General features: G+C 36.1%; 5 protein-coding genes across 7 annotated transcripts; 3 read left to right on the top strand and 2 right to left on the bottom strand.

The window, feature by feature from the left end:
- Nucleotides 1-2,513: 2,513 nt before the first annotated feature.
- TrpRS-m (Tryptophanyl-tRNA synthetase, mitochondrial) lies at nucleotides 2,514-45,456 on the top strand. 2 transcript variants are annotated; one of them, XM_089108349.1, is made up of 6 exons: nucleotides 2,514-2,710; nucleotides 3,496-3,664; nucleotides 7,777-7,875; nucleotides 16,927-17,090; nucleotides 35,017-35,141; nucleotides 44,909-45,456. In XM_089108349.1, the coding sequence occupies exons 2-6, from the start codon at nucleotides 3,503-3,505 to the stop codon at nucleotides 45,367-45,369; spliced, it is 1,011 nt and encodes a 336-aa protein (XP_088964475.1). In that variant the 5' UTR covers nucleotides 2,514-2,710; nucleotides 3,496-3,502; the 3' UTR covers nucleotides 45,370-45,456. The 2 variants fall into 2 exon arrangements, with proteins under 2 accessions (XP_088964475.1, XP_088964474.1); XM_089108348.1 differs by having other exon boundaries at nucleotides 2,514-3,664.
- Nucleotides 45,457-55,282: 9,826 nt separating this feature from the next.
- Nf-YA (nuclear factor Y-box A) lies at nucleotides 55,283-113,492 on the bottom strand. The gene is made up of 9 exons (XM_089108350.1): nucleotides 113,403-113,492; nucleotides 92,564-92,672; nucleotides 88,984-89,139; nucleotides 82,466-82,610; nucleotides 78,941-79,130; nucleotides 72,557-72,623; nucleotides 69,299-69,399; nucleotides 65,876-65,942; nucleotides 55,283-55,466 (listed from the first exon to the last, which is right to left on the bottom strand). The coding sequence occupies exons 2-9, from the start codon at nucleotides 92,624-92,626 to the stop codon at nucleotides 55,416-55,418; spliced, it is 840 nt and encodes a 279-aa protein (XP_088964476.1). The 5' UTR covers nucleotides 92,627-92,672; nucleotides 113,403-113,492; the 3' UTR covers nucleotides 55,283-55,415.
- A 6,180-nt stretch (nucleotides 113,493-119,672) lies between these two features.
- On the top strand, nucleotides 119,673-150,031 carry LOC148955786 (uncharacterized). Its single transcript, XM_089107908.1, has 3 exons — nucleotides 119,673-121,007; nucleotides 142,236-142,320; nucleotides 149,949-150,031. The coding sequence occupies exons 1-3, from the start codon at nucleotides 119,673-119,675 to the stop codon at nucleotides 150,029-150,031; spliced, it is 1,503 nt and encodes a 500-aa protein (XP_088964034.1).
- A 1,269-nt stretch (nucleotides 150,032-151,300) lies between these two features.
- On the bottom strand, nucleotides 151,301-178,313 carry LOC148955787 (protein ILRUN). 2 transcript variants are annotated; one of them, XM_089108352.1, is made up of 6 exons: nucleotides 178,300-178,313; nucleotides 173,727-173,904; nucleotides 167,524-167,643; nucleotides 157,851-158,080; nucleotides 154,535-154,681; nucleotides 151,301-151,437 (listed from the first exon to the last, which is right to left on the bottom strand). In XM_089108352.1, the coding sequence occupies exons 2-6, from the start codon at nucleotides 173,879-173,881 to the stop codon at nucleotides 151,430-151,432; spliced, it is 660 nt and encodes a 219-aa protein (XP_088964478.1). In that variant the 5' UTR covers nucleotides 173,882-173,904; nucleotides 178,300-178,313; the 3' UTR covers nucleotides 151,301-151,429. The 2 variants fall into 2 exon arrangements, with proteins under 2 accessions (XP_088964478.1, XP_088964477.1); XM_089108351.1 differs by lacking the exon at nucleotides 178,300-178,313 and adding an exon at nucleotides 178,171-178,276 and having other exon boundaries at nucleotides 173,727-173,907.
- A 141-nt stretch (nucleotides 178,314-178,454) lies between these two features.
- LOC148955788 (glycoprotein endo-alpha-1,2-mannosidase) lies at nucleotides 178,455-238,144 on the top strand. The gene is made up of 4 exons (XM_089104244.1): nucleotides 178,455-178,560; nucleotides 187,545-188,238; nucleotides 212,479-212,857; nucleotides 232,170-238,144. The coding sequence occupies exons 2-4, from the start codon at nucleotides 187,599-187,601 to the stop codon at nucleotides 232,603-232,605; spliced, it is 1,455 nt and encodes a 484-aa protein (XP_088960370.1). The 5' UTR covers nucleotides 178,455-178,560; nucleotides 187,545-187,598; the 3' UTR covers nucleotides 232,606-238,144.
- Nucleotides 238,145-288,358: the final 50,214 nt, after the last annotated feature.

Raw genomic sequence — 288,358 nt, forward strand, 5'->3', positions numbered from 1 at the left:
GTTGTTTCTCATCTGTATCACATTTTCAGTGAAGTTTTGACAGAGTCACCTATATTTCGACAGGACCTGTTGCTGTCTGCCAAGAGTTTTGACAAGGTTATTTCAAGATACTCTCAAAAGAAATGAATATCATAATAGAAGCCCATATTTACATTTTAATTTGGCTGAAGGAACATTTTTAGTTGGTCTGGTATTCCACTACATCAGGCAAGAATTTTCAACACTTGGAATATAGTTTTGTCAATATAATATTAGCTGCTGTTTTAAATTAATTTTATCAATGAAAAGCCAATGTGGCTACATTTTAGAGAAGATTAGTTGTATCTTGATGCATTGGTGCTAATCCCAACTTTTTTTGCCAAAAATATAACCCAGTAATGACAGTTTCAACATTGTATAGCTAAAATATTGTTGGGAGCTCATTTTGTGTTGAAAACAGGAAATGAATTGAATATTCTTTCCTTGTCTGGGTGTAGTGGATATAGTGTCCACGTTTCGCATTGTCAAAATATAACGACGGTTTCAAGAGATGGTGATCCAAGTCAAGACTAAGTAGAGTTATCCTGTTTTGAAGGAAAATTTTGACAGTGGTTCCAAAATTGCATTGTTGAATCATTGAATCATTGGTTGAAAATATAACGACAGCTTCAAGAGATGGTGTTCCAAGTCAAGACTAAGTAGAGTTATCCTGTTTTGAAGAAAAATTTTGACAGTGGTTCCAAAATTGCACTGTTGAATCATTGGTGCCTTTATCCTATTGGCAAAATATTCCTCCAAAGTAAGGAATAGCTTCAGTGTCAAAGTGGCATATCTCTTTATTGAAGTTAATGCCTTTCTCATAAACCCTTCAAATAACTGTCCTCAGCTTTGGGGGCTGGCTTTCCCCTGATTTCCCTAGTTTTGGAAGTGTCAGGTTTCATACTTCCTTTTGTGAGTATATGACCAAAGTAAAGAATAGCTTCAGTGTCAAAGTGGCATATTTCTTTATTGAAGTTAATGCCTTTCTAATGAGCCCTTTCCATAACTGTCCTCAGCTTCCTATCATGGTCTTTTGTACTACCTGCCATTCCATTGACGTTGTTGACAATCAACCCAACATAAATGTCTTCAATCTGCTTTTAGTATTCATCCTCTACTTCTATGAGCCCAAAAGGATACCTTTTGAATCTCTATGTTCCAAATATGGTCAAATCACCAGTCTCCTTGTCAAAAACCATTGAACAGTAGCTATTACTAGCATCAGTGTTGTAAAAATCACTCTGCTTCCACATACTGCACTGCTACATCATCAAGGCTAGGAATGGGTTGGTGTGGATGCTTGATGTATTTGTTCAAATCAACTGGATCAAAACAAGTCTTGGTTGTACCATCTGGTTTCTTAATCAGAACAATGGTATTGACCCAGTCTGTTAGTTTCTTCACCTTCTGTCTGATGCCAGTGCTTTCCAGTCTGTCTAGTTCTTTTTTCAATTTTGTTTAAAAGGCATAGAGATCTCTTTAAGGCAACTAGACAGTTGGCACTGATCCTTCCTACATGTAGATGTGACATTTTCCAGGCAATGGCCTAGTACTGTAGAATATGTTATCGTACTCCTTGAGGATCTGTTGCACTTTAGGTTTGATTAAGCAGTATTGGGTTCCTTATCACATGGTAAGCTGAGGACAAATTTTTATCAAAATCATCTGTTTATTTGTTTGTGTGCCAAGTATTGGACCTTTGTTGGTTTCCATGGCATGAAACACACAATTCTGTGGTTCTTGGTCCTTATACTGAATCAGCATTTGTGCAATTATAAGTACTTCTAAGCTGCATTGCACTATAGCTTGTCAGGATATCCTTGTTGGGAAGCAAAGTAAGCCTAGGTTCCAATGCTCTAAATTCACTGGCTGGGAGAATGTTTGCATTAGCTCCTGTATCAATTTCGAAGTTTATTTTTTTGGTGGGATTCAGGAAGATTAACTCTAGTTATAGGCTTTTGCACTAAATCGATTGTTCAGTCAATAGATTCGGTGAAGTATTAACTTTGTCCTTTGTTTTGAGTTGAAAAGACCTCAATGTCACTGACTGACCTGGTACTGCAAACCTTTGCAAAATAGTTTGGCTTCCAACATTTGGATTAGATCTTGTATGTGCTCTTTTTTAGGATATTTGTGTTCATGGGAGTGTGCATTCCAGTAGAAATAACAGCTTGACGTCATTATCTGTTGCAACGCTTTTGTTTATGTGTGGCTTCAACTTCTTGCTTTATAACCTTATTTCTTGGTTATTTTTTGATTTGTGTATGGGTTTCCACTACTGTTTCAGTCAATCAACTTGTCTCAATAGCTCTTGCTAGTTTAAGTGTTCTGCCTTTGCTTAACAGTGTTTCTCTTATCATGTTTTTCTGTTCACTGAATACCAATGTATCTCTCACCATTTCATCTGAGCTATCTCCAAAATCATAATCTAGGGCTAAATCTGACACCATTAGGAAGGGGAGGTAGAGTACAATTTTCATTGTAACAACCATTTTATTTGTAAACAATGCTAAATGAAGAATCAAATGGTACTGCATTGTTCTTTTGTGATTATACCACTCACTTCAGAATGAGAATGATTCTGCACAGCTACTTAAGTTAATATTACAATTTCATTCCTTTACTAAAAAAGAGATAAGACAACCTATTTTCAGTATAACGTCATTAAATGTCCTGTTCTCTCCAAATTCAGGTTAGTCCAAGTTTGATTCATGATTATATTAAATTATTTGTCCATTTTCAATACTATTCTGTCCATTTTCACCAGTGTCTGCAATTTTACTTAATAACAGCAGTTAAAATGACGCTACATAATTCTTGCTATTTAGCTTCATTGTGCTTGTTATTTCCAGAAACAAAAATCATTTCATGATATTTCTGAAGGTTTATATAACAATACATTTTGGACATAAAAATGGCCTCTGTTATTTCCAATGTCACCAATATTTATAGTGCATTGTGGTTTAGGCATGGTGACGTCTGGGTGACTTTTTGGACACTCAAGTTAACCAAAGCTGCTTGTGTGTTGAATTTTGCTTTTCTGGAGATACAAAATCTATTTTATTAATTGAGCCAACATGATATTTTGGAAAGGTAGAAAAGGCTGGGAAACACTACCCTGGATAGACCAGAGTGTGTTCAAATGGGGATTGTACCCTTTGAAAAAAACAACTGTAAGTATCTCAAACAAAGCTTTTCATGTCTACTCTTATACACCATATTGTTGTATAGCTTAAAAGAAAAAAATTGTAAAGGATTTTTGTTCTGGTTATATGGCTCTTGCTGAAATGCAAGGTTGTTTATTGGATTGAAAACGCATCATTTACTCCATTATGATAAGATTTTTTAATTTCTTTCTTTTTTCTGCAAGGTTGATTTCTAAACACAATTTACTTTCTGAATTAATATCCTGCTCTTAGTAATTTCTTAGAAATATTTGATAAAGTTTATAGAGGTCTTTTAAAACTTGCATTGCAGGTCAGTCATGCAAACATTTAAAAAGGTTATTTTCTCTGGGATTCAACCAACTGGAAATATCCATCTGGGAAATTACTTTGGAGCCATCAGGAGGTGGAAAGAATTGCAAGATGCTGATCACAGCTGCACCTTCAGCATTGTTGACTTGCACTCAATTACTTTACCTCAGGTAATTCGCTAGGTATTTTTTGAAAATATCAGTACTCTTGAAAGTTCCATAAGTCAATTTTTCAGAACTGGGATCATCAATTCCACATTAGGGATAAATACATAATGAAGATATTTTTTAGAGTACGGTGATTCGTAGAGTTGTCTCTTGCCAAAATGTTTGGACAGCAATCTGTGCCACTATTTTACTGGCTTTTTCTTACCAACTGATTGTAAACATTGGCTGACTGAAACCTCCCTATATGATGCCCCTGGTGGTTAGCATACTAAATAAAAATAATATCAAAGACCAAGGATATTTTTTATTTAAGTATTGATAGCGAAAATCCAAACATGTCAAGTACATATTTTCCCTCCAACTAAGGATAACTCAAACCGGATGATAAAGAGAAATGGAAACTACACTGAACATTTTACATATTGTTATGCCTATGTGTTATGTGCATGTACATGCTATTTTTATATAGTATTCCTCTTACCTGAATTATGGACAATTAGAGTCTAAATACTCTCTCTTTTTCTCTCGCTCTCTCCCTCTCTCCCCTCTCTCACCCCCCCCCTCTCTCTCATTCTCTCTCGCTTTCTTTCTTTCTTTCTCTCTCTTAAATAATTTTTGGAAATTGTTGATCATGGCATTATCACTCCCTGATGGTCGTGCTTACTTGTGTCAGCAACAATCTTGTAAATATCAGGCAAAAAATAGTTTCGAATCTCTGCAAAGCTTTCAATCACCAGAATTCAATTCCTAAAGCCCCCCGCCCTGAATACCCCTACTTTAGTATCCCCTTTCAGTTTTTTCCCCCTCCCATACGCACTTCTCCCCCACCATTCCCTGGCATAACCATTTGCAAAATTTTTAGATAGCAGGCAGAACGTTTTATGCGTAATAGCTCCATGCATAGTTTCTAAAACTTCAAATAGTGAAACGAACGCTAATATGTTTTCTGCTCCTTTTCCCCCGTTTCCGTCTCGTAACCGTTTTGCAGCCCTTCATGATGAATCGGATAGCCTAGTTATTGAATTATGTGAGCCTGAAGTTTCTCTCCCGGCTAAACAGACTTTCCCGAAAGAGACAAAAGTAAACAAATGTAAAGTTGCTGAAAAAGAAGTCCCTCAATCACATTTTCATTTTGCTTCTTTTGTAACTTTAAATGCGGAAAGTATCAACGTTGATAAAATGGGGGAAATTGAGGGTTATGTTCAATGAACCGGAGCTGATATTATTACAGTTATAGAAGTACATAAACTAAGTCCTGAACATCTTAGAATGCAAGGTTACAAACAATTTATTAAACTAAGACATCAGAATCATTCGTTGGGTAAGAAAGGTGGGGGCGTAGCGTGTTTCGTACGTGAGCATTTGGCGCCGCGGCTTCTGCAGATTCCTCATATTTGATGACGATGATGAAATGATTTGCATTATGATTCGACCAATAAAGTTTCCGAGATTTGTAACTGGTATTGGTATTAGAGTGTTTTATTGCTCAACTAGTATGGCATCTTTCCAAAAAAGGTCTTTGCTGAAAAGTTAGATTTGTGTGTTGATTTTCTCACTTCTAAGTACCCGAATGTTGGAATTTGCGTTACTGGTGATAAGAACAGTCTAAGAATTGAAAGTTTCAGCAGAAGTCAAGGACTCAAGCAAATAGTAAAGTTTCCGACTACTAAAGTTAATGCTAAGCTCGACGTAATTTGCACAAATTTGTCAGAATATTATAATGAACCCTGACCTACCTCCCCTTGGTGGTAGCTACCACTACACGATAAAGTGGGTTCTGCTGCCTTCATATAAAGTAAAATATGTTGTTTAGAAAGTTTCCTAGCGACCTCTTTCGGACAGGGGTCTCTTAGAATTTGGAAATTAGATTACATCCGAGTCCTGGGATGAGGTAGCAATTTTTGAGTCCTTCGATGAAAAAGCTAAATTTTTGCAAGATAAATTAAGGAACTAATATGAAGAATGCTTTCCTGAGAAAACTTTCAAGCGGTGCAACACAGATCGTCCTTACATAACCCAAGAAATTAATGATTTGATTCAGTATAAAATTCAACTAAGAAAAGAGGGGAAAATAGGAAATGCTAATATGCTCCGCAACAAAGTACGTTAAATGACAAGAAAAGCTGCGACTGAGTATAACCACAAAAAAATTGATAATCTTTTTGAATCAAAGCCTAGCATGTGGTATAAGGAAATAAAACGAATTTGTTGAAAATCTCCTAGTGGTGTTGATTTTTGTTCAGATTCTAATGATGAAACAGTTGCTAACCAGTTAAATGGTAGTTTAGCCATAATAATCCAGTCTTTGCCGCCTCTTAATGTAAATAAAATAAACCAAGAGTATCAGAAAACTCTAGATGATGGCGTACCTTTACCTACTATTTCTGAGGATCAAAGTTTTAGTAAAATAAAGAAACTTAAACGAACTAGTATAATTCCCATAGATTTTCTAATTGAACTTATATATATATATATATTTCCTGACAAATTGATTAAGCCACTAACACAAATTTTCAATTGCATTTCAACTTCTTCAGTTTACTCACAGATATGGAAAACGGGGTATGTTACTCAAATCCCTGAAAAAGATATTGGACTTAATTTCAACGGTGTGAGGCAAATTACTTTCACCCCCTTGTTCATCAAAATGTACGAAAGTCTTGTAGCAAATCGGCTAGAACCTGAAGTTGAACCCCTCCTTGATCCTCATCAGTACGGTAACAGAAAGGATACATCAACATCTCATTATCTAGTCAGTCTATTAAATTTTATTTTTTAAGAATGTTGATGAGCCTGGTAAATGGCTAAACTTAGTAAAAATCGATTTTAAATAAGGTTTCGATTTGACTGGTATTAACATTTTAATTTCTTAAAATAATTTAATTTTAATTTCTATGCTTTTAATTGATTTTAGAGTGAATCCTGCTGTTGTGAAAGTCCTTAAGAGTTTTTTTTAATAAATAAGTTCCAAATTTTAAATTATAAAAGGTCTTTCTCTGAACCTGAGCCAGTTTTTTGTGGTGTACCACAAGGTACCATTCTGGGTCCTACTCTTTTTTTTGTTATGATTAATGATATTGCTGATGATTGTGAAGACCGCTGGAAATATGTTGATGACCTTACCTTTGGAAAAATTTGTGAAGTAAATAAATGTAGCAAAGCTCAAATTTTAATTGATAAAGTGAAGAATAAAGCTTCCAGTTCAAATATGACAGTAAAACTTCTATTTCAACTATTTCATTTTTAAATTCTTCTGAACTGAATTTTCTACCAACGATCTCTGATTCTCTTGAAGTCAGGAAGATTAAACTCTTGGAATTTATTATTACCAGTTATTTAAGATAGGAAGCAAACACATCTAGTCTCGTAAAAAGGGGTAATGCTGGGCTGCAGATGCTCAAGCTTATGTCGAAACATGGCACCACTCCAGATCACCTCCTCCGAATATTTGCATCTTTTATTCGCCCAATTCTAGAATATGCAGCTCCTGTATGGCATTTTGGACTAACGGCTGAGCAAAGCGTCAGGCTCTAAAGAGTTCAGAAAAGAGCTCCAATGATAGTATTGAAGCAGGAAGAACTGTCGTATGAAGAGCTGCTGCTAAAGTTTAAAATGCAAACTCTGAAAAAAAAGAGAAACTCTGCATTGATTTCGGAAGAAAATCTCTGATCTACCCAATCTGCAAAACCCTTTTCCCCCCTCAATCCACATTAAAACGGCTCCCGCGCAGGGTTGCATTGCCTGTTGAGAAACTTCAGCCGGTACCCTGTGCCCATCAGCGGTTAGCGAAAAGTTTTATACCTAGAGTTCCATTCGTTATACATGTAAAAATGTATAACGAAAATCAGGAGGATTGATTTGTGTTTTTTATGTATTTGCTTTTTAATGTGAAATTTTGGGGAAAATAAAAGTTACGCTATCTATCTATCTTATCCAACTGGTATTCTGCATTTGAACAATGGAACTCTATTTGTAAATGCAAAATATCAAGTCATCAAGATTTGATATAAATGTCTGGCAAGTTAGTACGACTGGATTGCTATCTTAGCAGACTTAGTGTTTCTTTTCTGAGATTTCTTTTCAAGTTTAATTGCATATCAGTTTCTTTTCTCTAGGATCCCAAAGCTTTAAATGAAGGAATCTTGAAAATGACTGCAACACTTCTGGCTTGTGGGATTGATCCTCAGAAATCAGTGATTTTCCAACAATCAAGTGTAAGTTGTTTTTCTATATGATGAATAGACCCTTTTCTCTTTTTCATTGCCTCTAGCTGAGACTCCCAACCTCTGAGTCACTAACAATCAAGTGCAAGGTATTTTCTATATTATTAACAGACCTTTTTCTCTTTTTCATTTTCCTCTAGCTGAGTTTCTCAACCTTTGAGCTGAAATGTGTTCCAGAATTGTTATTATTTTTAAGCTCTTCTAAGCTATTTTTCTATATGATTAATAGACCCTTTTCTGTTTTCCACTGCCTCTAGATAAGGCTCCTAATCTCTGAGTCACTAACAATGAAATGCAAGTTATTTTTCTTTATTATTAATAGACATTTTTCTATTTTTCATTTTTCTCTAGAGAATCCAAAATTATTATTTTTTCATAAGCTCTTATGTAGCTTTCTATTAGAATTTAATTAGTCCTAAATGGAAGTGTTCTATACTTAAAAATAGATATTTTCCAATTTTTTTTTCACGTTTGAACCAATAATTTGGGATATTCTTTTTGTTTTAATAACAATCCCACCACTTGTCTCATTTTACCCCTTTAACAACACCAATAGCCCTATATGAATCGTGTTGTTCTTTGTAGCCCTATTCATGCTTTGATCTCTCTTCCAGAAAATCTAGAAAAATTACTGTTTATTTAGCTCTTTTGTAGCTGACTAGTAGAATTAATTTTGCAGAAATTCTACTAAAATTACTTAATAGTTGAAAGCTACTTTCTAGTGGAATTAAATTAGTCCTAAAGGAATGTGTTCTATAAATATCTGGAAATATCCTATGTTACTTTTTTCACATTTGAATAAGTAATTTGGGCTATTAATACTTATTTTGATAATCAGCCCAATTCATCCTTTGATTGGCGCCCCGAGAATCTAAAATTATTACTATTTTTAAGCTCTTTTGTAGCTTTATAATAAAATTAAATTCGGCCTAAGGGGAAGTATATCAGTAATTTGGGCTATTCATTCTCGTTTTGGCAATCACGAGGCATCTCAGCCCTTGTCCAATTCTGTCTCCTAAAATACAGTAAATAGTTTTTTTTAGTGTAATTGATGCATTGATTTGTACTCCAGAACAACCATAAATATTATTTTTTGTTTAGCTTTTCCATAACTTTCTAGTACAATTGATTTGACGGAATTCCATTAGAATAGACATGACTTTTTTACAAACTTGTAAATGCTTATGACTGCGAAACAAAAACTTCCGAAGGTCATCCTACTCTCCCTGAACATTTTGTTTTCCAGGGGTGTAACCATAATCTTGTTTTGGAATTGACCAAAATCATTTCAGGGGATGAGTCGCATAAATTCTTATCCTAACCATTTTGGGGAGATGGCTTCATAATGAGTTGAAACCAAAATATGTTAAAAATAGCAAAAAAATTTAATAAGACTGTGATAAATAAAAAAGCTTTTAATGGAAAAAGAAGCAGAACATGCCAGTTCTGCTTTACGCTGCCGAAACAAAGCCCTTTGAACGAGAAACAAGAGAGAAGAATTCTTGCTTTTGAGAACACGTGTCTCAGAAGGATTCTCAACTTCCATTGGCAGCAAAGGATTACAACCCAATCCATCAGTGATAAAACGTGTCAGCCTTTTGTGACAGATGTCGTATGAGTTCTCGATGGAGGTGCCTTGGCCACGCGCTACGTATAGACAATCCCCGGCTACTGATTGCAGCACTTCATTTGCAACCATGGGGTACTCGCCGCAGAGACAGACCCAGAAACACCATGCACCAAACTTATTTGACAGATATGCGAAACCTAAACACTTTAATCCAGCCTCAGTGGGAGAATTTACTGGCAGCATAGAACTAATGCGTCCATTTCTCTCATTAAGCTCTTAAATAAATTTAGCTTCCCTCTCCCATTATTTAATGATTTATACTTCCTTTTTCCGCCCGCATCTTGAATATGTTTGTCCAGTTTGGCATCCTGGCATCTACTACTACTGACAACTCACCGCAGCACCAAGCCGCCTGAGGCCAACACAGCTACGCACGCTCCTCTTCCATCGTAATCTATTCAAAGCGTCCCTCTTTACATCTTCCCAGGAAGTTCCCATTTCCTTTAAATCTTTCTTTATGACATCCTCCCATCCCAGCCGTGGACGACCTGCTTTCCGTTTGGCCGTAGACGATTGGCCGAATAGGACAATCTTCGGCAATCTGTCATCCTTCATCCGCACAACTTGCCCTAGCCACCTCAACCTTTCTTTCATTATAGTCCTAGAGAGCGGTATTGAACCACATTTTTCGTACAGCCTATTGTTTGAAATACGGTCAGTCAGCCGGGTACCCAGAACAATCCGTAAGTAATTTCTCTAGAAAACATCTAGCAAATCTTCATCCACTTTTCGGAGCGCCCATGCTTCAGATTCATATTTGACCACTGTCTCACTGTAGCTTCTAATATTCTAATCTTGGTTTGCAGACTTTTCTTCATATTCTTCCAAACTTTTTTAACTGTGAAAAAAACACACTGAGCCTTGGCTATTATGCTTTTAACATCTGCACTGCACCCACCATCTCTACTAATAATACTACCAAGGCAAGTGAAGCTGCCCATCTGATCACTCTTTTCGTTACCCAAGGTCACCTTTTTATCTTCACTTATTCCTAGCCTTAGTGACTTCTTAGCATTAATTTCAAACCTATTCTAGCACCCTGAACTCGCAAAACCTCTCGAAGTTCATTCATTTTGCTAACACTTTCATCTAGGATGCTTATATCATCAGCATAATCTAAGTCCAGGAGCCTTTTTCCTCCCCATTTGATTCCGGGGTCTCCCATTGCCTTTCCTGTGTTTCTTAAGACAAACTCCATAAAAATAATCCATATAAAGGGGGTTAAAACACAACCCTCCTTAACTCCTGATTTAATACAAAACCTGATTTAATAAAACCCTGGCATCCCCCATGAAGAATAAGAAAAAAATTGAATCCATTCAAAAAAGAACCCTGAGGATAATGTCCAAATAAAATCTAAGGTTCTATATTCGTTCCTTCTAAAAAAGGCCAAGCTGGAATCACTTGAGCAAAGGATACAACATTTGAGCGTGCCTCCGTTTGCAAAAAATGCAATAACAAACCCTCGCACGGAAAACATTTTCCCCTAAGACACTCCTCAGCCAGACACCGCCTGCCACGTACTGTTTCTGAACCCGTTCCTATCTTGTCCTCCATTCGTTGCTTTACCTCCAGATATGAAAATACCTTTCCCCCTTCATTACTGATAAAATAAACCGCTATTTCTCTTTTTTTATTATTTGGTACTGGTGATACCCAAGTTTTATGTTCGTTTGCTTGTTTTGTTCCCTCATTCTTTTGATATATTCTTGTTTAAACCTATTTTACAAACAAATATTAAAATAAATCAGAATCAAACTCAAAACGAGCAGAAATCAATATGTGTAGGATTCTAAACCCCAAGCTTTCTAAAAGCCAGAATATAATTTGCACTTTGCTAAAAAAAATTTAAATCAATTTAGTGAAAAAAATCTGCATTGTCAGTTTAATATACATATGCTGATATTTATTCCTTAAAATCTTAATTGATTTTTGATTTCTTAAAGTTAGAAAAGTGAAAACAACTAAAAGAATATTTTTTAGTAAAGTATAAATTATATTCTGGCTTTTAGAAAGCTTGGGGTTTAGAACCCTACTAATATTATTTTCTGTTCGTTTTGAGTTTGACTGTTATTTATTTTAATTTTTGTTTGTTTTGGGTTTCATTTATTTATTGATACTAATTTGTGGTAGTTGTATTCTTGTAGATTATTTGATTCTACTTTTATTCATTTTGATTTAATGGAGTTCTTTACTTTTTTTTTAATTTGAATTTTTTTTTTTAGTTAATTTCTGTTCGTTTTATATTGACATGGTCTTTTACAGGGAGAAAGATTGAGCCTATTCTAAAGTTAAACTACCATCCCTTCCTTTAAACCCTTAAATACCACCTGGACATAGCTTACAAACCTTGCCTCTATTCTCTGGGGATTGTTTCGACCATTAAGGCCTTCTTATATGGTATTTAGACCATTCTGAAGAGAATAGCTATCTTAAAATTTCTATTAGATGCATTTCGGGACAATACGACGTGTATGTGTGCGGGGGAGTAGCTGCCGTCGGATCACTTTGACTATTATAAAGAACACTAGAACGTCTGATTACCAATCTAATGAGCCCCCTCCGAAGTTTATATGACCACGCTTTCTATAAAATCCTTAATGTCCCCAGGGCATAACGTATAACCCTTACCCTGAGGGCTGGGGGTTTTGTTAAAGACATATTTTCTAGACCGTTCTGATACTCTGAACAAAATGGCTATCTCAAAATTTTGATTGGAAATGTTTTGAGAAATTATGGGTGTTGGGTGGGGGGGGGCATTTGCCCTTTGATCACTTCCTACTAAAAAAAAGGCACTAGTCTTCTCAATTTCCAATCAAATGAGCCCTTTTTGAAGCTTCTACGACAAAATCGTCTATGAAAACCTTATATGCCCCAAGGGCATAACTTAGGACCCTTGTCCTGAGGGCTACGGGGGGAGGATTGTCGTCTTCAAAGACATAATTTCCAGACCTTTCAACCATGCGGAACGAATTAGCCACACCAAATTATTAAAAGGAAATGTTTGGGGAAATAATGGGAGTGGGGGGATCCTCCCTCTGAATACTTTCGACGATTAAAAAGGGCAATAGCCCTTTCCATTTCCAATCCAATGAACGCTTTCTGAAAATTTTACGACAACGCTTTCTATAAAAACATTATATGCTCCCAGGGCATGTTTTACAATCTTAGCCCTGAGCTCTGAGGGGGGGGGGGGGGTTCATCCTCAAATACCGAATTTCCAGAACTTTAAAATACGTTCAACAAAATGGCTATCTCAAAATTTTGATTGGATGTGTTTGGGGAAATGGTGGGCGTGAGAGGGGGGGGTAGTTACCCTCCAATCAGTTTCGACTACTAAAAAGGGCACTAGCCCTCTCAATTTCCAATTGAATGAGCCCCTTTTGAAGTTTCTACGACAACGCTATCTATAAAAACCTTATATGCCCCCAGGGTACAACCCTTGCCCTGAGGGCTGTAAGGGGGGTTATCATCCTCAAAGACCTTTTTTCCAGAACCTTCAATTGCGTTGAACAAGGTTAGTTGCCCTTGAATCACTCGTGACTATTAAAAAGGGGACTAGCCCTTTCAATTTCCAATCGGATGAGCCCTTTTTGAAGTTTCTACAACGTCGCTTTCTATAAAAAACCTTATATACCCCTAGGGCATTACTAACAACCCTTGCCCTTAGGGGGGTGTCCTCCTCAAAGACATACTTTACAGAACTTTCAACTACGTTGAAAAAAATGGCTATCTCAAAATTTTGATTGGATATATTTTGGGAAATGTTGGGCTTGGAAGGGTGTTAGTTGCCTTCCAATCACTTTCGACAATGAAATTCGGCACTAGCCCTTTGAATTTCCAATCGAATGAGCTCTTATTCAAGTTTCTACGACAAAGCTTTCAATAAAAACCTTAATTCCAGAAGACCTAATTTCCTGAACTTTCAAATACGTTCAACAAAATGGATATCTCAAAATTTTGATTGGATGTGTTTGGGGAAATGGTGGGCGTGAGAAGGGGTTGGTTGCCCTCCAATCATTTTCAACTATTAAAAAGGGCACTAGCTATTTCAATTTCTAAGCGAATGAGCCCTTTTTGAAGTTTCTACGACAACGCTTTCTATAAAAACCTTATGTTCCCCCTAGGCATAGCTTACAACCCTGGCCCTGAGGGCTGTGGGGGGGGGGAGGGTCGTCATCCTCAAAGACCTAATGTCCAGAACTTTCTACTACGTTGAAGAAAATGGATATCTAAAAATTTTGATTGGATGTGTTTGGGAAAAGGTGGGCGCGAGAGGAGGGTTAGTTGCCCTCCAACCAATTTCGACTATTAAAAAGGGCACTAGCCCTTTAAATTTCCAATCGAATGAGCCCTTTTTCAAGTTTCTACGACAAAGCTGTCAATAAAAACCTTATATGCCCCCAGGGCATAACTTATAGCCCTTGCCCTGAAGACTGTGAGGGAAATGTCCTGCACAAAGATATAGTTTCCAGAACTTTTCATTGCGTTGAACAAAATGGCTATCTAAAAATTTTTACTGGATTTGTTTTGGGAAATGGTGGGCTTAGATAAGGTGTTCGTTGCCTTACAATCACTTTCGTCTATTAAAAAGGGCAATAGCCCTTTGAAATTGCAATCGAATGAGCCCCTTTTCAAGTTTCTACGTCAAAGCTTTAAATAAAAACCTTATATGCCCCCAGGCCATACCTTACAACCCTTGCCATGAGGGCTCTGAGGGGGTTATCATCCTCAAAGACCTAATTTCCAGAACCTTCAATTATGTTGAACAAAATGGCTATCTAAAAGTTTTGATTGGATGTATTGGGGGAAATGGTGGGCGTGAGAGAGGGTTAGGCGCCCTTCAATTACTTGTGACTATTGAAAAGGGCACTGGCCCTTTCAATTTCCAATCGGATGAGCCCTTTTTGAAGTTTCTACAAAATCACTTTCTATAAAAACCTTATATGCCCCCAGGGCACAACTTACAACCCTTGCCTTGAGGCCGTGGGGAGGGGGATGTCATCCTCAAAGACGTACTTTACAGAACTCTCAACTACGTTGAAAAAAATCTATTTCAAAATTTTGATTGGATGTGTTTTAGGAAATGGTGGGCTTGGAAGGTTGTTAGTTGCCTTCCAATCACTTCCGACTATTAAAAAGGGCACTAGCCTTTTGAATTTCCAATCGAATAAGCCTTTTTTCAAGTTCCAACGACAAACCTTTCAATAAAAACCTTATATGCCCCCAGGGTATAACTCACTACCCTTGCCCTGAGGGCAATGGGGGGGGGGGGGTATGTCATCCTCAAAGACATACTTTACAGAACTTTCAACTACGTTGAAAAAAAAGCTATCTCAAAATTTTGATTGGATGTGTTTTAGGAAATGGTGCGCTTGGAAGGGCGTTAGTTACCTTCCAATCATTTTCGACTATCATAAAGGGCACTGGCCCTTTGAATTTCCAATCGAATGAGCCCTTTTTCAAATTTCTACGACAAAGCTTTCAATAAAAGTTATTTCAATAAAAGCTTATATGCGCCCAGGGCATAACTTACAACCCTTGCCCTGAGGGCTGAGGCCGGGGGGTGTCTATCTAAAAATTTTGGTTGGATGTGTTTTAGAAAATGGTGGGCTTGGAGGGGTGTTAGTTGCCTTCCAATCACTTTTGACTATTAAAAAGGGCACTGGCCCTTTGAATTTCCAGTCGAATGAGCCGCTTTTTGAATTTCTACGACAAAGCTTTCAATAAAAACCTTATATGCCCCCAGCGCATAACTTACAACCTTAGCCCTGAGGGCTAAGGTTGCCATTCCAAATGGCTATCTGAGAAATTTTTATTGGATGTGTTTGGGGAAAAGGTGGGCTTGAGAGAGTGGCTACTTACCCTCCAATCACTTTCGACTATTAAAAAGGGCATTAGCCATTCCAATTTCCATTCGAATGAGCACTTTTTGAATTTCCTACGGCAACTCCCTCGATACGAAGTGCCCTGGTCTATTTGCCCTTTGGTCACTTTCTACTAATAAAAAAGGCACTAGTCTGCTCAATTTCCAATCAAATGAGCCCTTTTTGAAGCTTCTACGACAAAAATTTCTATATAAAACCTTATATGCCCCCAGGGCATAACTTACAACCCTTGCTCGAAGGGTTGTGGGGGAGGGAGGGTGTCATCCGTAAAGACCTAATTTCCAAAACTTTCAACTACGTTGAACAAAATGGCTATCTAATAACTTTGATTGGATGTGTTTGGGGAAAAAGTTGGCGTCAGACGGCGGTTAGTTGCTCTCCAATCACTTTCGACTATTAAAAAGGGCACTAGCCCTTTGAATTTCCAATTGAATGAGTCCTTTTTCAAGTGTCTACGATAAAGCGTTCAATAAAACCTTAACTGCCCCCAGGGCATAACCTATGACCCTTACTCTGAAGACTGTGGGGGGATGGTCCTGCTCAAAGATATAATTTTCACAAATTTCAACTATGTTGAACAAAATGGCCATCTAAAAATTTTGATTGGATGAGTTTGGGAAAAGTTGGGTGTGAGAGGGGGGTTAGTTGCCCTCCAGTCACTTTTGACTATTAAAAAGGGCACTAGCCCTTTGAATTTCCAATCGAATGACCCCTTTTGGAAGTTTCCATGACAAAGCTTTCTATAAAAACCTTATATGCCCCCAGGGCATAACTTACAACCCTTTCCCTGAGAGCTGTGGGGGGGGGAGGGGTGTCATCCTCAAAGATCTAATTTCCAAAACTGTCAACTACGTTGAAAGGGTCCTCCTCAAAAACATAATTTCCATGTGGAAATCATCTACGTTGAACCAAATGACTATCTCCAAATTTTGATTTGATGTGTTTGGGGAAATGGTGGGCGTGGAAGGGGTGTTAGTTGCCTTCCAAGCACTTTCGACTATTAAAACGGGCACTAGTCCTTCCAATTTCCAATCGAATGAGCCCTTTTCGAAGCTTCTACGACAACTCCTTCGATACGAAGTCCCCTGGTCTAAAGGAAAAAAAAATAATATATTGTTCCAACATCGTTCTTTATTTAGGCAGCGCTACCAATGATATCTTATTTATTGTTTATTGTTTTATTAATTTTGGATAATTCTTTTATTAATATTTTTTAGTTGTTTATAACATAGATTTTTTTTATATATGATATTTAAGTCTAGGTAGCTATGTAACCTGGCTTGTACAATTCTTTTTATTCTCTGGAATACGTAAAGCTTAGGTCTCTGAACATGAATGTTGAGAAAACAAGTGTTGTTTCATATTGCCCCATAGTTATCGTAGATATTAAAAGCAAATTGACATATATGTTAATAAGAGCTTGTCAACCAGTGATTATGAAAGTGAGGAAATAAAGGACTATTAGCAACTACCGCTCATAATGGAGCTGAACCAGAAAATAGTATATTTGTATTTGTATTGTAGGTTAAAGAACATGCAGAATTTTCTTGGATTTTGAAGTGTATTACAACCATGGCTAGACTCGGACGACTTGCCCAGTTTAAAGAAAAGTCTGAAAAGCTGAAGGAAGTTCCTCTTGGCCTATATGTATATCCTGTTCTCCAAGCTGCCGATATTCTTTTATATAAGTAAGCCAACTTGAAATTTATATGTATCCATCTATGCACATACCCGTATGTTTATATTCGAACTGTACCTACTTCTAACTGTTGGTTTACCTTCAACCAGCTAAAACAGTTATTTAAAAAAAAGGTAAGCATGTCTAGCGTTTATATCTAGTATCAGCTTGTGCTAGACCAAATTGATCCTAGTTGTAATAGCCTTTAATTTGAACTGAACTGCCATCATAGAGCTCAGGCGAGAAGCACGTCTTGGCGGGGACATGGCTACATACAGACTGCTAAACAAAGAGCGCAATTCCATGTTGCATAAAGACCGCAAGGCATCCGAACTGCAAGAGGCCGCCAAGAAAAAGGACAGTGGAGCCACCTACAAGATTCTTCGTGAGCTGTCAGGTCAGCACACTCAAACTACGCCATACCTTCGAAGCGCTAGCGGTGAGAATATCTACGACCAATCACAATGCCTCCGCCAGTGGGAGGACCACTTTGAGAAACTGCTCAACTCAGATCCGCCAGACCAGACGGACCATGAGCTAGCAGCTGCTGCGGCTAATACCATACCTGCTCCTGATGGTCCTGAATTTATAGCGGAGGAGATAAAAGCTGCCACCTGCAAGCTAAAGAATAACAAAGCGCCAGGAATATGTGGCCTAACATCGGAATTCCTTAAAAATGGGGGTCCAGCCATGATCCTCTGGCTACAAATGCTGTTTAACCTTGTGTGGCACTCTGAAAAAATCCCCTCAGACTGGAAGAAGGGCCTACTTGTGCCAATCTACAAGAGGAAGGGGAGCAAAGCAGAATGTATCAATTATCATGGCATAACTTTACTCTCAGTTCCTGGAAAGCTCTTCGCTATGCTGCTTCTCAAACGGGCAATAAGATACCTCCATGCCCTGCGTCACCCCCAGCAAGCTGGCTTCATGCCAGGCAGGTCCACCACCGAGCAAATCCATACGATTAGACAGTTAGTAGAGAAAACTCTTGAATATAAGAGGAAGGCGTACATTGCCTTTGTCGATTTTCGATCTGCCTTCGACACTGTTGATAGGCAGTCACTATGGCTAATCCTCCAGTCTGCTGGCGTACCCGCGAAAATCGTCCGTCTCCTCAAAGAGCTGTATAATAACACTGAAAGTGCGGGGATCGTAAATGGACGGCCTTCTGGATATTTCAAAATTAAAAATGGTGTCCGGCAAGGATGTGCCGCTGCACCTGAGCTCTTTAACTGTGTAATAGACCACACCCTGAATAAAACACAGCAGGTGCAGCTGTTTGGCATAGGCTTTGCTGGAAGAGTTCTTTCAAACTTCGACTTTGCCGATGACGTGCCGCTAATATGCGAAAACATTAGTGACCTCAAAACTACACTGGAAACACTGGCCTCTGCCGCTGAGAAATTCGGTCTGAAAATAAATTGGTCCAAGACCAAGATAATGCCCGTTGAGAAAACGCCGTCCAACCCCCTGTCATCTGTGGAAATTTGTGGCCAGACTGTAGAGGTAGTCAAGCAGTTTACCTACCTTGGTTCAATTGTCTGCTCAAACGGAAGCCTAGATGCCGAAATTTCAGCAAGAGCGGCAAAAGCAAACTCTGTCTTTGGTCGCCTTCTAAAAACAGTCTTCCATAAACCCCAGATCAGCCGTCTCACAAAAGCACGAATATATTCTGCTTCGGTTGCCAGCGTTATGCTCTATTCTGCTGAGACTTGGTCGCTGACTCAGACACAGACGCTGAAGGTAGATGCCATCCAGACGAAACACCTCCGAAAAATCGAACGCTCCCGATGACCCGACAGGGTACGAAATTCGGAAATCCTCAGGTCCTTCAAACCCCCACCCCTGTCCGAGCAGCTTGAGTCTCGCTCGCTGCGTTGGTATGGTCATCTGCTCCGTCTGCCTGCCCAAACACCCGCCCGGCTCATCTTTGATTTCAACCCAGCTGCAAACGGCTGGAGGTGTCCTAGGGGAAGACCACGCACCAGATGGGTGGACGTCATCCGTGATCGGCTCGCCTCCAGAAACATCAACCCGGCTGAAGTGACAACCCTCGCCCTGAACCGACCACTGGAGAAGACTGACGGCGCTGACGACTGGTTCCCTCTACGCTGGCGACGCTACCGAGCAAGAGCTTTAAGTGTACCTACTTCTAACTGTTGGTTTACCTTCAACCAGCTAAAACAGTTATTCAAAAAAAAGGTAAGTATGTCTAGCGTTTATATCTAGTATCAGCTTGTGGTAGACCAAATTGATCCTAGTTGTAATAGCCTTTAATTTGAACTGAACTGACTAAAACAGTTGCTTGAAATAAAATGAAGACAAAAAAGCAAGGGATAGTAAGAGGGTAGCTCCACTCTGCTCCCACCATAGGAAAATCGGACAAGTAAGTGTGACGGCCTTCCAAAAAGACAAATGTCAAATTACTGGAAAGACTGTTTCTTGTGATCATTAATTTACTAATAAACTCGTTACCATATTCTTTATAGCCCTTATATCTTCATTATCATTCACCCCCCCCCCCTTGCTGTAGGACTCGAGTTCGGTTCTGATAGGAGCTGAATGTCGCTCCAGTTATAGGATTTTATGTCAGCTCATGTTTTTATATTGGTGACTATTCTGTTTCCTTGTATGCTGAATAGCAGTTGAAAATTCGTTGTTAAGCTGGTAAAACTTTGGGTACTTCGGTGTTATAGCGACGGCACTGTTGTTCTTAATCTGAGTAAAACCGGTTTCTCTGTCTGCATTTGGAGATAATTAGCCTAGTCTCAGTGAGATAAACCACTTTGCAGGTATATTTTAATTAAGTATTTAACATATATAGTGTGATAGGTTAGGTATTTAAATATAATGCGTTCGGGGCGGCCTGCTTTCCATAGTTCTCCATTGTAGTTTCCATAATTGTTTAACTCAAGTATTATTTTTCATCATATTTTGGTATATTGCATTAGGCCTAAACCTAACTTCACTTCTTGGGTGTGGTCACTGTAACACATAAGTACCAGCTTTATTTAAGATGTCCAAAAGTAAATAAAAGTTTGCAATTTTATCTTTCTTTAGCTTCACCCATCTCTTCTATATAGTTGTATTGCGTTTTAACGCAATACAACACAACAAAAGCAACCAACAAAACAAAAGCAACAAACGCAACAAAAGTCAAGTACCTTTTAACCCTCCTCCCTTCCCTTAGAAGTCTAAAAAAATAATGCTCTACGTGTTGTAACTGGAGATAACAGTGATATTTACGTTTTATATTGTGGCCGGCGTTTACCCCCCTCCTGAAAAGTACCCTCCGTGGAAAATAAGGCTTTCCAAATTTGAGGATTTTTATTTGAGTTTAGTTTTCTTATGTCCCGTAGGATGAATAGGCTTGTGGATGAATATTATTTAGTAGTAGCTATGTTAAGGGCTAAAGTAATTAGAAATGTTGTTGCGATAGTAAAAAATTAAACCACATTCAGCATTTATTCTTTTCTTGGATGACTTCATGAATCTTGGTGTGGGATAATGGTTGAATGCCTGAATTAGAGAAATATTACTTTATTTTAGAGCAGTGTTTTCCAACCGATTTTGGACATTGCCCCACCAAGACGATTCTAAAAATCCCCCCTGGTTGTATTTAAATTTTGTTGCTCGAAATTTACGAATATTCACCTGAAGAAAGCTTAAAAGGCTATTAGCTTGGTATCTATTTTTGGATCGTCCTTTAGGGTTTTTTATATCAATGAAAAATAGTGTCTGAACACAATATTTTTAATAGGTTCCACTGCAACTGAACCTTCGTGTAACTAAACCCCGTGCCACTGAGCCCTCTGTGTAACTGAGCCTCCATGCACCTAAAACCTCGTGTAGGTGAACCCTCATGCAACTCAACCCATTTCAACCTAACCCTCACTCAACTTAATATCCGTTTAACTCAAGCAAATTCAGCTCAACCCTCATTCAACTTAACCTCCGTGTAATTAAGTCCGTATGCAACTCAATCCCATTTGTTTCTACCCCTATTCTACTCACCTTCTGTGCAATTCTACCCTCATTTAATTCAGTCCTCGTTCAACTCAATCTCCGTTTAACCCAAACCTGTTAGACTCGACCCACATTCAAATCAACCATATTCAGCTCAACCCTGAATTTTTTCAGCCAATCCAAGGGCTTACTAATTACTGGTCAATCATCCCCAACTGCGCACTTTATGCCTCGTGGTCTGTTTAACCAACTACGCAATTATAAAGGACAGAAAATGGCGCCACCAAAATTAAAGGAAAATTAATAATTATTACTTAGGGAAAAGAATAATTAAAGGACCCAAAGAAAAGAATCTGGGGACATTTATCTGAACAAACTGGGACCAAGGGTTCCAACACCTCCCTCCTAAGATAAATGGCTGCTACTCCGGTGGATTGGCTGGAAACTCAGACTTAAAATAAATAACATTAAACTCAAAATCACCAAACTTGTATCTTCTCTTCTTTCTTCCACCAATGCCTGTACTTCCACCGCTTGGCTCAGGATTCGTCGTCATCCCCACGTCTCTACCGTAGAACCACCATGGTCTAGATCGTATAGCATCCGCATTTGGTTTTGAAAATTGAAGTCCCCAAGATTCGTAGAAAATGATCGTGCGCAGCACAGTCAAAAATACAAATTTTCTCGCTCTCACGAATTTAAATTTAAGAGGAGCAGAGAATCAGTTCCTGGCACTTTCGATGATGCCAACCATCATGAAAAATTTGGCTGCACTAGCCTCTTAATTTCCATCTGTGGAAACAACCCCACATCCAAATAAAAAAGTAACTTACCCCTTTTCATATTTTCAAACAATCCAAGGCCGAAAATACACAGGTCTGTGAAAACTATAAGAGTTCGGGACAATGAAGTAAGAATCTGAGCGAAACTTGAATCGCTTTTTTCTGGGTCTTGTCCCCTAAAATAATTGAATTAATAATGCTCAGCGATGAGGGATGAAGATAATATTGAAGACTGGAAAAACAAGGCTTCAGTAAAGGGATCACAACTTGTCCGCCAGTTGTGCATTGAGGAAAAAGGCTATCTTTCACGTCTTCCCGCAGGCGATCTTCCCCAAGGGATTCCTCCCCCTCATAAAGGATCGACATATCTTTTGAGTTGATAATACTAATCTCAGATTCTTTTCCAAGTTTTTCCAATCCGACTCAACATTCCATATCCCCCAACTTTCCCCCAATCCGTTGTAAGTCACTCATCTTTATTTTGTAACCATCTTGTTTTATTCCCCATGGGTTTTTGACCTCTTTTTCCCCCTATTATCTATGTTTTCAAGGCACAGCCCGTCCAACATTTTATTTTTCTCCCTGTCCGCCAGTTGTGCATTGAGGAAAAGGGCTATCTTTCACGTCTTCCCGCAGGGGATCTTCCCCAAGGGATCCCTCCCCCTCATAAAGGGTCGACATATCTGTTGAGTTAATAAAACCAATCTCAGATTCCTTTTCCATTTTTTCCTATCTAACTCGACATTCAATATCTCCCAACTTTCCCCCAACCTGTTTTAGGTCATTCATCTCTACCTTATAACCATCCTGTTTTATTTTCCATTGATCTTTGATTTTTTTCCCCCCTATTATTTATGTTATCAAAGCAAAGCCCATCCAACATTTATTTTTCTCCCTATTGTTTATGTTTTCAAGGCACCACCCATCCAACATTTTTTTTATTTTTAGCCACTACAGGCTGAATCTCCAAATTTTGTCTCTTTTTTGCATTCCTCTTTTCATCTCTACTTTTCTCAATTCTTTTAGTTGTGCAAAATACAAAATAATCGTTAAATCTGATTTGGACTCCACTGTCCACCATCTTTGACTGCACTTCGTCATTGTAGCTCCGTTTAATATCTCTTTTCTCTCTCTTAGTTTTCTTTTCTTTTGTAGTAGCATTAAATAAATCGTCATGAAATCTGAATTGGACTCCAGTGTCCATCTTTGACTGCATTTCTTTATTGTAGTTCCCCTTTGCATCTTTTTTCTCTCTTTTAGTTCTCTTTATTTTTACCGCAGAAACAAATATTTCGTTATCAAATGGGAACTGAATTCCGACATTCGGTTTTTCATATTCTACTAAAATTTCTCGAACTTTCCGAGGAAAAGCGCGTAGGCCTACAACAAATTTCGTCTCAGTTTTTCTTTGGTACAATCATTGTTTCATTCTGGCCTTTACTTGTTAGTGTCTCATTTTCATTAAAAGTGTTCTCAAGTTTTCTATTATCTGCAAATTTTCCTGAAAAATCATTTTCGTGCGTCTTATTTTCAATATTATGTTGTCTGTTTACATCTGCATCCCATTTTTGTGGATTATCAACATTTTGAACACGCGTATCAAGTATTTCGTTTTTCCGACAGGGTGGCGCAGCCACCCCATTTGTTTTATCGACCGGTCCACCTTCCCCCGCAGTCAACAAAGAATCATGTTTTCCGGTAAAAGTGTTTAATGTCTGGTAATTTTCTTTTTCTCGTGATTGATTCTTAGACAAATTATTATGGCTATCTGACAGCCTAGAAGTTAGTTGTGCTAAAATCTCACTTTTTGGAATTTCCCAGCGGGCATCGATTAGGCCTATCGTGGTTCTTTTAAACTCTTGATGATATCTTTCTTCTTTCTCTCTAGCTATTTTATCATTCTCTTCCTTTTTTCTCTAGCTATTCTGATATTCTCTCTTTCTTCTCTATTTTCCTTCTCTTTTCGTTCTCTGGCTATTCTTTCTTCCTTCATAAAATTTAATATTTGTTGTGACATATGTATTTGAGTACTTTTTTGCGAGCTCCTGCTGGATCTCGATTCAACACTGTTCCTTTTACTCAGACTACTTTGATTCCGTCTGTCATTATTTCTTCTTAGTTCGTTTTCTGAATCTGTTCGTTCTCTGTCCGTATTGTCTCTTTCTTTATAGGCTACTCTAGCCCTTTCGTCCTGTTTTCTATTCTTTTTAATTTCATCTGTCTCAGCCCGCATTTTTTCCTTATATTCTTGGTGCTCTCTCTCAAAGGCCTCCATATTTGCCTTTCTTTTTATTTTCCTACTTTTTCTATGGGCTTCACTCGCCCTTCCTGGTCTTGAGTTAATCTTATCTCTGTCCGACATTATTTCAAAATTCCATGTGTCATTATTTCTTCCTAATTCATTTTCTGAATTCATTTGTTCCATATCTGTGCTATCTCTGTCCCGCAACTCCCCTTCATTTGGCACAGCCTCTGACGGATGAGTTCGTCTTGTTTTTTCACATATTATTTCTTCATTGTTTATTTTATACCCCCTCATTTTACCGCGTATACTTCTTTCCGATTATATTATCTCTTATTCAATTAGTCAATCTTGGCAAGTTCAACCATTGGAATACACAAAAATTACGAAGCGCAATTACTATTGTGAATTATCAGCTCCCTGTAATGAGATTCAACAATTTTTCAAATAACCGGAATGTCTAGACTTCATTAGTGATTGACAACTTCTTTCACAACAATCAGTTTTACACGATTGAAATATATCTCCGAAAAACGAATTAACAAGGGTTGGACGAGAAAGCAAACCGAAAAACCGCGCGAATATTCCACTAGTGAATTAGCTGGACTAAACTCAAAGAGGAGAACTACCCTGCAAAACAAATCACGTATCCTCCCTGGATACTCGTATTCCAAATATAATCTCCTCCTGGGCAGATTACTCAATAGGACAGGTGCCTCCCACCTTCTTTGTCCAATGTGCGCACAAACTGGCAAAATTCTCCTAATTTGCCGTCCTCAATACCCATATAACCTTCGTCACTGAAGATTATATCTAAGTCCGCCAATTCACTTAAATAATAACCCAACTTTCAACGTTTTCTTACCTGTCCTTAAACCCTGTAGTACTTTAAAGGCGGAGATTCCCCCACTGTAAACTCAACTCATTAATTTCACGTTATTATTTTAAATATTTGTCTAACAAGGCACACAACCCATTATAGACCTTCATAATCCTATTAATTGATTGCGTAATGTTGTCTTTTTATATGGTACCAAAATAGGCTACTTTCTACGCTAAATTACCCATCTCTTCGAAAACGCAGAATTCTTCTACTACCAGTGCTGTTGATAGCTCCTTTTCTTGCTGCCACCACTTATTGTGGGGGAAGGTACGGGGGTCACCACTTATTGGTGCAAAAAAGGCGCGAAAATGTTGCTATGCCACTTACTCGAGGGGGAGAACCCCTTGTCGGCCCAAATTTTAGTGGGATTCCCGAGCTTACCCCAACAGTTCCTTTTCTATCGGGTAGGTCAGTGCCCGATTTACAATATATCCTGCTTTAGGGTACGATAGCGTGATCGAATGGTCCCAGGGGCCACTGTAAGGCTAAGGGTTACCGGTAATGTTTCTAACTATCTCCTTGGACTCGACCTGGGCTAAAAAGTTAAAGATTATATAGTATAAAAAATCTTACTGTAATCAGTCACGCTACAATAAAGGAACTAACTAAATCACACTTCCAATTCTCCAACTCGCTCAGCCGGCCGCGTGCCTGCGATGGGTGATGGGGTGGTGGGTGAATTTTTCCAGCCAATCCAAGGGCTTACTAATTACTGGTCAATCATTACCGACTGCGCACTTAATGCCTCGTGGTCTGTTTAACCAACTACGCAATTATAAAGGACAGAAAATGGCGCCACCAAAATTAAAGGAAAATTATTGATTATTATTTGGGGAAAAGAATAATTAAGGGACCAAAAGAAAAGAATCTGGGAAGGGCATTTATCTGAATAATTAAGGGACCAAAAGAAAAGAATCTGGGAAGGACATTTATCTGAACAAACTGGGACCAAGGGTTCCAACACTACTTCCCCTAAAAAGCAAAGCTTGTCCATGGGAGAGGCAGAGAAAACAAAATCCTTAAAACAAAAAGAACACTTGGCGACCAACACCACCAATACCACGACACTAAACAATAAATACATAAGAATATCATATACTATACCTTTCCTCCGGGAACATCATATCAACAAAATCCCCACAATAAAATGAATAAATAAATCAAGCCAAAACTTATGTTCAGCAAAAGCAGTTCTTTAATAATTTGTTCTAAATAGATTGGGGTCTCCAATAATCTTAATATCACTAGTTAAACTATTCCATTTCCGTTTACCTCTATAAAAAACGGGAAAAGGTGAACGGGAAGAAATACTTCTAGGTACATAAAAGTCAACACTACCCTTTATATTGTCAGAATGAACAGCAGACATAATGGACAATAAATCACTAAAAAAGAGGTTGAATACCCTGCTGCAGTCCAAAAATAAACCACAATACGTAGAATTCACGAAGGCCTACAGCTGGCAAAAATTTTAAAGTTGGTTTAATTTCTCGAACAGAATTACGTGGCGATATACCGGCTAAAATTCTTACTGCATGATTTTGTAGAACTCTTATTGGTTTTAGGATAGAAGAAAAATAAAGATGGCAAAGGACAGATTTAGGAAAACAATGGTGGGGTTTCTTTATTATACCTAGATTTCTTGCCAAAATTTTACTAGTTAAAGTTACATGTTGCTTAAAAGATAGAGTTTCATTAATTACTATCCCAAGGTATTTCAAAGACGCAGTCCGTTTTATAACTTATGAGTCGGTTTTATAACTTTCTGACTTATGTGTATCCCTATACTAGAGAGTACATCCTATTAAAATTAAAGTTTAACCAGAGTAACACCTATTTCTAATCTTGGATCCGAGGCCCAAATGTTACGGTGTTTATTCAAATGAGAGTTTGGTTAAATGGGGTTGAATTGCACTTGCGCAGAGTTGCACGGAGCCCAGTTAAACAGGTTCACCCAATTACACCCAGGTTCATTTGTACGAGGGTTCAGCCAATTGGGAGTTGATTTACACGTGGGTTCAGTTGCATAGGGGTGTAATTGCACCAGGGTTCAATTAAAAGGATTGAGTTGCACGTGGATCCCGTTAAAAGGAGGTCGGTTGCACGAGGGTTCAGTTAAATGGGGTTCGAGTTGCACCGAAGATCAGTTACATGAGTTCAGTTACAAGCACACCCCTTTTATACGGTGGCCAGCGTTTAACCCCCCCCCCCCCCCCCCCACCCCCGTTTAAAATACCCCCGCGGAAAATATCCCCCATGAAAAATAAGGCTTTCCAAATTTGAGAATTTTATTTGAGTTTTTTTTCTGTAGGGGGAAGGAGTTTTGGTACTTGTGTATTATTGGTTCAAATATTACGCTAAAGTTCAAATTTTGTTAGAATCACAAAGCCTGTTTAATTAGACTAGATGGCTCTTTTGAAAGTACTAAAAAAAAATAGCTTAAAGAGCGAGGTATTGACTAGGGGGTGAACCCCTCATATACGTAATAATTTCTGTTCGTTTTAAGGTTTAATGTTACTCCTTACTTTCAGTTGAAAAAACTTGTGTTTTTTTATTTAATTTCTGATCGTTTTTTTAAATAATGCTGGGAAAACCGGCACCCCCTTCATAGAAATGTCCCTTCCCCCAAGGAAACATCCTTCGTGGAAAGATCCTCCCACGTAATTCCCAATAATCAATACTATATGTAAACAATGGGTAAAGTTCATAACTTGCAGCCCTTCCCCCGGGAACTCTGGGGGATTAAGTCATTCTCAAAGACATGCTTATTAAATTTTCGACTATGCTGAACAAAATGGCTATCTCAAAATTTTGATTCGGTGACTTCGGGAAAAAAATGAGCGTGGGAGGGGGCCAAGTTGCCCTCCAATTTTTTTGGTCACTTAAAAAGGGCACTAGAACTTTTAATTCCCGTTCAAATGAGCCCTCTCATGATATTCTAGGACTAATGGATCGATACGATCACTCCTGTCAAAAAACAAATAAACAGGCATCCGTGATCTTTCTTCTGGCAAAAAATACCAAATTCCACATTTTTGCAGATAGAAGCTTGGAACATCTACAGTAGGGTTTTCTGTTGCGCTTAATCTTGTGGTTTGATTAAGATTCTATCCCTTTTAGGGGGTGTTTCCCCCTTTTTCGAAAATACGGCAAATTTTTTCAGACTCGTAACTTTTGATGGGTAAGACTAAACTTGATGAAACTTATATATTTGAAATCAGTAAGGAGCGACCCGGCTCAATGGTAACCGAAACTCTAAAAAACGGGATTTTGATGCCAATAGATACATCAAAAGAATCAGATTTTAATTCTGATTTCAAATATATAAGTTTCATTAAGTTTAATCTTACCCATCAAAAGTTACGTGCCTGAGAAAATTTGGCTGATTTTCGAAAAAAGGGGAAAGACCCCTAAAAGTTATAGAACCTTAATGAAAATCACACCATCATATTCAGCGTATTAGAAAACCCTATTGTAGAAGTTTCAAGCTCCTATCTGCAAAAACGTGGAATTTTATATTTTTTGCCAGAAGAAAGATCACGGATGCGTGTTTATTTGTTTGTTTGTTTGTTTGTTTTTTTTCCCCAGGGGTGATCGTATCGACCCAATGGTCCTAGAGTATCGTTGGAGGGCTCATTGGAACGGAAATTAAAAGTTCTAGTGTCCTTTTTAAGTCATCAAAAAAATGGAGGGCAACTAGACCCCATACCACGATCATTTGTTTCCCAAAGTCACCCGATCAAAATTTTGAGATAGCCATTTTGTTCAGAATAGTCGAAAATATGATAAAAATGTCTTTTAGGATGACTTGATCCCCCAAAGTCCCCAGGGAGAGGGCTGAAAGTTATGAACTTTACTCAATGTTAACATATAGTATAGGTTATTGGGAAGTATACAGACTTTTTCAGAGGAGATTTTTCTGGTAGGTGGGGGAAGGAGAGGGTCGGGGGCTATATGGAAGGATCTTTCCATGAAGGAAGTTTTCATCGGGGAAGGGACATTGCTATGAAGGGGGCGCCGGATTTCCCAGCATTATTAAAGAAAAAGATCAGGAATTAAATAAAAAATAACAAGTTTTTCAACTGATCAACTGATTGTGATTAAGAGGTCATTTTTAAAGAACTGGAAAAAAAATTCGAACTATAGTTTAAAGAGCAGGGTATTGACTAGGAGGCGAACCCCCTAATATACGTGTTAAAAATTTATGAATATAGAAGATCGTTACGTAAGTTAATTATAAGTTACGTATATTTATTACTAATAAAAACGTTCGTAAATAAAATTAAACAAGTTTAGAGATAGCCATTTAACCAAATATAATATGCAAATTTTGTTTTAATTATTCATGTACGGTGAGCCAAAATCAAAACCTGCATTAATTCAAAAACGTTCAAAAATTAAATAAAAAAAACAAGTTTTTTTAACTGAAAGTAAGGAACGACGTTAAAACTTAAAACGAACAGAAATTATTCCGTATATGAAGGGGCTGTCCCCTCCTCAACGCCTCGCTCTTTACGCTAAAGTTTGACTTTCTCACAACTCTATTTTTTTAAACAATAAAAAAACTTTAGCGTAAAGAGCGAGGCGTTGAGGAGGGGACAGCCCCCTTCATATACGGAATAATTTCTGTTCGTTTTAAGTTTTAACGTCGTTCCTTACTTTCAGTTAAAAAAAACTTGTTTTTTTTATTTAATCACCATAAAGATCCAATTCTTTTGATGTATCTACTGGTATAAAAATTCTATTTTTTAGAGTTTCGGTTACTATTGAGCCGGGTCGCTCTTTACTTACAGTTCATTACCAAGAACTTTTTGATCGCTGATCAAATTTTATGTTATTTATGCCTTTCATTTATGTTATTTTACTGTGTTCATGGCCGTATATTTGGTTTTAAAATGCACTTATTTGTCTATCCATCTAATATGCAGAATAATTGTACTAAACACATTTTGCATGTAGACCCACTATGCTTACCCCCCCTAATATGAAAATCTATAGCGCAAATTTATTTCTAAAGTAACGAAGAAACCCCCACCACCAGAAAAAATCCCTCCTGAAAACGTCTGTATACTTCCCAATAATCAATACTATATTTAAACAATGGGCAAAGTTCATAGCTTGCAGCCCTTCTCCCGGAAACTTTGGGGGATTATGTTATCCTCAAAGACATATTTATTATACTTTTTAGACCATGTTGAACAAAATGGCTATCTCAAAATTTTGATTGGGTGACTTTGGGAAAAAAATTAGCGTGGGAGTGGGCCAAATTGTCCTCCAATTTTTTTGGTTACCTAAAAAGGGCACTAGAACTTTTCATTTCCGTTCAAATGAGCCCTCTCACGATATTCTAGGACCACTTGGTCGATACGATCACCCCTGGAAAAAAAAAAATAAACAAGCATCCATGATCTTTCTTCTGGCAAAAAATACAAGATTCAACATTTTTGCAGATAGGAGCTTGGAACATCTACAGTAGGGTTTTCTGTTACGGTTAATCTTATGGTTTGATTTTCATTAAGATTGTATCACTTTTTTCGGCAATTATTTTCAGGCTCGTAACTTTTGATGGGTAAGACTAACCCATCGGGTTAGTCTTAACCAAACGGGTAAACTTCCGTTTCTAAATTCCGTTGTTTAGAGTTTCGGTTACTATTGAACCGGGTCGCTCCTTACTTACAGTTCGTTACCACGAACTGTTTGATCGCTGATCAAAGTTTATGTTATTTATGCCTTTCATTTATGTTATTTTACTGTGTTCATGGCCGTATATTTGGCTTTAAAATACACTTATTTGTCTATCTATCTAATATGCAGAATAATTGTACCAAACACATTTTGGACGCAGACCCGTTATGCTTACCCCCCCCCCCTAATGTGCAAATCTATAGCGCAAATTTATTTCTAAAGTAACGAAGAAATTAAAAAAAAATCGACGTGTTCTCGAATTTTACACAGCGTAAACTTGAGTGAGTGGCGCATAATACACAAGTACCAGAATTCCTTCCCCCTGTGGAAATTAGAAAAATAAAACTCAAATAAAATTCTCAAATTCGGAAAGCCTTATTTTCCACGTGGGGTATTTTTCGGGGGGGGGGGGTATTTTCCGCGGGGGGTAAACGCCTAGAACCCTTTTATACTATGTATAACATCGCAACACATTTTTTTTGTGCCTTTTAAATGCATTTGAATGTGGCGCCATTCGCATGAAAAGTTTTTTTTTTTTTTTTTTTTTTTTTTTTTTTTTTTAATAGAAGATCTAAAGTAAAGTCAGATGAAGGGTGCACGTTCTTTCAATGACCCACAAAAATATTTTCATGCTTCACCGGTGGGTAATATACCCCACGTTGGGAATAATGACCTTAGATTTTAGTTGTTAACAAAACATCCCGCTAGCTTCCTTCTTTCGTCAGTGGATACTGACGCTATTGTATTGTTCGCTTGTCCTTCCTTTTTGTAATGTCGCTTTTGTTTTCTTTTTATTTTACATATTTATTTATTTTTATTGTATTGACTTTCACCGGTTTTTATCTTTTGAAATTGTCATGACATTTCTTAGTATATTGTTTAATGGATGATTTTTCATTGTGATAATTTTAATTTTGGCATATGCCAGCCAGTCTTTTTAGTTCTCGTCTCTTATGTTTGTTTTTTTTTTCGCCATGATTTATCTATCGACTCAGAAATTCAAAATTCGGCCCTTGGGGGCTTGTGGTAGCAATTTTTGTTAATGAATATCTTATCTATATAGAATTTGAAAATCGATTAATATTTCAAGTCATCGTGAAAAATTGTCATCGTGTCAAAAATTGTCATCAAGTCATCGTGTCAAAAATTATAATTATATACATTTTGTTTCTTGCAATTTCAATGCTTATGGAATTTCTATTGATTATTGAAAAAAGTATCAAGAGATCGTTGATTGACTTTTCTCCAGATTCTTTAAGAATCTCGATTTGTTTAGGCCCCTCCATCTCAAGTTGGACATTGAAATGAGTAACTCCATTAAAATTAGCCGTTAAAAGATCTTTATCTTTCAGTTTAATATTTTGAATCGCTAGTTCTAAGAAATCAATTTTCTAAGAAATTGGAGGCTATTACGTTTCCTAGTTTTAATGTGATGTAATTAATATATATAATTAATTAATATAAATATAGTATAATTAATATATATAATTATATATAATTAATTAATATATATATATATATATATATATATATATATATATATATATATATATATATATATATATATATATATATATATATGTATATATATATATATATATATATATATACATATATATATATATATATATATATATATATATATATATATATATATATATATATATATATATAAATAAGAATATAATTCAAAATAATATAATTATAGGTTTTGTTTTCTTTGCAATTTCAATGCTTATGGACTTTCTATTGATTATTGAAAAAAGTATCAAGAGATCGTTGATTGAGTTTCTTTTTCTCCTAGATTCTATTTTTAAGTGAATCTCGATTTGTTTAGGCCCATCCATTTCAAATTGAAGACATTGAAATGAGTAACTCCATTAATATTAGCCGTTAAAAGATCTTTATCTTTCAGTTTAATATTTTGAATTGCTTGTTATATTTTCTAAGAATTTGGAGGCTATTGCGTTTCCTAGTTTTAATGTGATGTCGATTTGCCAATGGTGCTGTTCGTTCTCTAGTTGAAGTATTGAAATCAGGAACGTCATTTGAAATGAAGGGTTCGAATCAAGCGTTTCAGGTGAAGATTTGTTGTTATTTTCTGATTTGATTATATGTTTTTTTTTTGTGTGTGTTTGTGTGTGTGTGTGTTGTGAAATTGAGTTTCCAATACTAAAGCCAATCCCGATTGCCAAGATCCTGTTTGAAGCGACTGGAATCAGGGCGTTTTAAAGGAATCATACAGATTAGCCGTTTATAGATAATTCTTTTCTTATGTTCTGCTTTGATCTTTTTAAGAATGATTACTACGATTGGTCAAGGATCCTCGTTTTCTAGTTGAAATCGTTGGAAGTCAATGATCTCGTTGAATTCGTTGCAATATATCAATCTTTCAGTCGAAAATTTTTCTTTTTCTGCTTTGATCTCTATTGCATCTGGAAGCCTTTTTCACCCTCCTAGATAAACTTTTTAGTTTTAAGTAGATCTCAGTTTGCCAAGGCTCCCCGATATCCAGATCAGAGCAAGGCTTAGAATAAATTCAAACACCAAAAGCTACTGGACGAGTGAATACTAAAATTTAATTTTTAATATTTCAAGGCTTAGAATAAGTTCAAACACCAAAAGCTACTGGACGAGTGAATACTAAAATTTAATTTTTAATATTTCAGATGCTACTCGCAACGACAATGTTAGGAGGTAAAGGTAGTATATTCAAGGGATGTTTCGTTTATGTTTTATTGTGGAAAAGGAAAATAAGAAGAACTTAAAACAAACCAAACTATTTAGATGTTTCAGGATCACCTCCTGTTCCGCTAGAGGCGCTTAGGCCACTCAAGAAGACTCGCCAGTCATTACGCATTTCTGCGGCTGCTCAAACATCCTTCCATTCAGATTGAAGCGAGCTATTGAGGTTTTTAAGGTCAGCTCGTTAGCTATGTCTTTTTGAGGTGTTTTTGAGGTGTCCTCTTCTTCTGGTGCCACATGGCTGTCACCGCATGGTGCCGCATGGATGACGACTTTCGGTAGTCAAGTTTTTGGGCGTACGAAGAATCACGGGCTTGATGTATCTCTACTTCGGGTATTTGATCACTTCGGTTATCCGTGGCTGAAACGTCTTTCGTCGTACAGTAGCATTTGTAACGTGGAAAAACTTGTTCAGAAACCGCTTTTTTCTCCGAATGCTTTTAGTCCTTTCCGGTACCAAGATCGAGCTAAGCCCTGACTGAAGATGAAAAACTGTTCAGTGAAAATCATTCTAGAAAAATTCTGCTGCCTGGGAAAATTGAAATTTTTTCAGACTAAAAATTAAAGTTGTTCCTGATAGAGAAATTCATCCTTGATCATTTACAAATTACCTCATAACCGCTTCTTGCTTTCAGTTTTAGTCTGAAAAAATTTCAGTTTTTCTGGGTAGAAGGAAAAAACTACAGCTTAGTGTATCTAGACGAAAATATTTCCATTTCACTTTTTTAATTTTCTGTAAATCTTTTAGAACAGAAAAGTAATTATGTTCATGCTTAGTTTAAATGATTTATACTTTATACTAAAACGTCATATAGAGAACATGCCTACCTTTCCTTCACATATAGCCATAATATTACCTGCATGTAATGAATTTCACATCATTATCTATAAACAGTTAAATTTAAACAGGTTCGATAAAAATCCGTAAAATAAGTTCTTAAAAAAAAAAAAATTGAGGATTTGACCCTCGAAACAGTTGTAGTTCAATAAAAGTAAAACACTCAGTAAAATCTAATGAAAAAAAAACTAAATAAGGTAAAACAGTAAATGCTTCTTTTTTACTCTGTTTTATTCCGGTTTCTTCGTGTTTTTGAGCTGATTTAATTTCTCTTTCATTTCTCTTTGTTTAATTATTATTATTTTTTTCTAGAGGTTATTAAAAACCCAAACTAACTAAAAAAATAATACCGTAAAAGAAGGAAGAAGCCGAAAATATGTCGTATAATTGAGAAATACCGAGTTCTTCCCATTGAACCCAGCTGTTCATTTAGCTCAATTTGGTCGCATTTTTATCAGTTGAATATCATATATTTGCGTATCGTAGTGCCCCTAATGGCTGGGCTTATCTCACGGCTGTACCATTTTACAGGGCAGCAACACTGTTTGTTAAGCTTTTTGCTTTGTTTTTGTGTCCGTATTTTGAGATAATGGATGTCACATTCCATGATTTGCCCAGTTTTTACTTCTTTTTTTATTCGAGTTGTAGATACGCTTGTAGTAATGACACGTTTTTGTTTTTTCTGTGTATATACCGTGTATTCCAATTCCTGCACTATCAAATCTATCTTTGATGTGTAATTAAAATTTGTTCTTATTTTTATTAAAGTATTATTATTTTTTATCTTTCTATAAGAACCACATATGTCCCAGTTGGAGAGGATCAATCCCAACATATCCAATTGGCTCAAGACCTGCAGCGAGTTTTCAATCATACCTACAAGTCTAAAGTTTTAGTCAGACCTACTGCCTTAATTTCAGGTATTTCCTTTGTCATCTTTATTTTAAGTTCTTCCCTCGTGCTTTTGTTTTATTTAGCAATAGCCTTTCTAAAAATCAATAAAAAAAAGACTTCTAAAAAACTGGTGGTTGTATGGCAGAAGGGCGTAAAAAATTTGCAAGGATGCTTGAGAACTAAATAATAATCAAATACGGAGAAATCAAATTAATGATCATAGTGAAACTGATTAATAATCATAATGATATTGTGCAATCTCAAATTGATTATGATTATTCAGAAATTTTAGGGAGACATCACGTTTTTCATTGCTAATATGTGCTTAATGTAAACTAATAAAAACGGAAGAATGTTTAATCTTTTTTAAGAGCCAAACTTTCTATGAACATACTCAACCTCATGAAGATAAAGAAAATTTCTGTCTTGAATTGGTGCGAATGAATTAATGAATGAATTCCATGGAGAGAATTTATATCTTTGATTGTCTTGGTTCTTTACCTGGTCTCGTCGCTTGTTAATTTTATAGAAATCAGCCATCCAAAAATGCAGCTTGTCAAATTAGGCTCTGTCTGAAAAGAAATTTCGCTTCGACAGCCGAATTTCACTTCGGTTAACAAAAAAGCATCGTGTAGTGAATATTCAGTCCAGCTCTGACTAGAGGCGGGAAACCTTTTATTATCAAAAATCTTTTTTTGTTTAAAGACTGATACCTTTCAATTTTGTTCAAAAAAATGAATGCCAAGTAGTATATTTACCTTCACATTGCAGTGAAAAACTCTGATCGGGGTTAAATTTCGCTTCGGCTACCGGATTCTACGTCGTCTAATGAAAAAAAGTCTTACTAGTGAATATTCAGTTCAGCTCTGATATGAGACAATAAATTATGTTCATCAAATGATATCAGTAAATGAATCCTGGTAGGTATGTCATATTAAAAAGGAAAATTGAATTCTCTAGGTTTTGAATGTTAATCCAGAAAGGAATGCCAAATAGTATATTTTACCACTATATTATTATGATGAAATATTTTAATGTATGTGCTGCAATTGAAAACCCGTTTTTTGGAGTTGTATTTTATATGATTGGTCACAAGAGCCAAATTCTACATCAGAAGCCGCAATATTTTGCATCAGGACATTGCGCCGTTCAAGGAAAATCAGCTTTGTATGGGCGAGTATCCAGTCCTTTCCTGTTCCGAGATCGAGCTAAGCCCTGACTGAAGACGAAAATTCTTTTCAGCGAAAATCATCAAGTGATGCCTGTAGACGAATCGTGCAGTAACGCCACACATGGTCCGCAAGATTTTTTTTAAGAAACTGGTACCTTTGAAAGAAAATCTGAGAAAGGATACTATACAGCAAATGATGAAATGTTTTCTTGTCGGTGCTGAAGCTGAAAACTGGTTCCTTGACTGGATCTTGAAATGTTATATTAGCAGTCGGATATCATGCCGCCTGATGAAGAAAGTATCTTCATTTGGTCGAATATTCTGTTTGTTTCTGTTCCAAGATCAAGCTAAGCCCTGACAACGGTAAAATTTTGGCGAAAATAATTAATTGATGTCAGTGGTCGAATCCTGACAGGCATATTTGATTGAAAACCAGCTTTACTGAGCTAGAAAACTTTTAAAGAAAAAGCTGCTGCCAATCTAAAAAAGAATGCAAAGTCGTAGGCACATTTTTTCAGCACTTGGAGACTTGGATTACATGAACTTGAAGAGCAGCCTATCCCAAGCCAATGAAGGAGTTGGGTGATACGCTATTCACCTGTCCCAGTGAAAACTGAATGGTTTTTAGAACCGACCTCATGCGTCAGCCGGTGTGAAATTACCTAGTTATAAGTAAGCCATTTATTCAGTCCCTAGACTTACTTTGACTTAAAGTTCTGGCTCAGCAGCGTCAACAGCAACAACATCAGTGCTGTTAGTCATTTTCAGAATCGTTTTTACTGGGTGAGAGTAGGATCTTCATTGCGGTCATTCATTCATGCAGTAAGTTAACTGTGGATGACGTATGTCCGCAAGGCCATGTCCAGAGGTTTGGCTACCGGGTTTAAGCCCCCCCCCCTCCTTCAAATTTTTGTGCAACCCATGAACAATCAACAAAAATGCATATAAACAAATTGTTGAGGATTTTTGTAAAGTTTTTTCTGTACCCCCTCCCCTCCTAAAAAACAACCCCCCTTTCTCGAGCAAAATCCTGGATGCGTCCCTGTCTGCCCATTTTTAACGGAGTTTTCCTCTGAGGCATCTCCAGTCATTTGCAATTGAAACAGCATCGAAGGCGAGTCAGGTTAGAATTTAATGTGGCCAGGCGAAGTAGGTCGATACCAACGCAACGAATGAGACTCGACAATTTAGAAGTGATGATTTAAAGGATCGAAGAATATTCATGCTCTGCATCTTTCCGAAAAATCTAACACATAGACACAGAGAAAGATTGCTCTATTTTTGTTATAATTGATCGTTATACAAATAGAAATAAGCTAAAAACAACCGTTAAAAGTACTACAGAATATACGGAACAAGCATGTTTCCCATTAACAAATACTATCTGTAAATAATTAAATATAAAAAAAAACAAGTTTTCAACTGAAAGTAAGGAGCAACATCAAACCTTAAAACGAACAGAAATCATTACGTATAATGAAAAGGGTTGCCACCTCCTCAAGACCTCACTCTTAATTTAAAGTTGTTTTTTTTTAGAATTTTAGAATGAAGTTCATTGTTCTAATTAAACGGCCATTGTGTTTCAGGAATCGTTCTTAAAGAATAAGGACAAAAAGTGAAAACTTTAGCGTAAAGAGCAAGGTTTTGTGGAGGGGGCAATTCCTTTCATATGCGTAATAATTTCTGGTTATTTTAAGGTTTGATGATGCTGCTTACTTTCAGTTGAAAAAACTTGTATTTTTAATTAAATTTCTGATCGTTTTTAAATAATAAGGGGAAATTCGGCTCTTTCTCAATGAAGAATTTCGGTACTTGTGTATTATACACCACTCACTCAAGTTTACGATGTGTAAAACTCGAGAACAAACCGGTTTCTTCTTTAGTTTCTTCGTTACTTTAGAAACAAATTTGGGCTATATATTTGCACATTAAGGGGGGGGGGGGTAAAGTATGGTGGGTCTTCATGTGAAATGTTTTGGGTGCGATTATTCTGCATATTATTAAGTTAGAATTGTTTTCTGAGTTCGAACTGTGCAAATACTTTATCCCTTATGTGCAAATATATAGCCCAAATTATATACTTCCCATCTATTCTGTCACTTGTCTTTGTCTTGTTTCGCGCCAAGCTTAAAGAACCTAACGAAAAAACCGGTTCGTTCTCGTGTTTTACACAGCGTAAATTTGAGTGAGTGGGGTATAATACACAAGTACCAAAATTCCTTCTCCCTACGAAAATAAAAAAAACAAAACTCAAATAAAATTCTCAAATTTGGAAAGCCTTATTTTCCAAGGAGGAGAGGTATTTTCCGGAGGGGTAAACGTCTAGAACCAAATGGAGGATGTGTCAAGTACGGTTGCATTATCGTTTTGAATAAAAAGAGCCACGTCATTTAGCAGCCAATGTTCTTTCTTGTTAGGCAATTCAGTTCTAGATTTAATAGTCTTGATCGAGAGTTCGTTGAGTAAACACCTTGTCTTTGGATATTAACCTTTTAATAAAGTAAGATTTCAACCTGTGCAATTCCCTACAGACATTTATAATCGGCTTATTTTATTTATTTGCTATTGTCATTTTTGCAGCCTGAATTTAATTTCTCTTGGGACCTAATTAGTACAGAGACTCAGACAGTAAGATTTAATTATCTTAGAGGTGGAAAGTGCGCCCGAATTTTACAGTGCAGTGTTGCCACCTTCTTTAATGATTGAAAATAAGCCAAAATTCAAAAATAGTTTCCGGAACTGAACAGGCAATTGCGCTGCGATAAAGGTGACAGGGGAGAAGTAAGCAGAAGAGTGGTAAGGGAGTTGTCTGCAAGAGCCGTGGTACCCGCTGGGCTTGACCTTGGACTGTGATTTCGGATATGCTTGCGTGATTTGTCGTGGCGATGGTAAATTATCGGTATATATATTCGCCGGTACTGAACTTTGTTGAAACATGCCTAAGGCATCAGAATATTACGAAAGATTCAGTAAGCAGCACTGGAGTCAAGTTCTATGCTCGTGAACAAATTCGTGAAGCGCATGACGAGTTGAATAATATTTTGGATGCATACGATGAAAGTCTGTTAAAAGGTAGAAGGTTCTAAATTGGACATGATGTGCTGTTCAGCTACATGTATGACACGGTGAAAACCCTACGGAACAATGGTAAGTTTAATGTCAAGTTCACGATTTGGAAAATTTCTGAAATACCCCGTATCCCACAGGATGTGATCACATCCATGACGGTCTGCGTAAACGAGTGTGTCGAAAAGCTAGAAACAATGATTGATCAATGCAAAGCTGCTCTGCCCCAGCCTTCTGACTGGCCCCCGCCCCCAGCACCTGAAAAAACTGCTTAATCGGGTGTTCATTAGTGGTCTAGCCCCTGATAAGACTGAGTCGTGTTCAAATCAGAAACGGTTTATCGAGGAGTTTATAACCCCTGGGCATGTGCAGAAGATTCAATCCAATTCAATTGAATTGAATTTTCTACTCGTTCCACCGGGTACTACCCCAGAAGAGATAATTGCCGGTAACCCCAATGTCACAGAAGCTAAAATGGACAGAAGCTATGGGACTTCACAGACAGTTCGACTTGCGTTTGCTGATGCATCATCACGTGACAGGGCTATACGGCAAGGTATCTATGTTGAGTACACCCATCTCAAAGCAACGGCGTTTAAAGAACTCCCAAAAAGGTGCTTCAAGTGTCAGTTGTTCGAACACTTGGCTCGAGAATGCAGCAACCAACCTTGCTGCCCTCGCTGTGCAGGCCCCAATGAATTGACAAGAGAAGCCCCGTGTCAATCGAACAGTGTTAAGTGTGCCCTCTGCCCCAACGGAAAGAACGAGCACCCAAGCTATAGCCTGTTCTGCCCAGCTGTAAGAAAAGCTATGAACAAAGCGCCTCAGCTTCGAAAATGAACAAGCTAAAGGTCTTTTGCCGAAACCTCTACGGTCATAACGCTGGGAAAATAGACTATCTAAGTGGAATCTGCTCCGATTATAATGTAATTTGTGTGCAGGAGCATCTGCTTACCAAGGACAATTTTGCCCTGTTCCAGTCCTTCCCGCGCAAATCTGTTTTCATGCATGAAGCTAAACGACAATTTACGCGAGGAAGACCCAGTGGCGGCACCGCTGTTTTAGTGGACGACCAGATCCTCTGTAGGTTGTATAAGTCCTGCGACTATTACACTTCTGTGGAATTTGTGGGGTCGGCTAACTTTTTCCTCATCAATGTATATCTTCCAACAAACCTGAATAAAGATCGTTCTGAGAAACGCTATGCCGAAGCGTGTAGTCGTTTAAGCAGACTCCTGTGCGGAATCGGCAACAGACGTTTTCTAATCTGTGGAGATTTCGAGTGCAACCCATCTGTACCTTGTAAACTAACAGACATTCTTCTAGCAGCATTACCATATGGGGTATCTGTTTGTGACAAAGATCAGCAGTTTACCTATATACACAATAGTGGATCTACGAGTAACATTGACCACATAGTAACAAACTTCCCACTAATGGAGAGGGTCGGTGTTGATTCCGACCATACCTGCAGTGATCATTTGGGTCTATCCTTCTGTATCCCATTTCAGTCGGCCGCCACCAGAGCAGCTAATAGACACAAAAGCTGAGTGGAAAAAGATAGACACCGTGCTTTATCAATACACCTGTGACACAATCTTGAGTAAAATTAAAGCGCCGTATCAGCTGTTACTACACGGTGTACGAGACCCGGTCGCATTAAACTTCTACTGTGAGGAAATTTGCCACGCCCTGAAAACCGCGGAAGTTAGCCGTCCCTAGCCGGAAGGTCCGTCCTGGTTCTCAGAAACCAGGGTTGGACAAGTGTCCTTTGGTAAAACAAGCGAAAAAACGAGCAAAATTGTGATACAATATTTGGAAAGAGTCCGACAAGCTCCGATCAGGGCTAATATTCCAGTTGTTTTGGAGGCGGTAAAAGATCCGAATGTAATGTGGAAGCTCTTCAAAACTTCTCAAACTAGTGCTAAAACGTGCTCCTCTGATATCCCGGAGGATGAATGGGTGAAGCATTACTCTGCAGTGTTCGGTTCCAAAGACCCCAGCCTGGAGCAGGATTGTGACAAATATTTAGATGATAAACTCAAAACCCTATTAAAAGTGCGAAATACCTTTGTCATAACGAAATCCGCTGTAGTGAAAATAGCGAGCAAGTTAAAACGCGGAAAAGCACCTGGTCTTGACGGGATATGTCTGGATAACTTACGGCACGGTACAGACCTATTATTTGAACACGTCTCTCTCCTGCTCCTGATGTGTGTCGATACTGGGATGGTTCCCGATTCATTTTGCGCCGGAGTACTGTCAAATATCCCCAAAAAGGGAAAAAACCCAAATCTGTGCACAGGATACAGACCAATTACCGGTGTCTAGTGTTCTAAGTAAGGTCCTGGAGCTACTTCTGCTTCCAGAAATTTCGGGAAAGTATAGACTAGATTACCGGCAGTTCGGGTTCTGCCGAAATCTGAGTTGCGCGTTTGTGCATAGATTGTTAAAGAAAGCTATCGATAAAGCCCATAGACTGGGGTTTTCCCTTCTCATGTGCAGTGTAGATATTTTGGCTGCCTTTGACTCGGTTGTAGTCCCAGGTACTTCTAAACTTACTTGAATGTGGGGTAAGTGCACATATTGTAGTACTTCTGTCATATCGGTATTCAAGGAGTCTTATGAAAGTTAAAATGGCCAGAGGTCTTCTGAGTAGACTAATCAGACTTTTGCGATGTCTCTGTCTAGAATCTGTTTTAAGCCCTATCCTATTTAACACCCTGACATCTGGAATAGCAAAGAATATCTCCAGAGGATTTAGCATCAATCTTTGCAACATCAGCCTGCTTTTGTATGGGGATGACCTGCTAATTTTAAGTTGCAATCTTGTATCTCTGCTAGTGAATATTGACAGCCTGATTACTGGATATGAAAGTATTGGTTTACGAGTTAACGCACTTAAGGCTGAGTTTCTGGAATTTACTTCTTCGGCAAAAAAAGCAACTATGCAGTGAAAACACATATGTAAAGGTGGGACGAACGAAAATTTTTCCGGGAAACTCTATGAAGTGTCTTAGAATAACGTATGGTCAAGATATAAGAAGTTCATGTTTATTGATAATAGATACAATATCTAAAAGTATTCGATCAAGTTACGGCAAACTTGTCTCTTTGAAGTTTAGCCTAAACAGGAAAATTCTTGCAAAGCTTTATGCAGCAGTTGCTCTCCCTCACCTGCTCTATGTATCGCAATTGTGGGATTGGTTCACCCAAACTGATAGACTAAAACTCCGGTCAATCTATTGCAAGTATCTAAAGTTTTTACTTAGATATCCGCTCCGTGAAAGAAACACATTCATCCTGCGTTCCCAAAATATGGTTGAACAGACAGACATTATGCCATCCTCCGAAAGAAACGCCCAAAAAGGGTAATGGAAACTTTGTGCGAATTTCTGCCCCTACACCTTATATACGAGTGCGAATGAAGAAGTTGTTGTTTGAGTTTATTCTTTGGTGTTGAAGTGTTTTTGTTTTTCTTTTCTCCTTTTCCTTACTCAGCTTTCCTTTTTTTGTATGAGCGGGCATAAATAAATTATTATTATTATTATTATTATAGAAATTTTCGAATTCCTTTTTTCCTGCTTCAGAACATTTTGTATTATGAATTTAGTGGTAGCCCTGACCCATATCCGTCGTGTCATTTTTTTTTTTTTTTTTTTGTGTTGTGTATAAGTATAAAGTCACCAAAAATACTCTAAAAAGAAAGAAACAGTCGGATTTGTAATTCTGTTTAACTTTGTGATTGTCACAAAGAGGGACTGTATGCTGTAGGGTGTTAGTTGTTGAACCTGACTTAGAACAGATGCAGTATTTCGAAAGATCGCTTAATCTATTTAATCCCCCTTTTCAGACATGCAGAGTAAGAAAAGGGGCTCTAGCAAATTGTGAATTTTTATACTTATTTGTAATTAAAAAATCTATGTGGGATGGTGTCTTTATCTGTCTGCATAGCTGGATAAGAAAACATTTATTACAAAATATATGCCCTGTTACAGGCAGGTGCGCTGGAACTTGTGTTATGGGAAGGGGTACAACTTTGGAAACAAACCAAACTAGTTGGCGGATTATGTGGAAAGTATCAGAAATTGTAAAAAAAAACATCGGGGAAATCTTCAGATATTTTCAGGGGGGATTGGGCTGGCCAAGTGCGACTTTAGTAAGTTAAGAGTCCTGGTGCCCTTTCTCTTTGTCACATGATTTAGCACCCTCTCTCTTCCACCTAATGTACATCTTTTACAGCATACTTCTGTCATGCCTCTTTGCCTCTTTGGCACACTTACTTTCACATGAAGGTGAAAGTTATAGGCTAATTACCTACAAGCAATGCCTGACCCCCCCCCCCCCGTTAAATGTAAATTACCCATCCCCCAGAGAGTCGTGCACCCTACGTTGGGAACTCCTAGGTTAACAAATCTGAAAAGTATCTAAAAAAGTTCATTAGTCGCTGAATATTTTTTTTTTTAATGGAAAGAACTGTATTTTTCTTTTTTATATGTTTTGTTTATTTATATTTATTTTAGTAATTTTTATTTTAATTTTCCATATTTTTCTTTTTCCGTATGGACAGGGATGTACACAGGAACTTCTATTGTTGGGAGGGGGCACAGCTTTGGAAACAAACCAAATAAATAGGAGAACTATCTGGAAAATATCAGGAATTGTAGGAAAGATCGTTGAAATCTTAAGATATTTTCACAGGGTATGGGACTGGCCAAGTGCCACCTTAGAAGCCCAAGAATCTTGATGCCCTTCCTCTCTTTCAAATGATTATTATTATTTGGAACTTATATGTAAGGCGAAAGTTATACCCTAATTACCTAATCTAAACAATTTCTGAGTCCTTTCGCATGCCAACCAGTTGTCCGCGTAGCCTAAGTACTGATCTCGGTACTTGTTAATTAAACGAAACACGCTGAAGAATCACGCTTATGTTAGATCTCAGAAAAATGGTTTCATAGCCACAAAGAAAAGTGACTGCTGATAGAATGCACTGGTCTTATAAAATTTGGACTATATATTTGCACTTTAGGGGGGGGGGGTAAAGTATCTGGACAGCGTGAAGTTAGAAAACAATCCTTACTTCATAATATTCAGGATAATTGTAGCTAAGACGTGTTGCATGCAGACCTGCTATACTTAAACTTGACCTAACTTAATGCTTAAATCTAACCTAAGACTAATTCTTGAGTGTGCTTCGTTTAATTAACAAGTACCCCGATCTCCTTATTTTCTGCCTTTGGCCAAAAGTGTTATGTGTGGTTGGGGGAAAATCATCTGACGCTTCCCGTGTTTCCCCCCAGATTTCTTTCGGTGCCCGTTTGGGGCTGGGTTGACGCCGGCTGAGCTTACAGTCATACCAATGACACCCGTTCCAAACCAATTAATCAGCTACACTAGAACTTGAACCCCTGCCCCTCCTCTTCCGTTAAATGTATATTTCTCAACCCATAGAGGGTCGTATGCTCTACGCTGAACCAACAGTTTAGAATAAACTAAAAAGAGTATCTTCAAAAGTTTATATGTCTTTGAATATAGTCAGACCTTTTTTTCTAGATGGACCGGATTCCCGAGTTAAGAGTTTGAGAGATCCAGCGAAAAAAATGTCCAAATCAGATCCAGATCCAAGAAGTTATATTGGGCTTACTGACCCTCCAGAATTAATCACCGATAAATTTCGGAAAGCCTTAACGGATTTTACATCTGAAGTGACTTTCGATCCAGAAAATAGAGCATCTGTTAGTAATTTAATTCTTATTGAGTCATTATCGACGGGCCTCACTCCTGACGAAATTTGTGAAAGAAGCAGTAATATTGACACTGGAAAATATAAGTTGGTGGTTGCTGATAGTGTTATTGAAATGTTGAGGCCTATCCAAAGTAATTATCATAGATTAATAAATGAGAAAGGCTATTTGATATCAGTACTCAGAGATGGGGCAGAAAGGGCTAGAACTGTTGCCAATAAAACGCTCAGTGAAGTTAAAAGTGTAATGGGATTATCTTTAGAATATTAATAAATTGATTTTACTTGAGCTTAATTTTTGCCTAATTATATTATATTATAATTCATAATATAATTTTAATTATATTATTATTTTTGACTAATTATACAATTGTTGTAGTCCTTGCCTTCTCTTTTATATGCCGTTTTCGTGTTAAACCATAAAATTATATCCAAGCATTAAATTTTAGCTGTAGTGAAACTTCAAAGAATTCTGTTGGTCGAATTTGTGAAAGATTGCTTCTGAAATAGAATTTGAAAGAAGAATCGTGGAATGTAAACAAAATTCTAGATAACAATTAAAGGCTTAAAACATGTAACACAAGCAGTAATCGATTTTTCTAAAATTAATTTTTTAACAAAATTTTCTGATTGAATAAAGAGCAAAATTGAAACTTAAAACGAAAAAAGTTATTGCTTCGCAATTTATCCAACATATGTCTACAAAACTAGCCCAGAAACAAATAACTCGTCCTATCTTCGTATAATTCTGAAAAACTAGCGCTTTACTGAAAATCCTTTTAGAAGATTAGAAAAGATTAGAAGAATAGAGAGGAGAAAAAATCCTTAACTAGCATGCAGAAAATAAAAAAACTGATATGGCCAGTAGCTTTTAGCATGCATTTCAAACTACTTAAAAAACTCAAGCTAGCTCTGTTTTCAGTAAAGCGTTATTTTTTAGTTTTACAGATATAATATTGCTGTGTATCCTATTTTTAACTGACCAAAAACAAAGGTCTATTTTGGACCAATAGAAACTAAGGATTAGAAACCACGCCTTACGTAAATACATAATATTGAAAACAGTTTATGTATTGTCAAGTTTAAAATACATTGTATTCAAAGTTAGCTATCCAAATTGTTTCGTATAAAAAACTTTATGTAATTTAAGAAAAAGAAAGTGAAACTACAAAAATAGGTAGCCTACAATTTGGATTAAAAAATTTACCATAAAATTCAACCGGTCAGTGAACTCTAGAAGAGAGGTTTCAATCTAGTAATTCTTTAGATAAAAAAGGTTCATTCAATTCTAATTAAGTAGATTGTAGATCTACTAATTCTTTCAATCTACTAATCTAACAAATTTAAAATGTTCATTTTTCCCCAGGAGAACCGTCTTGAATGTATTTTGGTTTGTTATTTTTTAGCCAGGAATGGTTCCATTGAAATAGTGGTTGCAGAATATTGATATAAACTTCATTTTAACCAATACCCTGATTTCTAGTGCCCTTTTTGCGACGAAAGAGATGGTGCCGTATCAAAGTGGCTTTTTCCACCATTTTGTGCCTGGAGACACCGATTTTCTTAAGGACTAAGATAAAACTCCGCCGGGTCAAACCATTAGACTGCTAATAATCGAATGCCTAACCTTCCAGGGGATTCTGGTACACTGTGGCAGATTTTACTCCTAAACACTTGTGCAGCCTCTATAAATTTAACCATTTTCATATATATTTATTATTTGTAAAGATTTAAACAGTATTTGCGTATGGTGATATTTATTTGCTGAAAATTTATTGGCCCAAAAAATCGTTTGAGAACATTCTTTTTTAATATATACACATAACTGAATCCCATGTAACGCTCTTCTCTTAGTGCCGCTAACAACTTACTGCCGCGCCAAACCAACTGCGTCCAATGCAGCTACATCCGCTCTCCTCCCCCCCAGTCTCTTCAAAGCTTCTCTTCTTACCCCCTCCCAAGAACTCCCAGCTTTTTTAAATCCTTCCTAATGATCTTTTCCTACTTGATTTGGGGATGACCTACTGTTGGGGTTCCACCCCTGTTTCTTTTCCTTTCAGATAAATGACCTATTTTCGTTTCTTCAATTACATTTGCTTATAGTATAATTTCAAAAGACAGGTTAAATTCCCGTTACTAAGTGATAGTGGTTGTGCAATAGGTAAGCTGTGAAGCAAGTTTATTTTTACTTCCTGGTTTGAGAGTCATTGAAAAATAAATATAAGAGGTAAAATTGGGTTTGAATGAGGAGGTAGCTGATTGGCTGGGCCAAGTGACGGTCCACCCATACAAACAGTGCTGTACAAATTATTATTATGTTTTAGTCTGCGTTCTGACCCCAGTCGGGGATATATATATTTTTGTGGTATTTGTGACCCTTTTGGAAGAATACAAGTAAGGTATTTTCTACAAACTGTGTACTATTTTCCGTAACCCAGGCAGGGTAGAAATAGAGCTACTAGGTACCGTCATTATTACATTGACAGGGAGGGTTGTTACCTCCAAGGAGAGAGTAGAGATTTTCTAGCCGTAACCCAAGGCGGGTACATCTGGCTTTAGAAAGTGGCCATTTGACAACTCGATCGCGTTATCATACCCTGGGACAGGGTATATTGTAAATAGGGCAGTACCAAACCCGATATTTGTAGAACCGTTGGGGTAAGAGCGGGAATCTCACTAACATTTGGGCCGACAAGGTGTTCTCCCCTTCGAGTAAGTGGCATAGCAACCTTTTTTGCGCCATTTTTGCCTTTAAAAGTGGTGACCCCGCACACATACCCCAATAAGTGGTGGCAGCCAGAACAGGAATTATTAAAAGTGTTGATAATAAAAGAATTCTACGCTTTCGAAGAGACAAGTAATTTAGCCTACAAAAGTAGCCTATTGTGGTTACAGAGGCTATATAAAAAAAATCGCAAAGAGATATTTTTATCTGAGTTGTGCTTTGTTGGATGATAATAAGTTATAAAATTTAATAATAAATAAATCACGCAAGTAAACAACTTGTGAGACAAAGGAAGCTGGACTTCCCACGTAGGACCAAAGAAGAATCAGCAAATTGAAAGGAAACATTTTTTCATGAAAGGATAAAGAATTTTTATTTGGACTAAAGACGTTAAATAAACCTTCAAATAATGACAGACAAACGAAGAATGCAGACAAGATCTACCGCGGTAAAACAAAAATCGGATTCAGACACACAATTATATGCGACTCCCGCTGGAAATACCCTAAGAAAAACACCATCAGATAGAACCGTATATCATTCAACAGGTGAAATAGACATTTCCGGGATATGTGAAGAGGATATCTCCGAACCAAAATCAGTAATAGAACAATTCCTGATACGAACTAGGGAAGAAAAAAAAGTCTGCGGCAACTTCAGAATGAAGGATACCCAGATAGAGAAACCCAGACAAAAGAAACAGTGGCAATAATACATGAAGAAAACTCACTATATGAAAGGACGAATAAAACAAAACCAACCCACCCTTCAGGGGAAGCACAAAATGCAGGGGAGTTAAGGATGAAAAAAAATATAGTCATAGAACGACTAGAATTAAAAAACAAACTAAGAGGATATAAAAACAGAGAGAATCATAGTAGGCCAAGTAGCACCAGTAGTAGAAGTTCAATTTTCAGCAGGGGCTCGCGAAGGAGTACTCAAATAGATACAACACAACAAATATTTAATTTCATGCAGAAAGAAAGAGAGAAAGATAGACAAGAAAGAGAACGAAAGGAAGAGGCTGATAGGATAGCCAGAGAACGAAAGGAGGAGGAAGATAGAAAAAGAGAAAGAGAGGATAGATAGAGAACGAAAATAAGAGGCTGATAGAATAGCCAGAGAACGAAAAGAAGAGGCTGATAGGATAGCCTGAGAAAAAAAAGGAGGAGGCAGACAGAGAGGAAAGAAAATACCTAATGGAAATGATTACAGAGAGAAATTATCAAGAGCCTCAGAAATCGTCTACAATAGAGATAATGCAGGCAGTAAACCTTCAACCAAAGAAAGAATATGAAGATGTACATTTATACATATACAATTTTGAAAAAACGGCGGAATTAAGCGGATTACCGAGAGAAAATTGGTTGACAAGAATTGACTACAAAGCACAACTTGCATATAAAGCATTACCAATGGAATACTCAAAAGATTTTGAAAGGCTAAAACAAGCCATTTTTGAAAAATTTCAAACTCTTCCCCGAGCACTTTCAAAGAAGGTTTAGAAGCGAAAGAAAACGAGATAACGAAACTTATAAAGAACACGGGTATAAATTGAAAGACATGTGTTAAAATGGTTAGAGATAGAGAACTATACAATATTAGAAGACCCGGAAGAAATAAAAGATAAGATAACGGGAATAGTTAATAAAACAGCGATGGAACAATTCTTAGAAAATACCCATCCAAATATGAGAATGCACTTAAAAGAGAAAAACCCACAAGCAATTGAAGAAATGTCCGAATTAGCAGACAGGCACACTGAAATTAGAAGGGAGGCATTCCCACAAAAACCATGGTTAGGAGGAAATGGTAGAAAAGAATAGCACCAATTGCCCGAATAAAGACGGTAGAAAAAACGACCAAAAACAGGAACAGTATGACATTAACTGTTATAACTGTAATAAACGAGGACATTATGCCTCAGATTGCCGTAGCGCAAAAAAAAATTACGACAATTATTGCAGAACAAGGGACGATGGGGCGAACGGAAGACAGGACAATCCGAGAAACGATCGATCCCGAGAGAATTGGAAAAAGTCTCAAACGTATAAACGAACCGCATGGGTTAAAAGCCCTGAGAATATGAAAACTAGCGCGTTTGCAGAATCACACAAAGTGTGTGGTGAACTAAAGGTTAAAACAATGGAAACAGATATTGAGTTCTGCAGTTACCCAACCTAGGTAAGTTAAGACTTGGTATAGAAAAATGATGATAATTACAAAAATAATGTGATAGCTCTAAGCTACTACGAAGAAACATGTAAGTTGACAAAAGCTAAAGTTATACCATAGATAGTCAATAGAGGGAAATCAGGTTTAAAAAGAATTAAAAGTAGGCTTAGTACCTACTCTAGCAGTGGATGTTTTAGTAGGAGGAGACTTTGGAGATATCGGAAATCTCCTATCGTTAGAAGCAACTTCTTTAACAGAGGAAAAATTTCAAAACTACACTACGACGGAAGAATATGCTACTTCAATTACAAGGCGGGGAGGTTGACCGGCCCAAAAAACAAATTGGGGAGCTGTGCCTCCCTGTCGGAAAAACGAAATACTGGATACTCGGGTGCAAAATGTTGATAATCCAGGGTACACAAAAAGGGGATGCGTAAGCAAACAGACCAAAAAATATTGAAGAAAAGACGCGCGAAAATAATTTTTCAGTACAATTTACAAATAATATAAAAATTGAGAACACTTTGAATGAATATGAAACGATAACAAGTAGAGGCAAAAATGAACCGCTGATTGTACCAGAGAAAAAGCAGACAAAATTCATTGTACGCGCTTTTCCTCGGAAAGTTCGAGAAATTTTGGCAGAATATGAAAAACCAAATGTCTGAGTTCAATTCCCATTTGATAATAAAACATTTGTTTATGCAGTAAAAATAATGAAGATTTAAAGAGAGAAAAAAGAAATCAAACGGAGCTACAAGGAAGTAATACAGACGAAGATAGTGGATACTGGAGTCCAAGTCACATTTAACTATGATTTATTATTTTGCCTGAGGGACAGAAAGGAGGAAAGTACAGACGAAAAGAGGAATGCAAAGAAGAGACAAAATTGGGAGATTCAGCCTGCAGTGGAGAAAAATAAAAAAACTGTTAGATGGGCTTGGCCTTGAATACATTAATAATAAGGGGGAAAAGAGGTCAAAGACCCAGGGGAATAAAACAAGAGGGTTACAAAAGAGAGATGAATGACCTACAACGGGTTGGAGGAAAGTTGGGAGATATGGAATGTCGGGTCGGATTGGAAAAATTTGGAAAGGAATCTGATATTGGTTTGATCAACTCAAAAGAGGGTTTGTTCCTTTATGAGGGGGAGGAATCCCTTGGGGAAGATCTCCTGCGGGAAGTCGCGAGAGATAGCCCTTTTCCTCAATGCACATCTGATGGACAAGTTGTGATCCCTTGACCGAGATTTTGCCTTCCTGATCTGGAGTACTTGGGGGATACTCTCTCTCAGTCACTTCATACTTCACCCAAACCTTTGCCCAGTAACCCTATTCATAGTTATTATTCTTCATGGGAGTAGAAAATTAAGTCTAGAAAATTTCAATCAGCGGGAGATGTATCCAAATTCCATCTTCAATTAGAAGCAATACATTTTATGTGTTAAAAGATCCCAGGGGAGGCAACCCAGAAAAAAGACAAATAGTGGTTTGCGAAAAAATCTACTTCAGTTCTAGTATCCTTATCGTTTTAACAGGCCTTTGCATTTTCGGCCTTAGATTATTTGAAATTATGCCAAGAGACTGCTCATTTTTTGAGTGAAGTGTGGGGTTTTTAACACAGATGAAAATTAAGAGGGTGGTCCAGCCAATTTTTCATGACGTCTGACATTACCGCATGTGTCAAGTATTGATTCTCTCATTCTCTTACATGTAAATTCGTGAGATCGAGAAAATTTTTTGTTTTTGATTTGTGCTGTGCACAATGAATTCCTACGAATCTTGGGAACTTCAATTTTCAAAACCAAATGCGGATGCTATACGATCTAGACCATGGTGGTCCTACAGTAGAGACGTGGTGAGGACGACCGTTCCAGTGCCAAGCGGTGGAAGTAGCAGCACAGACACTGGTGGAAGAGAGAAGGCAAATGGATTTTGTAAAGTTGAAGTTAAGTGTTTATGTTTGTAAGGGTGGACCACGGTAGCACGTGGGCGGTCATTTATCTTACGGGGGGAGGTGTTGGGGTTCCACCCCTGTTTCTATTCCTTTCAGATAAATGGCCTATTTTCGTTTCTTTAATTACATTTGCTTATAGTATAATTTCAAAAGACAGGTTAAATTCCCGTTACTAAGTGATAGTGGTTTTGCAATAGGTAAGCTGTGAAGCAAGTTTATTTTTACTTCCTGGTTGGAGAGTCATTGAAAAATAAATCTAAGAGGTAAAATTGGGTTTGAATGAGGAGGTACCTGATTGGCTGGGCCAAGTGACTGTCCACCCATACAAACAGTGCTGTAAAAATTATTATTATGTTTTAGTCCGCCTTCTGACCCCAGTCGGGGATATATATCTTTTTGTGGTATTTGTGACCCATTTGGAAAAAAACAAGTAAATCACTTTCTACAAAGTGCTTACTAGTTTCTGTAACCCAGGCAGGGTAGGAATAGAGGTAAAAGGCACCGTCATTATTATATTAACAGGGAGGTTTGCTACCTTCAAAGAGAGAGTAGAGATTTTGTAGCCGTAACCCAAGGTAGGTACATCTGGCCTTAGAAAATGGACATTTGACCAGTCGATCGCGTTACCATACCTTGGGACAGGGTATACTGTAAATAGGATAGTGCCAAATCCGATATTTGCAGAACCGTTGGGGTAAGAGCGGGAATCTCAATAACATTTGGGCCGACAAGGGGTTCTCCCCTTCGAGTAAGTGGCATAGAAACCGTTTTTGCGCCATTTCTGCCTTTAAAAGAGGTTACCCCGCACATACACCCCAATACCTACTTTACGTTTGGTGTTAGATGGGTCGAAAAAAATCCTAAAAAAAAAATTTTGAGGATAACAGATTGCCAAAAAAAATTAATCCAAAAATTAAAATTCTGGCAATCTGGCAACAAACCTTCCTCAGCCTACTGAAGCTCTTATGTTTCAGAACCATACTTGACCTCTGTCATCACTATAGCTTTCATTATTCTAGTTTTGATTGGCAGAGGAAAAAAAAACAGGAGCCTTGGCTATTCCACTTTTCACATTTTCACTGCATCCACCATCTTTACTAAAATGAGTATCGCTCCTGGTTTTCATTTAATCGATCTTCTCGTTACCAGCTACTCGCCTAATTTCCTAACGGCAACAATATTGTTCTCGTACATAGCACTAATCACTTTAATGCATTTATCTCAAATATCATGCAAGGTTAAGATTTCCTCTGAAGCTCTTCTAATTGAGTGAACCAAGCGCTTTTCCATAATCTATAGAACTGAGGACTAAAGCGTTTAATGATTCCGGCATTTCTCAATTATCAATCTAAGAGTGAAAATAAGATGCATCCTCACCCCTTCCTAAAACCACACTGCTCTTATCTTAAAACCTTATCTATAGCATCTCTAAATCTTAAAAGTATCATCATACGAAGTAATTTGCTTTCTACAAAAGCCGAGCTATTGTCTCTGTAAATTACCATACCCACTCTTATAAATTTTCTAATGAGTGGGGGGGGGGTTAATTAAAGCTTTCCTATAGTCACTAGATATATTCTATTTTTTATTCCTTTTAGTACTGTCACCAATTCTTCTTTGCAAAATAAATATTCACTCACTTCAAAATTATTCCAAAGTTATTCGCTCTTTTCTATATTATTTCTTAAAACTTTATCACGGTATAACACATTCCAAAATGTTATGTTCATCTTTCCTAACCTTTTCCTTATCATTAATTGAGACCCGTTTCTATCTTTAAATAGAACAAGACCAAACTGACTATTTCCTCGCAATCTCTTATGATGCCAGTACACTATCTTACAATTATGCTGGCTGGCTATATTATCCAGATTTTATCCAGTTCTGTTTTTATCTGTGACCTCTACTTCACACCTCCTTAATTCATCTTTCAGTGCCTTTCCTACTTCTCTTACTTTCCTGTTATTCTCCTATGTTTTAACATTCAAGTACTTCCTGCACAAACCTTCTCCTATTTTCTACCAAGCTTAAAGCAGCTTCACTAATATTCTTAGCTGTTTTTCAAACTGTTAGTACCTTTCTAACCCAAGCAAGACTTAGAAACCTCCTGATTCATCACGAGCCCTACTCCCTGCCTATGTACTCCATCCTTTCTGCCTGAATAAACAAACTATATCACCTAATTTCATGTTTTCTACCCCTAGGCTATGAGTTTGTGAAGCTCCTGACAAGTCTAGTTCAAAATGTCTGAATTCGTCAGTCAAAATGCCCATACAATGGGTTTTTTAACATTGTAATCCTGGGAAGTTGCAATTTTCATATTATTTAAATACTTAAAATTGGTTTGTGCAATCCTGGGACCATCTTGATCACTACATGGTTTTCCATGCTCGGTGATGCTATTCTATAGAATAGCTAAGAAAAGCTAATTCGGTCCAAAAAAGCCCACCTGAACACACAAAACCCAGAAGAAATATCCCTTAACTAGGATCTAAGGTGCAATGCTGTGTACTAAGTATACTAAGCTATAATTTCCTCGAGGGCCGTTAATCTTTAAGGTAACCCTATTGCGCCGTATGGAGACACGGTACTGCTTAGGTAAACTTGTGAAACTTGTGTGGTTCACTCTGATGCCTTGCAAGCAGAATTTCCCTTTGGTGAAAGGAACGAAATAAAGGAGCTTATGACAGAGCACAGAGAAGCTAAGCCATTTCAAAACACCACAGCAGCTCCAGCCTTTTATACCCAGCTTATCTTCGTCAACGCATTCGTCAGGTATATAATATCATCATCTTTTAAAACATATTAAAAGGTAAACAAAACATCTAATGCTTTCTTTACATCGATTAAAACTTTTTTTTTTCTTAAAAAGGGCACTATAACTTCTGATTTCCAATCCAATGAGTCCCCTCCGAAATTTATACGACCACCGCTTCCATAAGACCCTTATATGTTCCCAAGGCATAACTTATAACCATTACCCTGAGGTCTGCAGGGGGGGGGGTTATCATGCTTAAAGACTTAATTACTGGACATTTCAACTATTAACTAGAGCAAAATGGCTATCTCAAAATTTTAATTCGATGTGTAGGGAAAATGATGGGCGTGAGGGGGGGGGGGACTGTTTGCCCTCCAATCACTTTTGAATATCAGAAAGGGCACTAGAACTTTCAATTTCCAATCGAATGAGCTCCTTTCCAGATTTTTACGACAATTCCTTCTATACGAAGTGTCTGAAAAAAAAAGTAATACATTGTGCCCACATCGCTCTTCGCTTAGACAGCGCTGCCTATGATTAAAAGTTAAACAAAACATCTGAAGGTTCCTTTTCATCAATTAAAACTTTATTTCTGCGTAAAGAAACAAAGATCACTTTCTCTCGAGTGCTTTTTACAAAAGAATACATGATATATCATTAAAAATTTACATCTAATGTACAAAATCAAAAATAGGTTGCCTTGCTAGACTAATCTACCGGAGCCTCCAATCACATTAAGTCCATTCTTGACATCCTGAAATTGAAAACAACTGTTAGTCAGCGATAATGTAATTAGTAAATTATAATAACATAATATAGAACTGCAAGGGTCAATTTAAATAAGGCTACATTAGATACTGACCTAAGGTAGAGAGATTCTAGTATTGAGACATTTGATTAATGACAAATTAGACTGATTACTAATGGTCAAAGATACATATGTTAAGGTTTGATTCATGGGCGCCCATAAGCTGAATTCCAGGGGGGGGGGGCAAACCTCGTCTAATTGGCACTTTTACTGCTCTATAATAGAAATCTCAGAAGAAAAATATAAAAATAAGGCAGCATCATTCAGCCAGGGAGGGGGGGCGGGTACTCCCCCCCCCTGCCCCCCTTATGGGCGCCCATGGTTTGATTATTACCGTTTTTACTGATTTAAGGACTTCTTCTTTAGTCACTGTTTGTCATTTAAAAAAGGAATCAGTGTGCTGTCAGATTGAAATTCAGCATCGTCAATTCGGTTTCACATTTTAACATAATAAGTTTACGTGCCAGAAAATTTTACATTTTCATCTAACTTTAACTTCAAACTGGTACATTCTTCATTACCTGATTGAAAAGGTTCTTGGTTCCAAGCCCGTGTTTAAAAAGGAGACCGACGGGAAGGAGATCCGCCGGTAAGTAAATTCCCGTGAAGCATCTGTGAAAAAATGTATACTCCCAGTAATTATTGTGCCTGCTACGGCGTCCCAGGTTTCAAGCGACACGATCCCGCTCCCTGGATATCAAAACATTAGCAGAAGGTTGGAGAGCTGCCGGATCAATTTTGCTGACGACCAGCGCAAGATCCTAACAAATGGCAGTAAAGCATACGGAGTCTTCTAGATGCCGGGTGAGGTGTTCGCGTCTGGTCCCCCAACAAGCACAAGTAAGTTCTACTCGAAATCAGAAAGATAGTTCAAAGAAATCAAAGCTTGGCAGAAAGCTTCAATAATTCTCTCTAACATAGACTATAAGAATCCTCTTTAACAACCACACTGAAGGAAAAGGGATCCAGTTTCAGATTTCAGCTGGTTAAGTAAATTCTAATCGAAATCAGAAAGATAGTTCAAAGAAATCAAAGCTTGGCAGAATAGCTTCAAATATATCTCTCTAACATAGAATATAAGAATCCTCTTTAACAACCACACTGAAGGAAAAGGGATCCAGTTTCAGATTTCAACTGGTTAAGTAAATTCTAATCGAAATCAGAAAGATAGTTCAAAGAAATCAAAGCTTGGCAGAATAGCTTCAAATATATCTCTCTAACATAGAATATAAGAATCCTCTTTAACAACCACACTGAAGGAAAAGGGATCCGGTTTCAGATTTCAACTGGTTAAGTAAATTCTAATCGAAATCAGAAAGATAGTTCAAAGAAATCAAAGCTTGGCAGAATAGCTTCAAATATATCTCTCTAACATAGAATATAAGAATCCTCTTTAACAACCACACTGAAGAAAAAAGGATCCAGTTTCAGATTTCAACAGGTTAAGTAAATTCTAATCGAAATCAGAAAGATAGTTCAAAGAAATCAAAGCTTGGCAGAAAGCTTCAATAATTCTCTCTAACATAGAATATAAGAATCCTCTTTAACAACCACACTGAAGGAAAAGGGATCCAGTTTCAGATTTCAACTGGTTAAGTAAATTCTAATCGAAATCAGAAAGATAGTTCAAAGAAATCAAAGCTTGGCAGAATAGCTTCAAATATATCTCTCTAACATAGAATATAAGAATCCTCTTTAACAACCACACTGAAGGAAAAGGGATCCAGTTTCAGATTTCAACTGGTTAAGTAAATTCTAATCGAAATCAGAAAGATAGTTCAAAGAAATCAAAGCTTGGCAGAATAGCTTCAAATATATCTCTCAACATAGAATATAAGAATCCTCTTTAACAACCACACTGAAGGAAAAGGGATCCAGTTTCAGATTTCAACTGGTTAAGTAAATTCTAATCGAAATCAGAAAGATAGTTCAAAGAAATCAAAGCTTGGCAGAATAGCTTCAAATATATCTCTCTAACATAGAATATAAGAATCCTCTTTAACAACCACACTGAAGGAAAAGGGATCCAGTTTCAGATTTCAACTGGTTAAGTAAATTCTAATCGAAATCAGAAAGATAGTTCAAAGAAATCAAAGCTTGGCAGAATAGCTTCAAATATATCTCTCTAACATAGAATATAAGAATCCTCTTTAACAACCACACTGAAGGAAAAGGGATCCAGTTTCAGATTTCAACTGGTTAAGTAAATTCTAATCGAAATCAGAAAGATAGTTCAAAGAAATCAAAGCTTGGCAGAATAGCTTCAAATATATCTCTCTAACATAGAATATAAGAATCCTCTTTAACAACCACACTGAAGGAAAAGGGATCCAGTTTCAGATTTCAACTGGTTAAGTAAATTCTAATCGAAATCAGAAATATAGTTCAAAGAAATCAAAGCTTGGCAGAATAGCTTCAAATATATCTCTCTAACATAGAATATAAGAATCCTCTTTAACAACCACACTGAAGGAAAAGGGATCCAGTTTCAGATTTCAACTGGTTAAGTAAATTCTAATCGAAATCAGAAAGATAGTTCAAAGAAATCAAAGCTTGGCAGAATAGCTTCAAATATATCTCTCTAACATAGAATATAAGAATCCTCTTTAACAACCACACTGAAGGAAAAGGGATCCAGTTTCAGATTTCATCTGGTTAAGTAAATTCTAATCGAAATCAGAAAGATAGTTCAAAGAAATCAAAGCTTGGCAGAAAGCTTCAATAATTCTCTCTAACATAGAATATAAGAATCCTCTTTAACAACCACACTGAAGGAAAAGGGATCCAGTTTCAGATTTCAACTGGTTAAGTAAATTCTAATCGAAATCAGAAAGATAGTTCAAAGAAATCAAAGCTTGGCAGAATAGCTTCAAATATATCTCTAACATAGACTATAAGAATCCTCTTTAACAACCACACTGAAGGAAAAGGGATCCAGTTTCAGATTTCAACTGGTTAAGTAAATTCTAATCGAAATCAGAAAGATAGTTCAAAGAAATCAAAGCTTGGCAGAATAGCTTCAAATATATCTCTCTAACATAGAATATAAGAATCCTCTTTAACAACCACACTGAAGGAAAGGGGATCCAGTTTCAGATTTCAACTGGTTAAGTAAATTCTAATCGAAATCAGAAAGATAGTTCAAAGAAATCAAAGCTTGGCAGAAAGCTTCAATAATTCTCTCTAACATAGACTATAAGAATCCTCTTTAACAACCACACTGAAGGAAAAGGGATCCAGTTTCAGATTTCAACTGGTTAAGTAAAACTGGTTAAGTTTTAAACATATATAGAAAAAACCACAATAGAAAGAACAAAGCTTGGCAGAATAGCTTCAAATATATCTCTCTAACATAGAATATAAGAATCCTCTTTAACAACCACACTGAAGGAAAAGGGATCCAGTTTCAGATTTCAACTGGTTAAGTAAATTCTAATCGAAATCAGAAAGATAGTTCAAAGAAATCAAAGCTTGGCAGAATAGCTTCAAATATATCTCTCTAACATAGAATATAAGAATCCTCTTTAACAACCACACTGAAGGAAAAGGGATCCAGTTTCAGATTTCAACTGGTTAAATAATTCTAATCGAAATCAGAAAGATAGTTCAAAGAAATCAAAGCTTGGCAGAATAGCTTCAAATATATCTCTAACATAGACTATAAGAATCCTCTTTAACAACCACACTGAAGGAAAAGGGATCCAGTTTCAGATTTCAACTGGTTAAGTAAATTCTAATCGAAATCAGAAAGATAGTTCAAAGAAATCAAAGCTTGGCAGAATAGCTTCAAATATATCTCTCTAACATAGAATATAAGAATCCTCTTTAACAACCACACTGAAGGAAAAGGGATCCAGTTTCAGATTTAGTTTTATATTTTTATCGTAGCTGATTTTGTTGTACCACAAATAGAAAGGAGTGCATTTTAGTAATTTAATGATTTTATATTTTAAAAACTTATTATGTTTGTAATATTACAAGAGTATGGATAAGATTTTTGAGCTTGAAGGGGGAATAATGTTTGTTTAAATGTTCAAAAAAGAAAGTCTATGAAAAATTCACTGTTTTTCAGTTAAAAAAGCATTTATTATTGTTTACTAATTTTCAAGAAATATTGCTTGAAACTTCCTTTCTTTTTGAGTGTGAAGAGTTAAATGCACGAAAAATGACGCTCATTTATCAACAATTTATAGGGTTAGGAATTTTGAAATATTTGAAATGTCAAATAAGCTTCTGGCAATAAACAAGTTGATTAGCAACCAACTATAATTATTTTTTTTTTATAAGAGGTCCTAAAGTCGCACGATGATAAAAACACCCAGAAGTGGATGTCTCTGACATCAAGAGATGGGTGTCTTTTTGGTACCGATTTTTTTCACCATACAAAAAACGAGACACATCAAACTTTTCATCAGAAAACACATTTTGGGAGAAAAAATTAGAAACTTCTAAATAACCTAAGAACCAAATAAGATACAAAAAAAAAAATTAATTGAACCAATTAATAGAAACCAATTAATTAGACCAAGTGGGGTATAATTATTTTTACTGTTTCTTTTAGAGTATATAAACTTTAATAATTACTAGTGACGTTTTTGACGAGCAGCTATGGATATTCAGGCATCAATTCTTAAATTAAGCGGTATTTATACCAGTCCTTCGTCTTGTTATCATCAGGCTCTTTGAATGACAGTGCTGTACGGTTCCCCTTTCCATTCCGACTCTTCTTTTAGATCCTACAACTCTTCGGGATAGGCATGCATCAATTCTTCAATTAAGGGATATTTGGACCAGTACTTTGCGCTATCACCATCAAGCTTTTTCGAGAGTAGTGCTAGATTGATTTATTCCTCGCTTCCTTCTGACTCCTTTTTCAGAACCTGCAACTCTTCTTCTGCCAATTTGAGAATTATATAGACTCCTTTCAAATGTTATTCGTCAAAGTTTACCCTTTTTATGGCAAAACGCTTCCAATATCGAATCGCTTTTGCAGTACCTTATAAGCTTAAAAATACCTGCCATGTACAAACAGTCAAAAGGCCCAAAATTCTTTTTCTACCCTCTCTTAAACTCTGTGATGTGTAAGATATTACCATTTGAATTGCCACAATCGAAGGTGTAAATTCCCTTCTTTGAGGAGGGACTAGAGGAAGAAGGGAATTCAAATGGCAAATCTGATGCCTCAGAAAAACTCCATATCTAATACGTTGTAACCCCTTCCATTCAGGGATGGGATTTTATCTTATAAAAAGAAACATCTTCGTTTTCATTTAAATACAGGGTGAAATTTGATCGCATAGACATGCATTTCAGTGAAATTCAAATCGCTGCACTCCGACCAAAAGGTCATATCAGCATGTAGTACTTCAGTCGTACCTAGCTTTAAGGTGGTTCCACTTTTTATTTTTATATACTTGTCCTTTCATTATGAGCCAAAAGGTCACATCAGCATGTAATACTTCAGTCCTACTAAGCTTTAAGGTGGTTCCACTTCCAACGCCTACAAAGTGCTTTGTTTTTATGTACTTGTCCTCTCATTATGAGCCAAAAGGTCATATCAGCATGTAATACTCAGTCCTACTAAGCTTTAAGGTGGTTCCACTTCCAACGCCTACAAAGTGCTTTGTTTGTGCTTGTCCTCCCATTATGAGGCAAAAGGTCACATCAGCATGTAATACTCAGTCCTACTAAGCTTTAAGGTGGTTCCACTTCAACGCCTACAAAGTGCTTTGTTTTTATATGCGTATCCTCCCATTATGAGCCAAAAGGTCACATCAGCATGTAATACTCAGTCCTACTAAGCTTTAAGGTGGTTCCACTTCAACGCCTACAAAGTGCTTTGTTTTTATATGCGTATCCTCCCATTATGAGCCAAAAGGTCACATCAGCATGTAATACTTCAGTCCTAGTAAGCTTTAAGATGGTTCCACTTCCAACGCTTACAAAGTACTTTGTTTGTATATGCTTGTCCTCTCATTAAGAGCCAAAAGGTCACATCAGCATGTATTACTTCAGTTCTACTAAGCTTTAACGCGGTTCAACATCCAACGCCTACAGTGCTTTGTTTTTATATGCTTGTCCTCTCATTATGAGCCAAATGGTCATATCAGCATATAATGCTTCAGTCCTACTTAGCTTTAAGGTGGTTCCACTTCCAACACCTACAAAGGGCTTTGTTTTTATATGCTTATCCTCTCATTATGAGCCAAAAGGTCAAATCAGCATGTAATACTTCACTCCTACTAAGCTTTAAGGTGGTTCCACTTCCAACGCCTACACAGTGCTTTGTTTTTATGTGCTTCTCCTCTCATTATGAGCCAAAAGCATGTAATACTTCAGCCGTACTTAGCTTTAAGGTGGTTCCTCTTTTTGTTTTACATGCTTGTCCTCTCATTATGAGCCAAAAGGTCATATCAGCATGTATTACTTCAGCCGTACTAAGCTTTAAGGTGGTTCCTCTTTTAGTTTTCCAAGCTTGTCCTCTCATTATGAACCAAAAGGTCATATCAGCATGTAATACTTCAGCCGTACTTAGGTTTAAGGTGGTTCCTCTTGTCGTTTTCTATGCTTGTCCTCTCATTATGAGACAAAAGGTCACAACAGCATGTAATACTTAAGTCCTACTAAGCTTTAAGGTGGTTTCACTTCCAGCGCCTACAAAGTGCTTTTTTTTACATGCTTGTCCTCACATTATGAGCCAAAAGGTCATATCAGCATGTAGTACTTCAGCCGTACTTAGCTTTAAGGTGGTTCCTCTTTTTATTTTACATGCTTGTCCTCTCACTATGAGCCAAAAGGTCATATCAGCATGTAGTACTTCAGCCGTACTTAGCTTTAAGGTGGTTCCACTCCAATGCCTACAAAGTGCTCTGTTTTTACATGCTTGTCCTCTCTCTTAATTAGCCAAAAGGTCACAAAAGCATGTAATACTTCAGTCCTACTAAGCTTTAAGGTGGTTTCACTTCCAGCGCCTACAAAGTGCTTTTTTTTACATGCTTGTCCTCTCATTATGAGCCAAAAGGTCATATCAGCATGTAGTACTTCAGCGTACTTAGCTTTAAGGTGGTTCCTCTTGGTCGTTTTCAATGCTTGTCCTCTCTCTTAATTAGCCAAAAGGTCAAATAAGCATGTAATACTTAAGTCTTACCAAGCTTTAAGGTGGTTCCACTTCCAATGCCAACTAAGTACTTTGTTTTTACACGCTTGTCCTCTCATTATGAGCCAAAAGGTCATATCAGCATGTAATACTTCAGCCGTACTTAGCTTTAAGGTGGTTCCTCTTTTTGTTTTATATGCTTGTCCTCTCATTATGAACCAAAAGGTCATATCAGCATGTAGTACTTCAGCCGTACTTAGCTTTAAGGTGGTTCCTCTTTTCGTTTTACATGCTTGTCCTCTCTCTTAATTAGACAAACCGTCAAAAAAGCATGTTATACTTAAGTCATACTAAGCTTTATGGTGGTTTCACTTCCAACGCCTACAAAGTGCTTTTTTTTTACATGCTTGTCCTCTCATTATGAGCCAAAAGGTCATATCAGCATGTATTACTTCAGCGTACTTAGCTTTAAGGTGGTTCCTTTTTTTGTTTTACATGCTTGTCCTCTCATTATGAGCCAAAAGGTCATATCAACATGTAATACTTCAGTCGTACTTAGCTTTAAGGTGGTTCCTCTTTTTGTTTTACATGCTTGCCCTCTCATTATGAGCCAAAAGGTCATATAAACATGTAGTACTTCAGACGTACGTAGCATTAAGATAGTTCCTCTTTTTGTTTTATATACTTGTCCTCTCATTATGAGCCAAAAGGTCATATCAGCATGTAATACTTCAGTCGTACTTAGCTTTAAGGTGGTTCCTCTTTTTGTTTTATATGCTTGTCCTCTCATTATGAGCCAAAAGGTCATATCAGCATGTAATACTTCAGCCGTACTTAGCTTTAAGGTGGTTCCTCTTTTTGTTTTATATGCTTCTCCTCTCATTATGAGCCAAAAGGTCATATCAGCATGTAATACTTCAGCCGTACTTAGCTTTAAGGTGGTTCCTCTTTTTGTTTTTATGTGCTTGTCCTCTCATTAAGAGCCAGAAGGTCACATAAGCATGTAATACTTCAGTCCTACTAAGCATTAAGGTGGTTCCACTTCCAACGCCTACAAAGTGCTTTGTTTTTGTGTGCTTCTCCTCTCATTATGAGCCAAAAGGTCATATCAGCATGTAATACTTCAGCCGTACTTAGCTTTAAGGTGGTTCCTCTTTTTGTTTTATATGCTTGTCCTCTCATTATGAGCCAAAGGGTCATATGAGCATGTAATACTTCAGACGTACTTAGCTTTAAGGTGGTTCCTCTTTTAGTTTTATATGCTTGCCCTCTCATTATGAGCCAAAAGGTCATATCAGCATGTAATACTTCAGCCGTACTTAGCTTTAAGGTGGTTCCTCTTTTTGTTTTATATGCTTGTCCTCTCATTATGAGCCAAAAGGTCACATCAGCATGTAATACTTCAGTCCTACTAAGCTTTAAGGCGGTTCAACTTCCAACGCCTAAAAAATTGCTTTGTTTTTACATGCTTGTCCTCTCATTATGAACCAAAAGGTCATATCAGCATGTAATACTTCAGTCGTACTTAGCTTTAAGGTGGTTCCTCTTTTTGTTTTTATGTGCTTGTCCTCTCATTAAGAGCCAGAAGGTCACATAAGCATGCAATACTTCAGTCCTACTAAGCTTTAAGGTGGTTCCACTTCCTACGCCTACAAAGTGCTTTGTTTTTATGTGCTTCTCTCTCATTAAGAGCCAGAAGGTCACATAAGCATGCAATACTTCAGTCCTGCTAAGCTTTAAGGTGGTTCCACTTCCAATGCCTACAAAGTGCTTTGTTTTTATGTGCTTGTCCTCTCATTAAGAGCCAGAAGGTCACATAAGCATGCAATACTTCAGTCCTACTAAGCTTTAAGGTGGTTCCACTTCCAACGCCTACAAAGTGCTTTGTTTTTATGTGCTTCTCCTCTCATTAAGAGCCAGAAGGTCACATAAGCATGCAATATTTCAGTCCTACTAAGCTTTAAGGTGGTTCCACTTCCAACGCCTACAAAGTGTTTTTTTTACATGCTTGTCCTCTCATTATCAGCAGTAAGTTTTCACTTTTACAGAGGCGATTAAAGCTTAAATTTGATTCGATTCCATTATAGTAAAAATGAGTTTTGTAGATATTGTAGCGCACTTTCAGCCTCTTTTCATTTCTAGGAGTCAGCCATCGTAAGTAGCATCTCAGAAAAAGTGAAAATTTATTGCTTATGATATAGGCACAAGCACATAAAAATATTGAGAACGGTTTAAGCTCTTCAAATTTCTAAAGATGAGCCACGATAAGTAGCATCTCTGAAGCAACTTTGTTCCTTACTCCAATAGGTTGACACCTATTATGGGTGTGTAAAATAACTGAATTATCTGTCATGACAAAATCCAGCAATTGTTTATATCTTATCGACATTCCAGAAAACTATGGATTAAGATCGAATGATGGATGAAAGACCTGACCTGTCACCGACCTGACCTGTCAAAACAGAACCAGACCTAGCCTGACCTGTGAACCTGATAAAAGCCGACCTGACCTGTCCCAAAAAAATATAGGAAAATAATATTATGAGCTGTACAGTAAGAAAAAATAAACCAATAAAAAGCAAAATAAAATGGTAATAATAATAATAAATAAAATAACAAACAAGAAAATAAAACAAATACAGTAATCAAAGTAAAAAAAAAAATAATGAAATGAGAAGGTTGGTCTAAGACCCCTCTGGGTGCATATTTCTGTCTAGATATAAATAGTTTGATAGTTACTATAGTTTGATAGTATAAATAGTAGATATAAATAGTTTGATAGATATAAATAGTTACAACATGACGAGTTGTAAACGAAACAAGGACGAAAGTAAGCTGGATGAAATATGATGAGGTTGATTATTTAAAGCCACAGCAGAAGCGCAGGTATGGTTTTCAACCTCCGGGGCAAATATCGGTTTTTACCGCCCTCCCTACACACACACTATCACTACTACAGAAATAATCGTATTGCCAAAAAATAAACCCTCAGTGGCTGCACCTGGGAACAGCCATTTCCCTTGCCCGTATCCTCTAGCTATGCCACTGTGCCAGACCATAAGGCTTAAGAAAATACGCCTCTTACCGTACAACAAAGTTGTTTGGGGAGGGAGGGTTGTTTCTCAATTTATAACTCCAAATTAAGACTCATTTTATAATGTCACGAGGGACTAAAATCATATATTTGTTATCACAAATTTATTTGTATATCACTAAATTATAAAAAGTTAACAGTTTGTAAATATATATCTTTTCTTACCGTCAAATGGTCAAGGGCAGATTCAACGGCTTCAGAAATAACTTTTTCACTAGATTCTTGATGAGACCTGGAATAAAGAACTAAAATAAATTCCCTTTTCTTTTTCTTTTTTTTCGCAAAAATAAAAAGAGATAAAAACACATAAAAAAACAAAAAACTGGAATGAGATTATTCTGGAATAGCAACAGTATTTGTACCAGTAGAATTGAACGATGCCACAGGGGTACGTACCAGAGACTCAAGAACTCTCCTAAACCTCATGGCCTTTCTCAAAAGATTTTATGTCATTCATTAATTATCTAGTTTTCTTCAAATATGGGAGCCCCTAAAGATCGCACCTATCTTCTTAATAAATCTCAACGTACATACTTGGTGGCATACACAAGAAAAGCAGAGGTGATATACCGGGAAGTTTTGAGAGCAGTATTCTGGCTAGCAAGAATATGTTTTACCTTCTTCTTCTTCGGATTAGTATGGAGGCGCTTTGGCATATTCTCATCACCGAAATTAAATGCTCCAGTTTGTTGCTACGACTGAATTCGAACTCTGAGAACCGTGTTACTAAGCTGAGATCAAATTCACTGCACCATTAGAGGACAGTTTTATCTACGGGCCATGCTACTAAACCGCTATCTATTAATTTTGTCATAAGCAGATTGTAGATGGCAGAAACTACGAGTGACAACCACAAGAATAGAAAAAAAAGATTAAAGTCCAAATTCTACAAAACTTCGCGCTTAGACTTTGCCGTTGATCCAAAGTTTTGCTATTCCAGATTCACGCTATTTTAGAATGTGATAAATACTAAAAATAGCAAAAACACTTTCGTTTAGACACTGGCAACTCACTGAATTGGATGAAACCTTCACTTTCATTTATATGAATCTCTGAAGGCAAAAGGGTCATCAAAATTCAATTCTAACCTACGAATCTATCGGGCCAAAAATTAATTGAATTCCTCAATTCAGTTGTTATATCGATGCTCGCTTTTCAAGGCCTTTTTGCGACTATTATTTGTGCCTAGCCTGAGAAACTATCTACCCTTGTTCACGTTACAAGACATGCCTGTCTTAGCTGCATTTTCAAAGTGGAATGATTCAATCGATAAACAATTGAGACATAAGTGCACACAGGCTCAACCCTTAGGGGCCATAGTTAGTATCAAAATATGGGTTTGCTACTGGCTGACAAAATCCTCGTTTTTTCTCACTTATTTCATTTTATTTTTCATTCATTATATCCTTTCTTTTCTTTGTTTCAAACGTCATGTATAGCCAGTGTGGTCTTAGAATGTATTTGACCCTTAGGGAAAGGGGGAGGAGTTTTTTTATCATAGTTTGTCCAGTGGAAGGATAGAATACTCTTAACGTTTCCAAGTCTACGATTTTTTTTTCTAAAATTTCTTCAACGTTTCCGAGTATTCCTTAGATACATACGTCACGCGGTACTCTCCTTAGATCGGAAAGTGGCTACAACCTTCATTCAAAGCTAGGCTATTTCCGCAAATCATGCTACGAGTCTATCAAATGCAAGAGTTAAATTATCAAACGTTAAATAATCACGACTAAAGAAAAATTCTTATTATGGTTGTTTGTCACTGTGTAACTCACAACTAAGATGGGAAACGTGATGTACGTTATACTCATCAAGCTGATTTATGTCCTTGGTAAATTTTATGCAATTCTTAAGGGAGAAAATCGCCAAACTTGTTATGTTACAGTTTCCACGCCCAGAGTTTTTGAGTAGAACATTTCGAGTTATTTTTTTTTATGAAGCTTATATTTTTTCAATTTCTCGAGAAATACGTTTCAACTATTCCGTAAAGTTCTTATAATGTAACTTTTTATGCAGAGGTTCATTCTATGCTCACAAGTTTTTCGTATGCATTATGAGCCGTTTTTGGCAGAATTTTCAGAAAGTCAGACAAAAACAAATTCAGCAATCTATAACGAAAATACTATTGGTTTAAAAAAAATAAATATAATAACACTTTTGAATTCCAAATGAAAAGCTGCAATAACAAGCAGATTCTAAAAAAACTAACCACCAGAAAATTGAGCCCTAAAAAACTTACACACGAAAACCTCCCCTGACGAAAACTCGTCCCAAAGGAAATCCACCCCTGGACGACTTGCCCCCATGGAAAACTCAACCCTGTAAAGCTACTTCCAGAAAACCTCTATGAAAACATCCCAATATGGATACATCCTCTGGCTGAAGAGACTTATTATAGTATTCTTATATAAGTATTATTTTCGGTATAAAGGAAAAATTCCCGACAATGATTTTTTTGAGAACTCGAAATTATTGTACTATTGCAATTAATTGATTTTTGGATTTGATCACATTTTGGACGAATTTCGATCACATTGAACGATTTTTCACACGATTACCCCCCACCCCGACTCTCAACCTCTTGTAGATGGTTTGAAGTCAATATTTTTGTTATTTATAAGTAGTCTTGCTTCTATCTAACTGTTTATGCAATAGGTAGAGATCAAGAAAAAAAAATAATAAAAAACCATAAATGCTTCCTTTCTACCGCAAATTTGCTCCAAAATAAGAAACCTATTTCATAATACGCCCCCTCCAAAATAAATTCCTCTGACGGTGCCTAAGGTCTTGAATAGAGAAAGTAGTTCCCTTCAAATTACAATTTTCCCTAAATCCTCAAATTCATCCAAAACGGGCCAAAGTAAACCCCAGATGTTTTCAAATTCTTTCTGGTAGCAGATAGTGCTATATTTTTGTTGCATGGGAGTAACCATCAATGCCCACTTTTTTCTCCGCAGCTATAATAATAACATTAGTATTTTTTGGTTAAGCATTTTTATAAGACTCAATTTATTTTAATTAGAAGCTTAGAAACAATGAATTGCACGATAATTCGCCTAATATTTTAAGTAACTCCGAAAAACTTAGTTTCAAAAGCATTAAATATTAAATAAAGGCAATATTGCAAAATTTTTGCAATACTATCCACCGAATTTGTTATTTCGAAGTTGTTACCTAATGTGTTTAGGATATTTGACCTCGGGGAAACTCATAGAATTTTTTTTTACATCAATATGTTCAGAAAATCAGCTTAATTACACAAATTCGATGTTCATATAGTTTTTTCAATTTCGATTATCCCGTCCCTATCTTGTTTCAGAATTTAATTGTAAACTATGAAACAGTAACGAATCGCACTTTACCAGTTTGAAGGAAGAAATATAAAGCTTGCACTTTGGTTTTTCGGCAAACAGTCTATCAATTGATAACCCCTAAAATCTTGAATAAAAAAATTAACTATCAGACTTCAAATTCGGAAGTCTCAACGTGTTTAGGGTTAGAACCACCGCTAATATCATGTCTAAAAATACAAATTGCGCTTAGTTTGATGCGCGAAAGATTTTTGATTAAAATTTAAAACAAGCTTACAATTTTGGTCTTTTGCCATCGTTTTTCCCAGGATTAAATCTTCCTCCTTCTCCTCGAATGCGGTTCATAGCATGCTTGTGTCGAGACTCGTGAAGGTATTTCTGTAAAATAAAAAATCTTCTATAAATTCTAATTTTTTTTTCTTAATATCCTATATTTTGAATGCCTATTCTTTTATTCAAAATACTTTTTTTCAAAAAGGTTGTAATAATTCAAAAGTATTATGAGATATTTTTGTTTTCTAAAAGGGAATTATAGCGGAAATTAGTAAAACTACTGTGTCATTACCCTCTGTCAATTGGTTCAATTCATTTCACTGTGTTTTTGGTTCTGAAAACATTTCGAAGTTACTTCTTCTTTTTTTTCTTCGGAGCCCATTATATCCTTTTATCTTATTCGTAGAAAGAATTATTAAATACATCTTTTGATGTCTTTCAATTTTTTTTTTTTTTTTTTTTTTTTTTTTTTTTTTTTTTTATAAAATATAACGTGTTAAGAGAAGAACAATGTAGGAAGGGAAACAGATTTTTACAGGTAGAAACGCTTTAATGAAGGTCCTATCCTTGTGGGGTAAGCAAAATAAGTGCAGTATATGAACTAGTATTATGTGCGAGAATAGTATTGTTGCGATTAAGGCAAAAACTGGGGTTAGTGGGTTCGAACGGGATCAGTATTTAAGCTGGAGTGTAGTCCTCGCTTATATGGATTATGCCCAAGGAAGTACTGTTAAGACTTTCATAGGCTTACAATGTACTGATTGGGGGGGGGGGGTAGGGGTCGCCCTGGATCCATTATCGTTAAGAAGACCAAGTCACTGAGACAAGGAATAGAATAAGACACATGAAAATTTCTTCTTTTTTCAGTCCAAACTTTCCATATTTTCCTTTAATTTCGCAAATAGTTCATCTCAGTACTTCCCTTGCTAATGCCCTAACGAGGATACTAAGCCGGAAAGCTTAAAATTATGACAATGTAAAAGATGAAAGGGAAAAATCTTAAGAAAATAGTTTGTGAAGTCGCTGATGGTGTCCAAGGGAAGAGAGTTAGAAACCCTGCTAGGAACAATAGTAAAATGCTCTATATTTAATAGATAGGAGGGGCTGTATAAGAATTATTTTAGTGGTCAATCATACAAAAATAAGAGGAGTGCAAAGAAAGTGGAGAAAACATTGAAATGTGAATTAAGAAAGAGTGAATAAGGCCACGAATACAAATGCTGAAGATCTGGCAGATGCAGCCAGACGGCATAATAGTAAAATATTGTATAGGCATGTTAGTAAATTGTATAGTCCCAGTTAAAGATAGGAGCGGGGCCAAAATTAGTAAAAAAAAAAATAGTTAAAGAGAGATGGGCAAAACATTTTTAGAATGAGCTAAACCGGGATAGAGTTACAAGAAAAGATATAGAAAAAAATTAAAAAGTTTGTGACACTTCGTATGTCACGAAAAATTAATGACAGTACTTAATGGATTGAAAATAATAAGGCCCAAGGTACTGATAGTGTGCTAAATGAGTTTTTTAAATATGGTGGTTGTTAGGTTAGGAATAAGTTACTGAAGATTACGGATATGAGCTTTGAAAAAGGGGAACTACCTAGCGATTTTAGAAAAACTCTAATTAAACCCCTGCATAAAAATGGTGATAAGAGTGAGTGTGGCTATTATAGAAGCATTAACCTGGTCTCTGTAGGAACCAAATTACTTAGTATGATGCTACTTTTTTACTTGGAGATTTGGTAGATTAAGTTTTAAGTAAAGAACAGTGCGGTTTTAGGAATGGTAGAGGATGAGTCAACAAATTTTCAATCTTAGATTAATAATTTAGAAATGTCTGAGTCATCAAACGACTTTAATCCTAAGTTATATAGATTATGAGCAAGCATTTGACTCAGCTGATAGGTGAGCTTTAGTGAAGGTCCTATGCTTGTGTGGTCTACTAGATAAATACATTATAAAGTGATTAGTACTATGTACAAGAGTAACATCAGGAAGTAATACTTTCCTCGGTTATGCTGACGATTTAAGCATCTTAAATGAAAATGTTAGCAAAATGAAAGAACTTTTAGAGGTTTTGTGAGTTCAGGGTGCAAGAATAGGTTTGAAAATTATTGTCAAGAAGGCTAAGTCGCTAAGACAAGTCAGGTATGATTCTGGAGCGTGGTTGTTCCGAAAAACGGAGGAGGATTTGCTAGACTGTTTCCAGAGAAATTGCCTACGGATTGTCTTGGGTATCCGACTGACTGACCGTATCTCAAACAGTGAGCTGTATCAAAATATGGTTCAATTCCGCTTTCTAGGGAGAGAAAGAATGAGATGTCTATGATATGTTCTGCGGTTGAAGGATGACAGGTTCCCAAAAATTTTTCTTGTCGGCCAACCAAACCCTGTCGGCCAAAGTCAACTTCTATCAATGTTTTTGAACATATTGCGGTGTCGCATGCATAACGTGTATGTTTTAGTCTGTTCAGTTTGTTCAGTACGTTTCAGTGAACATTACAACCCAAAATATTATTTCTGTTAACTGTGCAACCCCAATGAGTGTAAGAAAACGGAAAGAAAAGAGAAAGACAAAACGACGCTGGCGACAAAAACTTTTAACGTATAACCTAACATTAAAACGTAAAAGCGGCTTGACTTCTGAATATCAATTCATCCATACAGTCCATCAAAAGGCTATGGGACGCCACCACAACACTAGGCCCAGAATATATAGAAGAAAGAATAAAAATCAACAAAAATACCATTTTGTGCCGATTGAAAAGGGAAAGGAAAGTAGAAACAGAGACACAAAAGAACATGAAAAACACGTTTAAAAAGGGAAAAAAAATAGAAACATAGACTCGAAAAATAAATAATAAAGTCATCCAAAAATACACTTGATATGAACTTTTAATAAAGATTCAATATATATTAATAGCTAAATAGCGTCTCACCATAAAACACTATCCACTGGAAAGAAGACAAATCAGCGGAAATTTGACGATTCTGAACTATAACGATTTCAAAATTTAACGATTGGCCTGTGTTAATTTCGAAGAAATTTAACACAGACCAATAAACCTACGTGACAGATCCTCCGTCTTTTGAAGAGTATCAAAGAACACCGTAACGTACTGTCGGGAAACTATTAAGATCCCAAAATTCAATTGTTTGAAATTATTCACTCAATTATTCCACCCTGTTGGGATATTGTTTAAATAAAGGTTTGAATCAATAATACCGTATTACTAAACATTTATATAAAACAAAATTACTCACCCTTCGCTCCTTAGGTATTTTCCCTTCCTGTTCTAACTTGGCCCTGGCTGCTCGTCGTTTCAATATCCTAAAAACAAAAGTTTGCGGTGAAAATACTACCATGATTGCATCAGCCTCTGTCATCATAAGTTGTGACATTAAGATCTTTAGCACTAAGATCTTACTTCTAAGATCTTACATCTTTCTGCACAGATTATCGTTCTTCAGTTCATTATTGCTCTAAGATCTTACAGCTCACTGATGTTAGCAAACAGTGCGAAGAACGCCATTTTTCTGCCACACAGAACAATGATGAGAAAACCTCGATGATATACTCATCATTGCTCTTAGACCGCTGATCAGAGCAGAATGATGAAAGACGTTTGCAAAAGAACGGCATATGAAGTAAGATATTAGTCCTAATATTTCATTTTAAGCGTTCTTTGTCGAAAGATGTAAGATCTTAGCATAATGATGAGCAAAAGAACGACCCTATTATAAGGTATGATATTCTGAGACATTAGCCTCAGAAAGCATAAGGTGTGACAATGCTGCCTATAATGAACAATATATCTCAAAGGTCTGGCGGTTGGTGGTCTAGGGGATGGCTACGGAAACCATCCTGGTGACACTGAGAAAGGATATCAAAACAAATAGCTTCCCTTTGAAGACCAAAAATATGGAAAATGCGCAAAATTATGTAATCATTAGAAAAAATGTTATTTGTCAGTCTTGGAAAAATATACTTGGGTACCCTTACTAGTATGGATATGATCAGAAAAAAATTATTCAGAGATTTGGGGGAATTCACAATCTTTGGTGTAAGGAAATCTAACAATAAATGAATTAAATCACCGAGAATTAATAAGTGTTTCTAAAAGCTAGATATTAAAACATTTGCTGATATTAATTTTGACAATATAACTAAACTTACTAAAAAAAACAACGTTTTTTAAACTACCATTTACAGATTCCTGAAATATTTAAAGGCAGCCATTTTTCAAAGTGGCTTACATCTTCTTTTTTCTTTGTTCCCTGTATAAGCAACTGGTCCTTAATCCCAATGAAGGCGATTTTTTTTTTCTGTAAAGTTGTGAAATAGCATCTTTAATATAACGTCTTTTGTAATATAACGTAAGGTAATACTTTTTGCAAAACCATGCCTGAGATACGAAAAAATATCCAGTTTTGGGGTTTTGTATTCATATCATATATTAGTTTTATATGGATCTAGCAACATTATTGTTTCTATTACATTTTGGTGCAATTTTGGTTGCACCTCTTATTTTACACCTTTGGTGCAGTTCTTGTCGTTCTTTCAATTACTACATATAAGAAAGAAAATACCCACTGAAAAAAAAGTCAACCTCGTCTCGAAATATCACAATTTTTCCATGAGAAAAAAGTTGCTGATGGTGAATTGATTCAGACTGACTAGTAAAACGTCCAATGATTTTAAAAGTATTTCAAAGAACATTTCTCGGAAAGTATGTTTTTCGACTTTCGTCCAAGTAGTTGTCTAATGACGAAGTGGTCGTGCCTGGTCGTGATCGTCCAAGAATGAGATGGTTCGATAGCCTGCACCAATTCCCAAACAAGGGAAGAATAGGAACACGGCTGCACAAGACCAGGTGTCCTGAAGGAGGATGGTGCCTGCTCTCCAGACGCTGGGACCAAGTCGGAAGGTGAATTAACGTGCACGCTAGTGTATTTCCCGCTTAAAGTGGTAGAGTAGAGAGCGTTACTAATAAACAGCAACTGTACCTGTGTAGGTGCTGTTCTGACCCCTCCCTTGTCAAAAAATGTAAATGCTATACTAAAAATGCGGCCTTGTTGGCAATTTATTAGCAGGAAAGACGTAAAAAGATCATTGCCTGAAAACTTAATTGTTTTACAATTTCATCGTGGTAGAATTTTCCGATATTTTAAATCTAATTTGCTTTGATTTATTTCAAGTATGTACGGTATTGCAATAAAAAGTCCAAATTGCTATCAAAAACTACCCTGAAAACTTGTGCCTCCCTTGAAAAAGCATCGCTGACGCTAACTTAACTTTCTGAATTACCGCCGTCAATTTAAGAGTGAGTTCAGGCCGTGAACTACGGTAGTTGACCAGAGTTGACTTGACTACAGTAAAGTCAACCATCTTTCGGACAAGATTCCAAGATCAAAAGTTTGATCATCGTCCTTAGGTCATTGACTCTCAGGGCCGTTCAAAGAGAGTAAGGCGACCGGAGCCAGCTACCCCGGGTGCCATGGCTGGGAATTCCCAACGCCCCCAGGTGATTGACTCTTAGGGCCGTTTAAAGCGAGTACGGCCAGATTTAGCTGCCCTGAGAGGACCGGGGCCCTGTAACTAATTTTGTCCCGGGCAGCAAAACCGTGAGAACGGCCCTGTTGACTCTACTCAGTGATTATATTCTATGAAAGATTCTTTTCGGTAAAATATATGAGATGTAATGCATGAGATGTCTGACTTAAGCGAAAAAATTACAAAAACAAAATATATTTCGAACTATACTTTAATTTGGATTCTACAATTACGAAGGAATATTTCTTGAAGATAGCTTCAAATCTCGAACTCAGTGAGAAATTCTTTCAACCTTTGCTTTCTCCTTTCGGTCAAATTTGGTTTTCTGTTTTTCTTTGATTTTTTCTTTTTTACCTCAAGATCGTGTCTTGTTTTAGACAGAACATTTTTCAGCATGGCCTATTATTAAAAACGTTTCAACCGAACTTACAATGATAATGAAGGGGAGGGTTATGTTCTAAAGTGGACCAAAAAAATATTTTTGAAAAATATCTTGCTGACATTAAGTAACTAAATCTTAAACTCCTAACTTCCTGCAATAACTATGAGCACCCAGGTCGCGATTCTATTCTATGAATAATTTTATCCGTAGCATTCGAATTCGAATAATTGCATTCGGAAAAACAAAAGGTCAACAAGAGTTTCAGGCAGTGCTTCCATTTCTACTATATTTTAGAGTAGACTACTTTATTTTGAATGCTTCTCCTCTAATATTATTAGATCTACTTTGTTACTTTATTTCTACTTTAAATTTGGATTTTCCACTTTTTTCCTTGCCGAGCCTATGGATTTTTGTTACGGTAATAGGAATTGTGGATACAACGGCGGGATTTTGGCAAAGGTGATTGACAAACGTTCTTGTTTTTGTCGGACTTGGATAGACCCGCGAAATTTGAAACAAAATAACCAGCGATGGAAACACCGACGTGATAGAGAAATACAAATAGAAGCACCTATGCACATTCACGATTTTAACATGCTTAAGAAAGAAGTGCTAGAAGTTGTGAACAGCCTTTGTCACAATTTCATGGTAAAAGACTATGTGAAACAAATTGAGTCTGTTCAGTCTGTGAATCTTAAAAGAAAAGAGTTCTTCCTACCCGCCTCTAAGGTTTACCTGGGACTAGAAGCAACCACCCGTCTGTTTTCCTTACAAGGAAAAGCTACAAAGTTCACGGAGAAATGCAAGAGGATCAAGGAGATTGCCCAGAAATTTTACATTAAAGCTGTTCCCAGCTAGTCGACTGATTTCCATTTGATCGGGATATTTACAACTTTGTAGAGATTGTAGAGCCAAAAGTTACATCGGATGATGATATTATATCGTTACGGCTTTTTTGCCGAAGTTCGGGCACCCCTCGTGGGATTTTTGGATGGTTAAAAAAGAGTGGCGGGCATTGATGCTGCTTAGTCCAGACGACAATTTGCTCAGTGGCGGAAACCCGATTGATTTTTTGAACTGGGTGGTGTCCATCAAGACACTAAGGGGAGTTCTAAAGTTCACTAGCGTTCTTCATATCATTCGGTTTATTTTTGGACTTCCCTGCTCAAATGTCGTTGTCAGCGTCAAATGTCATATGTCAGCGTTATGAAAACAGTAAAAAATGAAAAGAGGAATGGTCTCAAAAACGTAGCTTTTGACTTCGACGATTTCTTTCAAGTAAGGGAAGAAGCGTAAAGCCCCCCCCCCCTACGTTCACCGAGAGTTTAAAGAAAAAATGAAGTCCATGAAATTCGATGCGACTGTGTCCGAGTGCGTCGCTATTTTAGGCACTGGGAAAGACGATGGGGATGGCGACGAAAAAGATGACTCGGGGTATTAATCTTAGCATTTGGCGTTTTCCCTTAGAACTTATCATTTGATAATTCTCCTTAAATTTTTCTGAATACAGTTTAAAGTGCGTCTGCATTCGGCAATTTCTGGAAAACTGGGAGGCAGGTAGCAGTCTACACTAGCTAAAATCAAATAATTCAAAAGATCAAAATGCAGGCGCTGTCCTTAAAATCACGCTTTAATTGATTCATTTTTGCTACTACACTCTGCTTCAAATTAACAACTCAATATAAAAAAAAGTCAAAACAAAAATAATGCGCGAAAAAGCGACCGGTTGGATATCATTTATGCCAATCCTTCGTATCAATTCAAATAAAAACGAGGGTGTTGCAGAAAATAGTGACAAAGAAAAACAAACAAATAAAATATATTCATATGGTCCAGAATCTGAGATTTGGACCCGGAATCTATAAATCAAAATCGAACTTAATTAGTCGATAAATACAAAGCACTGTTTTAAACATAAAAGAAGATGTTTTGGTACAAGTAAAAGGTCTTGAGTTGCAAAATAGGTCGTCCTGAACAAATGCTATTAAAAGTCAGCCTAATAAGGCTTTACTTGTGACTTGGGAAGCAGTCAGAAAATGGAGAAACTTATAGAAATTTTGGCATTGAAAATAGGGATTTCTAGGGGTTTTCCAACAGCTCTTTAGGGATTGAAGTGGAAACACTGGTAATATAGCGTAAGAATTAATTTTGTTAACGTTCCTGTTCAAATAGTAAGCACGATAACATACTTACTTCCGGATTGTGTCCTACTATAATTCTACTCTTTTTTCGCACTTAAATACTTTATTCCCACATTAGTGGAATGGAAGCGCTGATTTCAGGGTAAAGCGATCAGATTAGCTGTGCCTTTAGTCTTTAGGGGCGGCGTCTTTAGTCTTTAGGGACGGCGTTTTAGTCTTTAGTCTTTAGCTGTGACTTTAGGGACGACGTCTTTATTCTTCAGGGACGGCGTTTTAGTCTTCAGTCTTTAGCTGTGACTTTAGGGACGACGTCTTTAGTCTTCAGGGACGGTGTTTTAGTATTTAGTCTGTAGCTGTGACTTTAGGGACGGTGTCTTTAGTCTTTAGGGACGGCGTTTTAGTATTTAGTCTGTAGCTGTGACTTTAGGGACGGTAAAACCCTTGAGGTTGGCTGCAGTTCAAATATAGCTAACTAAAGTTCAAAGTCAGGGCCCACTCATCTGGAATCTATTTAGGTAATAAATCTATGCGTTTGAACTATCTCTGCCAAATTAGTTTTATACCCGAGTCGTACCATAGTCACAACATGATTTGCGAATGACTTGGGTTGTTTTTTCGTGATTTTAATGGTTCACGACTTTTGCAGAAGCAGAAAGTTAAAATGGTAATATATCGGTTTAAAAAGCTTGTGTCTGCATTATTTCCCAAGCCACTTTATAGTCGGCCTTGTCGATAAATCAAAATTACGCACAACTACAACCTTAATTGTGTACCCCGTTCGTAATTTCTCGAATTGAACATTGTTCAACTTTGAAACATTAAATTCGTGATTGATCAATCAGAGTCGAAATTTAAGGTATAATTATTTGAAGCTAGAAAAATGGAAGCTTGCAAAAGCGATTTTTCTATCTGTAACTGAAATCTGGCAAAAGTGAAGAAGACATAGTATTAGAAGAGAACAGTTAGGAACAAATTAGTGTTGATGCAAACCTTTTAGACCAATTTCCTGTAATTTTAATTTTCCACTTCTGAAATACAAGTGTAGCACTAAAATTGAGAAAAATCCTAAGTTATTTCATAAAATTTTGCTTTTTTCGACAAATGTGACTATACTGTGGCTCGTACATATCTTATTCCTGGTTATTCTCTATTATTACTATGTCTTTGTGCAAGGCCGTACCCAGAAGGGGGGTTAGGGGGAATTGAACCCCTCCCGAAATGTTCTTTTGACTCTTAAAAACGTAACAAAAAAGGATATAAACAAATACTGTATGCGTTTTTTGACGTTTTTTCGTGTAGCCCCCTCCCCCACCCCGAAAAAAATCTTTGAGTAAAAAACCCTCCGAAAAAAAAATCCTGGGTACGGCCTTGTCTTTGTGTATTTTTCGAACAACTTTCAATTCAAGAAATTACGGGCAGCATACGTAATTGGCGCTGTAGTCTTCCGTAAATGTTATTTTATCAACAAAAGTGACTAAAATGTGACTGGTTGTTCTTAATCAGAGACGATTTAAATTTCCTTCCTTTTTAAGTTTCTTACTTGTAATCAGATACAGTAAAGCAGAACAGACCTGTGATACTGCTTCGCATTGACAAAAAGGGGCTCTTCTTCTGTAACTTCTTGGGGTGTTTGAACAGGTATCCTTTGTATTTGAGGAACACCTCCGTTACCAGGTACCATCATTACAATGTTTCCGCCTCCGTTTGCTACGCCGGTCATTTGTGGCATAGTCTGAATTATGTTGCCACCAAGATTTATTACTAAAACAAATTATTATTACTTAAAGATGTTGTACAATTCAATTTTACCTTACACATGGCATTTACATGGACACTTTTAAATGTGATCAACCAGGTCATTATATTCGCTAAAACTATAATCTTTTAGTATGCGTTCTTGGTGGATAAATCACTTTTGACTCTTATAAAGAATAGTAGAACTCCCAATTTCCAATTGAATGAGCCACTTCCAAAGTTTCTACGACAACTATTTCCATACGTGCCTTGGTGAAAAAAAATTATAATACATTGTGCCCACTTCGCTCTTTACTTAGGCACCGCTATTGAGTGGCGGATCCAGGATTTCTTTAGGGGGGGGAGGGGAGAAAAATAGGTTTATCCGATAAACTTGCGTTAGGAGCAAGTTTAATTACCGCAAACTTGCGTTAATTAAGTAAATTACACTACTTTAGACTATGTTAGGGGGTGGGGTGCGCCCCCTCACACCTCCCCTGGATCCACCACTGCCGCTATTGCGCTACCTATGAAATCTATCTGCTATCTGGGGTTACTCAGAGTTTTTTTTGGGAGGGGGAGGGGAGGGTTACTCAAAGATTTTTTCGGGGGGGGGGATTTTACAGAAAAACACTCAAAAAATGCATAGAAGATTTGTGTACATCCATTTTTGTTACGTTTTTACGAGTCAGACAAACATTTCGGGGGGGGATTCAAACCCCCTACCCCCCCCCCTGGGTACAGCCTTGACTTTAAGGAATAATTAGCTTATTAGGTAAAATGATTAATTTGACTAAAAGTAAATATTGGTTAGAATAACTATTCCCCTAACCCTAAGTAATCGAAAAATTGTGCCTCAAAGCTTCAGTTTTCAGTATTTTAGCTTTTGAAAACTTGAAACTTTTTAAGGGTGCATTTTATTGCAGGGTTTTGCATTAGGACCTCTGTAGAAGGGACGTTTTAATCCACCATCCACGACCGTGCTTTGAAAGTGTCGAAAATGGATTCAGCGATAATTCGGGTTACAGCCTGAGAATTTCGATTGCACGAATGGCAATCTACTTTCAATCCAAATTCTAAATAGTGAATAAAGCGTTAATTTTTATGACTCAAATTGTTACTTTGCAAACCCTGCTATCACCATTTTCTTTTTCTGTATGAAAATGTTTCATAAAATGTTAATGGCTACCATTTAATTATTTTATTACTCGATGTTGCGTTAACTGTTCCGATTGTACTTTCGCTAATTTTTCTCTGTAGTTTAAAATCGACGTGTCACTAAACTCATGAATTTTAGATATTCTCAAGATTGGTCAAATGTTTGTATGATTTCTTACCTCTATGTTCCATATATATATATATATATATATATATATATATATATATATATATATATATATATATATATATATATATATATATATATATATATATATATATATATATATATATATATATATATATATATATATATATATATATATATATATATATATATATATATATATATATATAAAAATAAAAGAAAAAAGTGCCAAACCGAACATATAAAGACATACTAACAAATTAAATAAAAAAAAAAAGGCACAGAAATATATATAAGGAAATAAAAAAAAACAAAGAAAAAAAAAAAAATATATATATATATATATATATATATATATATATATATATATATATATATATATATATATATATATATATATATATATATATATATATATTGGACGGCGGGGGGGGGGGGGGGGGGGGGGGGGGGGGGGGGGGGGGGGGGGGGGTGTGGGGTTGGTTTTTTTTTTGGGTGTGGGGGGGGGGGGGTGTGTGTCTCTCTCTCTCTCTCTCTCTCTCTCTCTCTCTCTCTCTCTCTCTCTCTCTCTCTCTCTCTCTCTCTCTCTCTCTCTCTCTCTCTCTCTCTCTCTCTCTCTCTCTCTCTCTCTCTCTCTCTCTCTCTCTCTCTCTCTCTCTCTCTCTCTCTCTCTCTCTCTCTCTCTCTCTCTCTCTCTCTCTCTCTCTCTCTCTCTCTCTCTCTCTCTCTCTCTCTCTCTCTCTCTCTCTCTCTCTCTCTCTCTCTCTCTCTCTCTCTCTCTCTCTATATATATATATATGTATATATGTATATGTATATAACTTCAATAATCAGGACAATCTCTGACACAAGCAATGTATAGAGCATACTGGTTCCATTTCTCAGTTCCAGTTGCAAAGTTTGTATAAGAATTTATGGACTAACATATAGTTCTTTCACTCCAATTTCTGAGATTTACGTTCAGATTTATTTCAAATTGGATCACATAGGTCAGCAGGGTTGCCAACGCAGTATAACTGTACCATTTTGGTACAGTTTAGAGGTCGTGGTACAATGCGTTAATTTACAATTTTTTGGAATAATACAAATTTCCCTGTATATTTTGGTTTCACTTGCTCCTTTCTTATTCGGAAATCTGTTCAAGTTTTAGTTTAACGAGAATTTTCTTCTTGTTACGGCAAATATTTAACCTGCTTTTCAAATGGTACAAATAATCTTCTGGTGATACAATTCTAGTTAGAAAATTCGTACAGTTTACTTCGTACTTGGTAAAAATTCGTACTTCAGAGCGTTGGTAATGCTGCTGGTCACTTCGCTGACTGATCGGCTCGCCAGCCATGTCTTCAAAAAACCGCTGTTTTAAAGGCTTTAATCCAAAAATTCGAAGTAAAGTATCTTAAACATATACCAAAAAAACACCGGCTAATGGAAAATTGACTGGAGGTAACTTAAGAACATGGGACATAACACTGAAGCATCTGCCATTTTCAAACTTCTGCACCAAAAACCATTTGTAAAGCTGTTCTAAAAAGGAAGATCAGCAGGGCAATGTGGATCATAACGACTAAAGTGTGACTCGTCCGTTCACTAAAGTGAACGGACTCGACAGTGTCCGTTCGCATCTTGTCGAGTAAACTCCAAAAGGTTAGATTTTTTTTTTTTTTTTGTTTAGCACTGAGGACGACTTGGCGGAGGTCCTTGTCGAAATATTTGCTTGTTCTTCGTCTTCATGTTTTGCCACTGGCTGACAAAATCCTCGTTTTTTCACCCCTTTTTTTATTTTATTTTTCATTTATTATTTTCTTTCCTCTCTTAACCTCATGTCATGTATAGCCGATGTGGTCTTGGAATGTATTTAAGAGAGAACCAGCAGGGCAATGTGAATCAAGAGGACTAAAGTGTGACTGGACAACTATTACCCCCTTTTGAGAACCACATAGCGACGGTTAGTGCTATAATAACACTTAATGAAACAGAATAACACTTAATAGAATATAAACAAAAACACAAAATTATAAAGAAATGACAAAAACATGAAAGCAGAATGCAATAATACCTTGAGGTTGATTTTGCTGCACAGTTTCTACATTGGATATGGGTTGATAAATTAATGTCTGTCCGTCTGGAGTTTGAATAATCTGAGCTGTTTGGGCATTCGAAGGCTGAATAACAATTGGCTGAGATCCATTACTAGATCCCGTCTAAAAAAAAAAAGTATTCCTGTACTTAAGTCATAACAGTGCACGTAGTAAAAGTAAGTATTTGAGTATGCTGTTAAATGTTTGTACTTCAGGTACGTCTAGATAATTTACGTATTACATAATAGTGTACAAAAATCATAATACAGTAAAATAAAAAAAACAAAAAAAACACAATTAATTAGAAAGAGCTGCCAGGAAAGTAAAAAATGGAACTTCTCAAGGGGAGTTAATTTAATTCAACAAATTAAATAAAAGACATTCAAATCAATTGGAAATCGTTTAATCACGTCTATATATTGATCCCTAAAATAGTAAGCAGAATAGATTGCCAGTAAATCAAAATTTTGTTGTTTTTATAATGAATTCAATCAATCAATTTATTTAACCAATAAATTTACGACAGAAACACTGCCACATAGGATCCCCCGTAAGGCTCTATGACCAGGAAAAAAACGGGAAAAACAGAAATGACACAAATACTAAAAAAAGAGAAGAAAAGTATTTTCAATATAGTGCATTTCAACCTTTCAAAGACTCAACACACACACATACAAAACAAAACAAAGAAAAAAGAAAAACAATATTTAAGAGACCCAAACAAAAGGCGATTTTAAGAGACCCTCCAAAAAAAAGAAAAGAACAAAGAGAAGATGTTAAATGTTAATGTTAAACAAACTCAATACCCCTCACAACAAACATTTCTAACCCAGGCTAGGGTCACCCGTCCCCCCCCCCCAATAATAATCATAAGATTAAAAAAATATATATATAAACATGAAACATCGAAGTATTAAAAAATTTCTTAAAATTCTTGTGAAACCACCAAACAAGTGACACTCTTGAGGCGACTCAGGTATGCTATTTCAAACAATATGACAAGTAGTTAAGTGGTTGAAGTCAGACCTAACTGACCGAGTAAATAAAATACTAATATTCCTTGAATTGCGAAGATGATGCGGAAACCTATCAGTGACGAAAGAAGGAGTGGTTTTAAGGGCTGTGGGAACATCACCAAGAAGTTGATGAAAAATGAAAGACGCGAACGAAAGAATGTAGAGAGACTGCAAATCAAGTAATGGGCTAGTTGGGTTAGTTGTAGAACAATTTGTTTCCTGTATAACCCTTCTTGCCTTATCATATAACTTAGAAAGTGGTTTCAACAAAGAAGAGAAAGTTGACATCCATATTTTAGGGCAATAAGAGACGTAGGACTGAACTAAGCAATTGAACAGAATTTTTAAAACTGATCCAGGAAAAATGCGTTTTAGCTTCCTCAAAATTCCAAGACTCCTTGAGATCTTCATATTAATTAGTCCAATATGATGCTTGAATGAAAGGTTTTCAGCGAGAAGAATACCGAGAAGTCGTACATACTGATCCCTAGGTGTATTGAGAGAGCCCCTTGAAAGCTGGATGTTATTTAACTCAGGGCACGCCAGAGAAATACGGGTAAAAATTAAAAAAACTTGACTTAGCAACATTTAGGGCAAGGCAATTTGCATCAAACCAAAGAACGACTCTTTCAAAAAGATCAACTAATTTGGGAAGCATCTCAGACTCAGTTCCTACTACAGTACCAATGGTACTGTCATCAGCGAAAGCAACGAGAGTGTCCAAATCCTGCGAAAACGATGGTAATCTTTTTAGCATTGAAAGATTCAGGATGACATAGACAACAGCAAACTGTAGGTTTTTCTTTCTTAACCGCAACTATAAGGTCATCAACATAAATAAAAAACTAATAAATAAATAAAAAAAACACCAAACTCAACTTCAGACGAAAAGCGGGAAAGGGAATCTATGGAGATAGTTCTACCTGACAAATAAGAATCAAACTAAGCATGAGCCAGTCCTCTTGCACCATTTTGTGATAGCTTATAAAGCAGAATCCCATGAGTTAAAGAATCAAAAGCATTACGGACATCCAGGAATATAGCAGCAGGAATCAAGCCAGAGTCAAGCACAGTGTGGAGAAAATTTAAAAGAGTTACACATGCATGCTCCGTAGAATGTTTAGCTCGGAAGCCAAACCGAAAATCATGAAGAAACCTTTTAGCCTCTAGAAAAGCAAGAAAGACGGAAAAGCATGGTCTTTTCAAAATTTTCGCTAAAAACAGACAGCAAAGATATAGGACGATAATTGGCTGGGTCATTTCTTGGTCCACCTTTATATAAAACAATTACTCTAGCTCGCTTAAGAGAACTAGGGAAATTCCCATTTTCAAAAGAAAGATTTATAAGCTTCGTCAATGGAGAAATAATTGAAGGAAGAATGAACTTAAATACCATAGTTGGAATACAGTCAGGGCCAGACGACGAAGAACCCCTCAAGCTATTTACAATCCTGGCTATTTCAACAACAGAAGCAGGATATAACACCATCGATTTGAGACAATGCAGACCAAGATAAGATTTGTAATCTAGTTGTGACTGTGAAGACCTGACTGAAGAAGCAGTGGTTTTCCCAATATTGGCAAATATGATGTAAATGCTTCTTGAACAGATGGATTACCCTCAACAACCACATCACCAACTACAAGACTTGGAGAGATAGAAGCAGCCGGAGAAGAACGTATGAGAACGGAATTGATCACTTGCCAAGTTTTTCGAATATCTTTTCCACAATCCGAGAATTTTTTGGAATAATAAAGGAATTTGGCCTTCCGAAATAAAGAATTAAAAACATTCCTGTAGAGTTTGAATTGGTGAAGACGTGCTGCATTCAAAGATGTCTTTGCTGACTTAAAAGCTTTCCAAAGATTATTTTTTCGTCCCCAGCTCTTTATAAGACCAAGGATCACCCATGGGTTAAGAGGAATAGATCTTTTTGATCTTGAAGTAGAGGGGGACAGAGCAATACGTAAAAAATAGACTCCTTCACTGACTCATAAAAGGAATCTAACTTTGAACAAAAATCATTATCCTCACCAAAACTATTCCATATATTTTTAGCTAAATGGGATTTGAGGCTCATCAATTAATTCAGGCCAAACCTAAAAGAAGCTGAAGCAGATGCTGGGTATTCCTAGTCAACTTTTTTCCAAGATTAAAACTAGAAAGTACAGGAAAATGGTCTGAAATATCACTCACTACAACAGAATTCCGAACCAAATTAAGAGACGAAAAAAGATTATCAAATAAAGACGCAAGTATTACAATTAAAAACATCTAATGGCTTACTTTGCAATTGAAGTAAACGTCCATCAAGGGAGCAAACATTCCCAGAGCCTGAGTTAAAAAAATTCATAAAACTTAAGGAGATTGTGTATCAAACCTGCACCACAACACACACCAAATAAAATAAATAAAAAAATAACTAAGAGGCTATAAACAACAACAAAAATAAAAATAAATAAATAAATAAAATCCAAAAATCATATCAATAAGTAAGAGATGTATATGTTTTATATTATTGAACATATTTATTATTATAATTTCAGATAAATTTAGTGACTTCCTTAAATCATTAATCTTACTACACAGTTCCTGAAATAATATATATATATATATATATATATATATATATATATATATATATATATATATATATATATATATATATATATATATATATATATATATATATATATATATATATATATATATATATATATATATATATATATATATATATATATATATATATATATATATATATATATATATATATATATATATATATATATATATATATATATATATATATATATATATATATATATGTTTAACGCTGCATTAATGTACCCATGAGACCAATACAAGTAGAATCGTGTTCAAGATAACAAAGGATTAAAATCCCAAACTGACGCAATGACTTGTGAGAACAGGCGTGTAACAAAAAAGAATAATTATTGAAATCCATAATTTTCATTGAAGTTAATTGTAACGAAAGTAAATCCTTAGACAGATACGCACAAAGAAAATAAATAAACAATAAATATATAAAATACACTGAATATATGAATGGCGAGATACTAAACATATCTAAAAAAACAAAAACAAAAAAACTTATTTTTAGACACAGTCGGCAATGAAAACAGAACAAAACATTGATAGACAATGACATTACATAGACAGGAAAAGGGAAACAAGAGAACAGAAAAACAAAGGGAGAAGAAAAAAGAGAAAAAACAATTTAGTAAATATTAAATCATGTCCTCGATTGACCAAAGTCTACGTGGAGTGTTCTCATTCGGAAGGCGGACAAAAATACGCCCTTGATCAGACCAAGACATCTATTGCCATATTTCTCACGAGCTGTGTTAAGAATATCCCGCCGCTGGCGGGTTAGATTTTCCGAAACAAAAATACCACTTTTTGCAAGTTTCTTCTTAGGTGCGTAAACACTTTTCGCGATCTCTCGGTCACGGAATGTAATCGGTATAGGGGCAATTTTATCAGGTCGTGCAGAAATTCCAAAGGCAAATCGGTGCACTTTGCTTATGTCAGCATCAGTTATTCTGGTGAGTTCCATCCACAGTAGACAGAATATACAGTAAGCTTATCGCAGATCATTTCTGGTCATCCTGAACAAAAAGCTCCTCCCACTTCTTTGTGTCCGGGTTTTTGTACCAGTAAGCTTATCGCAGATCATTTCTGGTCATCGTGAACATAAAGCTCCTCCCTCTTCTTTCTGCCTTAGCTTGTTTAGCCTGTTTATAATGGGTTTTATAATGTCCGGGTTTTTATAATGGGAGAGATAGAGATGATCATACTGTCTAATTATATAAACTGTGGTTCCATCTTTCCTCGGAGGATATTTAACATGGTAGTTTTCAGGTCCGAATTTGGGTTTTGTTTAACGCCATTGAACATGAGCCAATCTAGTCTCGAGTTTTGGTCGATATCGAACAAGTTAAATATGAGCTATAGATTTTTAAGCTTTTGATTCACATGGATTTTTCTAAAAGTTGATTAATGAAATACCTGTAGATACAAAAATAAACAATTAAGATAAATAACACTTTATTAATATTTAATATTTGTTATGCACCAGTTTATACAAGAGTAATATAATTACAATTATTATTGAATAAGTATGAATTTAATGGCCAAATCTTGTACTTGCTATCGTAAGTGAAATTCGTCTTCGTTATCATTATTCTTTGCCATAAGTAAAATTCATTTAGCTTCGGTTAGTCAAAGCAACTAATCAAATAGTTTATAGATTCGGTACCATATTTTAAGTTGAGTTGTATTTTAAGCTGCCACACCTGTTGTTCAGTACTGAAGGCAAACTAAAAGAACGGCCGATTTTTGTTTCAATTCTGGCCTCTGCGGGCCAGAAATTAATTTAATTTTTATTTCTTAATATAAAAATGCTAATCAGAAGTCAATTTCCGGGTAAATAAAGAAGATGTCAACAAAAATATAAATATGGGAACCGGTCGAGACGCAAGGGTTATGTCATCAAATCATGCCCGCCACACTCAAAGTGAGACATTTGGTAAGCCTAACTTTAGCATTATTGTTCTTTGCAAATATTTATGGGATGATTTCCTTTTACTGGTAAAACTGAGGGTTCCCAGGCCAAACTGGGAACCATAATTCAGGACTATTAGAAAATAGTAGCCTTATCCTACTGTTTTCTTAAAGATGAATTCTAGGGTGATGTAATTATCATTTAAAATTGATTTTTACTGGGAACCATAATTCAAGACTATTATAAAATAGTAGCCTCATCCTACTGTTTTCTTAAAGATGAATTCTAGAGTGATGTAATTATCATTTAGTTCATAGTTTCTTCTTGTAACTGTAGTGTTTTTTTCGTGCATTTTCTGTTTAATAGGGCTCTTTCTTTTTGCTCGTAAAACTGTTAGACCAGGGGGTTCCCAGGGAAATACAGCTTTTAATTTTATGGCAAGATGTGGCACCTTAAGTTGGTTTTACCCTCTCAGTCGGAAACCAGCATTATAGACTGTCAGAAAAAGAGTAGCCTTCCTCTACTCTTTTTTTAAGCTGAATTCGAAAGTGAAGGGCTTATAGTTTAGCACGTAGTTTCTTCTTTCATATGTAGTGTTTCTTTTTGTACATTTTCAGGTTTTTCTTTTTAATAGGTGCTTTCTTTTTGCTTGTAAAACTGATAGACCAGGGGGTTCCCAGGCCAATGCCGTTTTTAATTCTATGCCAAAATGTGGCAACCTCAGTGGTCCTTACTCTTTCAGTTGAAAACCAATATTCTAGATCAGAGCGGGAGTTAGATTTTTTCTCAGGGGAGGTGGAGCAAATGGAGTCTTTGCCACCCCTTGCCGCAACACCAATTATGTAAATATTACAATTTGTGCCCAAAAAATTCCAATTTAAGCTTGTTTTGCCACCCCCTCTAGCGCCCCCCCTATATCCGGCCCTGTTCTAGACTGTTATAAAATAATACCTGAAGGGTTTGCACAGGTACGACTTGTATTTGTTGCCCATTTAGAGTTATCGTTTGTGGCTGATTGTTCTGGGCAATAGTTTGAACAATAAGCTGCTGACCGTTGGCTGTTTGTATCACTTGCTGCCCAGTTGATGATGGAGATAATGATACCACCTATAAAACAAAACAACAAAAATTAAAGACACATTTTCAAACTTAAGCCAGTTGACATAACCAATTCACTCCTTAAAGACAAAACGAATTGCTATAATTTCAGCTTCTTCAACGATACACCAAATCCATTTTTATGTTTAATATTTCTTCTGTGTTGTTTTTATTTTTGGTGAATATACAGGCAGTCTGGACGCTCAGTGATTGAACTTTTCGGCTCATGTTTCGGCAGAAAATTTAAATTCAAATAAGGCTCATGATGACTCGATACGGGACCCAGAGATGGAACCTAGCGGTAGCAACACACTGCAGGGTTGACAAAGGCGGGTCCAGTAAAAATTCTTGGGGGGTAGGCCAATATGGCAAGGGCGCAAATAATGACCAAATTGACAAGTTTATTAAAAAACAAAGATGAAAAAGAGAAAAAACATTGAATGTGGGCGCCAGATTTTTTTTTTTTTGTGGGGGGGGGGGGGTCCACCGGTCCATTCTGAATCAGCCAATTGGAACTTGTATGATATAGTCCCTACCTAATATTCTTCTGATATGTTTCTCTGACGCTCAATCCTGATGAAATATACCTAGGCCTAAGTATGATAAAAGTATAATACTTTAGAAACGAATTTGGGCTATATAATGAAACATTAGGGGGGAGAAGGGGTAAAATATGGCAGGATCAATACAAGATACTAGGGTATATAGGACTGCTGTTATTGATGTTAAAAGTAAAGATCACCATCTAGTAGTGTCAAGGGTTAATTTAAAGCTGAAATATCGGAAGGGTAGTTACCTCCCGGGAAGTTATGATGTTAGTAGACTCCAGGATGAGAATTTGAGAGAAACTTTCCAGGAACAGTTGAATACTAAACTTGAGAGTTTAAAATTTGATAATGTGGAAGATGGTTGGAATAATTTAGAAAAATAATTTGTGAAGTTACTGAAGGTGCATTAGGGAAGAAAGCTAGAACTGCAGCTAAGAATATTAGTGAAAAAGCTTTATGTTTAATAGAAAGGAGAAAGGACTTGTACAAGAATTATCTGAGTGATTGATCGTATGAAAACAAAAGAAATGTAAAGAAAGTGGAGAAAACATTGAAATATGAACTAAGGAGGTGTGAAGTTGAGGCCATGGATAAAATTGCCGAGGATTTAGAAGATGCAGCTCGACGGCATAATAGTAAAATATTGTACTGGCACGTTAACAAATTGAGAGGTATTAGTCAATCCGGACTTGTCCCAGTTAAAGATAGGAATGGGGTGGCAATTAGTGATAAGGAAAAAGGTAAAGCGAGATAGGCCAAACATTTTGAGAGCTTGCTTAACCGAGATAGAGTTGCAGGAAAAAATATAGAGGAAAATGAAAAAGTTTGTGATACCTTGGATGTGAAGGAAGATTTGTTTTGTGAGGAGGAATTAGCAACAGTACTAAAAGGATTAAAGAATAATAAGGCTCCAGGTGCTTATAGGGTAGTAAATGAGTTTCTTAAATATGGTGGCTCTGAGGTTAGAAATAAGTTATTGAAGATTATGAATATGATTTTTGAAAAAGGGGAAGTACCTAACGATTTTAGAAAAACCTTAATTAAGCCCTTTATAAGAAAGGTGATAAAAGTGAGTGTGGTAATTATCGAGGCATTAGTCTGGTCTCTTTAGGTAGCAAATTACTTAGTAATATGATACTTTTCAAACTGAGAGATGCCGTAGACAAAGTTTTAAGAGAAGAGCAGTGCGGTTTTAGAAAAGGTAGAGGATGTGTTGACCAAATTTTCACTCTTAGGTTAATAATTGAGAAGTGCCTAAGTTTTCAAACACCTTTGGTCCTCATTTTTATAGATTATGAGCAAGCGTTCGATTCTGTTGATAGAGGAGCTTTAGTAAAGGTTTTATCCTTGTATGGTATAACAGACAAATACATTAAAGTGATTAGTGCTATGTACGAGAATAACACTGCTGCTGTTAAGGTAGGAAATGAGGTTAGCAGCTGGTTTTGTATTAAATCAGGAGTTAAGCAGGATTGTTTTCTATCCCCCTTTATATGGATTATTTTGATGGACTTTGTTTTAAGGAGCACAGGAAAGGCAATGAGAGACCACGGAATCAAATGGGGAGGAAAAAGTCTCCTGGGCTTGGATTATGCTGATGATTTAAGCATACTAGATGATAGTGTGAGCAAAATCAATGAAGGTGTAGAGGTTTTGCGAGTTCAGGGTGCTCGAAGGGGTTTTAAAATTAATGTTAGGAAGACTAAGTCACTAAGGCTAGGAATAAGTGAAGTTGAAAAGGTGACGTTGGGTAATGAAAAGATTGATCAGGTGGGCAGCTTCACTTACCTTGGTAGTATTATTAGTAAAGATGGTGGGAGCAGTGAAGATGTTAAAAATAGAATAGCCAAGGCTCAGGGTGTTTTTTCACAGTTAAAAAAAGTCTGGAAGAATAGGAAGATAAGTCTGCAAACCAATATTAGAATATTGGAAGCTACAGTGATGACAGTGGTCAAATATGGCTCTGAAGCATGGACGCTCCGAAAAGCGGATGAAGATTTGCTAGATGTTTTCCAGAGAAATCGCTTGAGGATTGTTCTGGGTACCCGGCTGACTGACCGTATTTAAAACAATAGGCTATACGAAAAATGTGGTTCAATACCGCTTTCTAGGTCTATAATGAAAGAAAGGTTGAGATGGTTAGGGCATGTTGTGCGGATGAAGGATGACAGATTGCCGAAGATTTTTCTTTTCGGCCAACCATCTAGGGCTAAACGGAAAGCAGGTCGTCCCCGTCTGGGGTGGGAGGACGTCATAAAGAAAGATTTAAAGGAAATGGGAACTTCGTGTGCGGGTGTAAAAAGGGAGGCTTTAAATAGATTGGGGTGGAGGAGGAGCGTGCGTAGCTGTGTTGGCCTCAGGGGGCTTGGTGCTGCGATGAGTTGTTAGTAGTAGTAGTAGTAGTACCACTCTTATCGAAATGGCAAAATCCATTTACGATTTGTGATGTGATCTATTCATAGGGCCGAAGGCTGAGCTTTGTCCAAGGGAAATGAGTAGCAAGGGCTAAGACCCGAGCCCGATCTAATTACAACCTTGCCTGACCGGATCAAAGGTCATCGAAAAGCCATCCATGGGCATATATTGTATTTAACAAGCACCAACGTTAGTGCTGCGATGAAGTATCACTAGTAGTAGGTATTTAACATATAACCTCATGTTCCAAAAAACAACAAAACATTGGCAAAATGAGAACATGTTGAGTAGCCAAGTCCGTACCCAGGGGGGTAGGGGGTTTGAACCCTCCCCCTGTGAAATATTTGTCCGACTCGCAAAAACGCAACAAAAATGCATATGAACAAATTTTGATGCATTTTTTACCACCCCCCCCCCCTAAAAAACACTGGCAAAATGAGACCATGTTGAATAGGTCATTGTTCAGTTACCTGGGCTTGTCCTGCTTGCATGACTAGTTGTGTAGCTTGTCGACCACTGACGGTCGTCACCATTTCCAGCTCTTCTCAGACAAGGATTTGTGAGTTGCCGCCAGATTCACTATAACATAAAACAAAAAAACAATAAGCTTTATTATACACGAAAAATACAAATAAATTTAACAAGTTAGCAATTGTTCAAATGTTTAGATTATTCAAAAGAGACATATAGAACTGATGCAATCTCCTAATCAAAGTTGAACGTTCTGAAACGTTATACAGAAAACATTTGGTCAGGAGTATTAGGTGAAACCAAGGGTGTATCCAGGATTTTGGTTTGGGGGGAGGGGGAAGATTACAAAAAGAGACTTAGAAAACGCATCAAATTTTTTTTTATATGCATTTTTGTTAAGTTCTTACGAGTCAGACAAAAATTTCACAAGGGGAGGGTTCAAGCACAGTATCCCCCCCCCCCATTCCTAGATACGGCCTTGGTTAAAATTATTTTAACACCGTTGAATATTCATACTCTTTTTACTTAAATTATCATGAGGTCCTATGCCATGTCGCCCCCGGGTGTATAAAACTTTTGTCGGTACTCATCTGTTAGCCAGTACACACTCGAGAATTTGGATCGATAAGAGACAATAACGGGTTTATTGCTGTTTGTATACGGAGACAATTAGCTTCGGTTCAGTGGAAAACTACATTGTAGCTATATTTTGACAAATATTTAGTTGGTATTTTGGTCAGGTTACATTTTTGCATGCGGCCCCGCTATACTTACCCCCCCCCCTTAATGTGCAAATATACAGCTCAAACATGTATATCCTATTTTTCGGGGATTTCGGGGATTTCCCCGAAAATCTATGTCACCTCGAAAAAAAATTGGTTCGCCGAATCCCCGAAAAATCACTCAATCAAGGTGCCATCCCTAGTGATTTATCACTAGTGACTATCTCTGCTAAATATTTAACAAATAGCTATATTTTAACAAATATTTAGTTGGTATTTTGGTTAGGTTAGGTTACAGTTTGCGTGCAGCCCTGCTATACTTAACCCCCTTCCCCCCTTTATGTGCAAATATGCAGCCCAAACATGTATATTCTATCTGTCTCCCAAGCATCTTATTTGTTTCAACCTCGTGTCTGAAGATCCAAATTCTTGAGTGTGTACTGGCCAACAGGTAAGTACTCTTCCGTATATAAGAGGGAACCTTTTTGCAAGTAAATAAACTTCTCTCCATACATTTCTGGAGAATTGTATATCCTTTTGACAAAAGTCAAGCGGAACTATGTGGCGATCTACACCATTTGGCGGAAAGTTGCCAACCCTCTCGGGTGGAGGTTCATTAGCCAGATATTGGGAGAAATTCCCCCTTCCATCACCTGGGTATCAGAGCCAATGAATCTGTCAAATAGAACTTTCCTCGACTTCAGGTAAATTTACACCACGCGTAATCTAAGCAACAAAAAAAAACAACAGTTTCTTGAAATCCTGGTTCAATAAAGATAATAACATAACTACCGTCTTAGAGAAATAACACTAGTTACTAATTTCAAGTATCAGAAATAAGAAAGACTGGACAATTTATTTTTCAATGAAAAATAATTTTGAAAAGAAATATTCAAAGGCCAATTAAAATCGATTTAGAGAAAACCAGTGAATGCCTATTTTTCAGTTGTATCGTTATTAATTCCTGCTTAGATTCAAATGCAAGTATAAGCAGATGGTTTTACCAGAAACTGGTTTCGACGGCGTAAGTACAAATAAATCCAGTTTTCAGGAGCATGTCACTTGAAAGTGGATTTGTAACTTTTTTAGTAAATGTAAAATTACTATTGAATAGGAATATAATTGGTAACTCGCATTGGGAAACTGAAATCCGTACAAAGTCAAAAGAAAGAGAACTTGTACGAAAATTAAGGTAGCTATGGGGGGGGGGAAGTTGCAGATTTTAAACAAGGAGTAAGGGTCCCTTATTTTACTTTTTAATTTGATTAATTTTGAATCTCCGGAAACGAGCCTGACTTTAATGATAAACTGCCGAGCCGCATTAGGTTTCAAATCATTGGCATATAACATTTGCTTCCCTTCTCTCTTTTTTAATGCATATGTCCATGCACTAGGTAAATCTACTTTAATTCTATCGCTATATTTTATTTTCATTTACTGTAGAATACGATCTAGAAACCGTACTAAATCAGGCCAACAAAAATGTACATACGGCCACAGTAGACAAAGAAATCGATACGGCTATTCGCTTTACCAATAAATTTCGCACATACATCAACATGGACAAAGCGTCATAAAATCTTAGAAGGTTTTACAGCTCGCAAAATTTTGCAAGGTGCAGAATGTGGGCATTTTCTCTGGAAAATGCCGAGACTCCTCTCAATTCTAGAAAGAATATAGTGTTTTAGGAGTCGTTCTTAAAGAGCCGGAAGAGAAATCAAAAATCAGCATAAAGAGCGAATCAAAAATATGGCAAATTTTCTCAGGCTTGAAACCTTTAATGGGTAAAATCAAACCTAATGAAGCTTATATATCTGAATGAAACTTAGATGTATCTTTTGATATATCTATTGGTATCAAAATTCCGTTTTTCAGAGTTTCGGTTACAATTGAGCCGGGTAGCTCCTTACTTACAGTTCGTTACCACGAACTGTTCGATCAAAAGACTCGAAAGGACCATTTAGAGGTAAAATGCTACAATGATAGTGTATTGGTATGTGGAGGGGGTACCCACTTTCAAAATCTGTGGAAACCAGATGGCGCGCCATATATGGCGGAACTGTCACACACATCCCGGGACAAGAGGCATTCTGAGATGTGTGTCAGGTTTGCTATTAAAGAAAGGTCAAAAGAATCGATAAATCGTCTTTAGTTTTGATATTCAAAGCATGGCTTCACGATATAAGTGAGGTCATGCTGTGTATATTGGAAGTAGTCCTAATCCTATAGTGGTCTTGAATGAAGTGTTATGAGGCTATGATAAGGTTCTTTTATTGTTGTTTTCAACTCCTTGTTGTTGTTTATTATTCTCTTATTTTTTCTCTTTACTGACAACATCAAAAGTACAAGAGATGCAGCCTGTGCAGCCACCTTGTTCCAAGTAATGGGTGGTCGATATTAGTGTCTACTCTTACATAGGGAGGGGCAAGGGGGAATGTTGTTTCCAGGCACAGGCTCTGAGGAGGCGACGAACTGAGTTTTTCTTTCTCTTTTTTCGTCAACACTTCCTTTATAACAGTGTTCGGTACTTGTGCATTACACGGTACCCATGAAAGAACCCCCCTAACCCCCCAAAAAAACAGTTTAAATATTGCAAATGCAATAATAAATCACGCTTTGCATTCCAATTATCTAGCAAATACCCGTTTTTTTGGTTTCCTGTAGTAGTTCCTTGTACAGTATATAGCAGTGGGTACCATATAATGCACAAGTGCCCAATGTTCTTCTGTGGTAGTTTCTATGTTGGCTATGGAGAGTCAGTTCGGTTTCCATCCTTGTACCCAGAAACAGTAATTTCGGGGCGCAAACAACCAATCCTGAGCGTTTTAGTGAGAAATGTCCTCTAGTCCCCACATGTGCACATGCTTGCATTACACGTTCATACTTGCCACAAATCCTCGGGGGCGATTCAAAAGGCGGCATGTTACAAGTATAGAGACATCAACTAGGCCTATACATAGAAGGTCAGTGCCTACTTTTTGCATTGTTGATTTTGGAACCCGATTTTGTTTTTCTGAGTCAACGGCTTTTCGACAATCGATAAAACTAATAGTGCAGTCATCTGCACTATTCGGTGCACTATAACGGTTTTTCGGCAAGCGATAAAACTAATAGTGCAGTCATCTGCACTATTCGGTGCACTATAACGGTTTTTCGGCAATCGATCAAACTAACAGTGCAGTCATCATTATGATTTACGATGGAACATAAAAATCGGTTGAAGTAAGAAAAGACGAAATCGAGTATCATTATGCCTTGTTTAGCCTTCTATATATTTGTAATATCTTTATGGTTACTAAAAATTAAATGAGAGACAATTTCGGGGGGGTTTGGAGGGGCTGCCAACTCCAGAGACTGCCAATCAGAGCGCAATTTGTTGCGCCACGCGTAAACACACTACACTTCGCATCAAATGTAAACACTGCCATGCCACGTCTCCACACACCACGCATGGCAGAAGCATCATGGTGCGTAAATGATTTTTGACGGCAAGCAACTCTTCGGTTCTACTGTTTAAAGTAACCAGGTGTCTGAAGGAGGGATGCTTTTTTAACGATTTAAGGTCACGGCATAAGAAAAAAACGAAAAAAAACGACTTGGGCAAGATCCTGGAGAACAAATAAGAAACTGGGATATGAGTTAAACCAACAGATCAAGAATACTTAGTTTACTGAAATGGTATAAGAAAAAGGAACATTCGGAGAGAGGGGGTTACTTCGGGACCGGGATCCAGAAGTTATAGGATTTAACGATTTGCATTTTTCATATAATACATCATCTTTTTCTACGTTCTTTCAAAAGTCCACCTAACACTAAAAAACAAACAATTACAAGTAGACGCACTAAGGAAATGTTGGTAGGCTACTTGTCGGTTATTTGTAAACACACCCAAAAAGTGAAGCTAGGCTAATCCTAATGAGATATAACAAAACATGATGATAATAATAATTAGTGATAACATGATGATACTGTGCTAATAGTAGTTTAGAAACAAATTTGTGGAAACCTAACCTACCCCCTCCCCCTAATGTAAAAACATACAGTCCAAATTATACAAGTCCAATGCACCATCCATCACTTGTTTGCTTAGCTATGAAACCCGTTTTCTGAGATGTAACCTAAGCGTAATTCTTGAATGTGTTTCCAATAGCCGACAAGTACCGAAATTTTTTAAAGACAGTGGAATTCCAAACTCTAAATGAACGTTTCTGTCCTGTGTCCAAAGGCCGAAATTTTTTTAGTTTTAAAGTTCGTATTTTAATGGAAGTTTTTCTTTTAGATTTTCAGTTTGTGCTGTGCTGAGGACGGCCCTAGGACTCAGGGCCGAAATGTTCATTTAGAGTTTGGAATTCCATGTCTTTAGAAAAAAAATCCCTACTGTTTATACTTGTAATTGGTTGCTTACGATGCGAAGTGTGATCTTCGTTGCTATTGAACCCCCAAAAATAAGTTCAATAACTTAACCCCCAAATAATTTTGTGTATACACCAGCATCCGATAAAAAATTTTGTCTCATAATCTCTTTCATCCCCCTTTACAAACAAAAGCTTTGCATGGATATCGAACAACTCTTGCATCTGTTGCACTCCCTCGAACTGAAGCGCGGATACTTTTTTCTTCCTTCACAGGAAGCAGGTGTTAGAGAAATACAGAGGTCGGCAAATCAATATTTGAAGGAACGTTGAACAAAATCTAAAGTCACAACGCTCTACTAATTACTCCATTATAAGGAATGAATGGACCGTTAAACTATGACAGGGCCATACGCAGAAGATGGACCTTTATACCCGTGTCACCTCTCACCAAAAAAAAATTGATTTTTCATTTTTCAGGCATGAAGACATTTACCCAGGAAAGACAACTACAATTTTACCATCTTTACGATTTTCTGTAATTTGATTTCTTTTGCATTTCTTTTTAAATTCTGCCCCCTATAAGGATGGTCGGCCCTCTTTTTAAGAGAAATAGCAGAGACACACATAGCTAGTTCGTGGGAGTCATCCAAGAGCACTAATATTCCTGAAATTGAGTGAAAAGAGGGCCACTAACCTCGTTAGGGGCGTGACCTTGTTTTCGCCTCTCCGGACTTCGTTTCGCCCTGAGTTTTTTGTTTGCAGTCTCGAACAGTTTCTAGCATACGCTATTGTTGTGATTACGGTTGTAAATTTTATTATGTTACCTAACCGCTTATCTTTTTTTTTTTCTTTACATATCTTTATATACCATTCTTTGTGCCTTTTATCTTTTCTTTCTTTATTTGCCTTTATATATATTTACCTTATATGTCCTTTATTCTGTTATATACGTCTTTTTCTATTCAACACAAATTGCTTATAACTCAGTTTAGCTTAATTCTACCCTCTATTAGATTTTTACTAGTTCACCGTACTTAGAGGTCTTTATTGGAAAATTATTTTCTTCCACCCCCCCCCAGGCTTTTTTTGAAACTTATACCACTGAGAATAAGCTAGTGATACAGATTCATCCCCACTACCTTGTCTTCTCGTTACTTTTAGTCATTCTCAAGTAATGCCTCAAAAGGAGACGATTATATATTTGTTCGCATTTAGAGGGTGCAAAGAGAGGTCTCCTGCTTTCCAGACCATGCACATCAGCTGACGCGCCACACACACATGGTGAATGTAAGACACGCAGTGGCAGAAGTGTGGCACACGTGGTTCAAAGATGCGCAGTATGGCAGAAGTGCTTAAAACCTGCTCTAAGGCTTTACAGATGTTTTTAACATGACAAGCATCATTCCAGATGAAGTATTCAGACGTTTTTGCAATCTGTCTAAGGATTATTGACATTTAACAAGAAGACTGTACATAAGAGGTGCACAGAGGAGGAGAGGAGAGCTTCAGTCGCCTCTTCCTTTTCTAGAATCCTGTATTATGTATGAAATTCAAAATAGTGCTTATGTATTATCCTGAACACTATGTAACATTATGTAACTATGTAACATTTATTATGTAACATTATGTATTATCAAGAAGTGAATTTCGGTTAATCATAATGAAATATACCAAAATAAATTATGGAAATTACATTACGATTGATACATCGTTTCGTTTCGCGCTGAAGAAGAGAGGCGTTTGTCCTCTCGAAATATTCGCTTCGTTTTTTCAGTATCTTCATTTGGCCTATAAAAACCCCATTTTTGCTCGTTTTTCTTTCTTTATGTGGAAATTACAACAAAGAATTAGGGAAAGCAGGCCTCCCAGAACCATGGGCGTCCATATGGGGGGGCAGGGGGGCTCTTGCCCCCCCCCCTGGCTGAATGATGCTGCCTTATTTTTATATTTTTGTTCTGAGATTTCTATTATATAGCATTAAAAGTAGCAATTAGCCGCCGTTTGCCCCCCCCCCTGGAATTCAGCTTATGGGCGCCCATGCCCAGAACGCATTATCTTAAATGCCTAACCTAACCCCTAACCAATATATATTATATATTTAATTAAAATATACTTGCATTGTAGTTTTTTTTTTCACTCAGACTAACCTAACTATAACTGATTTCAGACAGACAAAACGGGTTTTCTCAGATCAAACAGAGTAAACTTCTCCAGTGTGGTCGGGATACTACACAAGCACCTTCAAAATTGTGCAAGACTCCGAAAAACACGATGTATTTCTGGCGGAAACATTAGCCCTCCCTCCATTGGAATAAGCTGCACCGACTTAAATCTAACATCCACTTCCCCCTGGAAAATGTTCTGCGAGTGTCATTGACTAAACACGATAATCATTACATATGTTATGTAACAACAAACCCTAAGGTTAAATAATTACACAATCATGACCATCTTAATTTTCATAAGAAAAGATTACAAAGGAACTGCTAAAGCGTTTCCGGTACAGAGTTAAATATTATTTATTTTGTAATGTTAGGAAAAATTTAGAAATCGTTTCACTGGTTAGAAATAGGTGCGACATTTTACCAACTTAGGGATCTTGCGGTCAATCCGACTCAATTACGATATCGATTTTTCTTCAATAAATCCAGAACACCTTTTTAGGTTGAAAAACAATTCTCATGCCAATAACATACAATATTTATGGGCACTCCCGTACAATCCGGAACACACTCGAGAAGTGAAGTTAGGTTAATCATAATGAAATACACCAAAACAAGATGAAAATATAATACTTTGTATTATATAATAATATAATTTGGGTTATATATTTGCACGTTAGGGTTAGATGGTGGGTGTTGGTAAAGTAACCCAACGTAACCTTACCCCACCCCACCCCCTAATCTGCAAATATATAGGCCCACATTATACAAGCCCAAAGCATTCTGTCAGCCGTCATTTGCCTTTGTGGCTATGAAACCGGTTTTCTCAGATCTTGCATTAAGCAAACTTCTCGCGCATATGAAGGTACGTACGTGAAAATATGCTGGGAGGGGGTTACAACTTCTAAGATACACCCTATATAGGCTACTTAGGTGACAAATGTGAGGATACTTTCGCATTAGATGGGGCTCTCTAAAGAAGTTATATAAGAGATGCTAGATGCTACAGTCAAACGGGCGTTGAAAAACCCGTTTTGATACAAGATGATTCAAGGCACCACTGAGAGAAATGCTTTAACTAGCGTAGTTTTAATTGCGTATACGATATTAAACTGTGGTTTTTTGGAGTTTAGATGGGGAAAAACGTACCTAGGTTAGGTTAGGTTACGTATATAATACATGCAATGTTTTGCCCCCCCCTCCTAATCGGCAAATATATAGCCCAAATTTGTTTCTAAACTATTATATAGTCATCCTATTTGTATTTTATTTCATTAGCATTAACCAAACTTGACTTTTTAGAGAGGCCCATCTAATGCGAAAGTACCAATGTGAGACAAAAATAGTTGTGAAAATTTCCACCCTCTGGGGGAAACACAAAGTCAAAATTTCCTGACCGGCATGGGTATTCTACGCACTGTTTTGAATCTTCGACTGTTGACATTATATAATCATTTTATTTGGCAATTCATACGGTCAGTTTTCTGCATTGAAGCAAAACCGGTAAATTAAGTAAGAAATAAGAGGTAAGGGTAAAAAACCTAAAGAGGTAAAAAAGATCAGGGGCTAAAAACGATAGCAAAAAGGATAAAAGTAAAACTAAAATAATAACAACAGCAGCATTGGGAACAAAACTGTGTAACAAAAATATATTTTCAGAAACATGAACATTCTCGAAAATATTCAGATATTTCCTTAGATATCCTTTCAGTCGCCCTCAGGGGGAATCCACTTGGAGCCCTACCTAAGGGGAAATTCCTGAATCATTATCCATGGGGAAGCACAAATTAATATAGAACATGAAATATTTTATTCTAAATTATAAAGAATGGCAAAACTAAATGATTTTATTCTTGGACTAGAATTGATTCCCATGTTTTTATAAGGCCGTACCTCGTAAAGAATTCCCCATTTCATCCTCCATGGGGAATCATAAATCGATATAAAATATTCCATTCTACATTATAAATAAAAACAAAAAAACTAAATGGATTTATTCCTCTTAATGAACAATTTACCAAACATTCGTATAATGTCCTTTGGTCCAGCCTCAGAGGGAGTTTCCCATATCTTCCTTTTTGTGCAAGAATAACTTATAATATACAATATATTATTCTTCATGATAAAAAAAAACGACAGAAGCAAATACTTTTATTCATTTGGGTTTTGGAAGCAGCTCCCGCACTATTGCTATGGGAAACTGCTTCGTCAGGGATCGATATCTGCCATGATGACGTCAAAGGTTTCCCTTTCATCTTTTATAAAGCACTCTGTTTTAGTAGAAAATGGAAATGAACAAAACCAATCCTGGACGAAGGATTTAGAAAAACTGGAATTTCAGTCAACTTCAGCAATTCTAATTTAAGAGAGCGTAATTTTTTGTTGATAAAACAGGATAATCGCAGTTGCGGCAATCTGCAACTTAGTATAGAGCAACTAACAACCCATTGTAACCAAAAAATTAATACATTTTAAAATGTAAATAATCAACAATTGATACTGATTCAAGAATGGTAACTATTCTCTATGGTACTTATGCTACGTGTTATCCCGACCACACTCAAGAAGTTCGATTTGTTTAAAACCGTTTTTTATGTATGTACTCTCAGATAATTAGCTATTAGCTTACCCTTAGTAGAATAAACTACTATGCAGGTATATTTTAATTAAATATTTAATATACAGAGTAGGTTAGATATTAATACAATGCCTTCAGGGCGGCCTGCTTTCCATAATTCTCTGTTGTAGTTTCCATAATTTCGTTTCTAAAGTATTATATTTTGATCATATTTACGTATATTTCATTATGATTAACCTAACTTCACTTCTTGAGGGTGGTCAGAAAAACACGTAAGTACCTTCTCTATTTTAAGTTTATTTTTACTGTGGAAGTTTTGCTGTTTTATTTTTCTGCTCTCCTTCGGTTTTAATACATTACTGAAAGACAAAATTTTTGCTGGCATTCCATAGCTGACATATTTAGAGGGTTCCATATATTTAGAGACTTCCAAACTAAAGTTTGAAACTTAGTGCACAGGTTTTTTTAGATAGAAAATATTTGGAAAATTGGTTGAGAATCGTCAAACTTCCCATTCTGTAAGCAAGTTTAGGTTCTTCTCTAAGAAACAGTCTACGTAATACTATAATTCTGGCTCGGTCTATGGATGGACCTCAGACTGAATGGACCTCAGTATCTGTATGAGGGATTTCCAATGAAATCCCTCATACAGATACATAAGATACAGATGCTTGCTTGTCGCAAAATTGCTTGTTTCAGAGGGAATACATACCTCAAGCTTAAATGTAAAAAGTAATGAAATAACAAACTTCATGGAAATTTCAGGAAGGAGGTTGAAAACCCTCAAAAATGGTGGTAGAGCGAAATAAACGAGAATATCGCTGGAATGACCGACATCATTGGAACCACTACAGTTTAAAAAAAACCCTTGGCGAGAAGTTTTCCGCCATCCATCTCAAGAACTGGAGAAAACTACATTTTAGCATGGGTAGCACGAATGCGTCCCCCCTCTCTCGTTTATATTATGATTTACGTTGGATTAGCCTACGCACAGCAGTATGGAGCATTAGCATGGGAATCAAAAGCAGACCCAATATGTTTAGGGGGATGTTGAACTAAATAAAAACAATTTGTGTTCATCCAGATTGTCAAAATGAACGTATAAGCAATATCTAAAAAACGGCTAAGATTACTATATTGAAACTTTCAGGGCACCTTAAGGGGGAGGGGGTGTTGGCCTAATTCAAAAGATGTTATGTGCAACCAAGGTTATCAAAAGAGTGTATCTACCATATTTTGGGAACAGTTAAGGGAGTTATCTGCCCTCAAAGGGCAGACGGTCAGGGCAGATGGTCGATTAATATGTGTTGTGACATGATGATGAACGATGGTCGATTGACGGTGGTCAGAATAGTTTCAGCCCCGTAGAAGCCCGAAGATTATGTAGATTTTCAAATCATTTATTTTGGTAGTATTCACCGTTTCCATCCATCCAAGTTCTATAACACAACTATTATTAGAATTTGTTGCAAAAATCTTGTCTAAAATATAGACAGCAAGCCAGTCTTGATTCATCAGGGAAAAAACAAAAAAGAGCTTTTTGATAACCAATAAAAAACGATGTCAACTAAAACCAAAGAGAAATTAATGTAAAAAATACTTTTTTCACAAACCAAGTTTTTCAAAAAAAAAGTAAAGAGCTATGTTAGACCAAAGACAAGCAGAAATAAAATCAAATAAGAAATTAAGGGTACTTTCCCATTATATGGGCACTTCGGCTATAGACAGTCGAATGAATGCAGTGATGGAGGAGCGTAATTTCGTCAAAATCCTAGGGGAGGAAAAGCTGGAACCGATTGTCTCAAACCGAGTGAAAATGATCAGTTTTATTTCAAGAAGAAAAACATTGTAAAGAAAGAGATTGTTTACTAATCGACCGAAGCGAAACGACGGTTCTTCAAATTCGCGAGATTACCCACTGCACGATTCAGAAAACTGATCGGTTTCTGTGAATGCTTGAATTATATAGACTTACATTAGTTCTGACGAGATTTTTTAAGACGATGAATTTCAGCTGGGAGGGGGGGGGCTAAAATCTGGGTGGTAGCTGCCCCCTCACCTATAGCAAATTACGCCCCTGCATGGGAGCGTTAGCCCTGCTCTTGTTTGTGATAATTTCAGTTCGTTTTAAGTTTGAATTGATTATTTATTGTAATTTCTGCTCGTTTTAGGCTTTATTTATTTATTGATAGTCATTATGTTCGTTTTATGCTTGAATTATTATTTTGCTGTATTTCTGACCGTCTTTGGTTTAATGCAGCTCTTTACTATTCTTTATTCTTTGAAAAACTTCTTTTGAGGAATAAGCTTGTTAATACTGCTTGAAAGCATCACGAAATTCGCTAAAATTAAACCTGCGCGTTAAAAAACTTTAAGCAGCTGGCAACTAAACATTAAGCGCGGTATGGACAAATCCAGGGCCGTATCCAGGGGGGGGGGGTATCCGGTTTGACCCCCCCGCCCCGAGATCTTCGTCTGACTCGTGAAAACGTAACAAAAATGGATATAAAAAATTTTTGTATGTGTTTTATTGTCTAACCCCCCCCCCCCCGAATTTTTTTTTAGTAAAACCCCCTCCGAAAAAAACCTGGGTACGGCCTTGGAAAAATCCCCCCTAAAATATATAGGATAAAATTAATCCAAGATTGGGAACATGTAAGAGAGCATGCAGCATAGCATAGGTTAAGCAGATTGAAACATTAAAAGGGAGAAGGCGGTTGATGAGAAAATTCTTCCCGTGGGAAGTCTTTTTTTATTTTTTTTTTTATTTTTATTTTTTAGCTTACCTTGAAAAAGACGATTTTTACATGTCTATTGACGGAAAGTGTGGGTAACCAAATCCATAAATTCGTGAAAGACTACTTCTCGGTAAAAATATTCCTAAATTTTAGAAAAATCCCTGAACTATGGTAAGACCCACTGAAACTAAACTTGCACACTTATATAACATATATGCATAGCTGCACATAAAAGAGGTTTTTGGGGGTTTGAAGGATCTGTCCCAGGCCCCTATCCAGGGGAGTTACCCGTTTCAAATCCCCCCCCTCCAAAAATTGTCTGACTCGTAAAAACGTAACAGAAATGGATATAAACAAATTCTGTAGCCTATGCGTTTTTTTTAGTTTTTTTGTGTAACCCCACCCACGAATTTTTTTTAGTAAAACCCACTCGGAAAAAAATCCTGGGTACGGCCTCGACCTGTCCCCTTGGAAATTTGAAAATTTCAGATCTTTGACAAAATACACTTCAGTAACCATTGGATTCCATCCCCCCCACCCCCCAAAAAAAATCAGAAGTACGTTCTGGGAAATTCTGAAGATTTTTTTTTTAGGTTTTTCAACCCCCTGGCTTTTCTCTATCCCCCCATACCCCCCATGTATGCAGGAATCTGTTTTGGGAATGATCATCCCATTTCAGCTCTGTCAAGTTGGTCAAAACCCTTGGAAAAATTTAAGAACAGTCGTAAAATATGGACGTTACGAGGGGAGGCAGTTCAAACGACCTTGCCGCACCCCCAGATATGTACCTGACATTGAGCATAAAAAGTTAAATTTTTAAGTAGGCTACACAATATTTCCAAAATTCTCATATGACTCATCTATTTTACTGCTTTGAAGAATTGGTCATCTTCCATGATGTCAATTGCTGCATTTTGTATTAAATTGCAGCATGACGCAGAACCATACAACTAGGCAGGAAACGTTAAACAAGAAGGACGGATATGGTAGGCAGAAGAGCACCTTGGGGGACCCCTGAGAAAATAGGTAAATACCACGAGTAAATGTCCATGTATTTAAAGGAAGAAGTCGGTTGGAACGCAATCAAAAAATATCTAACGAGAAATTTTTTTAACTGCTTACCAATTGGAAAGAAAGGCCTACTATGACCCATCAGGTCGAAAGCTCAATTTGTTCCGCATAATGCAGAACCATACAAGTACGCAGGAAAAGTGAAAAAAAAATTACAAATACGGTATATGGAAGAGCACCTTGGGGGACCCCTGAGAAAATGGACAAATACTGCGAGTAATCTATTCATGTGTTTATAGGACTCGTTTAGGTAAAAAGCCGCAATCAAAAAAGGTCCAACAAGAAATTTATTTAACTGCTTACCAATTGGAACATTATGACCCATCAGGTCGAGAGCTCAATTTGTTCCGCATGATCCAGAACTATACAACTACGCAGAAAACGTACAAAAAGAGTTTGACCATGACTACGGTTATGGGCTGATCCGTTCTTCGAAATAGCATGAAGGTTAGTAAAAAGACAATCACAGTTTTTATCTTAACTCTTAAAAAACACTTTTATACTTTTAAATATTAGAAATATGAGTGTTTTGGGCAACAGTAGTGTTTCATTCACGTTCCTAAATAACAACTAAAACAAATAAATTTTACTTTAAATTATTAACTGAATAATGTTGCTGTAAAAGAGCTATAAATCTGACCGTTTAGTTGGTTAAAACCAGTTTTAAATTTATTTCTTTTCCATTCATTTGCGATATATCTTAAAAAAGTATAGTAGTTGTCCGCTTCTGACCAAAACATACAAAAAGGAAAAAGTATTACTATTAGGTTCCTTATATTGTGCTGCTTCCAAATGTTATGTCATTTTTCTGACGATGCACCCCCCCCCCCCCTCCCCCTCTTGAAGGTCCTAGTAAAAGCCCCTAAAAATTACGTAAACAAAGAGAAAAATCTAAAATGATGAAATTCTTGCTCTATAATATGCAGAATGTTTGTATTCATCAGATTGTCATGTTTCGTTCCATTGATATCCACTTTTTAAAATCATTTCAAATAATACTTTATCCACATTCCATTGTGATTTACCCAGGCGAAACTAAATTTCATCAGGTTGGGGCTACAGAAACCCGTTTGAACAAAGAACCTATGACGAATCAAGGGATTTACTTAATGTAGATACATATTATTAGGCCTATATCTGGGACCATCAGGAGGGGAGATACACTGTCAGAGAAGTGACTACGATATTTGGAAATAATATAAGGTAAAGGTAAGAATACGGTATTGGATTTTACGATCCCTACCGGCGGTGCTGATCTCCGTTTTATGACCCTTTGGTCAGAAAGTGCAATGGGGGGGGGGGCAGCAATCCTGGGCTTTTTGAAGCCCAGGCACCCTTCCTGTTTACCTTCCCCAAATTCTTCAAGGTGCCCGTTTAGAAATGGATCTACTCTGACCGAGCTTACAGTCACGTCACTGACTTCCGGTCAAAGCAAATAGCCAGCGACACCAGGACTCGAACCCCTGTTCTCGCGGACCAAGGGCCTCAAGGAAATAACATAAATAAGGAATTTAATGGTACCAGTTTCATTTCCTTAGCATGTTTCAGAAGTGGTCAAACACCATATTTTTGCCAATGGCGCTCTACATGGGTAAAATGGATAAAAATAAATACAATTCTAAACAACTTAGAACAAATTAGCAAAAAAGCAGCTAAAATTAAAGGCACTAATGACCGAAAATTTAATAAATTCATGTTGATAAAAACAAAATAAGAGTTTTTTTAGTAGTTAAATTTTAGAACGGAATAAAATTTTATGATTTATTTATTTTATGTCTTATTTTCAAATATATGTTCACCTGGCTACCAGATGTTCGCATTTGAATAAAAACTATTACAGTAGCCTGCATAAAAGAGGAGGCAGCAGTGACATCAATTTAAAAAAAACGTAAGGGGGAGGGGAGAATTTTTCAAAATCAAATGAGATATTTTTTTTAACTTTTCAATGAAAGTACAAAAAAAGTTATTTTCAAAGAAAATGCCCCCAAAAGGTACTCTTGAACGTCTAGGGGGGAGACGAAAAAAACTAAGGGAAGAATTCCCCCTGTCCCCAATTTGAGCCCCTCAGATGCAGTCTTGAATTTTTTCGAAAAAAGTAAAAAAATGGGCAAAAAAGGGTACTTACGCATTATATGGGCCTTTACAATGAAACCAATCACGAAAACCCCACCAGATAGGTTAACTCAAGAAACCGCTATACAGATATGCAATGCAAAGCTTGGTTTTCATTGCGTTACAAATTTTTAAATTCTTGTTTTTTGGGGTTTAGGGGAGGGGGGAAGGTCCCTAGATTAGATTAGTTACGTATTTAATATTTGCTACAATTTTCCCCCCCCCCCCCCCCCCCTTAACGTGCAAATATATAGGCCAAATTTGTTTCTAAACTATTATATATTCATCCTATTTTATTCTACTTCATTAGCATTAACCAAACTTGACTTTTTAGAAAGGCTCATATAATGCGTAAGTACCAAAAAAAGTATGTGCTGCCGTGCTTAGCACAACTACATTTCTCAGTTTTCTCTGTTTTTTCAGTTTACACATTTTAAGAGTGTTAAATAAATCTTTATTTTTCTACTTTCCCCATCCTCTGTTATCAAATTCAAGGTTTCTTGCCGTTTTATGTTACTATATTACGCATCGTTTCAATTTGTAATTGATCAATAATCCAGTTCTATACTCATGTTTTTTTGTTGACTTAGATATTTTGTAGTTTTATGAGATATAAAATAGGAATTTGGCTTACATATAGCTACTGACAGCCATGTTTGAATAAAATCTTTATCAAAAAAGCATTATCTTAGTTGACAGTACTTCAGATTAATAAAAAAATAAAAGTGAATTTAAAACAGTACTAAATGTCATAAAAATTAAACCTTTACATTTTTTCAAACTACTTAGAAGTAACAATAATAATAACTTAGTTTTAATCCATGTCATGCACTGACCGAAGTGGAGCAATGGAAAGTAGAAAAAAAATACAGTTCAATTAACACAAAAAAATTAATTAAATAATGATATGGTGAAAATCGAGAAAATACTGGAATAACTTTCTGTGGAGTATGGTCAACTTTGCAGCTAATACATACAAAACATCAAATTTACGAACTGTGCCAGTATTCCTATACCAAGGGGACAGGGGCGCCAATTAGGGTGCCTCCTCTCTAAAGCTTAAAAACACATTTCTTAGAACTTTTTGACAAAATTGAAGCAAACAAAAAAATGCCCCCTTCACCTAGTAATTGAAAAATACCTTAAACAATAAGTAGAACAAAAGGGAAATTTTTTATGCAAGACAGTGGTACGCAACTTTTAAATGAATATTTCGACCCTATATCCAAGGTCGTCCTCAGCAAAACAAACGAAGAGAATAAAAAACAGTCCTGGTTGAACTTCCTTGAAGTAATGATATTAGGGCTGTTTTAAAACATTTTTTTTTTAAAACTTTTCAGTTTTAACGATTGTATGTTAGTGTTAGTTTCTTTTAAATTTTTTTTTATTCTCTTTGTTTGTTTGGCTAAGGATGGACCTTGATCATAGGGTTGAAATTATCATGCAAGGTTGCATTCCACTGTCTTTCATAAAAATTTCCCTGTTGTTCTACTTATTGTTTATGATGGAAAGGCAGTGTGGTCTTCGTCGCTATTTGGAAAAATACCTTCTTTTGTCTTCTTTTGGTACTTACGTATTATACCAAACACACTCGAGAATTTGGTTCTGCTATATCAGACAATAACCGGTTTATAGCTGTCTTGTATTCAGAAACAATTAGCTTAGTCTCAGTTTAAATCTACGTTGCAGGTACATTTTAATTAAATATTTAATATAGTTGTTTATATATATATATATATATTTAATATAGTTAAATATTTAATATTTAATATAGTAGTAATATAGTTGGTATTTTGGTTAGTATTTAATATAATGCGTTCTGGTTGGCCTGCTTTCCATAATTCTCTGTTGTAGTTTCCATAATCGTGCTACTAAGCATTATATTTTCATCATATCCTGGTATATATCATTATTATTAACCTAGCATCACTTCTCGAGTGTGTTTGGTATAATACATAAGTTCCCTTCCTTTTTTAATGTAAAAAAAAGTCCTACCATCCCCCCTGTACGGTTTTTTGAATTGGTACCCGCAAGGGGAGAGATAATGTGAGAACTTATATAAACTGAAATAAAATGTCCAGAGGAAGTTTCTTGCAAATTTATCAGCACTTGGCTAGTATTTCAGTTGAAGATAACAAGATTATAGTAGTTACGGGAACTCTTAAAACCTTCAAACTATTTTGACTTATTTTTTTCTTCAAAATAGGCAAAGTCTGTTCTTTTGTGCTTGGAGAGAATCCCGTGTCTCAGTTATCCCATTTCGTCAGCTAATATATTTTACAAATATGAGAAGATACTTCACTATATTCAAGCTGATCAAAAGCAAATCTACACTTTGAAATTTATTATTTGAAAATTAACGTAATTTTGGTAATATTACCTCTCTTTTTACTCGAACTAGATCTAAACAACAAAATTCTCATTTGACTAAGATCAGAAAAACTTTATTTGGTACTTGTGTCTTATAGCCACCACACTCAAGTTCTGTCGAGAAGTGTAGTTTGGTTAATGCTAATGAAATAAAACAAAATATGATGAAAATATAATGCTTTATCAACAAAATTATGAAAGCTAGAACAAAAAATTATGGAAGGGGGGCCGCCCAGACAGCAATAGGCTATATAAAATACATAACCTAAACTAACCTAACCAAAATACCAACTAAATATTTAATTGAAAAAAAAACTACAATGTAGTTTCCCACCGAGCCGAAGCTAATATTGTCTGGTATAAAGACCATGAAAACCGGTTATTGTCTCATGTTCGCGATACAAGATCTTGAGTGTGGTGGCTATAAGACAAAATACCCTTAACTTAAGTAACTTTTATATTCGCTTCCACTTTAATTGAAATCCAGGCCTCCCCCCCCGTAATGTCTGAATAATTGTTTGTTTTTTGTTTTTCCAATTGGCATCATGAACCAACCGTTATTCAGAAATAAGTACAAAAAAGAAAAACAAAAACAAAATAGCAAAATTACTATTTAGCATTAGCCGGGCCGTATCAAGGATTTTTTTTAATAAGAGGGGGGGAAACAAAAAAAATTGTGGGGGGTTTTACAAAAAAAATTAAAAAACCCATCAAAAAATTGTTATATTCAATTTTGTTACGATTTTAACAAGTCGGATACGACCTCACGGCCGTACCCCTGGATATGGCCTTGAGCATGGGGCCACCGTGTCCAGTCATTAGGGTGGATAGGGGAGTAGGGATTCAATTTACCTAAAAACGAATATAAAAATAAATTAAAGAGTTTTTATGAGTTGGACAGTACTAATCACGGAAATACCGCTTAATTAAATGTGTTTATCCAAACACAAACAACAGGTTATAACCTCAAACATGATAGTGGTGTCATTTGGGGGAGAGGGCATGTGCCCCTTAAACGTTTTGCCCCCCTCGACTTCGAAAAGCACCTTGTTAGGGGGTATTTTCATTGAAAAACGTTTTTTTTTATATTACGTTCGTTCAAAAAATTAAAAATCCTCCCTCTAAATTTAGAAAAATAAGTTTTACCCACCCCCCTATGTTTTTGTGAATAGAAACAAATGGATCATGACCTAAATAGTTTTGGATAAAGATAGTTTCGACAGATGGCTAGAGGAGGCAGAATCCCTACCTCCTACCAAAGGCTAGAGGAGGCAGAATCCCAAGAAATAATCAAGTACATTTCTGACAAATTCGCAAAAAAGAGGGGTACTTGTAACTTGGCTGGAACCCACGCGAAATGTTATATACGAAAGATGCTTAAGAAACTAGTCAAACGGGTTTCTTTCAATAGAGAATTGGATTGCAAACCGTGGTTGTCATTGCGTTTACAATATTTAAACTTTTTTGGGTTTAGGGGGAAAAAAGGTACCTAGGTTAGGTTACGTATTTAATTTATGGTATGCTTTACCCCCCCCCCCCTAATGTGAAAATATATAGCCCAAATTTGTTTCTAAACTATTATAGTTTCATCTTATTTTGTTTTATTTCATTAGCATTAACCAAACTTGACTTTTTAGAGAGGCCCATCTAATTGACAAGTACCAAAAAAGGCTTTTATGAGACATTAGGCCTACCTAATTAAGACCTTTCCAATAAAATACAAAACACTGCATTTTCAAAATCTAGGGGATAGAAATGACCAAATCTGGGAAGTAACAGTCCCTCCTCCAATTGACGCACCTGCCTAAGAGCCTCTGATCCATTCAACAGCCTCTCGTTAGTAAGTTGGATTTTGTAATCTTTAAATCAGCCGTTAAAAAGTTGGCTGATAGGCCCACTAGGTTCGACTAGCCCTACCCAAATTTGTAGTTTTTTTAACGAAAATGCAAAAAAAAAAATCATTTCCCAACTAAAGTACCCATGAAAGGTTTTCAATGTCTGGAGGGGATCAAAAATGTAGGAGGCAAAAGCCTCTCCCCAATTGACGCCCCTGTCTAAAAGCCTCTGATCCATTCAACAGCCTCTCGTTAGTAGGCTAAGTGGATTTTTTGATCTGCAACCCGCCGTTAAAAGGTTGGCTGAGTCGTCCTGCCAAGTTTGCCTAGGCCCATAGCCGTATCCAAGATCCAAGCTAGGCTAGTCTACATGAAGAAAAGAAAATGAGCCTAAAAGGGAATTTTAAATATTGGTTAAGAAAAAACAAGAAATAATAAGCGCCTCCGATCGATTCAGGATTGAAGTTTGTAGCTTAATTTTAGAATATAGGCTAGTTTATTGTTTTGGCACTTTTGCTGATTAATATAGGCTAATTAGAGGCTGGGTAATTTGCTACTTTTTTACAGCTCTCATCAGACAGCCTCTTTGGCTGAATTTTAAATAAAGAATAAGATGGAAAAATTATAATAACGCCTTTTGGTGTTAATTAATTGCAATTTTTGAGGTTATTTAAAAATAATAAACAAACACGGTTTTAAACCAATTATAAAAAATGTAAAGGAGGTAAGTTCGGAGGAGAATATTTAGCCTAAAAGAGAATTTTAAAGATTGGTTAAGAAAAAAGGAAATAATAAGAGGCTCTGATCCATTCAGGATTGAAGCTTATAGTTTTAGAATCTGTTTGAGAATTTTGCTGATCAATAGAATTAGAGGCTGGGTAATTTGCCGACTTACATTGGGCACTAATCTATCCTCTCTTTTTCAAACGATTGGTCGAGATATTGAACACAACGAATAGGATATTCTCCTCTAACTACATTGGATGCATCACGGGCCAACAGCCAGACAGAAGAGGTGGGAGAATATCCAAAACATAAGCGATCTCACAATTTTTCATCTTTCTTAATCAATTTTACTTTATGTTTGAGTTCAATTTCTTAATTAAGCAGTTTTCGATCTAATATATAATTAACAATAGTTTTTCTTATTTTTATTTTTTTACATTTGAGATTAATTTCCTTTGTCCGGTTTGAAGCTACGTTGTCGTCCCGTTTGATTTATAAAATGCCTAAGGAAACTCTGTGCATTACGTCATCATATAGACAGTATTTTTCGTGGAGAAATTGTCAGATGCTTTGTTGGTTTTTAATTTTCTGAATTTATATAAATGAGAAATGTTATTTAATTTCGGGAATTTAAAGGTGTACGGAGGGTATATTAATGGAGCAAATGCGTCAAAATTTGGTAAATTTTTGCGTTATTCATATTATTGACTTATGAATAAAGTAAATATACCACTCGATCATGGGCGTAGGGAGGGGGGGGACAGCTGCCCCCCCTAGACTTTTAAATTTACATTATATATGGCTGAAAAAGCAGTTGATAAAACTTCATCATACTATCGACTACCCCCCTAGACAATATCCCCCCCTAGACAATATGCTGCCTACGCCCATGCGCTTGATGCCTTTTTTATGCTCTTTCCAAGTATAATAATCATTTTTGTCGGAAAGGAATTTTACCCCCACCCCTATATATACAAATTCAGGGTATATATTTGAACATTAGGGGGGGAGTTTAAACTTACCTCTCATTTACATCAGAAATAAAATTTACCCCCCCCCCCAAATGTGCAAATATATACCCTGAATTGGTACATGTAGGGGTGGGGGTAAAATTCATCTCCGACAAAAATGATCATTATATTTGGGAAGAGCATAAAAAAGGCACCGAGTGGTATGCTTACTTTATTCATAAGTCAATAATATGAACAACGAAAAATTTACCCAAAATTGTCGCTGGTCTATGGATATGAAAAGGCGTATGTCCATCGCAGCGAGTAGCCAAATATGTAGGTTGGGGGACAACTTAACTTATTTAGTTTTGTTATGCTTCTTGCAGAGGTGTAGCTAGGATTTTTGGAGCCCGGGAATAATGTCAGTTCTTTCCATCCGTCCACCATTACTACCATAATCAAAGTAAATCGTTCTACCGACAAAAATAAATCAGTTTGGCACCCCCTCTGAGCCTCCATCCGTGGACAGCTGTCGTCCTTGCCCCCTTGGTATGCCATTGATTTCGTGGTGATTAATTGAAAAAAAATACAATTTTTTCTGCTGGAAGTCAAGAGCGAAGTTGGAACTTAAAATAAACCAAAATTATTGTTTCGTAGTTTATGCAACATATATCTGTAAAAATAGTTCAAATAAATTGACTCATGGTATTTCCCCGTATTGGCAGAATTCTGAAAAACTAACACTTTACTGAAAACTCGAAACTTATGCAACAAAATAGCGTTAAGAGCAGAAAAACCGTCAAGTAGCCTGCAGAAGGTGAAAGAATAATTTATGCGGCTCAGTCGTCTGTTACTGGCCACGAAATCAACTGATTTTAGTTTGCAACTTTAATTCTTAAATAAAAACGGTACTTATTTACTATCTGAAACACACGCGCCATATTATATAGGGAAGAGGTTTAAGAAACTAGTCAAACGGGTTTCTTTCAATAGGCAATTGGATTGGAAACCGTGGTTTGTCATTGCGTTTACAACACTTAAACTATTGTTTTTTGGGGTTTAGGGGGAAAAAGGTACTTCGGTTGGGTTAGGTTACGTATTTAATATATGCTATGCTCCCCCCCCCCCCTTAATGTGCGAATATATAGCCGAAATTTGTTTCTAAAGTATTATATTTTTATCCTATTTTGTTTTATTTCATTAGCAGTAACCAAACTTCACTTTTTGCGTGTGTTACAGATACATAAGTACCAAAAAAAATCAAGCGAGCTCAGTTTTCAGTAAAGCGCAAATTTGTTTTCAAAATTCTACGAATAAAGTATATCTCACGTTTATTCAAACCAGTCTTGCAGATACATGTTACATGAACTGCAAATAAGCCTTTATTTCGGCTAAACTTCGTTGTTCCATCGGAAAATCTTTCGATTTTTTTAAATTATTTTTGTGTTTAGGTTTTAAAAATACTCGTATATACAATAAATCTTACTGTAAGATTTTAATCTAACTTAGGCGAAGAAACTAACGAGGAGTTATTGTTAAAAAATAACATTTAATTAAAAAATTTAAAAATATCATTAAATATAGGTTTTATTTCGCACACATCTTGAGTATTTCCACACAAAAAAATACACTATCTCCGGTACTTTCCCATGATGTGGGCACTGGCTCATCGGCTGTAGACAGTCGAATGAATGCTGTGATGGAGACTCGCAAAGCGGTTAATTGCTATCTAAATTGAAGAGCGTGGTTTCTCATTGCATTTGCAATATTTAAATTGTTGTTTTTTGGGGTTTAGGGGGGGGAGGGTACCAAGGTTAGGTTAGGTCACGTATTTAATTTATGCTACGCTTTAACGCTCCCCCCTCCCCTAATGTGCAAATATATAGCCCATATTTGTTTATAAATTATTGTATATAGGCCTACATCGTATTTTATTTTATTTCATTAGCATTAACCAAAATTGACGTTTTAGAAGTGCCCATATAATGGGAAAGTACCCAATCTCCTAACAAAAAGAATCAAAGGGGTAGATTTTCATAGGTATTGCAGGTAAAAATTCAATTATTTCCATTTTTTTTCCTATATTAATTATACATAGATTTTAGTAAACTGAAGGAAATTGCAAAAATTTATTATGTATAGTTAATATAGTTTATGGAAATTCGTGTTACTACTATTGCAATTTTTCGGTACTACTCTGTCCCCAGATGATGGGCCTGTATATGAAGTCAAAAATGGTGACCAATTCAAAAACAAACAAAGTCCCATTTTTGATACCAGAAGCAGATGTAGAACTAGAGTTTCCAGTACCCAAGGACAAGACAATGCTATTTTTGACCCCCCCCCCCCCATTATTACTACCACAATAGTAGAAAGGGGGGTCCGACTCGTGACAGGACCACGTGGTTTATGGTCCTAATATGGGCATAGAGTCCCTAGGGGAGCTGGATTTCTGAGAAATTGATTGCGTAATCAAAGTGTGTCAATGACCTCTTTTTTCAAGGTCGATTTGTTTGTTGTTTCTAGGTGTAATAACTCCGGGACAAAGGTTGCACATGAGCATTGAATTCTAACGGGAACAATGTTATTGATCTAGGACTCGAGGGAGAAGTGAATTTCCGAGAACTTGATTGTGTAATCGATCGTGAATGTCAAGGTCTGTCCAAAAATAGGAGACAGTATTTGTTGTTGTTGTTGTTTTGGGCATGCTCGAGGCGAATGTTAAGAGTTTCCAGGAATAGGAAACAGTTAGATCACGTGTTTCCTTCTCAGCCAATCAGCGAGTCGGATACATATCCCTTCTCAGCCAATCAGAGGGCTGGTTACATATTAGCGGCGGAGGGAATATGAGGAAAGGATTTTTGCTTTAGTTGTTTTATTAGTCTGTGAATAGAATTCAAAGGAGTGAGAACAGTTTTGACTTTACTCATTTGGATATGTATTTGTGTGTTGATGATGACGAGTGGAATGTTTACCCTCTTAGAAGTTGATAGTGGAGTTGATGGTAATAATACAAGAGTACCAAACATTGCGGTGGATATCACGAGAGGATCACGACTTTGTCTGGAATGGGATGAAGTATATGCAAGATATGTGATATCCTTGAGCAAATTTAAAATAGAGGATCAATTATGTTTCGCTGCTCAAGTTGATATAGCACATGTGTATAGACTTAAACGTTCTTTAAGTGCATTGGTGAAACATAATGAAGACAATACACACTATTGTTAATTTTAAATTCTCTGTCTTATTGTTGTTGCTGTAATTATTCAATAAAATTGTTTCGAAATCGAAAATATTCTATTTCTTTTCTGGTTATGTGGCTAACGAATCAGGGTCAGTCTAGAGTCAGCAGTCAGAGTGAAAGGATTGAAAAATGAATAAATTTGAGAAAGCGAGAATTAGTTCAAATCTAGTGTTTATGGAAAAACATTTGATTTTGGATGATGATTTTCTCGAGTTATCTCTTCAACGCAGGATATTCTCTCGTCAGGGAACACTTGACAATATAATGAGGACTGATTCTCCGCCATTAGACTATATGAAACTTTTAAAATGTGATTCAAGTGCTTATAGTCAATTTATTGATATATTAATTGGAACAAAGCAGAATCATATCGTGGATATACTTTAGAAAACATTGCCAATGGATTCAATATAGATGGCTCCTCCGTCGTCCAAAAGAGGTAACGTCATAGAGCTACTCCTCTTCTCCATTCCTCCGCACTGAATTTATCTATCGGCAAGAACGATCAGTTTCGTTTTAGCTGTGAGTGAGTCAAGTGACATTGGAAACCAGAAAATGTTCTATACATGTCCATTGTGCATGTACACTCTTGGCAGTTGGACTCAATGTGAGAATTGTACAATTATTGATGACTATAGTGAAAAGTGCAAATTATGTAATCCTTTTAAATTACATAGAGGCTATTCAGTACAAAGTAAAGGACGTAATTTACGTCTTCAAGAGGTGTGTGACTCTCACCCTAGGGGGCACCTGTGCTCCAATTGTCACTATGATAAATGTGATCAGTGGGAGAATACTAACCCCGCTATGATTGGAAAGAATCCTAAACGTGATTTTAGTTTATTTCTACGATATTGGTATCGTAGTGGACTTAAATTATTCTGGGAAGAGGAATCTGGTCTACGATTCAACTGTTGGGGTAACAAGACAATCTGGTTTCTACGTCATCGCTGTGACGACACTGCCTACTATGACTATAAATCAAGTGATTTTTATTCGGCAGTTACCGAATGTGATTCGCCATTTGAAAACACTGTATGTGATATTGCTTCAAATAGACAGATTGAAACTCGTGAATTTCTTAATATGAATGCAAATAGTATCATTGACTATACAAAGAGATATGACAGGAGTGAAGTTACATTGTACTGTAGAAAATGTGACCCTGAATTTGCAGTCAATCTGGATCAATATACAATGAATCCAAATGATTTATCAGCATTAGTGGTTCACGACAGTTGCCTATACATCGAAGATGAAGAAATCTAAAGTGAATATTTAAAGACATTATTGTATATATATACATTTTATTAATAAACAAATCCACAAACATTTTTAAAGCACTTTACTCTTAGGGCACTGAAATCAATACTATATAGGTCTGAGAGGATATTTTCCACTAGAAAGTCATTCAGACGAGGATTGTCACCATAAATGTGGAGAAACTGTTTGTAAGTATAGCCACGACAACGGAACACAAAATATAGTAGTGCATGGAAGCCACAGCTTTTAGTCGTTAGATCCTGCACCCTCTTCCGATTTTGAATAATAGTTTTCCCACTGCTCTCAATATAGTTGCTGATGTGAGGTGTGTAGAATGTATAGGGCAGACCAAGAGGATCAAAAAATTCAATCGTCTTCATTGTTTGAAAGATGCACAGCCAATGACCTGACAGCACAGTCGACGGACTGCTATTAACAATAATCAAGGTATTGCTGACACTTTGAATTTTTCTAAGAAAGTCTGAGAGTAGACAATAGGATTTGTACTGGGACATGTAGGGGTCCATATTAAATACATTGATTATTTGACTGGTGTTCATGGCGCCTGCGTATGCAGCCTGTCCCAAGCCAGGATAAAGAGGGAGGGTTGGGCTGTGGACTTGCGACCCACACCCGGGACCTCAAGGGCCTGCCCTCGGGGGAAATCCTAACTGCAACCGAAACATCAAGTTTGAGCCTCGGATTTTCGAACCCCCTTTTGATGACGACCCCTGTATGCCCACGGACAAGATTTATGAATGCGAAGCAACACCTCAAATTTGGTTTCCGGAACGTCCGCACAATGTCTCAAGACTCCAATACTGAACAAGTGCTAAGAGCACTGAAAGATTACCATCTTGACCTTCTGGCTGTGTGAGAAATTCGATGGCTAGGATCTGGATAGAATAAACTGGATGGAGATGTGACCATTATATACAGTGGATCACAGCGAAAGCGTGAATACGAAGTAGCACTAATGATGACAAAACAGACTTCCCAAGCTCTACTACATTGGATACCGGTGTCACCTAGAATCCTGAAAACCCGCTTCATCGGCGCGCATGTGAAACTGTCAGTAATAGTATGCAACACGCACACCAATGATGCCAGCGACGAAGCAAAAGACGAATTTTACAGAGCTCTCAACTCCGTGGCAAACGACATACCACGGCATGACATGGCATGTTTTCTAAGAGACTTTAACGCAAAAGTAGGAAACGACCGATCATTTTCCCCTGAGGTTCTCGGAGAGCATGGCCTGGGCCAGCGAAACAAAAACGGAGAACTACTTATCGACTTCGCGCTCCTTAACGACCTAGTAATCGGAGGTACCCTATTTTATCATCGGGATGTACAAAAATATTCTTGGATATCTCCCGATGGCCATACCCGAAATCAGATTGACCATTGTCTTTGGAGCAGGAAGTGGAGATCAAGCCTACTTGGTATAAGGGGATATAGAGGAGCTGACGTTGGCTCAGATCATAATCTGATGGCAGCAAAAATCCGCCTCAAATTGAAAAGAAATAGAAAAGTAAATCAGGCTCCCTTAAACCCAGTCTTTGACTCGGAGAAACTGAGGTTGAGAGAATTCAACCAAGCTTTTAAACTAGAGATGCGGAATAGATTTGAAGCCTTGTCTTTACTAGATGATGCTGATAGCAATCAATACTGGGAAAGCATAAAGTTGTGCTTTCACAATGCCGCGAAAGCCACCATTGGGTACCGCAAGAGCCCAAAAGACCAGTGGCTATCTGACCAAACATGGGAACTCATTGAGAAAAGGAAAAAAGTAAAAGCATCACTTAACCAAAGACAAACCCCCGACCAACAGATCCTCAGAAGCAATGAATACAGAGCCGCGGATAAAGAGGTAAAGAAGAGTGCCAGAAAAGACCAGAGAAATCTGCTGGAGCGAAAAGCAGCGCAGGCAGAAGAGGCGGCGGAGAGAGGTGATTCAAGAACCGTCTATAAAATCACTAATGAGATTACTGTAAAGAAATCCTCTATTCAATATGGACCAGTAACAGATACCGCGGGCATCCTGATAACACATCAGACTGACGTAACCGAAGTTTGGGCCAGTCACTTCGAGAAGCTGTTAAATAGACCTCCACCAGAGGATCCCCCAGAGATCCCAGCAACAACACTGTTTTCCTTAGATATCAGCACGGATCCGCCGTCATCCACTGAAATTATAGCAGCAGCAAAGAAGCGGAAAAAAGGGACGTCGCCTGGCGAAGACAGGATATCCGCGGACCTGATCAAAGCGACTGTTATGACCTGCATCAAGTTCTGGACAGCGTTGTTCGCAGTAATCTGGACGACCGCCAAAGTACCTTCGGATTGGAAACGCAGCACGCTTGTGAGGATCTTTAAGAAAGGCGATACGTCCTTCCCAGGCAACTGGCGAGGAATCTGCATGCTTTCCATACCTAGCAAATTGCTGACGCACATTTTACTGCAGAGAATCAGCTCGCAGCTCGACAGACACCTTCGCGACGAGCAACATGGATTCAGATCATGTGCAGACTTGATATTTACCCTACAGCTACTGACGGAAGAAAGCAGAGAATGGCACTCCAAAATCTATATGATATTCATCGATTTTGAGAAGGCATTTGACTCAGTAGACCGCCAAAGTCTGTGGAAGATCCTACTGCATTACGGAATCCCTGAAAAGATAGTTTCACTGATTGTTGCGTTTTATGAATATAGCGAGTGCTGTGTAAAGATACCAGATGGCCAAACCCGTTTCTTCCGCATTATGTCAGGAGTTAAGCAAGATTGCGTCTTGTCACCGCTACTTTTCGTAATTGTCATTGATTACATACTGCGAAGTACAAGCACAGACGGAATCCAGCTAAATCCAGAAACACGCCTCAGTGACGTAGACTTCGCTGACGACATCGCCGTCCTAGAATCATGCAAGCATAGACTCCAAGAACTCCTTGACAAAGTGAGGGAGAGAGGCGGCCATGTCGGCCTAAAAATAAATAATGAGAAAACAAAATGCATGGCTACCACAGATTCACCCCTGAGCATCACTTGCGGAGACCAACACATAGAGCAAGTTGTCCATTTCAAATACTTGGGAAGCATAATAGAAAGTACCTGATCGACCACAAAAGAAGTGCTCACAAGAATCGGTCAAGCTAATGGGGCCTTCAATAGATTAAAGAATCTTTAGTTGTACCAAAACTTCTGTACACGGCTGTAGCTACGACTGTTCAATAGGAATGTCATGCTAGTGCTGCTTTACGCTGCCCAAACCTGGCACCTGAACTAGAAACAAGAGCTAAGAATACTAGCTTTCGAAAACACATGTCTCAGAAGAATTCTCAACATCCGTTGGCAGCAGAGAATAACAAACCAATCCATCCGTGACAAGACTGGCCAGCCTCTTGTGACACATATTATAAGAGTCCGCCGATGGAGATACCTTGGCCATGTAATACGTATGAACAATCTTCGACTACCAAATGCAGTGCTCCATTGGCAGCCATCGGGTCCACGCCGCAGGGGCAGACCCAGAAACACCCTGCGTAGAACGTACCAGACAGATCTTCGTAACCTGCACACATCAATCCAACCTCAGTGGGAGGACATACTTGCAGCAGCAAACCGGCGGGAAGATTGGCGGCTCCTTCTTGATTCCCTGGGTGCCTCTGGAGGCACAGGTGGATCTAAGGTCTAAGGTCTAAGGTTCATGGTGCCAAGTCTAGTAGACCACTGCCTTCAGGAGTGATTTCCCAATAGGTTTCATATTGATTTAGTGAGATTAGTGCAATACTCTCAGCCAATGGATCGGCAAATGTACACTCTAAACGCACACTCCCCGTACGTACTATACTCATATCCTGTGTGCCAGACAAATCCAGTACAATGATACTATGGGTTTTAGCAAACATATCTTCAGTTATACCATTTTCAAATAGTTGCGAATCATGATCTAGGGTTTGCATGGTCAACTCATACAATGTTCTATAGGATTTATTAAAAGATAGATTGTAGAGTGGGATGCAGTTTACTTTGCACACAAGAGATGAAAGTCCAAAAATCTCGAATTTTTGTGGACATTCAGTCCATGATCCTATTGCACTGGCGCTTTTTACAAATGCCAAAGCGAGTTTTGATGGAATTTCACCCTTGATAAAGGATGAATCGGTGAAGGTGTGTGAGCCCATGACAATATGACTTTGATGGGTGATTGTATGAGGAAAAAGTAGTTTAATATTATGTCCATGGGCTCTCAGTTTTTCCACGGCCAAAGCAACGCAACTCATGACCTTTTGTTTGCGTACATGAAGTATTGCCGAGGTGAGGGAGAGACTTACATCGGGATTGGCAGCAAGCTCTTTTCTCAATCTGAAACTGGATGGTGCAAGTGTCAATTTTGTATTCACTCTAATCGTTGCCAGCATACATTCGGAAAACTTAAATATTTCCTGAAACACTTTTCCAATTACATGCTGTTCACAAGTTGTTTCTTTTTTAAGTGTATAGTTACTACCGATACTATCAACATATTCAAGAACGTATCAAGAGTCTCTCGATTCCTTGTATGACTTGGGTGTAATCAGAATGAATTGCATATAGCTTGTATAGTTTGAGAGATTGTTGCTTGTGCTCACCAGCATGCCATTGATGTAGACACTAATTTGACGAAATAGATTATGTAATTTACAATTTTCATATGATATTCAATCAGCCCAAATTGTCATTGAATTATTTGATTTTTGGACTTTCATTTGTAAATCTAAAAATGTCGAAGACATTTCCGTAAAGTATTCTTCATTGGAATAAATTTTAAAGTTGATATTATTGGAGAGGGGTTGTTATGAATAAAATTGTTCATAGTATCCATGCTTGACTCTCAAATCAAAATTTTCTGCATTGAATAGATTCATTGAGGCAGTGACTGAAGGTTGAGAATCCTTATGCGGTAGGTAGGACATATTAAGAGAAGAAATCTAGTTTCGATCTAACAATTTTTTTCCTGTAGCTTCTTCTTCTGTTTCCAGTAGGTGTCGGCTTTTCCTTCTTTTCTTTGACAAGATGGGTGATGTCATTCGTTTCCGACCTGAGTAGAGATTGATGAGTGATGGATTGTTTCTAGACCTTTTTAAGCCTTTACCATTTTTTTTTAGTTGCTCACCAAGGGTTCGCGCACTGGACCTAAGATTTTCCGAAGCACTTTTTTTAAAATCCTTACCAGAGCCCCAATCGTATAGTGTAGAGGATGCAAAGTCTGTCGCAGCCGGTACAAGATATTTTCCAGTCAGTGGTAGTGAAGAGCAAAAGAGCTTAGCAAACCAACTGCCAAGACCGTAGCCAGACATTGACGAGCGACCTTTGTAATAGTCCATTCCATTGCCATGTTGTCTTGGGCCAAGAGTATTAACATAGCAGTCAATATCAGGACAAGTGAATAACACTTTTTTATTAGACATCTTGCTGTTGAACGATGGGTCGAAAATGGCATGTAATCACAGCCAAACCTTTTGAAATTGCTATGAGATCGCCTAATTCAGTTCTTAGTGTTAACTGACAGAGTTCCAAATAGAAAGTGTTTACGGGGATATACTGAAGATGCTTTATATTGCAGTGGTGAATATGTTCTTGATTGGTTTTTCGTTCAAGAACTCGTAGGAGGGGAATTACCAACCCGAGATGTTTCCGCAAATGAAGCGTAGAAAAACATACCAGTGTCTGTGGTGAATGCAGGCGGAAAGTCAGCAAAAATGAAATTAGTGTTTTCGGCACATTTACCTTTGATTATTTTCAGCTTAAAGCTAAGAATATGCTTTAGACTATCGTTGAGAATAACCTTTTCGTGGGAAATAGGTGAACTATTGTAGATCTTACCCTCCTCCTTTGAATAGTTGAAATGAAAAGCTCCTTTTGTACGAGCGGAAATTCTTTTATTAATAGAACGACATAAATCATTCATACAGGTGAGCTCCTCGTAGGGTAATTCAATATATGGATAATTCATCAAATTGATTTTTTGAATTTGTTCTTGATCACCTGGTGGTGGCGGCCAATCATAGGGTCTAATTTTTATATCATATTTACGATCTTTTCTCAGGATATCGTAGGTATTTTTGAGAATACAGTCGACAAGATCCACTTCATGCTTTACGTCGTCAAATTTGATGGTGGGGGAGAGTTCCGTCCAAAAATCACTTGTTCTATTCAAGTCATTGTATAGAGGATCGGAAACATAGGACATGAAAGTCACATAGCAATCATCGGGCACTGTTAACGTGTTCAGCACTAATCTAAGAATCAAAATTAGAGATGTATCCTAGCCCGTGAACGAACAAGTGTTTCTTGGCACTACGAGTACGACTCTTTAATATCTTTTCAATTTGATAAATTTCACTAGTGTTTCTAACTTTTTGCAGTTCATATTCATAAAAACCGCCGAGAATCTCATCATCTTTGGTGTCTCGCAGACGATATGTCGTGGGCTTGGTGTCCTGGATTTTGGACACTTTAACAAGTTCGGTGCTCCATAAATAATTCCCCTTTTCAGAAATGTTGGTGGTTCTATTAATTCGAAGAGTATCACCAACATTGCATTTCTTCTCCACATTTTTTTTTCTTTTTCACCATTGGAGTATTTCTTTAGTAAAGCACCAAATGTATTTTCACTGTAGTGAACATCCTGAAGGCTTGAGTTGGACAGAGATTGATGATGTCGATGGTTGTATATCCGCAAGCTCTTATCTAAATCGTGAATAAAAGCAGGTGTATTTTTCAGGGTACAATATCTTGAAATTAATAGACGAATCGTTCTTATTAACCGTTCAGCCAATGCAGCCTTTATTGGGCTGTGACTATGATAAAGTGATGTATTATATTTCAATAGAACCTTTTGCACAAGAGCATTAACAAATTCACTGCCACGATCCGATTGAATTTTTCTATATGAATCCTGTTCAAGAATACTTTCAATGACCTGAGCAACTTCAACACCTCTCTTTGACCGCAATGGAATGGCACAGGCATAGCGACTATAAGCACTGATTGCCAGTAGAATATATTTGTAGAGTTCTTTGATACGTTGTTGAAGTGTGTCTAAAATTAAAAGATCCATTTTCTTTATATGCAGAGGGAAAAAGGCTTTAGTTTATCGATATTGTTTACTGCGAAGCCTGTGATTCCGATGCAGTGTGGAACTCAATTCATTCTCTAGATACTCTTTTGCCTTTTTCAATGTAGTGCCGAAGACAGCTTTAGAAATCGTTTTGGGAGAACTTTAGCTTACCGCTTTAGCAATATTTCCAAACGCATCTTTCAGAACTTCATGCATTTCGTACGCAAGCACGTAGTGTAATGTCCACTACCATTTTGCACACTTGAGGGTGAATAATTCCGCCTTCACTTTTGACTAGCTTCCACAGGTGTTGTAAAATCAGTGCTGCTTCTGCCGCTAGTATTTTCAAATATTGAATCTTCTTCTTCTTTTTCAAATGGTGTTGGTAATGTTGGAGGACTATATTCTCTTAGTTTTTTTTAGAATTTGCTTATTACCAATAAGACTTTTGGGAAAATTTGATACATTTAGGAAGGTATATAGATTATTGTCAAATGATAATAGTTCTTTACGATTCGTCACCATATCACAAATTAAATCAACTAGATTATAAATTTTCCCTTGAATTATAATTCGTTTCCCTCTGCTATCAACTTGAACTTGATGATCATCACCATCAGTTTCCAACATGAGATGTGATAATACTCTTTTACTCTGTTCTCGATAGGTGACTGGCAATAGATTTCCAATTTTTGATACAATTGAGTTCAATTTCTTCTCCTTTGATTGCAGTGCTGCTGCAGAATCTTGAGGAGATGTTTCCAGTTTAGAGGGATTTGTGACAGTGGCGACGGCGGGTCTCTCACGATAAGGTTCCTTTTTGTCCAAACGTCGCAATGCATCTTGAAGTAAAAGCAGTTTTTTTTCATTGGCAATATTCCCATCATTAATTAATTTGTTTAGAACGTCTTCAAAATATTCGACGTGCGAGAGTACAAGTTCAAATGGTGTCAATTTGTAGGGTTTACCCATTCTCTAGAGAGAACTGTTTACAAATCCTGCAATTATTGGCAGTAAAAGTGTGAAAAAGCTACCACCTGCTTGAAGGAGCCGTGTTCTTTTAAAACTGTGTCCCTTGTTTTAAACATCCAAGGTACGTACACTGGAACTATGTTGCTTTGTCTGTTATCTAATACCATCTGGCAGTTGAATTCTGCCCTCAGTTAACTTTAAACAAAGTTCAGACAATAGATTAATGAAATTAATGTCGACACAATATTTGAGTATGGCTTTTCTAAGCAATGGTTTTGAAGTGCTTAAACAGAAATTAAATGGCCCTGTTCGTGTAGTCTCTTCAGTGTAACAATGGCAAATAATAACCTTTTTGACTGCTAACCGGAAGATATTCTGTAATTTCATTGTCGAAAATGTCGATGACTACACGTAGATCCTCGGGTGTGCTCTGATTAAGATCCAGCAAAATGTAACCGTAGGGCTTGCTAGTCGCCTGAGTGTACGCTGACAACAGAAATGTAGGGGGGCCGAAGTATATCTGTTTATTGACAGTTATGAGCGAGCTAGAATCACGAACAACTCGATAGATAATATAGATAGTGCAATTCAAAGCAAGGGTTTGCATACATTTGCTCTGATGAAACAGATTGTGTAGAACTAGGGTTATGGAAATGTTTTCATGGTGGGAGCGAACAGTGAACAGTTGTAGCATTACCTGTGAGAACTGTTCAATGGATTCAGCCAAATCATCAATAATCAACCAAGAGTTCGATTCAATACTATTGAAAACATCAAGTCCCCGTATGAATTGTATTGGTATGGTTGTGGCAATAGCTTTCATTTGATCATAGGACTCTTGCCGAATACTATAGCAATAGTAGATTTTTTTCGGTTTTTCCAAAAACATTTTATCGCAATTTTGAATTATTTTAGTTAAGAGTGTTGTTTTCCCTGACATTGAGGGGCCACACAGAAACGATCTGAAGGGTGTTTTAAATTGATACATGTTGCTGCTGCTGCTGCTGCTGTTGGACTACAACTAACTGTAAATCATATGTGTCCAAGGAATAAGTAGTAATAATTTTCCCATAGATCTATCTAGTACATTAACAATACAAAAAAAACAATATTTCATGGCAGCATTCGGCAACATGAAAACAAATATTTGTTCAACATGAACAACGATAAAATAACAATTGTTCAACAAGAACAACAACAATATTTCATGACAGCATTTATTTCGACACTGCATGAAAACTCTATTTGATCAACATGAACTGCAATGATAAAAATGATACTTTATGTACAACATAAATAAAAAACACTTTTTGTCTTTAGAAAAAAAAACACTTTTTGTCCATCATCACCACTTTTCTGTACAACAGCAGCACTTATTGTCTTTAAACACTTTTCTATACAACAAGAGCACTTGAAAACAACACACTTGGAACATGAACTAGCACAGTTGAACATTACAGTGAATTTAAAGGTGGGGTCCCCCCACCCCCAGGGCCGCAGGGCCAAAGGCCAGCTGCGGACGGGCCCCCCACCCCCTGGGAGCTGCGGGCGGGAAGGTCCCCCCACCCCCTGGGAGCTGCGGGTGGGAAGGGCCCCCACCCCCCGGGAACGGCGAGGGTGGAAAAACAGTACAATAGTTGTCCGGTCACCGCTGCTGCTACAGGTTAGTGGTTGGGTTAGTTAGATTAGTTAATTTATGAAAGGCTTGGTGGTGGTGGTTAGTTAATTTATGAATGGGTTGGTGGTGGTTGGGTTAGTCAATTTATGAAAGGTTGATGGTGGTTAGTGGGTTAGTTCAAGTTAGGTTAATTTATCCAGACCAAGTTGATGGCGATAGTCTATGCATTCAACTCGGTCTGAAATACGGTAGTGGCCATGAGGCAGGACACTCACACCATTCTCGAGCACATAGACTTTGTCGGATATACACGACATTGCATTCTTTTCCACTCTCACAGTATAATTTCTGTACTGTAGAGAGAGAATTGCAAGCACTTGTGCTCTCGGCACTAGGCTACTTTCTATACATTCTCTGTACACGCTCATGTTGAAATTGCTCTTTACAAAATGTGTAGGCACCCCTTTACACGCCTGCTTTTCATCCCCACTATGAGTTTTAACGCAATAAACTCTGGGACCCGGGAACACCCCCCTGGATATCAAATCACTCCCCGTCCCTGATTTTAACATTAATAGTTGGTTTGGGGCTTGACGTTTCACCAACTCGGGGTAGAGTGACGGATTCCAGTTGGTGAAATCCATCCGCGAGCTGATGTGTTCCCCCTTTTCTAAATCACCCAATAAATCTTCGGTCCCATTTACCTTTAACAGCAGAGAATCTGTATCCCCATAGTACACTTGAACCTCCCCCTTCCGTGGCCATTGCACCTTGCACAAATTGTAAAAGAACGACAAAATGAGCTGGTTAGAAATTTTCAGTAATGAACTGCCACCCGCTATATTCTCGTTCAGTACCGCATTTCGCTTTTGCCTTTGTAGAAAAACCTTACCAGACTCAATGGTCGTGACTGATGTAATATCAGGATTAGCACTAATTAGTCTACTACATTAGAAGGTCAGTCACAACGTCGCAGCGAGGTCTGTACCGTATGTTCTCAGAAATTTTGCCAAACACTTCATTTAGGATGAGTTTATACATTTCCTTCTCCACCTATGAGTTTGCCCTAGAGCGTTTATCGAGAAAGGTATCGATAAACGTTTTCAAGTATGATCGCTGTTTAAACTGTAGGACCCTATGCATTTTGGTGGTCTTGAAACCATTCTTCATCATCCAGTGCAGAAGCACATGGTGAACAACGATATTCTCCTTAGGGTCCAAATCAGCAATCAGATTTTGTTTAGAGGGAGTCCAGTGCATCCCCATATCCTCAACCAATGATCGATTGTAGGGGCTCAGCGAGTCCCTGCTCACGGGTTGGTTGATACAGGGAAAAACAAAATCTTTGACGGAATCGTGAAGTGCTAGAGGAATCTGGCCGTCAACTTCAAAGAACCATCCATGTGGCCCATTGTCCTCGACGGTAGTAATGTCGGGGAACTCACAAGGATTCTCAAGCCATTGATAGTTCCCTCACGGCAAAGAGTGGTGAGACATTGCCGAGGGGTATAATGAGTTCATGTCCAAGAACACTACATTTGACTTTGCACCGGTGCTTTGTGCACTTGGATCGGTTGATAAGACGCAGTCCCCATGAAAAACATACCCCCCCCTCATTGAACGCTCTAAAAAAAGGTGTCGATATACATCGGTGATTATACCTATTTCCTCCCAGCTAATTTTTAAAATCAAGTCCATCACCAAATTGGGTGTGGAAAAATAGTAACCTGTATCTAGCCCGAACTCTGAATAGATTTGGTCTGTGTTCTTACAGACTATATCCAACAGAGTTAGAACGTCACTGGCCAAGTACAGTCTAAAATAATCCCACCCATTTTTACAGTCCCCCATAGCCCACACCTTCTTGGCAAACTCATACTCCTCGGCTCTGCATTAACTGCTGGTCAGTGAATTGTAAAAAAGCTTCAATTGGAGGTAGTTTCACCTCGCTTAAGCGAGGGCCAGAAAAGTAATAATCGTATGCGTATACACCTTTGCAGGTCAACAGGTCATACATTTCACTGTCTGGAAAGTGCTGTTTAAGCAAGGGAAAGCTATCAAAATTGTCGGTTTTCTGCACTTGAATCAATTGACTCAATGCCTTTGGAAAAAAAATAAAGGAATCTAAGAACCTGATTTTATTCCAACACTTATGCCCATTATCCACTGCCTGCCATTTCAGCTCGAGAAGCAACAACTTCTCGGCCAATTTGGGAATAATGTCATAGGTAAATGAATTGTTTACCCATGGACTGTCTACTCACTCTCCCTCCCTATGCATACGTTACAGTACTGTTAAAATAAACTTTAAATCGTGATTAGGATTTTGGATAAAAACAGAAATAAAAAACTACGGTCTAATATTTAAATTACAATATTGATGCACTACGCCTCTCAAAGTCCTAAGAACAGATAAGCGGTCTATCCCCATTGAGCATGGTCCATGACTTTCCCCTCCCCCCTCTTTTCCCTTTAGTCCCCTTATCCCTCTCTACAAACTCCCCCTTACACACCCAACATATTTTTTGATTTTTAACCGCGAGACGATCCTCTGCAGACAGCACCATTGGATAATGGGTATTTCTCAAACGAGAAATAGCGCCATTAACCGTGCTAATCAATTTAGTCAGTGCCTTGACCATGCACTCCCCCTCGTCCAACGTTTCTACTATTTCTAACAACCGCTTGGTGTTAGAACTATCTCTTTGCGCGTGAGCATAGGACACTGCAATAGCCTGATGTTCTTTGATTTGGTTTGGAAATTGGGGGTCGTTCACCTCCACCAGCTTAGCTTCACAGTCCAAAGATATTTTGTTGCACTGGAGGAGGATGTTCTGGAAATTTTTAAAGCGTAAAATGGCCCTATCCCCTGAAACCGTTTCCACTGTCTGGTAGCCATGTCGGCTACAATGCTTCATATGATCCAGTAGTTTTATATCACTACGGAATTGTGATAAACATGTTGGACAGTAGAAACTTTCCCCTCTGTTCTTACCCTCCCCCAGAACTCTACTGATTTCTGTGATAGGGTTAAAATGGCCAATTGCATTCGGTTCACTAGGTGGTGTGTATAACAACCAAATCAAATGTCTGACCAAATCAATTGACGGGCCCCTTACAGGGAAAACCAGCCCCTTATTTCTCAAATAAACCCCATAATAAATTTTAGTTTAATACTAAACCACTGAAACGCCGATATTTAAATGGACATTAGCCCGTTCAAAAATATCAATAGATCGTAGCGTTACTGGGTATTTTCCCTCTAAACAAGTGAAATCTACAATGGGGAAATTGGGCCCTTCCTTCCCATGTACAGCCCAATCGTCTAAATTCGTCTTGGTAGCATCACGTGCTAGAGGCTCGAATGCTGATATGAGGAAAGCATACTTGAAACATTTTTGACCTGTTTCAAAACAAATCCGCTGGACACCTTTACAACCTTCTAGATCTGGATTATAATTTAAAACTATATCCTTTTCCCCACTCCCCCTCTTAAAATAAAATCTTTCTTAAATTTACATATATTCACGCTTAAATTTTCAATAAATAAAACTACTGACCCACTACCGTTTTCATTAAAGTTCTCGAGATGCGCAATAATTTGACCTACCCACTCCATGAAAACATCCTCAAAATTTTCTAAATTCGAATAAACCAAACGCATCTCAGAATGTATATAATGGTGATAAACTTCGCTTTTCCCCTCATTTAAATAGAATACCTTTAAAACAATAGAAACCTTAATTGAATCCCTCCCCCACAATTGAATTTGGTTCTCCAGTAGTGCACGAATTTTATCTACATAGGCATGCAAAATTTCTAAGGGATCAAAAACAAATTTTCCCTCCATTAGTGAATTAAAAGGATCCCCAAAAGTCGCAGTGTAAACAACTATTGCATTTAAAATTGTATTGGTCAATTGAAAATCAGGGAAAGTTGTACCCCCCTCCCTCGCTTGTATATTATCCCCTCCCCCAAGTTGTTCAACAATATTTGGGGTATGCTCCACTTCAGTTTTTTGAAGTGGACTCGTTAGGGTATCGGAGGCTGGAGGAGGAGGAGGGTTCCCCGTTAATTCGTTTGTAAAATCCTCTAAAATTTGTAAGGTGTTTGGGCTCAAGTCCCCCTGCCCAACTGCGCTATAATCTACATTTAAAAATTTTTCTATAAACTCATCAATATTTAACGGTATTTCAAGTACAGAGTCGCTCCATGGTGAATTGCTATGTAAGTCCACCGATGCGTCCTCTCCTTCACCAGCTGATGAGGACGATGGTGAATAAGGGACCAATGGTCGTCCAACCTATAAATGAAAAAATAGCTTATTTTCAAAGTGTTCAAATCATCCCTACTGTTTTTAAAATTTAGATTATTATTTAAAGTCAACGCTTAGGTTAAGTAGTAGTTGTAGTATGCACATAGTAGAATTTGGTTAATTCAACTGAAAGCAGTCAATTTCCAGCTTAATATAAGATAATTACAATCTAAAACGTCGCTTTACATAGAAGGCGGCAATTTGATTTTGTTCAAAAAATAGCTAATTTTCAAAGTGTTCAAATCAGCCCTACTTTTTATTTTTTATTTTATTTTTTTTTCGCGGCGCTTTTCGGGCCCGCGACGCATCCCGCGGCGTTTCTCGGGCCCGCGGCGCTCCCCGCGGCGCATCCCCCGCTTCTCGGGGCCCGCAGCGCATCCCGCGGCGCTTCTTGGGCCCAAAGTGCTTCCCGCGACGTTTCCCGAGCCCCCACCGCGTGGCTCCCAGCCCCTTTACATAATGTCCGCCAAAGTTGAAATATTCGCATACATATGCATAAGTCGCTATTTCTCTCTAATTCCCAGTTCTACAGATTCAGTGAACTCCTCGCTAGCTCCCAATTATTGTAAGCCTCCGCGCGAGTGTTCCGATTTCCAAGACTGAACTTCAACAGCTAGGAAAATACAACAATTAAATGTCGGGAACCGTTAACTCCGTATATTGTCAACTTGGTTTCCCCTCACTAGAATCTTGGCAAAGGGTTTTGTAAGATTGAAAGCTATTTTAAAAATATCCTTGCGCAAATTAGAACACCGATATGTGACAGATAGATAAATGGGGATAATCTCTCAGTTCCTTCTTCTCTTAAGACTATTGAATATTCAATTGTGACCGGAATAGCATTCACAGAGTTTCAAAGGCGGTGAGCATTAGCAGTAATTGAATGCACTTTTTAAGTGACCAAAAAGATTCGAGGGCACCTAGGCCCCCCCCCCTTTTCAGCCAGGTCCTAAATAGCAATTATTATTTTTTGGGAATATAACTTGTTCCTCTCTTACATAGAATTCAAATTTCCAAAATATCTAACTCTAATTTTGCAAACAATTCCGCTATTTTCAGAAATATACACAGAATTATGTAAAAGCATTGAAATCCTAGACTTGGCGGCCTAACCGCTAATGATAGAACAACACAGGAAAAGTGGTGAAACAGATCTATTTATATGCTTGTGCGGAGCTTTAAGCCAAAGATTAAAACTATGTGATATTCAATTGTGAAAAAATAACATTTTGAGTTTCAAAGGCGGTGATTATTAATTGACTAGAAAATTACATAAAAATATTCGCTTATGCGATATCGAAGCGATAGCAACAGAGAAAATAGCAAAGATTAGAAAAAGAGGAGCGGTTTCTTTTGCAAAAAAATTACATTATATTTAGATATCTCCGAGGGAGGGGGGAGCAGAGAAAACAATGGTTGGGGGTGAGGGGTTAATATTTTAATATCTCGCTGAGATACACTTTTACACAGTGTTGAAAAATAGTGAAAAGGAAAGACTAAAAAACATTGGAAGAAATAGATTTATATTTATATAAGATAGTTTGAGGAAAAAATGCTCACATTTGCAAATCCTGGCTGCACTTGGGTGCCGGATGGTCCAGGTAACGTGTGTTGGACCTCATGATCTTGTGCAGCTGGGCCAGCGATGTTATGGGCTTGCATAGATGAGCCAGCAGGGTTCACCGTCCTTATGGCCCATTCTCTTTTTGGTTTATGCCCAGACTGTATGGGGGCTGGCACTGATGGGGCTGCCTCACCCTCTCTTGCTCTCTTGGATGGAGGGGGCACGCATTCTTCATAATTGGCCTTAAAAAAGAAGAGAAAAAAGTTAGTATCAAAATAATTCCCCCTTTTTTACAGAAAGAAAATTAGTACCCTCATCCATATAATTTTGTCTAGAAAAGCATTTATCACTAACAAAGCACAACGTAAAAATATTTCGTGAAATATACTAGTCACATCCTTTTGAATCTGAGAAAGAAGAATTACGGCTCACTGAGCCGTTCAAAATTAAGTCTATATAAGTCAGCCTAATTTCATATTTTTAGGGGTTTCTGTTCTTTTCTGGTTTTAATCTGCCTTTAGCATGCCTTGTTTGATGCATTTAAAGTATTAGCGGTTTTTTTTATCTTTCCTTATCCTTTTTCGGTAGCTGGTATTTACCCCACCCCCAGAAAAAACAGCCCGAGGAAAATGATCCCCACGGGAAATATCCCTGAGAAAAGACATGGAAAAATACCCCCTCCCCCCCACCGAAAGATATCGCATCCTTTTGAATCTGAGAATTACGGCTCACTGAGCCGTTCAAAAGTCGGCCTAGTTTGTTTGAAGAAAATCCCCCCTAATACTAAACGTTGAAAATGTGAATATTTATTCAAACATCGAAGCATTGATCTAAGCTATGGTTCTTTTTCAGTTATCCAATAAATAAAAACATGTTTTTAGTCGCATCCTTTTGAATCTGTGAAATTTTTGGAAACTAAACTGCTAACGAGCAGGAAGTGCTTTAAAAAGGGTCAGAGCTAATTATATGCCTCGCGCTGGAGCCTTGTGTCAAATCAGAGCGGGTTAATAACAACAGAGCGACGGATATCTCAGTTAGAGAAAAGATTACAATTGAGAAAAGCCAAAATTTAACAAAAAGATAATTATTTCTATTTGCGAGAATTTTGTTTGTAAAAAACAAAGGGGGATGGGTTTAGGTTTTTGAAGGTAAAAAAGAACATATTTTATGTTTTCTAGCGAGTATGAAGATTGTATAGTGATGTTTGTACTAGAGTGGGGGGGGGGAGGGGATTTACCGGAATCTACTGGAGGGTGACCAAGGAAAATAATTTTATTTTGAAAATAAAAAATTAAAACGGAACTTACATGGTAAATTGAGGTTGCCAATGCTTCAAACTCATCAATTATGTCAGTTGTTATATCCATTGTGTCACAATAGTTTCTGATAATTTAATCACAAGGTGTCCGTTATATACGAAATCTCAAGGGTGAATTGTTATGTAAGCAAGCCCTCTGATTGGCTGAGAAGGAAACACGTGATCTAACTGTTTCCTATTTCTGGAAACTCATAACATTTGGATCGAGCGTGCCCAAAACAACAACAAATGCTGTTTCCCATTTCTGGACACCATGACATTCGCCTCGAGCATGTACATATCCAAAACAACAACAAATGCTGTTTTCTATTTCTGGAACCTCATAACATTCGCTGAAAGCGTGCACTTACAACAACAACAAATAACTCCAACTTGACATTCGCTGAGAGCGTGCATTTACAATAACAACAACACCAACCTTGGAAATTTAGGTCATTGACACACTTTGATTACGCAATCAATTTCTCAGAAATCCATCTCCTCTAGGGACTTTATGCCCATATTAGGACCATAAACCACGTGGTCCTGTCACGAGTCGGACCCCCTTTCTACTCACAATATAAGTAAAATAAACTGAGTTTGGTGCCCCCTCAGTAACTGCACCCGGACACTTATTCAAAATTTCCGAAAATTGTTTTCGGAATTAACTTTTACTGTTAAAATAAACATAAATAGCAGTTGTTATTTACAAATTCAATTGAAGATACTTTTTTCGCTGGTCATTTTTTTTTTTTCAAATGTATTTTAGTTTTCACTAGCTAAAGGGGTTTGGAGGAGAAAAATGTGAGAGAGAGAGAATTGTAAACCTTCATTTAAGGGATCTCGACCATGGAGATAATAATGATCTTCTTTTTGTGCTTTTTAACCGTTGAAAACGAATATCAAGACCAAAAAGTGCAAGTTTTGGTGTCATATGGCTACTTACTTTGGTGTTACCGAAATGAATTTTTTCGAAATAATAATCGAAATGAGATTAAAATCGAATAAGATTAATCGAAATAATAGTTATCATTTCTGAATCAATTCTAAATGTCAATTTTTCTACATTATACGCCTTTTTACAAGATATAGTTTTAAACTTTCGGTTACTATGGGCCGTCGTTCGTTTTTTACTAGGTTGGAGGTATCGCTACAACCACGCGGGTAGTGTCTGCCCATTAGGAATACTCTATATGTGATGTTCGTGAGATTATCCCCCTCCCCCCACATAAGAAATATTTCGGGGAGGAGACACGAATCCAGTTAATTTTTCTTCTTTTTTTTTAGTCAAACACGCCCCGGGCAAATCCTCCTTTCCAGAAAGAAGGTCAGCAGGTCTAGAAACCAACTTTGTTGAGATGAGGGGCCAGAACAAGAGATCCAAGTTGATTTTTCGTGGAGGTAGGGAGGGGAAAATCTGCTCAAAATTCTCAGGTTTCCTAAAGATTGATAGAAAGTCTCTTTTTTCCAATTTTGCAAGGCTTCTAATTGTTACTAAATTTCTGGTTTTATTCGAGGAATTGCCCGTCGTGGGTTTGACCGATAAAAAAGACAGGGGTTGGGAGGTTAAAGGTGAAGCTCACCCTTGAGATACAGCAGGGGCGTCAATTCGTGAAAATGGAAGGGGTGGGAAGAGATTTACTTTTCAAAACCTAATGGTGAATTTCTTTCCAATGAAAATATTATTTCCAATTAAAAACTTTTTCAATGGAAATACCAAAAAAAGGTATTCGTCCGTCACTGAAGGTCGTCTTGGGGCCTCTTTCTTCGTAAAGGCGTGGATGTGCCTTCTTTATGCATCACGGTCTTCTGCTAAATGAGAAAGGTCTGGGAGGCGGTGAAGCACGAAAATATCCTTCCACCTCTTTTGGGGGTGACCACAAAGGTAAAAACCGTGAACTTGGGTTTCGAAGAGGATTTTCAGGAGGACTCATCCGTTGGACGTCATCGAGCCACGGAAGTTGCTGAAGCTGGATCTTGGTGGGGATTGTTTGTTTAATTTTCATAGGGGACATCGGTAAATTTAGAAAGAAATCGACAGAGTACGTGAAAAACACAGAGGAGTTGGGACTCCCTAGAAGTATTTTTCTTACTCTTGAATAGGTAGTAAAAATGCAAGTAAAAAGACTTTCTCCTAAGGACTAGGAAATTATTCTCCGACTCGTAAATTGGTATTGAAAATTCAGGTGAAAAGGCTCTTAGCCCCCCCCCTTCCAATCAAAAATCCAGAACCGTCAGCTCGACGATATACCTATCAATGGCTTAAGAGGTTCTTTCTTCTTTTATCATCCTCTCTTATTCAACTCTTTTTTTTATCTAGACAGATGATTGAGCAATAGATTTAAGAAACTTAGATTTAAAGACACTCCCCCACAACCCTGAGGGCAAGGGTTTTAAGTTATGCCCTGGGGGCATATAAGGTTTTTATAGAAGGTATTGTCGTAGAAACTTCAAAACAGGCTCATTCGATTGGAAATTCATAGGCCTATTGCCCTTTTTAATAGTCGAAAGTGATTGGAGGGCAACTAGCCCCCCTCCCCCCATGGCAATCATTCCCCCAACCACATCAAATCAAAATTTTGAGATAGCCATTTTGTTCAGCGTAGTTAATTTTCAGATAGAAAATAGGTTTTTGAGGAGGACACTCCCACACAACCCTCAGGTCAAGGGTTTTAAGTTATACCCTGGGGGCATATAAGGTTTTTATAAAAGATCGTGTCGTGGAAACCTCAAAAAAGGCTCATTCGATTGGAAATTCAAAGGGCTAGTGCCCTTTTTAATAGTCGAAAGTGATTGGAGGGCAACTAACCCCCCCCCCCAACCACTCAAGACCACCTTTTCCACAAACACATCCAATCCAAATTTTGAGACAGCCATTTTATGAAACGTAGTTTTAAGTTCTGGAAATTAGGTCTTTGAGGATGACAACTCCCCCACAGCCCTCAGGGCAAGGGTTGTAAGTTATGCCCTGGGGGCATATAAGGTTTTGTATAGACAACATTGTCGTTGTATGAAAGACAGACAAAATTGAATACGCAAATCAAGCTTGAAACGAACAAAAAACCCCACAAACAAGAGTTTAGGTATGACCTCCTTCTCTCACTGTAAAAGTCTAAAACCTACTGCGTCATAGGCACTTTACTGAAAACTATATGCGTCTTGAACAGTCTTTGAAAGTATAAACAATATCAAATTAAATATTTGATGAAAAATGATATTAATTGTTGAAAGATCCATCAGTTCAAGAATTTATTTCACTGTAATTGTATTTTTATTTTAAATACTATAATAAGTGGAAAAGAAAATATTTGTAATATAATTCATTTTCAATTAAGTGCCAATGACGCAGTAGGCTTTTGGTTTGTATTTACAGTTAAGGAGGGCATGGCAGTAGGCAGCATATTGTCTAGGGGGGGGCAGTTGATAGTGTGATGGAGTTTTATCAACTGCTTTTTCCAAACCATCTGCTTTTTCAGCCATATTTAATGTAAATTTGAAGGTCTAGGGGGGGGGGCCAGCTTCCCTCCCCCTCCCTACGCCTATGAAGGAGGGGGCAGTATCGAAACTCTTGTTTGTAATAAAATTTCATTCGTCTTGTACAACTTTAGAAAAAACTAATAAATTAAACTGAATATTTGATTTATAATTATATCAATCGATGAAAGCTCATCGGTTCAAAATTTTACTACAATTTTAATTTTTATTTTTAATATTAAGTACAAAAGAAAATATTGGTAATAAAATTTGTTTTCAGTAAAGCGCCAATGACGCAGTAGGTTTTAGACTTTTACAGTGAGAGAAAGAGATCATACCCAAACTCTTGTTTGTGGTGATTTTTGTTCGTTTCAAGCTTGATTTGCGTATTTAATTTAAGTTTCACTCGTTTTAAGATTTATTTACTAATTTACATTAACATCTATTGTATGTTTGTTTTCATTGATTGTTTATTTAATTTCTGTTCGTTTTAAGTTTCATTTATGCTTCAATAGGAAGATTTTTTTTCATTTTAAGCTTGATATTCATATTCAATCTAAGCATTACTCGTTTTAAGATCAATTTATTCATTTATATTATTACTTGTTGTATGTTTTTGCTATGATTGTTTATTTAATTTCAGATCTTTTTGGGTTTCATCTTTAATATTATTTTCTAGTCGTTTTGAGTTTGAATTTTAAAAGGTATTTGTATCTGATGAGCTTAAGTTTAAAATGACCTTTACTTTTCTTTGAAAAACTTGTTTTTCCGAAAGTTTTTTTTAATTAATAACACAAAAGATCCCGTTCTTTTAACAACGGAATGAACGTAGCGTCTTTTGGTTGAATTTAGCACCCCCTCAACATTCTGTAAAAGTTTCAACTTAATACCCTTAACTGTTCCTGAGATACTGCACACGTCATTTTAAAAAGCTCGATATACAAAGTTTTTTTTTTTTTATTAGTTCAACATCCCCTGGAAGTTTCAACTAAATACCATTAGCCAACTCTGAGATATTGCTGCTACACCCATTGACAACTGGAATGCACATAGTATTTTAAGTTCAACACCTCTTCAACCTTATCTGACTGTTTCAACTTAATACCCTTCCTTAACTGTCCTTGAGATGTCACAAATATACTATTTTGACAAAATAGATGCATAAAGTATCTTTTGATTTACTTTAACATACCTCTTGGCATTCCTTGAGAATCAACTTGATACCGGTAGTCGCTCTTGAGATCAATATAGATGCGCCCAGATAGGCCCTTTCGATAATTTGGATGCCCCTAGGATCTTTGGATTTAGTGCAACCTTTCCCTCCGTATTCCGTGAAATTTTTAATTTAATAGCCGTAAGCATCAGCAGATAAGCCTTTTTGACAATTTGGATGCACTGTGCCATTTTGACAAGCAGGATACAGTTCAACTTTGTTGATTCAGCTCAATAGTCCTATCTGTAATAGTAAAAGTAGCAGATGTATTTGCATTCACAGTCGCAATCGCATTAATAGTACTAGTAGTCGCAGTCGCAATTAGTAGCAGTTACTGTCAGTTCTTGTTGCATTCGAAGTTGCAAGTAGTCGAAGTCACAGTTCCAAGCAGTAGTAGTTGCATATAGTGGCAGTCGCAACTAGCCACAGTGAAAACAAAGAGAGAAAAAATTTCAAGATGAAGAACAAGACAAACATGACTACGGATAATAGAAGGAAAAGACTAATCGACAGTTATTTAACCCGTATAAAACACGCAGGCACAGAAGTATTAGTAATTGCCCTGTAAGTTGTATGTTACTACTCTTATCCGTTCCTAAGATATTTCGGGTACGCCATTTTGATACACATGGTGTCGTTTGATTTGGTTCAGTATCCCTTTAACGTTCCCTGAAGTTTTCCCTCAATGAAAAACTTGTCCTTTTCGGACACACCTAAGATCAAACACCCCCTTTTGGTAAATCTTATATGTAAAAAATTGGCAAATTTACAACCCTTGCCCTGAGGACTATGGAGGCATGACAACCCCATAGGCATAGTTATTAGACCTTTGAACAACATATTTTTTATTTCAAAATTTCAATCAGTTTTGAGGAGGGAAAATCTGAAAGGGCAAGGGGGCTGGTAGTCCACCAATCACTTTCCGACACCCCCGCTAAACATGCCCAGAAAGTTTTAACTTAATTACCTAACCTATCACTGAAATATCTCTGATACGTCCTTTTGAAAACCAGGATGCACATACTGTGTTTTAATTTTGTTCAATATCCCCTCAATGTTTCCTGAAAGTAGTTAAAAGTAGAAGTACTCGTAGTCACAAGTAATTACAGCATCAGCCACGAGTAGTCGCAGTCGCAAGTAATCTTAGTCGGAGTCGAAAGTAATCGTAGTTCCAGTGACAGCAGCGGTTGTAGTAGCCCTGAAAGTTTCAAGTTAATACCCTTAGCTGTTCCTAAGAGATAGCAGATACTCCTTTTTGATAACCTGGATATCCATAGTGTCTTTTGATTTAGTCCAAGATATCAATCTATGTTTGTCAAATTTTTACCTTAATACCCTTAGTCTTTTCAGACACATTCGGGATCAAGCATTCACCCTTTGCGCAATGATAAATCCTGCATGTAAACAATTGGCATATTGCATAATTCATAATCCTTCCCTTTAGAGCAGGGGGACATGGCATCCCTGGAAGCATAGTTATTTGACCTTTGACTATTTTGAAAAAAATGGCTTTTGCAAAATTTTGCTTCGTATTGAGGAGGCATCTACAATGACACGGGTGAGGGGGGAGGCAGTCGCTCTCTGATCACTCTTCATATACCCTGAAAGTTTCAACTAAATACCCTCAGCCTTCCCTTAGATATTGCCAATTCGCCCTTTTGACAACCAGCATACACATACCGTGTTTTAACCGGTTTCGATTTCCCCCAAAACTTGACTACTTTTCTCAATGGCTATAGGGAAAACAATTAGTCAACAACTATCTGAATCCCTATTTGGGCTTTGGATTCATTCCTGAAGGACCATCGTGTACCTAGAGCCCTTATGCTTTGTAAACACAAGCTTTCCTAGTAACCGTTCACATAGTGCGAGCTGCCTCTTTTTTTATCTTTTTTTTTACAATACAGTAAAACAGATAGTTAAAGATAACACTGTCAATATAAGTTCTATCCATGAAACATTCTATATTTATTTTATTTTTTAGGAAAAAGGGGCTCGTAAAAGTTCCAATAAGATTAGAATACTGACACTTGACATAGACTATGAGTGCGTTCGAACCCTGAACTACGGTAGGTTAAGATTACCAGTTTGGATGCCTGATTGCCATTTCAACAGTCAAATAACGAAAAAAACCGCCATCTATACCATCTACCTTGAGTTGATTTTTTAACGCTTGGATTTGTCTAAATTTTCTTAATAAGCATGTTATTAGTTGAAGATCAACAAAGCGAGAAAACTCAATGAAGAACAAACAAACGAGGCTACGGCCAGTAGAGAGAAAGATAAAAAACCAAAAAAGCGCACATATATCACCTGTATCAAAACGAGGCGTCTTCAGCGCAGACGAAACAAAGATAAAAACTAAAATAAACTAAGAACAAATAAAGGTACTTGTGCACTAATTGGTATACACCGCTATAGACTATCAAGGAAACCAGACACGAAACCCGCTAACGGGTATTGCAATAGAGAAATGGAATGTAAAGCGCGGTTTTCATTGCGTTTACAATATTTAAACTGTTGTTTCTGGGGTTTAGGGGGGGGGAGGTACCTAGGTTAGGTTACGTATTTAATATATGCTATGCTTTACCCCACCCCCTCTAATGTGCAAATATTAAGCCCTAATTTGTTTTTAAACTATTATATATTCATCCTATTTTTTTCTCATTAGCATTAACCAAACTTGACTTCTTTCGTGTGTACCATTTAGTGCACAAGTACCCAAATAAAGACCACCACCAATATTAATAAACTATCCACATAGGTCACGGAAGCTAATAGTGTTGCTTTGACGAGAACACCAAATCTCTCTTTGTTTTTTCTTTGTTATGGCTGGCCAGTTCGGCTTAAGATCTTTCATATGTTATTAGTTTGAGTATTTTAGCCATAGGATAATGCTAATTATTTTAAATGCACTCATATATAAGTCCGAAATTTTAAATAATATATGAAAATTTTTTAGCTTGAGCCTAATGATAGAAAATACTGCCCAATTTTGGCCGCAAGAATTCTAAAGTTGGAATAAAGCATGCTAGTTACAGACAAATTTAATGATAGACAAGGGTTATGAAGGAGAATAGTTGTATTTAAAAAGGCTAAGTTTTTCCAAGACTAGGTACTGTTAGATACTAGGGGTATTACCTTAGTTGAGTTGACTACTATAAAATCAACCGCAGTTCATACTGTAGTTCTGACAAGGTCTAAACGTCAAGAGTTTGCTTCTTTGTTAGTAAGACAATTGTGAGACTGCCAAGCATAATTTTCAGATGAACCTAAATTGAGTCCGTATTGTGAGTGCAGCTCCTAGATTAAGGATCTAAGATAATGTATTTTTTTGAAACTATAAAATGAAACGAAGATCCAAAGATATAATAGGTCTATCAGTAAAAAAATATTTGGGAACAAATCAGTGTTGATAAAGGTTTTTCAAACTATTTTTTTTTACCATTTTGATTTTTTTTTATAATACAAGTTAGACAACAAAACTTTATTATTTCTAATAAATATAGAAAAACGCAATAAAAACTTCCAACCATGCAACCAACCCCAACCTGGCCGAAAATCAGGAGAGCGGTATCTGTGCAAGGCAGACCATTGGTCAGCATTCCAAAAAAAAATTCTTAGCAGCTTTGTCAGGCTCGATATATCAAAAACCAATTTTATGATGTTTGCGAGGATTGATCCTACTCTCATTCTTCCTGGTGGTGTTCTGTCCAATGACCTACCACTCAAACAGGTTGAGAAATCAGGTAATCATTCTGGATTGAAATTTCAGTTAGAGAACACAACAACACAGAGTGACATCATAGCATGCAAGTTTGCGAGATCCCAGGAGTTCTTAACCGCTTTCAACACTTTCTACCTTTCAAAACCCTACTTTTATTGTATTATTCTTTAGTGGCATGTTATATGCCACTAAAGAATTTAGTGGCATGGCATAAAGATAAATTATGGCTGCTTGATTTGAGCGAGTAATCTTAGTTGTAGTTTTAAGCGAGTTTAAGTTCTTCAGTATAAGGCTATAAGATTGATAGGCAGATATGATCGTGCCACTGACAACACCAATTCACTTCTTAGAAAATTCAGTAATTTAAAGGTTGGTTAAAGAAGAGATTATCAATAAGAGTGTTCGCATAGTCTCGCACTAGATTTTTTATGACTATTTTTACTTCTAACTTATTTTATCAGGAGTATTCGACTAGTAATACTGCTAGTCAAACAGTTCATGATAACAAACTGTAATTAAGGAGCGACTCGGCCCAATAGTAGCCTAAACTCTAATTTTGATAACAATAGATGCCTCAAAAGGATTGTATTTTTATGCTGATTCTAAATATATAAAATTTATTAAATTTAATGCTACCTATTGAAACTACGAGCCTGAGAAAATTTGCCTCAGTTTTTACGCCTAAGCACCGGAACATAGCAAGGCATGTGATCGGACAAATAGACCCGTCAGTTTAGAGTTCGTTTCCAGATTCCGTTTGATAAGATGAAAGTGAACCAAAACTTAAAAATCGCAATTAAAATTACTTTTTAGGAATTTGGTAATGTTAAGGGTTCCAGAGAAATTCTTTTTTCTGACATAACGACTTCTACTTTGTTTTTTTTTATCAATTAATTTGTGTTTTTTTCTATATTTTTTAGTGCTTCCTATTTTTGTTCTTTTTTTCTTCTTTTTCATTATTATTGCTGTCATCTCTTCTTTATTTTTCCGTCACCTTTTCAACCATTTTTTCTGCTTTAGTGTAGCTTGTTATCATAATGAGCTTTGTTTATGTTCACAAAATTGTCCGAATTGAACTTTAAACACCCTAATGCCATCTTTATCGAAAATTCTAAAATCTATAAGTAAAATTCCCAACACCCTTAAATTACTAGGCGGTGACTCTGCTCATTGACAGGAGTCACAAAAGTCAACTAGAGTTCAAAGGTAGCTAGTACTATGAAGAGTAAAACATTTGAAGGTGAGTGTAGCCAAATTATAAATGAAAGATCTTAAGCCGAACTGGCCAGCCATGACAAAAACCAACAAAGAGAAAAATCTCAATGAAAAAAAAAAAAAAACAACAAACGAGACTGTGGCCAGTGGAGAGAAAAGCCAAATTATAGGCACTTAAAGTCGAAGATCCGAACGTGCACTATGTCAGAGGTTAGTGAAATTTCGCCTAACCATGTCTTCCTTACAAAGTACACAGTCTATTGTAATGATTTTCAAAATGTGGTTATAAAATGAAAAAAAAGAAGTGTGAATCAGTGGCTTTGCCAAAGAAAAAGTCCAAATCTTCTCATTGAAACGTGAAGTAATGCATCGAATTCTTCATTTTTTATATCATAGACTGGCTATACATCTACCTTAAATAGACCCCTCTAAACAAATAACAGGCCAAAACCCTTGTGTTTGACCTTAGAATCATTGCTATTCAGTTAGCAGTCAGGAAAATATTCTCAGGCTCGTAGCTTTTGATAGATAAGACTAAACTTAATGAAACTTATATATTTAGAATCAGCGCAATAAGTCAATTCTTTGATATATCTAATGATATCAAGATTCCGGTATAATACTTAAGTTGGTCTGATAGTTAGTTCAGGAAATACGGAAATTTCATCTTTAAAAGTGTTTAAATTAGTGGTAAAATTTGTTTTTAAAAGTTATCTAAAACAGCAGTGAGATTCTTTGAAAAGCATTTTAAAGATTTTATCAAACAGATAAAAGAACTTTGTTCAAATTAAAGCGTAATAAAATACAGAAAAGAAAGAAAAAAAAAGAAAAACAGAATAAAATATCGAAATGGTACTTGTGTATGTTCCCCCCCCCCCAATCCATCGTATATATTGTTACTTTTTGACGAGGAGCTAATATCGGTAATACGATCGTTAACCGATACAACAAAACTAATACTAATAGTAGTAATTACTACATTTCCAAATCGCAAATTCCTTATTCGAATTTTAACTTCTTCGAAAAATTGCCTGAAAAGGTAGAACAATCTCTCAAAAAGTCCCAGCTCGAGCTTGTGGGAATCAGGAAAAAACTTTAAGTTCTAAAAAAGTTAGCAACACAAAGGCACTTTAGGGGTTTACGTTCCTTTTGCAAAATATCTTTTGCTTGATGTTTCAACACAAGTCGACAATTTTGCTATCATCCGATAGCTGAGATCCAGCTGTATCCACTTTCCAAATATTAGTTTTGAAATTTACTTTGCATTTTTTAGACTGAAAATCTGTTCAAAAAGCAAGAAGAATATTCGAAAATAAGAAGCTTTTCCTATTCTTAAGGAAGTTCGGGTCATTCTTTAAGAAATTAAATAAAAAAAACAAGTTTTTTAAACTGAAAGTAAGGAGCGACATTAAAACTTAAAACGAACAGAAATTATTCCGTACATGAAAGGGGCTGTCCCCTCCTCAACGCCTCGCTCTTTATTCCGTATATGAAAGGGGCTGTCCCCTCCTCAACGCCTCGCTCTTTACGCTAAAGTTTGACTGTCTCACAATTTTTTTTTAAAACAATAAAAAACTTTAGCGTAAAGAGCGAGGCGTTGAGGAGGGGACAGCCCCTTTCATATACGGAATAAAGAGCGAGGCGTTGAGGAGGGGACAGCCCCTTTCATGTACGGAATAATTTCTGTTCGTTTTAAGTTTTAATGTCGCTCCTTACTTTCAGTTTAAAAAACTTGTTTTTTTTATTTAATTTCTGATCGTTTTTTAGTTAATGCAGCTTTTATTTGCATAAAAATTTTACTTTTCTTTTGCTAAATGAATGTCTTTACAAATTAACTTACGTAACTAACTTCTATATTCGTATATTTTTCTTCTGGCAAAAATTCAAAGTTGCAGATTTTTGCAGATATGAGCTTGAAACCTATGTAATAGGGTTTTCTGATACGCTGAATCTGACGTTGTGATTTTCATTAAAATTCTTCCACTTGTAGGGGATGTTTCCCCCTCTTTAAAAAATCGAGTAAATTTCCTCAGGCTTGTTGCCTTTGATGAGTAATACTAAACTTAATAAAATTTATATATTTAGAATCAGCATTATAAACACATTCTTTTGATACATTTATTGACATCAAAATTCCGTTTTTAAAAGTTTCGATTACTATTGAGCCGTATCGCTTGTTTTTTTATTGTTTTTTTTTATTACGTATATGTTATTACGTATATGAGGGGGTTCTGCCCTTAGTCAATACCAAGCTCTTTACGTTAAAAGTTAAAAAAAATTTGATTCACAAACCCCTGAATCACAAAAGCCGTTTAATTAGAATAGATAGCTCTTTTGAAAGCACTAAAAAAAAACTGTAGCTTAAAGAGCGAGGTATTGACTTGGAGGAGAACCCCCTCACATACGTTATAATTTCTGTTCGTTTTAAGTTCTAATATTCCTTCTTACATTTCAGTTGAAAAAACTTGGTTTTTTTTTATTTAATTTCTGATCGTTTTTTAAATAATGCTTGGAAATCCGGCGCCCCCTTCATAGAAATGTCCCTTACCCCAAAGAAACATCCTCCACGGAAATATTCTCCAGAGTAACTCCCTCCTCTAGCCCCCCTCCAGAAAAAATCCTTCCTGAAAATGGTTGTATACTTCCCAATAACCAATAAATAATGCTGGCAAGTCCGGCGCCCCCTTCATGGCGATTTTCCTTCCCCCATGAACACTTCCTTCATGAATAGATCCGCCAACATCACCCCCGGGCCACCCGTCCCTCCCACTACCAGAAAAAAAACCTCCTGAAAACTTCTGTATACTTCCGAATAACCAATACTATATGTTAACATTGGGTAAAGTTCATATCTTTTAGCCCTCCCTCTGGGTACTTTGGGGGATTAAGTCATCCCAAAAGACATATTTATCATATTTTCGACCATGCTGAACAAAATGGCTATCTCAAAATTTTGATCGGGTGACTTTGGTAAAAAAATAAGCGTGGGAGGGGGCCTAGTTGCCCTCCATTTTTTTGGTCACTTAAAAAGGGCACTAGAACTTTTAATTTCCGTTCCAATGAGTCCTCCCACGATATTCTAGGACTACTGGGTTAATACGATCACCCCTGGGAAAAAAAACAAACAAAAAAAAACAAACAAACAAACAAATAAACACGCATCCGTGATCTTTCTTCTGGCAAAAAATAGAAAATTCCACATTTTTGTAGATAGGATCTTGAAACCTCTACAGTAGGGTTTTCGGATACGCTGAATCTGATGGTGGGATTTTCATTAGGGTTCTGTAACTTTTAGGGGCTTCCCCCCTTTTTTCGAAAATCAGCCAAATTTTCTAAGGCACGTAACTTTTGATGGGTAGCACTAAACTTGATGAAAGTTATATATTTGAAATCAGCATTGAAATCTGATTCTTTTGATATATCTATTGGCATCAAAAACCCGTTTTCTAGAGTTTCGGTTACCATTGAGCCGGGTCGCTCCTTACTTACAGTTCGTTACCACGAACTGTTTGACAGTCCAAGTGAAACCATAGTTTTAACTCACTGAATAGATAGATCTGAAACTAATGAATTCAATTGTACAAGAATCTTATCCTTTCGGTTGAAATTACAGCTATAGGCTTATACATAACTACATCTATAAGCTCATATATAACTACAGCCATAGGCTTGTCACGAAAACTTGGGTTTCAACGGAACATAGTCCTTAACTGTCAAATTGTTAAATTGCAAATTGTTTCGTATTAAACCAGGAGTTAAGCAGAGTTGTACTCTATCTCCCTTAATATGGATCATTTTGATAGATTTTGTCTTAAGGAGCACAGGAAAGGCAATGAGAGACCGCGGAATCAAATGGGGAGGAAAAAGTTTCCTGGACTTAGATTACGCTGATGATTTAAGCATCCTAGATGAATGTGAGCAAAATAAATGAGCTTTTAGAAGTTTTGCGAGTTAAGGTTAGATAAGTGAAGATGAAAAGGTGACGTTGGGTAACGAAAAGATTGGTCAGGGGGGAATTAAAAGAATTTTGAAGAATAGGAAGATAAGTCTGCAAACCATGATTAGAATTTTAGAAGCTAATGATTAGAATATTGACGTAGATAGTTTTAACATCGTTCAGTTAAATTCAGCTGAATGATGCTGCCTTATTTTTATATTTTTGTTCTGAGATTTCTATTACATAGCATTAAAACTGCCAATTAGACATTAAAAGTGCCAATAGATTGCTAATTTCATTTTTATCCATTCATTGAGACTAAATTATGATATTACTTTGACTTTTCTTTGAGACAGACCTCAAGTTGTTTAGAAAATTTAAAATACTCCTTTCTTCAACGATTCTTAGCCAATCTTCGATGATTTTCGAAATAAAACAACAAATGAAAACAAAATTTAACACAAGTGACTTAGAAAATGGATTAAGCTGCATCTCGGCTATGGAATAATAGGCAAATTGTCGTTGAAAAATTAAACCCAAAGAAAGGCAGGAAAAGAGCAGACCGAATAGTTTCAGAGGGAACATAAACCTTAATAAGTAAGGACAAGGGCAGGCTGTGGACATAATAGACTTACCAGACAGCATTTCATTACGAGTCTTTTTACCTTCAAAGATATGATTTCGGAGGTATGTAGCTCAGTCCTCAAACGAAATTAAATTATGTGAAAGGAAGTCGGAACCACCTCCCACATATAGTTCTGGATTTGTCCATTTTGTTCTTTTATGCATCTTTATCTATGTTTATTTTATTTTTTTAGGCCAAACAGGGGTCCGTGATCCCCTTTTTTCGTGGAACAATAATGCTCGCATGAAAGTATCCAATAGTTTTAAAGCAAATTAACTACCATCAATAAACACCAAAATATTGGAGATTATTTAATATCAGCTACCTGCAAAGATAGTGCGGTGAAGATGTTGGGAGGTAACGCCACTTTAAAAAATAAATTTTAATCTTCTAAGTCCATCAAATTCAACCAATTTTTTCATGAGATTAATCACTTGAGGTTGCTTAAATGAAATTTAAGTATTTTAAATTTTATTAAAAATTCTCTTTAATTTCATTTATTCAATACTTAATCATTATTTTTTATTGTTATTCCACAATAATTATTTTTTAATACATTTTATTGAATTTATTCATTAATCTATCTGTTAGAAATTAATTTTTTTTTTAATTAGGTAATATTTTATATCAGAAACCTCTCTGTTGTCTCGATCCTGTCATCTTTATACAGTCTTGTCATACAAATGAGCCATATAGTGAATTCTAATGCATACACAGTCTACTGCAACTTTTTTATGCAGGTTAGCAACTTTTTTCGACTGCGGGTCAAAACAACTAGATGTTTACCTGTTTGAAAAGGCTGAAAAAATAAATTTATCTGACATATTTTTCTGGTCTTTTCTGCAATTTATATATATATATATATATATATATATATATATATATATATATATATATATATATATATATATATATATATATATATATATATATATATATATATATATATATATATATATATATATATATATATATATATATATATATATATATATATATATATATATATATATATATATATATATATATATATATATATATATATATATAATTTTAGGCTTATCTTTAGTAAGATATACATATACGCATATACCAATGCATATACGCAAGAGCGAGGGAAGGGGCCTATTCGTGCCTTTTTCCCGATTTATCGGGAAAAAGGAGTGGCGGTAATTCACACAAATTTTGAGGGGGCGGGGCAAGATGTGTTTTCAACATCAAAGGGGCAATTAATTCCCTTTTCAATGGATATGCCAAAAAAAGGTATTGTCAATGAAAATACCAAAAAATTATGTTTATCAAAATCTTGGGGGCGGGGAAGAATCTAGAGGGGCAATTTACCATCTGGATCCTTTTGCAATGAATGCCGTTAAGCTGTAAATCCATTCCAACAAGTTTCATTCAAGTTCCCCAACAGATCTTTGAGTAAACGAAAGGCAGTTCTCCTGATCTTTGGTTATCTTTGGTGATCGCTTTGGTTATTAACAAAAGTACAAGTATCCTACTTCTTCCTTCCCTGACTTCAAAAACAGCCTAAAAATCATCTGAAATTCCTTTTCTGTATAAAACTCCTTTAAACAAAAACAGAAAGATATAAAAACGCAGCAACCCTTTACTTCTGGTACAAAAAATCCAGTTGAAACATTCATACTTTTTCGACTTCTTCCAGTGAGATCATGAGTCTAAAAGAAATAAAATAATTAAGTTTGATAATAAGGGCCACACCAGAGACAATAATGTTCTCGAAAGTGTATGTTCCCAAAATTGATAATTTTACAGTAGAGCAGAAATAATTAGCAGAAGTAAGAGCAGAATAGCATAAACAACAAGCCAAAAGAAATGTCTTTCTAAAATTAAACTTCTTTGACACCAAGCAACGTCAGACTCCGCAGATCACGAAATTACCTCTTCAACGCACGAGGCTGATAATGTCACATTGCCTAAAAATTTCTAAGAAATAATTATGGATGGGTCGATACAGAAATCCCAAATTACGAACATATATTCTTTTATTTTTAAGATCTCAGATCTAGACAAAATTAATAAAAAGTAAAGACTAGTTTCCTAGTTGCACTCTGAGCTGCCCGGGTTCAACTCAGTCTCTGCAAGGAAGGGTTCTTAAATTTCAGTAATCAGGGCATCCAGAAGGAACTTTCAGATCTTGATAAACTTAGTTGGAATTTAATAGCTAATGTCCAAGCTATGTCTCTTGGGGTTCAAAAACCAATCTCTTCTATATCATTGAAAAGAGGGGGGGGGGGTCAAAATTCTTTTCATCAGGACTTCTCACAGGAGGGATTTCTGGATTTCAGTCAAATGAGGAAACAACCATTTGTTCCTAAAGTCTTTTACAACCATTTGTTCATACGTATTTGTTTCTAAAGTCATGTCAAAAGAGCTTATGTTAAGGAGTTAGCAGATAGTGATCAATCTTTTTGAGGAGCAAGAATAAACGTCATAGACTTTGGGTTATCCAAACATTATCCAGCCTCTGCGAGAGGGGGGGGGGGGGCTTGATGTCATGTCATCAGGACATCTACGGACATCTGAGGTTTTGCGTTGGCCGCACCTGGGCACTTCTTCTGAGAAGGCAGTGGCATGAGGGTTTTGGACTTTCGCAAGATCTTCTTCCGGTTATAGGCAGACAAGCCCAAACGAGGTTAGCCAGGGCTTATGAATAATGTAAACAACATCGGTTCTTGAAAGCATTATTTTCTGACCTGGCCTCCAAAACCAGAACAGACAATACATCAGAATCTAAACACACAGGAAGTTCAACCCATATGCTGGAAATTCAACACAGCTGAATTTCCCGGCATGGGCCGGAATAGTTCTATCCCCCTTCATAGGGCTATAGTGAGAAAAAGGTTGAGACGGCCAGGACACACACTGAGGACGAAGGATGAGAGATTACCAAAGATCATCCTTTTCTGCCAGCCATCTGGGGGCAAACGAAAAGCAGGTCGTCCCTGAAAGGGATTAGAGGAGGTCGCAAGGAAGGACTTAATAGAAATCGAAACTTCTTGGGAGGTGGTAAAGAGGGCGGCTTTTAACATATTGGGATGGAGGACGGGTGTGCGCACCTGTGTGGGTCTCAGGCAGCTTGGTGCTGCAGTGAGTTGTTAGTGTTACTGGCAGTAGTGACTGAACCCAGCCAAATGAGCATATGAGCCTCAGCATAGACAATTCAGCAATAAGAAACTGAAGACAAGGAACCTCAATGCAACCAAACTTAGCTTAGGTAACTGTACTAAGGCATAGATAATTCAAAATTGATGACTCCACAGAGCCCCGTCAGGTCAGCATGGAAAAACGTAACATAGTGCATATCAACCATAAAACATGCTGATATAGTGTATCAACCGGTCATAAAACTAAAAACTAGCGATTCTAAAATTACTTAAGTATGAGGCTCACTTTATATAAATAGCCATTAAGTTATTAAAAAAAAATACATCAAGCTTTCTGAAAAGTTTTTTTTGAAGGTACCATAGTCATGTCAACTACTCAAAAGTGAACTTACACGGCAAGATTTACAGAGTTACAAAAAAATAGTATTACGGCTGAGAAAGCCCGCTACAGAAAAAAAACCCAAGATCTTAGAACTTTTGGTTTAAACAAACTGTCAGAAAGAGTTTTATGATGGCAATGAAGCTCAACATGTATCTTTCAACCTGTTTCGAGTGAACTATACAAAACAAACGCCACCACAGACGAAGGGGTCAACCGGAAAGCTTCTAAGCTTAGGCGAAAAGTATTATACGAGTTTTCTGCGTATTCCTTCAGGCATGGGGAAAAACATTGGTTATTTTTAGACAGGTCACGCAAAGATCACTAAAACCATTAAGAACAAAGATTATAAAGGAGAGAGACCCGTAAGCTAAACATGCCCTTGCCCAAGCGTTAAATAGAACTTCCGCTTTTATTTCCTTGGAAAAAACCCATAGCCCAAATATGCCGTAGGCCAAGTATTTCATAGAACTCCTGACCTTATTTATTTGGAAGAAAAGGAGCAATTATTACTGAAATTACAATCAAAGGAATATTTGAAAAGGCGAAATTCAAATGTTCAGATACTTAGTTTGCAACCGCTGTGATAACAATTGACACAATTGCAACCCCTGCGCAACATAATTTGACTAAAGAAAGTTTTGTCGTACTTTCAGTATTCTATATTTTTTTATAGTGTGGTATCCTTCCCATGTCTTTTTATAGAATGGTATCTGCAAAATTTGGGCGTTTTAACGATATTTTTTTTCGGAAATATCTGCCACTTTTGAATTCCAATTTTGATTTTTGAATTTATGAATTCCAAAATAGAATTGGAATTTTTGTAAGGTTTCAGATTTCCATATTTACTTCTAGACTGTATTTTTTATCTGAAACATCAGGAACTAAGAAATAGTAACCTATTGCCCAAAATATTAGGACTAAAAAAGAGATTCTGAAAGATCCCTTTCAGAAAGAAGCACTAAAAAAAGAGATTTCGAAAGATTTTTATTTGGAGTCTCCGACTCCAAACAAAAATCCCTTTAGGAAAATTTTCCTTAAACAACAAAAAAGTGTTAATGAACCCCAGATCTTTCCCTCCCCCGCCAAAAACAATAGGCAAGAGGAAAAGGATAATTGCATTTCCGAATTTAACGTTAAAAGTTTTACAAGAACCGCATAATGTGTAAAGATTTTAATATTGCCATTTTTTGTCAATTTGTTTTTAGTTGCCTTAAAAAATGATAAAAATAAACAAATAAATCACATCACAATGACTTTGGCACTTACATCTTGTTGCTTTTGATGGGGATGTAAAAGGGTTTTGAGATGTCGTAGGCAGATGGTGTTCTGGTCTCTCAGCTGACAGCTGTGACAATTGTTGTGTTAATGCCATAACGCCTCCTTCAGCGACAGTAATAATTACCCAAATTGGATCTGCAAATACATTGAGTTAAAGAACGTGAATGCAATGAGAAACATAGATGATAAGTTTCCAGCTAAACGGACGTATTTATTTTTCTAGATTCAACACTAATTTTCAGCAATTTTTACGCTGATTTGATCTAAGTTTGAAAGCTTGACTAAAACTGAATATCTGCAATGTTAAATTTGTAAAATGCTATAAAGGCTTAAGCCCATACTGTCTCACTTATTCTACAGCTTGATAGCTTGCCCATAAACACTTTATTCTTTGAGCGTACATGTTTCACGAATTTCAAATATTTGGCAAAAAACACACTGCCTTTCCAGTGAAAAAAAAAAAAAAAAAAAACAACAAAAAAAACAGCTTGTCATTGGCACGTGTACCCGCTCAAAACACTGGAAGAAAACATTACGCTTGTTTAGTCCCTTGAGTTCACTTAGATTATTTTAAATCACTTCTAATCTTTTTCAAATTAACAGATTAGCGCCAATTTTGAGCAATTTTTACGGTGATTTAATTTAAGTTTGGAAGTTTGACTCAATAAGCTCGAATATATCCTATGTTGAATTTATGAAAATACTATAAGATTTAAAATAATCTAATCTCACTTAATATGCAGCTTGATAGCTTCGGAAAGAGCATTTTATTTTTTGAGTGTCTATGTTCCACAAATTTCAAATATTTGCCAAAAGCACTCTGCCTTTCTAATGATAAAGCTAGCTTGTTATTTACACGTGTAAACGCTGAAAAACTTATGGCTGCTTAGGTCTTAACTTTTTTTTCGCATGCTGACCAAATGTCTGCTTCGCACTGGCACCGATCTCATGATTCAACGTCCTCAGCCGGGAGTGCAATACGTGGTTGGGGGCAAATCATCCGACGCTTCCCGTGTTTCTCCCCCAGGCTTCTCCAGGTACCCATTTAGAGGTGGGTCGACTCCGGCTGAACTTACAGTCACACGATTGATCACCGTTCCAAACCAAATAACCAGTGATACCAGGAATCGAACTCCTGACCTCAGAGTTTCAAGTCCAGAGCGCTAACCATTCGGCTAGGACCCTTGACCTTAGCATTGGTCAAGACTTGCTTTGGTCTTAAGGTCATTTAAATTATTTCTCATAACTTCCAATCTATTTAGGCTATGTTTTTCACTTACATACTAGTCAGAGCTACACAACAGATGGTTCACAAATCCAAAGTGGCCCAGAAACAGCCGAGTGTTGCCAACCGATTCTTTTCAAAAGAGGCAGAATATTGCAATAAACAAAAAAGTATAGTAGGCTACTACAATAAAAAGTAAAGAAAGTATTATTCTTTTAAAGCTTGAAGTTTTACGAACACAATCTTAAGATTAGAATATAAAATTTTATGGTTATGGGGGGACTGCATGTGAACGGGGGGAATTTTCACCGATGGGGAGGAATGCGCTGGACACAGTTTTTATGTCTAAAATTCTTCCATAAATCGTATTCGATTGTGAATATATGCAGGGTTAACAGAGAAACACAACCAGGAAATTTTCCAGAATCTAGGCACGATCTTTCCCTCTATCTCTATGAGTGGTAATCGTAGTTAATAGGTTTATTTAAAGGAGTGGGCAAAGAGGGATCTATCCTTCGTAAATGTGATCAAAAGGATATAGAGGGATCCTTCCACAGGGGACATAGAGGAGTGGGCAAAGAGGGATCCTATGAGTGGTAATCATAGTTAATAGGTTTATTTAAAGGAGTGGGCAAAGAGGGATCATTCCTTCCTAAGTGTGAACGAAAGGAAATAGAGGGATCCTTCCACAGGGGACAAAGAGGTTTGGGGAAAGAGGGATCCTATGAGTGGTAATCGTAGTTAATAGGTTTATATTTCCCCACTTGGATATTAGTATTTCATTTTGCAGACTTAAATTTTAACTTGTATGGCTTAAACCTTAAAAATGCAGAGCAAAGCATTTGCGTGGGGGAATTTTCAACTGTAGGAAGAACACGCTGGACACCGTTCTTATGTCTAAAATTCGCTTTACCCAGCGAAGCTCGGTATCCTGGTATTAAAACATAAGATGAGCAGGAATAAAGAATTAAACTTAAACGATGTCTGACTAGCGATTAATAAGTCAATCTTTTTTTTATTGACAAACCAAATAATAAGTCAAAATTTTGATTGTTGCATACAATATAGGCTAAAGCTGTTTCTGTTAAAGTTAAATTACTATAAAGTTGCTTCTTTCAGGTCAATATTTTAGTATGCAAAGCTAGACCAAAATTTGTTTGATTTAGCATTTAAATTTAAAAAAGAAAACTTCTCTTTATTGCATTTTTCAAGTTAAATAATGGCGTTTCCAATATCTGTTTTTGACTTAGGGATGTGTTCAATTAATCCTCTCAAATCAAGGACAACGGGTTGCTTCAACTCAATTTAAGGGTAATGAGTTGTTCGAAATTAAACATCTACTAAAAAATGGATCGATTGATAACGTTTGCATATTTATTATTTATTAAAAAAATATTGGCTATCACTTCTATGTAAACAAAGAGCCATACATTGTATTTACTCACAACGTGTTTTTATTCAAGAGCAGGCGTACAGGTAAAGTTTATTTTAAAGAAGGGTTCAAATTGAAGAAGAAAAAAAAAACAAGGAAAAAACACATAAAACAAAAATAAAACGTGTCATTTAAAAAACAAAACAAAAACAAACGGATTATATGAAGAATAAAGGAATTTTTCGAAAAAATAAAAATCTTACTCTTATGGATTAGGGAGAGGGCCCGAAAATGGGACATTTAAATGTTTTTCCCTTTTTTTGCATCATCCTTATTTTGTTGTTAGCCACGATATATTTATTTCTATTTCTTTTTTGATGAACTTTCAAAGTTTTCTTTGTGTGTATACTCAACACTTACTATCATGTTCTACCAAATTTGTAAAAAGAAATCGATAATAAATCAAAATTGGAAGTTGTTCAACCCTTTCTAGTCGGCTTTGACAGACAACGCCACGCTTGACACAGTGTAACGGTAGTGCATGCTAACGCCACTTTAACGCAACGCCACACAGCGTAACGCCACGTCACAGTGACAATGTCATTATGCCTTCACAGAAAAAAGGGGCTTAATATCACTCTTTACTCTTTGACGACAAAATTTTATTTTTAATCTAATAAACTGAAAAAAGAGAAATATAGATAAACCTCCGAAATAAGATCCCCCAGAGGTAGTCATCCTCCAGTAGCTTGTATAGATCCCTGCTTCAGAAGGGCTTATCATATCAACACTAATATCCCTCTCCTCGCTCGGAACCAGCATTCCCACAGGCACTCCTGACGCTTCTGATAGTTGAGTTCCATTTATATATTGAAGGGAAGTATCCTCCGGCCAAACATCTGTGCCACTATTCCGAACTCGCCAGGTTTTGATGAATCTAGATAATATAAAATTATATAAATAGGTACAATATAAAACTGAACTGAAGCTTCATGAGAAGGGGTAAGGAGTGAAGCTTTGAACAGACTGGGGTGGAGAAGATGCATGCACAAGCCACCTGTTGACTTCAGGCGGCTTGTTATGCAGTCAGGAGCGTAATTTCGCCAAAATCGTGGGGGGGGGGGAGGCTACGTTGGACCTCATTTTCCTAAGTCAAGCGAAAATGAAAACTGAGCCAAATAGTACCAAAAAGGCGGAGGTATACTAATGAAAACTGATCTGTTTCTGTGGATTCTTGAACTATGTAGGCCTATCTTAGTTGACGAGGTCTTTTGAAGACGGTAGATTGATATTGTCTGTAGGCCTTTTTGAAGACGCTAATTTTCAGTTAGGGGGCAAACTGGGGTCTGAGGGGGCAGTTGACCTACCCCCCTTAACCTCTAGCAATTTACGCCCCTGGCTGAAGCGAGCTGTTAGTAGTAGCAGTACTATATTAAAATTATTAATTACATGTATTTTATAAATATATATAAACACCAGGGTTGTATCCAGGACTTTTTTTGGGGTGGGGGGGATAAGAAACTATTTTTTTTCGGTGAGATTACAAAAAAAACGCATCATTTGTTTATATTCATTTCTGTTGCGTTTTTACGAGTCAGAGAAACATTTAGGGGGGGGGGGTCAAACCTCCTAAACATCCCCCCTTGATACGGCTTTGATAAACACATATACATAATTATATGTATGTAAAAACGATCCAGGTTACAAGAACATCTTATGTCTTTAAACGAGCAATAATTGTGTATGTGTATATATATTTTTTCTCGAAAACGGGACAATATTTTTTCTGAAAATTGGCATGATAACATTTTCTGGTGTGAAATAACGATTTAGGTAGGTCATGACTTTGAAAAAAAAATTTGTTCCCCACTCCCAGCACCCTTAATATGTTTTTCTTAAATCGTCTGCTAACTGAAACTAGAGACAAAAAAACCGGAAGAAATTGCCAAAATGAAGGTAGACAGTTGGACAAGGGTGAGTGAATATAAGTCACGTCATTACTATTCCTAAACATTTTGACCTGGGTTAACTTTGCATTGTATTTGATCTACTATTTGTATTAAATTTAAATGTAACGATTGTTTAATTCATTAGCCGCCTTGCAAGTTGAGAGAACAATTCAATTGAACTTTGAGCAAGATAATGATCTTAACAAGATATCCAGCCAAAAACATTGTTAAACTGGATTTCCAGTAAAGTAAGTTTGTTTTTCTTTGTAGTTCAGGGGTATCTGAACTGGTACCTGCATAAATTGACTAAGCCAAAAAATAAAATGAATGTCAATAAAACTAAAGCTAGAAGACTCACACCAAATGATTTTTCCCTGCGTGCATCAGGGTATGGGGGGACTGCATTTCTCCGGGAGGGGAGGATACACCAGACACCGTTTTTATGTCTAAAATTCGCTTCACCGACCGAAGCTCAATCCCCTGGTGCTTACGATTAAAACTACACACCGTGATAAATGACTAACTATTGAGTTGACCCTGATAGTTTGTTCCATATTTTCCAGACATGCTGAAAATCTACCGATTGATTTTGGAGGCACATTTCAAATGAGGGTTATCATATTGTAGTAATGTAACAGAGTAGTACCTTCATCTTATAGTACACACTTGTGTTCTTACATCCATTTAGGAAATATTTTCACCGGTGTTGGGGTTTTTGCGGTAATTTGTCTCTTGTGGGTTTTTGTCAGGTGCTTTTATTGTTTTTATGAATAATTATTTATGAAAAAATCATCTAATTTTGATACTTTCTTATTAACTATCCCCAAGGGCGGATCCAGGATTTTTTTTCGGGGGGGGGGGGAAAAATCGGTTGATCGAATAAACTTGCGGTAGGAGCAAGTTTAATTAAAGCAAACTTGCGTTAATTAATTAAATTACACTACTTTGGACTACGTGAGGGGGACGCGCCCCCTCACCCTCCTCTGGATCCGCCACTGACTATCCCATTCTTGTAGGTTCGTATTATTTATTATCAGTTATATTGAACTAAAAAAAGACTGACTGATTCAACACTGATCCCCCCCCCCCTTTTTTAGGACAAGATAAAACGGTTTTCAAATTTGGCAATTTCAAGCAATGAAAATTCAAGGGAGTTTTTTTTTTTTTTATGGCAGCCAGCTAAGAAATCGGTTAATGGTAGTAATATTACTTATGTATACAGTTCGTTCTTTACTATATTGTATTATCTTAACTTTTAGTTACTGACAGTCATATCAGCTATCTCTACAGCCATGATAACAATGAAACGTATATAATACTAATTTATAGTTAACTATATCAATCCTGAATACTTTACTATAATACTAATGTTAAAAAGGGAACCCCATGTTGATTTTCGGATACAAGATGATGCTTATAGCATTTGCTACTACAGTGTTGAACAAAAATACAGTTGTTTTGTAAAAAAAAATATTTTATTATAAAAACTTTTCTTTAATTATGAAAGGTTTTTAAAAACATTAATTTCCTTTAAAATGAGCTATTAAACAGCCCTCTACGATTTTCCATCCCCCCGCTAGCTGCAGAGGAAAAAAATACCGTCAATGCAGAATATCGTAGTTCATGCAACCTTTCTTGTTTTTCAAGCCAATAAATTTTCCTCGCTATTCAAGCCAAGGGTCGGTAAGTTTCGTATATAGGGGTTTCGGACAAAGCAGTTCTAACAGCGTACTTCTTGTTTTGCTCTGATACAATTTTCAGGAGTTATGGGCTATTACATTTCTTAGTATTGGACATGATCGTTTCTATTAGGTTGCTAGCTACCGCTGTAACCCGGATACGCTGCCCTAAGTAGAGTTAGATCGCTGGAAGGACTTCGAATAGATGAGTTAGATTTTTACTAAACTTACTAGATCAAAGCCATGCAATCTAGATACGTGAAATATAATAAATAAAATATAATATAATAAATAAATAAAACAAAAAAAAGGATAAATTAATAAAATATATAATAAATAAATAAAATAAATAAATAAAATAAACGATTCGAAAAATGAAACGTATGCAAAGCTATCGACTACCTGAAGACAAAAGTGCGGGATCATAGAAATTCTTATGAATTTCCGAACTCTAGGATGAATCGTCTATTCACAGTTCTTTATTTAAGTAAAATACGAAGCGGTTTCAAAAAACCACGTTTTACAAAAAAAAAAATCTGTTAAAGCAGTTAAAGAACTACTTATGGATTTCAAAACATTCAAGTTCTTTATTTAAGTAAATGTAAAGCATTTGCTTCGCAAACATACCAAATTATTTTTGTTTTTAAAGTTTATCCTTAAAATAATAGAGGAGGCGGAAAAGTTAATTGCTCCACAATTGTATGGGATAATTTTTCATATATAATTGTAACGTTTCAGACACAACAAACTAAATTATATATTTACGTTAGAAGTTGTCACAGTACAATGGAGAAAGAATTCTCCTTCAGTGCTGAAGGATTCCAGTTCAACGCACTCTGTGGTTGTGATCGATCATAATAATAACGTTACGTTAGAAGTTGTCACAGTACAATGGAGAAAGAATTCTCCTTCAGTGCTGAAGGATTCCAGTTCAACGCACTCTGTGGTTGTGATCGATCATAATAATAACGTTACGTTAGAAGTTGTCACAGTACAATGGAGAAAGAATTCTCCTTCAGTGCTGAAGGATTCCACTTCAACGCACTCTGTGGTTGTGATCGATCATAATAATAACGTTACGTTAGAAGTTGTCACAGTACAATGGAGAAAGAATTCTCCTTCAGTGCTGAAGGATTCCAGTTCAACGCACTCTGTGGTTGTGATCGATCATAATAATAACGTTACGTTAGAAGTTGTCACAGTACAATGGAGAAAGAATTCTCCTTCAGTGCTGAAGGATTCCAGTTCAACGCACTCTGTGGTTGTGATCGATCATAATAATAACGTTACGTTAGAAGTTGTCACAGTACAATAGAGAAAGAATTCTCCTTCAGTGCTGAAGGATTCCAGTTCAACGCACTCTGTGGTTGTGATCGATCATAATAATAACAAGGATAAAACATGATGGGCAACATAAACTAGCAATTTATGGACTAAGATTTGCTACAACCAGGAGTAATTGTCACAAATTGCCAAGTACACAATTAGTGCGACGTTGACATTATATAAAATGAGCAATAATTAGAAATAAATCACAAAAGTCACATCCTTAGCTTCCTGCTTATCTGTATCTCTGTTATACAAAATTTCGCCAAAAACATCCTTTTTTGAAGGGGTGGGACAGTGAAGCGAGAGAAGATGTTTATTATTTTTTGGTTGGGTTATGTTAGGGTCCGATGAAATAAAAGAAAATAATTATTATATATTTTTTTTCCGTTTGAAGTGTTTTTTAGGGGATTTTGTCCGGCATTCGGTAATGCATTGGAGAGTGTTTTTTAAACGAGATACTTGCTTATTTATTTATTGTAACCCGTTTAAAAATTAACAAATAAATAAAATATATTAATTAATCCCATATATCACAAGAGGCGCTCAAGTCAGTCTATTTTTATTTTAGTTCGTTTTGTCTCAGCTCATTTAGACGCGAAACCTTCAATATTCTCTTCAGATTTAAGTATAATAAGCATGTTGCTGGATTTGTTAAGAGAAGGGGGTAAAGTCCTTGGAGAGGATGGGATTTTCTCTAAAACCTCCTCCTCAGTTAATTAAGTGCTTCTACTTACCAAGTTACCTTGTTTGACTGGTTTGCTGGCGTGCTGACTACAAGCTTAAGGAATATTGTCAATTGAAGTTAAATTACAGCTGCAGTTTTTTTGAAAGGGGGGGGTTTAATATTGCCCCCCTTGCGTGTAAATCTTCGTCTCATGTTTTTCTAAGCTAGATTTTCTCCTGAACAGTTATTATAGCAAAATTACTCAACAATGGCAGCAACCCAATTATCGTTTGAAAAAGCAATTAAGGACTTGAAGGAACGCCTGATTTCAATTTCTACTGATCAATCTTCGATCAAAGCGCACCAGGCTGGAGTGTCTTCCAAGCTCGATACGGTTATGTCCGACATACAGTCACTAAGGAAAAGCTTAGCAGTTCAAGATGCTGAAATAGTAGAACTACGATCTTCTATTAAAAGCCATCAAGCTGAGCGTGTGAAACTCAAAAAAAGGTTTCTTGAACTAGAAGTTAAAGATCGTCAGCTGAATTTAATTATTCATGGCCTGCCAAAAGAGAAATCAGGCCAATCTCTCAGCGAAAATATTGAGACTTCATTTAAAGAGAAATTAGAGATTGAAAAAGATATTCCCCTTAAGAAAGTGCACCACATAAAGAGTGTTAGCCCCATTACAGTTAGAAAAAACAAACAAGCTGGAGTTTCGCCTGTTCTTATTTCTTGTGCGAATAATTTGGACTTGCAAATGCTATAGGGCAATGTAGGCAAACTTAAAGGAAGCGGTGTGAGAATATGTACTGATCTGCCTCCTTCACTAAATGCCTTACGTAATGAGCTTTTGGCCAAGGCACGTGATCTTAAAGCTCAGCAAACTTCCAAGTTTACGCGAGTGAAACAATCCGGTGCCAGACTATTACTGCAAACTAGAAACGATATTACTGGCCAATGGGTAACACATGACGAATGCTAATATTGGTTGTATATATCTCTATATAATGATTTGTCAGATTGATTATGTTTTTTTATTCAGTATATAGTCTATGCTGCTTAGGAATGTGAAGATCGATAAGAAAAGTGTCCTACTTGAAAAAAAGTGTATTTATCTCGTTGTCTGTGTTCTTTATTTTTGTTTCCTTTCTTTTTGCTCTTTTCGTTCCTATGTGCTTTCTTTTTTCCGTATTTTTTGCTTATTTCCAAATCCCTGCTCATCTATCTCTGAGCTCCTAGGCCTAAATTCATTAAAATTGGTTCAGTTTTCTTCTCGTATATCTTTTATTGCAGAAATTCTACAAGAACGTACTGCCGCACTGCCAGCGCTTTAAACTTCAAAAAGGTTTGACTTTTTTCCACTGCGTCATCCCGGCTCACCGCCAAGTGGAGAATACGGGTGAGTAATTATTTTCTAATTTGAATGGTGGTGGCTGTGGTGGAACTCGCGATAGGTTGAGTTGGAGGGGATACCCTTGAATTTATAACAGATTCTTTCATGCATTGATAGAGAGGATGAAAACACTTATGATTATTTTATTAATAATTTACCCACGAACAAATACCTTTCTCCTGGAATGATTATGAGTAAACCAACAAAGAAGTGTCTGAGAACAGCATTTCTAAATTGTTGTGGACTTATGAGTAGTTTAGAAAACATTTCACTATTGCTTCCCGACCATAAGATTGATGTTTTTGGTGTATGTGAAACATTTTTAAATGAGCAATCTTCTGAGCTAGCTCATATAAATGGGTATAAGTCGTTATCTAAAAATAGAATACGTAGACAGAGAGGAGGGTTGGCTTTTTTTTTTAAATGATAGTATACCTGTAAGACAAGTGAATGATTATGATTACCTTTATGAAGAAATGTCATTTGAATTTTTTGCTATTGAGCTAGATCTAAGTCCTTCGAAAATATTATGTTGCGCCTTGTATAGGCCGCCGAGTTCGGCTGCTAAACAATTTGTAGAAAAGTTCAATGAACTTAGCTCGCTGATGACCCAAAGAAAATCTAAGTTAATGATGTTGGGTGATTTTAATATTGATATTATTAATGTACATAGGGATGTGAATTCAATGCTTTCGAATAATGTTGCTGTTGACTTTGAAACTATTTGTATGTCCGCGGGTTTACTTTCAACATGCCGGATCCCGACGAGAATCACGGAGTCGTCAGCGTCGTTAATTGACAATATTTTCACAAATTTTCAGACACTGGGTTGTAACATTGTAGTTGAAGATACTTCTGGCCATTTTATGGTCCTGTGCGACCCTCGAACGGGTCCCCCTCCCTGGAGGAATTACTGCAAGTTATATACCAACTGAAGAATGGGTCGTCGGAAGGTACGGATAGCTCGTCGACAAGCCTATTAAAACGGATAATGCCTGATGTTACAGAATTTTTGGTTCATGTTATCAACTTATGTTTTTCAAGTGGACGCTTCCCAACTTGCTTAAAGTCTGCACGTGTTTTAGCCCTGCATAAGGGTGATGACGTGAAAGATCCAACAAACTCAGGCCATTCTTGATCCTATCTTCATTCGCAAAAGTAATATAACGATGTCTTTACAACCGCATATTGAAGTTTTTTTGATAAGAGGGGATGTTTTAATGACCTTCAGTTTGAGTTTAGGAAGGGTCATAGCTCTAAACTTCCGATTCTGACACTCAAACAGTTTATACACGACACTTTGGATAAAAAAGAAATTCCGTCTACTATAGTTATAGATATATAAAAAGCGTTTGATACTGTTTGTTATGCAATTTTCCTTCGTAAACTGGAAAATTAAGGTATACGCGGACCTGCAAATTCTCTGATTGAATCATAATTAACTTGGCGCAGTCAGTTTGTGGATGGTGGAAGTGCTACCTCTTCACTACGTGGTATCACTGGTCAAGTCGGCGTTCCTCAAGGGTCCATACTTGGACCTCTACTCTTTCTTATTTATGTAAACGACATCAACAGGGCGCTGGAAGATCTCGGGTTAAATGTCCTATTCGCTGACGATACGGCCTGCACAGTGTGCGGTGCTGATGAAATTTCGCTTAAGAAGAATATATTGGCAGCTCTCGATAGGATAGAAACTTGGCTTAGTGCAAATAAATTATCTGTTAATATGTCAAAAACCAAGTTCATTATTTTCTCTCGTACTGACCAGTCATTACCTAAACTTAGTAGACTATCCATTGACGAATCTACCTATTTAGAGCATGTATCTACTATGAGATATTTAGGTGTGCTAGTTGATCAGAATATAAGTTGGAAGGAACACATTGCTAAATTGCGGATGAAGTTGGGAAGGAATGTTGGCATATTGCGGCATTTTAAATTTATTCTACCTTTTCATGCAATGAGATCGGTATATTTTTCCCTAGTCCATTCTTATCTGAGTTATTGTCCCTGGTTTTCCTGAATACATTTAAAAATCATATAAAACCATTTCAAAGGCAGCAAAATAAAGCACTGCGTATCCTGAAAACTTTCATCCCCTCCCCAATATCCCTACCATCAAAATCGCCGATTAAAAGTATATATTTTTTCCTTAGTATATTACCAGTGGAATTATTATTATCTTTTCAAGGATTGATGTTTTGTGTTGTCTTTTGCTAAAATTCTACCGAAAAATTTTTATGCTATGGATCTATTTAACCAATGCGAGCATGATTATGGAACGAGGGGATCTTCTAAGTATGTTGAACCCTGAGCGTGCACTGGGAGATCGAGGTTCTCACTCAGGCACTCCATAACCAAACTTTGGAATGTACATGGGTCGGGTCTTAATATTGGTCTTTCTGTTGGTATACTGCGGGGGCAATTAAAAATGCTTTTACTAACCCTTTGATCATTTTAATTTTTTTAAATTTATTTATTATCATTATTATTTTTTTTTTAATTCAGTTATGGTCTTCCCGCTGGCTCATTCTCTTGATAGGGTTTCCACACGACTTCACTTCACTATTTTTGGTGTTTTGTTTTAGTTTGTTCTCCATTTGGCTGCTGGCTTGGGGTGATGCTTGGTAAGTCATACATTTTTCTTTTTTTTTATTTATTTACAAAAGAGTGTGATGAAGCACACATACAGTTATATATTATATTTTTGTTATTTTTATTTGTTATTGGATCCCTGGTAATACGAGCTAGATTCTCAGCCGGGCATACCCATATTGTAGTTGTATTCAGTTTGTAAATAAAAGAACCTAAACCTGAACCTGTGAAAATACCAGATTTAGCGAGAATTTAGACCTTTTCAATAGATGAAAAGAGGTAGTGGAGCAAATTTTGAAGCTTCAAAACAGCAATCAGAAATATTTTTCAGCAATGAGAAGGGTAGAGAATTCCCCAGTGGAAAATAAGTAGGTTATGAATGAGAATGAGCGAACATAACTCATATGCGACCATTTTTTATTATAATTATATACCATTTTTTATTTATAATTATTATGTGTGGAATCCAATCGATAATCCATAGCTGCACATGGGTCCAACCCCCCCAACAGAGAAGGGGTTCTTTCTGGAGGCAAGGAATACGGGTAAATACAGGAACACCTGCATATAGGTAAATAAAAGCCAAATCTGATAGTTTTTCGTTGTCATATATACTCATCCCAATGGCCACAAGTCACTTTAGCTAAGATTAAAAAAAAAAACACATCCTTGGATTTCTATAGAGGAGACGGTTTTAAAGGGAAATAGGGTGGGATTCCCTCCTGTATGACAGTTAATTTGATATTATTACGAAAAATAAAATCGAACCTTGTATTGGGTGGTATACTTTCTCCTTCACCAATCGTAATGTCTGCAACAAAAGCCATGGAAGGCAATCTATTCCCATGTTGAAAATCAAAAAATGAGCAAATGGCAGCTTGCAAATTCCTGAAAAGGACGCAACATTTGCAATTATCATTCAAGAGAAATTACAGTATGAAATTGAGGAAGCTAATATAATAAAACTTGAACACTGCGCTGAATCAAAGGTCTGTGTAATAATCTTCTTTATTTAGGCTTTAATCATTCAGTTTTTATTATAATCAACTTATACATATTTTATATTCTTAGACATAGACATATTTATTGACACACTCGACATAGCAGTAAGTAGCACTAAAACCGAGCTGGTTAAAAGGTACATAAAAAATCATACAATCGCGAACTACAATTACTTTATGCTATGAAACAGACCCGTGAAAAAGAGAAGATAAGGACGGTGATACTGTGTTGTGCGGCAGTAAACTGGTTCTAACTTGTTCTGTCTTCTGGTGAGTATGTTCGGGGGTGCATTCGGGGGAGGATACACCTGCGTTTTGAGCTTCTTAGAACGTATTGTCCAAATTTGACTTCAAGAGTCTGGTGGCGGTTGCGAAGTGACTCAAGTCCCAGTAATTCAAGCGCCTTTTCGTAGGAGAAATAGCTTTCTCCCATCTCAATTTTACAAGCACGTATTTGTATTGCCTCAATATCTTGGCTAGCCCGGAGCTTAACTGGACACTTGGGCCCCAAACAGGACACGCGTCTAGTACAGGTAGAACCTATCATGTAGGTCAGTTTCATTGACTTCCCTTTGAAACCGAACCTCTTCACAGTACCAAGCGATTGCAGGGTAGCGTAGCCTTTGCAGACTAGCTCATGCCCATGGCTGTTGAATCTGCAATCAGTTGAGAAAGTAAAACCCAGTATCTTTTCACTGTTCACAGGCTGGAAGAGGGTTACCGGCTCTTGGAAATCAGTTTTTAGAGTGTTGAACCTCATTACTTTGCACTTCATTTTTATTTTAGATAATATTAAATTAAACTTAGTATAATTAATTTCTTTTATTATAATTAATTTGATCACTCGTTTATTTCTCAGGGTGTATTAGAGTTTTATGCTTCAATTTGAATACGAGAGTCCCCCTCCAATATGGGATTCAGAAATAAACAGAATAATTTGAAAGACGTTTGGGCTGTAAGGAACCTCAATCGAGGAATTAAAAAACAGGCCAAGCCGCTTAGGGGCCCAATAAAATTTAAAGCTGATCTATTCGAGAAGGTAAGAGAGTAAACCCAGCAGTATCCAAGCTACTGTAAGCGCAAGTCATACCATTGGTGCTCTGTGAGTCCCAGTTGTGGCTGTTCATAATAAAGTTACCGTTCCAAGGAGACAGGGCAAGCCGAAGCTGAAACCTGTCGTGAAGCCGACTCAAAGGGATCTTTGGAGACTAGGTTCACAGCCTCAAGACTGATTTTAGTGGGCACCCAGTATCTCAGACTTTATCCCACGGGTTTTTACAACTGTTAGACTCAAAGAAGCCATCAAAGAGTAAATCTTGCACGGAAGTGCCGGCAGTGATTGTTTACAATGAATTCCAGTGAGATGGTGCTAGAAGTTGTAGCTCAATCAGTAAGTATTTCGCAACTAATTTCGCGAATTTATAAGAAGACTTGTAATTACTGGAGGATCTAGAGCAACCCTCATCATCTGTGCCTTAAAAAATATTTACAACGGGGTGGGGGGAGGTGGCAAGCTTTGAAAAATTCTGGTAGTGTGAATAAGGTTTGGAAATGTTTAGTCGGCAGTAAAAATCTACGACCCCATTAAATATAAAATTGGCTACTTTGTATGGAAGGGGTGGTCGCAAAAACTTAGAAGGGTTTTCATTCCATTGGAATTCCCCTCCAAAACCTTTTTTGCTACCATATTTCCCCATGTCCCCCTACAATATTGAATAGAAGTTTTGAGATAGCCATCTTGCTAAGAATATTCGAAGGGTACAACAATTATGCCTTTGGAGATGAAACAACTGCACCCCCCCCCCAATCCCCTGGGCCAAGGACCATATATTATGAAAACTGACAATTATTTATAGGTGGGTTTCATCAGAGGCAACGCTTTAGCATTGGCTTAGTAAAAGAGACATGTGCCTTTAATTTGTTACTATTTTTACCCTGGATACTCTTTATGGGATGGGTGATTGTAGAAACTTGGGAGGGGCTCATTCAGTTGAATATTGAGTCTTAATAACCCTTGTAAAAGTCGAAAGCGGTTGGATAGCATACTGTGCTCACCTGTGCCGTTTCTTGCTACAGGGCAATGCCTCATGATGTTGGATCAAAACTTAGAGATAACTATTTTGTTCAAAATAATCAAAAGGTTCATCAAATATAACTCCAGGGCTAACATGACTCCCATAGCTTGTGCGAAAAAGGTCGTAAATAATACAATTGCCAACTGTTTATAAATAAGTTTTACAGTGGAAAAAGAGGGAGTGCATAATCTTGGACGTCCGATTGACTCAAGAACTTGATTTGGGACATATCCCCTTCCAAAAAAGAACTAAAAAAAATTTTTGAGGTTGATTTGAGGCTTATGTCCTTAAGTCCTTGGGCTAAGAGGAATCTAAGTACAGAAAAAAAATGTATATCTCGAAAATAAGGTTAAAAAATTAGTTTTTGTTCTTAACATCTTGAAACTTAAAACTATAAGTTCCTAGAGACGGGAAGCTCATTAGTTTGAAGCTTATATTCTTAAGTCCTGACGCAAAATTTGAACCCCAATGCGCAAGAAAAAAGAAATTGCCCCTAAAATCATTGTCTGCCTTATGGAGCCTTTGCCTTTGTTCATGGGCGCCCATAAGGGGGGGGAGGGGGCGCCAGCCCCCCCCCCGGATGATTGATGGTGTCATATATTTGTACTAAATTAAAAAAAACTTTTTTCCAGAGAATAAGTTTTCAAAGAAAAGTAAAGAGCTCTATTAAGCCAAAAATGGGAAGAAACAAAGTCAAATAATATTCCAAGCGTAAAACTACCATAAATCACTATCAACAATTAAATGAAACTCTAAACAGAAATTATAATTAATAGCCGAGTCAAACTCAAAACGAGAAAAATTAACATTACTAGGCTGACAATCCCCATGCCTTCTCAAGACCAGAACATAAATTAGGCTTTACTGAAAAAAAAAAAAAAAATGACCATGGATTGTCAGTTAAATAATCCACGGAAAAAATAACTATTATTTATTCCTTAAAAATAAAAAAGGATAAAAAAAGTGAGTAATAAAAGTTATTTAAGTAGAAAGTTGAAAACATTTAAACATATTTTGTTTTCAGTAAAGCACAAATTATTTTCCGGTCTTGAGAAGGCATGGGGGTTATCAACCCTACTAATGTTAATTTTTGTTTGTTTCGAGTTTTACTCTGCTATTTATTCTAATTTCTGTTCATTTATTTATTGATAGTGATTTGTGGTAGTTACACTTGGGTGATTACTTGACTTTTTTCTGCCCATTTTTGGCTTAATGGAGCTCTTTATTTTTCTTTGAAAAACTTGTTTTGTGGAAAAATTTTTTTTTAGAATAATTTCTGTTTGTTTTTTATTGACAAAGTCATTTTCATGAAAAAAAAATTTTTTATATCTTTTCGATTTTGTTTCTATAAGAATCCATAGTTAGGATTGCTATTTAGGAGGAACTTTTTCAACAATTTTTAATCCTGACACAAATAGTATTTTTTAATTTTTTTTATACCTCCTCAAGGTGACTTGAAAAAAAAATAAAACTAAATACAGTTCCCAACAGATTCTATCTATGCTCAGTGACAACCTATATATACTTGCAATCTATTTATTTAAAATGTAAGAGCAAAAGTAGAAATAGTAGTCCACCCGAAACCTTCAACTTAATAACCCCAGTCGTTTTCGATATATTACTGAATTGTCTTATTGGCAACCGTAACACAATGCCTCTTTATTTAGTTTTAAATCAGCATTTAGTTATATAGCATATTGGGCCAATTGCATAATTGTGGGGGTTTGTCATGCCCAATATCCCTAAAGACACAGTTGCTGGACTGTTCTACTATGCTGAACAAAATAGTTGTCTGAAAATTTTGACAAATATGTTTGGGAAATAAATCAACTCGAGAGACGTTCTGATTGCCCTCCAATTTTTTTTTTTACTCTTGGAAAGGACCCTAGAACTTTTAATTTTGAATCAAATTAGCTTCTTTAAATGTTTCAGTGATATTTCTAGCTGTTACAGAGTGGTGCTGCCTATGATATTGCTTATATGCCTTTTCGAAAACCTGTATGTGTACAGTTTTTTTGTTTAATTGGAACGCCCCCTAAACACTTCGTAGAAGTTTCACCTTAATACTCTAAGCATCATTAGTTACAGTAACTGTAGTTGTAGTACTAAAAGTATACACATAGTGCCTTCTGGCTAGTTAAAATCCCCCACAACTTACTTTTAAAGATCGAACTTAATAATACAAGTTGTTCTTGAGATATTGCTTTGTCACCTCTTTGAAAGTCCACATGCTCATAGTTTGTTTTGATTTAGTTCAATGTTTACCTAAATATTTATTATATTTGATTACTGAAGACACTGTTATATTCTCTTTAGACTATTGGCTACAAAATAGCTATCTCACAATTTTTATTGAATGTGTTTGGGGAAAAGAGGATATCAGGGAGGAGGGGGGCTATTTTCTCTCCATCACGCCTGACTCTTAAAATGGAACTAGAACTATGCATTTTCAATCAAATGAGCCTTCTCTAAAGTTCACAAGACCAACTCTTCATAAAAACCTAACATCCCCCCAGGCATAACTTAAAACCCTTACCCCCATACTCTGGAGGGGGGGGGGGTTGTCAACCCCAAAAGCCGTGTTATGAGATCATTGGACTATTTTTGAACAAATGGCTATCTTAAAATTTCTATCAGATACATTTGGGGAAAATATGACGTGAGGGGGGGGGGGGGGGGGTTAGCTGCCCTGCAATAAATTTGACTCTTAAAAATGGCTCTTCAACTTCTGATTTCCAATCCAATGAGCCCCCTCTGAAGTTTATACGAAACACCATTTCGATGAAAACCTCATCCTCAAAGACATAATTTCTGGACTTTTAAACTACGTAAAAAAAAAAAAAAATATCTAGAAATTTTGAATGGAAGTTTTTGGGGAAATGATGGGCGTGGCAGGGGGGGGGGGCAGTTTCCCTCTAATCACTTTTGATTATGAAAGAGGGCACTGGCCCTTTCAATTACCAACTGACTGAGCCCTTTCCAAAGTTTATATGACAACATATGGCCATCTTAAAATTTCTATCAGATATATTTTGGGAAAATACAATGTGTGTGTGTTTGTGGGGGGGGGGGGGGGGGGTATTTGCCTTCTTATCACTTTGACTCTTAAAAATAGCACAATAACTTCTTATTACCAACCCAATTAGCCCTCTTTGAAGTTTATACAACCACCATTTCTATAAAAACTTTATATGCCCCCAGGACGTAAGTTACAACCCTTGACTTGAGGCTATATGAGGGGGGTGGGAGTTATCCACAAAGCCATAATATCTGGACCTTTGAACAACATTGAACAAAATTGTTATCTAAAAAATTATGATTGAATAGGTTTGGGGAAATGATTGGTGTATGGGGGGGGGGGGAAAGGCTGGTTGACCTCCAATCACTGTTGACTGTTAAAAAGGCCATTAGAACTTCCGATTACCAATCAAATGAGTCCCTTCTCACGTTTATACGACCACCCTTTCTATAAAAAAAAACCTTATATCCCCCAGGGCATAACTTACAACCCTTGCTCTGAGGGTGGGGTGGGGGGGTCGGAGGAGTGATTGACGTGGGGGAGGGGGAGTTGGTTGCCCTCCATGAGCTCTTTTTGAAGTTCCTATGACATTTCTTTCTATGAAAAGTGCCCTGATCTAAAAAAACAATACCATATTGTGCCCACATCGCTGTTTCTGTTATTTACAATTGGAAGGGCTTGGTGAAAAGACTTTGAATTATTGGGTTTTCAAAGATGTAGCTGCACAGTGCTATGTTGAATCAGAATCAGGATCTAAGGCTTTTGTTATGCTTTCCTTGTGTTGTTAAAGATGTCTTTCCAAATTTTATGGCTTCTACTGACATTAATTTTCCAACATTGAATGGCATTTGATGAAAAAAGAGTATGGCTACTTACCAGTTATTCATTTCTAGGAAAAAAGCTGCTGTACTTGAAGTAACTTCTTCACCAACAAACTTTCTTAGTTGTGTCACTAAGACATCTTTGTCAGTTGTACACATTGATTGGAACTGCGAAAGCAAACCTGTTTCAAATTCTTCCATCTCATCCATTGGTAGTCAATAGCAGCCAGACACTGCTAAAAACAAGCCAAAAATAAACCACACATTATTCTAAACATGCAATTATAGTACTGCCCTTAATTGGGCTATTATTATTGTTATGATTTAGATTAACTTATTTTGAAATGTCTCTGTCTTTATGTTATAGGCCTTGTTTATCTGTTTTCAAGCCAAGTGTGAGGTTGCAGAATAATCAGAGAGAGAGGGAGAGAGGGAGAAGGAGAGAAAGTGCCTTGAATGTGAAGTCAAATGGTGCCACTCTTTTTTGTGAACTGAACTGTGTTTTGTTTCAGAGTACTGCTTGTAGTTCCTGAGTTCTAGAGGAACATGAGTGAAACTATCTGTATTTTAAGTGGTGGCCATGCATGCATAAGATTGCCAAAGATCTGGAAGATGCAGCCAGATGACATAATAGTATAATATTGTGCTGGCATGTTAGTAAATTGAGAGGGAATAGTCAGTTTGGACTTGTCCTAGTTAATGATAGGAACTGGGCCAGATAATGTGTTAAACCACAATAGAGATACAGGAAAAGACATAGAGAAGGATGAAAATTTTTGTTACTTTGGATGCAAAGGGAGATTTATTTTATGAGGAAGAATTAGTGATAGTACTAAAAGGATTAAGATATAACAATAATGCCCTAGGTGCTGACAGTGTGGTAAACAAATTTTTTAACATGGTGGTTATGAAATTAGATATAAGTTGCTAAAGATTATGAATACAAGTTTTGAAAAAGCAGAAGTACTTAGTAATTTTAGGAAAACTCTAATTAAACCCCTCTATAAGAAAGGTGACAAGAGTGAGAGTGGTAACTATAGAGGCATTTACTTTTAGACTTGGATGTGCTATAGATAAAGTTTTCAGGGAAGAACAGGTTGGTTTTAGGAAGGATTGAGGATGTTTTGCATAAACTTTCATTCTCAGATTAATAATTGAGAAGCACCTGTGTCATCAAACACCTTTAATCCTCAGTTTTATAGATTATGAGCAAGTTTTTGATTCAGCTGATAGAAGAGCTTTAGTATTTGATTCAGCTGACAGAAGAACTTTGGCAAAGGTCTTATCCTTGTATTGTATACCAGACAAACAAATTAAAGTAATTAGTGCTATGTACAAAAATAACATTGTTGTAGTTAAGGTAGGAAATGAGGTTAGTAGTTGGTTTTGTCTTAAATGAAGAGTTAAGCAGGGCTGTGTCCTATCCCCATTTATATAGATAATTTTGATGGATTTTGTATTAAGGATCACAGGAAAGGTAATGGGAGATCATGGAATCAAATTGGGAAGTAAAACTCTTTTGGACTTAGATTATTCTGATGATTTAGGCATCCTAGATGAAAGTGTTAGCAAAATGAATGAGCTTTTAGAGGTTCTGCAAGTTCAGGGTGCAAGAATAGGTAAAAAAATAAATGGCAAGCAGACTAAATTACTGAGACTAGGAATAAGCAAAGATGAAAAGGTGATGTTGGGTAATGTGAAGATCAATCAAGTGAACAGCTTCACTTACCTGGGTAGTAGGTTATTATTAGTAAAGATGGTGCATGCAGTGAAGATGTTAAAAATAGAAGGCCCAGGGTGTTTTTCACAGTTGAAAATAAACTTGGAAAAATAGGAAGATAAGTGTAGAAATTATAAGATAAGTATTAAATATAGGAAGATAAGTGTAGAAATTATTTACACTGGCTTATCAACAACAAAGAGCTGATATTGACACTGACAGGAGGGGACAGTAAAAAAAGCTGTTCAAACTATCTGTCAAAACTCAACACTGACAATAGTTTTTCTCCTGCCATGTAGTAAACCACTGGAATAGTCTGTCAAATAAAACAGTCCCAGCAATGAAGATTTCAAGAAGTCATTGGATGTTGAATGGAATGGTGTTCCCTGGAAGTACCAGTGGGATGCATTTGATGTTTAATCGTTCACATCATCAAGTATAGAGCATGTAACAGATCCTGATGAACCTTAATTTGCTCCAAAGCACAAATTAAGGTAATCTATTTTGCAAGGGTTCACTTTTATAATGTAAAGGCTTTAAAGGTCATCAAAAATCACTGCCCTCTAGAGGGAGAAGGAGTGGATAATACCTTTTCAGGAGATAATTTGGGCTATAGAGCCATCCCTGAAGGTTTCATTTTCCTAACCTAACCCCTATTCAAGATAGCAAAAAGTACCTAAACTAGAACTTTACTGGATTTAAGTTCTTATCAAGGGATTTAGCAAAAGTATGAGGTTTAGAACACTTCCTTGTGAACACAAGTTAAAGTAATCCTTGGGCTAAAGTTCATTTCTGACACAAACTAATGTTATATTTAGATTCAGGGTGAAATCCTGATTCTAAATTTATTTCTATTTCTTAAAATTGGTTTTAAATTAATCTAATAGTAAAAGAAATATTTACCAGTGTCTTTTTTCTCTTAAATTTAAGAATCAGATTCATAAATCTAAAAAATCTCCTTAATATGGATTGAGAAAAGATATGAGGCTTGAAACACTTTTCATGGACCTTATTACAGTGGTAAATTGGGTCTATTTATCAAGGTTTCACTTTTATAGCATAAAAATTTCAGAATATCACAAAAAGTCAGTGCCTATTGGAGGAGGAAGGAGTAGAGGTAAATGCTTCAAAATTTAAATTTTGTAATAACCTCATTAACAAGGTAGCTAGCAAATAAACATACCAGTAAATATTTACCAAATCATATTATTAACTTACAAATAAAGTGAATATACCACTCAATGCCTTTTGTTATGCTCTTTACAAAAGTAATAATCATTTTGTTGGAAATGAATTTTAGCCCCCACACCTATATATACCAATTCAGGGTATATATTTGCACATTCGGGGGGTGGGGGGGAAAGTTTAATCTTACCTCTCATTTACATCAGAAATAAAATTTACCCCTACCCCCCTAATGTGCAAATAGGCTATATACCCTGAATTGGTATAAATATGAATGGGGTTAAAATTTATTTCCAACAAAAATGACTGTTACATTTGGAAAGAGCATAAAAAAGGCATCGAGCGGTATGTTCACTTTATTTGTAAGTCAATGATATGATTTGGTAAATATTTACCAACATACCTTCAGAACTAGCATTTCAGCCTGAATAAAAATATAGGAATCCATTTGCAATGGAAACGAACTTCAAACCCCCCTCTCTCCTTAATGTCCAAATATATATCCTACCCTGAATTCTAAATAGCCTAGGTCTAGGCTATACACTGTCACTCTTTTCTTCAAAATGATTTAACAGTTTTTCAAAAAAATACAAATTTAATTGCATTTATATAATTCAGGGTAGGCTGTAGGCTACATCAGGGGGGGGGGGTTGTAAAGTTAATTTTCAATGTAAATAAATGTTAAACTTGGGTTCAGGATGAAATTCTAATTTTAATAGTGTGTATTTTTTTTTAGCTAGCCTATCTCATTAGTGAGTTCATCAAAAATTTTACCATAATAGATAGGCCTACTTCCCAGGGGATCATTAAGGGGTCAATATATACCAAATCATATTATTGAGTTAGGCCTAGGACTAAAGTGAATACATCATTTGATGCCTTTTTTTATGCTGATTATGAATATAATAAGCATTTCTATCTTGAATGAATTTCAGCCCTCCCCCATTTATAGGCCAATTCAGGGTTAGGTTAGGTATAGCCTATATTGGGGGGGGGTGCTTAAATTCATTTCTAATAAAAATGCTGGTCAATATATACAAAATCATATTAATGAGTTAGGACTAAAGTGAATACAACATTCGATGCCATTTTTTTATGCTGATTACAAATATAATAAGCATTTCTATCGGAAATGAATTTCAGCCCCCCCTATATAGGCCAATTCAGGGTTAGGTTAGGTATAGCCTCTGTAGGGGGGGGGGGGGGCTGAAATTCATTTCCAATAGAAATGCTTATTATATTTGTAATCAGCATAAAAAAAGGCATCGAATGGTGTATTCACTTTAGTCCTAACTCGATAATATGATTATTGACCGAAATGCTTATTATATTCGTAATCAGCATAAAAAAAAGGCATCAAATGGTGTATTCACTTTATTTGAAACTCAATAATATGATTTGGTATATATTGACCCATTAAGGCAGTGAATTAATTCCTGGGAGTTTTATTCACCTAACTACTAATTTACAACACAAAAAAGCCCCTAACCTAGAATTTTGCCCTATTTACTTTGGCAAATATAACTGACCCTTTAAGTTTTCAAGTGTAAACCTACAGCCCACTTGAAATAAAAAAAAATTATTATCTGACTACATTTGGACTGCATCTAAAAAATCTATATTTATTGAGAAAACGAATGAGCTTCATAAGAACTCAGACTAGCTTCAATAAGCGTAGACTCAATAAAAATATAGACAAAGTTGTAACAAAACATTTTCTAACGTGATTGAAGTTTGAAATTTATTGAATTACATGATTAGTATTGCCGACTTCAGTTTTTTCCACTTTCAGTTACCCGAAATTTTTCGTAGTTCCGACTAGTTCAAAAATAATCACTGCCTTCTGTCTTTTTTCCGCAAAAAGTTTAAATATCAAGGGACGTGGGAAGCTCACCATGGCAGATTAATATAAAATAGACTAAAAGAAAACATTTGATTATTTACATTTCGCTTTTTCCCAGTTTTGTTAGCCTGTATTTTTTAGGTAAATGTATGGTAGGCTAGGCCTATATTGCGGTGTAATTCTGACTAGTTTAAAAATAATCACTGCCTCCTTTACGAAAACACTTTAAATACCAAGGGACCTGGGTAATTCTCACCATGGCAGATTAATATAAAATAGACTATAAGTAAAAGAAAGCATTCTCTTATTTATATTTCACTTCACTTTTATAAAACAAAAAGAATTAAAGGTCATCAAAGATCACTAGGGGGACAAAGCCCTCTAGGGGGAGAAGGAGTTGAGGTAGGTACTTCAAACTACCTTCTCAGGATATACTTTGGTAAATTTTTCGTTATTCATATTATTGACTTACAAATAAAGTAAACATACCACTCAATGCCTTTTTTATGCTCTTTCCAAATATAATAATCATTTTTGTTGGAAATGAATTTTACCCCCACCCCTATATATACCAATTTAGGGTATATATTTGCACATTAGGGGGAGGGGGGGTAAATTTTATTTCTGATATAAATAAGAGGTAAGTTTAAACTTTATTCTGTAGACCTATCCCTGAAAGTTTTATTTCCCTAATGTAGGCTAACACCTTTCCATGATAGGCTAGCAAAAAGTAGCTAAACTAGAATTTTACCTTTTCCTAAATCTTAATATTGAAGTAGCCTATTATTTTAACTTAAATTACCTTAAATTGCATTATCCAGAGAATAAGGCATTATCCTATGGGTGCTGGTTAGTGAAGATGTTGAGCAAATGTGTCAGCTGCATTCAATTCTTGAAGCCATGGCTTGGATGACCAATCTTTGTTCACATCTCCCTTAAAGGCCTCCACACTCAGGACTGAGACTGCTTCTTCACTTAGGGAGTTCTAGAGCCCCACAACTCTATTTGGGAAGAAGTTGTTTTGTTGTCTGGTGTTGGTTTGTTTGCAGTACAGCTTCATGGTGTGTCCTCTAGCTCTTGTTGACTGGTCAGGTTCAAGCATATTTGTTTTCAAGGACTGAGTGTACAGCATATTGTATGTCATGATGACATCCTCATGCTTCCATTGATAAGAGAGGGTAGGAATCTGTAACTTCTCCAGGTTTGATGGTTAGTCCAGGCTTTTACAGCCCTCTATTAATTTAGTTGCTTGCCTTTGGACACTCTCTAGTTTTTTCTTGTTACCTTCATTTAATGGGGTTGCCACACACATACCAAATTCCAGTTTTGGTCAAATATGTCCTTTGTATAGCTTTGACATCAGCTTTGGTGACCTGCTGTGCAGTGGTATTGTTGAGGGGGGGGGGGAAGGTGGGAAGTTCCCCCCCTCCCCATCCACTCAATAATTTGGAAAAAAACCTATAATTTATGAAGTGGCTTTAAAACTGTTGCTCATTTTAAGTGCCAAACTTGCTCTTTATTTCAAGCAAATAATTTTTATAATTAATCCTTGCTCATTTTTAACATAAGGAAAATGAGAAAAATAGTGGTCCAGCACACTTCATAATATGTTAGACATTAATATTTTTCCAAATGTACTGCCCTTAGTTAATTGCAAAATTGAAAATGTCCTATGCTTCCTTTTATGCTTCCAAAAGTAGTAATTTCTCCACAATTGATCTACAAATTGTGTCAGTTAATATTTTGAATAAAATTTATATAAAGAAAATTGATAACCTCTGTACACATGGGCGTAGGCAGCATATTGTCTAGGGGGGACAGATATTGTCTAGGGGGGGGGGAGCAGTCAATAGTGTGATGGAGTTTTATCAACTACTTTTTCCAAACCATCTGCTTTTTCAGCCATATCTAATGTAAATTTGAAGGTCTAGGGGGGCAGCTGCCTCCCCTCCCTACACCCATGTCTGTACACCCCACATTGCCATAGTTTCTTCTCTAAATAAACCTGCTGAATCTCTGCCACATACATCCAAATATGTTACCACCAAAGCAAATTAAACTACGTTACAAAATAAGCTTAATGATGAAATTACGTCTCTCCCAAAAACCATGTATTTCAAATGTAATAGCTGACACACATGCTGAAATTTTTGCATCCATAGTTAAAATACAGCTAATCATGCTATACCCAATACACCACCCAGGAAAACAATCTCCAAACACACTCCCAAAGCATGGTGGACAAATGAGTGCCAAAATAAATGATGAACAAAAAAGGCAGCTAGGAGAACATATCTAAAAAACCGTCTCCTGCCACATATTTAAGGAAATTACAAGGAGAGGCTATTCTCAAGAGGACTATAATAAATGCTAAATATAACTACTGGAATATTTTTGCAAATCATCTTTCCAGAGAAACACGTGAGTCAATTATACATAAACTCACAAGCCACATCTGTAGGAAAAAAACCTCCCCAACCTACCCCAGTATGATCTAATACATAATAATACCTATCATGACAATGATAATAAAAAGGCAAAGTTATTCGCAGCTCTTCTTACAAAAAAGCTGACATCAAATTGCAAATAATAACAGCATCACATCCTCAATTTTGATGAGTACGATCTATCAGCCTCGTCCAGGATCAGAGCATATAACCGGTCTATATTCAATTCATAAAATGAATAATGTAATGCTACATATTAGGGCCAATGCTACTAATAGCTATGATAATATACACCACACATGGATAAAGAATATAACCCCTTTATATAAACAGGAACTCTTAAATTGTTATAATTATGCTTGGGCTACATCTGCATTCCCCAATATTTGGAAATGTTCATCTTTCCTACCAATATTAAAGCAAAATAAACCAAAATATGACCACGAGTCTTCCAGGCCTATACTACTTACTCATGTACTGGTAAAAGCAATGGGAAAAATGATCTACCTCCAAGTCTTTTGGTTTGTTGAGAAAAATAATATGATACTTCATAGGCTCAAACTGGTTTCAGGAAAAAAGATTCCTCAACAAATGCTTTTATACTTTTAAGAATGCAAAAAATGAATACCTATCAAAAAATAATTTCCTAGTTGCAGCTTTCCTATACTTAGAAAGGGCTTATGTCAATGTGAACCATCAGATTTCTTTAGCTAAACTTGCAAACCTTGGATTAGCCCCCAAGCTAGTATCTTTTATAAAATCTTTCATAGAAAATTAAAGCTTTATTGTTTGTGTAGGTTCAGCCTCCTCACCCAAAAATGCAAAAACCAAATGTCTTTTATATGGTGCAGTTCATAGCTGCCTCCTCTTCACCCTATTTCTCTGGGACACGAACCTCCCACAAACCAATCTACAATATGCTGGTGATCTGGTATTATGGGCAACTGGCAACACCTTTGAGATTGTACATTCAAAGTTGCAAAAGTTTGTTTTCTAATTTGAAAATTTTTCTCAAAATTCAGATTTACCCAATGGCACCCACCAAATCAAAAATAATCCAATTTCACCATAAGCAAAATAATGTTAATGCAAGGCTAACTCTAAATGGAACAACTATTCCAGAAGATAGTCAAATTAATTACCTAGGTCTCATTCTTGACCAAAAACTTAATTTCCACCTCCATATCACAAACACAATAAAAAAATGCTATAGAAAAATAAGAATAATAAAAATACTTTTTTCCACATCCCAGGGTTGTAAGGAGAAAACCATACTCCAATTTTATAAATCACATATAAGACCCCATATTGATTATGGGCTCATTGTTTATGGCGCCTGTGCAAACACTCATATGCAAAAAATTGAAACAACACAAAACAATATACTCTGTCTCATATTTGGCCTTAGGAAACCCACAAGTACTAAGTTTCTGCTTTCTGAGAGGGGATTAACAAAAATAAAGAAAGATGAAGTTTTCTTTTGATAAACTATCTTACAAAAATTGAAGCTCACATACCCTGCATAATTGGTTAAGAAATCCAGCCATGTATAGAGGCATTGCAAATGAATATGCCAATACTCAGAAGAAATTCCCAGTGCCAGCAAAGTCTATTGCACCTACTTTCCCCCAAACCCCTCCATGGAGTTGGTCAATTCCCATAATAAATACTAATTTCTCAAAGTGGACTGCCAAACTCACCCCCATTGCTTTCATCCAGAATTTTTTTGAATTTAATACAATCACGTATAATAACCACTTCCAAATTTTGTTGATGGGTCCAAAATGAATGAGAAGGTGGCAAGTGGAGCTTTCCTCCCACACCTTAATTAAGCATGGGCACTGTTCTGTTTTTCTGAAGAAACAGAAAAAAAAATAAACAAGGCTTGAATAAAACAGAACAGAAACAGAACAGGTCAACAAAAAAACTGAAGACCTGTTTCTGCTTCTGTTCTGTTTTTTGGTAAAAACAGAAGACAGCTGTTTTTCTAACACTGAAAGGTCAAAGAAAAAAATTGTAAATGATAAGTTTGGGCTTATCATAGGCAGCACAATAGCGCTGCCTAAGTAAAGAACGATGTTGGCACAATGTATTATTATTATTTTTTCCTTTAGACCAGGGCACTTTGTATTGAAGGAATTGTCATAGAAACTTCGAAAAGGGCTCATTCGATTGAAAATTGGAATGGCTAGTGCCCTTTTTAATAGTCAAAAGTGATTGGAAGTCAACTAACACCCTTTCCATGTGCACCATTTCCCCAAACACATCCAATCAAAATTTTGAGATGGCCATTTTGTTCAACATAGTTGATTTCCAGATAGTAATTATGTTTTTGAGGAGGACACTCACCCCACAGCCCTCAGGGCAAGGGTTATAAGTTATGCCCTGAGGGCATATAAGGTTTTTATAGATAGCTTTGTCCTAGAATCTTCAAAAATGGCTCATTCGATTGGAAATTCAAAGGGCTAGTGCCTTTTTACTAGCCGAAAGCGATTGGAGGGCAGCTAACCCCCCTCTCATGTCCACCTTTTCCCCAAACACATACAATCAAAATTTTGAGATAGCCATTTTGTTCAATGTATTTGAAAGTTCTAGGAATTCGGTCTTTGAGGATGGCACCCCCCCACAGCCCTCAGGGCAAGGGTTGTAAGTTATTCCCTGGGGGCATATAATTTTTTTTATAGAAAGTGTTATTGTAGAAACTTCAAAAAGTGCTCATTCGATTGGAAATTTAAATGGCTAGTGCCCTTTTTAATAGTCAAAAGTGATTGGAAGGCAACTTTCATGCCCACCATTTCCCCAAACACATCCAATAGAAATTTTGAGATAGCCATTTTGTTCAACGCAGTTGAAAGTTCTGGAAATTATATCTTTGATTAGGACACTCCCCCCACAGTCTTCAGGGCAAGGGTTGTGAGTATTCCCTGGGGGCATATAAAGTTTTTATTGAAAGCTTTGTTGTAGAAACTTGAAAAAGGACTCATTCAATTGGAAATTTATAGGGGCTAGTGCCCTTTTCAATATTTAAAATTGATTGGAGGACAACTAGCCCCCCTCTCATGCCCACCTTTTCCCCAAACATGTCCAATCAAAATTTTTAGATAGCTATTTTGTTCAACGTAGTTGAAAGTTTTGGAAATTAGGTCCTCATGGATGACAACCCCCCCCCCACAGTCGTCAGGGCAATGGTTGTAAGTTATGCCCTGGGGGCATATAAGGTTCTTATAGGAAGCATTGTCATAGAAACTTCAAACAGGGCTTATTCGATTGAAAATTGAAATTGCTTGTGCCTAAGTTTGACAACCCCCCCCCCCCGACAGCCCTCAGGGCAAGGGTTGTTAGTTATGCCCTGGGGGCGTATAAGGTTCTTATAGAAAGCGTTGAAAGCTTTTGTAAACCTCAAAAAGGGCTCATTCGATTGGAAATTGAAATGGATAGTGCCCTTTTTAATAGTTGAAAATGATTGGAGGGCAACTAACAACTAACCCCTTCTCATGCCCACCATTTCCCCAAACACATACAATCAAAATTTTGCGATAGCCATTTTTTCAAACGTAGTTGAAAGTTCTGGAAATTATGTCTTTGAGGATGACACCTCCCCCCCCCACAGCCCTCAGGGCAAGGGTTGTCAGTTGTGCCCTGGGGGCATACAAGGTTTTTGTAGAAAGCTATGTTGTAGAAACTTTAAAAAGGGCTCATTCAATAGGAAATCGAAAGGGCTAGTGCCCTTTTCAATAGTTGAAAGTGATTGAAGGGCAACTAACCTTCCTCTCATGCCCACCATTTCCCAAAACCCATCCAATCAAAATTTTGAGAAATCCTTTTTGTTCAACATAGTTAGCAGTTCTGGAAATTAGGTGTTTGAGGATGATAGCCCCCTCAGAGCCCTCAGGGCAAGGGTTGTATGTTATGTCCTGGGGGCATATAAGGGTTTTATAGAAATTTTTGTTGTAGAAACTTCAAAAAGGGCTCATTTGATTGGAAATTGAAAGGGCTAGTGCCCTTTTTAATATTCAAAAGTGAATGGAGAGCAACTAACCCCCTCTCACGCCCACCATTTCCCGAAAAAAATTCAATCAAAGTTTAGAGATAGCCATTTAGTTCAAAATAGTTGTTGAAAGTTCTGGAAATTATGTCTTTGAGGATGACAAAGCCCCCAGGTCAAAGGTTGTAAATTATGCCCTGGGGGCATATAAGGTTTTTATAGGTAGCGCTGTTGTAAAAACTTCAAAAGGGGCTCATTCAATTGGAAATTGAGAGGTCTAGTGCCCTTTTCAATAGTTGATAGTGATTGGAGGGTAACTAACCCCCTCTCACGCCCACCATTTACCCAAACACATCCAATCAAAATTTTCAGATAGCCATTTTTCAAAATTTTCAGATAGCCATTTTTCTCCAGAACTTTCAACGTAGTTGAAAGTTCTGGATATTAGGTCTTTGAGGATGACACTTCCCCCAGAGCCCTCAGGGCTAAGGTTATAAGTTATACCATTGGGACATATAAGGTTTTTATTGAAAGCTTTGTAATAGAAACTTGGAAAATGGCTCATTCGATTGGAAATTCAAAGGGCTAGTGCTCTTTTTAATTGTCGAAAGTGATTGGAGGGCAACTAACCCCCTTTAACGCCCACCGTTTCCCCAAACATTTTGAGATAGCCATTTTGTTCAATGTAGTTGAAAAATCTGGAAATTAGGTATTTGAGGATGACTCCAACAGAGATTTTAATAGTTGGAAGTGATTGGAAGGCAGCTAATACCCTTTCCAGGCCCACCATTTCCCCAAACACATCCAATCCACACAAAAATTTGAGATAGCCATTTTGTTCAACGCAGTTGAAAGTTCTGGAAATTATGTCTTTGAGCAGGACCCCCCCCCCCACAGTCTTCAGGGCAAAGGTTATAAGTTATGCCCTTGGTGGCATATAAGGTTTTTATTGAAAGCTTTGTCATAGAAACTTGGAAAAGGGCTCATTCGATTGGAAATTCAAAGGGCTAGTGCCCTTTTTAATTGTCAAAAGTGATTGGAGGGCAACTAACCCCCCTCTAACGCCCACCTTTTCCCCAAACATTTTGAGATAGCCATTTTGTTCAATGTAGTTGAAAAATCTGGAAATTAGGTATTTGAGGATGACTCCAACAGAGATTTTAATAGTTGGAAGTGATTGGAAGGCAACTAATACCCTTTCCACGCCCACCATTTCCCCAAACACATCCAATCCACACAAAAATTTTAGATGGCCATTTTGTTCAGCGCAGTTGAAAGTTCTGGAAATTATGTCTTTGAGCAGGACCCCCCCCCCACAGTCTTCAGGGCAAGGGTTGTAAGGAATGCCCTGGGGTAATATAAGGTTCATATTGAAAGCTCTGTCGTAGAAACTTGAAAAAGGGCACATTCGATTGAAAATTCAAAGGTGTAGTGGACTTTTTGATAGTCAAAAGTAATTGGAGGGCAACTAAACCCCCTCTCACATCCACCTTTTCCCCAAACACATCCAATAAAAATTTCTAGGTAGCCATTTAGTTCAAAATAGTTGAAAGTTTTGGAAATTAGGTCTTTGAGGATGATAAACCCCTTACAGCCCTCAGGGCAAGGGTTGTAAGTTATGCCCTGGGGGAATATAAGGTTGTCATAGAAATTGTTGTCGTAAAAAGTTCAAAAAGAGCTCATTTCACCGGCAATTGAAATGGCTAGTGCTCTATTAGTAAGTTGACAACGATTGGAGGGAAAACAGCCACCCTCTGACGCTAGCCAGTTTACCGAACTCATTCAATTACAGTTTTGAGATGGCCGTGTTATTCAGCGTAGTTGAAAGTTCTGGAAATTATGTATTTGAGGATGACAAACCCCCCAGAGCCCCCAGGGAAAAGGTTGTAAGTTATGCCCTGGGGGCTCTTAAGGTTTTTATAGATAGCGTTGTCATAGAAACTTTAAAATGGACTCATTTAGTTGCAAATTGAGAGGGCTACTGCCCTTTCTATAAGTCGAAAGTGATTGGAGGATAACGAACCCCCCTCTCACGCCCACCAGTTCCCAACTATCAGGGAAAAATATCAGTGAAACTGAATAAGGCATGAAAAAATGAACCAATTGTTAATAACTGCTTTACTTGAGGAGGTGATACAAAAGCTTAGTTTTTCAAAAAGTGTTATGTAAATAAGTTTTAAAGATATTTCTAAGAATTGAGACATTTACTCCATAATATGCAATTATAAAAAATATCATGTGAAATAATACTTTTCCTTCTGTAGTTGTGACAGTTAAAAAAACGAAGAATAGTTGAATCTGTAATATTAGGAAACGTATTTTGGAAAAAGGAATGATTTTTCTTTTTTATAATTTGGAAATAATTTATTATTTCAGACTAATGATTTGAAAAGGGTATTCTGACATGAAGAGTGTCAAGTATTTTTTTTTCCAATTCTATAAATATATTGCCTTTTTTAAACTACAGTGCTTCAGGAGGCGAGGGAAAATGCCATGTGATATAGGAGGAGTAATAGGTGAATTTCCATGTATTTATTGAACCAAATAAACTAGGAGAAAATTACAAACAATTGATAGAACTTGCTTTTCCTGGGGTTTGGTTAAAAACATAATTTTTTCAGAAAATATCATACAACTTCTTTTGGATTACTGCTTGTGAAATTTATTCTATTTCAGTATCTTTTATTTTGTAGGTCTCATCATTTGCAAATTGTTCACCAGATGTGATGCAAGTTTAGTCTTGAAAGATGAGTCAAAGATGGTACATGCGGATAGCCATGTGCATTGCACTGATTTTTATAATTTCATTTTTGACTGTTATTCAATTTGAACAAAGAAAAATAAAATCGTTCCTCAATCCAGTTAAAGAACTTGCAGAAGAAATGCATTTTCCAGATGAGTCAAAATTTAGTCAGCTAGTTAGTCAATTGAAAGAGCATAAAAAAGCTCCTGTTTTACAATTAGTTAATAACATAACTAAGTGGTCTAGTGATCGCCTGCCTAAGATGAATAGAACGTATCAATCTATAAAGAATGTGCTGAAAAACCAAATAGGTGAAGCACTTGGTGGAAAAAACAGGATGTCTGGACAGTCATCAATAAATAACCACTTATATGGAAGTTTCAATTCAGACCTGGTCAATTGTGATGTTCATATATTCTATTACCCTTGGTATCTCAGTCAAGCTTATGATGGTAGATGGAAACACTGGAATCATAATAGACTACCATATTGGAAAAAAGGTGAAATTGACAAGTATTCAACAAGTGGCCACACACCTGTGGACGATATAGCTGCTGATTTTTATCCTAAACTTGGACCTTACAGTTCAAATGACCCTTCAGTAATTAAACAGCATATGAAATGGATCAAGCAGTCAGGAGCTGGTAGGTATATTTTAAATGTAAATGAAGCCTTTTAATAGCCAATTATAAAGTATTCAAGTATATGTTCTATTTTTTTTTTTTTTTGATAGTGATATATTTAATTAACAAAAAAGTTTAAATACAAAAATCAATATGATTCACCCAAAACCAAACGGTTGACGTGGGATGAAACAGGTAAAAAAAAATAATACATACATGTAACATCATTCAAATACACTATAATAAGAAAGAAAGATAAAAAGAGAGAAAAGAAGAGAATAGAAAAAAAATAAATAAAGATTAATAATAATAGTACAGGGACAGCAACTACATACCTTATTCATGTTGTGGGGTCGCACTCACAAACCAAAAAGCAATTACAACTCAATTTAAATTAAATCAAATCAAGTCACCTTCAAAACAAACAAAACTAGAATTCATACTTACTTAATAATTTTTCTTTCAATTTTACTTTAAAATCACTAAAATTTTCTAGTTTCTTCATATCATTATCCAAATTATTCCATAAATTTATACCCTTTATAACAAAAGAAAACGTGGACCTGGCAGACACTATAGGGGGAGTATAATAATCATTTTTACCCCTAGTATTTTGGTTATGTATATTCCATCGGCTGTAAAACCAACCATCAAAACACTCCGGCAGCTGCTTCATTTTATATCTATACATAAACACTAATATATAAAAATGATGAAGACCCGCCGCTGGCAATATCCTAAGATTCCTATAAACTTCTCAAACTGATCCACTTTCTGATTTTCCTGATAATACTCTAATAGACTTGTTCTGGATAATTCGCACATGATTAACAATTGAAGAAAATGTACCCATGTATACAGAAGAACAATACAAAATATAGGGATGGATTAACGAAAAATAGAGAAGCCTAAGTATACTAGTTGGAAACATATATATAAGTTTACGAATCATCCCCAAATTACGCGAGAGAATCCGGGATAAAGTTTCAATATGGGATCGGAAACTGAGAGTCTCATCTATAATAATGCCAAGATACTTTACTGCCTTTTGACGAGCAATCATACCATCTTCATATGCTATATGCTGTATCCATGGATAATAGTTCGATGTCCTCGAAAATATAAGAAAATTACTCTTAGAGGGGTTCACCTTTAGCTGATTCACTCTCAGCCATCTTGAAACCTCATTTAGCGATTCTCGTACACTCTCTAGGAGCAATCGCACACTTTGCGATCACCACTAAAGAAGTATCATCAGCAAACATAGGCACTGTAGCCGCGCTATCCTTTTTGTCGGTCTCACTCATTCTTGTTTCCAGTTTACTAACAGACTGTGGAAGATCATTCACAAAAATTAAAAATAATAAGGGTTCAAGTACCGAACCTTGTGGAACTCCACACTCAATACAATTTTCATGAGAACCCATATTACCAATTTGAACATACTGTTTTCTACAAGACAAAAAAGAACGTAAAAACGAAAGAGCTGGACCCCTAATCCCATAAGTTTCACACTTCATTAACAGAATATCATGACTGACCGTATCAAAAGCCTTTACAATATCTAAAAATACAGTTGCAACTTTATATCCATTATCTAACGCCGTATTAATAATGCTAGTCAAATATATGTTTGATTGCTCAGTAGTGCGATCTTGACGGAATCCAAATTGTGTAGGAGTAAACATTCTCTGGTCTTCCAGGTTGCCTACTTATAAATTCTGACCGAAAAGCATTTTTCTAGTATCCTAAACATAACGGGTAAAATCGATATTGGTCTATAATTTTCACCATCACCAGTCTTCCCTCCTTTATGTATTGGTATAACTTTTGCTGATTTAAAACAGCTCGGAAATACTCCCTCTTTTAGACACTGATTAATTGATGAAACAAAAGTTGGAGTAATCACTTCCCAAAATGTTTTTATTACTCTAGTTGAAACAATATCAGAGCCAGAAGCCGAACCTTTCATACCATAAACAGTTTTTCGAACCTCAGATTCCTGAACTGTGAGTAGATTTAAAGATATTTCCATCTTCTTAGTTAGGTAATTTTGAAAGGCCTGGTCGGCTGGTTTGCTTATAATCGACTCTTTCACTCTCCATCCAACTGTCGAGAAATGGTTAGCAAATTCTTCACAAAGTTCCTCTGCATTTGTACGACTGGTTCCGTCTTTACGGAATATTTCCTGAGGGATTCCTCCAGATGATTGTCCTAAAGTACTTCTTATCACATTCCATGTTTTCGGCGGAATTCCAGATGTTTTTTTCAAATTCTATTTTATAAGAATCTTGTCTAGCCCTTCGCAGGAGTCTGTTTAGGGCATTACGATAACTCTTGTAAATTCGCTCATTTATATTGCAGGGATGACGTACCTTTTTCTCATGCAAATTATTCTTCTTATTTATCAATCTCAATAAACTCGGAGTAATCCAAGGCTTCTTTGAATGTTTTCTTCTATTGTTGTTAATATTCTTAGAGCATTTTTCCAGGGATTGCTTAATTATTTGGTAAAAGACTCTAAACTTAGAGTCAATATCCGCAGAGACGGAAAATTCTGTATTCTAATCCTTATTGGCTAGCTCATTTCTACATTTCAGAAGTGCATCTTTATCGAGTAACATCCTCAGCTTGAGACTGCTCTTCTTTGTGGAGTTTTTATTATCAACGAATACCGAGTAACTTGCAAATACACCAAAATGATCAGAAGTATCACTTATGAGAACACTTGGACCACCCGACATATAATTTGAAAATATATTATCCAGACATTTCGATGACGTCCTCGTAACACGAGTACTAATATTAATAGCAGGGATGTAACCAAATGAAATCATCAAATTTAAAAATCGGTCTGTATTTGATCCATTATCCAATAAATCAATGTTAAAATCTCCCATTATAAAAATAGGACTTCGATTTGGGATCTTTTCCAATTGTTCTTCAAGTAACTCATAAAACTCAATAAGAGATCCTGACGGTGGCCTATATACAATCAGAACATAATCACAACGTCCAGACAGCTCTAACTGCAAAATAAAAGACTCAAAAACCATTTCTTTATATATTAAAATATCCTCTCGGACACTTACCCGTATGTCAGAACGTACATACGCTGCCAATCCCCCGTGTCGGTGAAGTTGACGATTTTTCGTATAAAGATTATATCCTAATATATGTAAAACTTCCTAATTATAATCATTTAACCAAGTTTCAGTCAATCCAATTACCTGAAAAAGAGATAAACTGGAAATTTCATTTATAAAATCTAAACTTGAATTCAATCCTTGGCAATTCAAATGGAACACATTAAATCTATGCGTAACATTACTACATGCCATCTGCATTTGGTTTACAAATAAATATTTAGAATCGTCAAACTCCAACCTATAATAACCACAAGGCCCACTACTTCCATCAAAAATTTCATTATACCTACTTTCAAAATTTAGCTTCTTATTTTCCAGCCCCAATACGTTAATTTGTCCTGGAGGAGACTCCAATCTTTCATCCAACATCAAAGCAAAATGGACAAATTTGAGTACGACTCCAAAGGGGACACAATTCATACATTCTAAATATAAATTTATTACATGCTGCTCAAAAACAATAATAACACCAATAATAATAATAATGAGATAAAAAAAAAAAAAAAAAAAAAAAAAAAAAAAAAAAAAAAAAAAAAAAAAAAAACAACGACAATGACTCAAAAGGGTACACCTTGCATATTGGGTGCCTTCTCATATTTACATTTCTTCTACGCTACAAACAATCAACTATGAACTATATGCACCATCAACCATGAACTCCTTCAATTTCCCGCCAAAATTTCTTTTTATCACTAATTAATCACCTGCTACTTCTTAACCAATGGGAACATGAATTCGAACAATTATTTTTCCTCGTAAGCTTCACTAATTGCCGCTATTTTGGTTACAAAATGAATGATTATTCGGTGCATAATCAAGTTCAGGAATCAAATCGTCTGGTGAGTATTTAGCACGTGTTCCATTGGGGTGATTGAAAAGTAACACAGGCGGAAAAGTTTTCGAGATCCAAGCATCTATTTTTAATTTGCGTAATTTCACCCTTTTAATCAACAAATCATTTCTTGCTTTGCGAACTTCAGCTGGGACATCATCACTGAGGTAAATATCACGGAAAAACGACACGGCTTTACCTTTTAATTTCTTGGTATTTTTCCAAATATCAATTTTCGGTTTTTTATCAGATACTTCAACACGAATAAATTTCTATTTCTCACTCTCTTGGGTTACCTTGAATGGTGGGACTGGAGCCATTTCGAGTCCTTCCGTAAAAATACTTTTGAAAATATCTTTCGCATTTTGTTCAGATTTACAAGAGACATTCCATACCATAATATTCTTTTCCAGTTTATCAAACTCCAGCCTTGCCAATCTCATACTCAAGTTACTTGATTCTTTACTCTGAGCTATACAATCATCAGAAGTTACTTTTACTTGATTCTTTAGAGATTCTTTGACTTGCTCAAGCTGCCTCACTCGCTCATCATTTTCAGTCAGCTGCCTTGCAAATCCCGCATGTGATATCTCCAAATTTGCCACTTTATCTTCAATTCCCTTAATCCTATTTTGTAAAGAATCTAGCTTTTTTCCATTTTCTGATACCAAACTGATAACAGTATTTAGACTCTCCGTAGCTGCTGAAATCGTGAATTCATTTGTAGAATCAGTGCTATTAGCAGTAATGTTAAGATAATATTCACCTTCTCCCCTCCGAGTGTTTTCTGTATCATGTCCAATATTACGAGGTTGCTTTCTTTCACGTCCCATGATTATTTCCAGACAACCAAAATTAAATTTAAATATCTGCTTACCTCATTAAGGATCAATTTTTTTATTCACATGGGTCCGTTACGTGCAATTTGCTAAGCCACCGTTAATTTGGGCACGGCTTTCACCCCTCTTTATAAAAACTGCTCCAAATAATCCAAAATTCAAATAGAAAAAAAAAAAAAATCCGAAGTGCCACTTAGAAAATCGTAAATCCACTCATCATAAACACTAGGCACCCCTAGCAAGGGCCTAATCAATCAAACGCATAGTCGAAATCAATATGTTAACAGCTGGAATTCTGCACATGTGAAATGTCAAGTTCGAATAAATTCCAATAACTTTCACAATATAATTTAAATTCCGTCAACTTATAATCCTTAGTTTCCGTAATATATTTAATCAGCTTTAGATGTTCACCCGATAGCTTAGTCACCTTAGTCAAGAGTATGATGGTAGATGGAAGATCTGGAGTCATAGTAGACTGCCACATTGAAAATACTGCGAAATTAACCAGCATTTGACTAGTGGCCACCGCGTGTATGATAGCTGCTGATTTTTCTCAACAACCTGAATCCTACAGCTCAAATACTCCTTCAACAAATAAACAACAAATGAAATGGGTCAAGCAGTCAGGAGCTGGTATTTGTTTATTTTTAAATGTAAACAAAGCCTTTAAAATAGATAATTATAAAGTATATAAGTTTACCCTTGATACCTTAGTCAAGGGTATAATGGTAAATGGAAGCACTGGAGTCATATTAGACTGCCAAATTGAAAAAAAAACTGGTGAAATCAACCAGCATTTGACAAGTGGCCACTGTATACGGGATATATCGGCTGATTTTTGTCCACAACCTAAATCTTGCAGCTCAAATGATCCTTCAGTACTTAAACAACAAATGAACTAGACCAATCAGCCCAGAGCTGGTAGGTTATTTTTGTTGTTGTTTAAAGCACTGGAGTCATATTTGACTGCCAAATTGAAAATAAAACTGGTGAAATCAACCAACATTTGACAAGTGGCCACTGTGTATGGGATATATCGGCTGATTTTTGTCCACAACCTGAATCTTACTGCTCAAATGATCCTTCAATACTTAAAAAACATATGAACTATACCAATCAGCCTAGAGCTGGTAGGTTATTTTTGTTGTTGTTTAAAGCACTGGAGTCATATTTGACTGCCAAATTGAAAAAAAAAAAACTGGTGAAATCAACCAACATTTGACAAGTGGCCACTGTGTATGGGATATATCGGCTGATTTTTGTCCACAACCTGAATCTTACTGCTCAAATGATCCTTCAATACTTAAAAAACATATGAACTATACCAATCAGCCTAGAGCTGGTAGGTTATTTTTGTTGTTGTTTAAAGCACTGGAGTCATATTTGACTGCCAAATTGAAAAAAAAAACTGGTGAAATCAACCAACATTTGACAAGTGGCCACTGTGTATGGGATATATCGGCTGATTTTTGTCCACAACCTGAATCTTACTGTTCAAATGATCCTTCAATACTTAAAGAACATATGAACTATACTAATCAGCCTAGAGCTGGTAGGTTATTTTTTGTTGTTGTCCAAAGTAGCCTATAAAATAGCCAATAATGACTTGCTTAGTATTACCCTAGATATCTTAGTCAAGGGCATGATGGTTGACGGAGGTAGTGGAATCATAGCAGACTACCACAATGAAAAACAGGTAAAATTGGCAGGCACTTTACTATTTACAATTTAATCACTAATATGTGTGATTGACAAATCTCTGTGGGGTGCTCTAGCTGCTGATTTTTAATCCAAAATTTTGCCCCCGTCAGCTCAAATGATTCCTCCATTATTAAATAGCACATCAGTCGATCAAACGGTTGCGATTTATTTTAATTTTTTGTATTACTTGTTTGTTCTTTTTGTCTTTTTATTGACTTTTTTCATACAATATATTTTCTAAAAGCTTGGCATTTTTGTGTTTCTTTTTTGCCATTAAGGAGCCGCCTGTCTATTATGAATTCCTAAAAAAAATATTGATAAGTGACTTAACATGGGGAATGTCATATAAGTTTGGCTACTTTGCTCTTTAACAACGTTATAAATGTTTTTTTGTGATTAAGTCCATTGAAAAGGGGTCCCAGGGGTGGTCACAAAAGATATGGATGTTAGAATATTGTATCACTTTCGTAGTAAAAATATTGCTTCGTTTTTGGTTATTTTTCTGTAATGATAATAATAGTTATAATTTATTTGCTCCCTCTGTACAATTAAAATATACTAAATAAAAAAATTGCGCGCCAGAGGAGTACAAGTAGATAAAAGAGAAAAACCACACTCTTGACAAGAAAAAAAATAATATCTACTGACATCCAAAACATTAAAAGTAGGATATTCATTCAGCTTTGACTGACTTGACTTAACGCTCTTGCTCATTAGGGTCGCCAGCGTAGAGGGAGCTGGTTGACAGCGCTGTCAGTCTTCTCCAAGCAGCTCTGTCCAGGGCTAGGGGTGGGGCCTCATTAGGGTCGATGTTGCTGTTGAAGAGGCGTTGATTTATAACATCAGCCCATCTGGTGCGCGGTCTCCCTCGAGGACGTTTCCAGACATTTTCAGGATTGAAGTCCGAAATGATCCTTGCAGGGGTAGTTGGCGGGAGGCGGAGTAAGTGGCCGTACCATCTTAGAGAACGAGCTTCTACTTGGGTGGAGAGGTTCGCTAACTTGAAGGTTCTCAGGATCTCGGTATTGCGGATCTTGTCATACTATTTGAAACCTTCAACTCGATGCATGTGTCAAGTTTGGACAGCATCGACCTTTCTTAGCTGTGTCTGGGTTATCGGCCATGTCTCAGAAGAGTTCAGCATGATGCTTAAGACTGTGGTGTTGAAAATTTGGGCTTTTGTATGGCAACTAATTTGCGGTTTGTGGAAGACTGCTCTCAGGAGCCGTCCGAATACAAAGTTTTCTTTGGCTGATCTGGCTGAGATTTTGGCGTCAAATATGCCATTTAATGATATAATTGATCCGAGATAAGTGAACTGTCTTACCAAGTCAGCAGCGTGGCCGTTGATCGCAACAGTTAAGTTTGATATCGATTCGGTCTTTTATATGGGCATGGTTTTCGGTTTCCTCTGGTGGGTTTGCAGCCCAACTACGGAGGCAGTGGAGGAGAGCGTCTCCATTGCAGACTTAAGTTGGTCGAGGTTTTCACTAAGGACGGCTACTTCGTCGGCAACGTCAATATCAGACTGGCACAAGTCCTACCGGCATAACTTATGCCGAAAGGGTGAGCATGGTTTGTCTCCTTCAAAATGTGGTCGATGACGCAGTTAAACATCTCAGGTGCAGCAGCGCATCCTTGCAGTACACCATTTTTGATGGGGAAGGATGAAGAAAGCTTCCCGTTAACAAGGACAGCGCTTTCTCTGCTGCTGTAGAGTTCTTTAAAGAGGCTGACTATCTTTGTTGGTAGGCCCACAGCTTTCAGGGTTAGCCAAAGGGACTGTTTGTCAACAGTGTCAAAGGCAGAACGAAAGTCAATGAAAGCTATTTACTCCAAAACAAGAAAATCTGTTTTCAAAGGGGCCACTAATAGTCCAATTTCATTTAGCCAAGTGAAAACAATATCCACAGTAAATAGACGTAAGGAGAATTTTATTGGCATAGGAAAGGTGACTTGGGTTTATGTAAGGCTTAATAATATAAGGTGGGAACTCGATTGGTGCTATTAAAATGGCAGTACTCAGAAATGAGTCCTGTTGTACGCCACAACGAACAGGAATATGGTTACTTATCTAGCTCCCGGACCTTAAAGGAATTGATGCACCTTGGTACTGATACCATAAACATGCACAAATAAAATGGTTCACTTCACTCTTCAAAACAGACAAAATGGCTTGATAATGCACAAAGCAAGTCGAAAGTCTTAGCTATGTAAACAACGCACGTGTAGTGAAAAGATTGCGGAAAGATAGCCTGGTCTATGAGTATTTAAATTGCTAGAGTAACAGTATATAATAAGACAAAAATAGCAGTTTAGTTACTAATTTGGTGCTATTTAGAATCTTGGAATATAAAATGCCTGGACTTTAGTTGGCTTAGTTGAAATATGCGTACCTTCAAATTGGTCAAATTTGTGCATTTAAATTTGAATGTATACATTTATTCTTTATTTTGAGGGTCCATTGTTTAGATAGTTCGAAATTTCCTATTCAATACAAACTGAAATCTTTTCCCATATTTTCGATATTCCATGTAGTCTCTAAGGCTTTCCATTAGATTTTCAAATTTTATGTTTCTTTTTAATGTTATTGTTTGTTAGAAAACTAATTAAAGAGCCTGTCAGTAGAAATGGGGGTACCAGCCCGACGATTCACCCCTGCTGCCACCTACAACTTTTTTTAACACCATATATGAGCACGAGAACCACGTGGTTTATGGTTTTTGTCAATGAGAATGAAAAAACAGGAATTTTGTCACATTTATGTATGTTTTCTTGGATGGTTATGTGTGTTGGTCAATTTATTTGATGTTTTTCATGGATGTTTAATGGTTTTTGTCAGTGAGAATTTGAAAAACAGGAAATTTGTCACATTTATGGATGTCAACAGCAATTCATGTCTGTTATATGGTTTTCTCAGTGAGAATGTAAAAACAGGAATTTTCTCACTTGGATTTACATAATCGCTAGGGAAATTATTGATTCACGAGGGGGAATTAAGAAACATTATGGTTTCTTTGATCTTTAGGTGAACCTAGCCTGTAAACTTGATTTACATAATCGCTAGGGGAAATTATTGATTCACGAGTGGGGGAATTAAGAAACATTATGGTTTCTTTAATCTTTGGGCCTAAGGGATTTATTTATTATTGTTGTATTAGACAAGAGCATGCGAGAGGTGAATTTCAAGGTATCCTGGAATAGAAAACCGCAACTACATGCATCCTTATCAGCGACTCGGATACATCTTCCTTCTCAGCCAATCAGAGAACTGGTTACATATGGTTTTCCTGTTACATAACAATTCACCCTTGAGATTTCGTATATAACGGGCATGCAATGTGATTAAATTATCAGAAAGTTCCAGAACACAATGGATAGAACACACGAAATTATTGATGAAATTGAAGCCTTGGCAGCCACAATTTGAAATGTAATTTATTTTTTAATTTTTTATTTTAAAAATAAATTTTTTTTCCTTGGTCAACATATTATATATTCGGTTAAACCCCCCCCCCTTATCCCCATGCCCCGATATGATGTTTATAAGCGTTAAAAAGCGAAAAATACGCTCTTTTTTCATTACGTAAACCCCATCCTTCCTTCCCCCTCTGTTTAAGACCATATTTCTGTTTTAGATAAATTCCGTATCTTATCTAAAAGCATCTGTCAACTTTCTGTCAATCCTTTAATATTCTGTCCGCTATGGCTTGACTTACAGATTTCTTGCAACGATTAAATATCTGATAATTACTGACACCCCTTTAAAGTACATCCGGCTTTGGTAAATATAAAAGAATTTGGAGAGCGGCTTAACCAAAAGGTTTCTCTGAAAAAAACAGTTTTTCCTATCGAATTAAAAAAAAACAGTTTCGCGTGAAAAGAGACATTATTGTTAATTAACCATGTCTGGTTACAGGCTTTGTGTAATTCTCTGTGGTATGGAAGCAAGGAAATGAGTTATTTCCAAAATTAATGCCTAACAATATTTTTAGGATATTGGTGAAAGGTGGGGGGGGGGGGATGTACAAGGCCTCAAGTCTAACACCTCCAGTGTAAGGTGAAAACAAACTGTTTCTTCGCGTGAAAAGTAAGGGAAGTGAGTTTAAGAAAAAGAAAAATTGCTTTATCATGCGTAAATTGAATAACATTTTTACCATGTCTTTCGGTGGGGGGAGGGGATATTTTTCCATGTCTTTTCTCAGGGATATTTTCAGTGGAGGTTATTTTCCGGGGACTGTTTTTCTGGGTGTGTGATAAATACAACCTATCGAAAAAAGGATATGGAAAGATAAAAAATACCGTTAATACTTTAAATTCATCAACCATGGAATGCTCAATGAATATTAAAACCAGAAAAGAACAGAAACACATAAAAATAAGAAATTATACTGAATTTTATATACTTATTTTTTAACGACTCAGTGAGCCATAATTCTTCTTTCTCAGAATCAAAAAAGAATACAATTAGTATATTTCACGAAATTTTTTTACGTTGTGCTTTCTTGGTGATAAATGCTTTGTCTAAACAAAATTACATGAATGAGGGTACTAACTTTATTTCTGTAAAAAAGGGGCAAATTATTTCAATACTAACTTTTTACCTTCTTTTTAAGGCAAATTGTGAAGAATGCCAATGGCAAACACCCGCTCAGAAAGCGAGTGCTAATAATGCGGGCACTGCGAAGGCTACTTTCCGGCAATATGGTAGCTGGCTGAAGCTTCCAAAACCAGTGCAATCATCAGTACAAGAATGTAACGCCACCGGCCCGTCCACCTTCAATCATACGTTGCTTGGGCATTCAAGAGCTGCCCTACTTATGCAAGGTCAGGAAGTGACCCTCCAGAATGCACTACCTGGTCCTTTCGATGCCCAAGTGCAGCCGGGATATGCAAATGTAATCATTTTTACCATACCTTTCATATAGAAATATCTATTAATTTCTTCCAACTTTTATTGGCCATTTCTAAATGCAACATTTTAAAACACTGCGTAAAAGTATATCTCAGCGGGAATATTGAAAGATTTTTTCTCCCCAAAGGAAATATAATGTTCTCCCTATTGAATCACGGCAAGTGCATGCATTCACCCTTTTGCTAAATTAGATTAGTGAAGCCAAAAAAGACACTATATTCTGGTCATAGTAAGGTTAGATAATTTCTATTGCGATATAAACGAATGGTTCGCCTTGCCTCTACAAATATTATAAAAAAAAACTTTATATCCCCATCCCCTCCCCCTCCCCCCATCCCCTCCCCTCCTCCCCCTCCCCCTCCTCCCCTCTCCTTCCCTTCCCCATTTTTTAATATTTTTTTGTGCATTGAGACACAGAACGACCCTCCCCCCCAGGCCCCCCCCCCCCAAAAAGGTCCCCCGACACCCCAAAGGCCTGATTTTTCAAACTTCATTTTGAATTTCTTTCGTTGAAATGCAAGAGTTGGAATATTTCAGTAGTGTTTGGTTGTGGTTTACCTTGTCACAGTTACATTTTCTTGATTTTCCAAATTACTTTTTTAATTTATTTCATTGAAAAGCACTATTTTTAATATTGAAGTAGTGTTTGGTTGTGGTTTACATTGTCACTGTTAATTTTTATTGATTTTTAAATGTTATTTTGAATTTATTTCATTGAAATGCAATAGTTGGAATATTTCAGTAGTGTTTGGTTGTGGTTTACCTTGTCGCAGTTACATTTTCTTGATTTTTCAAAGTTCATTTTGAATTTCTTTCATTGAAATGCAAGAGTTGGAATATTTCATTAGTTTTTTGTTATGTTTTACCTTGTCACATTTAAATTTTCTTGATTTTTCAAAATTCATTTTGAATTTATATCTTTGAAATGCTATATTTAGAATATTTCAGTAGTGTTTGGTTGTCGTTTACCATGTCCCAGTTACATTTTCTTGATTTTTCAAACTTCATTTTGAATTTCTTTCGTTGAATTGCAAGAGTTGGAATATTTCAGTAGTGTTTGGTTGTGGTTTACCTTGTCACAGTTACATTTTCTTGATTTTTTAAAGTTCATTTCGAATTTCTATCGTTGAAATGCAACAGTTGGACTATTTAAGTATTGTTTGTTTGTGGTTTACCTTGTCACACTTAAATTTTATTTATTTTTAAAGTTCATTTTTAATTTATTTAGTTGAAATGCAAGATTTGGAATATTTAAGTAGTGTTTGTTTGGGGTTTCCCTTATCACAGTTACATTTTATTTATTTTTTCAAAGTTTATTTTGAATTTCTTTCGTTGAAATGCAAGAGTTTTACTATTTCAGTAGTTTTTGGTTTTGGTATACCTTGTCACAGTTGCATTCTCATGATTTTTCAAAGGTCATTTTGAATTTCTTTCGTTGAAATGCAAGAGTTGGAATATTTCAGTAATGTTTGATTGTGGTTTACCTTGTCACAGTTACATTTTCTTGATCTTTCAAAGTTCATTTTGAATTTCTTTCATTGAAATGCACGAGTTGGAATATTTCAGTAGTGTTTGGTGTAGGTTTACCTTGTCAAACTTACATTCTCTTGATTTTTCAAAGTTCATTTTGTATTTATTTCTTTGAATTGAAAGAGTTGGAATATTTTAGTAGTGTTTGGTTTACCTTTCCACAGTTATATTTTCTTGATTTTTAAAATTTATTTTTTAATTAATTTCGTTGAATTTAAAGATATTTAATATATCAGTAGTTTTTTTCATTTTTTTAAATTTAAAAAGTTTATTTATATTTTTATTTATTTTTTCTTATTTAATTTCTATATTTGTTATTCTAGAGTTGGAATTTTTCAGTATTGTTTTTTTGTGGTTTACCTTGTCACAGTTACATTTTCTTGATTTTTCAAAGTTCATTTTGAATTTCTTTCGTTGAAATGCAAGAGTTGGATTGTTTCAGTAGTGTTTGATTATGGTTTACCATGTCACAGTTACATTTTCTTGAATTTTTAAAAGTTCATTTTTAATTTATTTCGTTAAATTAAATAGTTGGAATATTTCATTTGTGTTTGGTTGTGGTTTACCTTGTCACAGTTACATTTTCTTGATTTTTAAAATTTTAATTTTTAATTTCTTTATTTTAAAATAAATTGTTTTAATATTTAATTATTTTTTTTTTATTGTTTAACCTTTAAAAGTTAAATTTTAATGATTTTTCAAAGTTGATTTTGAATTTATTTCGTTGAACTGCAAGAGTTGGAATATTTCAGTAGTGTTTGGTTATGGTTTACCTTGTCACAGTTACATTTTCTTGATTGTTCAAAGTTCATTTTGAATTTCTTTCCTTGAAGTGCAAGAGTTGGAATATTTCAGTACTGTTTGGTTGTGGTTTACCTTGTCACAGTTACATTTTCATGATTTTTCAAAGTTCATTTTGAATTTCATTCGTTGAAATGCATGAGGTCGAAAATTTCAGTAGTGCTTGGTTTTGGTTTACCTTGTCACAGTTACAATTTCTTGATTTTTAAAAGTTCAATTTGTATTTCATTCGTTGAATTGAAAGAGTTGGAATATTTAAGTAGTGTTTGGTTTTGTTTTAAATTGTCTCATTTAAATTTTCATGTTTGTTCATTTTTAATTTTGAATTTCTTTCCTTGAAATGCAAGTTGGAATATTTCAGTAGTTTCTTTCGTTGAGATGCAAGAGTTGGAATATTTCAGTAGTGTTTGATTGTGGTTTACCATGTCACAGTTACATTTTTTTGTTTTTTCAAAGTTCATTTTGAATTTCTTTCGTTGAAATGCAAGATTTGGAATGTTTCAGAAGTGTTTGATTATGGTTTACCTTGTCACATGTTCAATTTCTTGATTTTTCAAAGTTCATTTTGAATTTCTTTCATTGAAATGCAAGATTTGGAATTTTTAAGTAGTGTTTGGTTTTGTTTTAACTTGTTACAGTTTCATTTTCTTGATTTTTTAAAAGTTCATTTTTAATTTCTTTCGTTGAAATGCAAGAGTTGGAATCTTTCAGTATTGTTTGGTTATGGTTTACCTTGTCACAGTTACATTTTCATGATATTTCAAAGTTAATTTTGAATTTCTTTCGTTGAAATGCAAGAGTTGGAATATTTCAGTAGTGTTTGGTTATGGTTTAGCTTGTCACAGTTACATTTTCTTGATTTTTCAAAGTTCATTTTGAATTTCTTTCGTTGAAATGCAAGAGTTGGAATATTTCAGTAGTGTTTGGGTGTGGTTTACCTTGTCACAGTTACATTTTCTTGATTTTTCAAAGTTCATTTTGAATTTCTGTCGTTGAAATGCAGGAGTCGGAAAATTTCAGTAGTGTTTGGTTGTGGTTTACCTTGTCACAGTTACATTTTCTTGATTTTTCAAGGTTCATTTTGAATTTCTTTCGTTGAAATGCAAGAGTTGGAATATTTCAGTAGTGTTTGGTTTTGGTTTACCTTGTCACATTTACATTTTCTTGATTTTTCAACGTTCATTTTGAATTTTTTTCGTTGAAATGCAAGAGTTGGAATATTTCAGTAGTGTTTCGTTGTGGTTTACCTTGTCACAGATACATTTTTCTTTATTTTTAAAATTTCATTTGAATTTATTTCTTTGAAATTCAAGAGTTGGAAAAGTCCATGTGTTTTATTTTTCTGTCTTCAGTGTCACAGTTAAATTTCATTGTTTTATCGAAGTTCATTTTAAGTTTCATTCGTTTAAATTAAAGAGATGGAATATTTCTGTATTGTTTTGATACGGTCTACATGGTCGCATTTATTTTTTATTTATTTTTAATATTTCATTTTGAATTTCTTTCGTTGAAATGCAAGAGTTGGAATATTTGAGTAGTGTTTGATGGTTGATTACCATGTCACAGTTACAATTTCTTGATTCTTCAAAGCTCATTATGAATTTCTGTCATTGAAAATCAAGAGTTGGACTATTTCAGTAGTGTTTTGTTGTGTTTTACCTTGTCAAAGTTAAATTCTATTGATTTTTAAAAGTTCATTTTGATTTTCTTAAGTTTAATTTATTGAGTTTTAATATTTCACAAGTTTTTTGGTTGTGGTTTACATTGTCACAGTTACATTTTCTTGATTTTTCAAGGTTAATTTTGAATTTCTTTCGTTGAAATGCAAGAGTTGGAATATTTCAGTAGTGTTTGGTCGTGGTTTACCTTGTCACAGTTACATTTTATTGATTTTTCAAAGTTCATTTTGAATTTCCTTCATTGAAATAGGTTTTGGTCGTGCTTTAACTTGACACAGTTAAATTTCTTGATTTCTGTTAGGTTAGGTTAGGTTAGGCTAGATCAAGTTAGATTCGGTTAAGTTAGGTTAGGTTAGCCTTCGTCCGCGCGCGGCTGTAGGCTAACAGAACCTAACCGAACTTACCCTAATCTAACTTGTTCTAGCCTAACCTAACCTAACCTAACAAAAATCAAGAAATTTAACTGTGTCAAGGTAAAGCACGACCAAAACCTATTTCAATGAAGGAAATTCAAAATGAACTTTGAAAAATCAAGAAAATGTAACTGTGTCAAGTTAAACCACAACCAAACACTACTGAAATATTCCAACTCTTGCATTTCAACGAAAGAAATTCAAAATGAACTTTGAAAAATCAAGAAAATGTAACTGTGACAATGTAAACAACAACCAAAACACTTGTGAAATATTCCAACACGTGCAAAACAACGAAATAAATTAAAAATGAACATTGAAAAATCAAGAAACTGTAACTGTGACAAGGTAGACCACTATACACCACTACAGAAATATTCCAAATCTTGCATTTAAGTAATGGAAATTCAAATAAACATGGAAAAATCAAGAAAATGTAAATGTGACAAGTTATACAAAAACCAACCGCTACTGAAATTTTCCAACTCCTGCATTTCAAGGAAAGTAATTCAACATGAACATTGAAAAATCAAGAAAATGGAACTGTGACAAGGTAAACCACAACCAAACACTACTGAAATATTCCAACTCTTGCTTTACAACAATAGAAATTCAAAATGAACTTTGAAAAATCAAGAAAATGTAACTGTGACAAGTTAAACCACAACCTAACACTACAGAAATATTCCAACTCTTGCATTTCAACTAAAGAAATTCAAAATGAACTTTGAAAAATCAAGAAAATGTAACTGTGACAAGGTAAACCACAACCAAACACTAATGAAATATTACAACTCTTTCATTTAAAAGAAATAAAATCAAATTAACTTTGTACAATCAAGAAAAATGTAACTGTGACAAGGTAAACCACAACCAAACACTACTGAAATATTCCAACTCTTGCATTTCAACGAAAGAAATTCAAAATGAACGTTGAAAAATCAACAAAATGTAACTATGACAAGGTAAACAAAAACAAAACACTACAGAAATAGTCCAACTCTTTCATTTCAACGAAAGAAATTCAAAATGAACCTTGAAAAATCAATAAAATGTAACTGTGACAAGGTAAACCACAACCAAACACTACTGAAATTTTCCGACTCATGCATTTCAACGAAAGAAATTAAAAATGAACTTTGTAAAATCAAGAAAATGTCACTGTGACAAGTTAAACCACACCCAAACACTAGTGAAATATTCTAACTCGTGCTTTTCAAGGAAAGTAATTCAAAATGAACTTTGAAAAATCAAGACAATGGAAATGTGACAAGGTAAACCATAACCAACACTTCTGAAATATTCCAAATCTTGCAATTCAACAAAAGAAATTCTAAATGATAATTGAAAATTCATGAAAATTTAACTGTGACAAGGTACACCATAAGCAAACACTACTAAAATATTCCAACTCTTTCATTTCAATGAAAGAAATTAAAAATTAACCTTGAAAAAATCAATAAAATGAAACTGTGACAAGGTAAACCACAACCAAACACTACTGAAATATTCCAACTCTTGCATTTCAACGAAAGAAATTCAAAATGAACGTTGAAAAATCATGAAAATGTAACTGTGACAAGGTAAACCATAACCAAACACTACTGAAACATTCCAAATCTTGCATTTCAACGAAAGAAATTCAATATGAACTTTGAAAAATCAAGAAAATGTAACTGTGACATGGTAAACCTCAACCAAACACTACTGAATTATTCCAACTCTTGCATCTCAACGAAAGAAATTACTGAAATATTCCAACTCTTGCATTTCAAAGAAAGAAATTCAAATGAACTTTGAACAATCAATAAAAATGTAACTGTGAAAAGGTAAACCACAACCAAACACTACTGAAATATTTCAACTCTTGCATTTCAACGAAAGAAATTCAAAATGAACGTTGAAAAATCAAGAAAATGTACCTCTGACAAGGTAAACCACAACCAAACACTACTGAAATATTCAAACTCTTGCATTTCAAAGAAAGAAATTCAAAATGAACTTTGAAAAATCAATAAAATGTAACTATGACAAGGTAAACCACAACCAAACACTACTGAAATATTCCAACTCTTGCATTTCAAGGAAATAAATTCAAAATGAACTTTGAACAATCATGAAAATGTAACTGTGACAAGGTAAACCATAACCAAACACTACTGAAATATTCCAACTCTTGCATTTCAACGAAAGAAATTCAAGATGAACTTTGAAAAATCAAGAAAATGTAACTGTGACAAGGTAAACCATAACCAAACACTAATGAAATATTCCAACTCGTGCATTTCAAAGAAATAAATTCAAAATGAAATTTTAAAAAATCAAGAAAATGAAACTGTGACAATGTAAACCAAAACCAAACACTACTTAAATATTCCAACTATTGCATTTCAACGAAAGAAATAAAAAATTAACTTTTAAAAAATCATGAAAATGTAACAGTGACATGGTAAACCATAACCAAACTCTACTGAAACAATCCAACTCTTGCATTTCAACGAAAGAAATTCAAAATAAACTTTGAAAAATCAAGAAAATTTAACTGTGACAAGGTAAACCACTACAAAACACTACTGAATTATTCCAAATCTTTCATTTCAACGAAAGGAATAAATAATGAACTTTTAAAATTAAAGAAAATGTAAATGTGACAAGGTAAACAACAAACAAAAACCACTTAATTATTAAAAATCTTACCTTTCAATGAAAGAAATTCAAAAAGAACTTTGAAAAATAAATAAAATATAACTGTGTCAAGCTAAACCTAACACTACTTAAATATTCCAACTCTTGCAATTCAATGAAAGAAATTCAAAATGAACTTTGAAAAATCAAGAAAATGTAACTGTGTCAAGGTAAACCAAAACCAAACACTACTGAAATATTCCAACTCTTGCATTTCAAAGAAATAAATTCAAAATGAACATTAAAAAATCAAGAAAATGTAGCTGTGACAAGGTAAACCACAAACATACACTATTTAAATATTTCAATTCTTGCATTTCAACGAAAGAAATTCAAAATGAACTTTGAAAATACAAGAAAATGTAACTGTGACAAGGTAAACCACAACCAAACACTACTGAAATATTCCAACTCTTGCATTTCAACGAAAGAAATTCAAAATGAACTTTGAAAAATCAAGAAAATGTAACTGTGACAAGGTAAACCACCACCAAACACTACTGAAATATTCCAACTTGCATTTCAATGAAAGAAATACAAAATGAACTTTGAAAAATAAAGAAAATGTAACTGTGACAAGGTAAACCACAACCAAACACTACTGAAATATTCCAACTCTTGTATTTCAACGAAAGAAATTCAAAATGAACTTTACAAAATAAAGAAACTTTAAACGTGACAATTTAAAAACTTAACAAAAACTAATTAAATATTAAAACTATTTCAATTCAACGAAAGAAATTCAAAATGAACTTTGAAAAAATCAAGAAAATGAATCTGTTACATGGTAGACCATAACCAAACACAAATGAAATATTCCAACTCTTGCATTTCAACGATAAAAATTCAAAATGAACATTAAAAATCAAGAAAATGTAAGTGTGAGAATGTAAACAACAAACAAACACTACTGAAATATTCCAAATCTTTAATTAAAACGAAAGAAATACAAAATTAATTTGAAAAATCAAGAAAATGTAACTGTGACAAGGTAAACCATAACCAAACACTACTGAAATATTCCAACTCTTGCATTTCAACGAAAGAAATTCAAAATGAACTTTGAAAAATCAAGAAAATGTAACTGTGACAAGGTAAACCACAACCAAACACTAGTGAAATATTCAAACTCTCGCATTTCAACGAAAGAAATTCAAATGAACTTTGAAAAATCAAGAAAATTTAACTGTGACAAGGTAAACCACAACCAAACACAACTGAAATATTCCAACTCTTGCATTTCAAAGAAAGAAATTCAAAATGAACTTTGAAAAATCAAGAAAATTTAACTGTGACAAGGTAAACCACAACCAAACACTACTGAAATATTCCAACTCTTGCATTTCAACGAAAGAAATTCAAAATGAAGTTTGAAAAATCAGGCCTTTGGGGTGTCGGGGGACCTTTTTTGGGGGGGGGGGCCGAGGGGGAGGGTCGTTATGTGTCTCAATGCACAAAAAATATTAAAAAATGGGGAAGGGGAGGGGAGGAGGGGGAGGGGGAGGGGATGGAGATATAAAGTTTTTTTTTATAATATTTGTAGAGGCAAGGTGAACCATTCGTTTATATCGCAATAGAAATTATCAAACCTTACTATGACCAGAATATAGTGTCTTTTTTGGCTTCACTAATCTAATTTAGCAAAAGGGTGAATGCATGCACTTGACGTGATTCAAAAGGGAGAACATTATATTTCCTTTGGGGAGAAAAAATCTTTCAATATTCCCGCTGAGATATACTTTTACACAGTGTTTGAAAATGTTGCATTTAGAAATGGCCTATAAAAGCTGGAAGAAATTGATAAATATTTCTATATGAAAGGTATGAAAAAAATGCTTACATTTAGATATCCCGGCTGCACTTGGGCATCGGAAGGACCAGGTAGTGCATTCTGGACGGCCACTTCCTGACCTTGCATAAGTAGGGCAGCTCTTGAATGCCCAAGCAACGTATGATGGAAGGTGGACGGGCCGGTGGCTTTACATTCTTGTACAGATGATAGCAATGGTTTTGGAGGCTTCAGCCAGCTACCATATTGCCGGACAGTAGCCTTCGCATTGCCCGCATTATTAACCCTTGTTTTCTTAGCGGGTGTTTGCGATTGGCATTCTTCACAATTTGCCTTAAAAAGAAGATAAAAAGTTAGTATTGAAATAATTTGCCCCTTTTTTTACATAAAGAAAGTTAGTATCATCATCCATATAATTTTATTTAGACAAGGTAATTATCACTAAGAAAGCACAACGTAAAAAAATTTCGTGAAATATACTAATTGTATCCTTTTTTGATTCTGAGAAAGAAGAATTATTGCTCACTGAGTCGTTCAAAATTCAGTATATAAAAGTCAGTCTAATTTCTTATTTTTAGGCGTTTCTGTTCTTTTCTGGTTTTAATCTGCATTGAGCATGCCTTGGTTGATGCATTTAAAGTATTAACGGTATGTTTTATCTTTCCATATCCTTTTTTCGATAGCTGGTATTTATCACACCCCCAGACAAACAGCCCCCGGAAAATAACCCCCCCGGAAAATATCCCTGAGAAAAGACATGGAAAAATACCCCTCCCCCCACCACCGAAAGAAATGGTAAAAATACTATTCAATCTACGCATAATAGAGCAATGTATCTTTTTCTTAAAACCACCTCCCTTACTTTTCACGCGAAGAAGCAGTTTGTTTTCAACTTACAATGGAGGTGTTAGACTTGAGGCATTGTCAACCCCCCCCCCCCCTTTCACCAATATCCTAAAAATATTGTTAGGCATTAATTTTGGAAATAACTCATTTCCATGCCTCCATACCACAGAGAATTACGCAAAGCCTGTAACCACACTTGATTAATTAACAATAATCTCTCTTGTCACACGAAACTGTTTTTTTTTAATTCGATAGGAAAAACTGTTTTTTTCAGAGAAACCTTTTGGTTAAGCCGCTATCCAAATTCTTGTATATTTACCAAAGCCGGATGTACTTTAAAGGGGTGTCAGTAATTATCAGATATTTAAATCGTTGCGAGAAATCTGTAAGTCAAGCCATAGCGGACAGTATATTAAGGGATTGACAGAAAGTTGACAGTTGCTTTTAGATAAGATACGGAATTTATCAAAAACAGAATTAAGGTCGTAAACAGAGGGGGAAGGAACGATGGGGTTTACGTAACGAAAAAAGAGCGTATTTTACGCTTTTTATTGAGTATAAACATCATATAGTGGCGTTTGTATCGGGGGGGGGCGTTACCCGAATATAGTAGAGGGTAACCACGGAAAACAAATTTATTTTTAAAATAAAAAATGAAAACAGAACTTACATTGCTAATTGTGGCTGCCAAGGCTTCAAGTTCATCAATAATTTCATGTGTTCTATCCATTGTGTTCTGGAACTTTCTGATAATTTAATCACATTGCATGCCCGTTATATACGAAATCTCAATGGCGAATTGTTATGTAACGGGGAAATCATATGTAACCAGCCCTCTGATTGGCTGAGAAGGAGGATGTATCCGACTCGCTGATTGGCTGAGAAGGTTGCATGTACTTCCGGTTTTCTATTCCAGGACACCTTGACATTCATCCCTAGAATGCACTTGTCCAAAACAACAATAATAAAAAAATCCCTCAGTCCTAAATATCAATGAAACCTTAATGTTTCTTAAGTCTACCCTCGTGAATCAATAATTTTCCCTCGCAATTTTATACAGCAATTTTACAGGCCAGACTAAACTACAGAAAAATTAAACCATAATGTTTATTAATTACAGCCTCGTGAATCAATAATTTTCCATAGCCATTATATAAATCAAAGTGAGAAATTTCCTGTTTTTTTCATTCTCACTGAGAAAACCATATAACAGACATGAATTGCTGTTGACATCCATAAATGTGACAAAGTTCCTGTTTTTCAAATTCTCACTGACAAAAACCATTAAACATCCATGAAAAACATCAAATAAATCTACCAACACACATAACCATCCAAGAAAACATACAGAAATGTGACAAAATTCCTGTTTTTTCATTCTCATTGACAAAAACCATAAACCACGTGGGTCTCGTGCTCATATATGATGTTAAAAAAAGTTGTAGGTGGCAGCAGGGGTGAATCGTCGGGCTGGTACCCCCATTTCTACTCCTGTCAGACAACAGGCATAAAAAAAACTGTAGCATAAACTATTGTATTAAAACCTGAGAAAAATAGTTTGTCCCGTTTTCCAAAAGTTCTCAGTCCCTCTCCCCTTCTGAAGAAAAAGGCACACTTTTTCTGAATGTTCTAACTCGATTCTCAAGTTGTTAGAAACAACAAATTATACTTTCCAAATCATCCAAAGAGTATAGGTGACTTATAACAGTGGAAACTGGCTCTAGTGTCGACAGAAAAAAATCATGGTTGCCATCTAGCGTTTGGCAACACTTGGTATTTTTCAAGTTTTGTAATCGTTTTTCTGCCAGGAACTAAGATTAGACACTTATTACTACTTTAATGTAACAACTATCAAAATTAAATGAATAATTCTTATTATTATAGTTTAAAATGCCAAGTGTCGCCAACCGCTAGATAGCATTGAGGTTTATTGTCATGTAGGGGAATTGCCACATTTATATGTATCTTAGAAGTTCAGGAAAAATTGGTGATTCAGTTTTTAATGAAAAAGGCCACCGTATAGAGTTGTGCAGATGTTGGTGGCAGTCCTGGGTTCAAAAAAACAACGTGGGTGAAAAATCAGGAAAAGATAAACTAAAACGTACGGCACCAGACAGCTTCAGAAGGTGCAGCTTTTCTTTGAAGGTGTAGTTGTCTTTGTGGATTAACGAATTGTTAATTTTTGAATTTTCACGAACCAAAAGCGTTGTCAATTTTAACTAGCCCGTTTTACTGATTTATTTTCCTGGTTCAACGTGACAACGCTGATGAGAACGTGATACCGTTTTAGTAGCCTCATAAATATGTAACAATCAAAATTATCTTTTAATTACTTGGTTTTCAGGTGTGAATAGACCTGAGAGGGCTCCAAGGGGGGCAATCCCTGTAATGAGATGTAGTCGCTTGCGTTTAAGCAAAAAAAAAAAAAAAAAAAACGAAAATAAGCATACTTTCTTATAAGCATTCAGAAAATAACTGGCAACTTCGCTCTCCAGGGCAACTACCTGCTCTATAGCATCATGTCATAGCTTTCAGGTCTCACCAACACTCTAAATTATTATATCTGATTATTATCTATTTTATATAACAAATATAATTCAAATAGAATTCCAACTAAAAATACCAAATACATCTGTCCAGTATAAGCGTTGCTGTCGTCACTTGTTATCCTCCAAGTATATCCAGGGGCGTAATTTCGTCAAAATCCTGGGGGAAGGGGCAAAGTTGAAGCTGATTTTCCAAATCAAGTTGAAATGACCAAATGGAAAATGAGCCATATAGTACCATAAAGGCAAAGGTTACCTAAAGAAAACTGATCAGTTTCAGTGGATTCATGAATTATGAAGGCCTATCTTAGTTTTGACAAGGGTTTTTAAAGACGCTAAATTTCAGCTGGGGGGTGGGGCAAAATAGGGTCTGGTGGGGTAGTTGCCCACCCCTGCCTTATAGAAAATAACGCCTCTGACTACATCTGATGATTTTGCAGACCCAATAGACCCCATTTTAACTAAATAGAGTTCCAGTATAAAAAAAACCATAGAGTTCCAGTAAAAATACATAATAAGTTTGTCCTTTATAGGGGTTGCTGTCGTCACTTGGTATCCTCCAAATATGTCTGATGATTTTGGAGACCCAATAGACCCTATTTTTCCTAAACTATTGGATGCTGCTAACGAAGAAGGTCTAAAAATTGCGTTTCACATTGAACCCTACAAAGGGCGAAAAGTCGTCTCACTCAGGGAAAACCTTAAATATATCGTAGAAAAATACGGTGATCATCCAGCACTGTTCAAAACGGAACGTCATGGTAAATTAGTCCCTGCATATTATATATATGACTCGTATCTCATACCATTTAAAGAATGGTCAAGATTATTAAGTAAGAATGGCGAGTTGTCAGTAAGAGGGACAGAGTTGGATGGATTCTTTCTAGGCCTGCTGATTGAACTGAAGCATAGGTAAGCTAATTCAAATTGTCTTTTGCCCTTGGGTAAGTAGTTACTTTTAGAACAATTTCTTTAGTATTTTTAAGAAAGCAGTTGATCTTGAAAATGCAGAACACTGAAAATGTTGTAGATGAGTAGAAACTCAGTAGAACTGAAATAGAAAATACTAAGTACTGCAAATGCCAGATAGAAATAGAAACTCGGTAGAAGTAGACGTATAATAATATAGAAAATGCTAAATAATTTTCAAAAATATATTTAAGGGATGGAGCAATCAGATGCTATAAATAGAAATAGAACTAGGGAGAAATAAAAATATTATAAAACATTAATTCATTTTCTAAAAGTATATTTTAGTAATAGAGCACTGATAATGCCATAGATAGAAATTGAAACTCGGTAGAAGTAGACATATAATACGAGAAGGCGTCATAACATCTAACCGTCAGGAGCACTAACGTCAGGACGTCGACAAAATTCGTCATAACATCGACAAAAAATCCGTCAGAACCACTAACCGTCATAACATTAAAAATTTTTAAACTTTAGTTTTTTTTGGTTTTAGGAGGGAAAAGGTTTCTAGGTTATGTAAGGTTATGTATTTAATATATGGTATGATTTACCCCCACCCCCCTGAAGTGCAAATATATAGCCAAAATTTGTTTCTAAACTATCATATACTTATTACTATTATACAAACTTTATTTTTTTTTGTCGAGGTTAGTAGAGATGACCCTATTGATCGTGTCGCTCACCCCTGCTGCCACCTACAATTTAGTTTAATACTGACAGGAGTCCTTATATGGGCATAGAGTCATTAGGGAGAATGATTGCGTAATCGGTCAATGACCTCTTTCTCCAGGTGTGTTTTTGGCACGCCCTCAGCGAATGTCAATGTTGTTGTTATTGTTTCCGAGGCCAAATGCCAGGGTCAATGTTATTTTGAATAGAGTCATTTGAGAGAACACGTGGTTAATAGGGTCAATGTTATTGTCGTTCGAAGCAAAGTTAATGACATTTCCTTCCTGTTTGAGCCAGATGTTATGATCCGGAAATAGTATTTGTTATTGTTATTCGAACCAGATTTTATGAGGTTCACGGAAACAGTTAATGACACTTCCTTCCAGTTCGAGGCAGATGTTATGATCCAGAAATAGTATTTGTTATTGTTATTCGAGCCAGATGTTATGAGGTTCCCGGAAACAGTTAATTAATGTCTGACAGATGACGTCAAGTTAATTAATGTCCTTGCATTTCCAAAGAGAATTGTCACCGAGAAACAGTTAGATCACACATGATGTCATGATTGATTGATTGACACGAAAGGGGAATTAATTTGTTGTTCTAAAGAGAATTGATTCACGAAAGGGAAATTAATTTGTTGTTTCTAACAAGAGAATCGTTTCCGAGCAGACGTATTGATCTTAGCGCGCGAAAAGGTTTCCAAATAATTTGAAATGCATTGGCGCAGAGATAACAAAAGGAACACGCAGAAATTACGTTTAGGGATTATTTGGGCGAAACCGTTTTAGCTATTTTATGGAACTATTTCGGCGAAACAGCTAGAAACATTTTAAAAGGTGATTTTTGAAGAGATTTTGGAAGAGGTTTTGAGTGTGGTCGTTATAATACACAAGTTGTATTTTAACAGTGTTGTGAGGTCCTCTACCCCAACCCCAAAGGCTTCTCATACCCCACCCCAAACCCGCAGGAACCCCCCGGGGCTCCAAGGCCCCCCCCGTACGCACAGGGCCCCCGGCGCCCCCCAAGGCCCACCCAGACCCCCAAAGGCCATCCCCGGGTCCCCCAAAGGCCCATCGAGCTCCCGAAGGACCAACGGGATCCCAAAGGCCCTCCCCTGGTCCCCTAATGTCCCCCACGCCCACTACGGCCCGCCCTTGGCCCTGATTGTATCCCCCCCGGTCCTCAAAGGCCCCCCACCCGTTCCAAGGGCCACCGGCGCCCCCAAAGGGCCCCCAGACCCCTAAAGACCATCCCCGGGCCCCCCAAAGACCCTCCCTCGGTCCCCAAAGGCCCCCCAGGCTCCCAACTGGCCCCCGGACCCCCAAAGGCCTTCCCCCGGCACCCAAAGGTCCACCGGACTCCCCAAGGACCAACGGGGTCCCAAAGGGCCCCCAGACCCCAAAAAGGCCATACCCGAGCCCCAAAGGCCCTCCCCGGTCCCCAAAGGTCCACCAGACCCCCAAAAACCCTCCCTGTGCCACAAAGGCCATCCCCGGTTCCCCCAAAGCCCCATCGAGCTCCCAAAGGACCAACGGGGTCCCAAAGGCCCTTCACTGGTCCCCAAATGTCCCCCAGGCCCCCAACTGCCCCCCGGACCTCCAAAGGCCCACAGGGCTCCCAACAGACCACCGGGCTCCCACGGGCCCTCCCCCGGTCCACCAAGGTCCCCCGGGCTCCCAACAGACCACGCCCGCCTCACGGGCCTCCTGAGCCCCAAACGCCCTCCCTGGGCCACAAAGGTCCTCCCCCGGTCACCATACATGCAAACAAAAACTTACACACACAAAAAAACTTACACACACACACAAAAACTCACACACACACACACGAAAACTTACACACACATGAACACTTACACACGCAAGCGACAACTTACACACACGACAACTTACATGCACACACACACAAAAAATTACACACACACACACACAAAACTAACACACACAAACACACAAAAACTTACACACACACACGCCAAAACTAACACACACACAAACACTTACACACACACACACACACACACAAAATTACACATGAAAAAAAAAAAAATCACAAACACACTCACAAAAACTTGAACACACAAACACACACACAAAACTTCCACACACAAACACTCAAGAAAACTTAAACAAACACTACAACTCTTAAAAACACAAAAACTTACACACACACACACACACAAAAGCTAACACAAGCACACGAAAACTAAAAACAACACAAAAACAAACATGCACACACGAACTTACACACACACACACACACACACAAAACATAAAAAAACAAACACACAAAAACTTACACACACACACGCCAAAACTTACACACACACAAAAACTAACACACACACACACAAAAACAAACACAATAAAACAAAAAAACAAACACACACACGCAAAAACACTTACACACACACACACAAACATACCATAACAAAAAAACACAAACACACACACGAAAACTTACACACACACTCAAAAACTTAAACACACAAAAAATTACACATTCACACGAAAAATCAAACACACACACACTATAACAAAAACAAACACTCCATAAATTACACACACACACACACACACACACAAACTTACACACACACAAACATTTACACACAAACACACACACACAAACACACACAAAAACTTACACATGCACACGAAAACTGACAAGCACACAAAAACTTACATGCACACAAAACTTACACACACACACACACACAAAAATTACAAACACACACACACACACACGAAAACTCACACACACACGCCAAAACTTACACACACACACAAAACTTACACACACACATACACAAAAACTTACACATGAACACAAAAAAACTCACACACATGCACAAAAACTTACACACACACACACACACACGAAAACTGACACACACACGCCAAAACTTACACACACAAAAACTTACACACACACACAAACAGACACACACAAACACACACAAAAAAAAACACACACACAAACATACACACACACAAACACACACACACACACACACACACACAAGCCAAAACTAACACACACAAAAACTTACACACACACACAAAAACTAACACCCACACGCAAAAACTTACATGCACACAAAAACTTACATGCACACAAAAACTTACACACACACAAAAACTTACACACACACACACAAAAAACTTACATCCACACACAAAAGTTTCGACACACAAAAACTTACACACACACACAAAGGCTTAGACACACAAAAGCTTACACGCACACACAAAAACTTACACCCACACGCAAAAACTTACATGCACACAAAAACTTACATGCACACAAAACTTACACACACACACAAAAACTAACACACACACACACACAAACAGACACACACACACACACACAAAATCACGCACACACAAAAACACACACACACACACACACACACACACAAACTTACACATGCACACGAAAACTCACATGCACACAAAAACTTACACACACACACACACGAAAACTTACTCACACACACGTCAAAACTTATAAACACAAAAGCTTAGACACACAAAAACTTACACACACACACACACACACAAACTTACACACACACGTCAAAACTTACATGCACACAAAAAATTACACATACACACACACAAAAAAAAATACACACACACACACACAAAAATTACATGCACAAAAAAAATAACAAATACACAAACAAACACACACAAACTCACACACAAACACACACACAAAACAAACAAAACCAAACAAAAGCATACACACGCAAAAACTTACACGCACACAAACAAACTAACACACACACGCCCAAACCAACAAGAACACAAAAACTTACATTCACACAAAAACTCAAACAAACAAAAAAAAAATCAAACACAAACAAACACAAAACTTACACACACACACAAACTTACACACACACAAAAACTTACACACACACACACACATACACACACAAAAACTAACACAAGCACACAAAAACTGACATCCACACAAAAACACTTACACACACAAAAACTTACACACACACACAAAAAAACTTAGACCAACACGCAAAAACTTACATGCACACAAAAACATAAATACACACAAAACCTTACAAACCCACACACTCAACAAAAAACGCACACACCAATACACACACACACAACCGAATACAAACACAAAAACGAAAGAAAACTAGCACACACAAGACAACAATTACTCGCACACGCACACTATTACACACACACACACAAACACATACACACACACACACACACAATCATACACAAGCACACGAAACAACAATGAACGCACAATCAAAACACAACGCACACAAACTTAAAACAACACACACACACACACACACAAAAACTAACACACACACGACAAAACATACACACACAAAAACTTACACACACACACAAAAACACACACACAAAAACATACACATGAACACAAAAAAACTTACACACACACACACACAAAAACTTACACACACACTCCAAAACTTACACACACAAAAACTAACACAATCACACGAAAACAAACACACACACACACACCAACACTAACACACACACGCACCCAAATCCAAACACCCAAAACAAACAACAAAAACAAACACACAAACAAAAACTTACACACACACACACACACACACACAAAAACTTACACATGCACAAGAAAAATTACATTAACACAAAAAATTACATGAACAAAAAAACTTAAACACACAAACACACACAAAACTAAAACACACACACACACACACACGAAAACTAACACACACACACGCCAAAACTTACACACACACACACAAACTTACACACACACACACACACAAAAACTTACACATGAACACAAAAAACTCACACACACATGCACAAAAACTTACACACACACACACACACACACACAAAAATTACACACACACAAACACGAAAACATACACACACACGCCAAAAATTACACACACACAAACTTACACGCACACACACACACACACAAACAAACACACACACACACACACACAAAAACTCACACACACAAAACTAACACACACACACACACAAACTTACACAAAAACACAAAAAACTTATATCAACACTCAATAGCTTAGACACACAAAAAATTACACACACACACAAAAACTTACACACACACACACACCAAAACTTACTCACACACAAAAACTTACACACACACACACACAAAAACTTACACATGCACACGAAAACTTACATGCACACAAAAACTTACATGCACACAAAAACTTACACACACACACACAAACTCACACACACACACACACGAAAACTTACACACACAAACACACATACACACACACACACACACAAACAAGCACAAGAACAAAACAAAAATTCACACACACACACACACAAAAACTTACAAACACACAAGCACACACAAAAAAAACACACACACGCACGAAAACTCACACACACACGCAAAAAATTACAAACACAAAAACTTACACACATACACACACACACACACACACACACAAACTTACACACACATACACAAAAACTTACACACACACACACAAACACACACAAACTTACAAACACGCTTACAAACTTACAAGCAAGGTTAGCCTACGTACGCGCGCGTACGTAGGCTAACCTAGCCTAACCTAACTTAACCTAACCTAATTTAATCTAACCTAAACTAACCTAATCATACACCTAACTTTTTGCCTGTCTCTCACCTAACCTAAGCTAACCTAAGTGAAGCGTACTTGGGCTAACCTAACCTAACTTAATCTAACCTAACTTAATCTAGCCTAACCTAACCATAATCGCCGGAAAAGGTTAGGTTAAATTATCATGAGACCGCATGATAAGTTAACCTAACCTAACTTAAACAGTGAAGTTCCACCATTCAGACTGGTAGACTGAGACCCCAATATTGAGCTAGTGGATTTCCACCATTCAGGCTCGTGGACTAAGACCCTAATTCTGAGCTAGTGAATTTCCACCATTCAGGCTGGTGGACTGAGACCCCAATATCGAGCTAGTGGATTTCCACCATTCAGGCTGGTGGACTCGGACCCCAATACTGAGCTAGTGAATTTCCACCGTTCAGGCTGGTGGAGTGGGACCCCAATACTGAGCTAGTGAATTTCCACCGTTCAGGCTGGTGGAGTGTGACCCCAATACTGAGCTAGTGGATTTCCACCATTCGGGCTGGTGGACTAAGACCCCAATTTTCCAACTCTTGCATTTCATGAACTTGGAAAAATCAAGAGAATGTAACTGTGAGAAGGTAAAGCACAACAAGTCACTACTGAAATATTCCAACTCGTGCATTTCACGACAGAAATTCAAATGAAATTTGAAAAATTAAGACAAAGTAACTGTGATATGGTAAGTGTGTAAGTTTTTGTGTGTGTGTGTAAGTTTTGGCGTGTGTGTGTGTAAGTTTTCGTGTGTGTGGGTAAGTTTGTGTGTGTGTGTGTTTGTATGTTTTTGTGTGTGTGTGTGAGTTTTTGTGAGTGTATGAAAGTTTTTGTGTGTGTAAGTTTTTGTGTGCATGTTAGTTTTTGTGTGCATGTTAGTTTTTGAGTGTGTGTGTTATTTTTTTTGTGTTTGTGTGTGTTTAAGTTTGTGTGTGTCTAAGATTTTGCGTGTGTTAGTTTTGTAGTGTGTGTGTTAGTTTTCATGTGTGTGTGTGTGTTTGTGTTAGTTTTTGTGTGTATGTAAGTTTTAATGTGCATGTGTTAGTTTTTTTGTGTGTGTGTGTGTGTGTGTGTGTGTGTGTGTAATTTTTTGTGTGTGTGTTATTTCTTTTGTGTGTTTGTTATTTTTTGTGCGTGTGTGTAAGTTTTTGTGTGTGTGTAAGTTTTTGTGTGCATGTATGTTTGTGTGTGCATGTAAGTTTTTGCGTGTGGGTGTTAGTTTTTGTGTGTGTGTGTGTAAGTTTTGTGTGTATATGCTTGTGTGTGTTGGTGTTATTTTGTGTGTGTTTTTGTAAGTTTGTGTGTGTTTGTGTGTGTGTGTGTGTAAGATTTTGTGTATTTTTGTTTTATTGTGTGTGTGTGTGTGTGTTTGTGTATTTTTGTAAGTTTTTGTGTGTGTAATTTTTGTCGTGTGTGTGTGTGTTTTAGTGCGTGTGTGTGTTAGTTTTTTGTGTGCATGTGTGTTTGTAAGTTTTTGTGTGTGTGTGTGTGTGGTTTTTTTTTGTGTTATTGTGTTTGTTTGTGTGTGTGTGTGTGTTTTTTTGTATGTGTGGGTTAGTTTTAGTGTGAGTGTGTGTGTGAGTTTTGTGTGTGTGTGTGTGTGTAAGTTTTTGTGTTCTTGTTTTTTTTTTGGTTGTTGTTTGTTTTCGTGTGCATTTTTAAGTTTTTGTGTGTGTGTGTGTGTATGTTTTTGTGTGTGCGTAAGTTTTGGTGTGTGTGTGTGTAAGTTTTTGTGTGTGTGTGTAAGTTTTTGTGTGTCTAAGCTATTGAGTGTGGATATTAGTTTTTCGTGTGTTTGTGTAAGTTTTTGCGTGTGTGTGTTTTTGTTTTTGTGTTTGTTAGTTTTTTTTTTGTTTGTGTGTTTTTGTTTGTGTGTGTGTGTTTGTGTGTGTAAGTTTTTGTTTGTGTATGTTTTGGAGTTTGTGTGTAAGTTTTGGTGTGTGTGTGTGTGTGTAAGTTTTGTGTGTGTGTGTGTGTGTAATTTTTTGTGCGTGTGTGTGTGAGTTTTTGTGTTAATGTGTAAGTTTTTGTGTATGTGTTTGTGTGTAAGTTTTTGTGTGTGTGTGTAAGTTTTGGCGTGTGTGTGTGAGTTTTCGTGTGTGTGTGTGTGTGTTTGTAAGTTTGTGTGTGTGTGTGTGTGTGTAAGTTTTTGTGTGCATGTAAGTTTGTGTGTGCATGTAAGTTTTAGTGTGCTTGTGTATGTTTTTGTGTGTGTGTGTGTGTGTGTGTGTAAGTTTGTGTGTGTGTGTAAGTTTGTGTGTGTGTGTGTGTGTGTGTGTGTTAGTTTTGGAGTGTGTGTGTAAGTTTTCGTGTGTGTGTGTGTGTAAGTTTTAGTGTGAATGTGTAAGTTTTTGTGTGTGTAAGTTTTGGAGTGTGTGTGTAAGTTTTCGTGCGTGTGTGTGTGTGAGTTTTTGTGTTAATGTGTAAGTTTTTGTGTGTGTGTTTGTGTGTTTGTGTTAGTTTTTGTGTGTGTTAAATTTTTGGCGTGTGTGTGTAAGTTTTTGTGTGTTTGTGTGTGTGTGTGTGTGTAAGTTTTTGTGTGCATGTTAGTTTTTGTGTGAATGTAAGTTTTAGTGTGAATGTGTAAGTTTTTGTGTGTGTGTGTTTGTTATTTTTTGTGTGTGTGTGTTTTATTTTTTGTGTGTGTGTGTTATTTTTGGCGTGTGTGTGTAATTTTTAATGGGTGTGTGTGTGTGTATGATTGTGTGTGTTTGTTTATTTTTGGTCGCGTTTGTTTAAGTTTTTGTGTGTGTGTAATTTTGTGTGTGATTTTTTATTTTTGTTTTATAGTTAGTTTTTTCGTTTTTGTGTTAGTTTTTGTGTGTGTGTGTGTAAGTTTTTGTTTTTCTCTTCGGTTTTGTGCTGATGTTTTTTTTGTGTGTTATTGTGTTAGTTTTTGTGTGTGTGTGTGTGTGTGTGTGTGTAAGTTTTTTTGTGTGTGTTAGTTTGTGTGTTTGTGTCAGTTTTGTGTGTGTGTGTGTGTAATTTTTTGTGTGTGTGTTTATGTTTTTGTGTGAATGTAATTTTTTGTGTGCATTTAAGTTTTTGCGTGTGGGTGTAAGTTTTTGTGTGTGCGTGTTAGTTTTTGATTGTATAAGCTTTTGTGTGTGGGTGTAAGTTTTGTTTGTGTGTGTGTGTAAGTTTTTGTGTGTTTGTGTTTGTTTTTTTAATTTTTTGTTGTTTTTATTGTTGTTTGTGTGTGTGTGTGTTAGTTTGTGTGTGTGTGTATTAGTAAGTTTTTGTGTGAATGTTAGTTTTGTAGTGTGTGGGTTAGTTTTTTTGTGTGTGTGTGTGTGTGTAATTTTTTGTATGTCTAAGATTTTTTGTGTGTAAGTTTTGACGTGTGTGTGAGTAAGTTTTAGTGTGTGTGTGTGTAAGTTTTTGTGTGAATGTGAGTTTTCGTGTGAATGTGTAAGTTTGTGTGTGTGTGTGTGTGTGTGTGTGTGTGTGTGTAAGTGTTTGTTTGTGCGTAAGTGTGTGTGTGTGTGTGTGTAAGTTTGTGTGTGTGTGTGTGTGTTTGTTTTTGTGAGTTTTTGTAAGTTTTTGTGTGAATTTTAGTTTTTGTGTGAATGTAAGTTTTGCGTGTGGGTGTTAGTTTGTGTGTGAGCGTGTTAGTTTTTGTGTGTCTAAGCATTTGTGTGTGTGTGTTAGTTTTTGTGTGTCTAATCTTTTGTGTGTGGATGTAAGTTTTTTGTGTGTGTGTGTGTGTAAGTTTTTGTGTGTGTGTAATTTTTTGTGTGAATTTTAGTTTTTGTGTTAATTTAAGTTTTTGCGTGTGGGTGTAAGTTTTTGTGTGTGTGTGTCAGTTTTTGTGTGTGTTAGTGTTGGCTTGTGTGTTTGTTTTTTTGGTTGTTTTAGTTTTTGTGTGTGTGTGTGTGTGTGTGTGTGTAAGTTTGTGTGTGTGTGTGTGTGTGTGTGTGTGTGTCTATTTGTTATTTTTGCGAATACTTTTCTTGTTTGTGTATGATTTCGTGTGTGTGTGTGTGTGTGTAAGATTTTTTTCGGGTGTTTGAGTTTTTTTGTGTTAATTTGTTATTTTTTGTGTATGTGTGTGTGTGTCAGTTTTTTTGTGTGTGTGTTATTTTTGGCGTGTGTGTTTTTGTTTTCGTGTGTGTGTGTGTGTGTTTTTAAGTTTTGTGTGTGTGTGTGTGTGTAAGTTTTTGTGTGCATGTAAGTTTTTGTGTGCATGTAAGTTTTAGTGTGCATGTGTTAGTTTTTGTGTGTGTGTGTGTGTGTGTGTGTGTTAGTGTGTGTGTGTGTTTAGGTGTGTGTGTGTTTGTGTTTGTTTTTGTGTGTGTGTAAGTTTTGGCGTGTGTGTGTAAGTTTTCGTGTGTGTGTGTGTGTAAGTTTTCGTGTGCATGTGTAAGTTTTTGTGTGTGTAAGTTATGGCGTGTGTGTGTTAGTTTTAGTGTGTGTGTGTGTGTGTTTAATTTTTGTGAGTGTGTGTGTGTGTGTGTGTAAGTTTTGTGCGTGTGTGTTTGTGTTTTATTGTGTTATTGTGTTAGTTTTTGTGTGTGTGTGTATTTTTTTGTTTGTGTGTAAGTTTTGGTGTGTGTGTGTGAGTTTTTTTTTGTTGGTGTTTGTTAGTTTTGTGTGTGTGTTTGTGTGTGTTAGTTTTTGTTTGCATTTAATTTTTTTTGTGCATGTTAGTTTTCGTTTTCATGTTTATTCTTTTGTGTGTGTGTGTGTGTGTTTAAGTTTTTGTGTTTGTAAGTTTTGGCTTGTTTGTGTAAGTTTTCTTGTGTGTGTGTGTGTTTAAGTGTTTTTTTTGTGTTTGTGTGTGAAAGTTTTTGTGCGAATGTTTGTTTGTATTTTTGTTTTAATGTTTAATTTTTTTTGTGTGTGTGTGTGTGTAATTTTTTGTGTGTTTGTAATTTTTTTAGTTTGTGTGTGTGATTTTTTGTGTGTGTGTTTGTGTATTTATTGTGTGTTTGTTTGTGTGTTTGTGTGTTAGTTTTTGTGTGCTTGTAAGTTTTTGTGTGTATGTAAGTTTTCGTGTGTGTAAGTTTTGGCGTGTGTGTAAGTTTTCATGTGTGTGTAAGTTTTCGTGTGTGTGTGTGTGTGTGTTGTGTTGTGTGTGTGTAAGTTTTTGTGTGCATGTATGGTGACCGGGGGAGGACCTTTGGGGCCCAGGGAGGGCGTTTGGGGATCCGGAGGCCCTTGAGGATTGAGGGGTCTTTTGGGAGCCCGGGGGACCTTTGTGGACCGGGGGTGGGCCCTGGGGAGCCCGGTGGTCGTTTGGGAGCCCTGGGGGCCTGTGGTGGTCAGGGGGGGAAGGTGGGGGCCGGGAGGACCTTTGGGGACCAGTGAAGGGCCTTTGGGACCCCGTTGGTCCTTTGGGAGCTCGAGGGGGGTTTGGGGGGCCGGGGGTGGGCCTTTGTGGCACAGGGTGGGGTTTTGGGGGTCTGGTGGACCTTTGGGGACCGGGGAGGGCCTTTGGGGCTCGGATATGGCCTTTTTGGGGTCTGGGGGCCCTTTGGGACCCCGTTGGTCCTTTGGGAGTCCGGTGGACCTTTGGGTGCCGGGGGAAGGCCTTTGGGGGTCCGGGGGCCAGTTGGGAGCCTGGGGGGCCTTTGGGGACCGAGGAGGGTCTTTGGGGGCCCGGGGATGGTCTTTAGGGGTCTGGGTGGGCCTTTGGGGGCTCCGGTGGCCCTTTGAGAGCTTGGGGGCCTTTGAGGACCGGGGGCTTCCTTCGGGGCACAGGGAGGGCAGTTGAGGGCCTGGGGGACATTTGGGGACCGGTGGAGGGCCTTTGGGAACCCGTTGGTCCTTCGGGAGCTCGATGGGCCTTTGGGGGACCCGGGGATGGCCTTTGGGGGTCTGGGTGGGCCTTTGGGGGCTCCGGTGGCCCTTTGAGAGCTTGGGGGCCTTTGAGGACCGGGGGCTTCCTTCGGGGTTGGGGTGGGGTATGAGACGCCTTTGGGGTTGGGGTAGAGGACCTCACAACACTGTTAAAATACAACTTGTGTATTATAACGACCACACTCAAAACCTCCTCCAAAATCTCTTCAAAAATCACCTTTTAAAATGTTTCTAGCTGTTTCGCCGAAATAGTTCCATAAAATAGCTAAAACGGTTTCGCCCAAATAATCCCTAAACGGAATTTCGGCATGTTCCTTTTGTTTGGCATCTCTGCGTCAATGCATTTCAAATTATTTGGAAACCTTTTCGCGCGCTAAGATCAATACGTCTGCTCGGAAACGATTCTCTTGTTAGAAACAACAAATTAATTTCCCTTTCGTGAATCAATTCTCTTTAGAACAACAAATTAATTCCCCTTTCGTGTCAATCAATCAATCATGACATCATGTGTGATCTAACTATTTCTCGGTGACAATTCTCTTTGGAAATGCAAGGACATTAATTAACTTGACGTCATCTGTCAGACATTAATTAACTGTTTCCGGGAACCTCATAACATCTGGCTCGAATAACAATAACAAATACTATTTCTGGATCATAACATCTGTCTCGAACAGGAAGGAAGTGTGATTAACTGTTTCCGTGAACCTCATAACATCTGGCTCGAATAACAATAACAAATACTATTTCCGGATCATAACATCTGCCTCGAACAGGAAGTACGTGTCATTAACTTTGCTTCGAACGACAATAACATTGACCCCATTAACCACGTGTTCTCTCAAATGACTGTTCAAAACAACATTGACCTTGACATTTGGCCTCGGAAACAATAACAACAACATTGACATTCGCTAAGAGCGTGCCAAAAACACACCTGGAGAAAGAGGTCATTGACCGATTACGCAATCATTCTCACTAATGACTCTATGCCCATATAAGGACTCCTGTCAGTATTAAACTAAATTGTAGGTGGCAGCAGGGGTGAGCGACACGATCAATAGGGTCATCTCTACTGAGGTTATGACGGTTAGTGGTTCTGACGGTTAGATCTTATGACGTTTAGTGCTTGTGACGGTTAGTCGAAATGGTAGCACCCTATATAATACTATTGAAAAATGCTAAATAATTTTCATAAAGTATATTTCAGGAGTAGAGCAATAAAATGATATAGAAAGAAATGAAACTCAACTGAAACAAAAAGACAATAAAATAACAATTTTCGAAAAGTATATTTCGGGAACAGAGCACTGAAAATGCTATGCATAGAAATATAGTCCTTTTTCACGAGGACGAGAACTGAAGGTCATCTGTCCTTTGAAGAACTGAAGGTCATCTGTCCACAAGAACCTGCGCTTTCGCGTTTGTTTGATAACAACTTGAAGGATTTTGTAGGTTTTGTATTTATTCTTTAGATTTATTTTTTTTTTGAATTAAAATCCACCAACAATTTTCTCCAACAGCGTTATTTTATCAGCATATCTTTAGAAGAATTCTTGTTTAGATGTTGGAAAAACAACTGTAGAATTGTTGCTAAGAATTTTCTATAAGAGGCTGTTGCCTCTTACTAAATCGATTTTTTAGTTCCTTCAATTTTGAGTGAATTCCAACTCAAATATTCAGCTTTAGACGTCGCGCTTGGAGATCGTTTTTTGGCCATCTAAGATTGAACCGCATTCGTGGCAATTACGAATTTTGAATTAAATTCACCGTACAACGAAAATTTGCATCCCTACATCGATTGGTGACATCTGCAGAATTGCAAGGCAGCTGCCTATTTGTTAATTTTCGTTTAAATATCACTATTTGCTATTTTGTGCCTTGCAACTTCGAAACTTTAAACTGCAATTCTGCTGCAGTGATTCAAAATGGTATTATGTAAAAGGACCGCCTTTGGGAAAGATAAAAGGACCCCCTTTGGGGAAAATTATATTTACATCCCTCTCCCTCAAACGATTCAGTTTCTATTGACCTGTTTGCATGGGCGCCCATAAGGGGGGCACCCGCCACCCCCCTGGCTGAATGATGCTTCCTTATTTTTATATTTTTTTTCTGAGATTTCTATTATATAGCATTAAAAGTGTCAATTAGACGAGGTTTGCCCTCCCTGGAATTCAGCTAATGGGCGCCCATGCCTGTTTGGTATATTTCCCAAATATGTTGGTGTTAGAAGTAGTTTGAAATCGGAGTGTCTGTTCTAAACATATCATATTACAAGTGGACCTTCTTAACAAGCAATTGAAACTTTGAAACACGCATTTCGACTTTTCCATTTTACATTTTACATTTTATTTTATAATTATGCAATTTTTATGTTACAATTTACTTCCTTTATAAGCGTTCAAATATGTGAAGATAGCATTTCGGTTTTTCCAATCTCGTGTAAAAATTTGTATAAAAATTTTACATTTATACTTTTTTTTATTTTATTTTAAATTTCACATTGTATTTTAAAATTTTATAATTGTAAAATTGTTATTTTTATCTTACAATTTTTTACAATTACAATTTTTTTATTTTACAATATATTTTATAAGTTTTACATTTACCTTCTTAATAAGCGGCCAATAAATGTGAAGCAGTATTTTGGTTTTTCCAGTCTCGTGTAAAAATTTATTTATTGTTTCACACTACCATTCCATCTATATCGAGTTGATATATAAATAATATGTCACCTTTGCCAAGGGGACTGATTCCTTTTCCACGAACGTCAATTCATGAAAATGTGGGGGACAGGACAAAATCCATTGGAAATACCAAAAAAGGTATCTTTCATAATTTAGGACAAAAGGGAACCAACGATGTAGAAAATGTCACAATATTGAGTAAATGTCACCAGGCTTTTGTGGACCCAAGGTTTCTCTATTTGGAGGCAAGAATGACAACTTTAGATCCGAGATTTTCATTCAAAAAAAGATAATCTAGAAATATCGAAATATTGCCAAGGTCAAAAATCTTGTACCCGATATTGCACAAATTACAGTTGAGATTGCAGGAATTGACCTGAATTCCAAGAAATGTTAGCGAGAATGCACAAAACAGAGCTGAAGTCGCATATTTTTGTAATTCTCAGCATATTTTTTTTTGTGTGTATGCTTTTTATTGCTGGGAATTTGGGTTACTTTTTTTGCAGTCTCGGCTGCACTTTGACCCAAATAGCGTTTACTGCAGAAGGTTTATTTGATTTATTGATGCTATAGCAGACGTAAAATAATTTATCGAAGTTCATGGTTGGTGCTGACTTATTAAAGTTAAACGCTGCGTACGATCCGTACTTACTCTTTTTGGTTCATATTGTGTACTTCCATCTCTAAATCTTACCTTTTTGCTATACAGTTCGTACGATCCCTCTCTAACCCCATTGGAACAACAGCGTCCAAAGTGAGACCCTTGGGCCCATGCTCCCTTATACCGCCCCCTCCCCCATCGCACAAATAAATATGATTCTCATTTTTTCAGTAATGGTCATTCGGGGAATGGTGCGTATATTCCATCTCTAACCACATCACAGAAACTCTGTCTCTAGCCCCTAGGCTAGAAATTAATACATTCCGTCTTGGACTCCCTTTGATCAGCAATGCTTCTGGTCCCTTTGGTAAGGAGTACATACACTCCATCTCTGCAACTTTTTGATCAAGAATCCTTGCGCTGTGTGTCCACTCCATTGGGTCAATAGTACAAACGCTCTGTCTTTAATCACTCAATTGCCCAAAAATATGAACGCTTCGTATAGGCCTTCTTTGGTCGTAATTGTAGCATTGTAGTCCTGAACCAAACAAAGTATTTGTTTCGCAAATGGTTCCTTCCGCCAAACTTGGTATTCAATAGTTTCTGAGCTTGTTGGTTACAAATTTAAGGCTACTCTTATTCACTAAATATTTCACAAATAGTGTTTAATTTTTCCTATAGCTGGTATTTGACGGAATATCAGTTACCCCAATTCTAGGCATATGCAAGGATTGATTTATTGGAGCATTGTAAAGAAGGATTATCGTATGACAGGTCGTTTTGTGGATGTATATGGACGTTTTATAAGATACCAGATAGTCTTTCAATGTGTAGGCACCCTCTGTAAATATTTTCTTTTCCATTGATTCATATTTTACAAGTGTTATTTTGTCTTGTAGTGATTTAATGAGAAATTAAATGAACTTGAAATGAACTTAGTCAGATAGAATTATGTTATTTTACCATCCATCTGAAGCCAAACGAAAATCAGGTTATCCCCATATGGGGCAGTAAGAGGTCATAAGAAAGGATGTAAAGGAAATTGGAACTACACTTGAGGGGGTAAAAGGTTAATCTTCTAAAAGATTGGTTTAAGGAGGAGTGTGTGTAGCTTTGTTGGCCATAGGCTGCTCGGTGAATTGCAGTGAATTGTAAGCAGTAGTATTATTAGTGTTATTTAAAGAAATGCTATACAGTTTTAGTTTTTGATTCCACACAAGTTTGTTTGACAAAAAATTAAAGTATCGATGAATACAAAAATTTCAGAAACTGGAGTCTTCAGTCTCAAACCATGGAATACAGGAAAATAAATTGTATTTTACCCTTATTAGATTGACTCCACAACGACTTTGTGTTGCATCAAGTTTTCTAGATGCTGCTGCGATTACATTCGTATTATAACTCTTGTGTGTGCATCAGGTGTGTTGGTATTTATTTTAGAGGACTCGCATGTAAAAAAGGATTAGGGGTAAAACAAAAAAAAAACAAAAATGGATAAATGTATGAAAAATTGAGAAAATCATGGGAAGTAGTATTGTTTTTTAGATTTAGGAGGAGCCCAAGGCCCCCTGTGTATATAGTTGATCAGATGTGAACGCATGAATCTTTGAAGGGGTTGATATTTTGAGAGGACACAACATTGAGTAAAAAAAATAGGAAATTATGTGGAAATATCCAAGATGTCATTGGAAAAGACACAAATACCACAAAATTTTGGGTGGAGCGAGGGTAGGGGGTCCAAAGGTCTCCTGTAGCTCTCTTGCCTGAACCATTGCCCTGTCAATTTTTCAAATTTCTTTATATATTATTTTACCTTTGAAAAGCAAAACTAGCTGTGTAATTTTATATCTTTTCTGAGTCAAAGAGGCATTTTTCAATCTCGGTTTCAGTGCAGTGTTCTCTTAAATTTTCTCCAATCGATCATTTGAAAAATTCCTTGAAAATCAATCTTAGCCTACGAATATGTGAAGCAAAAACAACACAATCCTACCAGGTCTGAGGTATGGCCCAATGGGAGTCGAGCCCGGGTACCAGAATAACGGAAGTCAGGACCGTCTGTTTAAGAGTCAAAGTCTATTACCGTTTCTTTACCTTCCTCTTACCTTTTGTATATATATATATATATATATATATATATATATATATATATATATATATATATCGCTATATATATGCGAGTTACTATATGTAGATTAATGTTATGACAAAACGTTCTTTTAAAAACATTTTTGTTTAAATGAATAGTAAATTTATCTTATATCATAACTAATTGATAAACAGTACTGTCCAAAATTTGACCACCTAGTAAAAGTAGTACCAGATGACCGCTGGAGTGCTACAAGGAAGTATGCTTGACTCAATTCTTTATCCCGTTTATAAACAATTTAGGAAAGGACCTGAGGGATTTTTCGGTCGTCCAAATATTATCTAACAATATTAGCTAAAATGTGTTTGTTAGGGTGGCGGACACAGAATTGTAAGCTAATAGAAATATTTCGCTTTAAATTCTCCAACGATTTTCTCCAACAAGTATTCGATTTGTTAAATATATTCTCTAACAATGTTGCCTAACATTTTTTAGTTCGACAGCGGGAACACTATTGTTGTGAAAATTGTTTGCTAACAGTTTTTTGTTGGGACGGCGGAAAAACCCTTCTAGTAAATAAAATGATTCTCTTTGTTGTGTACATGGATCTGTATCAAATTCCAAAAATAATAATCCCAGCAAAATCTATTCGGAACTTCAGGCTGATCTTATGAGAATAAAGGCACGGGTGAAAGTGTGACAGATTAATTCCAACGCGAAAACTAAGTATACTTGGATCAGCTCTGTGTCTCTTGTTTATGAGCGATTTAGGCAAGAACCCAGTAAACAAGGTTTAGCTTTTTTCTGACGATAAAACGACCCGAATAAGAATTACAAAAATAGTTATGGCAAAAAAATCTAGTTGTAACTTCAGGCTGATCTTTTGAGGACGGAGGTTTTGGTGAATGCCTCACAAATTAATTTCAACTCAAGTGAGACAGCAGGTCATCTTATTACAAGAGCAAGACAATTTTCAAAGGTGAACCTATTATTAAGGTCAAATCTTTACGTCTTCTAGGGCTGCATAGCTCCACAGATCTGTCTTATGCTGACCACTTGAGTAAAGCGGTCAGAATCATCTACTACAACAGGCCCATAATGCAGAAAGGTGAAGTTGATGGATGTTATACTTATATTGCTGCTAACGGATTCACATATGGTTTAGGTTGGAAAAGATTTTTCCCTTGCCCCTTTAATGTCGTTTGTACTTTAGATTATGAAAATAAAAAATTGCTCTTTCATTTTGAGCATAACGATCAGGGCGGGATTTAAAGCTTTGACGCTGCTAGGCCCGAGCGTTTTTGCGAGGTTTTGGGGAAATCCTGAAAATCCGGGGATAGTGGAAGCACTGATCAGAACGCAACTGATGAGCCAAAAGTAATGAAAGGGAGAGGTAACAGCGAACGCTCAGCTGCCATTCTTGGGAGACATCTGACAGTTTATAAATGGCCACAGAGTTCCTGTGATGTTTAAAATCACTTTTCTGTGAATAGACAGTGCGGCGGCGGAGTGCACCTGGCACTTTGACGATAAATCACGGAGTCCAGTTTTTCTAAAGAAAAAAAAAATCACTCGGTGATAATTTATTGCGCCCCCTGGGATTGCGCATCCCCTAGGCCCGGGCCTAGTGGGTCTATTGGTAAATTTGGTCCTGAGAACGATATTTATAGTTCGAGTAACCTAGGTATGCTTTCTACGAAAAAATAAAATTTCCCTTTTGCTTTCAGGTTTGAAATTAAGAAAGCCGGATTTGATGGCTATTATACTTATTTTGCTGCTGACGGATTCACTTACGGTTCAAGTTGGAAAAGTTGGAGAGACCTCTCAAGTTTTGCACGACAGAATTCTTTAGCTTTTGTTCCATCTGTTGGGCCAGGCTATATAGACTCCCAGGTAAGACCATGGAACGGAGTCAACACTAGAGGGAGGAAGAATGGGAAATACTATAAAGCTGCGTGGAACACAGCGATTAATTCATTGCCAAAATGGATCTCAGTAACTTCATTTAATGAATGGCACGAAGGTAGCCAGATTGAGCCGGCTGTAGAAAAGGCTGCCCATGGTCGTACGTACATGAGCTACAGTCCTAAGAATTCTACTTTCTACCTAGATACGACTCGGGAGTTTGTGAGTGATTTTTATGATAGCAAAACAAAGTTATGAATCTCTGGTTGTTTTGAAGAAGTTGTGATTACCTAAGGGATAATTAGCTAAGGGTCTGTTTGGGTTATTTAATAGCTTGTAAAGGGTTGTACAAGACGGCCAATTTTGTAGGGCTACCGAATAGTCTTATTACCCTTTTCTAATTCTGAAGTTACTATTTTGTATGTGAAAATGGAAACGGAAACACAACTTCTTTTTTTTTAACGTTAAATTTTCTTTGAGACGATAGATTTGGTTTTATAATTAAATGTTGTCCGAGACCACACTGCTTTTTCATTTAAAAATGAAAATATAGGAAAACGGTTATAATATTTCACATAAGATAGTGGAAAAAACTTTTAATAATAAATAAAGGTTCGATTATTTCGGCTTCACGTCCGGTGGCCTTTATCGACGGAAAAAGATCAGCTAAATTACACAGAACGTGTAAAGAAAAGGGAAAAACAAAACATTTTTTCATTTGTTTCATTTTTATTTTTGTTTTGCTTTCCTTTTCTTTACTTTTTCATGTTTTACCCTTTCCTTTTGTTTTGCTTTTCCTGTTCTGTGTAATTTTTTTCCGTTGGTGGAGGCTACCAGACGTGAAGTCGAAATATTTCGACCTTTATTATTCAACATTTCTTTTTTTTTCACTATCTTATTTGAAATATTATACCCGTTTTCTATATTTTCATTTGACTTTATAATTCCAGTTATCAGTTTTCTTAAATTCTTTTGAACTTTGTTTCGTAGAAGATTGATTAACCATTATGAATAAGGCAGCCCTTGTCACGGGTACATTGTGGCAGACCTGATTTCTGCACCTTATGGCTGAACCCCTTGCTACGCCACTGGGACTAATATTTTTACATTTGGGTTTTAGTTGACATTGTTTTTATTGTTTTATGCTCTTGTGCCAATTATATTCTTATCTCATGATTACCCACTCGAAATTTTCCAAAGAGTTGGCAAGTTTTGAGCATTAGACGTTATTTGAAAAGTGTCCTCTCTTTCTGTAGAATGTAAGCATAGGGGTACTTAATATGAATTTTCAGTTTTATAGGGGGGAAAAGTGGGTGCATTTGTTACCTATATTAAGAAAAAATTATCGGTGCTCTTTTACTAAACGGACTCTTTTATATAGTGCTAGTTTGGTTAATGCTAATGAAATAAAATAAAATAGGATGAATATATAATAGTTTAGAAACAAGTTTGGGCTATATATTTGCACATTAGGGGGGGGGGGAAGCATACCATATATTAAATACGAAACCGAACCTAGGTACCTCCCCCCCCCCCAAACCCAAAAAAAAAAAATTTAAATACAGTTCTTGCCTTTGCTTATATCCCAGAAGGCAGCGTAAACCTGTTTTCATTCCGCGTCTCGGTCTATTAGGTGACTGGTTTGCATTGCCTTATATAAAAGAGTCCGTTTAGTAAAAGAGTACCAAATTATCTATCTTAGTCAGTGAGGAAAAATTATACCCTTTTTCCGACACGTAGACAAGGATAGGGTCCACTATTCTCCCCTAGATTTCTTATATTATTGACGTAACATGCCTGGTCTTTTGTCTATTTCAATTTTTTCTCCCCCCCCCCAACAAAAAATACTCTCACCCAAAATAAACTCTTGTGCACATGACTGCCTTTATAAACATTTCAAAATGACGAAAAAAAAGATGTCTGTCGTATACATAGTATATTAATTACTAAATGCCGTGTTATATTTTTGAGGTTATTTTAGTCATTGTTTAAAAAAGACCACCGTAAACTAATCGCTCTGAGTATGGAAAGAGTAAGACGGTTTAAAGAAAATGGGCCCGTGTGCGGCTTTGAATAGACTGGGGGGGGGGAGACGAGTTTGCGCAGCTGTGTTGGCCTCAGGGGACTTTTGGCTGCAGTGAGTTCTCAGTAGTAGAAATATTAGTAGTGAGTTAACAGTTCGATATCTTTCATACAAACGGGAAATTACAGAAAGAACATTTTGAGTGAATTTGTTGTAATGAACACTGGATAGCCTACTCTGGTATGACCGCCTCTCTTTGAAAAACGGATTCATTGGGGTCCAATGCTAATTTTTTTTTTGTAATATTTGTATAATTTTTTTTTATCTAATTTAAAATCGAACAAAATTTTGCCCCAGATTTTTATTTTTCTGTTTCCATGGAATAGAAAATTACAAATCAAAAGGGATCTGATCTCATAACGTTGCGAAAATATACTTTATAATATACAACCAGAGATATGTAATCCCAAGAGAAGACCAGAGGATGTTGCGCACAGTTCTTCGCTTCCAATACCCAGGGTTATGGCCCATCAACTTCCTTTGCATTGATTCAGCATGGCTAAAAGAAGAAGAAGAAAAGCAGGATATACGGGGTCAAAGAGTTGGTAAGGAGAAAATAGTCGCCAAAGTCCAGTCTTGGGTCTCAATGGCATTGTATTATCGTGTAAGTTTACGGAGTGGGGCAGATCGGTGTAAATAGAAATGTCGCAATACTTACCTTATAGTTCCTCTCTGTTAAATCAATCTTATTATCAGTGACTTAAATTGGCGGGGAGAGAGGATATTTGTTCCGCCATACCCCCCCCCCGCTTTATATTTTGAAACCACTTTCAGGCATTTTAATTGAACAACGTCTTTTCTAGTATTTTCATTGACAAATTGAAAAAAATATCCCCCTAGATTCTGAAAAATGCGTTTTTGCCCCAAACCCTTAATTCTCGTGACTTGACTCCACTGCTTATTGTATTCAAGAAAGGTAAAAGTTAATGCCGAAGTCTGGAATTTATTGTAGTTGTACGTTTTGCTGACTCGTTTTGCTTTTCAATACCGACATCCCAGTGGTGGATCCAGGGGGGCGAGGCCCCCCCCTAGCATAGTCTAAAGTAGTGTAATTTACTTAATTAACTCAAGCTTGCGTTAATTAAACTTGCTCCTAATGCAAGTTTAGCGGATCAACTTTTTTTGCACCCCCCCCCCTAATTTTTTTTGTATCGGATCAACCTCCCCCCCCCCCAAAAAAAAAAAATTCTGGATCCTCCCCTGCGACATCCTCCTCCTCTTAGAATGCGTGCTTACTTTCTTTTAAGCTATTTGGTTTTTATATTAAAGCGTATGTTCGAGAATCCTATTATTAATAGTGATCATGAGCTATTTGTCATAGTCATGACCCTAAATTGAACTGAGGGAAAATTAAAACCTCCTTCTAAGACACCATAAGAAGTAAAACGGCGCAAGCCTTCTAGTTCCTTATGCATATGTGAGTACATAGCAACATTTTACTTTTTTTTATCGGGTTTTCTGGGATATACCCGATGTTATTCTGGAATATACCCGGTAAAATAGTTGCATTCATTTAATTATCATTCCTTTGGCACTTGTTAATTATTCGGAACACAATCAAGAAGTGAAGTACGGTTAATCCTAATGAAATATATCAAATATGATGACAATATAATATTTTAGAAATAAAATTATTGATACTACGACAAAGAATTATGGAAAGTAGGCCACCCACAACGCATTATATTAAATACCTAACCCCTAACCACCTCCATATATTAATTATTTAATTAAAATATACCTACATCGCATTATTTTTCACTCAAATTAAGCAAATTGTAACCGATTGCTGAGAGGTAAACCGATTTTCTCAGATCTTACAGAGCAAAATTCTTGAGTGTGTCCCGAATAATTAGCAAGTACCATTCATTTTAATTGTTTTCTGGAGCGGTGTGTTCATTTCAGCCGTCAAGAGACATTTTTGTAGCAAGTCTCGGGCTCAAACACTTACAAAATCGTTTGAGTTTCGTATGATTTTTCGTTTGAGTTTTTTAGAGAGTCACGGAGCAGATATTGACCGTTGGACCAAAGAGATTACTTTCTGTAGTTCTGAGATTGAAAGTGAACTTTAGTTTCATTGTTTTATATCTGTGACGTCTTTCCAAACGCCAAACACGTTATTTTTATTTCTGGAGAGATAAATGACTGCCTTAAATAAAACTGATTGTTTTTTCAACTCCTTTAAGAAATTTCAAGCCTGCGAAAAAAATTTACTCATTTTTTAGTCAAGAGGTTTTTTACAAGTCAAGAGATTCCTTATTTTTGTCTGTTGCTAAAGTCTCAAAATTTATATAGAGTAAAAACCATGTGTAATTAACAGACGGTTGCATAAACGTTTCATATGCAACCCCATGGTTATCTATTTGATTATTTTTGCTTCATTCTGTAGATTTTTCATCCCCAAATTCTTCATTTTTAAAATTCTTAAACGAGTTAATTTCATTAAAAATATTAAATATATTTCGATTAAAATAGGAATTGAATTTTTTTGTTAAACGAGTTTTTTTTCAAATAAAGGTAAAGAGCAAGATAAAGATTCTTTTTTTATGAATAGAGAGTTGTACATCAGGTGTTGACAGCTGGACTAAGAGATTACTTTCCTGTAGTTACGTGATTGACGTCCTGTAGTTACGTGTTTTTTTGTTGTAAGATTTTATTTCGTTATTTCATGTCTGTAGCTCATTTTCTTATGGGTTCATCACATTATTCCTTATTTTTGGAGAGACAAGCAACCCATCCTTTTAAACACTGATTAGCTTTAATACCTCCTATGAGAAAGATATGTCAGGAAAAAGAAGAACGAAAACTTAAATTCAACCTGATTGGCTACCCCACGTGAGATTTTAAACCGGTAAAAATAAAGGAAATTTTTTTAGCCACAGGATTTTTACAAGCAAATGTTTTCTCTGTGATTGAGATGCCAAATGCGTAAGAATGTCTTGGACGCAACATGGAATGGACAGAAGTATGACCTGATTAAATAGGTGCGGGGGCTAATTGCATTTTTTTTTTTGCGGGGCCCTCGCTATATATTAAATATTTAAATAAAATATACCTGCATAGTAGTTTACATACGTATTGCGAAATCATTCTAATATAGGAGTATCCTGATTAAATTTAATAAATTTGACCCTGAACTTCTACGGGCATCAGTTTTCTATGTATATATTGTAATAATAATAACCTTAATAAATCTCATCCAGCAATGCAAACTTAAGATAAATATTTTTTTTAATTATTTGAACAATTCCTAATTTATCGCTTATAGTCAAGAACAATTTGCTTTAAGTTTCAAACTCTTTTTTTGTTCATTATGATGGTAATGCGGGGTGCGATTGGGCCCATTACACTTTATCTGGCCATCGCCCCCTGAGGTATATCGAAATTTTTATGGTTCTTCCCATATAACTTCTTATATTTGTTATATAATTTGACTATTTTGGGCACTTTTATTTAATTTATCCCCCCTGTGGTATAGTAACTTCTACATGCCTGGATGCGCTTCCTCGGTTGCCCTGTTTTTATGCGTATTTTAAAAGTAACCATTTGAAAATGTAGCTCCACCACTCACTATAATCATGAAGGCTGTTACATTGTCTTTTATTGAGACTGCTGCCAAAGTAGGATATTTTCTTTTTATTGTTCACTCGAATTTTTATATTACTATTGTTGCACGGGACGTTTGTGATTTATTAATAAACAGATTTGTTATTACTCGGTGTTTGTGAATACCTTTAGATGGTAAGAGGAAGTATACAACAAAGAAGTTTTCTAATTAGAAAACAATGTTTTTGCATTTTGAAAAGGCTTAAATTTAGGTTAAAAAATTGTGAGTTTGTATTATCTCATGTCTACTTTGGAATAAATACTTCTGTAAAATGAAAAATGCTTCATTAAGTTGTCGGCCAACACTGGCTAATCATGACAATTGAGGAAACGTAGGACAAGCAAAATAGAATAGTGCACAGCCAGTACAAAATTAAGTAAAATGGCAATATTTTGAAAGAGACCATGACCGCCGTCCTCAGCAAAAAGAATAAAGCCGAAGAAACAAAATAAAAAACAAACCTAAAAAAATCAAAATGAAGTCACATTCTCAGTACAACAGCAATAAGAAGATTTAATTACTGTTTCTTCTTTCATTGAGGACGGCTAAGGTGGTTTCGGTCGATATACTTTCACTGGAGTCTCTTTTTTTACCTGGCTATTAAATCATTGTCCTATCTTTTCTTATTTTTTTTGAGTTTTTTAGTTTAAGTGGGTATGTACTAAGTGGGAAGGGGGGAGTTCTACGATTTGTAATTTAGTATGCTAAGAGTGTTAATAATATTTCCTGTTTGTTTAGGAAAAATATGAATGTACCCTCCCCATTTGGAACAAATGTCTGCATAAATGCCTGAAATTTTGTTATCGTTAAATGAAAAAATTAACACAATTTTGTGTAAAACACTAATGTTAAACAAAATTTTGTTAAAAAGAAATTTTAAAGCCGATAAACAAATGAAAAAAGGTGTATGGGGGCAAAAGATAACCAGTTGCTACATGTTGTGCAATCCTTGCTTTCTGGAAATTAGGTTTGTTCCATACCTTAGTAGACTATATATCCGTATTGATCTTTAACCGCGGGCCATCTAGACCATTAGTCCCGAAGTGGGATAAAGCCTACGTTTTTTTCAGTCGCAAAAGTCTTAAATACTCCAAAAACATTATAGAGTGTTATATGTTTACAGGTGATATGGATAGGGCGGCTAATCTGTGACTTTATCAGTGAAGTTAATTCCACTATTAATAATTTTGCCAAGAAGAGTTAGAGATAGTACTTAAAGAATTAAAAACTAACTAAGTGTCAAGTGCTGGTAGTGTGGTAAATAAGTGTTTGAAATATGGTGGTTTGCGAAGTTAGAAAGAAGTTACTGAAGATTATGAATATGATTTTTTTTAAAAGGGGAAGTATCTTGCAATTTTAGGGAAACATTGATTAAACTTCTTTATAAGAAGGTGATAAGAATGACCGGTAATTTTTTAGACATTAGCTTGGTTTCCGTTGGTAGCCAATTACTTTGTATGGTGATGCTTTCAGACTTAGAGATGCTGTAGATAAAGTTTAAAGAGAATAATAAAGTTTAAAGTTTAAAGAGTTTAAAGTTTAAAGAGAAAGTTTAAAGAGAAGAACAGTGTGATTTTAGGAAGGGGAGAGGACGTGTCGACCGAATTTTCAATCTTTGATTAAGAATTGAGACATACCTGAGTCATCAGACCCTTGAAGTCCTCAGATTTTCAGGATATGAACAAGTGTCTGTTTCAGCCAGTAAAAGAGCTTTAGTGAAGGTCATATCCGTTTAGGGGATACCAGATAAGTACGTCAACTTGATTAGAACTATGCACGAGAAGAACATTGCTGCGGTTACGGTAGGCAGTAATAATAACAATAATAATTTATTTATAACCCACTTTTATACAAAACAAGCTGAGTAAAGCACACTAAAAAGAAAAAAAAGAAGAAAAAAATCAATCAAATACACAGAAACAAAGATAACTTAAACCTTAATCACTGACAAAACACACGGATAATATTATGATTTGGGCCTAGGGACACAAAGACATTTCTTGTCAAATTATTACTAAGCAATTCAAACGATTGGATAATGTCGGTAGCACCATACTTCTCAATAATACGTGTATTACGATATGAAGTGGGAAGGTACAATAAAAATTTGGAATATCTAAAATAAGCGATACGAATCTGGCGCAAATCATTCTCATTCAATAACGAATACATTCCACTTAAAAACAAGACAGAATGGTCGTAATGTGTGGAATACATTTTAGCTAAAGCTCGGCGTTAATATTTTCCACGGTTAGGTACAATTTTCGCATATCCGATCTTAAACTTTCCTTAAACATCTCTCAGAACTTGAAGTTGCAAAAAAGTGAGTGTAGAGCAAATACTAGTTCCTAACCACCGTAAACTCATAACATTGCGAATTACTGAGGATCCATAGGACAAATTATGAGCTGATGATTTGGGATTGAAAACTAAATATTCGCATTTATCAAAATTCAACAACAGACCAACATCCTGAAACATCCTAGAAATACGTTGCACGGCTTAAAACTAGCAGGTCGTCCGCATACGCAATATAAGACACATCAGATGAATTATAAAAATACGAAGGCTTGATTCCTAATAACACATTTTGAATGCAAGCATTAAATAGATAAGGCGATAGCACCCCACCCTGTCGTACTCCAGATTGAACTGGTATATTACCGCAATACCCTGTACCAGATTTTAAACGACGAAACTAATTACTATACCAAAATTTAAGTACATGTATGTCAGAAGGGTTCAATCCAAACTCTGACAAAGAGTGCCACATTTGTACTTGGCAAATACTATCGAAGGCCTTAGATAAATACACAGCGCAAATATGTAATTCATAACCTTTAGATTGGGCATCATAAAGAGTTGAAGCTAAAACCTTATGCGCATGTTGACACCCAATACGAGGTTGAAATCCAACTTGGTTTGAGTCTTTCGCAGTTCGTTCAATAATATATGGGAGCAGAACATATTCAAAAACCTTACTAATATTGCAAGCAACAGTGATGGGCCTATATGAACTGCAATCAAAAGGGTCTTTTCCGCGTTTAAGAATCGAAGTTACCGTTCCGCAAAGGAAGGAATCAGGCACCATTGACAAAGATAAACAGAACTGAAAAAGTAACTGGAGCTGAGCGACTAGTGCCGGATAATCACACCGTAAATGGTGAGCACTAATCTCATTAAGATCACTTGATTTAGACTTAAGTTTAAGCATACAATTAACAGTACTTTTAGTTGAGACAGGAATAACATGACGTTCCAAAACTTTAGGTGGCAAAAATTTAGAAATTAAGCACTGAAAATGATAATGAACACTACTCAATCTTACAAAAAATACTTTTATAATGCCCAAGCCAAGACGAAACTGGGATAACATCACTAGTCCCTAATGAATCAAATTTAGACGTATTAATGACTTCTTTCCATTGTACTGCACTTTTAGGGAACCCAGCACCATTATATCGAACCAAACGAAAATACCGTTTAATAGCTACCGTTTAAGATACCGTTTAAGTGTGGTTAATAGAAGATACCGTTTAAGTGTGGTTAATAGCTAGTTTGGTGTTGAATTAGGAGTTACGTAGTGTTGTGCTCTATCCTAATTTATATGGATCATTTCGATGGACTTTCCTAAGGAACAAAGCAAGGGCCATGGGAAATCCAGGAAAATGGGAAGGTAAAACTTTCTTAGACTTAGATTATGCAGATGACTTGAGTGTCATAGATAAAAATCTTAGCAAAGTGTTGGAAATTTTTGAGGTTTTGAGAGTTCAGGGCGCAAGAATAGGTTTGATAATTCTTTTGAAGGAAGATTAAGTCGCTGAGACTAGAAATAACTGAAGGTGAGGAGGTGATGTTGCGTAAAGAGAAGATCAGTGATAACTTCACTTACTTGGGTAGCATTTTTAGTAAAGATGGTGGATGACTTCAATTGACTTTATTAACCAATAACGCTATACAAAAAATTAGTACAAAGGAGACAGAGAGGCAACTCGCACGTCTCCTTTAATAATAAAGGGGGAAAAAATAAGTTGCGCTTCAATAACTCTCACGGAGCACAGAGGGAAAAAGAAAGAAAAGAAGAAAAAAGAAGGAGAAGAAAAAAAAACAAGGAAAATATTTACTCATGGAAGTCGGGAAGGCATTTACAAAATTTTATTTAAATAAATCAATAATGCATTCAATCCATGCTACTTTAGGCAGAAAGAACTATCTCTTTTATTTTATTTTTAATATATAAAGTGATGGTGATTTACTTGCTATATCAAATAGCTTATATTTGTTGGCAATCTGGGGAAGTTGATATCTCAGACTTAGTCTTGATCTCTCATTCTTAACAAACAGGAAAAGGTATTTATTCCTTGCTCTTGATAAATGGCTATGCTTATTTTTAACCAAAATTTTAATACTATAAAAAAAATTATCACTACGTTGGATATTTAAAACCATATGCCCAAATTAAGGTTAAAAACTTGTTGCAAATCAAGAATACCCAGAAATATTAAAGATGCTTTAGCTTCATATCATTTTTCTGTCTTACTAGGGTGTGTTGAAAAATAGTCCAGGATTTTTATTGATTTATTTTGAACAATTTGGAGTCCTCGTAAATGCGAAGGGAAAGTCAACATCCATACGCTTGGGCAATATTGAAAATAACGTTCAACTAATGAAAAATATAAAGTCCTCATGATCTGCTACGGAAACAGAAACTTCAATCGATGCAAACAACCAAGATTCCTGGTCACTGTTGCCACGAGTTTACTAATATGGGCTTTAAACGACAAAGTTGAACCTATATTAATACCTAAATATCTGAATATATTTACTATTTTTATAGAGCAAATTCCAATATTACTAGTTTGAAATGACACACGCCTCACTGACTTCTAACTTCTGCCAAAAACAACAAAATCCGACTTCTCTAGGTTAGGTATTAGTCGATTGTCATGAAACCAAGAATTTCGATTCAGAGCAACAGTTTCAAGGGATAATCGTAGGTCCTCCTCATTGCCCCCCTTCAAACTAATTGCTGTGTCATCCGCAAACAATATTGGTAATTCTTCTTCTGAAGGCATGCAATTTGGAAGATCATTTATATAAATTAAAAAAAGCATCGGCCCCAATACAGACCCCTGAGGTACCCCTATATTTTCTAGTGGGAAAATATGAGATGATTCCTCACCAACTTGGACTGCAAGATGTAAAAAGTAGAATAACCAAAGCCCAAGGTGTTTTCTCACAGTTGAAAAAAGATTGGAGGAATAGGAAGATGAGCCAACCAAAATTAGAATTTTGGAAGCTGCAGTGATGACATTGGTCAAGTAGGAAATTAAAACATGAGCGCTTCTAAAGGCGAGGAGGATTCTTCAGGTTAATTTCTAAAAGAATTGTCTACGGCAGTGTTTTCCAAACTGGGAGCCGTGCCTTCCCAGGGAGGCACGGACTAGTCTAAGGGGAGGCACAGATATTAGCCAAGATTGACATAAACTTCAATGAAATAAACAGTATGAAGTCAAGCAAAATACGTTAACCTTTTCGCTATTAGCAGGTTTAGAGGGTCAGGTTGAACAGAAGGTAGGTTTTCCATTCCAAGGTATAACCAGCGACAGTTTATAGACTCTGCTGGATACTCCATGAAGGGACGATCTTTCCGATCAATTAGTTTCCCAGATAGGGACTACAGAATTCGTCTTGAAACTAGAGGAAGGAACTGATGTAGCTAAAACCGCCTACTTAATTGGATATCTTTGATGTGTTAAAGAGAATTATATAACTGACGATATATCTTTTTGCAAACTCATTTCTGTCGAAGCCACATCCAGTGAAATTTCAAGATTATTCAAAATTTTTTAATTAGAAAGGCATACACAGGCAAGACTAAATAAATGACAACATCAGGCTCGCCAGTCGAGCTCCTGCACAAAAATCGTAGAGTCGAACAAGTCCATGAATTTAAATACCTTGGAAGCTGGGTTGATTACACAGGAAAAGTGCAAAATGAAATCAAGAGAAGAATTGACATGGCAAATGCTGCTTTCAACAAACTTAAGCCAGTATGAAAATCAAAGAAGTACTCTCTTCCACTAAAGCTGCGACTTCTTAATAGCAACGTTTTGTACGTGCTATTGTATGCCAGTGAGTGCTGGAAACTAGATGTTCGGACAGAGAAAAGACTCACAGCTTTCGAAAATATGTGCTTGAGACGCGTGCTGAATATCGGTTGGCGTCAAAAAGTCAGCAACATCGAGGTCCGCAGAAGAACTGGCCAGCCGCTTATTACTGAAGTGATTAAGAAGAAGAGATGGAGCTATCTTGGTCACATCCTTCGGATGAAGGACTCGAGAATCCCGTGCCAGGTTCAACAATGGCAGCCGCGTGGGCGTCGACAGAGGGGAAGACCGAGAAACACGCTCAGACGCACGTACGGTCGTGATCTACGCAGTGCTCACACATCACTACAACCCCAGTGGGAGGATGTACTTGCCGCAGCGCCAATACGTGACGTTTATCGAGGCTTTGTCGATGCCCTATGCGCCCCAGATGACTCAGGAGGACCTAAGTAAGTAAGTACTGTGGAAAAATTGCTCCATGTCAGGACAAAAAGTCCATGTCAGGATAAAAAACTGGCCATCTAGCGCTAATTAAAATGAAAACACGTGATGTTCTCTGGACGCACTGCTTTCTCCACACAGCAGTTCTCGCGTGGGAAAATGTGATTGAGGAGCTTAAAGGCATTTATGCAAAAGTATCGATAGCTATAACCTACATAAAAAACATGTCATTATAAGTTAGATTATTTACAAAGCTGTGTGACGATATGGGAGTTCCTTACACCTTTCTTCTGTTCTATTGTGAAGAACGCTGGCTGTCTCGTGCCAAAGTGACACAGATGATACATGAACTCAAAGTGGAAAATGCCATTTATATTGAACAAAGTCAACACGAGGACGCAAAGATGCTTACAAATTGACAATTTCATTATTAAACTGACTAATTTGGTAGATATTTCAGGAAAATCAAGTTTTTTCAATAAATCGACATGAGGGCCACAAATGTATCAATTGATTCAAAAGATAATGTGAAAGCAGGGGTGGATCCAGGATTTTTTTATTTTTTTTGGGGGGGGGGGGCGCAAAATAGGTTGATCCGAAAAAAAATTAGGGGGGGGGGCGTAAATAAATTTATCCGATAAATTTGCGTTAGGAGCAAGTTTAGTTAACGCAAACTTGAGTTAATTAAGTAAATTACACTACTTTGGACTACGCTCGGGGGGAGGGGCGTGACCCCGCGCCCCCCTGGATCCGCCACTGTGTGAAAGAATTTATAAAAAAAATTGAGCTATGGAAGGCAAATTTGGAAAAAAAAAGTTTTGCTTGTTTCCACTTTTAAATTTATGCGCCCAAGATACCATAGAAGCAAACACATATCCATTTATTAAACACCTGGATGCTTGTTAATTCATTTCTCGAATTATTTTGGTGATTTCAATTCTACACAATATGCGTGGATACAGAATCCATTTATCGGGGAAGAAGATGAAGAATTTGGATTAACAAGTAATGAGAAAGAAAACCTGATTATTAGCCTGTGATAATTCTTTAAAACACAATTTTCAGAATTTATCTCAAATTCAATTTGGACTAGATATTAATAGTAAATATAATAATTTGTCAAATAAAGTTTTAAAAGTATTGATGCCGTTCGCAAAGTCTTTTTTTTATACGAAACAGGATTATCTGCATTAGCTGAAATTAAACCGAAAAATTATGTTTCTTTGGATGTCGAAAAAGAGCTTCGTGTAGTCATCTCATCGTTGACACCGAGATTTGACAAACTCTGTGCTAATTATAGGCAAGCACATCTATATCATTAAAAGACAATAATATAAAATTGTTAATTTGTTTTTTTTCTGTTTGTAAGATTTTGTCTAAATAAATTTCGTAGTACTAAAAATTTTCCAGTCTGTATTATTTTGCGGATTGGAAGGGAGGCAGCATATGATCAAATATTTTTAAGGGAGCCGTGGTAAAATAAAGTTTGGAAACCACTGGTCTACGGATAGTTTTGGCACCCATTTGACTGACCGTATATAGAACAAGCTATACGGAAATATGGTTCTATCCCACTTTCTAGGGCTATAATGACAGAAAGATTGAGCTTTCTGGGATGTGTTCTAAAGATTGTTCTTTTTTGGTTATCAAACAGTTCGTGGTAACGAACTGTAAGTAAGGAGCGACCCGGCTCAATGGTGACCGAAACTCTAGAAAACGGTATTTTGATACAAATAGATACATCAAACGAATCATATTTTAATGCTGATTTCAAATATATAAGTTTCATCAAGTTTAATCATATCCATCAAAAGTTAGGCGCCTAAGAAAATTTGGCTGATTTTCAAAAAAAGGGGGAAAGACCCCCTAAAAGCTAAATCCCACCATCATAGTCAGCGTATCAGAGAACCCTACTGTAGAGGTTTCAAGCTCCCATCTACAAAAATGTGGAATTTTGCATTTTTTGCCACAAGAAAGATCACGGATGCGTGTTTATTTGTTTGTTTGTTGTTTTTCTTTTTTTCCCCAGGAGTGATCGTATCGAACCAGTTGTCCTAGAATATCGTGGGAGGGCTCATTGGAATGGAAATTAAAAGTTCTAGTGCCCTTTTTAAGTGATAAAAAAATGGAGGGCAACTAGGCCCCCTCCCACGCTCATGTTTTTCCCAAAGTCACCTGATCAAAATTTTGAGATAGCCATTTTGTTCAGAATGTTCGAAAATATTATAAGTATGTCTTTTAGGATGGCTTAATCCCCCGAAGTTCCCTGGGGGAGGGCTGAAAGTTATGAACTTTACCCAATGTTAACATATAGTATTGGTTATTTGGAAGTATACAGACGTTTTCAGGGGAGATTTTTCCTGGTAGTGGGGGGGGCGGTAGGGTCAGGGGTTATGTGGGAGGATCTTTCCATGAAGGAAGTTTTCATGGGGGAAGGGGCATTGCTATGAAGGGGACGCCGGACTTCCCAGCATTATTTAAAAAAAGATCATAAATTTAATAAAAAAACAAGTATTTCAACTGCAACAGCAGCAACATCGAAACTTTAAACGAACAGAAAATATTACATATATAATTGGGTTCACCCCGTAGTCAATGCCTCGCTCTTTAAGCCAAAGATTTTTTAGTACTTTTATAAGAGCTATTTATTCTAATTAACGGCCTTTGTGAATAAGCGGTCATTTCTAAAGAATTGGAACAAAATTGGAACTTTCGCTTAAAGAGCAAGTTATTGACTAGGGGGTGAACCCCCTAATAAACGTATTAAAAATATATGAATATAGAAGTTCGTGACGTAAGTTAATTCGTAAGTTACGTATATTTATTACTAATAAAAACGTTCGTAAATAAAATTAAACAAGTTTCGAGAAAGCCATTTAACTAAATAAAAGTAAATTAACATGAAAATTTTGCTTTAATTATTCATGTACGGTGAGCCAAGATCAAAACCTGCATTTATTCAAAAACGTTCAAAAGTTAAATAAAAAAAACAAGTTTTTTAAACTGAAAGTAAGGAGCGACATTAAAACTTAAAACGAACAGAAATTATTCTGTATATGAAAGAGACTGTCCCCTCCTCAACGCCTCGCTCTTTACGCTAAAGTTTGACTCTGTCTCACAACTCTATTTTTTAAAACAATAAAAAACTTTAGTGTAAAGAGCGAGGCGTTGAGGAGGGGACAGTCTCTTTCATATACAGAATAATTTCTGTTCGTTTTAAGTTTTAATGTCGCTCCTTACTTTCAGTTTAAAAAAACTTGTTTTTTTTATTTAATCCATCTAGAGCCAAACAAAAGTTCGTCCCGCAATAGGTAGAAAGATGTCGAAAGGATAACTTTAAAGGGAATTGGGATTTTTAGAGATGGCAAAGAGTGAAGCTTTGAATAGATTTGGGTAAATGAGAAGCGTGCGCAGCTGTGTTGGCCTCACGGGGCTTGGTGCTGCCGTTATTTGTTAGTAGTAGTAGAAGAATGGCTAATGTGTATGGATAGAGTGACTAATCTGTAGCTTTATTAGTGAAGTTAAATCTAGCAAAAATAGTAATCAGGATGGCTAGAGTGCGACTTATCAACGAAGTAACCTCCACAATGAATAATGACTAGGATCGTTTATGCGTATCATGCGTATGGACCACAGTATATCAATTATAGGCAGTATGATCTATATCTTTATACTGCGGTATGGACAGAGTGGCTAATAGTGACTTTGTCAATGAAGCTAATTTCAGTATAAATAATAACCAGGGTGGCTAATCTGTATGGGCAGGGTGGCTCGTCTGTGGCTGTATAAATTATGTTAATTTTAGTATGAATGACGAAAATCCAATTAAGCAATATGATTGATTATATATTTAATGTATTTTGTACACTCTTTACGTATATTACATTTAGATGCTGGCATTGGCATAATGGCCGGCTCAAATTCTTTAAGCTCTTGGACACGCAAAATTCCCTGGAAAGAAAAAAACTGAATGAATTTGATGAGCAGAAAGCCGTAGGATCTCCGTTTTATGAAAGAATTTGGGTTTCTTCAAGATTTATCCGGGTTAATCTTGTGTTGTCTACCCTTTAAGAAGGTTTGTCTTATCTTAATATGCATTTCCCTTGATTTGCATTGGAATCCAGTATTTTCGAGAGTTAAAGTGGATCGGTCCTATTTACGAAGAAACGTCAAGAATACGTAATAAGGTTTTGACATTGGCTAAGTTGGTTTACCTAACTAGAAATCTGATTGACGGACTATTTTAGCTGACAAATAATAGGCAAGTTCAGATTCCTACGTTAAGTGGCGCACGGTACGGAATTTCAATTTCATCAACCGCTATAACTCTATTTATCGGACATACATTTTTACTCAGTGCTATTCTTTACCAGATCAGTAATACTATTTGGGGGTGGGGAGGCAATTAATCCTCGCTCTGGATTTTGAATGGTACTTGTTAAGAATCCGGTAAACACGCGAGAAAGACCGCATCAAAATCTAAAAGATGTTTTATGAAAAACAGGTTTCGGCTGCCTTGTGAGGTATTGCTCACTCCGTGACAGATTTAAACTTTAGTTTTTTGGGGTCGAATGGGCAAAAAAAGCTACCTTGGTTAGGTTACGTATTTAATATATGCTATGCTTAACCCCCTCCCCCCTAATGTGCAAATATATAGCCCAAATTTGTTCATAAGCTGTTATATTTTCATCCTATTTTGTTTTATTTCATTGGCATTAACCAAACTTCACTTCTCGCGTGTTTATCGGATTCTTAACAAGTACCTTTTGAATTTTTTCTTGTCTTGGGTCTTCGTTTAAAAAAAATAATTGAAGAGACCCCTCCAGGTTTTGAAAATTATATGTTTTTTGTGTATCTTCATTTAAAAAGATCGAAACTGCAGGAATTTGGGTATTAAAAAATACCCAAATGCAGGAATTTTCCAGATGGGTGACGCAAACGGTATAAGACTTGATTCTACATGTAAAATGCTTTTAATTTAAAACAGGTCTTTAAGGCCCCAACTACAAAAGGCAATACTACTCTTGATTTAATTTGCACTAATCTTTCGAAGTTTTACAAACTCGTCTCCACTCTGCCCCCTCTAGGGTGTAGTTACCGCTTTAGCCTTCTCCTATATCCGCTGGCTAAAGTTAAACAGTCGTTTTCTATAACCGAAACCGCTTATAGAGCTCTTATTGACTCAGAACTCTAAAATTTTGGCTCCTGGATTACTACTGAAAATTGGTCCACCGTGTATTAAATAATTGACATTGGCTGCATGGCTTTGTCCCTCCAAAATTTATTGAGGAGTAATTATGAATTCCACTTCCCTGAGAAAATTTTTTTTAAACGTGTTCTGCAGATAAGCCTTAAGTTACTGAGTCTTTTGAAAACTTATAAGAAAAAAAAAATCAATTTTTTCAAGGCAGGTTGTATTACTGAGGCTAATAGTCTAAGGAAGTTCCTAAAGAAAAAATTAAGAAAAGCAGCTTCTAATTATTATAATAGTAAAGTTAAAGATCTATATTCTAACAAGCCCAAGCAATGGTACAGAAAATTTAAGAAATATGCGGAAAAGGTCCTTCCGAAGTTGATTTTCATCTCACTGAACCCCCTAATAAGACTGCCAACGATTTGAACTTGTACCTTGCTTCCCTCGTTCAAAGCTCTCCCCCTTTCACTGGATCAAATCCAACTATTCAAAGAAAAGAGAGAATTCAAAGAAAAGAGAGAAGAGCAGGGAAAAACCATGAAAAAAATGTGTGTTTGCCCATGGTTGGCTGCCTACCAATGGGCTTTGACCCTTGAATGAGGGCAATATAAGCTCTAATTTGTGACTGAACGACCCCTTTTCAGTTTTCCACAAAAATTTTTATAAATGAAATTGTTGGAGTAAAAAAAAACGTTCTTTGTAATGAATGGTAAGTAAATAGCGATCCATATCAATAACGAAGACAGATTTTTATTACAAATATGTATTTGTTTTGAATTTGAAGTTAAACATCTAGGTTATTAGTAATAAAAAACCTCGTATCATTATAGAAAAAGAATGAAAACGTAAAAAGGGGGCAGTCCCGATGAAAAAAAAAACGCCGTAAAATTTAGCATGTATGAGTACCCATGATCCGACATCTGAAACCACAATAATAAAAAAATGTTTGATTTTGTATTTTCGCCCAGAAGGGATACATGTTTTATGTGTTCCATTATTATGTTTAATTTTTCTTTTTACCGGTTGTATTGATCTAGTATCTTGCTTTGGAAAAGCTTAAATTTTTTATAGTTATGAAGTATAGAGGCATCAAATATGTCAGTTTTTGGTATTCAAAGTTGAATTAAAAAATATCAATATTACTCCGTAACGTTCAATACTAACAGCCTTTCTCAATAACGCTCAGCACTAAAGATTCTTTTGATTTTTCTTAATTTTAGTTTCAATGGTTTACTTTGAACAGACTACTTTGAAAATGGCTGATAAACAAGTTCAAAAATATCGATATTGTTCAATAATGTCTGTTCAATAACTAAGATTACTAAGATTAATAAAAACTAAGATTAAGAATATTAGTGAAAAAGCTTTATGTTTAATAGAAAGGAGAAAGGACTTCTACAATAATTATCTGAGTGATAGATCATATGAAAATAAAAGGAACGTAACGAAAGTGGAGAAAGCATTAAAATATGAACTAAGGAGGTGTGAAGTGGAGGCCATGGATAAAATTGCCGAGAGTAGAGAGCTATCTTATACTCCCACGGGGAGTCCATATATTGGCATAGAACCACGTGGTTTATGGATTTTGTCAGTGAGAATGAAAAAACAGGAACTTTCTTACATTTATGTCTGTTTTTTATGGTTTTTGTCAGTGAAAATTTGAAAAACAGGAACTTTGTCACATTTATGTCTGGTTTCTGGATTTTGTCAGTGAGAATGGAAAAACAGGAACTTTCTCACTTTCATGGATTATCGAGTCATTAATCAAATTGTTTCCGAGCAAAGTTAATTAATATCTGACAGATGACGTTAAGTTAATTAATGTCTTTGATGTATTCCCAGAGAGAACGTTTCCGGGGCAAAGTTTAAATTGTACGTGACAGATGATGTCATGATTGATTGATTGACATGAAAGGGGAATTAATTTGTTGTTTCTAAAGAGAATCGTTTCCGACCAAATGTTTTGATCTTAGCGCGCGAAAGGGTTTCTTTTGTAATTTCAAATATGAAAGCACAGGGATGCCAAACAAAAGGAACACGCTGAAATTACGTTTAGGGATTATTTGGGCGAAACCGTTTTAGTCATTATAGGGAATTATTTCGGCGAAACAGTTAGAGACATTCTAAAAGATGATTTTAGAAAAGGTTTTAGAAGAGAATTTAAGGGTAAAACTCTGTGGTCCTTATAATACACAAGTTGTATTTTAACAGTGTCGTGAGGTCCTCTTCCCCAAGCCCAAAGGGTTCCGATCCCCCTACCCCAACCCCAAAGGGTTCCAATCCCTTTACCCCAACCCCGAAGGAAGCCCCCCCCGATCCTCAAAGGTCCCCCAAGCTCCCAAAGGGCCCCCGGACCACCAAAGGCCTTTCCCCGGTCCCCAAAGGTCCACCGGGCTCCCAAAGGACCAATCGGCGCTCAAGGGCCCCCGGATCCCCAAACGCCCTCCCCCGGCCCCCAAAGGCCCTCCCCCGGTCCTCAAAGGTCCCCCTCCCTCTCCCTACCTCTCCTCCCCCTCCTCACCTTCCCCTCCCCCACCCCTCCTCCCCCTCCCCCTCCCCTCCTCCCCCTCCCCTTCCCTTCCCTCCCCCATTTTTTAATATTTTATGATAGTGACTAAGTTTTAGTTAAGAGTTTCGAGTTTTAGCTTAGAGTCTTAGCTTAGAGTTTTTTGTTAGAGTTCTAGTTTAGGTTAATTTTAGTTAAGAGTTTGATGTTTTACCTTTGAGTTTCAGTTAGAGTTCTAGTTTAGTTTAGTTTTAGTTCAGATTTTGGTGTTTTACCTTAGAGTCTTAGCTTAGAGTTCTAGTTTAGTTTTACTTAAGAGTTTGGAGTTTTAGCTTTGAGTCTCAGCTTAGAGTTTTTGTTAGAGTTCTAGCTTATTTTAGTTAAGAGGTTAGAGTTTTTAGCTTAGAGTCTTAGCTTAGAGTTTATGTTGAAGTTATAGTATAGTTTATTTTTAGTTTAGAGTTTTAGCTTAGAGTCTTAGCTTATAGTTTTTGTTAGAGTTGAAGTTTAGTTTAGTTTTAGTTAATAGTTTAGAGTTTTTTTTTTGTTAGAGTTCTATTTTAGTTTAATTTTAGTTAATATTTTTATTTTTTAACTTTGAGTTTCAGTTAGAGTTCTAGTTTAGTTTAGTTTTAGTTAAGAGTTTAGAGTTTACCATATAGTCTTAGCTTAGAGTTTTAGTTAGAGTTCTAGTTTAGTTTATTTTTAGTTACAGTTCAGAATTTAGAGTTTTAGCTTAGAGTTTTAGCTTAAAGTTATAGTTTGGTTAATTTTTAGTTAAGAGTTTAGAGTTTTTAGATTAGAGTTTTTGTTGAAGTTCTAGTTTAGTTTAGTTTTAGTTAAGAGTTTAGAGTTTTTAGCTTAGAGTCTTAGCTTAAAGTCTTAGTAAAGTTTATTTTTATTTAAGAATTTTTTTTAGCTTAGAGTCTTAGCTTAGAGTTTTTGTTAGAGTTCTAGTTTAGTTTAGTTTTAGTTAAGAGTTTTGAGTTTTTAGCTTAGAGTCGTAGCTTAGAGTTTTATTCAGAGTTCTAATTTAGTTTAGTTTAGTTACAGTTAAGAATTTAGAGTTTTAGCTTAGAGTCATAGCTTATAATTTTAATTAAAGTTGTAGTTTGGTTAAGTTTTAGTTAATAGTTTCGAGTTTTATCTTAGAGTCTTAGCTTAGAGTTTTTGTTAGAGTTGATGTTTAGTTTAATTTTAGTTAAGAATTTGATGTTTTACCTTTGAGTTTCAGTTAGAGTTCTAGTTTAGTTTACTTTTAGTTAAGAGTTTAGAGTTTTTAGCCTAGAGTCTTAGCTTAAAGTTTTAGTTTGGTTTAGTTTTAGTTATGAGTTTTTTTTAGCTTAGATTTTTATTTGTAGTTCTATTTTATTTTATTTTTAGTTTATATTCTAGAGTTTTACCTTAGAGTCTTAACTTAGAGTTTTTATTAGAGGTCTAGTTTAGTTTAGTTTTAGTTAAGAGTTTAGAGTTTTTAGCTTAGAGTCTTAGCTTAGAGTTTTAGTTTGGTTTAGTTTTAGTTAAGAGTTTTTTTAGCTTAGAGTCTTAGCTTAGAATTTTTGTTAGAGTTCTAGTTTAGTTTAGTTTTAGTTAAGAGTTTAGAGGTTTTTTTTTGTTAGAGTTCTAGTTTAGTTTAATTTTAGTTAAGAGTTTGATTTTTTACTTTTGAGTTTCAGTTAGAGTTCTAGTTTAGTATAGTTTTATTTAAGAGTTTACCATAGAGTCTTAGCTAAGAGTTTTAGTTAGAGTTCTAGTTTAGTTTAGTTTTAGTTAAGAGTTTAGAGTTTTAACTTAGAGTCTTAGCTAAGAGTTTTTGTTAGAGTCGAACTTTAGTTTAGTTACAGTTAAGAGTTTCGAGTTTTAGCTTAGAGTCTTAGATTAGAGTTTTAGTTTGACTAAGTTTTAGTTAAGAGTTTATAGTTTTGGCTTAGAGTCTTAGCTTAGAGTTTTTTGTTAGAGTTCTAGTTTAGCTTAGTTTATGCTAAGAGTTTGATGTTTTATCTTTGAGTTTCAATTAGAGTTCTAGTTTAGTTTAGTTTTAGTTAAGAGTTCGGTGTTTTACTATAGAGTCTTAGCTTAGAGTTCTAGTTTAGTTTAGTTTTACTTAAGAGTTTAGAGTTATAGCTTATAGTCTCAGCTAAGAGTTTTTGTTAGAGTTCTAGTTTATTTTAGTTAAGAGTTTAGGGTTTTTAGCTTAGAGTCTTAGCTTAGAGTTTATGTTGAAGTTCTAGTATATTTTAGTTTTAGTTTAGAGTTTTAGCTTAGAGTCTTAGCTTAGAGTTTTTGTTAGAGTTGAAGTTTAGTTTAGTTTTAGTTAAGAGTTTAGAGTTTTTTTTTTTTTTATAGTTATAGTTTATTTTAAATTTAGTTAATAGTTTTATTTTTTAACTTTTATTTTCAGTTATAGTTATATTTTATTTTATTTTTATTTAAGAGTTTAGATTTTAACATAGAGTCTTAGCTTTGAGTTTTATTTAGAGTTCTAGTTTAGTTTATTTTTAGTTACAGTTCATAATTTATAGTTTTAGATTATAGTCATTGATTAGAGTTTTACTTAAAGTTATATTTTGGTTAAGTTTTAGTTAAGAGTTTAGAGTTTTTAGCTTAGAGTTTTTATTGAAGTTCCAGTTTAGTTTATTTTTAGTTAATATTTTAGAGTTTTAGCTTAGAGTTTTAGCTAATGTTTTTTGTTAGAGTTGAATTTTAGTTTAATTTTAGTTGAGAATTTGATGTTTTACCATTGATTTTCAGTTAGTTTTCTAGTCTAGCTTAATTTTAGTTTAGAGTTTAAAGTTTTTTAGCTTAGAGTCATAGCTTAGAGTTTTAGTTAAAGTTATAGTTTGGTTTAGTTTTAGTTAAGAGTTTAGAGTTTTCTAGCTTAGAGTCTTAGCTTAGAGTTTTTGTTAGAGTTCTAGTTTATTTTAGTTTTAGTTAAGAGTTTAGAGTTTTTAGCTTAGAGTCTTAGCTTAGAGTTTTTGTTGATGTCTTAGTTTAGTTTAGTTTTAGTTTTCGTTAATAGTTTAGAGTTTTAGCTTAGAGTCTTAGCTTATAGTTTTTGTTAGAGTTGAGGTTTATTTTAGTAATAGTTAGGAGTTTAGAGTTTTAGCTTAGAGACTTAGCTTAGAGTTTTAGTTAAGTTTAGTTTTACTTAAGAGTATAGAATTTTAGCTTAGAGTCTCGGCTTAGAGTCTTTGTTAGAGTTCTAGTTTAGTTTGATTTTAGTTAAGAGTTTAGTGTTTTTATCTTAGAGTATTAGTTTACAGCTTTTGTTGAAGTTCTATTTTAGTTTATCTTGAATTTGGAGTTTTATCTTAGAATTAGAGTTTTATTTATAGTTATAGTTTAGTTTAGTTTTAGTTAAGAGTTAAAGTTTTAGCTTAGAGTAATACCTTCATTTTTTATAGATCTCTAGTGTCGTTTAGCTTTTGTTAAGTGCTTATAATTATTCCTTAGAGTCATAACTTAGAGTTTTAGTTATAGTTAAAGTTTATTTTATTTACAGTTAAGAATTTATATTTTTAGCTTAGAGTCATAGCTTATAGTTTTACTTAAATTTATAGCTTGGTTAAGATTTAGTTAAGAGTCTCGAGTTTTAGCTGAGTCTTAGCTTACAGTTTTTGTTAGAGTTCTAGTTTAGCGTAGTTTTACTTAAGAGTTTAGAGTTTTACCTTAGAGTCTTAGCTTAGAGTTTTTGTTAGAGTTTTAGTTTAGTTTAACTTTAGTTAAGAATTTGATGTTTCACCTTTGAGTTTCAGTTAGAGTTCTAGTTTAGTTTACTTTTAGTTAAGAGTTTAGTGTTTTACCTTAGAGTCTTAGCATAGAGTTTTAGTTAGAGTTCTAGTTTATTTTAATTTAAGATTTTAGAATTTTATATTAGAGTATTAGCTTAGAGTTTTTGTTAGAGTTCTAGTTTAGTTTAATTTTAGTTAAGAATTTTATGTTTTACCTTTTAGTTTCAGTTAGAGTTCTAGTTTAGTTTAGTTTTACTTAAGATTTTAGTGTTTTACCTTAGAGTCTTATCTTAGAGCTCTAGTTAGAGGTCTCGTTTCGCTTAGTTTTAGTTAATAGTTTAGAATTTTAGCTTCTAGTCTTATCTTAGAGTTTTGTTAGAGTTCTAGTTTAGTTTAGTTTTAGTTATGAGTTTAGAGTTTTTGGCTTAGAGTCCTTTGCTTAGAGTTTTTGTTGAAGTTCTAGTTCAGTTTAGGTTTAGTTAATAGTTTAGAGTTTTAGCTTAGAGTCGTAGCTTAGAGTTTTTGTTAGAGTTCTAGTTTAGTTTAGATATAGTTAAGCGTCTGGAGTTTTACCTTCGAGACTGAGTGTAGAGTTTTAGTTTAGTTTAGTTTTAGTTAAGAGTTTAGAGTTTTAACTTAGTCGTAGCCTAGAGTTATAGTTGTATTTGAGGTTTTGTTTATTTATAGTCAAGAGTTCAGAGTTTTTTGCTTAGAATCGTATTTTATAGTCTTTTTTAGAGTTCTAATTTAGTTTAATTAAGAGTTTATAGTTTTATAAAATAATAATATATTAGAGTTTTTGTTGGTTTTAGTTTAGTTTAGTTTTATTTAAGAGTTTAGAGTTTTTTAGCTCAGAGTCGTATCTTAGAGTTTTTGTTCGAGTTCTAGTTTAGTTTAGTTTTAGTTCAGAGTTTGATGTTTTACCTTAGAGTTATAGCTTAGAGTTTTAGCTAGAGTTCTAGTTTAGTTTAGTTTTATTTAAGAGTTTGTAATTTTAGCTTAGAGTCTTAGCTTAGAGTTTTTGTTAGATTTCTATTTTAGCTTAGTTTTAGTTAAGAGTTTAGATTTTTTAGATTAGATTATTAGCTTAGAGTTTTTGTTGAAGTTCTAGTATAGTTAATTTTTAGTTATGAGTTTAGAGTTTTAGATTAGAGTCCTATCTTATAGTTTTTGTTAGAGTTTTAGTTTATTTTAGTTTTAGTTAAGAGTTTTGTGTTTTAACTTAAAGTCTTAGATTAGAGTTTTAGTTAGGGTTGAAGTTTCGTTTAGTTTAGTTATAGTTAAGAGTTTATAGTTTTAGCTTAGAGTCTTAGCTTAGAGTTTTAGTTAGAGTTATTGTTTATTTTAGTTTTACTTAATAGTTATAGCTTAGAGGTTTAGCCTAGAATCTTAGCTTAGAGATTTAGTTAGAGTTGAAGTTTAGTCCAAATTAGCATAACCACAAAATTACACAATATTGCATAGAAATACCAAAACCATAGGTTAGATTAGGTTAGGTTAGAGGTTAAGTTTCTCCACGTATAAGTTAGGTTAGATTAGGTTAGCTTATCATGAGCGCTCATGATAAGCTAACCTAATCTAAACTTTTCCGGCGAGCTATGGTTAGGCTAGATTAAGTTAGGTTAGATTAGGTTAAGTTAGGTTAGGTTAGCCCACGTACGCTTCACTTAGGTTAGCTTAGGTTATGTGAGAGACAGGCAAAAAGTTAGGTGTATGATTAGGTTAGGTTAGATTAAGTTAGGTTAGGTTAAGTTAGGTTAGGCTAGGTTAGCCTACGTACAGCGCGTACGTAGGCTAGCCTAGCCTAACCTAACTTAACCTAACCTAACTTAATCTAACCTAACCTGACTCTAAGCTAAAAACTCTAAACTCTTAACTAAAACTAAACTAAACTAGAACTCTAACAAAAACTCTAAGCTATGACTCTAAGCTAAAATTCTAAACTCTTAACTAAAACTAAACTAAACTAGAACTCTAACTAAAACTCTAAGCTATAACTCTAAAGGTAAAACACCAAACTCTTAACTAAATCTAAACTAAACTAGAACTCTAACAAAAACTCTAAGCTAGGACTCTAAGCTAAAAAACTCTAAACTCTTAACTAAAACTAAACTAAACTAAAAATTCAACAAAAACTCTAAGCTATGATTATATTATAAAAATCTAAAATATTAAGTAAACTAAAATAGAACTATAACAAAGACTCTAAACAACTACTATAAGCAAAAAACTATAAACTATTAACTATACCCAAACTAAACTTCAACTCTAACTATAACTCTAGGCTACGACTAAGTTAAAACTCTAAACTCTAAACTAAAACTAAACTAAAACTCTACGCTAAGTCTCGATGGTAAAACTCCAGACGCTTAACTTTAACTAAACTAGAACTCTAACAAAAACTCTAAGCTACGACTCTATGCTAAAACTCTAAACTATTAACTAAACCTACACTAAACTAGAACTGCAACAAAAACTCTAATCAAATGACTATAATCCAAAAACTCTAAACTCATAACTAAAAATAAAATAAACTATAACTATAACAAAAACTCTAATATAAGACTCTAAGCTAAAATTCTAAATTCTTAACTAAAACTAAACGAAAAAAGAACTCTAACTAGAACTATAGGCTAAGAATCTGAGTTAAAACACTAAACTCTTAACAAAAAGTAGACTACACTAGAACTCTAACTGAACCTCAGAGTTAAAAAAACAAATTCATAACTAAGATTAAAATACACTGGAACTCAAAAACCTAATCTAATATAGAACTTTATTATCATGTCCTAAACTAATTTCTAACAATAAAATAAAACTCTGACGATGATTCTATGCAAAGGTTCAATTTTCAAACACAAAACTATTAGCATGAAGGAGACCAATAAAGAGCTCTAACTTCAAATCAAATTTAATATATCATATTATCAACATATGTTAAACCAAACTAGACATCTAACAAAAAATCTAAGCTAAAACTCTAATGTAAAACTCTAAAGTCTTAACTAAAACTAAGCTAAACTATAACTATAACAAAAACTGTAAGCTAAGACACAGCTAAAACTCGAGACTCTTAACTAAATCTTAACCAAGCTATAACTTTAAGTAAAACTCTAAGATATGACTCTAAGCTAAAACTCTAAATTCATTACATCAACTAAACTAAACTTTAACTCTGACTAATACTCTAAGCTGAAAATCTGTCGTAAAAATCTAAAGTCCTAGCTAAAACTAAATTAAACTATAACTCTCAATAAAATTAAGCTCTGACTGTAAGCTAAAAAATCTAAACTCTTAACTAAAACTAAAATAAACTAGAACTCTAATTTAAACTCTAAGTTTAAGCTAAAACTCTAAACTAAAACTAAACTAAACTAGAACTTCAACAAAAACTCTAAACTAAGACTAAGCTAAAAACACTAAACTCTTAACTAAAACCAAACTAAACTAGAACTCTAACAAAAACTCTAAGCTGAGACTCTAAGCTAAAATTCTATACTCTTAAGTAAAACTAAACTTAACTAAAACTCTAAGCTAAGTCTCTAAGCTAAAACTATAAACTCCTAACTATTACTAAAATAAAATTCAACTCTAACAAAAACTATAAGCTAAGACTCTAAGCTAAAACTCTAAACTATTAACTAAAACTAAAACTAAACTAAAATAGAAATTCAACAAAAACTAAAATATTATAATGTAATATAAAAAATATAAACTATTAAATAAAACTAAAATATACTATAAATCTAACAAAAACTCTAATCTAAAAAACTATAAACTCTTCACTAAGACTAAACTAAACTAGAACTCTAACAGAAACTCTAAACTAAGACTGTAAGCTAAAAAACTGTAAACTCTAAACTAAAAGTAAACTAGACTAGAACTCTAACTGAAACTCAAAGGTAAAACATCAAATTCTTAACTAAAATGAAACTAAACTTCAACTCTAACAAAAACTCTAAGCTAAGACTCTAAGCTAAAAGTCTAAAATATTAACTAAAACTGAACTAAACTTCAATAAAAACTCTAAACTAAAAACTCTAAACTCTTAACTAAAACTTAACCAAACTATAACTTTAAGTAAAACTCTAAGCTATGACTCTAAGCTAAAACTATAAATTCTGAATTGTAACTAAAACTAAACTAAACTAGAACTCTAACTGAAACTCAAAGGTAAAAAATCAAACTCTTAACTAAAATTAAACTAAACTAGAACTCTAACAAAAAAACTCTAAACTCTTAACTAAAACTAAACTAAACTTCAACTCTAACAAAAACTCTAAGCTAAGACCCTAAGCTAAAACTCTAAACTAAAACTAAACTAGAACTTCAACATAAACTCTAAGCTAAGACTCTAAGCTAAAAACACTAAACTCTTAACTAAAACTAAAATAAACTAGAACTCTAACAAAAACTCTAAACTGAGACTCTAAGCTAAAACTCTAAACTCTTAATTAAAACTAAACTAAACTAAAACTCTAAGATAAGAATCTAATGTAAAGCTCAAAACTCAGAAATATATCAAAGCTAACCTATATCTCTAATTTAAACTAAAATTTAAAACATCGAACTTTTAGATAAAACTTAACTGAACTACAACTGTAAATAAACCTCTAACCTATAACTCTAAGGTAAAACTCGAAACTCATAACTAAAACTTAGCCAAACTAAAACTTTAAGTAAAACTCTAAGCTAAGACTCTAAGCTAAAACTTTAAATTCTTAACTGTAACTAAACTAAACTTCAAATCTAACTAAAACTCTAAGCTAAGACTCTAAGGTAAAACTCTAAACTCTTAACTAAAACTAAACTAAACTAGAACTCGAACTAAAACTCTGAGATAAGACTCTATGGTAAACTCTTAACTAAAACTATACTAAACTAGAACTCTAACTGAAACTCAAAGTTAAAAAATCCAACTCTTAACTAAAATTAAACTAAACTAGAACTCTAACAAAAAAAAACCTCTAAACTCTTAACTAAAACTAAACTAAACTAGAACTCTAACAAAAACTCTAAGCTAAGACTCTAAGCTAAAACTCTAAACTCTTAACTAAAACTAAACTAAACTAAAACTTTAAGCGAAGACTCTAATATAAAAACTCTAAACTCTTAACTAAAACTAAACTAAACTAGAACTCTAACAAAAACTCTAAGATAAGACTCTAAGCTAAAACTCTAAACTATTAACTAAAACTAAACTAAACTAGAAATTCAAAAAAAACTATAAGATAAAAAATCTAAACTCTTAACTAAAATTAAACCAAACTAAAACTTTAAGCTAAGACTCTAAGCTAAAAACTCTAAACTCTTAACTAAAACTAAACTAGAACTCTAATTAAAATTCTAAGTCTAAGCTAAAACTCTTAAAATAAAACTAAACTAAACTATAACTATAACTGAAACTCAAAGTTAAAAAATCAAAATATAAAATAAAATAAAAATAAAATAGAAATATAAAAAAAAAAAAACTATAAACTCTTAACTAAAACTAAACTCAACTTCAACTCTAACAAAAATTCTATGCTAAGACTCTAAGCTATAACTCTAAACTAAAACTAGACTAATCTAGAACTCTAACAAAAACTCTTAGCTAAGACTCTAAGCTAAAACTCTAAACTAAAACTAAACTATACTAGAACTTCAACATAAACTCTAAGCTAAGACTCTAAGCTAAAAACACTAAACTCTTAACTAAAACTAAAATAAACTAGAACTCTAACAAAAACTCTAAGCTGAGACTCTAAGCTAAAACTATAAACTCTTAAGTAAAACTAAACTAAAATAGAACTATAAGCTAAGACTCTAAGTTATAACACAAAACTATTTACTAAATCTAAACTAATCTAGAACTCTATTTGAAACTGAAAGGTAATACATCTAACTCTTAAATAAAATTAAACTAAACTTGAACTCTAACAAAAAAGCTCTAAGCTAAGACTCTAAGCTAAAACTCGAAACTCTTAACTAAAACTTAGTCAAACTAAAACTTTAAGTAAAACTCTAAGCTATGACTCTAAGCTAAAACTCTAGATTCTTAACTGTAACTAAACTAAACTTCAAATCTAACTAAAACTCTAAGCTAAGACTCTAAGGTAAAACTCTAAACTTTTAACTAAAACTAAACTACACTAGAACTCTAACAAAAACTCTGAGATAAGGCTCTAAGATATAACTCAAAAATCTTAACTAAAACCTAATCAACCTATAACTGAAAGTAAAATTATAAGCTATGACTCTAAGCTAAAACTCTATATTATGAACTTTAACTAAACAGAACTAAACTAGTACACTCAATAAAACTCTAAGCTAAGACTCTAAGCTAAAAACTCTAAACTCTTAACTAAAACTAAAATAAACTAGAACTCTAACAAAAACTCTAAGCTAAGACTCTAAGCAAAAAAAAAACTATAAACATTTAACTAAAAATAAAAAAAACTAAAAATTTAATCTAAGAATCTAAGATAAAAACTATAAAATATTAAATAAAAGTAAAATAAACTAGAACTCTAACTGAAACTCAAAGGTAAAACATCAAATTCTTAACTAAAATTAAACTAAACTTCAACTCTAACAAAAACTCTAAGCTAAGACTCTAAGATAAAACTCGAAACTCGTAACTAAAACTTAACCAAACTACAACTTTAAGTAAAATTTTAAGCTATGACTCTAAGCTAAAACTATAAACTTTTAACTGTAACTAAAATAAACTAAATTAGAACTCTGAATATAACTATAAGGTACGACTCTAAGCTAAAAACTCTGAACTCTTAACTAAAACTAAACTAGAAATATAACAAAAACTATAATATACTAATCTAAGCTAAAAAAAAACTCTAAAATAAACCTAACACAAAATAAAACTCTAAGCAAAGAATCTAAGCTAAAAACTCAAAAATATTAAATAAAACTAAACTAAACTAGAACTCTAACAAAAACTCTAAGATAAGACTCTAATCTAAAACTATAAATTCTTAAATGCAACTAAACTAAACTAGAACTTAAACAAACACTATAAGCTAAAAACTCTAAACTCTTAAATAAAACATAACCAAACTAAAACTTTAAGCTAAGACTCTAAACTAAAACTCTAAATTCTGAACTGTAACTAAAACTAAACTAAACTAGAACTCTAGCTAAAACTCTAAGCTAAGACTCTATGGTAAACTCTAAACTCTTAACTAAAACTAAACTAAACTAGAACTCTAACTTAAACTAAAAGTTAAAAAATCAAACTCTTAACTAAAATTAAACTAAACTATAACTCTAACAAAAAAAAACTATAAACTCTTAACTAAAACTAAAATAAACTTCAACTCTAACAAAAACTCTAAGCTAAGACTCTAATCTAAAACTCTAAACTATAACTAAACTATACTAGAACTTCAACATAAACTCTAAGCTAAGACTCTAAGCTAAAAACTCTAAACTCTTAACTAAAACTAAAATAAACTAGAACTCTTACAAAAACTCTAAGCTGAGACTATAAGATAAAACTCTAAACTCTTAAGTAAAACTAAACTAAACTAGAACTCTAAGCTAAGACTCTAAGGTAAAACACCAAACTCTTAACTAAACTAAACTAGAACTCTAACTGAAACTCAAAGGTAAAACATCAAACTCTTAAATAAAATTAAACTAAACTAGAACTCTAACAAAAAAATCTAAGCTAAGACTCTAAGCTAAAACTCGAAACTCTTAACTAAAACTTAGTCACTATCATAAAATATTAAAAAATGGGGGAGGGAAGAGAAGGGGAGGGGGAGGAGGGGAGGGGGAGGAGCGGAGGGGGAGGAGGGGTAGGGGAGGGGAAGGTGAGGAGAGGGAGGGAGAGGGAGGGGGCCTTTGAGGACCGGGGAGGGCCTTTGGGGCCCGGGGAGGGCGTTTGGGGATCCGGGGGCCCCTTGAGTGCCGATTGGTCCTTTGGGAGCCCGGTGGACCTTTGGGGACCGGGGGAAGGCCTTTGGTGGTCCGGGGGCCCTTTGGGAGCTTGAGGGACCTTTGAGGACCGGGGGGCTTCCTTCGGGGTTGGGGTAAAGGGATTGGAACCCTTTGGGGTTGGGGTAGGGGGATCGGAACCCTTTGGGCTTGGGGAAGAGGACCTCACGACACTGTTAAAATACAACTTGTGTATTATAAGGACCACAGAGTTTTACCCTTAAATTCTCTTCTAAAACCTTTTCTAAAATCATCTTTTAAAATGTCTCTAACTGTTTCGCCGAAATAATTCCCTATAATGACTAAAACGGTTTCGCCCAAATAATCCCTAAACGTAATTTCAGCGTGTTCCTTTTGTTTTGGCATCCCTTTGCTTTCACATTTGAAATTACAAAGAAACCTTTTCGCGCGCTAAGATCAAAACATTCGCTCGGGAACGATTCTCTTTAGAAACAACAAATTAATTCCCCTTTCATGTCAATCAATCAATCATGACATCATCTGTCACGTGCGATCCAAACTTTGCCCCGGAAACGTTCTCTCTGGGAATACATCAAAGACATTAATTAACTTAACGTCATCTGTCAGACATTAATTAACTTTGCTCGGAAACAATTTGATTAATGACTCGATAATCCATGAAAGTGAGAAAGTTACTGTTTTTTCATTCTCACTGACAAAAACCATAAAAACAGACATAAATGTGAGAAAGTTCCTGTTTTTTCATTCTCACTGACAAAAACCATAAAATCATCCAAGAAAACAGACATCAATGTGAGAAAGTTCCTGTTTTTTCATTCTCACTGACAAAAACCATAAACCACGTGGTTCTATGCCCATATATGGACTCCCCGTGGGAGTATAAGATAGCTCTCTACTGCCGAGGATCTGGAAGATGCAGCTAGACGGCATAAAAAATATTGTACTGGCATGTCAATAAATTGAGAGGGAGTAGTCAATCCAAACTTGGCCCAGTTACAGATAGGAATAGGGCCACAATTAGCGATAATTGTGAGCCTCCCCCTCAAAACACATAACAAAGTACATATAAACGAATTTTTGATGCGTTTTAAGCTTTGTTGTACCTAACCTAGATTTGAAATTAGGAGATTTGAAAAAAGCCAAGATGTACTATGAAAAATCCCTGTCTGAGCATAGAACACCAGATGTGCAGACTCTGCTTTCAGAAACAGAAGCCCTTTGGAAAGAGGAAGAAAGGAAAGCTTATGTCAACTCGGAATTGGCTGAACAAGAAAAGGGAAAGGGCAATGAGCTTTTTAAAAAGGGTCAGTTCTCTGAAGCCTTAAAATATTATACAGAGGCTATTAAAAGGAATCCGGATGATGCAAAGCAGAAAATTTTCTGCCCATCTCTCTTTAATTCTTTCCTTATCGCTAATTGTGGCGATAAGGAAAGAATTAAAGAGAGATGGGCAGAAAATTTTGAGAATTTGCTGAACCGAGATAGATTTGCAGGTAAAGATATAGAGGAAAATGAAAAAGTTTGTGATACTTTAGATGTGAGGGAAGATTTGTTTTGTGAGTAAGAATTAACGACAGTACTAAAAGGATTAAAAAATAATAAAGCTACATGTGCTGATAGGGTAGTAAATGAGTTTCTTAAATATGGTGGCTCTGAGGTTAGAAATAAGTTACTGAAGATACTCAATATGATTTTAAAAAAAGGGGAAGTACCAAATGATTTTAGGAAAACCTTAATTAAGCCACTTTATAAGAAAGGTGATAAAAGTGAGTGTGGTAATTATTGAGGCATTAGTCTGGTCTCCGTAGGTAGCAAATTACTTAGTAATATGATACTTTTTAGACTGAGAGATGCCGTAGACAATGTTTTAAGAGAAGAACAGTGCGGTTTTAGAAAAGGTAGAGGATGCTTCGACCAAAATTTCACTCTTGCGTTAATAATTGAGAAGTGCCTGACTGGTCAAACACCTTTGGTCCTTAGTTTTATAGATTATGAGCAAGCGTTCGATTCTGTTGATAAAGAGCAATAGCAAAGGTTTTATCCTTGTGTGGTATATCAGACAAATACTTAAACTGATTAGTGCTATGTACGAGAATAACACAACTGCAGTTAAGATAGGAAATGAGGTTAGCAGCTGGTTTTGTATTAAATCAGGAGTTAAGCAGGGCTGTGTTCTATCTCTCTTTATATGGATTATTTTGATGGATTTTGTATTAAGGAGCATAGGAAAGGCAATGGGAGACCACGAAATCAAATGGGGAAGAAAAAGTCTCCTGGACTTAGATTATGCTGATGATTTAAGCATCCTAGAGGAAAGTGTGAGCAAAATGAATGAAGTTTAGAGGTTTTGAGAGTTCAGGGTGCTAGAATTGGTTTGAAAATTAATGTTAAGAAGAATACGTCACTAAGGCTAGGAATAAGTGAAGATGAAAAGGTGACGTTGGGTAATGAAAAGATTGGTCAAGTGGGCAGTTTCACTTACCTTGGTAGGATTCTTAGTAAAGATAGTGGGAGCAGTGAAGATGTTAAAAGTAGAATAGCCAAGGCTCAGGGTGTTTTTTATCAACTAAAAAAGTTTGGAAGAATAGGAAGATAAGTCTGCAAACCAAGATTAGAATATTAGAAGCTACAGTGATGACAGTAGTTAAATATGGTTCTGAAGCATGGGTGTTTCGAAAAGCTGATGAAGATTTGCTAGATGTATTCCAGAGAAATTGCTTAAGTATTTTTCTGGGTACCCGGATGACTGACAGTATTTCAAACAATAGGCTGTACGAAAAACGTGGCTCAATACCACTCTCTAGGGCTATAATGAAAGAAAGGTTGAGATGGCTAGGGCACGTGGTGCGGAAGATTGCCGAAGATTGTTCTTATCGACCAACCGTCTAGGGCTAAACGGAAATCAGGTCGTCCTCCTCTGGGGTGGGAGGAAGTCAAAAAGAAAGATTCAAAGGAAATGGGAACTTCGCGGGAGGGTCTAAAAAGGGAGGCTTTGAGTAGATTGGGATAGAGAAGGAGCGTGCGTAGCTGTGTTGGCCTCAGGTGGCTTGGTGCTGCGGTGAGTTGTTAGTAGTAGTTGTTGTTAGTAGAAGTAGTAATGTAAGTTCAACACTTCGGCATTGCGCAATATAACTTAATGCTAGGAGTTCCAATCTTATTTTTCATAATTAATCTTATTTTGCTATTGTTTTATGTATTTTTTCCTAATTACTTTACTTTTTTCATTTTTATGGACTTTAACATTACTTAGCGCACTTTTTTCATATCGTTTCAAAACTGGCGTTTGCCTCTAATCTTTGCAACCAATCAAACCAGACATAGAGTTTTGAAATTTTGACCGTTTTTTCTATGTTAGCAAAAGTATCTTCTTCCTAAAACTATGCCGTTTCATGCAATGTAATTAAACAAATAAAAAATATTTATAAAATAAAAGTAAGGAGCAACTTTAAAAGTTAAAACGAACTGAAATTATTCTTTGTATAAGGGGGACTACCTCCTCTTCAACTCCTCGCTCATTAAGCTAAAAAATGTTAGTGCTTCGAATTTTTTTTTTCAATCATACTTTTTCAGTAAATGCTCTTAAAGAATTTGGGCAAAAAAGTCAAACTTGAAAATGAAGAGCAAGGAGTTAAGGAGGAGACAATCCCCTTATATAAAGAATATTTTCTTTTCAAATAGGTTTTAAAGCTGTTCCTTATTTTCAGTTGAAAACACTAGTTTTTTTTTTTTTTTAATTGAATGTCTGGCCGTTTTTCAAATCATGTCCAGGACTAACCAAGATATAATATCGGGTACCGGTCCCTTAAACCCCTAGTTTATTGCTGTTAAAGTGTATATATCAATAATTGTAAAATGATTAGTACTGCGCTACTTTTTCATTTTTTCTGCTTAAGAATCAAAATGTTGGATTGCAATTTAAATTTTGACCTAATTTGAATATACTTTTAAAAATTCGCAATGATTAGTAGTTTTGTTCAATAAGTCCTTATTCAAATCACCACTGTAGAATTCCATGCGAACGAAGAGAGGTATTATTGTTCATACGGATGGAAATTTTATTCCACTTTTGATCTTCTACGGGGCTGAAGCCATCAAAAATTTGTTATTAGGATTCCCTGATCGATATTTTCATTATATACACATGTTTAAGCACATTAAAATATTTCATATACATAGAAATATTACCATTTAAATTTGCTGAAAACAAAGTTCCTAGTAGCCTTTATCGCTTCCCACGGAAATTTCCTGGAGAGCTCGTGGTGGCCCGTCTCGCCTTTTCCATATCTCTGTCGGTAGGCATGGGAATCTAATATTTTATGCTACATATGGGAAATATTTTAATTAATTCCTACTTCCCCTACCTTTTTCTATATTTCTCTGAATGCTCACGGAAAGTTAGCAGTTTGGGCATTAAAATTTGCTCTTTGAGGTATCTGCCTCCATCTCCGCCTACACGTTGACTCACACCCTTCTTATAGATAGCTGGAAGGCAATTACACATGACCAAACGTAATTTCAAACAGTTCGTGGTAACGAACTGTAAGTAAGGAGCGACCTGGCTTAATAGTGACCGAAACTCTAAACAACGGAATTTTGATACTGATAGATATATCAAAAGAATGGGCTTATGTTGTTGATTTCAAATATATAAGTTTCATTAAATTTAGTCTTACTCATCAAAGGTGTGCCTGATTTTTAAAAAACGAGGAAACAATCCCTAAAGGTCATAGAACCTTAATGAAAACCGCACCATCAGATTCAGCGTATCAGAGAACCCTACTGTAGAGGTTTCAAGCTCATATCTGCAAAAACATGGAATTTATATTTTTTGATACAAGAAAGGTCATGGATGCGTGTTTATTGTTTTTTTTTCTGTTCTTTTTTTCTTTGTTCTTCTCAGGAGTAATTGTGTTGACACAATGATCCCAGAATATCGGGAGAGGGCTCATTCAAACGGAAATTAGAAGTTCTAGTGCCCTTTTCAAATGGCTAAAAGTATTGGAGGCCCCCGAGGCCCCCTCCTACACCCCTTTTTCTCAAAATAGTCCTATCAAAATTTTGAGATAGACATTTTGTTCAGGATAGTTGAAAGGATCAGAGATCTAAATAACTACACCTTTGAAGGTATTGTGACCCCCTACAGCCCCTGGAGAAAGGTGTTTAAGTCATAAAATTTTCCCCATTGTTTACGTATAGTAATTATTATTGGGAAGTATGCATAACTTTTTCGGGGGGGGGGACGATTTTTCTGCTGGGGATTTTCCACACGGAAAATTTTCAATGAGAGGGAAGTTTCCAGGGGGTTAATTTTCCAGGGTAAATTTTACACTGGGGGAATTACACAGAATTCCCATACGAAATTCTTCTTATATCTTGCTTTCTCTTTACCCACTCAATTTCAAGCGCGGAGATGTTAAGGGGAATTGTCCGGGGTAAATTTCACCAGGATTGAATTGTCTGGAGAATATATTCGTGGGGAGGAGGGATTTTTCCATGGAGGTGGAGTCAGATTTCCTGGCATTATTTAGAAAAAACTATCAGAAATTAAATTAAAAAAATTCAAATGAAAGTAAGGAGCAACACCTCGTTCTTTTCGCTAAAGTCAGAATTTTATCCCAATTCTTTAAGAACGACTCCTGAAACACACGGTTCGTTTAATTAGAATGGAGAATGAAATTGTTTTTTTTTTATTATTGAAATTAAATTTATATATTTAGAATCAGTATAAAAGAGTAATTCTGTTGATATGAGTAGATTGTATCTATTGAATTTGCATAAAGCTATAGCAATTACCATGTTATTCTATAGAAGCTCTACACCTTTTCAAAGAGAGTGAGTATCCTCTCACATGGTCTTATGCCCCTTCCATTGTTATTCTATGGGACCTCTACACGTGATTAAACACGTCATGAAACTACGTGCTATTTGCTTATGTCCTGTTGGTGCCATTCCAAACGAGTGGGGATTCCCCGCCTGTTCCTAAACATTGCAAAAAATATAAAAGTATGGACGGCGGATTCCCCGCAAAAATTTTTTTCAACTCAAAGTTTTTTTTCAACTGGATTGTTTTTTTTTTCAAGCTGACACCTGTTTTTTAGGCAGCCAATCAGAGAACTGCTTAACAATTCGTCATTGAAACCCCGTATAAAACGTTCATGCTTTGGAATTTAATTTTCATTATGTATTAGCATATCGAGCATAGTACACTGGATTTTATTAACTCTGAAACAATGGATATTTCTATTTTCAATGTGAGTAGACTTACATTCTTTATTTCCAAAAAAAAATAGTTTTACTAATAAATTCAAATTTCAGGGTGACTTAGCCCCCCTCCCCTCCAACAATACAAAACCTTTAGAATACAATGAGTATATTCGATAGAAACGGCAAAGCATGCTTTTTTCTATTATGTAAAACAAAAAACTCCCTTTTCCATTGCTCTGTTAGGAGCATAATTCTGTAGTTTTAGTTCTTTTTCGTTCAAAAGAATCCTTTTCCAATCGCGCGTTTAAAATGTACTGTCTTCTTCCGCTCTAAATAAAACCATCTGTGTTTAACATGTTACCAAAGAGGGGATGATTTCAAGACAACATTTGGCATGCGTCTTATCGGGATTAAGAAAACGAAAAAGACGGATATGTAAGATTCAAGACTCATTGACAAAAGAGTTTGTTTTTTGACCAAATTAGACAGATATTTTTCAATTGTATTTGATGAAAGCAAATGGATTTCACAGATGATTAAGAGGCTTTTATAAAAATATATGACAGGGAAGAGGGCGATGAATCAATTCTAACACGGTTTTTCTTTACTTGGTACCCGTTAAAAAAAAAGAATTTTTGTGTTAAATAAGTAATTCTTGTATCTTTTAAAAGAGCTTTACGGAGTTTGAGAGAGGCTCTGTTCCCAGATTCCGTGTGGTTAGAGGAGGATTCTTTGTGCAGACTATTTTTTTCTTCTGTAAAAAGGGAATTGTTTTTTCCATGCTAAATTTTCCTTCTTTTTAAGGTGGAGGAAGATTCTTGCAATTACCCCCCTCCAGAAAAGAAACCAAGATGGTGTGATAACACATTGATGCAAGCTACAGGGCAATCCATTACAAGTTCTAAGGACCAGCCAGGAGCCTCTCAAGCCAGTGTCAGCTCTGCACGAATCTCTATGCAACCTGGCAGAAAATTCAAGAGAGAATGGATATATTCTCATAATGCATCAGTCTCATCTAGTCAAGATCGGGGGTCACCCCCTATCAAGCATTGCCGGGCCCTTCACGACCAATACTAGGCGAGAATGATGTGGCCCCTACAGCTCTCGACATGCAAGCTGCAAATTTAAATGCGAGTTTTCAAATATTATTTCTCGCTAATGATTCTTTTTCCCCCAGTCAATTTGAAGGTGTGTGTGTGTGCGGTGCATGCGCCACTTATTTTTCTGTATACCTGATAATTCAATAACATCGTAATGATTGTTGTATGTGTGTGTGGGTGTGCGTGTGTGTGTGTGTATGTATGTGTGTGTGTGTGTGTGTGTGAGCGGTGCATGCGCCGCATCTACTCGATAATTCATTGAGATAGTATAAAGAATATTGCAAATTCAATAACGGCGTAATGATTGTTGTATGTGTGTGTGTGTGTGTGTGTGTGTGTGTGTGTGTGTGCGTGTGTGTGAGCGGTGCATGCGCCGCGTCTACTCGATAATTCATTGAGACAGTGTAAATTCAATATCGATGTAATGATTGAATGGCATTTATATCCATATCATTATTTCTTATGTTTTGATCCGAGCGCTGAAATTTTTTCATTATACATATACATCGAATTGTATTTTAATGCTGATTTTGAATATCTTTAAATTATTTCGTTTACCTTAATCCATCAAAAGTTATGAGAAAATTAAGAATCTTTGAAGTAGAAATTCAGACCTCCCATAAATTGTTTCCACAGCGCATTTCTATCACATACGTTTCGGGAAAATACGACGTGTGTATTTGTGTGTGTGTGTGTGTGTGTGTGTGTGAGTGGTGCATGCGCCGCATCTACTCGATAATTCATTGAGATAGTATAAAGAATATTGCAAATTCAATAACGGCGTAATGATTGTTGTATATGTGTGTCTGTGTGGGTGTGTGTGTGTGTGTTTGTGTGTGTGTGTGAGCGGTGCATAAGCCGCATCTCCTATATAATTCATTGAGATAGTATAATGGACATTTAAAATTAAATAACTGCTTTATTATTGTTGTGTGTGTATGGGTGTATGGTTGTTCATTTTTGTTCGGGTATATGGGTGTGTGTGAGTGCGGTGAATCCGCCAAATATACTCGATAATTCATTGAGATAGTGCAAATTCAATATCGATGTAATGATTGAATGGCATATATTTCCATATAATTATTTCTTATGTTTTGATCCGAGCGCTGAAATTTTTTCATTATACATATCAACTGAATTGTATTTTAATGCTGATTTTGAATATCTTTAAATTATTTCGTTTACCTTAATCCATCAAAAGTTATGAGAAAATTAAGAATTTTTGAAGTAGAAATTCAGACATCCCATAAATTGTTTCCACAGCGCATTTCTATCTGATGCTGTTTCCGCAGCTCGTTATAGGCTAATGGAATATAGGCTAAGGGGTTATAAACGCAATTTCAACCTTTAAGAATATTTCAGCGTGTGTGTGTGTGTGTGTGTGTGTGTGTATGTGTGTGTGTGTGTGTGTGTGTGTGTTTGTGTGTGTGTGTGTGTGTGTGTGAGCGGTGCATGCGCCGCATCTACTCGATAATTCATTGATATAGTATAAAGAATATTGCAAATTCAATAACGGCGTAATGATTGTTGTGTGTGTGTGTGTGTGTGTGTGTGTGTGTGTTGTGTGTGTGCGTTTGTGTGAGCGGTGCATGCGCCGCGTCTACTCGATAATTCATTGAGACAGTGTAAATTCAATATCGATGTAATGATTGAATGGCATTTATATCCATATCGTTATTTCTTATGTTTTGATCCGAGCGCTGAAATTTTTTCATTATACATATCAACTGAATTGCATTTTAATGCTGATTTTGAATATCTTTAAATTATTTCGTTTACCTTAATCCATCAAAAGTTATGAGAAAATTAAGAATTTTTGAAGTAGAAATTCAGACCTCCCATAAATTGTTTCCACAGCGCATTTCTATCACATGCGTTTCGGGAAAATACGACGTGTGTATTTGTGTGTGTGTGTGTGTGTGTGAGCGGTGTATGGGTCGCATCTACTCGATAATTCATTGAGATAGTATAAAGAATATTGCAAATTCAATAACGGTGTAATGATTGTGTGTGTGTGTGTGTGTGTGTGTGTGTGGGTGTGTGTGTGTGTGTGTGTGTGTGTGTGTGTGTGTGTGTGCGTGTGTTTGTGTGTTATTAACAAAATTTGTAATTTATTATGCATTGTTTTGTAAATAATGCTATAAGCAAAAATTTGTAATTTATTATGCATTTGTTTGATAAATTTGAATCCAATTAAGAAAAGTGTGTTATAATTGTGATAAAACTTTCGTCAAAGAAAAAAAACTTAATCCATTCATTTTCTAGTTTCAGGGGGAAGCTGTGAAAACTTCTGCCTTCCCTGGTCCGGGACTTCAAAGTATCATGGGTAATTGTCCCCTCTCACCGGATGATGATGATGTTAGTGAAGGTACGTTATTTGGTATCCCCCTGGATTTTCAATTTACAGCTGAAGAAATGGACAGTCTTATGCAAATTGTTGGACCTAATTTTTCCGGGGACATTTTTGACGATAGTTTTATAATTAGTGAATTGGGTCCTGTACAAATAGGTGCAGGACATGAAAATAGTGTCACGTCCCCGGAATTACGTGAATTTTATTTTTTAGAATCTGCTCTAGATCACTTGCAAACATATAGGATAGATATTAATCCCCCCGAGGAAAACGCGGTTGACGAGGGTATTATTTTAACAGACCCTGTGAATGTTCTCCATAGCTACATCGACAGAATTCGAGCACAAACTGAGATTCAGATTCAGAAATAGGAGGGTCAAGGGGGGTTAAAGCATCAGTTAATCAAAAAATTTATTTACAAAAGGGGACATCTGGGGAAATTTTTTATTTTCATTTTTCAACTTGCAACCAGACTTTTTACCCTGGTCTAAATGAATTTGAGAGCAACTTTTTAAAATTGGTAAATAAACTAATTTCGACTTTGGACACGTTTAACGAGAGGGGAAGTGGGTCCACAATTTTATACATTGAATACATGGATCTGAATCTCGGTAGATTTAAAAAAAAAACTTTATTTTAAGAGGAGCGGGGGCTAGTCGACGAATAAAATGCCACCCAGATTTGTCGGGTACAGGAGGGGTTCAGGGTTTCAATTTTGAAACTGGGCTGCAATGCTTTAAATATGCATTATTAGCAGCAGCCCAAAAAACATTAAACCAAGATTCAACAACGAAAAATCTTGATGTACTTGCTCGTAAAGGTGGAAAAAATTTTCCTAAACTAAATTTTGATTGTTTATAGCAGAAACATCCGGTGTCCTTGAAAGAAATAACTGTATTTGAAAAATCAAACGAAAATCTAGTGCTGGGGATGGTTGTTCTTCAGGATGACAGAGAATTTGTACATGTGGGACAGAAACTAAATAAAAAAGGGGCTTTGTTTTCAGTTAGGACACCAATGGTGGAATATGTTTAAAATTGGGTGTGAGTAATTTATAAAACCCCCAAAGATGTAAACTCCTATGATCATTTTTTCCCCATTACGGCAATAAATTGACTCCTATCCCAAGGAAAAAAAAAAGAAAAATGTTTCTATTGCCCCATGTGCCCTTCCCCCCTTCCCATCTGAATAAAAAGTCTCAGACCACATGGGACATTCCAAAACTCATGGGAATCAACGAATTGAAATACCAGCAGGAGGCAATTATACTTTAAAATTGAAAAATTTCCAAAAATTCACTTCTACAGACTGATATAGGGTCTTTGAATTGCGAAACAAGACTGGTTGAGGTATCAGACCCGTCAAGGCCAAATCTAGTCAACGAACACAAACTAGTTGCGTTTTCCTATGCGCACGCCCGGCGCAATCACACCCATAAAATACAGTTGGAAGAGTTTTTTTTGGCTATGAATGAGGAGGGTAGTATGGAAAAGTTATTGGAATCTTTAATAGAAACAGCAAACAGCGCAATTTCACGATTGCGTCACACCAACTACCCAATGACTTTATCAGATAAGGAGCAACTGGCACTACAAAAGGGGACAATTTGCTGGGTTTGTAGAGGTGTTCTTGCCCCAAAAGACGCAGTCCAGGATCAAAATCACCTTATTGACCCCAATTCAACAGGGAAAAGTAACTTTCGGGGGTGGGCTCACAATTCATGTAATTTAAAAATTAAACAACAAATCTTTCTTCCGGTTTTTAGACTTAGATCTAAGTAAGATCTAAAGTATGTACTACTAGCAAGGCACATTTTCAAAGAAATGGAATAGTGGATAATACAATGTGGATAGACAGCTCTTCCTGCAGTATCATTCCCAAATCATAGGAAAAGGGGATTGTTTTGGACTTTATTTGGAAATTTGTTGAAGCCGACATTGAGTATACGAATAAAATTCAGTTTTTAGATTCCTGCAGTTTTTTCCCAAAATCATTGAGCGAATTAATTCAAATGCAGAAAAACGATGACGGCTTCAATGCTTTCCCCCCTCTCAAGCAACAATTTCCAAATGATTTATGATTTGTTGACGGTCAAGGGCATATATCCTTATGATTATTGTTGTACCATGTCGAGATTTGCCGAGAAAGCTTTTCCTTCGATTGAATTTTTTTATGATAGTTTACATGACCGTAGGTGTACCCCCAAGGAATACAGTTTTGCTAAAAAAAAGTTTAGGCAGAGGGAGGGTGTAAAAACGGGTATGAATTCTTCAGACTGTATTTGTCGAGTGACGTGTTAACTTTGTATGACATTATGTGTAAAAATGCGGACAAAATGAATGGGGAATTTAATCTTGATTTGGGCTATTATTTTTCATCTCCTCATCTGGTGATGGACCTCATCCTAAAAACTAGTGGGAAAAAAATCGGGCTAATCACAGACATTGATCAGCATCTCTTCATCGAAAGGTCAATGAGGGGTGGTTTTGTTTTTCACGGGGATCGTATCTTCGAAACTGATACAACTGGAGAGAAAACGGGGACGAAATTAGATGCAATTTTTCTTGATATGAGTTCTCTCTACCCCTCGATCATGTTTCATTATACGCGGCTTTGTGTTGACAATAAATTGCTAAATGAACTTCAAGCATCCCGTTTTCTCAACATTGACACCAGTGATAAGGAAACTGGACCAGTTGGATGGTTTTTTGATATTGATGGGGAGATACCAGTTGAGTTTCATGATTCAGTAAAGAATTTTCTTTTCCCGTGCGTCAATAGACCTGTGACTAGGGACTCTTTGAGCCCCCGCAATAGGCGTTTAGTCGAGGAGGACGGATTGCACTGGTCACCTTCAAAACAAAAACTTATTGCTGACCTTCTGCCGAAAAAAAATATTGTTTTACATTACGTGGCTTTAAAATGGATGTGCAACAACGGTTTCAACGTCACAAAGGTTCACAGAGCGCTCCGAATTAGCCAAAAACCATATCTAAAAACGTTTGTTGACACCTTTGTCAAGAAACGTTCTGAAGCGCAGACGAAAGCCGAAAAAGAAATTTATAAACTCATTTTGAATTCGGCTTTCGGCAAAAAATGTGAGAGTGTTCGCAATAGGAATCGTTCTGACGTCGTGACCCATCCCAAACAATTTGCTCGAATTATTGCCGATCCAAATTACACTTCCATCACAATCATTGGCCCGGACATGGTACTATTGAATATTAAAAAAAGAAGCATTATCCGAAATGAAAATGTTGCTGCAGGCAGTGCGATCTTGTAGATCTAAAAAAAGCTCAAGTTGGAATTCTACTACAATGTGGCTAGGGTATAGTGGCCGGAGAAGGGGCAAGTAGAGGTCTGCTACGGGGACGCAGATTCTCTACTGTTAAAAGTAAAAACCCCAAACCTAATTGATGATTTGGCACACGCTGAAATTATCAGCTCACGGAGGGACTAAACCAATTGGAGTGGGCTATACCCAGAGCTAATAAAACCTCGGGCGCCAAATCAGCTTTTCTTTCTGAAATCTGAAACGGGAAGTGACCTGATTTCCCTTGGTGTGTTTGTATGTTCAAATTTGTACTTTATACAGACACAAGGCGAAGAAATCAAGAAATGTTGCAAAGGGGTACCCACGCACTATGTGGATAAGAATTTCAACATGGACATCTATAGGAATTGTATTGTTGAAAATGCAATTCCACGAGCCAAATTACTGGCAATTCGTTCCATCAACTACAGGAACTTTACTGTAAATGTAGAGAAAATTGCCATGAGTACCATCTACGACAAGGTAAATGTTTGACAAAATGGTGCGACTACCCTTCCCCTTGGACACTATTTAACTTCAGACCGGGCCGAATGTGTTATCCGTAGGGAAAGTCTCGTTTTGAATAAAGTCTAGTAAATTTTTCCCTAAAACCTTTGGGGGGGGGGCCTCGCGACCTTTGGGCGGGGGGGGGCTCTCGGCCCGGGGGGGGGCGGCCGCCAGCGGGGGGCGCACCGCCAGACACTACCAAAGTTATCTTTTTTTTGGACTTAGAGCAGAATTTTTTTTGTGCTTTTGTACATGTTGCATTAAAAAAAAAGTGATATTATTTTAAGTGCTTTAATCTAATAAATGTTGTATTTTTTTTCTATAAATAAATAAACAAAAAAAGTGTATTTATTTAAGTGTTTTTTTTCTATGTGCCTATGTAAATGTTGTATTTTTTTTTTTAAGTTTAATGTGCTTTTTTTTCAATGTAGTATTTTTTTTAAGTATTGTTACTTTTTTATGCATATAATAAAAGAAAATATGATTCTCTGTTTTTCTTCTTCTTCTTATTATTATTCTTCAACTGCGTAATAGTAGTAGTAGGGAAATTATTTAGTCATTAGACAACTATGGTCTACAGTTAGTTGTCCAGGTGACTATTGAAGGGAACATTTATCAATTTAAAACAACATTCAGATCGTTTCTGTTTGGGCCGTCAATCTCGGGCAAAACAACATTCTTAACTAAAATAATTAAAAATTGCGACAAAATGTTTTAGGAAAAGCCGAAAAAAATCTACTATTGTTACAGTATTTGGCAGGAGTCATATGATAAAATAAAAACAATTGATGCCATCATCATTGGAATGGTGCCGACACAATACATGAAGGTATTTGAAGTTTTCAGCATTATTAAAGGAAACTCTTGGCTGATTATAGACGATCTGGTTGAATCTTCCGAACAGTAGTCCCAGGCAATGTTACAAATGTTTCACATTCGATCTCATGACGATCTTATTTCCATTACTTTAGTGCTGCACGATGTCTTTCATCAGAGCAATTTATGTGAACACTTGCATTGAACTGCACCTACTACATCATCTACAGGGTTGTTCGTGATTCCAGTTCCGTAATCAATCTAAGGAAGAAACAATATCAGGTTGTTTCTGGTTGTCTACTTGCGCAGTACAATCAGACAAGTACTAAACCCCTCGGTTGTATCCTATTGGATCCTAATAATACTTTGTCCAATGACCCTTTCGCAGTTAGAGATATTTTTGTCACTAAAACTACAGTATGTTTCCCGATGAACGCTACAAAGACATATTAGTTGCTATCATGACACTGAAGAAACTACATGAAAAAAAACATCTGTTTTCAGTTCTAAGCAATTCAAAACCCTCGCTTAGGAAAGCCAGACTCAAACATGGCATTGACAATGATTTCACTAATCTAATATCTGAACTGTGTTTAAATTTGACCGATGGTAATGTTCAACTGCCTGAAGTAGTTCAGCAACGAGCAAAGCAACATCGTTCCATTGTACATACATTGGTCTCTAAAAAGAAAGGAAATAATTTTAAAAAGGAACGACTTCTTAAGGTGGGTGGTAGCTTTTTCACACTTTTACTGCCCATAATTGCAGGACTAGTAAACAGTTTTCTCTAGAGAATGGCAAAACCCTATAAATTGACTACAATAGAACTTTCTCTCTCACCCGTGGAACACTTTGAGAACAATCTGAGTAAATTCCTTGAAAATGAGAATATTCAGGATGATAAAAACTGCTTTTACTTCAAGATGTACTTCATCAAATGTATAAATAAAAGTACGATCATGCGGAGGTTGCTGCTGCTATTGATAACAAAAAGTAATAATCTCCTGAGGAGTCTGCTTCTGGAGCGCAATTAAAGAAAGAAGATTTGGATTAAATTTTATTAAAAATCGGAAATCTAAGGCCCCACTCATATCGTTAAAAAATTACACGACTCCTAGCCTATCTCATGGAAAGTGGTCAAGATCATTTTCAAGTTGAGAGCAATGAGAAAGGGATTATAATTCAGTGCAAGAGCTATAATCTACTTGATTTAATCTATGATATGGTTACAAATCTTAAAGGAGTATTATCATTTGACGCTCATCTATACAACTTTCTAAATACATTAAACTTCCCCAAAAGTCTTATTAGCAATAAACAATTTCTAAAAAAATTAAATGAACATGCATCACTGTCAATACCACCACCATTAAAATATGAAGAAGAAGAAGATTTTAAATAAATTTTGGAAAATACCAGCACACCGCTGATAGCTTGAAAAAAGTGTAGGCGCATTAAGTCAACGTCACCACCACCATCATCATCACCAACCGCCAGTATACAAAAGAGTAGCGGGCGTTACACAACGTGTTTACGTTCAAAATGGTTGAAGTTCTGAAAGGTGTTTATGAAAATATTGGTGAGGTGGGGAGTTTAAGTTCACCCACCACACTTCCAAGGTCACTGGTGTTCACACTAAAAGTGTACAAGACTGTCTACAAAATGAATCAAGTTACACTCTGCATAGAAATCATAGACTTCGTGCTAATCAATATCGAAAAAGTAAAGCCTTTTTCCCATTGCAAATAATTAAAGCAGATCTCCTGACTCTAAATGAGGTTCAATGATTTCACAATAAACCGCAAAATTACATTCTACTTGCAGTCAGTGTTTGCAGTCGCTATGCATATGCCATTCCATTGCGATCAAAGAGAGGCGTTTAAGTTTCTCAGGCCATTGAAAGTCTTCTAGAATACGATTCATCTAAAAAAATTCAAACGGATCGTGGTAGTGAATTTGTTAATCTCTATATTGCAAAAGTACTAGGAAAATATAGTACATTGTTCTATCATAGTTATAGTCCTATAAAGGTAGCATTGGCCAAACAATTGACAAGAACTATTCGACTTTTAATTTCAAGATATTATGCATTGAAATACACATCGGCTGTTATTCATGATTTAGATAAAATCATGTTGATTTATAATCAAGGACCTCATCGATTTTTGTCCAACTCTACGCCAACGGAAGTTCGTCATTCTGATCATGATACAATTGAAACCTTTCTTAAACAGCACTCCAATGAAACGATTGTCAAGAATAAAAATAAATTCAATGCTGGTGATACGGTTCGAATTAATATGACAACTGATTTTTTTTAAAATGGGAAATACTTGTGGTCCACCAAACTTTTTAAAGTGGCGAAAACCCTATACACTAAACCCATAACTTATCATTTTTGCAATGCAAAAGATAAAAAGATTCTCGTCGACTTTTAAGACTATCAAGTACAAAAAATTGAAAATAATAGGATAATCTGTCAGAATGAAAAGATATTAAAAACTCGGACTCGCAGGGGTAGGAAATACTTACTTGTTCTGTGGCTAAGATACAACTCCAATTTTGATTCTTGGACCGGCGTTGAAGTTACTGACAGGTACCGATGATTTTTACGGAACTTTTATGTCGAATGTTTCTAATCCCCTCTACCCTACATTGTTTGCGACAAGTGGAGTATGGAAGGAGATCTCCCCCGCCAGCAATTATGACAACGTGCAGAAAGTGGCTATATTCGGTTATATTCTCAAAAATACAAATGACCTCCCGAGAAAGGATCCTAAATATAAAATAAAAATTAGACCCTATGATTGGCCACTCATTAGCGATTAACATGATTGGCCACTCGTTAAAGATAAAGAAAATATTGAAAAGATCAATTCATTTGAATATCCATATGTTGTATTACCCTACGAGGAACTCACCTGTATGAATGATTTATGTTGTATCAATAAAAGAATTTCCGCTCGTAAAAAAGGAGCTTTTCATTTCAACTATTCAAAGGAGGAGGGCAAGATCTACATTAGTTCACCTATTGCCAACGGAACGATTATTCTCAATGATAATCTAAAGGATTTTTTTGGCTTTAAGTTCAATATAATCAATGGTAAAAGTGCCGGAAACACTAATTTCATTTTTGCTGACTACCCGCCTGCCTTCTCCACGGACACTTGTATATTTCTCTACGCTTCATTTGTGGAAACATCGAGAATCGGTAATTCAAATGTTCCCCTCCTACGAGTTCTTGAACGACAAACCAATCAAGAACTTGTTCATCACTATAATATAAAGAATCTTCAGTATGGTCCTGTAAACACTTCGTATTTGGAACTCTTTTAGTTAGCACTAAGAAGTAAATTAGGTGATTCGCTAGCAATTTCAAAAGGCTTAGCTGTCATTACATGTCATTTTAGACCCATTGTTGACGATAGTACACTAACTTAAAAGGAACAATATGAGAATTCCATTTGTCTGCCACCACATCGAGTGTTCTATTGCTGCTTTGAATCCAAGTCAAATAAGCAATAGACTTGACTACTGCAAGGGTCGTACTAAAATGTCTGGCTATGGTCTCGGTAGCTTGTTTGCTAGGCTATTTCATTCTGCACTACCCCTTGCCAGAATATATCTTGTACCTGCTGCATCAAATTTTGCTGCCTCCCCACTAGAGAACTGGGGTTCGGGCAATAACTTCAAGGAGAGTGTTAAGGAGAATATTAGATATTAAGCAAGAGCTATTGGCGAGCAATTAAAAGTTCGAAAAGATGGAGGTGTATTGAAAAGGAGATATGCGCGTCATTCATTTAACAGTGTTCAAACAGGTGTGGGGCAAAGGATATCAACAAGCACTTTGAGGAAGAAAACAAGAAAAACCAATATGCAGAAGAAGAAGATTAAGACTGTTATTTCAAAGAAGAACATCTTCTCTTAAGAAAACTGATCTCCTCCACAAGGAATCATATCCATCAATTAGTTCCTCGATGAATCTATCCAATTCTGAAAATGTTGATGTTAGTGTCAAGTACGGCTACTATGAACAAGTTCACCCCCAACAAACCCTCTCGGAAAATATACACTTTCAAATGTTTTCCAATGAAGACTATTTCATTGATTTCTCATCAACATCTATTGATTTAAATGTTGCGGTGAAGAAAATGCCAGATGATACAACTCCTAGTGCTGGCGAAGGTCTCTCCTACGACAACTGTATTTTACACAGCCTGTTCAAACAACTTAATGTATCTATTAGTGGAGGATTGGTGACCACTAGTAATAGTTTATTAAACTATGCAATCTCCATACAGTTCATCATGATGACATCTAAGGCATACAAGGAGTTGAGAGGACAATCATTGGGCTATGAGTATCGATCAGGTGTTGATACTGATGGTGAGTTGACTACCGCAGTGACCCAGGAGTATCATCTGGTTGGAAAATTAAATCATGAGATATTCAATATATCCCAATGGCTACCCCCTAATGTCAAGATTGACATAAAGTTACAGATGGCCCCTTCGAATTTCATTTTTATAAAAACACTTCCTGCAGCACCCGATGCAAATGTCATCATCATATAGGCCATCCTCCACGTCCGAAAACAAAAAGTTATGAGATCTGTCGCAATGGCAGTGCAGAAGCCAGGAGCCAATGGCAACAACATTAAACTTTTTGTCCTCCCTACAATCACCAATCAACATCACATTGTCACCGGCTCTCGTAGCTATACTGATTCATCATTTATCAATGGAGAAATCACAACAAAATTGGCTTCAGCCCTTGTGAATAATGGCAGTGTCGTTGGATCCTGGACTGAATCACACCATTATTTTAATTTTTTAGGTCTATATCGCCTAGTGTGCAAAGTGAATGGTATTCCGTTGTACCCTCTATCATTTGACAAAAATCTTATAGAACTCTGTACGAGTTGACCATGCAATCCCTAGATCATGACTCTCAACTATTTGAAAATGGAATAACTGACTCAACGTTTTCAAAAAATCGTGGAACAATTGTTATGGACTTGTCGAAGACTCAGGATATGAGCATAGTACGAAAAGTGAACGTACGTTTAGAGTGTACATTTGCCAATGCTTTGACTAAGAGTATCATGCTAATATCATTTAGTCAATTTGAAACCTAGTGGAAAATCACTCCCGACGGAAGTGTTCTACTAGACTTAGCAGCATGAACACAAACCAACTAATCAACGTATTTAGTATGGATCCATTCATGCCCCAGTACAAGTCCTATTGTATACCATCAGACTTAATTGAAAACTTTCCAAGTGTTAACAATACCCTAATGATTGTTAATAGCAGTCCATCAACTTTGAAGACCGGTCATTGGCTATGCATCTTTCAAACAGCGAAGAATATTGAATTTTTGATCCTCTTGGCCTATCGTATAAATTCTACACACCATATATCAGCAACTTTATTGAAAACAGTGGGAAAACCATTATTCAAAATCAACGAAGAGTGCAAGATTTAACGACTAAGACATCTGGCTTTCATGTTCTACTCTTTTTCATGTTCAGATGTCGTGACTACACCTACAAGCAGTTTCTCGACATCTACGTTGACTTAACTCTATTAAACGACTTTCTAGTGGAAAATATACTTACAAGCGTATTTAATGTTGATTTTAGTGCCCTACGAATAAAATGTTCTAAAAATGTATGTGAAATTGTTTATTAATAAAAATTTATATACATGATAAAACGACTTTTCTACTCTTTAGATTTCATCTTCAACTAGTTAAAAGTATTTGTCGACAACAACTAGTGCAGGTAAATTATCTGATTTCACAGGGTACTGATCCTGATGTAGTGCAATGTCAGGGTCACATTTTCTACATTAGAGTGTAACTTCACTCATGTCATATCTCTTTGTATAGTCAGTGATACTATTCTCACTCATTCTATGGAATTTACATGTTTCAATTTGTTTATTTGAAGTAATGTCACAAATAGTGTCCTCAAGGGGCAAATCACAGTCCGTCACAGCCAAGTAAACGACATTGGAATTATAATGCTAGTAGTCATTGTCTTGACAATGAAGATATAGAAACCAAAATCTTTTGTTGTTCCAACAGTTAAATCGTCGACCCGGTTCCTCCCCCCAGAACAATCTAAAACCACGACGAGACCGATCTCTTAGCAATAAACTAAAATCACGATTAGGATTCTTTCCAATCATACCGGGATATGTATTCTCCCACTGACTACATTTATCATAATGGCAATTGGAACATAGGTGGCCTCTAGGATGAGTCACACACCTCTTCATGACAGGAATTACAACCTTTAATTTGTACAGCATATCCTTTATGCAATTTACACGGGTTGCATAGTCTACACTTTTCATCATACTCATCAATCATTGTGCAATTCTCACATGATGACCAGCTACCCAGTGTGTACATACATAGTGGACATGTATGGAACATTTTTTCATGTGTTAACACTCTCACTGTCACAATGAAACTGAGCTAGCAACAACAACAAAAATTGAGAGAGAGAGAGAGAGGATTAAATATCTCGGTTTTCTCTGACTGGCTGCCTAAAAAACAGTTCTTAGCTCGAAAAAAAACCCACTCTGATTGAAAAAAAACTTGGAGTTGAAACAAATTTGTGCGGGGAATCCCCCGTTCATACTGTTATCTTTTTTGCAATGTTTAGGAACATGCGGGGAATCCCCACTCGTTTGGAATGGTACCAACAGGACATAAGCAAATAGCACGTAGTTTCATGACGTGTTTAATCACGTGTAGATGTCCCATAGAATAACAATGGAAGGGGCATAAGACCATGTGAGAGGATACTCACTCTCTTTGAAAAGGTGTAGAGCTTCTATAGAATAACGTGGTAATTACTATAGCTTTATGCAAATTCAATAGATACAATCTACTGATATGTCAGTTGTCGTCAAGTTCAGTTTTTAGTTTTGGTGAATATTGGTTTGAGTTGCTCCTTACTTACAGTTCGTTATCACGAACTATTTGATAAGATTCATTAGTAATAAACAATTTTATTTGAACATTTTCATTTTATTCAGTTAAATTGAAATAATAAAATAAAGAGTATAAAATTGACAGCTGGATTGTAAGTTCAAATTTAGTTTTTCTTTTGCTATTCTGTACCTTTTTTTACATGTTTGAAGGTACAAGGGATTTCAGTTTGAGAAGAGGACTGTCCTGTTATGAAAGAGGTGTATTTCACACATCACACATTTTGAGTATGGGGCCTTAGGAATATGCAAAGATGTTGTCAAAACTCCACTTTAAAGGCTTCTGAGATTCTGGTAGGACAGATAAATAAAGCTTCCTAAAATATTCCCCTGGAAGCTGTTTTTGAGTTTCTAACTCTATTTCTTCTGTAGCCTATTCTAAAACTCAGGAAACTTCATTAATACTGGTCTACCTGTTATAATCTTGGGAAGCAATAAATCTTCCACAACTTTGATCTGAGTATGATTTTCTTTTACTCTAAGGTGCCCCGCCCCTGAAAATTTTCTGCTGAAATCCTTGATAGCCCTCGAAATAGCCAAGCTCTACTAAGGTGTTCTTAAGGTTGATTAGAAACGTGAAAAAAAGAAAATCCTTCTGCTTTGTGTAAGTCACATTTCTCTTACAAATCTTAATAACGACTTAGTTGTGACTGACAATGTATTGACGTAACGAATAAAAGCTTATTTTTCTCCGTTTATTTCCTACCTCATTTATTTTCTCCATCTATTGATGCATCAGCAGTCACTGGAAGGTGTGTAGTTACCTTGCAAATCAAGAATAATAAATATATATTTTTTTCGGAACTGTTCTATTGCATAATACAACTCGATAATATAATACACTCGAGAAGTGAAGCTTGGTTAATGATAACGAAAAAAAAATATGATGAAAATACAATACTTTAGTAACAAAATTATGAAAACTACCGCAAAGAATTATGGAAGGGGGGCCACCCAGTGCATGTTAGTTATAATAACCTAACCAAAATACCAACTAAAGATTTAATTTTAATAAAAAGCTATGTGGCTACTCATCGAGTGGAAGTTTCTTGTTTGGTTTAGACAGCGTGAAAAAAAGGGTATTCATAATACACATTCTCGAGTATGTATTACATATTAGAACAGTACCATTTTTCTTCTCGAAAATAAATGATTCTTGGTGAAAATGAGGAGTGAAAAACGTATTGGGCTTTACATAGTTTGTTTGTATTAATGTTTATATATGTAATGAAGTGTTTTTTGTAATGTATTTGAATTTCCAATGTCTGTTTGTGTCCTTTTTTTTTTGTTATCTTTAGTGATTACTCCGTCTATTGTATTTTTTTTTTTTTTTTTTTTTTTTTTTTTTTACGGAAAATAAATGAACAATAATAATAATATCAAATTGTTCTTAGTTGTAAATGCATAGATGAAAATAATACGGTGAGTTAAGGAAAATCATATAAAAAGGTCAAATTATAAAAAGGTAAAATTATAAAAAGGTCAAAAGCCCAATCCTTTTTGTGCCCCTCATTTTCATTTATATTAATAGATTCTCGAGAAAAAATTATTTTCTTTTTTAGTTCATTTTAAAAATGAGCTTGAAATTTCTTTTTATATTCATTACTTTGGATTTTGTAGTCTTTTCTAAGGCAAAAAATTCCTTAGTCCTCTGTAAGACAAAAAATTTGCCTTATCTAAGCTTCGAACCTGAGTTACACTTTTTGCTTTTTCTAATCCCCTGTTTATGTTATTTTATCTATACAAGGAGCAGTATACAAAAAAAAGGGGGGGGTGAGTTTTGATATTTTGTTATTGCCCTGTCATTGGAAGTGCATATACTGATAAAATTTGGAGCTAATTGAACATTCGGAAGTGGTCGAAAAAATGGCTTACAAATTTGTGCGACAATCACATCGGTGATTTGAGGGAAACGAGTTCAAAAAAAAATTTGTGAAACAAAAGTTACGAAACCAATACCAAATATCACCCTGTTCAGTTGTTTCTAGTACTTCTATAGTTTTAGACAAGGTTGTCACTAGACAAACAAGGTTGTTTTAGACAAACAAGGTTGTTTTAGACAAACAAGGTTGTTTTAGACAAACAAGGTTGTTTTAGACAAGGTTGTCCTTCTTTTTAGAAGGCACTACAAAAAACGTACCGGCGAGACTGTATCTAGGATTTTTGATCGGGGGAGGGGGGTATTTATTTTGAGGGGGTATAAAAAACTTATAATAACCAACAATTTATTTTAATGTATTTTTGTTGCATTTTTACGAGTCGGAAAAAATTTCGTGAGGGGAAGGGTCAAACTCTCTGAGCCCCCCCCCCCACCCTGGATACGGCGTTCCGTATCGGCAAGACCGAAAATTCGCCGACTCTTTAATATCTAAAAACAGGTTTGAAGCTGTAAAAATTTCTCTTAATTGTTGCGTAAAGGATTCGAAAAAATTGTCTTTTTTTGTGACGAACCGGTGGAAGTCTTAGAAATGTATGACTAAAAATCGTGGTCTCGCATAACGTCCCAGAGAAATAAATATTAAAAAATGGTGCATAGAAATCCTAAAAATTATTTACTTTTTGCCCTTGGATGGCCTTGAACATTTTTTCCGGAGCAAATTGCCATAAAACGACAGAGACCGGTGTTGTTGTTTTTTGTTTTTTTGAATTGCTTGTCACGCATGTATTTTGGGTGATAATTTATCTCAAAAGCTGTATTATGCTGCGAAGCGCTTAGCTAATTAGCTTTGCTTATGCATTTTCACGGCTCATCGTGGCAACACTGACAGGAATGTGGTACTGCCCTATTAGCTTCATAATTTTGAAAGATCATAAAAATGTTAAGTAATCGCGGTTTTCAGGCATGAATTGACCCGAGATACATCCAGGGGATAAACAATATTTTTTTGATGTCCTTGGTACTTTGAGAAGCGCCTTATTCCCTTGTATTCTTGTTTTATCATATTTGTGTTTAGGCAAATAAGATGGCTTCTGAAAACTATGTTGAGGGGCAAACCAAGGTCGGGGGCTACTGCTCCCCCTCCCTGGTGTATACTAATTTACATGCCTGTTAATGAGTATAAAACTAAGTTTGAAAATTTTGAGCATAGCATTTCGTTTTGCATCGGTTGTCATTTGAACCT

The sequence above is a fragment of the Artemia sp. Qi Xiang Cuo genome, chromosome 2, assembly GCF_049724085.1.
Source record: "Artemia sp. Qi Xiang Cuo chromosome 2, ASM4972408v1, whole genome shotgun sequence".
Lineage (NCBI taxonomy): Eukaryota > Metazoa > Arthropoda > Branchiopoda > Anostraca > Artemiidae > Artemia > Artemia sp. Qi Xiang Cuo.

Bases quoted from the DNA above. Each gene is read 5' to 3' on its own strand.
- Nf-YA (XM_089108350.1), bottom strand. From the start codon at position 92,626: ATGGTGACGACCGTCAGTGGTCGACAAGCTACACAACTAGTCATGCAA. The intron at 89,140-92,563 runs GTAACTGAACAA...TTTGTTTTATAG, and splicing joins TGCAAGCAGGACAAGCCCAG to GTGGTATCATTATCTCCATC. The intron at 69,400-72,556 runs GTGAGTAATTTT...TTTATTTTACAG, and splicing joins AAATACCTAAGGAGCGAAGG to AAATACCTTCACGAGTCTCG.
- LOC148955788 (XM_089104244.1), top strand. From the start codon at position 187,599: ATGAGTCAAAGATGGTACATGCGGATAGCCATGTGCATTGCACTGATT. The intron at 188,239-212,478 runs GTAGGTATATTT...TGTCCTTTATAG, and splicing joins GATCAAGCAGTCAGGAGCTG to GGGTTGCTGTCGTCACTTGG. The intron at 212,858-232,169 runs GTAAGCTAATTC...TTTTGCTTTCAG, and splicing joins CTGATTGAACTGAAGCATAG to GTTTGAAATTAAGAAAGCCG.
- TrpRS-m (XM_089108348.1), top strand. From the start codon at position 3,503: ATGCAAACATTTAAAAAGGTTATTTTCTCTGGGATTCAACCAACTGGA. The intron at 3,665-7,776 runs GTAATTCGCTAG...TCTTTTCTCTAG, and splicing joins ACTCAATTACTTTACCTCAG to GATCCCAAAGCTTTAAATGA. The intron at 35,142-44,908 runs GTATTTCCTTTG...CTTTTTTTCTAG, and splicing joins ACCTACTGCCTTAATTTCAG to ATGGACCGGATTCCCGAGTT.
- LOC148955787 (XM_089108352.1), bottom strand. From the start codon at position 173,881: ATGGATGAGATGGAAGAATTTGAAACAGGTTTGCTTTCGCAGTTCCAA. The intron at 167,644-173,726 runs GTAAGTAGCCAT...CGTCCTTTTCAG, and splicing joins TTCCTAGAAATGAATAACTG to GAATTTGCAAGCTGCCATTT. The intron at 158,081-167,523 runs GTTCGATTTTAT...TATATTATCTAG, and splicing joins AGTATACCACCCAATACAAG to ATTCATCAAAACCTGGCGAG.
- LOC148955786 (XM_089107908.1), top strand. From the start codon at position 119,673: ATGACAAAACAGACTTCCCAAGCTCTACTACATTGGATACCGGTGTCA. The intron at 121,008-142,235 runs GTAATCTGGACG...TTTATTTTTTAG, and splicing joins TCTGGACAGCGTTGTTCGCA to GAAAAAGGGGCTCGTAAAAG. The intron at 142,321-149,948 runs GTAGGTTAAGAT...TTATTTTTTTAG, and splicing joins CGTTCGAACCCTGAACTACG to GCCAAACAGGGGTCCGTGAT.